General features: G+C 38.2%; 2 protein-coding genes across 8 annotated transcripts; both read left to right on the forward strand.

Moving 5' to 3' along the window:
- The first annotated feature begins 2,906 nt into the window (after positions 1–2,906).
- Positions 2,907–76,516, forward strand: LOC127415452 (vinexin-like). Of its 5 annotated transcripts, XM_051654202.1 has the most exons (22): positions 16,850–17,233; positions 36,061–36,123; positions 38,396–38,593; positions 41,555–41,627; positions 41,865–42,004; positions 44,141–44,204; positions 45,093–45,116; positions 46,009–46,102; positions 46,227–46,320; positions 54,736–54,801; positions 55,037–55,144; positions 58,588–58,643; positions 60,895–60,959; positions 64,143–64,201; positions 64,297–64,343; positions 65,019–65,133; positions 65,222–65,347; positions 67,274–67,375; positions 67,742–67,792; positions 73,103–73,206; positions 73,338–73,444; positions 75,111–76,516. In XM_051654202.1, the coding sequence occupies exons 2-22, from the start codon at positions 36,112–36,114 to the stop codon at positions 75,170–75,172; spliced, it is 1,767 nt and encodes a 588-aa protein (XP_051510162.1). In that variant the 5' UTR covers positions 16,850–17,233; positions 36,061–36,111; the 3' UTR covers positions 75,173–76,516. The 5 variants fall into 5 exon arrangements, with proteins under 5 accessions (XP_051510160.1, XP_051510161.1, XP_051510158.1 ...); XM_051654200.1 differs by lacking the exon at positions 16,850–17,233 and adding an exon at positions 2,907–2,950 and having other exon boundaries at positions 67,274–67,792; XM_051654201.1 differs by having other exon boundaries at positions 16,848–17,233; positions 67,274–67,792; positions 75,599–76,516.
- Positions 76,517–77,026: 510 nt separating this feature from the next.
- LOC127415476 (PDZ and LIM domain protein 2-like) lies at positions 77,027–225,511 on the forward strand. 3 transcript variants are annotated; one of them, XM_051654252.1, is made up of 11 exons: positions 84,372–84,473; positions 86,206–86,284; positions 117,834–117,965; positions 122,053–122,204; positions 134,903–134,972; positions 136,221–136,369; positions 142,387–142,459; positions 208,270–208,388; positions 220,673–220,812; positions 221,762–221,870; positions 224,023–225,511. In XM_051654252.1, exons 3-11 carry the CDS (start codon positions 117,870–117,872, stop codon positions 224,213–224,215), a joined length of 1,101 nt encoding a protein of 366 aa, XP_051510212.1. In that variant the 5' UTR covers positions 84,372–84,473; positions 86,206–86,284; positions 117,834–117,869; the 3' UTR covers positions 224,216–225,511. The 3 variants fall into 3 exon arrangements, with proteins under 3 accessions (XP_051510210.1, XP_051510211.1, XP_051510212.1); XM_051654250.1 differs by lacking the exons at positions 84,372–84,473; positions 86,206–86,284 and adding an exon at positions 77,027–78,370; XM_051654251.1 differs by lacking the exon at positions 86,206–86,284 and having other exon boundaries at positions 84,351–84,473.
- Positions 225,512–251,658: the final 26,147 nt, after the last annotated feature.

Genomic DNA, 251,658 nt, shown 5'->3' on the forward strand with positions numbered 1-251,658 from the left:
CGTACATATTGTATATTTTTATCTAATGGACCATCCTCTAACAAAAATTGCCAACAAGGGCTCAGCCAAAACCTGAAGCGGTCAATGTTTAGCAGTTAATCTCAACTCTGTCTTAAGTTTTCAACACTAGCTGTAATGTTGAAGACTGATTTTGCATCAGTGTTGGTTTTACAATATTTTGCCAGGGAAAAGCCACTGCTTCAGGGCTCGAGTTGGTAAATGCTACTCTAAACCACTTGTTAGTGGTGTTTCCTTAGGCAAGCTTTTACTATTGCTCATAGTTAGGGTTAGAGATGTGAATAAAACCCTAACCTCAAGTATTCATCTTCAGCAACATGATAACATGGGAAATCACAATGTTGTTACCGAATATACTGGCACCCTGAAATCAACCCCATTCTGACGAGTTGCTGACAAGCACCATCAGACATTTTTGCATCAATTCAAATGTGTTTACCTTTTACTGTGATACTACTTATAGCGCGTTGTGCGAGCAGGCTCAGAGACACGGGTTCTGGTCCCATGGAAACCAGGAAGTAATCACATTCACAATGATGAGCGTGATCCTGAGGTTGTATTTCCCTCTAGGATTAAGTTTTTACTCCACTGATAGTTAGGTTTAGGGTTGGGTGTAAGGTTAATAAAACATGTATTTCTGAAATATGACTAAATATACAACTCACTTTTCTTCTTCTTCATTTTGGGGAAAAAAGAAGTTCGAGCAACGGTATACTGTTTGCGAATATTCAGACACAGGCAGCGCCACTGTGGGAGGTGTTTAGAAGTACATTTAAATATGAGGACACACTAGACTGCATGTAAAACCTTAACTAATGTGACATTAAAATGTGTTATCAGTGACTTTATGCCTATTTTATGACAGAAGGTCAGTAAAAGAAGCTGTTTTAACCACTTGATGATGATTTAAAGTAATATGCAGAAGATAATGTTAATTTCGTCTGTTTACATTCTGAATTCATGGAACTATTGCGCTAACATGCTATACGCGCCATAATATGCGGCAATTACACTCTGTTATTGTAATTTATACTGGCACTGATACTACTGCAAAGATGGGTATATAAAAGAGTGTTAATGGGCAAAATACAGACTAAAGAATGATAATAAGAGAGGCGTATCGTACTATGGGCAGATGTGTGAATGGCTTTCGCTACAGATGGCACATGTGTGAATGGGCACTTCAGAGTATTTGAGTAGATTTGATTCATTTTGTAGACTAATTAAACGAAAAATAAATAAATAAATAAATAAATAAATCGCATGACATGTTCTTGGAAATTTTCTCTATGCGAACGATCGAACAGATGTAGTTAAATTTAAATCTGCTCACTAATAACTCTGCACGCCGGTGAGTTCATGTTGTCTGATCTTGAATGACTGAACAACATAAACAGAATGAGCTGATGACCTCAAGGTAGGTGGAGCTTCAGGTCAAACCTATTGATGACATGGATCAATGGCAGTAAGAAGGTGTCTAGCAGCCGGTAAGAAGTTTTCCTAAAAGTTCGCCAAGCACGGTGTTGCGAACCACCGAAAAGAACCCCAAAACACCTTCTTTTTGGCCAGATTTTGTTCTAAATGTCATCACACCTGTTCATTCTTCGATTTTGTATGAAGTATATTAGGGCCTAATATGATACCTAAAATCGTGCGACTTGTTGAAGAGAGGAGCTATTTCTTTTCTAAGCATTTTCCTATGCGTGGTGTACGATGAAATGGGTGAGAGAATTTTATAGACTGGCATTGAGGGAGAGGCCAGAGCCATATGTGTACGAGTCGAAATCATGCAAGAATGTAATAGAGACTTGGGAGTGGGTAGCAACCACACATCAATGCCTTGCCAACAACTCAGAACATTCTAACTTTTGTTCATTTCCCTTTTTCCCCCTCTCTTTTTCAACCACAGACGATAATTTGAAATGTGTTTTATGGTTAATATAGAGAGCTTTATGTGCAGTGCCTCATCTACTCTTCCACAGCAGTTAAATGTCCTCTAATTTACTGGACATAAGTGACCACTAAACCTCACTGTCAATGGAAATAGTCAGAACGCAATGTGATTTGTGTATTGTGTTCTGTTGCTGAGCTAGAAGGACATGTTAGTGTTGTTTTATTTGATTGTGAGGGGTGCTGTTACATTCCATGCTGCTTATGTTTGATTTTATTCCCACAAGAGGGCTCATGCCCAGAAAACTCTTGAATTGAAGGATTACAGTTAGCTGATCTTAGATCAGACACTGACAATATGATTAGACTGTAGGAGACCCTGAGGTTGCAAGCTGTGTTCAGTTGTTTGTTAGGTAGAATAGCAATTAACAAATGGGATAACGGTGCACATTGTTGTCGGAGTGAGAGAAATAGAGTTAAGTGTCCTCAAGTGAACAATGAACTGATGTATTTTCAGATCAAACAAGCCGTCTGTGTGTGTGGGATGGGAAATGCACTCATTTGTTCTTTTGATTTTAAAACACAAGGGTGTGTTTCTCCTCAGCCTGCATTGGGGTTTCTATTATTTCCAGCTGTGCATATGTGTGTGTGAGTGTGTGTGTCTGTTTGAGTATGGGATGGAAACTATTACAGAACTTTGGACTCGTTAGACACTCAGAGTTTCATGTATGATTCTGGCGTGCCCAGAACAGTGTATTACATGCAAGCAGAGGAACACACACACACACACACACACACACACACACACACAAACACACACACACACACACACACACACACACACACAGCACACACACACACACACACACACACACACACACACACACACACACGCGCACAAAGGCTGAGTCACAGAATCACAGAAAAGTACAAACGCCCCCTTTGCAAAAAAAAAAAAAAAAAAAAAAAAAACACTGAAGTGGCTGTAATTCTCTCTCTGTTTCTTTCTACCTTTCTCATTCCAGGGAAACATCTCCTCACAGTAAGTAACAGACTCTCACTTCTCTACTATGTCTACAACTCAAAATGTTTTTTTCCCCCCTGTAAGTGGTGCTTGCTAAGGCAAACATAACTGTTGCTATTGCACGTACTTGGGGATAGGGATTTGAACAAACCCCTAATCCTAAATAGCTATTACATTTGAACACGTAAATAATCCCGCACTATTTGTGTTATATACATGAATGATACCTTAAATCATATCGCTTGTTGAGGAGGGGTGTGCTATTACTTCTCTAAGAAATCTGTCTTACGATTTCCACATTGCGGGTGATGAAACTGGCGATAAAATCCTGTAGACTTACATTGAAGATGAGACCCGAGCCATATCTGTGCAGCCAGAGGTATGTTCTCCTGCTTGAAACTTTGCATTGTGAGTAGCTGTTAAGCTTGATCTTGATTGAAACATCAGTCACATGAGCTGTGTAGAGGAGCATTATGTATTGCTGTTGGTGTTTCGTTAACAAGCATTTGTTTTATTGGATAGCTCTGGGGCTGCTTGCATCTGATTGGTCAGGACTACAGTTCTGTAGAACTTCATTGGTAGATGACCATTCTCAAATAATTGATTAGGTTGTAGGTTTAGGTGATTCTTGTTCTTAGAATTGTCTTTAATACAGGTCACAATTTTGCATCTAACTTCTGCTACGTTCTATAACATTCAAATGTTGTGGTTTTGGACAACTCTACATCACTTTTCAATAATTTTTTTATGAGTATATACACATTTATAGCAGCCTTGTCTGGTTATTTTTGTTAAGGGTAAATATTTACCACTGTGGTGAACTGTGTTTCCTCTTATGCTACACTTGAGTCATGCTGTTATTTCAGCAGTGGTTAGCTGTCACATAGAGTATCCTATGAGTCTTTGGTTACATTTTATGACTACTGGTGCAACATGTTGTCTGTAATTTTACTGATTCTATAATTACATTACAGAGACAAATCTTCTCAGTCTTAGCATTTATATTTCAGGAGATGGATTTGCATTTGTTAAACAAAACAAAATGGTAATCTACCATTTACACTGATGAGTCAAAGCATTATGACCACTCACAGGTGAAGCGAATAACGTTGATCATCTCCTAACATGGCCACATGTCAAGGTCTGGGTAGATTAGATGGTAAGCGAACAATCAGTTCTCGTAGTCAACATGTTGAATGCAGGAGAAATGGGCAGGAGTAAAAACCTGAGTGACTTTGACAAGGGCCAAATTGTTATGACCAGGCGACTGGGTCAGAGCATCTCTGAAACGGCAAGGCTTGTGGGGTGCTCCCGGTCAGCAGTGGTCCAAGGAGGGACAAACCACAAACCAACGACAGGGTGTTGGGCGCCCAAGGCCCATCCATGCGCGAGGGCAACAAAGGCTATCCCATCTGGTCCAAACCGACAGAAGGTCTTCTGTGGTACAAGTCACAGAAAATTTTAATGATGGTTACAGGATGAATGTGTCACAACACAGTGCATCGCACTGGGCTGCATAGTGCCCATGATGACCCCGTCCATCGTCCAAAGCGCCTACAATGGGCATGCGAGCGTCAAAACTGGACCTTGGAGCAGTGGAAAATGTCACCTGGTTCGATGAGTCCTGTTTTCTTTTACATCACGTGGATGCCATGTACGTGTGCGCTGTGTAACTGGGGAAGTGATGGCATCAGGATGCACTGTGGGAAGACAACAAGCCGGTGGAGGAAGTGTGATGCTCTGGTCAATGTTCTGATGGGAAACCCTGGGTCCGGCCATTCATGGGGATGTCATTTTGACATGTGCCACCAACCTAAACATTGTTGCAGACAAGGTACACCACTTCATGGCAATGGTATTCCTTGTTGGCAGTGGCCTCTTTCAGCTGGATAATGCGCCCTGCCACACTGCACACATTGTTTGAGAATGGTTTGAGGAACATGATGAAGGGTTCAATGCGTTGCCCTGGCCTCCAAATTCCCCGGGTCTAAATCCGATTGAGCATCTATGGGATGTGTTGGACCAACAAGTCTGATCCACGGTGGCTCCAACTTGCAACTTACAGGACTTGATTTACATAGAAGCTATGCATAAGCTACACATATGTATTTTCTCAGGAACTTATTAAGTCTAATAGAAATGCTTAAATACTTAATATAAGTAAAGGTGTACTAATAATTTCAGTAGTACACCAATATGGCAATAGCCATATGATACTGTTCATGTGATACACTTGCTATAGTTTACTTCCACGGTGCTTCATCATCAAACAGCAAGCAGCGATGGTGGGCCCAAGCGCCACTGGTCCATTTCCACCCAGTGGCTTTCGGAAAACAATGCAAGGTGGACACATGCATTTGATATTATTCTAAACAATTTTGAAGCAATTTGAGTAAATATAAGACGACTATTTTAAAGTCTGTTGTAAGTGCCAAACTTTCCGATGCTAGGTGGTGGTACTATGACCATGACCCAAAATAGTCAAATCCATGTGATTAGCCCCCAAGACTAAACATACATCTCAATTTTGATCTAAATCACACATTGCACACAGAAGATATGTGACTCTTCCTGTTTCCCATTTTTCACCATTATTTTAATGCTGCACCAGATCAAAATCTGTTCGCAATTTAGCATCTTCAATGTCTCTGCATAATGTTGTCTAAATGTGGTGACAGTCTAATGAATCACCTAGAAGGAGTATTTAAAATTTAGAGACTGCATTATTCAAAAAAATCCTAAATGGCCGACTTCCTGTTGGGCGGACCTAATGACTATAATTATGAAAGTTGTCCTGCTTGATGAGAACTACATATGTACCAATTTTGGTGACTGTAGGTGAAAATGGGGGTGCTACAGAGGCCATCTTACACACCCATTTTAAAGGGGGCGCTACAGAGCCCCCCCCCTACACGCCCATGCGTGAACTTTTGCCCAGACCTAATGGCAAACGACTCTGATGTGTGTTCAAAATTTCATGAAATTTTAAGCATGCCAAGTACCTCAAAAACACAAAAATATAGGAGAAAGGAATAATAACAATTAATACGTTGCCATGGCAACAGTATTTAAGATTTCAAATATTCCTTTACAATTTTACATCAGCAGTGTCTTGACATTATTCTAAAGAATTTTGAAGCAATTCATGTAAACACAAGAGGGCTATTTCAAAGTCTGTTAAAAGTGCCTTACTTCCTGCTGCCAGTTGGTGGATCTATGACCGTGACCCATAATAGCCACATCAATGTGATCAGCCCGCAAGGCCAAACATATGGCTCAATTTTGATGTAAATCACACGATGCACGCAGAAGTTATAATGCACGCAGAAGATATAATACACTTCCTGTTTCCTTTTTTAAAAATGTATCGCAATTTAGCATCGTCAATGTCTTGGCATGATGTCGCCCACATTTGGTACCTATAACGTGACTGTCAGCGTGAAAGTTGTCCGGCTTGATGAGATCTATATATTTACCAATTTTGGTGACTGTAGCTGAAAACTGGGGTGCTACAGAGCCCCCATACATGCCCATTGTTTTTATCTGCACTTTCAGTGCTTGGGCCCTAAATATAAATAAAGTCAATCACTGAAACAGCAGCACTCCCTTGAGTAACAAAGATCATGTGTAATATGTTCAGTATGTGTAATATATCTTGGTACATTTTTGCAATTTTGGCTTCTTTTTTTATTGCTACACTAAGCAATAAAGTGTCTGTCTATGACAGACAAACACTTTTGGACATTGGTTCAGCAATTACACACCGTAAACCGGACTTCAAATTCCTCAATGCCGACCCGCTGTTTACAAACACGCCAGTGGAGCCCTTTGTCTGGGCTGCCCGGCCACGGAAACTCAGGAGGAAAAGGGGAAACAGAGCCGGCGTTCTCATCAGAGTAAGACGCCACGCAATTCGACCCCCGCTACCCAGTATTCTACTGGCAAATGTTCAGTCTCTGGATAACAAGCTCTGCGAGCTGAAAGCGTGGATCTCTTTCCAGCAAGAGACGAGGGACTGCTGCATTATCTGCCTAACAGAAACTTGGATATCTGCTGAGATTCCAGATTCAGCCATTGAACCCGTGGGGTTCTCCGTGCACCGAGCGGACAGAGCGAAAGACCTCTCAGGTAAAAGCAGAAGTGGTGGTGTATGTTTTATGATCAACAAATCCTGGTGTGATCAGAGGAACGTATATTCTATCAAGTCTGTCTGCTCTCCTGATCTGGAATTTCTCATGCTTCTGTGTCGACCATTCTGGCTACCGAGGGAATTCACAGCGGTCATTATCACAGCTGTGTACAACACGCCACAAGCCGCCACAGACCGGGCATTCAAGGAACTGTACGGGATTATAAGCAAGCAGGAAACTGCACACCCTGAGGCTGCATTCATTGTGACAGGGGACTTTAATAAAGCCAGTTTCAAATCAGTCGCACCAAAATACCACCAACATATTAGTTTTAACACACGAGGGGACCAGGTTTTGGACCATTGCTACTCTCCCTTCCAGGACGGCTACAAATCCCTACCCCGCCCACCATTTGGCAAATCGGACCACTCTTCCATTCTGCTTCTGCCCGCTTACAGGCAGAATCTGAAACAGGAAGCACCCACTCTCAGAACGATCCAGTGCTGGTCGGACCAATCAGACTCTATGCTACAAGACTGTTTTGATCACGCAGACTGGGAGATGTTCCGGTCCGCCTCTGATGATGACATCGAGCTTTACGCTGATAGCGTAACGTGTTTCATCAGAAAGTGCGTAGAGGACGTCGTTCTGACCAGAACAATACGGATCTATCCGAACCAGAAACCTTGGATTAATAGCGATGTTTGCGCGGCACTTGATGCGCAGACCTCCGCTTTTAATTCTGGGAACGCGGAGGAGCATAAACAAGCCAGTTATCAGATCAGCAAAACGTCAGTACAGGAACAAGATTGAAGGACAGTTTAACACCACCAACTCTAGAAGCATGTGGCAGGGAATTAACATCATCACGGACTTTAAAGGGAATAAAAAATCCGCTGTGAACACCGCTGCCTCTCTCCCGGATGAGCTAAATAATTTTTATGCTCGTTTTGAGGAAAATAACACCATCCTCGCGGAGAGAGCTCTCGCGGCCGAAGCTACAGAGGTTAGTTCACTCTCCGTCTCTGTAGCGGATGTGACCCGATCCTTCCGACGGGTGAATATCCACAAAGCCACGGGTCCAGACGGCATTCTGTGCCGTGTCATCAGAGCGTGCGCGAACCAACTGTCTGGTGTTTTTACAGACATTTTCAACCTTTCCCTCTCTTTGTCTGTAGTCCCCACATGCTATAAAACGTCCACCATTGTGCCTGTTCCAAAGCAATCCAAAATAACTTGCTTAAATGACTGGCATCCTGTTTCTCTTACCCCCGTCATAAGCAAATGCTTTGAGAGACTAATCAGAGATTACATCTGCTCTGTGCTGCCTTCCTCACTTGACCCATTGCAGTTTGCTTACCGCAGCAACCGCTCCACTGATGATGCCATTGCATCTACAATACACACTGCTCTCTCCCACCTGGAAAAAAAGAACACTTATGTGAGAATGCTGTTTGTAGACTACAGCTCAGCATTCAACACCATAGTGCCCTCCAAGCTAGATGAGAAACTCCGGGCTCTGGGCTTAAACAGTTCGCTGTGCAGCTGGATCCTGGACATCCTGTCAAGCTGACGCCAGGTGGTTAGAATAGGCAGCAACATCTCCTCATCACTGACCCTCAACACTGGAGCCCCACAGGGCTGTGTTCTCAGCCCACTCCTGTATTCCCTGTACACACATGACTGTGTGGCAACACACAGCTCCAATGCCATCATTAAGTGTGCTGATGATACGACGGCGGTAGGTCTGATCACTGACAATGATGAAACAGCCTACAGAGAGGAGGTGCACACTTTGACACACTGGTGTCAAGAGCACCACCCCTCCCTCAGCGTCAGTAAGACAAAGGAGCTTGTGGTGGACTTCAGGAGAAGAGATAGAGAACACAGTCCCATCACCATCAATGGAGCACCAGTGGAGAGAGTCAGCAGCTTCAAGTTCCTGGGTGTCCACATCACTGAGGAACTAACATGGTCCAACCACACCGAAGCCGTTGTGAAGAAGGCTCATCAGCGCCTCTTCTTCCTGAGACGGCTGAGGAAGTTTGGAATGAACCGCCACATCCTCACACGGTTCTACACCTGCAACGTAGAGAGCATCTTGACTGGCTGCATCTCCGCCTGGTACGGCAATAGCACAGCCCACAACTGCAAAGCCCTGCAAAGGGTGGTGCGAACTGCCAGATACATCATCGGAGGTGAGCTTCCCTCCCTCCAGGACATATATACCAGGCGGTGTGTGAAAAAAGCTCGGAGGATCATCAGAGACTCCAGCCACCCGAGCCATGGGCTGTTCTCACTGCTACCATCAGGCAGGCGGTATCGCAGCATCAGGACCCGCACCAGCCGACTTTATGACAGCTTCTTCCCCCAAGCAATCAGACTTTTGAACTCTTGATCTCCCACGATCAAATACATCAGCACTGCACTTTATTACTCTTATATCTCACACCGGACTGTCATAAATTATATTATTATTATATTATATTCTCTCTTAACAACTTACAATCAACTGACAGCCTGAATGTCAATACAGTAAACCTACTGTAAACATTCTATATATACTATATATACTTTTTTATTGTATAATGTGTATTCTATATTGTGTGTTTTGTATACTGTACATTGTATGTTATTATTTGTATATTGTGTTGTGTGTAATTATGTGTATATTAGATTTTAAAATGTGTTGTAAATCTGATGTTTATTGTAAATTGTCTCATCACTGTCACGACTACTATGTTGCTCGGAACTGCACCAAAGAATTTCACACACTATTGCACTTGTGTATATGGTTGTGTGACAATAAAAGTGATTTGATTTGATTTGATTTGATTTGATTTGACACATGGAAATCTGTCCCATCAATCTCTATCTTATTATCTTTTAAATTAGTTTTAAAAATCCTCATCTAGAAGTCACAAACAACTGGGAAAGGCATGGAAATTCATTGATCAAATGATATGGGAACCCTGAAAAGAGAAAGAAAGAGAGTGAAGAGAGGGAGGGAGAGAGAATGGTATAATGTTTGTCATGGTTTATGAGTTTTCTCTCAGTTCAGTAATCATCAAACTGGCAGACGCAAATATCTGTTCGCAGCAGGAGATCAGGGCTGAACAAATGCCACTAATAACAGAACTGTTCCTGCCTCTCATTTATTCGGCCCTTTCTCCTTTCCTTTATTCACACAGATTCATCACTCTCTCTTCCCCTTATTTCTCAGTCTAATACACTCAAAAGTGATGTGTGTAATTCTTTGATGTTAAAATACTTTCTCCTATGCCAGCTTAATATGCAGAGACATCTATAAGTAAGCCATTTGTAGATTGATTTGCCTGAAAAGTGTAACACTGTGGATCTGTGGCAATTTCCGAACATTCCTCTGTTTGTCTGAGCATCCGACCAACTCAAAACTGCAACATTAATTCAACTAATGGCGTGAGTTTGGGATGGGGACTGTCTGTTTTTATTCTTTGACTAATGGCAGACAGGGAGAGTGTTTGGGAAACCTGTTTGAAAATGGGTCATTATTTTAACAATTCTGCTTGTTGACGCTAGTCGCGCAGAAATTGCAAACCTTAACGTCTACTTTCTGTCTAGTCCTCTAGATCGGTTTTCTTGTCTTCTTTCGTCTGTTCTCCTCTCACCATGTCTTCTGTTTAAACTGTCAGTTGTGAATGTATTTTCCTCCCCCGCCCTCTCTTTTGCAATAGTCTGGTTGGTGTTTGGCAAAAACAGCTATTCTACCCCTTACTGTGCACAAACCCACACATACTGTAAGACTATACCGTTTAGGGCTGGTTTGCACTACCGAGCCAAACCACTGAATTATTAAGAACTAGCTGGCTCCCCAAGATCTAGTGAGGCCTAGACAGACTTCTGGAAAATGCCACACATGTATATGTAGAAGAGTTCAACACTTCGACACTTAATGAAAAATAGCCTACCTTTTAAATGCTATCCTGCCTTCTATTTGGTTTTATCTATTTTCTATTATGATTAGAAAAGAACTGAACCTTGTACTGACTAAATAAAAAGAAAGGGTTCCCATGCTTATGGAAAATCTGGCAATTTCCAGGCTTGGAACACAACAATAGCACCTGTAAGAGTTTTATTATCATTTTGTTGCTAGCCTAATGGTTAAAGATGCAGGCTAGTAAACAGTTGTTAGTTTGAACAACACAGGGGGTGATCCATGATTCACCACTGTTGCGCCATTGAGCAAGACACCTAAACCCAATATTCCCTGTGGCTCAACTGGTAGAGCAAAGTGCCAGCAATAACATATTCCAAAGAAAATGTGAGTGGAGCTGGTTCACGCAAAAAGTCTCTGGCTTGAAACTAGGGTGATTGCTATGCTGTTGCTATCTGTTTGCAAAGATGTTCTGAGTGGTTGTTGGTGCCTTGAATGCAGTACTAGAGAGCGTTTATGAAAGTCTCCATTTTTTATTGTCTCTATAATAATATACATCCACTGGAAGCAAAGATTAACATTTGAACAGATTCCATTTTAAGGCTCATTGCGAAGATGTCAGGCTTTCTTTGTTGGACTTACTGCAATTGAAGAATGCTGACATTGCAACATAATGAAATTAAAAAAGATGGAACATGTAAGAACAAATGCCAACAATCATGAAAAGTGTTTCCTTGCAACCAGGCATTTGAATTGGATGGAGATGAGTTTAAAGTTCATTTGGGGATAGTTGACTGTCACACTGCCGTATCCGGTCGTCCTTATCCCTCTCGGGCTTAATCAGCCTTATTAGGAGCCGGGTGTGCGGAATCACGACCCAGCCCCACCCTTCGCCCTGCCGCATTGACATAAAATAAAATACCAATTCTTCTTCTTCTGCCAAAACTCTGGCAGGTAACTTGTCCTGCACAGTTTGTCGTACACCCATGAATTTGTGAAATTGACTGACTTAATGAGGGGAGATATGCTATGACTTATGCAACATTATCACACGGGAAGTCAACATGTTGCTACCAAATGTTCATGTACACTGACATCGACCCCATTATGCCAGCTACTGACAAGTGCCATCCCGCATCAGACAACTTTGTATCGGTTCAAATGTGTTTACCTTTCTCGTCCTGTGTTGAAACCAGGAAGTAATTGCATTCACATAATGGTGAGTGTGATTCGGAGGTTCCATTTTCCTCTAAGAATACATTTTTACTCCATTGACAGTTAAGTTTACGATTTACATTGCTCTTCACTGTATCATATCATTTACCACTTGATTTTGGCACTTTTCTGTGGACATTTTACCCGGAAACTGGAGCTCACACATGCCCATACATTCAAAAACACTTTAATCTTCGGCCACGGGGGGGCAGTGGTTTGTAATTCTGTAAGCACCGACCGATTTCATATCTTTTGACCTACTGTAGCCGGATTCACAGCGAGATCTGTCTTATAAGCAAAATGGGCAGGCGAAAAACCATTACATAGCAAAAATTACATAGACTTGAAGGAATAGTTCACCCAAAAATGAAAATTCTCTCATTTACTCACCTTCATGCGATCCCAGATGTGTATGACTTTCTTTCTTATGCTGAACACAAAAAAACAAATTTAAGAAGAAAATTTAAGCTCTGTAGTTCCATACAATGCAAGTAAATGGGTGCCAACATTTTGACGCTCCAAAAAGCACGTAAAGGCAGCATTAAAGTAATCCATAAGACTCCAGTGGTTAAATCAATATCTTCAGAGGTGATATGATAGGTGTGGGTGAGAAACAGTCCACATTTTTAAGTAAATTTCTTCTAGCAATTCATTCACATTCTTCATGTGTTTGCCCCCTACTGGACAGGGAGAAGAATGTAGACATTCTTCTCCCTGTCCAGTAGGTCGAGTATGCATGAAGAATGTGAATCACCAAAAACACAAGAAGAAGAATGTGAAAGTTAAAGTGGAGATTGACTGAGCAGGGAGGAGAATTTATAGTAAAAATTTGAATAAAATATTGATCTGTTTCTCACCCACAACTATCAAATTGCTTCTAAAGACATAGATTTAACTGGAAAACTGGAGTCTTATGGATTACTTATATGCTGTCTTTATGTGATTTTTAGAGCTTCAAAATTTTGGCACCCATTCACTTGCATTATATGGAACTACAGAGCTGAAATATTCTTCTAAAAATCTTCATTTGTGGTCTGCTGAAGAAAGAAAATCATTCACATCTAGGATGGCATGAGGATGAGTAAATGATGAGAGAAGTTTCATTTTTGGGTGAACTATCCCTTTAACATTGCAAAATGACCACAGAGATCATATCTCTGGATCTAAATGTCATAGAGACTTGGGGTTGGACTCATTTGACTCACCTTCGCAAGCATTCACTCAGTAACAACCTAGTAGCTTCATAGCCACCCCCTAGCAACCATCCCAGAGCACCCTAGCTACCTTATAGCAACATTACCTAGGCATATCTCAGCAGCAGAATATAGTAGAGACATGAGGATGGTCTCTTTTGACTCGGGGCAGTGTACTTGGGCCCTGTCCCAAATGGCACACTTGATGTAGACGAGACCGTAGGATGTCCCAGTTGACATTTTAGCTCTCAGAAGGGTGTTCACGGGCGTCTCCTTTTCGCCATTTATGCGCCCTTTGGCAGAACTTGCATTGGTGCAAGCTTCACACCGACTTCACACTGACTAGCGCCCCATTGATCTCCACTCACTTACGTCACCAAAGTCTGGAGTCCGAGGAGGACCGCAAAGCATTGGGTTTTATTTGCAACTGAGGGCCTCAAGGGGACCCTTATGTATTGCAACACCAGAACACCATAGAGACATGGATGTGAGCTCTTTTGACTGAGAACCATGGTGGGACAATGTGGCAGCAAATTTTGCCAATGCAAGAACCATTCAAATTTTTCTTCAGAAAATTAACCTTTCTAGTTTTATAAATATTATGCATGAAGCATTTATGTCCCTTGAATTATTAAGAGACTACAAAGAATATTTGTACATTAAAAAAAAAAAAAAATTGTCCAGAACTAGGACAAAAGGTGAAAATGCAAACAGGCCTAGAGTATTGTTTAAGGCAATTGACTCGGTGCTAAATCCCCTATCAGTTCCTTGTCCTGTTCCTTCTCGGGAAACCTGTGAGAACTTTCTACAATTTTTTAATAATAAAATCTTGGAGATCAAGGCTTCTATTAAGCCATCAAAATTTGATCCCCTTATGATATGTTCACCAACTGGTTTGTTAACTTGTTTTCAACCAGTCACCTCTGCCCAGCTAGTTGATCTTGTTTCTAAGGCTAAATGTTTCAGCTGTGAGACAGACGTTATTCCAGCTTGTCTTGTTACAGAAGTGTTTGAAACCGTGAGCCCAGCTGTAACAGCTATTATTAACAGCTCTCTAGTAAATGGAGTTGTACCTGCCAGTTTTAAACATACTGTTATTCACCATCTGCTTAAGAAACCTCATCTTGACCCATCTGGCCTTAGTAATTTTAGACCTATTTCCAAACAGCCTTTTATCTCAAAGCTCTTGGAGTTGTGTATTTTCAGTTGAATTCTTATCTTAGCGCATTTAATATTTTAGATACATTGCAGTCTGGTTTTAGATCTTTGCACAGTACTGAAACTACACTGCTGAAGGTCAGTAATGACCTGTTACAAGCACTCGATACTGGATCACAAGTTGTGCTTGTCTTGTTGGATCTCAGCGCTGCATTCGATACAATTGATTATAACATTCTGTTACATCATTTGTATAGTGCGGTGGGCATTCGGGGTGTCGCCCTGCAGTGGTAGGCCTCCTACCTCAAAGACAGAACTTTCTCGGTGAGCATTGGGAAGTATTCTTCTTCGTCAGCTCCCTTATCGTGCGGTGTGCCTCAGGGGTCCATTTTGGGCCCTCTTCCCTTTTCGCTATACATGCTCCCCCTGGGTGCTATTTTTCAGAAATACAAGATTTCTTACCATTGCTACACTGATGACACACAATTTTATCTACCGGTCAAAACTGACAATGGTTGTCCTTTTGAAGTGCTTTGTGACTGTTTTGAGGATATTAAATGTTGGATGGCAAATAATTGTTTGCAATTAAATGAAAGTAAAAGTTAGATTTTGATTTTAGGCCCCCCAGGCCTCCATCTTTTTTCTCGTTCAGTCACAAGTGAGAAATCTTGGGGTTATTTTTGATTCGTCATTAATTTTTGATAAACAAATTAATGCAGTGGTAAAGGGAAGTTTCGTTCATCTAAAATCTGTCGCTACATTAAAACAGTTTCTTTCTCCAAAAGATCTGGAGACTGTAATCCATGCTCTTATAACATCACGTTTGGATTACTGTAATTCTAGAAGTCACAAACAACTTGGAACAACTGCCTCAAACTGCTATTTCTCGTTTTCAAATTGTTCAAAATGTGGTAACTAGACTTCTTACTGGTACAAAAAAGAGGGATCATATTTCTCCCGTTTTAGTAACTTTACATTGGCTTCCTGTTAATTATAGAATTGATTAAAAAAAAATTGCTGTCTGTGTGTACAAGGCTTTATCTGGTGTCGCACCGAAGTACATCAGTGACCTTTTGAATCCTTACTCTCCCCCAAAGAGTACTTAGATCATGTAATCAACTTCTCTCTTATCTGTCCCTCGTTGTTGCTGTAAAACTAAGGGTGGTTGGGCCTTCTCTGCTGCAGCTCCCAAACTTTGGAACAGCCTGCCCTTTCACATGAGGTCTGCTCCTTTACTAGCTAGTTTTAAATCTGTTCTTAAATCTTATCTGTATTCTCTATCTTTTGATAATTCTTAGCTTAAGTGTTTTGTGTTTTAGTTACACAGACTGTATTCTGTTTATTGTGCTGCATATTTTGTATGCCGCATGCTGTTTATTAATGTTGTCACTTGCGTATTTGCTACTGTTTTTTTTTTCTTTGATATGTTTTATATTTTACTGTACAGCACTTTGGTGCAACTCTGTTGCTTTCAAATGTGCTCTAGAAATAAATCTTGACTTGACTAGGACAAAAGGTAGAAGGCAAAAAGGTGAATAAAAATTGTGAAAACTTTAAAAAATGGTTATCAGTTAAAAGAATTAAGATACACTTATACATTTATTTCATTTATACTGTACATGCATGTATTAAAATAAAATTTTGATTAAAAGAAGTCCATGGATTCATGTTTTATCCTCTTATTATTAATTCTGGCTGACTGTGCCTAAGCCTAGCCCACACAATTATGAATTATTGAAGAGTAATCTCTTTTTCTGTGTCTCACAGAGTATGACCTCATCATTTCTCAAGGAACTTTGTACCTGTACAGTGATAAACTACAGTCACCCTCATTATCCTTTAGCACAGTTTCTTAGAAGAGGACAGAACGTAACATGCCTGTGTTGTCATTTATAGATTGATAAAGTTAGAAGCAGGGTCTGGTCTTAGTCTGTTTGAAGCAGTTTTATTTTTTATTGTATTTTTTTTTTTTATTATTAAAAAGTCATGTCTTTGTTGAAATATCTGTAAATAAGGCATGTTCCACAGTTCACAAGTTCTGTCACACTTTATTTGTTGATTCCCTGTTTTTGTAAAGAATTTTTCACCAAGAGTCACTTAAAGGAATGTTTTCTCTTCTCTGGTTGGCCATGTATGGCCAGGCACACACAACTAATGGCTTATAATGGCTCACCATAGAGAAAAACTGTGGGGTGGGGAGAAAAAGAAGAGATAGAAAGGAGGAGTGTTAGGAGGCAGCAATGTTTTTTCCTTTTTTATTCTCCGGTCTTTAACCCCATGCTGAGAAATATCACCTTATAGCCACAAAAGGCTGACTGCCTATTCAAACTCTCTTTAGTGAAGTCAGCCAAAAGTGAGCCTGGCCTCTGTACATGGTCTACACGTTACCACAGCAACCCTTGTCACCAGGAAGTCCTCTACTAGTGGAGAGAGAAAGAGAGAGAGAGAGCATGTGTGTGTCAGTATGTGAGACAGACTTAACAGAGGTTAAGTAGACAGCAAAAGCAAGTGTGTGAGAGAGAAAGAGAACGTGAGGAAGAGAGAATTACAAAAGGAAACTAGCAGGTCGGACTTGAAGGGCTATTTTCTACAAAGCAGAACAACCGGTGGTTTGGGAATTGTTTGTGTCGTCCTGAGAAATCAGTGCATGGCAGTCCTGTCACATACAGTACTTTGACAACCACGCAACCCGGTGAGTTAATTTTCTATCTAAAAGTCATCAGCCTGTTAGCATGAGTTTACTAACACCATAACATGCTGTAAAATGGTCTTGTAGACCTGAATTTATTTATTCTTTTTGCCTCAGGCTTTGATGGGGTTGTTTTTAAAGTGGTAGCCCCACCGCACAACCTCTGAAGTTAATTTTTAGCTCTCTTTAAAGGATTTAGAGTCTTTGGTGGAATTTGTCAGTTTTTTAAGGCATGGATGGAAGGAGAAACCAAAAATGTATTTTATGGTATACTGCTTTTGCTGGAATATTTATCTTTATGTGTTATTAATAATTTGGTTTCAAGTGTTTTGTGATGTACAGAATATTACAGAATTGTCATAGCTTGTTATTTTTTTTATTTTTTATTTTTTTTAAATGATTTATCTACTATTTTAATTTGACATCAGTGACACAGATATAGATTTTTATAATTTTTTTCTTCATATACAAGATTCACAGGACAAAGACAAATGAAATATTCTGTACATTAATTCAGTCTCAGGCAGGGGCAGAAATTAATCAGGACTGAATGTGTCAAAAATGCCCCAGATACTTAAAATTTGATTGCCAAAATGCACCGTAATTCCTATATTAAAAAAAAAAAAACAATCTGTTTTCTGATTTTTGATATATGTCATAGTTTCCTGTCTAGTTTTGAGTCGAATGCCTCTGCAGATGCACATAGTGGACCGTAGCTATCAGATATCGGTGTTACAAAAGATATGCCATCATAAAATTGTAAAAAAAAAAAAAAAAAGAAAAATTAAAAATCCAATTGTAGTCTGAGGTGACAGCATATTATGATTTGATGTTATTTTGGATACACATTTTCTTTTTTAAATCATAAAAAAATCTATTAAAAATGATTGTTAATTTGTCTAATAAATCAGTAACTATATCTGAGCAAATATTGTGCAAAAAATTGAACCCTAACCAAAATCTTAAAGGGATAGTTCACACAAAAATGAAAGTTCTCTCATCATTTACGCACCCTCATGCCATCCCAGATGTGTATGACTTTCTTTCTTCTGCAGAACACAAACAAAGAATATCTCAGCTCTGTAGGTCCATACAATGCAAGTGAATGGTGACTGGACCTTGGAAGCTCCAAAATAGAAGTAATCCATAAGACTCCAGTAGTTTAATCCATGTCTTCTGAAGCAAAATAATAAGTGTGAGTGTGAAACAGATCAATATATAATAAATAAATAAATACATTTTTTTTTTTTTTATAAATCTCCACTTTCACTCTTACATTCTGAAAATGAGTCGTATGGATTAATTTTATGTACCTTTCTGTGATTTTCGGAGCTTCAAAGGTCTGGTCACCATTCACTTGCTTTGTATGGACCAACCGAGCTGAAATATTCCTCTAAAAATCTTCATTTCAGCAGAAGAAAGAACATCACATCTGGAATGGCATGAGGGTGAGAAAATAATGAGAGAATTGTAATGTTTGGGTGAACAATCCCTTTAAAATCCGTTTTTGTGACTAGAGGGCAATCTGCTTTTCCTCAGCCCCACATATTCCCAGAGCAGGAGTAAATGCATGTTTCCACAGTATGCTCCTCGTTTCCTTGCATTAGTCAAGGACTGAGAGCTTAATCTCATTGAATATGCCCTGCATTTCTGTAGGGTGTTCCTCACTGTTGTTAGACAAATGAGAATGGACATCAGTGGCAAGTCCATAAGTGTGTGTTCCAGTGACAAAAGCATTAAGGGAGTCAATGTGTCTGAGAGTTTATGACAGACCAAAGGGTTTCCATTCTAACTTCTGAACCTGTCAGGTCCATCAGAAAGATTTCAGATGTACAAACTGATCTCTCTGAGAATATCCTGATAGTGTGTGCATGAGGACTTTAAGTGTTTCATAATGGAATGCCCTCATATAATGGTGCACTTCTCAGCAAGAGTGGAGTCCACCTATAAAAAAGCTTACGTTTTGAATTTTTCTATTTTAACACAGTTGTTTTTTTTGTTACCAATTATATTATCTGTGATTTAAGCAAAAAATTGATTACAAAAATTAACATAGATGAGAATTTATTAGTATTTGTTTTGTCTCTCTTCTGCTTTAATGACACTCAAGTTTGTGTTAAACCTGATGATCCATGTTATCCCAGCATGATTTGACAGACTGATCTCACAGTGAAATCGGAAACAGTAGGTTGACTTTTCTTTACCTGAAATTGGTCTGCACTTACCGAAATTCTAAACATTGTCCCAGTGGCTAAAGCGGTAAGTGTTGTTGAGCATATGGGCACGTGTGAGCTCCATTCTCCAGGTGAAATGTCCACAGAGGGGCGCCAAAAGAGAGTTGTGAAGTGAGTTGTTTTTTGAGGTGTACAAGCTGTATTACAGTGAAGAAGAATGCATATTTTATGCATAAGTGTACCCCTCAACCTAAACCCCAAACCTAACCATCAGTGGAGTAAAAATGTTATGTTAGGGTGAAAAATGCAACCTTCGAATCACACTTGTCACTGATTATGTAAATGCAGTTAATTCCTGGTTTCTATGTGGGATCTAAACCCAGGTTTCCCATGCAGCTGATGCAACACGCTTCTGGTCATGCTACAGGGGAAGGTAAATATCCTGAAGCTGATGCAAAAATGTCTGATAGGAGATGGTGCTTGTCAGTGAGTCAGCACGATGTGGCTGATCCTAGGGTACCGTATCTCTCAGAAACAACATTCCGACATCTCACGTGATCATGTTGGATTTGGGAATTTCCAAAAGAACATCTTGTGTGCTTCAATGAAATATAAGAAATTTGACCTATTGTGCAAGCAGTTGTGACATTGTAAATGCCAAATATTTGCTTATTAGATTAGTGACCAAGAAATGGTGCAGCATCATAAATACTGTACTGTATATTACTGTATGAAAGGCTTCAGATTTAGAATACCAGATTTTCAATGTGGACTTCTGAAGCCGACTGAACATATTGACCTGTTTCAGTGATGTCACTTTTTCCCCGCTGCCGCCATAATTGTGACCATCAGTGGGAGAAAACAATAGCGGTGAATGGAAAAACACCCGTAAAACGATCTCAAGAAAAACATCAAAAAGTGCTTTTTTCCATGCAAAGTTCCAGGAATGGTGTATACAAGTCTGAGGTCAGCATAAATATTGCCAAATTTGACTTACGCATACATATAAATATATTTTATCCACGATTCATCTCCGTACGCCGTGCACACGCCTACCGGTACATCACCATAAACATCTCTCATTCAGAAGTTACACATGTTTGTGTTGTTTTCTGCTCTGATTTGGTAAAAATATTACAAAACGTCTGTGATGATCCCATCTGTATTAATGTAAGAGAACAAACACAAAGCAACCAAGGCATAATAGTGTATATGATTAATATGTTTACATTGTAGTCTGGTGGTGTGAATAATGTCTGTGCTTCATGAATTTATGATGTGTTGTTTATTGACTGACAGTAGTATATACATATTAAATATGTACTGTATATACATTATAGTGCTTTTTATTTACTCCAATGTGTTACAGTTATGTCATACCTTTTATACAGTCTGGGTGTTATGAATAGCATCGTCCTATGTGCATTTCCAGTTTAATTGTATCCGACTCGATTATGTTATATATATATAGTAGACATGTATAGATAACTGACATGGCTGAATAAATGAGCAAAGTCCGTGCTCTCCCCCTTCATCGCTGATAGACTTTGGCAAAATGAAGGCGTGTCACTTAAAAGATAAAACTTTATTGAAAGAAAAATTATATTTTGGCTCTGGTAATTAAACAGCAGTATCACCTTTTCAAGATTTATAAATAGAAATATAATTTTTTGCCAGCTTTTGCCACAGCCGACAGAGCAGCACATTGAAGGTATATGGAATTTTGGTCACAAACATGGTGGCGTGGTCATACAGTGACGTAACATGAAACAGGTCAATACAGTAGGTATCAAAAAAGTGTCTTCAGATTTTTTATGGATATATCTTGCTGATTAGAATCTTCTTAAACAGGTCCAAACACCAGAAACACTGAGGAGGAGCCCATTTAGGCTTTTCACTATCAAACTCTTTGTGGGGTCAATCCCCCTTGAGCAGAGCAATGGAGGACCATACATGGTGATTAGATGTGCCTGTCTCTGATTAATGTGTGTATCATGTAATAACCGGAGATTGTAAACAGACACACGGCAGAGCCTTGTATGGTGTCTGCTTGCATTCATCCAGAGATCAAGAGCAACAGGACCGCAAAGGAAAGGGAAGGAGAGAGCAAGAGCTAAGAGAAGCTAGGAATGAGAAAGTAATAACTTATATGACTTATTGGAAGTTTGCTTTTTCACACACAGGTTGGTACTCCTATATCATTATGAGGATTTTACATTGGCATAATGGTTTTTATACTGACCTCATGATATTTCCTATCTCCTAACCCTAAACCTAAACCTCACAGAAACCTTTTTGGATTTTTGCATTTTTATTATAACATCATTTAGTATGTTTATTAAGCAGATAGATTGACCACAATATTTGGGGTGTCCACACAATGTACTGTAGGTGATTCCTCAAAATTTTTCGGTTTTACTACATTGTGAGGCCGTTTTTGTCACTATAATGTAGGTCAAACCAGTACACACATACACACACACACACACACACACACACACACAAACACACACACACACACATGTTGGTGTAGCTGTCATTATGAGGACCCTCTATGGACATAATGATATACTGTACAAACTATAGATTCTATCCCCTAACCCTACCCCTAAACCTAATCCTCACAGAGACCTTTTTGCATTTTTACATTCTCAATAAAACAGCGTTTAGTATGATTTTTAAGTGATTTAAATTATGGGGACACTAGTAATGTCCTCATAAACCACATTTATAACATAATAACCTTGTATTTACCAGTTTATAACCTAAAAAAAAGTCCTCGTAAACCACTTAAGCCTGCCCACACACACACACTCACACACACACACACACACACACACACACACAGAGAGAGAGAGAGAGACAGCTCTCAACATCTTAAATAAACTATAACAGGATGGAAATAGATAAGCTCTCCTGCCCATTTACTGTACCTTCATTTGTTAAACAAAGTGGCAAAATATTTATGTGACTCATCCAGATGCTATCAGAGATTGGAAAGATTGAAAATATGCTTTTACATATTTGACATTGTTTTACAACATATTTATTAATTACTTGCAATGTCACAAATTAATTTGAATGTTTCATTATAGGCTCACACACACACGCACACACACACACACACACACACACTAGGGTTGTCACGATACCAGAATTTTGAACTTCGATACGATAAAAGTTATTTTTCATGATACTCGATACCACGAGAAAAAATACACATGAACACGCATAATAAGAGAACATTCCTTTAGTAAACAATCTTGACTGTAGGTCAAAAGGTGCAGGTGCAAGTAATTTGCATATTATCACTTAAGACAAATTAGCAAATGTCCATAGTTCAATAACCATTTAACTTAATTTCTATTCAACAAACTTAGAGGAAGAAAAAAAAAAAGAGTGCCTTGGCATCTAATGTGATCAATTGTTAACACATGCTTAACACATGTTTTGCTGATTTATTTAAGCTTTTTTGCAATTGCTAGGTTCCTTGAGAGAACCACAAGCATATTGATGTTGTCTTGGGTCAGTCTTGATCGTCTTGGACTGCAAATTAATCCAGAGGTACTGAAAACGCACTCAGATGCTTGAAGCTGAAATGCACAAATACTTTCTGGCAAACTGCGAGAGCAGAGGTAGACTTTTTTCATTTGTTCTCCACCAAACAAGTGGATCCTCTTCAGCACAGAGTTCTAGCATTTTGCTATATATCAAAAACTCACTTGCCAGTTTTTCTTGTGGGGAAGGCTGTGCAGTTATGGATGGGTTCTCTCCTGCCCCCTGTGTTTGTTCACCTTTCTTTTCATATTTTATGCTTGATAGCAGGCTTTTCAAATCAGTTTTCTTTTCTTGCTTTCTTGCCCTGTATTTTCCGCTGGCTGTGTTGATTGCTGAAGCATGTGCTCCTCCTAGGCAATATCTATTTGCCCCAGAAGCCTATGCTTGACCTTTGCTTCCTTGTTCAGAAAACTGTCCTTAAACCTTGGATCAAGGAAGGTAGCAGTGTTTAGAACGATCTGTAAAATTCTGTCTGCATACCGCTGCTTCAGATCACTCCCTATTTTCTCCTTTATTTCATGTGCAAGGGTGCTGTCAGTCTCAACATGTGTAACACATGAAAATATCTTCCATGTCAGAGGAAGGTGTGTGTTTTTCTCCACTTAGTGCATCAGTGAATGCAATCAGTGGGGCAAGCGCATCTCTGACCGTCTCAAGAATGGTGATGTCCGAATCCTTGGGCATGAGGTGCCATTTCTTTCGGTCTTCTGCAAGCACAGAGCAAACGGCTTGTTGCTGCTCCAGGAATCGCTCCACCATTTCATAAGAAGAATTCCACCGTGTGGGCTCATCATGAATAAGTTTATGCACAGGTAAATTTAGATCTGTCTGCTTTTTTATCAGTTGAGTTAACAACTTGGGTGATCTAGTGAATGAAGATAATGTCTTACGAAGCCTAGATAAAGCTGCAGAGACTCGATCAATACCTAGTGCTTTGTTAACTGCCAGGTGTAGATTATGTCCAAAACATGGGATCCACGAGTAGTCCTCAAATGCTTTGCGATTGTTTGAGGCATTGTCAGTTGTTATGCCAGCCATTTTGTTCATATCCAAACTCCATGCATCTTCAATGAGCTCCTCCAGTGCCTCTCTCAAACTCTCGGCAGTATGATCAGTGTTTAGCCCAGCACAGCTTAAGCACCAGGCTTGCATGTCCCATGACTCTGTGATGAACTGAAGAATTACAGCCATAAATGTGTCTGCTGCTCTGCTGGTCCATAGATCTGTTGTGCATGTATAAAATGGTTTTCCTGCAATTTGCTGACTCAGTACATGTCTTGTCTCTGTATACAATTTAGGGATTTCGGTGTACGAGACAATTTCGACTTGGAAGCTCATATTTACAGTTAAACTGCTCAAGCAGTTGCCTGAAACCATGCTTTTGAACTGTATATACAGGGACCTGATCCATACAGATGAACTCTGCCACTGCCCTGTTCAATCTCTTTGCCTCATTTAAAGTGCTTTCATATTTTCTTTGCTGCTCAAAAACTGCTGCTATGGTAGGCTGCATCAATGTAGGGGTCAACCTCTCAGCTGGTTGCTGATGCTATGAGAGAACAAATCCATACTGTGGATTTATGGTGGAAAATGAAAACAAAAGAAATACTATAAATCGCTCCAATACTAGAGAACAACATTGTAATGTACACATTAGTGCTAAGTTAGCTAGCTCGTTCTCTTAATTTCACATTAATCCATATGTTGTATTGAGGACATGTACTTATAACTTATACGTAAGACATTCATTCAATAACCTACACTGTCGCTAACCTGTCGGAATTCTTTGAAGAGGTCTGGGGGCCTGTTGGACAAATGCTTCGCTAAATTTGAGGTGTTGCCTCCTTTGCTTTGTACTGTCTTAAAGCACCGTTTGCAAATGGGCTTGGTTGTATCTTTGGCTTTGCCCTGCTCATTCGCTTCATAAGCTAAATATTTCCACACCGCACTCCTGCTGTTCTCTTTTTCTAACAGCACGGGACTCTGAGCTCGTGTGCCTTCCATCGTAACTACTGCTGTCTGAATCCCGGCTATCTCGTTGTTTCCAACTAGAGTGTATGGTGTCCCTGCAGGGATTTTTTTTGGATGCAAAAACACACAGTTTTCATTATAGAGTACAGAGTGCTCAGATACTTGCAATTGTTTCGGTACTACCGAATGCTAACTTAATTAAGCTCAGAACCGTTTTTGAAATTTGGTATCACGGTAGTATCAAAGTATCGGTATTTTTGACAACCCTAACACACACACACACACACACACACACACACACACACACACACACACAAATAACAGTCTACATTATACAGTGGTGTTATATCTATAGTAATGCAAGTATACAGTATGAGTTGATATATTATCAAGCATGTAAATATTTGAGGTTAAATGTGAAGTACAGAAAAATTAGTCATCTTGAAATAGGATCATAAATCAGCTGATTTTATATATCTGCTGATGTATTTACATAAACTACGCATAATGGAATGGTCCATCTTTTCCAGTAAAACAAACAAACCAGCACACATTCAGGACATTTTCCAAATACCGTTCTTAAAATCAATAGAGATGCAGGGTAAAGTTAATCTAATCACTCATTAGGGATTAGTGTTAAAGTACTCTTACTGGTCAGTTGGGATTCACCAGTATGGTCAAAAATGTACTTACAAAATCTCTACAAATGCTTTCCAATTACTTAAATTGAGAGTTGGTTAATGGTTGAATGCACCCTTTTAAGGCCTCACTCTCAACAAGGACTCTTAAGCAGTCAAAAATATCTGCAAACTCAACGGGACCCCCTCACTTTGGTATCTTTCCCTTTAGAACAATAGACAGTGGTCACTTCAGGGCCATGGTGGCCATCAATTTGTCCAGTAAATATAATACTTCACATTCTCTTTAGCAGTTTTAGAAGCTCTATCAGTTGGCTGGTTGGCTGACAGATGGACACATGACTAATTGGTGGCTTCTGTCTTGCTATCGCTGTCAAGGATGTTGAGTTTGACAATAATGTAGTGTATAATTTCTGAACCACTAGTGTCACCAACCGGAATTATGAAAATAATGATTGTTCTGTACATCAACTTACAAATGCTTTGTTTGTATTTGTCTCTGCAAATTAATAATAAAAAGTATTTTAACATTGAAAAAAATATACACTTCACCTTTAAAGTAGGGCTGTCAATCCATTAAAATTTTTTATTGAATTAATTACATGATATGTAGAATTAATCACAATTAATCGCATATATAAATATTTACAGCTCAAAGCTATCCATTTTGATATTGAATGCGTCAATCAGTCCGAGATTTATTATAAGAACTTTTTCAAGGACACATCAGTGTACACCTGCATCAGACGGACGCTTTTGGGCCATCTTACTTTGGTTGCGTCACATCACAAACATACCGTTTTTAGGTTGCTGTGTCAGGTTAAAAACACGTCTTTAGTACCCTGCATTCGGATTTGCGCTCCATTAAGCTGTGTTTGAATGCAAGAACACGTCCGTCCTAATCTTGTGCTATCTGCTGTTGGTGAGTGTGGTTTGTTCTCTGTATAAGCTGAGCATTGCCTATACAGCTGGAGTTCCGCTTACTGCCACCTGGAGAAAACATGTGGCACTTCAAACTTGAATTGCTGCAATGGTAGGTATATTCCTTATTACGGTCCGGGGACATGATTAATTGCATACTTATTTTTAACGCGTTATTTTTTTATATAATTAATTGCACTGAATTAACATGTTAAATCAACAGCCCTACTTTAAATAATTCTCATTGTCAGTAGATACAGTATGTAAAAGCAAGTAGGCCTTGGTGGAAATTTACTGTTAAAGAATTAGGGATTGTAATTATCTTATCAAATATAATTATATGTACATGTGCATGTGTATGGTTCCATAAAACAAACTCAGGTCACAGCTGTCACAAGTGTTTGTGTGCTGGAAGTCATTATCTTTGAGAATTATGTGTCTACTACACACAATATATTCAGTTCATACTTTTCCAAAATCTCATAATGTCAGGATAACAGATAAGCTGGTGTTTTTAAACACTTGCACTTTGAGTTAATGATGGCCAAAAAGCACTTATAAAAACGTATTATACCAGACATAAAGCATGTGATTTAGGATTATGTAAGAGTTGTTCACACTTGTTTAAATTGTAGTGCACTCCCAACATACTGAAGTCAGTGGATCTCTGAGTAAGGTGGAGTTGTATCAGAAATGTTCCATAGGGCACTCCCTCATACTGGGGGCTTGAACTACATACTCCTAGGACATAGGTGACATTGCGCCTAAATTTTCTTGTGGAAATTATTGTTTAACTTCAGTGTTTCTTATGGAAATGTGTCTGCATGTAGATTGATGTTAGTGCTATATAGGTCTATCACTAATTCCTGCCATGATGTTGTATTTTTTGATGTGCACCATGTTGTGCTCTGGATTGATTGGCAGACAAGAAAGTAAACTGATACTGCATCAGGTCTTAGGTCATAATGTTTGTGGTCAGTAGCCCAGCAAACATCTTGAGACTGTTTATAAGTACTGGCTTAAACATAAATGGCTTTGCAGGAAATCAATATAATACTGTAACACACAGCTAATCCAAGCAGTGTTTCAATAATCTGCCCATTGATGTAAAAGCTAATTAGAATGCAATTATACAATAAAGTTTGTGATTATTAGAACAATCTGACCATAGCATTCCATCATTGCAACTCACACAGGCATGCATGCATAAATACAGATGCTTCATGACATGTGGAAGTGATTGAACCACAGTAATTAACTTATCGTACTGACCCCTACAGTCTAGCGGATATTTATTAGGCAAATTTGTCTTAATCCAACCTATTACTCATTACAGATGGTATGCATGCATGAGAAAAAGACCTCAATACTTAATAATGTTGGTGCTGGAACTCTTAAGAGCCCCATAAAAAGCAGAACCCTGGTTAAATGTTAATGATTTTTTATTTACGTGCAACAGGCTTCCCGCATGTCTGATCTTATAAAACAAGATGAAACAGATAAGAACTGAATTGAACATGAGGTATTTAATAGCTTAATCTTGGCCCATACTAGCTTCAGACGTGGACTGTTTATGGACTGTCTGATGCCAGACTGATCTCATTGTGAATTCGACGACAGTCTGCTAAAATTTCTTCAGCTGAAATCGGTCTGTGCTTACTGAAATGAATGTCCACAAAAGGGAGTTGTTTTCAGTTTTAAATGACGTTTTATTAACTATACCCCCTTACATAAACCCCAACCCTAAACCTAAATGTCGGTGGAGTAAAATTTTTATTTTATAGGGAAAATACAATGTCAGAATCACACTCACCATTGATTATGTGAACATGATTACTTCCTGTTTCCAACTGGACCACTGGACCAGAACTCGCATCTTGGGTTTAATCTTGAGACTGGTTACAATGCTTCAAGGTGCTATAATGAACAACCAACTTCATTAGTGTTGTCTATACAACCCTTCATAAAGACTCCTGTGCAGTTATTTGAGTTAAACCGGTCTATTATTGTGGTATCATCACTTTCAGATTTTCCTGCCCTTAAACATTACATTTAAAAAAACTTGAGGGCCTTGTGTTGATCAGACTATCTAAGTCTAAGACTGTTTAACTTCCTGTCAAAATGGGTGGTTCTTAGCCAGAATACGAAGCTCCAAAGCAGACCAAACTTAATGCTGATAGTCAAGTATTTTTGTAAAATTATTTGACCAGCATACAGTGCAAGTGACTAGCATATGTGGAGCATTGTGGAGCTTCAAAGATGCTCTGAGATATTGCAGGACAGGCAAGTGGCCACAGACTTTTGGGAAGTGTTTTTGATGTCATTGCTAAGCCCTGCAAAGTGACATTCTTCATCCCACTCTCCCACATCATCACAGCCAATACTTCCAATTACATGCTGGTCCCTTTGAGTAAATACATTCCTGAACATTCAGATGTTGTATACAAGAATACAAATATATAGTGCTAGCTAAAGTAGCACTGATGAATTTAACCATTTGCTTGAATTAACAAACTTAATATTGGAGATATACACCCAGAGGTCTTGAAAAAGTGTGATGTGAATATTTTTATATTTTGGTCAGCTAAACAATGAAAAAATCACTAAAGGAATCGTTGTGGAATTGGAACCAGAATCATTAAATTCCTTATGACTCCCATTCCTACAGATGAGGCCTAGATAACTTCCAACATACTGCACATTTTAGACATACAACTTCCACCACAGTATGTACCAGACCAAAATAAAGGGCAAATCAAGCCAGCTGTCAGTGGAATGTAGCATTTATGCATTGCAGATGCTTGCTTGAAATTTTGAGTTTTGAGTAATCTGTTAAAATTGTTTGGAGCTTTCAAAACAAACATCAGTAAAGCTCTGTGTGTTCTGAGGAGGGATCTGCACATATTTCATGAGCGGATGTCTAAGAAAGACCGGACCATATTAGGTTGTGTTTGAAAAGTCCTTCTCCCTCTTCTTGAGAGAGATTTGAGGGGTGATATGTTTTCCCTCTGGATATGTTCACACAGCAGCAGAATACAGTTGTTAGGTTTTTGTAGAGTGCTTAGTCTATGTTCACACATAGTTTTTTTTATAAATGAGAGTGACAACCACATTCTGTAATCAAATTGATTCACTTAAAGGGACAGTTTGGTCTCGAGATGCAAAGAGAACCATTGAGGTTTGATATTGTTTTTTTTTTTTGTTATTGTTGTTGTTGTTTTTGGATTTTATCCCCTTTTCTTCCCAATTTGGCATGCCCAACTCCCAATGCGCTCTAATTCCTTGTGGTGACTCGCCTCGATCCAGATGGTGGATTGTTGCTTCCGCTTCTGAGAGTCAGCCCACGCATCTTATCATGTGGCTTGCTCAGCGCATTACCATGGAGACTTTGCGCGTGTGGAGGCTCACGCTATTCACCGTTGGCATTCATGCACAATTCACCATGCACCCCACCGAGAGCAAGAACCACCTTATAGCGACCACGAGGAAGGTAACGTGACTCTACCTACCCTAGCAACCGGGCCAAATGTTTGCTTTGGGAGCCTGGCTGGAGTCACTCAACACACCCCGGATTCGAACTCGAGATACCAGGGTTGGTAGTCAGCGTCTTTGCTTGCTGAGCTACTCAGGCCCCCAGATTTGATATTGTTGAGGTATCTGCCATATTTGATTTAGGCACTTTACTTTATTAATATGATTTGATTAGAGAGTGAATGACAATAATAAAATGTGTTCTGTTTGTCACACAAAACAATCGTACTATTTCAGAACACTTGCATGAGTCATATAATTTACTTTTTGTCCTTTTTTGAGCTTGAAAGTCTAGAGTCACTCTTCACTTACACAATATGGACAATAAACCCTGTGAAGACAAAAAAATTAAATTGTGTTACATGGAAGATGAAAGTTCACATTTAGCAGATGATATTAGGGTTAATAAATAATGACGGAAGTTTAATTTTTGGTTGAAATACTCCACATTTACATTTATTCATTTAGCAGATGCTTTTATCCAAAGCGACTTACAAATGAGGAATACAACAGAAGCGATTCATCCTAAGGAGGCAGTAATAAGATAAGTGCTGTAATACAACATTGCAAATTGCTTACTGAAGCACAAGTAGGGAAGAAGTTGAGAGACAGTGGTATATAATGTCCTCTTTATAATGTTTTTTTCTTTCTTTTTTTTTAAGAAGAAAGAATACAGTTATTGCATTAGTAGGATTGGGCCAAGTGCTCGTGAAAGAGATGCCCCTTTAGATGTTTCTTGAAGGTGGCGAGAGAATCGGCTGCTCTCATGGGGTTTTTGGTTTTGTGCCTGTGTGAGATGGCACCACGAGGCACCGCTCACCCACTGATCGTCAACTTCGGAAAGGGCACTTGAAGTAGGGAATGTATATAGGGGTGTGTGGTGTGAGTGGATGTTCTGAAAGCCAGCACCAATGCCTTGAACTTGATGCGAGCAACCATTGGCCACCAGTGTAGTTACTATAGATGAAGTGAGGCGCGACGTGCACTCTCTTAAGCTTGTTGAAGACCAATCGTGCCACCGCGTTCTGGATCGATTGCGGAGTTTTAATTGTACATGCATGAAGTCCTGCCAGAAGAGCATTGCAGTAGTCCATTCTATGTAAAACAAGCTCTTTAAATAACGTTGTTACTGTATATCGATTGTGATAAAACTTTCCAGTGTTATTGAAGTTGCCATCTTGACATTGGCTATTCATTGATACATACAGTATTCAAGCCGCTCCTGTACGCTGTTGTATGAACAGGCCAAGTCACACATTAGTGAACACGGTTGTCAATCCCAAACACTGAATGTGTGAACGGAGCCTCTCTCACAGTGCTCATTTAAGTAATAATGGTCTAAGGAGCCAATAGCTGTGCCATCCAGCATTGTTGTAGTCAAGACCACCTAAACTGAGACCAAGTCAAGACCAAGACCAGAGTGTATTGAGACCAAGACAAGACCAAGACTTTGAGGGGTTGAGACCAAGTCAAGACCAAGGCAGGGCGAGATCAAGTCAAGACCAAGACCAGACCAGTGTGAGTCCCACACTGCATGACACACTTATGATAAAATGTGGAACAAGCAAACCATAGGCACTCCTCAAATTGATCTGAAAGATCCACATTCCCAGACAACAAATGAAGATTCACCTCTTTTATTGCCATATATATATGTGTGTGTGTGTGTGTGTGTGTGTGTGTGTGTGTGTGTGTGTGTGTGTATCAGTGTACCACGAAAAATGACTTGATAAAATAATCAAAAGGCATCGTAGAGGTGAATTTTATGTGTGTGAATTTTCCTTTCTTTTCTATGAGCAAACAAATACAAACAATGTCCAGTCTACAGTGGCTTAAATGGCATGTCAAGGCAGAAACCGTTTTGATTTTGAGACTTTGTTGTTTTATACCACCACCATTTCAGACAGTTTAGAGGAGATTATTTAAATGGATAATATGCGCAGGACATAATCGACTGACAGGTCCATGCAAACACATAATCACACACCCACAAACACACACTGACTCTCTTTGTCTTCTCTGCACATGCAGCAACAAGACGGTACATTAAACAAACACTCCTTCAATTCGCCCTCGTCTTCATTGTAAAATATGAATGGACGTAATGTGTAATTCAATGAACTAAACATTTTTGCCCTTGTGCATACTGATTTAAATTGACTGCTGAAGAGAGTTAACATGAATAATTTGTTTGTAAGATCTTTTGAAATGTCAAAGGCAGTTCTTGCAAACACAGTTGTGTCTTATAACCTCATGAATGAATATTACATCAGACTTACTTCAACTGCTGGGGCACACTAACTTGGTAACTTTTTTTTCCACATTGGTTTTGTATATTGTTTAATGGGTTTGTTCACCCAGACCTGAGAATTCTATCATCATTTATTCACCCTTGTGTTGTTCTAATCCTCTATGACTTTCTATCTTCCATGGAACACAGGAGACGTTTAGCAGAATGTCTTTGCTGCTCATTTCCATACAATTAAAGTGAATGGGAGAAGATGCATTCAAACTCCAAAAATGACATAAAACACCATAAAGGTATCATAAAATTGATCTATATGACTCATGTACTAATTACAAGTCTTCTGAAGCCATATTTGTGCGAGGAAAAGAACTACATATAAATTGCTATTTGTTGAAAATCATCCCCTCCACTGCAGCTCTCGACAATCATTCACATTCATGTATATTCAATACTGCATGAAGATGCATTGCACCAGGTTGGCTTTCAGTGATGCTGAAAGACATTGTAACTCATCACAACGTGCCAACTTTGAATATGTGTAAGCGCGAATGAGATTTGAAAGCTAAAGTGGAGGGCAAGGTTATCAGTGAACAACTTATATGTAATTATATTCCACACACAAAGCTATCATTTGGCTTCAGAAGACTTAACATATAGTGCTCAAGTCATACCACTTTTATGGTGCTTTTATTTTTATTTAATTTTTTTGCAGCTACACAGCACCTGTCCCCATTCACTCTCACTGAATGGAAAAGAACAGTGTGAACATCCTGCCTAACTCCTCCTTTTGTGTTCCATGGAAGAAAGAAAGTCATGTGAATCTGGAACAACATGAGGGTGAATAAATGATGACAGAATTGTCTTTTTAGGATGAATTATTGCTTTGTTAACAATTGATATAGCACATGTAAATCCATCTATGTTAATAAGCACATATAGATAATGCAGGTCATTCATGCAAATAAACATGCATACACTGTGTATAAGTGCGAGGGGGTCTCATGTACTGAGAGTTCATTGTGAATCACACATATTCGCAATTGTTGTTTTTTCTGTTATGTAATGGAGCTCATTCAAGACTGGTGAGTCATCTGGGGCAAGAGAAAGAGAGAACAAGAGAGAGAAAGAGAATGAACCAACATTGAATCCCCTGTGTGAACAGCCCAGTGTTCATATGCATTCAGGAAACTGAGCACAATCATTATGGTCTCTGGTTCATAGTTACTCATCCCACATGGAAAACACATCTCTTTGCAGCAGGAACACTTGGCTCATGGTCTCACTTTCAGAGTGGGAAACGTTGATGTCAGATGGAAAGCTACAGTCATATGAAACTTTTAATGTGTGGTTGCTATGCTGACCAAGCTGTACTTTTTAAGGGTTATTAAACACCAATTTTATGGTAACACTTTTCAATAAGGTTCTATTTGTGAATGCATTACAGTAATTATCACGAACTAACAATGAGCAGTGATTTTGCAATGCAATTTTATAGCATTTATTAATCCTGATTAATGTTAATTTTTGAATTGTTCATTGTTTGTTCATGTTAATTCATATTAGACTAATTAAAAAAATGCATGAACTAATTTGTGTATTTGTTAAAATCAGAGATTCCAAGATTAATATCTGCTATAAAATTTATTACTAATTGTTAGTTAATGCTGACTAATGTAGTTACAGTAAATAATGTTAACAAATACAAACTTTTGTAAAGTGTTAACAAAAAAAAAAAAAATTAAAAAAAAAAAAATTTTGGAAACAATTTTGATTGTTTAGTAACTTTAGTTGTTTATTATTATTATTATTATTATTATTATTATTATTATTATTATTATTATTATTCATGTTTTCATGTGTTTGGATTTTCTACCTTTTAAAATATATTTTGATCTGGTACCCTGTTTTGGTTTTCACACGGTTATGGAAGTTGTTGGAAAACTTGACCCCTGGTCATTGTTTAGTTATACAATGCCATAGCAACAGAGCAGGAATGCCCACACCATTAGTTTCACACTCATGTGAATATCTGGTTTTGCACAATAAGTTGATATCAGACAAAACACACTCTAAAAAGATAAGTTTAGGTCTTTATAGTACCTTATAGACCTATTTTAAAAAGTGATTTCCAAATGTAAAGCCCCAGTAAACCAACCCTTTACTATTTTACGATAAACTATCAAGAGTACCATTTGACCAAAACATTTTATTTGTCAAAAGAAGCATGCACCCATTTTCAATATGGGCTCTGCAATGAATTGAATAATTAATGCCCATATAAAACATGGGTCCACGCTTGACTGTTAATGAACGCTTCTGCAAGAGAATAAATAACATGTAAAAGTTAACATTAATTTGACATTAAAGTTTGGCATGTTCAGAAACCTGGAAAACTGCCCTCAGCATTATAGGCCTCATTGTTTCTAAGGAACTCACCTAATGAGATGGGTAATGTTGCTGCATTGCTGATACTTGTCATGAAATTTCAAAGTCTTTTAAAACAGTACTATTGATTTTTTTGATCATACATACTCACACACACACACACACACACACATACACACACACAAAATAATTTCTAATAAAAGCTCTAGAAACATCCAACAATATATTTCCTACCTCATAAAAACATCCTAATCCAATTTACACTGTACTGTTATTTATCTCTATAGCTATGCTAATTGTCATCTCTTTATGAACAGGATTCACTTTGTGTCAGATATTCTAATCGGTAACACTTTTTTTGAAAGGTCCAAAATAATGCACTAGTTAAGCATGAATAAGACAATAGTTAATAAGTAACTGAATGTAAAGTAAGGCTAGCCATAATTTACAACTTATTAAATGTAACATTTTTGTGAAGAAAGTAACGCAATTAATGCTCAATTTCTAATAAACTGCATATCTAATAAGGCTATCTTATCCATAATTTACAACTCATTAAACATCTTATTTTTGTGTAGAAAGTGATGTTATTAATGCTCTATTTTAGAGATCCATCATAAATCAAGTTTACTAAACAATATTAAGCCAGTAATTAAAGCAAATTAGTATTGGTTTTATTAACTTTTTACTACTGATACACTTTAAATATACTATTAAAATTTACCCCCTGTTGTAAAGTGAAAATTGTACTTAGTCAAGTTATTGGTTTGTTTTGTATTTATATCTACATTCAATTAATTGTTAATTACTGTCTTCTTCATGCTTAACTAGTGCATTATTGTGGACCCTTAAAATAAAGTGTTACCCTATAATCTATTACATCTTAAATAACAGCACTAAAAATAGCTCATCTTGACTGCCTCTCTTTAAAGCAGTCTTTGAGATTTGTAAAGGGTAATAATTAGTAGATTTTGCGAGGCCAGTGAGGGTCTTGGCCCAACCAATCAGTTTCTATATTAATCTATAATATAATTTCATAAAACTATTAAAATATGATCTAGCCTTTGGTCGAGACTTGTGTCTCTGCTGGAAAAAAATGAACACCTCCCAATCAGTGGGCGTTTTCAAATAGGGATGGCATTTTTCAAACGATTTACAGGATTTACATTAAGATTCCCTACTTTTTTATTGAATAGTTGAGGAACACCCATCCTAGTTTTGAAATGCCCACTGATTACTATGTTGAGATTCTTTACTTTCATCGGATATTTCAAAAACGGCCATTATAATTTATTATCAACACACACTCAAAAGCATATAAGGATTTACCCTCTGTATTTGTTTGTGCCTTTTGGTGGCATTATTTGTTTTTTATCGCATTTTGTTCTTTTGTCTTTCTTTTAGGCAGTCAATCTGAAATCTGAGAGATTACTGACTAGGACCCCTGCAGATGACATGCAGTCTCAGGTAAGATTTGGGCTAAAAAAGTGGTGGGTCTCAACCCAAAAATGGGTCACAAGTCTGTTCTGATAGGGCCATTTAGAACAAGGAACAAAAAACATGCTAAATACAAGTAAAATGCATCTAACCACAAAATCATGCATAGTTACAGTATAGGTTAGCAAAATAAATAGGCTTATCAACTTTAAAAAGGAGAAAATGCTTCCCATATCTTTTGTTGTTGAAGTTAAAGGGATAGTTCACCCAAAAATGAAAATTCTCTCATCATTTACTCACCCTCATGCCATCCCAGCTGTGTATGACTTTTGTTCTTCTGCTGAAGACAAAGATTTTTAGAAAAACTTCTCAGCTCTGTGGCTTCATACAATGCAAGTGAATGGTGACAAGAACTTTGAAGCTCCAAAAAGCACATAAATGCAGCTAAAAATTAATCCATACGACTTCAGTGGTCAAATCCATGTCTTCAGAAGCGATATGATAGGTGTAGGTGAGAAACAGATTTGTATTTAAGTCCTTTCTACTATAAATTCTCCTCCCTGCCCAGCATGTGGCGATATGCACAAAGAATGTGAATCACCAAAAACAAAAGAAGAATATGAACGTGAAAGTGGAGATTTATAGTAAAAAAAATACTTAAATATTTAACTGTTCTCTCACCCACACCATCATATCGCTTTAGAAAATATGGATTAAACCACTGGAGTCATATGGATTACTTTTTAGCTGCATTTATGTGCTTTTTGGAGCTTCAAAGTTCTTGTCACCATTCACTTGCATTGTATGTAGCCAGAGATCTGAGAAGTTTTTCTAAAAATCTTTTTTGTGTTCAGCAGAAGAAAGAAAGTCATACACAACTGAGATGGCATGAGGGTGAGTAAATGATGAGAGAATTTTCTTTTTTGAGTGAACTGTCCCTTTAAGGGTTGTGCATCAGGTGAAACTTTACTGTATTTTGGTGCAGATTCATTTGATGCTTGATAAAAACTAACTAAATTAGAAAGATGTCAACAAGGACAGGTTGTGTGACATGCCATCATCCTCAAAAACCATGAACAAAATAAAGGTAAAAGAATATACAACCGTGACTACTTTAAATATTCACTTCAGTTCACTTGCAATGAGGATAAACATGGTGTGTGCCGACCACAATGTGCAGTGAATTTATAATACTTTATAAATATTGTTAATGATTTATCCAGTAGTTATAATTATTATTACTTAATAGAACTTTTTTTTTTTTTTTTAAAACTACTTTATTACTGTGTTTTCACCACTTGGTATTCAATGTAAAATCTGAAACCAGTTAAGAACCACTGATCTTAAAGATGAACAAGAATAAAGGTTAGAAATGTTTTTGCATACTAGTCTGTATATCTACATCCTGTTTATGATTCCATTGGTTCATAAATTCTGAGACGTCTAAATCACTTCTTAACCCTCAAAACATTTCAGCATCTGTTGAAGTTCAAAGCGGGCCTTCAGTATTTCACAAACAACTAAGCTCTCTAAGTCATTGTGAAACACTTTGCACTTGGATTACTGACAAACCTTGGCAGTGCCTAGACTGTTCAGCATCTCCTTGAAAGATGCCCTGAAAACACAGAGAGAAAGAGACGTTAAAACAACCACTAACACATCGACTGAAGGAGAGAAAGAGAGGGCTATTTATGGACTAGACTTGGATTTCCATGAAAAAGCCCTGTTCCCCTGCTCACAAAGGCATCTGCATGATTTAACAAGATACAGTTTCACCCTCTGTGAGAACACAGGGATCTTCCCATGACCCCTAGAGTTCAAACCAAGAGAGGAAGCATTATTCAGGTCACAGACAGAGTGGAAAGGGAGAGATTGCGGGGTCCAAGTCAATAGGGAGATGTAAAAAAACAGACAGCCGAGGAGAAATTTTGGTAAGGCAAAACCTACCCAGCATCCTCTTATCTCTACTCAGACTTGATAGCTAGCACTGGTGACCTCTTTTTGACGCTGTTGGCCAGGGGTCATACCTTAGGGAGTGTAAACACTTAAAAAGGGCTGTGCAATGAGGTAGTAATGAGTTTCTCCTGTTTTGGCTCCACAAACTACAAGGCCGCAAAGGGCTCTTTTTCTGCAAGAGGGTGGAACATGGTCTTCCGATAGGAAGATCTGTAAAGAATGAGGATATACTGTACTGTTATAGTTGACAATAAGACTGAGAGTCTCATCCATGTTTTAGTTTATCGAGACTCTGATTCTAGGTTGTTAAATCAAATGTCTCTTTCTTTCTCTCTCTCTCTCTTAGAAAAGAGTGGAGGTGTATGACCATCTGAATGGCTCACGGATCATTTTCTCAGATGAGGGTCTTCCCAGCAGTGGAGCGAACCAGCACTTCATGACTCCAGATATGACACAGGAAGTAGTAGTGATCTCTCCTGGTCTTCCTACACCTCCCTTAAGTCCATTCCACAAGAGTTCAACTCATGCATCTTCACAACACAAGGCAAGAGCATAGACGCGACACATCAGTGACAATTTGTGCAATTGCTATAGTTTTGAGTGCAACTAAAACACCCTATGAAAATAATCCACATCACACCACCAACTTAAGAGCATTGATTAACTTGTAGTAACTGTAATATTTCTACAGAGCAACTTCACATTGACTGAGTATGTGCAGCTGCACAATATATATTGTTCTGCCCCCTTGTGGCATTAATTCAAAACTACAACTACAACAATTGTAAAGTTTATTGTAACCTATCACACAGTTATTTTTTATAAATATATATTTTTAGGATATAATATACTAATGAAAGTTTACAGTGGCCCAGAGGTGCACAACGAAATTTACAAAGGAAACAAAAGTTCACAACAAAGAAATCAAGCAACAACAAAACACAAATAAATTAAGCAACAACACAAATAAATTAAGCCACAACACAAATAAATTAAACATCAACACAAATAAATTAAGCTACAACATGAATCAGTTTAGCCACATCATAACGAACTGAAGCTACAGCACAAAGATTAAGAAAGGACTCATGAATCAGGTGTTTTATTTTGACACAAATTTTGTTATGTTACCTGGAGGCAACACCATACCATTGGGAGTTAATTACAATATTTAGCTTCACAATGCCCAAATGTCTTTGCCAAAAGGTATTTAGTTAAATTAAAATCATAACATAATCAAAACACAAATCTACTTTACTCACATTGGGAATGTCTTATCATGTCCTGTCCTCCTCAAACCTAAACATTATTCACCAGGTCAATGTTGCTCCCTAGTGGTCGGAAGCATTTCCTATGTTGTGTCTTAATTTCTTTATGTTGTGGCTTAAAGGTGCACTCAGTAATTAATTTAATTTGTCATCTTGGACTTACACTGACACCTAGTGGTGTGGATGCAGCATCATTCAAACACAATAGTTTTCTGTTACCAACGGCATTATAGAAATTCACTATTCACAGGCAGCCATAATTAACTCAATTCGTGAGTAAAAGGCCCATTAAACAGGGCTTTTACTGAGATTAAGCGAGTAGTATTCGGCTGGTCATGTGATTCGAACATGGAAGCCCCCATGAGGGGTCCCTCTCCAAGTAGAATAAAAGAGCATGAAGAGGGACACATTTGTGTTGTGGCTTAATTTCTGGCTTAATTACTTTGGGTTGTGTCTCATTTGTGTTGTGGTTTAATTTCTTTGGGTTGTGTCTTATTTGTGTTGTGACTTAATTTCTTTGTGTTGTGGTTTAATTTCATTGTGTTGTGGCTTAATTTCTTTGTGTTGTGACTTAATTTCTTTGTGTTGTTGCTTAATCTATTTGTGTTATGGCTTAATTTCTTTGTGTTGTTGCTTAATTTCTTTGTGTTGTGTCTTATTTGTGTTGTGGCTTAATTTCTTTGTGTTGTGGCTTAATCTATTTGTGTTATGGCTTAATTTCTTTGTGTTGTGGCTTAATTTCTTTGTGTTGTGTCTTAATTTCTTTGGGTTGTGTCTTATTTGTGTTGTGGCTTAATTACTTTGGGTTGTGTCTTATTTGTGTTGTGGTTTAATTTCTTTGGGTTGTGTCTTATTTGTGTTGTGGCTTAATTTCTTTGTGTTGTAGCTTAATTTATTTGCGTTGTGGCCCCGACTCCGCAGTTCCCCCGCTCTCACTACCCTCGATGGTGGGGCGACCAGGGGCTATACGGCGATTCCCCTGGTGGACAAGGCGCTCGCGGCGCACCTATGCCCGCAGAGTGCCGCCACCTGGCGCGGACGCCCTAAGTTCCCGTCCAAGCCCTGTAGGCTCACGTCGTCCCTGACGGCTAAAGCCTACAGTGCTGCTGGACAAGCCACCTCTGCCCTGCACGCCATGGCTCTCCTGCAGGTCCACCAAGCCAAGGCGCTGAAAGAACTGCACGAGGGTAGTTCCGCCCCAGATTTGATGCAGGAACTGCGCTCGGCGACCGACCTCGCTCTCCAAGCGACGAAGGTCACGGCGCAGTCTCTCGGGTGGACGATGGCCACACTAGCGCCACCTTTGGCTCAACCTGGTCGAGATGGGCGAGGCCGACAAGACACGGTTCCTTGCTGCCCCCATTTCCCAGGCGGGCCTATTCGGCGACACTGTCGAGGATTTTGCCCAGCAGTTCTCGCCGGTGAAGCAGCAGACGGAGGCAATCCGGCACATCCTGCCCCGGCGCGGCTCAAGATCCCGCACCCCGTCTGCTCATCGCCAAGGGCATCCCCCTGCGGTGACTGCACCGGCTCCACCGCAGCCCGCCCCTTCGGCCCGGCCCCGGCGTGGAGCCCACCACAGGAAGCCGACACCACCCGTCTCACAGCCGGCGCCGAAGAACCCACGGAGGTCCTCGAAGCACCCCTGAGATGGGCGGCCCAGGGACGAGGGAACCCACTCACGTGGATTATGGCTTAATTTATTTGTGATTGTAACTTAATTTCTTTGTGTTGTGACTAAATTTATTTGTTTTGTGGCTGAATTTCTTTGTGATGTGGCTGAATTTCTTTGTGTTGTGGCTTGATTTCTTTATGTTGTGGCTTGATTTCTTTGTGTTTTGAACTTGTGTTTGCTTTGTAAATTTCATTGTGTTCTACACCTCTGGGCCATGGTATGTTTTTTGTTTGAAGCTGTTCAAAACTGTATGATCCATGTTATCCGGAATTAATTGAGAATGTTCCAAAGAGCATCTTGTGTGCTTCAATGGAAGCAAAAAAATATTGTACAAAGGTGTTATCATGGTCAATGTCATTAATTTGCTTAGATTTAATGAGCAACCTAGAAAGAGTTGATTTAAAAAAAATAAAAATAAAAAATAAAAAGTTTAAATTAGGCTAATATATTGATTTTGCCTTAGGAATTATAAACATTTGATACATTTTTGATAAAATTGTATTTATTTTATTTCATTCAGTGTTTATGCATTTGTGAGACTATGCTTTAATGTTTCAATCAGGTTGCTGAGGTCAATGGAGGTGGATTCCCAACACACAGTTTTGGATCTTACTATGGTCCTACACAGGCAAACGGTAAATCCTCTATAGGATTATGAGACGGAAATCCAAATAAATCCAATCTTAATCTTGTTTTTAAGTGGGTATTTAAAATAAAGTCATTATTAACTGTATGTTCCAGATATATCGGGAAAGTGTAGTGCACTTGATGTATTGGATAAATCTCCCATCCTCTTTACCAAATTTGATTACTTTGATTATGTTGATTATGTTTTAACCAGTGATCTCACTGTTTCTGTTATGCTCTCTCAGATGAATTATCTAATGGTGGAATGAAAAGCGGATGCTCTGCCACGTTGCCTCGGACTTTTGCCCCACGAGAGGAGCGACTGATAAAGTTTTCTGGAATCGGTCCTGTAGATGAAACAGGCATGCCAATCGCATCTCGATCTGTGAGTCTCCACACAACGTACTCTCACTAAACCACTGTAATCCCATAATTAATTAATGTTTTACATCTTCAGTGAGTTAAAAAGCTGTTAAACTGTGCACATTCATTTACCACACTTTCAACTGAACACTGCCAAGGATCACAGGTTAAGAGGGCATGCTAGTAAACCGGCCTGGCACAACACTACAATGTACCAGTTATCACGTAGCTCACTTTGGTTGTAATGTTTTGACCCACATATTATCCACTGAACAATATGTTGGTAGTTGACATGAAATATTTTTGGAAACCAGTGTCCTGCAGTGTGACAGGCTTTACTCCATCTAAAACTATACTGTATTAACCCACCTATTCCGTTCAGGTCATTTTTGACCTGGGAGTGGTTAATAATCATTTTTAAATACTACATAGTTTTTAGTACAGGAACCAAACTTTGTCAGGCTTTCAAAATGAACATACATAATAATTTTTTTAATTATATATAAAAATATTTAAGAGATATAATACTCTGCAGCCATCTGATCTGATGGTGAACCAGCTTGCTGCATTCTCACACATTAACATTTGGCAGTTCATGCAAGTTAACAGAAGTATTGATGTTGTATAGTTGTATTGTACAGTTGATTTGATGTTGTTTAGTTAGAAAAAGAATATGTTGATTTCATAGATTTTGACCACTAAGTTGTTTTGAGCAGTTTTTAAATAAAGGGATAGTTCACCCAAAAATGAAAATTCTCTCATCATTTACTCACCCTTATGCCACCCCAGATGTGGATGACTTTCTTTCTTCTGTAGAACACAAACAAAGATTTTTAAAAGAATATCTCAGCTCTGTAGTTCCAGACAATGCAAGCCAATGTGACCAGAACTTTGAAGATCCATAAGGCATCATAAAAGTAATCCATGTCTTCAGACTTGATATGATAGGTGTGGGTGAGAAACAGATCAGTATTTAAGTCCTTTTTTTTTACCATAAATTCTCCTCCATGCCTGGTAAAATGTGGACGTAAAAGTGAAAATCAATATTTATTGTAAAAAAGGACTTAAATATTGATCTGTTTCTCACCCACACTCGATTGCTTCTGAAGATATGGATTTAACCACTGGAGTTATATGGATTAATTTTGTGCTGCCTTTATGTGCATTTTGGACCTTCAAAGTTCTGGCCACCATTTACTTACATTGTATGGACCTACAGAGCTGAGGTATTCTTCTAAATATCTTTATTTGTGTTCTACAGAAGAAAGAAAGTCATACGTGTCTGGGATGTCATGAGGGTAAGTAAATGATGACAGTATTTTTATTTTTGGGTGAAATATCCCTTTAAGAGTTATCAGGAAATTCATTCAAATTTCTAGTAATTCTCACATTGGATATTGATATACATTTTGCATTTAGTCATTTAATTTTACATAATGTTATATTCAAATAAATATTTTATATAAATTTTATTAAAAAAAATATATCTTCACATTTATCACACTGGGTTGGCTGTAGTTAATGTATATTTTGGAACGTCAAAGAATTCTCAACTTTGTAATTCATACTACCTAATAACATTTAAATTTTTCTGCTATCATGCCAAATATATATATATATATATATATATATATATATATATATATATATATATATATATATATATTTTATGTATGAACAGTCAGGAAGTCAAAAGTGAGTTACAATATGGTTTTAGATGAAAACCACTGGGTTATGAATGTTTTATAAGCCTAAATTTCACCGGGTCGAAATTGACCTGCGAATGAAAAAGGTGAATGCAGATTTTGAATGCAATAGGGGGGTTAAACAGCATTTAGCTTATTCTTTTATAATTATTGTGCATGCATATTTGTACCTTTTTTTTTATTTAATTTGTTAAATGGGATAATTTCAAATGAACTAGCAAAAGGGTAATTAAAAAAAATTAAACGTGAAAGAAATGCACCTAAAGCACTTAAAATATAGGTTATAATGTATAATCTTTTATACATCCATAAAATCTTGATGTTGTTAAAAATGGTCATGGACAGGTTATGTGTCAACTACCTACATAAACAAGAATTATGTTAATTACAGTATGTAGCCATATTATGTTGTTTTTATTTGCAATAATAAGCAAAGCCATTTTTCTTTCCAGAGCGTAAACAAGCCCAAGGACTGGTATAGGAGCATGTTCAGACAAATCCACAAGAAACCAGAGGGTATTTGCTGTCTTTCTCCTTCCTTTCTCTCTCTCTCTCTCTCTCTCTCTCTCTCTCTCTCTGGGGTTTTGCTGCTTGACAAACTGCTGTTGAAGTTTGCAGTGCTTTACCACAAATTGCTGTTATGCAAAACTTCACAAAAGCCCTCAAGGAAATCTGGCCAGAGTCCTGAGCTTGATTAATAAACAGATGCTTGAGTTTTACCGCTTCCGTTTGTCCACTAAATGACTTTAATGACTGGAGCACTACCTAATGTAGTTGAGTAATTATGAACAGCAAATTGCAGCATTATCTGACTTGCTCAGTGTGTTTCCATGGATACCATTGTTGACTGAGTCTAATTGTGCCTATACAGAGAAAGACTTTAATAAAGGGCTGTCGTGTGAGAATTTCACATGGTATCTTACTTTTACAGAGCTTTTAGTCTTGAAATAGAGAGTAAGTAGTCATTTAGCTGACACTTTATCTAAAATGATTTTCAGTACATTTATTACAGGAACAATTTCCCTTGAGCAACCTGGAGTTAGGTGTTTTGCTCAAGTGCACAATAATTATAGCTTATGAATCAACCCATGCAGGGATTTAACCAGTAGCCTTCTGATCACTAGCCCTTAGATATTGATCAGTTAGTTTTTACACTGAACAAAATGTTAACCAAAAACATGTGCTTAATGTAGTAACATAATTTTAAGTGTAACAAAGTTGAATAAGATAGAAATAGCTCCTTAGGGTACCAACTGGAGGTTACCGCTTTTTTACAATGTAGATAATGACTATGTCGAACATTCAATACAGATAATAAAAAAAAATGCTTACTTAGTTTCATGCATTTAGTATCTGTTATTTCTACTGATTTAATTTTTTTCTTTTCTATTTTTGTTCTTGTAGAGGCTGAGCTTGACTGGAGAGAACGTAAGTAGCTAAATATTGTAGTTACATTTGACGTGTAAACATTAACCTGTTTTTTGGGCACTGTCTACTTAATATGACTGCATCCAGAACTTGATTATGCAACAAAGATCCATCCATCCATCACCCATAACTCCATCCAACTATCCATCCATCCATCCATCCATCCATCCATCCATCCATCTATCCATCCATTCATCATCCATCCATCCATCCCCCATCCATCTCCATCCTTCCATCCATCCATTCATCACCCATAACTCTATCCATCTATCCATCCATCTATCCATCCATCCATCAATCCATCATCCATCCATCCCACATAACTCAATCCATTTATCCTTCCATCCATTTATCCATCCATTCATCCATCCATCCATCAATTACCCATAACTCCATCCATCCATCCATCCATCTCCCATAACTCCATCGATTCATCCATTTATCCATCCATCCATTTATCTATCCATTCATCCATCACCCATAACTCCATCCATCCCCCAAATCTCCATACATTTATCCATCAGTCGATCCATCCATCCATCCATCCATCCATCCATCCATCACCCTTAACTCCTTCCATCTATCCATCCATCCATTTTTCAATCCATCCATCATCCAGCCATCCATCCATCCATTACCCATAATTCCATCCATCCATCCATCCATCCATTCATCAATCCATACATCCCACATAACTCAATCCAGTTATCCATCCATCCATCCATCCACCACCCATCCATCACCCACCCATCCACCCATCACCCACCCATCCATCCTTCCAACCCCAATAACTCTATCGATTTATCCATCCATCCATCCATCCATCCATCACAAGTGTAAAACATTTGTAAGCTGGTTAATTTGACAAATTTTTTTCTTTATCTATCTACAGGGAGGTTGTCATCTTCTCCTTCTCCAGACTCTGCCCAGCAGGACGGGCATTCAAACCCCTTTACGCTTACCCAGCACGGAGCCCTTCCAGACTGGTGAGAGAGAGAGAGCTTTAAAAGAGAGAAAAAAACCAACATTAGTCAGGTTAGAATCTGTTGCTGCATGAACCAACAATGAATGTTTGGTAAAGTGGCCTGTGTGTGTGGGGTTGGGTTACAGGGCTGATCTGGGCGACATAGGGAAGAACCCAGAGCCGAAGAGCATTTTTGACTTTGAGCCTGGAAAAGGAGCAGCAGTGGAGGATTGTACTCAGGTAAGAGACTGCTGTAAAACTGCATGTCAGTTAACCATCACTCTAGCAGCTGACACAAACTCCATGGATTTATAAAGACTCATTTTAACAAGCTATTTCTGAAAAAGAATGTTTGCCAGTGGGTGGGTGTTTTCTGTAGATTAAAATGATTTGTAGGAATGCACGTGACTATACCCGATTGAAAACATACAGATGGAATGTTTTTTTCTGTTTCTACATTTTCCAAAGCATGATTTTGTCTGTTGAAAGACTTACTTTGTAACCTTGGATGGATGATGGATTGATTGATGGATGGATAGATGGAATTTAGTGAGTGGGCTAGATTGTAGTCCACAGGCTCAGAACACCTGAAGTTAAGGGAAAATTGGTATAGTGTAATCCTGTACTGTACAGTTACCACTATCTTCTTCTTATTGTTGCTGTTTTGCATGCTAAGGTTTTGGAATTTTTCTTAAAAATTAAGTAGACATTTAACATACACTTTTGTATGGTAATGTACAATGTAATCAGAAGTATTGTACAGTTCACATTGGTCTTTACAGTGTTATAAGGAATTTCAAAGCAATGTCATATTAAAACCATACTTACTAAATTCAGTGAAACACCTAAAACTGAAAAACTTCAATTGTAAAGGACCACATTGATGTACAGTATCACAAGGGGTTTGTGATATGCATTTTTGTGATGATAAAATATCACAAGATCCTTGACAACTGCTACCCCTACAAAACATCCAAACAAAAAGTATGTAAAGAGAATGAAAGTGAGAGGGGGTTCTTCTTCTAAAGAAAATAGCATCTGTTTCCACAATGCTTGTGCAGATGAGCTAGTTTGTCTACCCTTGTTTAGAAACATGATAAAATAGACCTCAGTCATCAGTATTCCACATCACTGCGTGCAACCAGATTTTAAGAGATAAATATCTCTTTATCAGTGTAGACATTTATATGTACAGTGGCAAGAGAAAGTGTGAACCCTTTGGAATTAGCTGGTTTTCTGCATTAATTGGTCATATGTGATCTCATCTTAATCAAAGTCCCAATCATAGACAAAGCACAATGTGCTTCAGCTAACAACACACAAACAATTATAATATTTCATGTCTTTATTGAACACATACCATTAAACATCCACAGTGCTGTGGAAAAAGGAAGTGAACCCTTGGATTTAATAACTGCTCGATCCTCCATTGGCAGCAATAACCTTAACCTAGCGTTTCCGGTAGCTGTAGATTAGACCTGCAAAATGTTCAGAAGGAATTTTGGCCCATTCTTCCTTACAGAACTGCTTCAGCTCTGCTATATTCTTAGGATGTCTGGTGTGAATGGCTCTCTTGAAGTCATTCCACAGCATCTCTTTTGGGTTAAGGTCTGCACTTTGACTGGGCCAAAGTGCAAAGTGACTTTTTTTGAAGACTTTCTGTAGTGGATTTACTTCGATGTTTAGGGTCATTGTTCTGTTGCATCAGCCAACTTCTACAGAGCTTCAGCTGGTGCACAGCCACCCTGACATTATCCTGTAAGATATCTTGATAAACTTGGGAATACATTTTTTCCTCGATGTTGGCAAGCAGTCCAGGCCCCGAATCAGAAAGCAGAGCCAAATCATGATGCTACCTCCACCATACTTCACCGTTGGGATGATGTTTTCATGTTGGTATGTGGTGTCCTTTTTATACCATATGTAGTGCTGCATGTTCTTCCCAAACAATTCAACCTTAGTTTCATCAGTCCACAAAACATTTCCCAGTTGCATTGTGGAGTGTCAAGGTGGTCTTTGGCAAACTTCAGGTGTGCAGCAATGTTTTTGTTGGAAAGCAGTGGCTTCCTTCATGGTGTCCTGCCATGGACACCATGCCTGTTTAATGTTTTCTGTATAGTAGACTCATGAACAGAGATGTTAACCAGTTCCAATGATTCCTTCAAGTCTTTAGCTGTCACTCTAGGGTTCTTTCTTACCTAGCTGAGCATTCTGCGGTGTGCCCTTTGAGTTATCTTGGCTGGATGGACACTTCTAGGGAGAGTAGCCACAGTACTAAATCATCTCCATTTATAGACAATTTGTCTAACTGTGGACAGATGAATATCTAAGCTTTTTTTGCAAGGCATGGTCCACGTCAGCAGAAGTTTATTGTGAATAGCAGCTTTTCTGTATCAGAGGTACTGAGGTTTTTAAATGCAAGCTTTATTTCTAAATATATAATCTATAAGGCTCATTTCTAATCTTCATTTGTTCACAATCCACACACCAAGTAGATTTTAATGCATGCACCAGTCAATTTTATTTAGTATTAGTCGACCAGAATGAAGAAGGTATGTCAGTAACAATACCTTCAATACAACAAAACTTTAACAAGGATAAGAATTGTATGATGTACGATTCTTATGCCAGTAGCCAGGTAGCCACAATAATGAGCTAACAGTTACTAACTGGTTAAGTTACACGTGAGCTGACAAAATATCTGGATTAATCATTATCTGTTGATAATTTGTAGTAGGGATGTGCACTATTACCTTTTTTACCATTTGGTTAACCACAAGGTTTCACTAACGGTTATTCGGGTTTTCGTCAGGAGTCAGTATATGGGAATAAAGAATGTTTATTGCAATGGAATAAACCTAAATAGCACAATACATAGGTCTTAAAATTATAAAATCTCACATTAAAGTCAAACAAAAATGTCCATGTCATGTGCTTGGAATTACACAGCTGCGTTTACATAGCCTCTTTGGAGTGCCTTGATTTTTAAATACATAGAAAAAACACTGTCTTACGTTTAAGTTGAAACTTTGCTTTATTAAAAAACAACCTGGAATCATGTTTAATGGTGTAACAGTCATGAAACCCAACGCAGGTGTTTCGAGATGCGTTTATAAAAATGTAAGTTATTTTTAACTTTACTCTGTGATCCCACGATGGCGTTTTATTGCCACGTTAAATAAAATAAAAAATTACGATTTTGAGATTAAAGTCGTAATATTTTGCGAATGCAGTAAAAACTATGAGAATAAAGTTGTAGCATTATGAGATTAAATTAATATGAGAATAAAATCAAAATTATTAGAATAAAGTCGTAGCATTTTGAGATAATAGTCATAATATTTTGAGAATAAATAAAAATGACAAGAATAAACTTGTAGCATTGTGAGAATAAAGTAGTGTATTGTGTGAATAAAGAAGAAATATTTAAAGAAAAACAATCACAATATTAGGCCAAACAGAGCATCATCACAAAGATAGAACGGATGCCGAGCCAGCATTTTCATTAATGCAAGAGATGGATGTGGAGGATGTAATTATATTTAGAATAGGATTAGCAGTAAAGAAATCCTTGGTCTTTTGGCACATCAGCACAGAGTTATTATTAGTTTCTGGACACTGTTCTGGTTATGTAGGGAATGTAATTTATTCAATAGAAAGAACCAGACAGACATTCGCGCAGTCCCGCTCGGCGTTGGTGATGCTTGGTCTGCTTTTTTGTTGTGTTTTGGTCTCTAAACAATACTGTAACTGAGGGTATGTTACCACATACAATGTCTTGAAATGGACCTATATAATTCAGAGCTGTTCCAATTATTTTTCACTTCACTTGAGTGTGAGCCTATATCGTGCCTCCCTTGACAGGCGCCCACATGTTGAAAACTCCTGTACTAAAGCACACATCATTCATTAACAGAGAGCTCGCAAAAACGTCCCACAAATTCAGCTCGGTTGCATAGCCAAGTTATCTCCCTAGTTAGTGATGTTGTATATAAAGACCCAGACGCTCCACTTTACTTTTGTCCACCACATCACTTTGATGTTTCTTTCCTTTCGATTTATTCTCAAAATATTACGACTTTAATCTCATAATGCTTCGACTTTATTCTCGTTATTTGTACTTTATTTTCAAAATATTATGATAAATGACAATTGCAAATTTAAATTGTTAAATGACTTTGATTTTATTGTTAGCATTAGTTTCTGCACAATGAACAGTGAGACAACAAGTTCTCGCTTTGATCTGAAATTTAAATTAAAATGTGTTTGATCTGTTTATTGTCTGCCTGACGTTTGCTCATACAAAATTCTGAACCGGTGTCAGTGTTGCGCTTAAAAAATTTGACATGTAGGGTGGTCATTTTTTAAGTCATGGAAGAAAGGATTCTTATTTTTATATTAAAATATTGCCTGTGGGCTAAGCCCCGGATGACACAGAAGTCTAGCAACACCCCTGGCTCCGAAGCAGCAAAGCATCTGCAAAAATCATGATGATCCCTCCACCATACTCCACCGTTGGGATGATGCTTTGATGTTGGTATGTGGTGCTCTTTTTACGCCATACGTAGTGCTGCGTGTTCTTCCCAAACAATTCAACCTTAGTTTCATCAGTCCAAAAAACATTTTCCCAGTAGCTTTGTGGAGTGGTCTTTGGCAAACTTCATGTGCACAGCAATGTTTTTTATGGAAAGCAGCGGCTTCCTTTGTGGTGTTCTGCCATGGACACCATGCCTGTTTAATGTTTTTCCATATAGTAGACTCATGAACAGATGTTTATCAGTTCCAAGGATTCATTCAAGTCTTTAGCTGTTACTCTAGAGTTCTTTTTTACCTAATTGAGCATTCTGCGGTGTGCCCTTTGAGTTATCTTGGCTAGACCACCACTTCTAGGGAGAGTAGCCACAGTACTACATCATCTCCATTTATAGACAATTTGTCTAACTGTGGACAGATGAATATTTAAGTTCTTTTTTGCGAGGCATGGACCACGTCAGAAGATGTTTCTTGTAAAACAAGAAAGTAAAATCATAGCATTGCGAGATAAAAGTCAGGATATTATAAAAATAAAGTTGTAGCATCACGAGATTAAAGTCGTAAGGTCATAAAAATCCAAGAATAATGTCGTAGCTTTACGAGAGTCAAAATATTGCGAAAATAAATTAATAGCATTGTGAGATTAAAGTCAGAATATTATAAAAATAAATTTGTAGAATTATGAGGTTAAAGTAGTAATGTTTTGAGAATAAAATCGTAACATCACAAGATTAAAGTTGTAATATTACGAGAATAAAGTTGTAGCATTACAACATTAAAGTCATAACATTATGAGAATAAAGTCGTAATATTTGGAAAATAAAGACAAAATTGTGAGAATAAAGTAGTTGCATTACAATATTAAAGTCGTAATGCAAGAATAATGTTGTAGCATTATTAGATAAAGTTGTAATATTACAAAAATAAATTCATAGCATTTTGAGATTAAAGTCGGAATATTATACAGGTGCATCTCAATAAATTAGAATGTCGTGGAAAAGTTCATTTATTTCAGTAATTCAACTCAAATTGTGAAACTCGTGTATTAAATAAATTCAATGCACACAGACTGAAGTAGTTTAAGTCTTTGGTTCTTTTAATTGTGATGATTTTGGCTCACATTTAACAAAAACCCACCAATTCACTCTCTCATAAAATTAGAATATGGTGACATGCCAATCAGCTAATCAACTCAAAACACCTGCAAAGGTTTCCTGAGCCTTCAAAATGGTCTCTCAGTTTGGTTCACTAGGCTACACAATCATGGGGAAGACTGCTGATCTGACAGTTGTCCAGAAGACAATCATTGACACCCTTCACAAGGAGGGTAAGCCACAAACATTCATTGCCAAAGAAGCTGGCTGTTCACAGAGTGCTGTATCCAAGCATGTTAACAGAAAGTTGAGTGGAAGGAAAAAGTGTGGAAGAAAAAGATGCACAACCAACCGAGAGAACCGCAGCCTTATGATTGTCAAGCAAAATCGATTCAAGAATTTGGGTGAACTTCACAAGAAATGGACTGAGGCTGGGGTCAAGGCATCAAGAGCCACCACACACAGACGTGTCAAGGTATTTGGCTACAGTTGTCGTATTCCTCTTGTTAAGCCACTCCTGAACCACAGACAACGTCAGAGGCGTCTTACCTGGGCTAAGGAGAAGAAGAACTGGACTGTTGCCCAGTGGTCCAAAGTCCTCTTTTCAGATGAGAGCAAGTTTTGTATTTCATTTGGAAACCAAGGTCCTAGAGTCTGGAGGAAGGGTGGAGAAGCTCATAGCCCAAGTTGCTTGAAGTCCAGTGTTAAGTTTCCACAGTCTGTGATGATTTGTGGTGCAATGTCATCTGCTGGTGTTGGTCCATTGTGTTTTTTGAAAACCAAAGTCACTGCACCCGTTTACCAAGAAATTTTGGAGCACTTCATGCTTCCTTCTGCTGACCAGCTTTTTAAAGATGCTGATTTCATTTTCCAGCAGGATTTGGCACCTGCCCACACTGCCAAAAGCACCAAAAGTTGGTTAAATGACCAAGGTGTTGGTGTGCTTATCTGGCCAGTAAACTCACCAGACCTGAACCCCATAGAGAATCTATGGGGTATTGTCAAGAGGAAAATGAGAAACAAGAGACCAAAAAATGCAGATGAGCTGAAGGCCACTGTCAAAGAAACCTGGGCTTCCATACCACCTCAGCAGTGCCACAAACTGATCACCTCCATGCCACGCCGAATTGAGGCAGTAATTAAAGCAAAAGGAGCCCCTACCAAGTATTGAGTACATATACAGTAAATGAACATACTTTCCAGAAGGCCAACAATTCACTAAAAATGTTTTTTTTATTGGTCTTATGATGTATTCTAATTTTTTGAGATAATGAATTGGTGGGTTTTTGTTAAATGTGAGCCAAAATCTTCACAATTAAAAGAACCAAAGACTTAAACTACTTCAGTCTGTGTGCATTGAATTTATTTAATACACGAGTTTCACAATTTGAGTTGAATTACTGAAATAAATGAACTTTTCCACGACATTCTAATTTATTGAGATGCACCTGTAAGAATAAAGTCATAGTATTGTGAGGTTAAAGTAGTAATATTTTGAGAATAAAGTCGTAGCATTATGAGACTATATTATGAGAATAAAGTCTTAAGAAAAAACATCAAAGTACTGTGGTAGAGAACAACAAAGTGGAGAAGATATAGATGCAGATCTAACCATCAATACCCTTAGAACAGGGGTGTCCAAACTTTTTCTACTGGGGGCCAGATGCAAAAAGAAATAAGGTGTAGCGGGCCGCACCATTTTAATAATAATAATTAAAAAAAGGCTAGATGCCACTATTGCATCATCTTTATATGATATGCTTAATATTATGCAAGTTTTAATCACATTTTTTGTTAATAAAGGATATTTCTTTCTCCAAGAACGCTTGTAATAGAACAGTGATGCAGGGTCAGAAATTAAGGGGTTTCCGGGGCAAAAATGCCCCAAAAAGTGACAAAAAATGCCCTAAAGTTTAAATGTGTCCTGGTTTCTGTTTTCTTTTTTATACCAGCTGATATAGTTCTTAAAATTTTACTTTAAGAGTAACATTACACATTACCACATAAAACATGTTTTGAATAAAAGACAGTGCATTTTATATGTTCAGAAAAAATGCCTCATATGCCTCATTCCCTTGAAAATTAGATCCATAGGGCAATTATTGGCCCCTTTATGGAAAAGTTTATTTCTTACCATACAGTAATGTAACAAATATTATACTGGGTAAGAGCTTGTTTCTTTCAATGTCCTTTTATTTCTTGACGCATTCTGTGTCACTGCAAAAAATAAGCAGTTTTGGGTGTGATGCATAACAGTAATCAGAATATGTTACATTTTCCTGCTATGATGTGATTTAAGGAATTACTCTTTATTTATTAGTAATTCAGTCATAGTTTCTGTTCTGTTGACACCCCTGTCTTAGAACCAATTACTGGTTCCCATTTATGGTTGCACTAAAGAGGCAATTTCCCGGATGTCTGTCTGGTTATGCGTTAAAGATAGTTTGAGATTTGCATTTTAAAACGTATTCTCGTTAACGACTTTATTCTTGTATTTTTTTACTTTGCTCTAAAAATATTATGACTTTATTCTTGAAATGTTACGACTTTACTTTTGAAAAATGTTACTGTGCCACTAAAACGCTGCCAATAAACAAGGTGAAACAATTTAAGTCTAATTATACAGGTCAACTGCCCATCTTTGTTGCACTCAGATGCACACCTTGACTCTGGAAACCGTTAATTTGTCTTTAATCAACTTTAAGTAGTATAATTTTACTGTTTGTGATTTTTAAACAGGACATTGACAGCAATTGTCACTGAAAATTCTTAAAGTTTAATAACTGTTTGTTTGAATTATTCCTACTGTTATCCAGATGATCATCATTGGTTCATTGCCGAGGCTTATATGACACCATGTTGATAATGCAAACTTTGCTTATTTCTATTTAGTTGTGGCAGTCGTTTATACAGTTATTACTAAATACATCAGTGGCAGAAACCTGTATCAGTGCTTTGGTTATCTAAATGTGAACTAACAGTTTTGTACAATGTTGAAGTCTCTGTTGGGGTTTGTTTTGTTTTTCAGTCTCTGAGGCCTGAGTCACACTCATCTTTAAATAACACATCAGTGAAACAGTCCCCCTCTATAGAGGTGAGTGTCTGCCTTCATATAGTTCCACAAAATACTATCTTTTTATTAGAGTTACTTTATGTCTTTGCTTTGTGTCTTGTGATTGTTCTAATGTCAAAAGTTCAGTTTAGCACATAAATTAGAAAGAATTGGTTTTTCTTCATTTCCAAATGGTGACTTGTGTAACCACACCTTACAATTTCCATCACTTTCCGTAATCTACTGTGTGTCACCTGGTTGTCATGACATTGCTCAGGCGACATTGGTGTCGGAGCTGAGTCGTTTTGAGGCGGAGTTGGACTCAGACATTCGTGGTCTGGAGAGGAAACTGTCACAGAAGCAGCAGCAGCGAGGCAGGGGTGAGGTACTGACCACCCCCCTCCCCCTCTCTGACAGATTCCACTCACAATCCTCAAAAATCACAGATTACACCCTCTATCCCTCATTGTTCGCAGAATGTCTTCTCACTTTAATCACATATGATCTTGTAGCGCACACCTACATCAAGTCCAAAATTCCTTTGAACCCTCCTGAAGATAAGCTTGACACTGTTCTGCAATTCTTTCACACCAATTCTCCTTTTCTCTGACTACTACAAGACTAAGAGAGTAAGAGTGACAAATATCCATCCCCACAGGACAATTTTATTGCTCAAAGGTTGCTCTTTCAAGCTCCTGAGTGACCTGAGTAAAAGACGCTGACTACCACCCCTGGAGTTCGCTAGTTCGAATCCCAGGGTGTGCTGAGTGACTCCAGCCAGGTCTCCTAAGCAACCAAATTGGCCCAGTTGCTAGGGAGGGTAGAGTCACATGGGGTAACCTCCTCGTGGTCGCTATAATGTGGTTGGTTCTCGGTGGGGCGTGTGGTGAGTTGAGCGCGTATGCCGTGGTGGATGGTGTGAAGCCTCCACATGTGCTATGTCTCCGTGGCAACGCGCTCAACAAGCCACGTGATAAGATGCACGGGTTGATGGTCTCAGATGCAGAGGCAACTGGGATTCATCCTCCGCCACCTGGATTGAGGCGAATCACTACACAACCACGAGGACTTAAAAGCGCACTGGGAATTGGGCATTCCAAATTGGGTGAAAAAAACAAAAAAAAGCTCAGGTGACCTAATGGAGATCTCAGCTAAGTTGCATCATTGTATCAACTTTATCTCAGATGTTTCTCCTAAATTTCTTAGGAGAAATAAAAACAGAAACAAATAGGTCTATTGTTAACAGACAGTAAATGTATAGAGCTATAAAACTAGTGCTGATTGCAGAGCTCAGATATCCCTGCTAAAAAAAGAAAACATCTTAAGTTGGTTTGATGATCTTGGCTAGTCTAACAACCTGGCCAGGCTAGACATATTTAAATCTCTGACTTTCAAAGGAATAGTTCACCCCAAAATGAAAATTCTCTCATCGTTTACTCACAATCGTTGACCTTCATTCTTCTTCTGAACAAAAATGAAGATTTTTAGAAGAATATCTCAGCTCTGTTGGTCCATACAATGCAACTGAATGGTGACCAAATCTTTGAAGCCCTAAAAAGCACATAAAGGCATTTTTTTTTATTTGGGGGGATTTCTGAAAAATTAGGTCAGTTTTGTGCAGTTAGTTCACAGTATGTGTGAATGGTGAGCTTTTAAATTTGAGTGTGAAAATTGCCTGTGGCACCCTAAAAATGCACCAGAATTTAAGGGGTTAAATATTTATCTGTTTCTCACCCCCACCTATCATATCGCTTCTGAAGACATATATTTAACCACTGGAGTCATATGGATTACTTTTATGCTGCCTCTATGTGCTTTTTGGTGCTTCAAAGTTTTGGTCACCATTCACTTGCATTGTATGGACCTACAGAGCTGAAATATTCTTCTAAAAATCTTTATTTGTGTTCAGCAGAAGAAAGAAAGTCATACACATCTGGAATGGCATGAGGGTGAGTAAATGCTGAGAGAATTGTTGTTTTTGGGTCAACTATCCCTTTAAGTGCAGCCGTTGGTATCGTGGCACATCAGAATACAATTTGAGCCATTGTTGAGATCTATTCTGAGACTTTGTCTCTGGAGAAATATCTGAGAAGCAGGAGACTTAAATAGGTCCACCTTTGCTCTCCATTTAATCTTATTGCTGTGTAGGAAAAGCTAATGAACTGCTGTACTGAAGAGATCTCATTTGTGATTGTTCGTTTATATGGGTCATCTCAGAGCAAATACTTTTCCTCTGAAATATTATAGAGTGAGAGCAGAAATAACACAGCCGTTAGACAAGACGGAGATAATTTGAGAACATTTATTTGGCATACTGCAAGTACTGTATCTCTCTAAATGGCTTTTAAATCTTTTAGACTTCTAGACAGACTTTAGTGATCCATTATGACCTCACTGATTTCTTTAAAATTTCCACTCAGACAAGCTATTAATTTTATGCTCCCTCTTGTTGTGCCATAAAATGGTCAAAGGGTGTTTTTGGGCACCATTGTTACCTTCCAGCCAGCATGCCTCGGGTCAATGGATGTTTGCCTTCATGACTGACAGCTGTGCATGCTGATCCTCTCTGTCACTTCCTGTAATGCTGAAAAGCCAACTGCAAGCATGCACAATTCATGTCTGTTCTTTAATTCATATCAGTACATTTGTTCTTTTCTTGCCATGTCTCTCGTTCTGTGGTTCTCAAAGGAATGTTCCGGGTTCAACACAAGTTAAGCTCAATCAACAGCATTTGTGGCATGATTACCACAAAAAAAAAAATAATTTGGACTTGTCCATCATTTATTAAAAAAGCGATACAGTAAGGGACTTACAATGGAAGTGAATGGGGTCAGTCCTTAAATGTTAAAATACACACTGTTTTAAAAGTATATCTACAAGACGCAAACATTACCAACATAACAATCTGTGTTGCATCCAATACCGGGATTACAGAGTTTGTTAGTCATGGCAAATATTGGATATAACTTTATACTATAAAGTTACAGTAGTAATCAATTTTAACACACTAAAATCATGTTATGTTTACATCTTGTGTTAATAGACTGTCCCCATGTACTGCCATTGTAAGTGCATAACTGTAAATGCAATTTTTGCTTTTAGCTTTATTTTAATAAATAAAGAATGAGAAATTATTGTTTGTGGAAATCAACATTATGCTACAAATTAGCATTAGCAAAAAAAAAAAAAAAGGAAGAAGAAATTTCTGTCATTATTTACTCACCCTCATGTCGTTCCTATCTCATATGACTTACTTTCTGCTGTGGAACACGAAAAGAGAGGTTTAGCAGAATGTCCTTGTTGATCTTTTCCATACAGTGAAAATGAATGGGACGTGTCTTGACGTGCCATGTTTGAATGTACGTGAGCATAAATGAGATTTAACAGACAATGGCAGATGGGAAGATTTTCAGCAAATAATGATTTAAATTTCAGTTTGTTCCTCACACAAAGCAATTGTATGGCTGGTACTTTATGTGACTTTTATGGTGTTTTTACTTTGTTACACATGAGTAAACAATGACAGAATCTTCACTGCACCTTTAACTGTTTAAAGCTTTTTGGCTCTCACTGTGCTTGGATGATGAAATCACATTCTGTGGAAATCCTAGCTGATGACATCACTAGTTCCACCTGATTCATACTTGAATCAATGGAGTGTAGGACCCAGGGGAGTAGTGCAACCATCTGTGCAGGAATGGTTACAGCCTCAAAATCTTCATACTGCTCCCAAATGCTCCTGCTTGAACTGTGTCTTTGAGACACAGTGTTCATTTTTGTTAAAGGGGTATGCCAGAAGCCGACTGACTGTGATTTCAATTATTACAGGGAAATAGACCCAACACAACAGGCTCAAGGAAACAAGAGAATAGACAGGAGAACAGGTAAGTCTGTCTGTCTGTTTGTTTGTGTGTGTGTTTGTTTATATCTGCAGTGGTCACAAATGGTATTTGAACATTTGATAGAATATCAACCAAGGGGCATCTCAAACAAACTGATGTTAGAGCTTTTCTCATAACTAACTTCACTTCTAAGCAATTTTTGGAATCATTAGCGGATGTATAAAGTCAGTTCCCTTCAAGTTCACACAGGTGTCCAACTATGAACTATGTTCCACTAATGTTTTACAACCAAAATGTGTCCAAATACTGTTTTGCCTTCATTTACTTGGGAAGTGTATTTGTGCAGTCTTTCTTTAAAATAAAAGCCACTTGTTTCGATATTTTGCTATCAAATTAAAAGACATTCATAAATTTTTAAATTTTTAAGCATGTCTTTCGTGTCCAAATACGTTTTGGAGCCACTGTATGTGTTATTGATTTTCTAATATCACAAACCTTCTCTAGAGTATCTGTGCATGTTTTTTGTATATCTGTATTTGATTGATTTTCCATGTTTATGATTTTATGTGTATCTTTAGTATACCTCAGACATGGTATACTAAGTTTTTGCAGCAGGTGGGACAATGCAGTCTATTCCTTCAAACTATTGAAATTGCCAGTGATGCAAAACCTCCATTCTTCGTGCGTTTTCATAGCAATAATACTTGTTATGCATCAATATTGTTAATGATGATACGGTGTGACTAACTGCAGTAGACTCTCTGCTGTTTGCAGTCTGTTATTAAGTTCATACGACATGGCTGACCTCCTTGTCTGATTTGTTAATTGTTGACTTTTTGTCTGGCAGCCCACATACTCGACCCCATGCTGAGCTCTTTGTGTGAATGTATGTGTGTTTGTGTATTTGTGAGTGGGTGTGTTTATGTCTGTGTGTATCAAATTAAGAATTTTGTGGTTGTAACTTTTTTCACATGCTTGACCTGGTTCATCCTGTTAATCGAGTGTTACAGTATTCATAGAGAGAATCAAGCACAATTTGAAGTCAACATAAAAAGACATTCATAACTTATTTTAATTCCATAATGCAACTTACTTTTAAGCGAAATGGCATATTTAATGAGAGAAAATGTAAGGTGGGTGTTCCATAGCAGAGTTTAAGCGACCATGAAAACGCCACCCGAAAAGGATAGTTGTATCAAAGGCAGAGCTTGTTATTACATTTTCTATTAAAAATGATAAAGGCAAACCTTTTTTTTCTTTGCAGGTTTCTTATGTTCATGGAAAACCTATAAATGTCAGCAAATTTAACAAGCACAGAAATTAATACATTTTTAAAAGTCATAGATACAATTTTTCTTTGTGTAGACAAAGTTGCAAGACATAGTGATGTCCGATTTGTAAGCAAACCATTTTTTGTGTTGGTTGAACCTATTCACAAATTGGTCTGAATGATTCATAAGCAAATATATTTGATTTTGAATGACTTATTCAGTAATCAAAAAGTATTAAAATGTTGTGATAAGGTCATATACATTTATTGGTAAAAAAAAAAAAAGATTGGGAACCCTGTCTTTGGAATAACATGCACTGATGAATTGTGCACAATTAAAATATATATATATATATATAGAAACAAATGAGACAATTGTTGATATGCAGTAAGAAGAATTTGATAAAGTTTTTGAGTTCATGGTAAGATCTCAAATTTTTGCTTGCAGAATTTGGTATCTGGAGTTTGAAACATTTAGAAATGTCTTCTAAAACTCTAGAGGAGACACAATTGAGATTTTAAGGGATTCTGTTCTCAGAAACAAGAGAAAAAATCAGAAAAACAGGATACTTAAGCAAAAGTGCCCATTTGATCTAATAAAAAAAATATCGAAACATCCTTAAAATGAGATCAATTTACATGAGAATTGTAAAATTGCACACTATATTAAATCTTGTTCTTGCCTTTTTTTTTTGTTATAGAATAAACCTCACTAAATGTCATTATTTGAGATTTATTTTCTAAAAAATAGCCTTAATATCTTAGGCAGTTTTTCTATTCAAGTAAATGTATCTTGCTTTAAGGATACTTAGTTGTTTTTACTGGAAAACCAGATGAGAAAACAGTGTTGCTGTCCAGGAGAAACAATTGAGTTGTTTTTAATGTTTCTTTCCTATGTGAACTGGCTTTTTAGAAATGTATATTTTTGTATTAAATGTGTACTATGTTCTTGCATTTTGTGGCTTTGTAGAGACTTAGTTGCATGTGATTATGGAATTATAACTTTTTTTTTCTTCTTTCCAGCTCTCCCATAACTCCCTGCTCAGCTGTAAAGCAGGGCACAACAGCGAGCTTCACACATGTTGATGGTAAGATACAGTCATCTTCCTATTAAATCTCCTCCCCTTTAGTATTTCCTAATGTATTTCCTCCACTGTCCTCGGTGCCACAGCTCTGCTCTCTTCTCCTACACCTTTCTTCCCTTTGATTGCCCCACAACGTGGCACAATTAATACAGAGACATTTCTTGGAACCAAGGAACACAAATGTGAAGTCAGTCACTGAGTTTGGCCGGGCAGGAAAGGTGTAGCAAGCAGCAGGATGGAAGTCTTGATTAAAAATTTCTATAGCTTTATCTAGTTGTTTTTCTTGGAGATTAGTCCAGAAAACTGTAAACACATTAATGCATACAGTGCTGGAGGCACCTTGAAGCACTGCTAATATTGTTGAGCATAAAAAAAGTTCTTAAATCCAATTTAATTTAATCCAGTTTAATTTAATCTTTGACCATATTTGTTAATGTAACCTTACATGTTGTGACATTTCCTTGTTAGTATTCACTTTTTCTGTGAAGGAAAAGAGTGCTAGGACTAAAATAACAAATGGCCTGAAATACAGTTCTTGGCCCGAAGTTTAATTCCAGATAACTGAACAAAGACATTCTATAAAACCCCTCATTAACTCTACCAAACATAACTCCATATCATATGACACTGAGGTACACTGCCTGGCCAAAAAAAAAAAAAAGCTGCTGTTTGGATCTAAATAAAGGTTATGATCTGGGGTTGCTTCAGTTGGTCAGGTCTAGGCTCAGCTGACAACATGAATGTACTGAATGACCAGGTTATCCCATCAATATTTTCCCTGATGGCACGGGCATATTCCAGGACGACAATGCCAAGATTCATCGGGCTCAAATTGTGAAAGAGTGGCTCAGGGAGCATGAGGAATCATTTTCATACATGAATTGGCCACCACAGGGTCCTGACCTTAACCCCATTGAAAGTCTTTGGGATGTGCTAGAGAAGACTTTACGGAGTGGTTCGACTCTCATCAATACAAGATCTCGGCCAAAAATTAATGCAACTCTGTACAGAATAAATGTTGTGACATTGCATAAGGTTGTCGAAACAATGCCATGACGAATGTGCACCATAATCAAAACTGAAGGCGGTATTGATGGTATTGAGTCAAACCACTCCGTAAAGTCTTCTTCAGCACATCATGCTCCCTGAACCACTCTTTCACAATCTGAGGCCACTGAATCTTGGCATTGTCATCCTGGAATATGCCTGTGCCGTCAGGGAAGAAAAAATCCATTGATGGGATAACCTGGTCATTCAGTACATTCAGGTAGTCAGCGGACTTCTTTTTTTTGCCGCATAACGTTGCTGAGCCTAGACCTGACCAACTGAAGCAACCCCAGATCATAACAATTATTTAAATCCAAATGGCAACTTTTTTTTTTTTGGCCAGGCAATGTATCTGTCTACAGAAAGAGGTTTAACAGCCTGTGTGCACACAAACCCTAGACTACAATGCATAATCCATTCAATGCAAAGAATCATTGACTGCAGAAAGAATGATCAGAGATCCTTCACATGCTGCTCATCAATATCTCCTTTAGCATAACACACCAAGATTCAGAGTTTTCAGATAAAGAAACAACTTGAACCTACCTCAGATAAACCCTGCAGCCATTGTGCTTAATAAATGGCTCACAAGCCTCTTTAAAGTTGTAATTTGTCATCTTTGACTTACACTGACACACAGTGGTGTGGATGCAGCATCATTCAAACACAATAGTTTTCAGTTACCAATGGCATTATAGAAAATCATTATTTTTTTTTTTTTTTTTTTTTCCCTTTTTCTCCCAATTTGGAATGACCAATTCCCAATGTGCTTTTTAAGTCCTCGTGGTCACGTAGTGATTCGCCTCAGTCCGGGTGGCGGAGGACGAATCCCAGTTGCCTCCGTGTCTGAGACCGTCAACCTGCACATCTCATCACATGGCTTGTTGAGCGCGATGCCACGGACACATAGCGCGTGTGGAGGCTTCACGCCATCCACCGCGGCAACTACGCTCAACTCACCACGCGCCCCACCGAGAACGAACCACATTATAGCGACCAGGGTAGATGTGACTCTACCCTCCCTAGCAACCGGGCCAATTTGGTGGCTTAGGGGACCCGGCTGGAGTCACTCAGCACGCCCTGGGATTCGAACTTGCGAACTCCAGGTGTGGTAGCCAGCATCTTTTACCACTGAGCTACCCAGGCCCCCATAGAAATTCACTATTGACAGTCAGCCATAATTAACTTAATCCATAAATAAAGGGTCCAATAACAGGGCGTACACTGAAATTAAGTGAGAAGTATTCTCCATGTAGAATAAAACAGCATTTAGGTTACTGATATGACTGAACTCTTCATCTCATGTGAGTGTTCGTGAATTTACACGTTTCAAAAGTACAATTAATTTCTTTAGGAGTTAAACTTTTTAAATGAGGAAAAATTACTGCGTGCACCTTTAATGACTAGAGATGGGTCGTTCATGAACGAATCTTTCATTTTTAACAAATTTTTTTTTATATATAACTTCGGAATAGCGAGTAGTTTCAGATAGTGATTCGTCCATTTTGTCGTTGCCATGCATGCGCAAAATTTCATGTTTCGTTCATTTGACACGTGACTGCCGCATAGGCTCTGTACAGGAAGCAGAAATGATTAGTTCACCTCCCGAGTCTTCGGGTACAAGTCTTTTGTTCACAGTGTGTTCAGAGGGTGTTTTTTTTAAATGTGGCTTTTGCAAACAAAAGAAATCTATCTACTTGAAATGTTTGTTAGCACACAATATATGATTATTTTGTAACATTTAAAAAGTGCACTTGGCCAAATAAATCACAACATTGCATTGCTGCAATATTTTTAATACAATTTCCCCTCTCTGTTCCCTCCATATTGTGTCTCCACTCTGATCGTTCTACAGGATTCACCAAGCAAAATTCCTCATAAATGCATAAAAAATGTAAACTAAAGTGGCCAATAACTATATTATGCCTCTGATTTTTGTTTATTAAATGTTTAAATGTTAAACTAGGTGGGAATCACTTGGGGTCCCAGAATATGATGCATATTTTATTATTATTATTATTATTATTACTATAGAACGTAAACTGATGTGTCATTTACATCATGATTATTCTAAAGATTTATGAGGTAACTCTTCATTGTTTATGAGCTGATATCTAATTTGGTGACATCCTTGTACAGACCGCGTAACCTCTATGTTGGAGACTATGGATTTCCCTCCAAAGAAAGAAGAGAAGAAGGTATTTCCTCCTTTTTCTTGTACAAAATGAATGAATGAAAAGCTATAGTAGATTTGACACAGATTCTGAGGAACAATTAATGTTTGTCTACACAGATGAAGGCAGCACGAGCCAAATTTAATTTTCAAGCACAATCCTCAAAGTGAGTAGAAACAAATGACACACACAAACAGACATTTTAGATCTTTATTTTTTATTATTTTCAGTATTTGCAATGAGATTTGTGTAAGCCATGAACGTACATGGTATTGTAACTTTGGACCTGTTTAGTGTTTTATCAAGAAATACTGTATGCCCTCTCTGAATACAGATGGCTCAGGTTTTAGACAACGAGTCAAATTCAGGTTAAAATTGTGACCTCTCTTGTCCTACATTTGTATTGAATGTGAATGACCTTCATAATAAGACACATCTTTAGAGTTGTTTTTTAGAATAGTGGACATGTTATTGCATAATTATTGAGAACAGAGTATAAAGAAAATAGAGAAATATGATCCATTTAAAAAAAAAATTTAAATCCCACTGCAAATGTTTTAGTATTTTTTTTATTTTTTATTACTATTATTATTATTATGATTATTTTGTATTATTCATAAAAAACTGCTGTGGCGCTTTTCTAATAAAATACATTTAAAGCAGCTCAACTGGTAAAGAACAATACTAGCAATGCCACGGTCATGGGTTTGATTCCCAGAGAACACATACTGATAAAAATCATTTACTTTCAATACAATGTAAGCCACTTTAAAAAATGAATAAACCTTCCCAAGTGTGTTTACCACAACCATTATTATGATCTTTGTTGTGTCATATATAGGGAGCTGACCATACAGAAAGGTGATGTAGTGTACATTCACCGACAAGTGGACACCAACTGGTATGAAGGAGAGCATCACGGGAGAGTGGGAATCTTTCCCACCAGCTATGTGGAGGTATGGCTGCATGCATGCGGGTGTGTTCTGAAACATTATAAACTTTCTATTTTGTAATTTTACCCTGCTTCCTGGCTTTTCTTTCCAGATTATTCCTCCAACGGAGAAGCCCACTCCAATAAAGTCGCCCACCATCCAGGTGTTGGAGTACGGAGAGGCAGTAGCCCTCTTTAACTTTAATGCTGACCTGCCTGTGGAACTGTCCTTTAGAAAGGTGCCATAAATGTCACACATTGTACTTGTACTATAGGTTGTTTATGGCTTCCAAGCAATGTCACAACTTGGCGTATGATATACTGTGCAATTCAACTGATGTGCTGTCTGACTTGTGTCTATCAGCTACTTTACACTAGCATTGACTGTGGCTCATCCAGTTATATTTACAGTGGCAAGAAAAAGTATGTAATTTTGGAATTACTTGCTTTTGCAGTATGTATAAATTTGTCTTACAAATTGGTTTGATCTTTATCTAAGTTACAATAATGAACAACCACAATCTGTTTGTTCTTGTACATATTAAATACATCATTCAAACAGTCACAGTTTAGGTTGGGAAAAGGATGCGAACCCCTAGTCTAATTACGTCAACAAAAGCTAATTAGAGTCAGGAGTTGGCAAACCTGGCATCCAATTAATGAAACGAGACTGGAGGTGTAGGTTAGAGCTACTACGTCTTATAAAAAGCACTCAAACATTTTGAGTTTGCTATTCACAAGAAGCATCTTTTGACGTGGACCATGCCTTGCAAAAAAGAGATCTCAGAAGACCTATGATCAAGAATTGTTGCTTTGCATAAAGTTGTAAAGGGTTACAGAGTTATCTTGAAGAGCTTAGATATTCATCTTTCCACAGTTAGACAAATTGTCTATGAATGGAGACGATTTAATACTGTGGCTACTCTCCCTAGAAGATGACTCAGGGCACACCACCGAATGTTCAGTGAGGTAAAAAAGAACCCTAGAGTGACAGCTAAAGACTTGAAGGAATTATTGGAACTGGTTAACATCTCTGTTTTTGAGTCTACTATACGGAAAACATTAAACAGGCATGGTGTTCATGGCAGGACACTGCTTTGCTGTGTGCCTGAAGTTTGCCAAAGACCACCTTGTCACACCACAACGCTACTAGGAAAATGTTTTGTGGACTTTTGAGACTAAGGTTGAATTGTTTGGGAAGGACACGCAACACTACATATGGCGTAAAAAAGGCACCGCATACCAACATGAAAACATCATCCCAACTGTGAAGTACAGTGGAGGGAGCATCATGATTTGGGGTTGCTTTGGGACCTGGACAGCTTGCCATCATCGAGGGGAAAAATGAATTCCCAAGTTTATCAAGATATCCTACAGGATAATATCCGGGTGGCTGTGCACCAGCTGAAGATCAGTAGAAGTTGGGTGATGCTGCAGGACAAAGACCCTAAACATCAAAGTAAATCCACTACAGAATGGCATCAAAAAAATAAAATCCATCTTTTGGAGCGGCTCAGTCAAAGTGCAGACCTTAACCTAATAGAGATGCTGTGGAATGACCTCAAAAGAGTCGTTCACACCAGACATCCTAAGAATATAGCAGAGCTGAAGCAGTTCTGTAAGGAAGAACGGTCCAAAATTCCTTCTGAACATTGTGCAGGTCTAATCCGCAGCTACCAGAAATGCTTGGTTGAGGTTATTGCTGCCAAAAGAGGATCGACCAGTTATTAAATCCAAAGGTTCACTTACTTTTTCCACAGCACTGTGAATGTGTAATGGTCTGTGTTCAATAAAGACATGAAAGATTATAATTGTTTGTGTGTTGTTAGCTGAAGCACATTGTGTTTGTCTATGATTGGGACTTTGATAAAGATGAGATCACAATTTATGACCAATTAATGCAGAAAACTAGCTAATTGAAAAGGGTTCACATACTTCTTGCCACTGTATTATGTAATACTGTTTTGAGTCTTAAGTTTTCACATAATGTGAAGCAGCTGTTTCTGATCTGATGCCAGACTAATTCATTTGTTATAATGTTCCATATATAAAAAAAGTAAATCAAATAAAATTAAGTACCTTTTAAATCTGTCTTTGTCCTTATCTCCTCGTTTGCCTCTTTGACTGTTTACTCACATAATTTTTTTTCTTGTTCTGTTGTTCAGGGTGAGGTGATCTCTATAACCCGGCGTGTTGACGATCACTGGCTGGAGGGTCGTATCGCGGGCACCACACGCAGTGGAATCTTCCCGATAAATTACGTCCAGGTCAACAAAATGCCTCGCACTAAAACTAGTGATGAGCTTCCCTCCTCGCTCCTCTCCCCCACTGCTACCTCAGAGCCCCTCAGCCCTGGCAGGCCCCTGCACTCCCCCCCTTTACTCTCCTCACGCTCCCCTGAACTGCAGTTTTCACCTCACAAACACTCCTCCAGCCAATCACGCTCCCCTCTGTCACCTGCACAGCCCACCATCCCCAAACAGCCACCCAACCACTTCTTTTACTCGCCTGGCCCCACTTCATCCACCCCACACACAAGCAACTGGAGTGGATTACTGCAGCCTCACATCCCACTGGCTACGGACACCAGATCACCTGTGTCACCATCCAATCATGTGCTGACATCTCCCCAGGGCCCGGGACTGCCAGTGAACACCAACGTTGACCCTCAGTACATCACACAGGTTTGTATATAGAAAGAACGCTACATGTTTACTTGCCACAAATGATCAGCTTATTTTGGTAATTTTGAGATGATTAACAGAATTCATAATTTCAGAGTGCACCTTTTATATTTTCAAATATGTGTCGTTTCCCTTATATTTAATGTTGGTCACTCCGATTGAGTTTTGTGAGTCAGTTTCCTTTGGACGGTTCATGTAAACTAATTCACATTAATGATTCATTGTTTCTTTTGAGCCCGCGCAGCCTTAAAGGATCTTTGCTTTCTTTTGTAAACAAAATATTTATTGTATTGCTGCTGTTTATCACTATATTTTGATTCAGTTAAATAAAATAGTGTTTTCTAGTTTATTAGTGAAAATTACGTTTAAATTTATGTTCAATTTAATGCTGTCACACAAATTTAACCCTTACGAAAATTAACCATAGTTTACTAGTAATATTAGTATTAGTAATATTGTAGTAACCAGGGTAGGGTTGCACCAGCTATACGTAAGTTACATCTTAGCCTAGTTGTGGCGTAAATGGGCACTAAGTCACAATTTACACACTACTAAATATTTGAGCGTTGCACCATTACATTTATGTAGGACGTAACTCTATGTATAAACTAAATATTTACGGAAGCCTCTGACCAGGAGTAACTGATGGAATAAAAAAGCAGACTGATATTTTATGACATCAATGAGCTCATGTTTTGCATGATAGGCATCAATCATTTCGACATATAGTATGATGTTGACATTTACACTCGTTTTCATTTACGAGAGAAATAAAAAGTACTTTTAAGTGGCTCTTCAGCATGAAACCATTCAAACGGTGCTGTTTTCAGGATGCGTCGCCCGGTGTCAAGTTTCAGCACATTCAAAATATAATATATAGGATATTAAAATGAATAAATGTCTGTTTTTCCAGCTTGTTGTATTAGTATTTATTTATCACCCCTTATTTATTTTAGACACAGTTCCTATATATTGTTATTTACACAGGGCAAATATACTATTTATCAAATCTGCTTTTATTACGTATCGTATATTAATGGGGATATAACTTATTACAGCTGACAGTTACGTGAGAAAACAAGGTTTGAACATCAACCGTAACAAGATCAAATTGAAGTTCATGGCTTTTTAACACTTCTGTGTACAAATATGAAGGCTGTTTATTGGATCAATACAAGTAAACATCATATACGACTATGCATCACTTTACGGAGAGCTTACAACCTACTAGTTAAGTCTTGCATTAAGAACAGGTGGTGCAACCAAATGAAGCACTGACTTAATTATAAACTAACTAGTAGTTACTAAGCCCTTAGTGTGAACTTTACGTCCCAACATAAGTGAGACCTTATGCACAGCTGGTGCAAACCTACCCAGAACTTTAAAGGCGCACTAAGTATGATTTTAGCAAGGATTCAGCTGGCTCTTACTCGTCCCAATGGTCCAAGAAGTACTTGCGGTTTTGGACTCTACACCCATCGTCCTGGAGTGCTGTCACTTCAAATCAAATGTGTTTGTTTATCTTCTCTTTTGTTACTTTTGGTCTGTGTTTTTATCCGTCTTGTATTACACACATCCCTGTAATGAACATTCTTCTATCCAATCGAAAAGAATTTTCGCGCATAGTTGCGCATAGTTGCGCACCTGACAGCCGTGACTTGCGAGCTCTCGGCCGGCTGAACATAGCTTTGTGCTCGCGCTTGCCATTTGATGTTGCGCTGCTTATCCATGATCCGCGTGAGAGTGAGAGCTGTTTGTGCATTATGTGTAAAACTTTTTTAATTACCAGAAATTTACTTGGTGCACCTTTAAAGGTGGACTCATTGGATAGATGTCATTTTTTAGAAGTATGTCGAAGTATGGCTTACACTGACACCTAGTGGCCTGCATGCTGCATCATTTAAACACAGTAGTTTTCAGCTACCAGTGTAATTTTCGAAATTCACCATGCACAGTAAACCAGGATTAATTTAACCCATGAATGAAAGTGTCCAATAACAGTGCAGTAACTGAGATTAAGTGAGTAGTATTCAGCTGGTCATGTGATGCTAACCTGGCTGCCTCCATGAGGCACCTCTGCTCCATGTAGAATAAAAGAGCTTTTATAAGGTTACTGGTATGACTGAACTCTTCATCTCACATGAGTTGTCATGGTTTTAGGCATACAGTATATTTCAAAATTACTATAAATTTTTTTAAGAAGTAAAACTTTTTAAATGAGGAAAAATGTCTCTGTTATGTGAAACGTAACCCTTGTTCCCTGAGTGGGAACGAGACACTGTGTAATCGCATTGGGGACACACCCTGAGTGTCACGTGATCTGAAGCCCTTGTACAATCATGCCAATTTATTGGCTGGTGGCGCTTAAACGACACCCCTATTGAGCTACGTCACGTGCTCCATAAAAGCGCTCGCTTTGGCGCCATAGAGTCAGATTTTCTACAGGAAGGCACGAGCCTATGCAGCTGCTAGAGAGTATGGCCAGCTTACGCAGCGTCGGGGTCCCACTCAGGGAACCAGGTTTACGTTTCACGTAACCGAGACGTAACCGGAACTCAAGCTGCGTAATGGCATTGGGAACGATATACATTCATGTTATGCGAACAGTAGCTGCCAACTGTCTAATCATATAGCCCATAACTCCCACAAGTGAGCTAAAGCATCTGAATAAAACAGAAAAAATTATGAGTTTACTCATGTTCCAACAGAGAGAACCTGAGAAGCAGGAGTCAAACCCTCATCCAGATTATAAAATCTAACAAATGTATGCAGAGAGGATCACCCTGCCACCATACAAATGTCCTTCAAGGACGCACCTCTAACCAAAGCCCATAAGGATGGCATGCTCCTCGTAGAATGGGCTTGAATACCCGAAGAAAAAGGTGAACCGCATGCTTAGTTAGCACTTGAAATTGCATCAGTAAGCCAATGAGACAGTCTTTACTTGGACACCGAACCAAAGCACACAAACAACTGCTCTGATTTAAGCCACTGGCTAGTACGGTCAACATAAACCCACAGCGCCCAAACTGGGCAATGCATATACAATCTTTCATGCTCCTCCGACTCAAATATGAGAGGATAGAAAGACAGAAAATTAATAGTATGCGAGTGAAATGATGTAGAAATTACCTTGGGCAAATAGCCCAAACGAGGTCTTAACACCACTCTTAAACACCCTGGTGCAAAATCCATACATAAAAGACTGATTGACAAGGCATGCAAATCACCAACCCTTTTAAACGATGCCAATGCAACTAGCAGGGCCGTATTAAGAGTCAGAAACTTATCAGCGACTGTTGCCAAGGGCACAAACGGAGCACCCGAGAGCGCCTCTAAAACAACAGATAAATCCCATAAGGAACGCCGATGGGACAAAAAGGTCTAAGCCTGCGAACCAACACACCCCGCACATAAAACGAGAGACAAGAGAATGTCTACAGAGAATGGCAACATAGACTTTATGCGTTTCCGGGGCAAAACCCTGCCCCAAAACGCTCTTGAAAATAATCCAGCACTGTATGGACAGGGCAGTGAACTGGATTTTCACCTCATGCTGTACACCAAGAAGCAAAAATACAGCACTTGAATAAAGCTTCCTAGTTTATGGAGCTCTAGCATTCAGTATGGTATCAACCATAGCGGGGGATAACCCACCATTCAAAAGAGCGTCCCGTTGAGGGGCCATACCCATAACTTCCACAAGTCTGGACGGGGGTGCCAAATGATTCCTTGAGCCTGAGTCAACATTTCTGTTCTGACAGGAGTCTCCCAAGGCATTTCCTCCAGGAGAGAGACCAGAGTCAAAAACAACGGCCGCAGCATTCTTATGGGGGGACAACGTGTGGTGTTTATGTTCACTGGGTGTTTTGTGTACACTTGAGCTCAATGAACATCGATTTCTGTTATGCATATCTTGAGACCCTTGTTCATGGAGACAGGCTGAATTCGGCAAGCATTTTTAAAAACATTTTTTATGTTCGCTCCCCAGCAAGTTGCGGAGGACTGAACCATATTCTGGTTGTCGGACGTTCGAGGTGCATACAATGGCGAACTCATTCCGATACTGACCAAAGGACAAAACAGGAGAGAAACGGATACGTTTATATGGTCCAGTTTCGTTCACTGAGGGCTCATCCTTTGTTACACAGCAAGCCAGTTAGGCTCGTGTGTAGACCTATTTAGACCATGATCCCCTCCTCTGCGAGCAGTTTGCTTCAAACGGGGAGGGGAGAGAGAGAAAGGACGAGGCCGCTCCTCCATTGTCTTATACATGTGAATTCTCACAGAACGACACAGAAAAAGACAATAGGGACAAAGGGGCCAATTTGTTCCTTACCTACCAATGACGAATTCTCTAATACAGCATTTTTTTAATGGCGATGGCTCAAGATGCGCATGGTAACTCTTTCGCACACTTTGTTCATCAAAAAATGGCCGCCGGGCTAGGCCTCAGAGTATGTCCGACGAGACTCGCACTTTCGCTCATGACTGTTCGCACTCCAAACTTCTCAGATACAAAGCCGAAATCCCAAACGACTCCCGCACACAGAACTCCAAATCTGGAGGCCTTGGAACTGGAACAAGTGGGGATAATGCCTTGTGGTGAGAAATTGTGTGCCTTAGAATCGCAGCTGTCCCCGTTGGAACCTTGTAATGTTTGGAAAAAACTACATAAAAATTGCTCTGAAATTTACACTGTATAAACGATGTCCTTACATGTTTGCCGCTCAAAATGGAGGATTAATAATCCTTTTATTAATAAAATTTCATTAATAAGAAAGTTGCTGGAACAAACATGGGCTTAGACAAAATCGTGTACTGAAGAACAGAAAACCTGACTCGATGGCGCCAAAGCGAGCGCTTTTATGGAGCCCAGGACATAGCTCCCTAGGGACGTCACTTAAGCGCCACCAGCCAATAAATTGCTGCTATTGTACAAGCTCTTCAGACCACGTGACACTCGGGGCGTGTCCCCAATGCGATTACGCAGCTCGAGTTCCTACGAAAGGGAATACTACTGAGTGAACCTTTTAATATTCTTTTTTTTTTTTTTGGTGGAAACCATGGTTTTGATGCAATAAATCATGGTTTTACTACAGTAATACCGAAGTATCCGTAGAAGTGAATGCATATATTTTTTGTTGTGGTATATGGTAAGTGTTCAGGAAATCTGTATAAAAACCTGTGATTATTCTTGCAATTATTTTTGGTGACACTAAAAGAATTATACACTTCAGCTATAATAAATGATTCCATCATGTTTTGATAAAAGTAAAAAAAAAAACACCTTTTAAATATATTTTTTAGGTTGGGACCAAAACACCATCTCCACAGCTGAATGCACAGGTTAAGATTTCTTCCGCGTCAAGATCTCCTGTGAACATTGGTTCTACTGTCATTTCACGACAACAGTGAGTAACTCAAGTAGTCATAGAACTGAATAAAATGTAAATGTTATTATTGATTAAGAATATTCAACATAATGCAACATTAATACACCAATGTTCTACGGGTTTAACGTTTTATTTTCCCGCACATTCAGGTATAAAGCGGTTTACAACTATAAACCCCAGAATCGAGACGAGCTGGAGTTGAAAGAGGGCGACATTGTTCAGGTCATGGAGAAGTGTGATGATGGCTGGTTTGTAGGTAATGACCCTTTAAGAAAACAATATACTTTTTTAATACAGTATGTAACAGTGTGTGAGATATCCGATTGTTTCGTGTCTCTTGATTGTTTTTGTTTTTTTGTCAAGATTTAATAATTTTTTCCCCCAGATAGTAGATTTCTTCACACTGGCGTTGTTGTGGCTTTAGTGTTAGGACATTTTGATTTTTTTGATTTTTTTTTAGACCTTGATGCCAACTACTGGGGAATTCTGACATTACAGTATAAACTTCAGTACTATCTTAAGTGCAGCATTGATGCAATTTTATCTGGTCACATAAGATGATAAGGAACACCCACTACACAAGGCCCACTACAAGGAACGCCCCCCTTGAATCACAAAGCTATTTTATTGGCTGAAAGATTTTTCAAAATCCTATTCAATTTCTGTATGATTCATGTTGTCTTAACTACGTACATATAACAAAGAATAACTTTTAATTATGTCACATGTCATATTATTAAATCAAAGATATAAATTGTGAAATTAAACATTTAGCTGTGCTGTTTTTTCCAATTAGCTCACAAGCTAACTGGTTAGCCTATTAGATTTGCACACTACTAGCCAATTAGCCTGCTAGTTACACAGGCTTAGTTCGATTTTGCATACTACCATACTACTCATACTACTTCTGCCATATAGACAAATAGCAGAAGTAGTAAGAGTAGTAGTATTTCGAACTCAGCAACAGTGATACAGCTTCTTCTCCTCTTCCTTTTCATCACGCTTCTCCTCATTGTCGCCACCTAGTGATATGGCGGTTTGATTGCTTTTAATAGAACTTTTATGTTGTGGTATATTTAATCATTTTACAAACATTTCACTTTTTAATATCTGAGGTTGGGGTTAAGTTTAGGGGTAGGTGTAGGGTTTCACAACAAACACAGTGTATGAATGTGACATCCAACTATGTCAAGACTTTTCATCATTTTTATTTTTTTTTAGCACAGGGGGCATGTCTTGTAGTGGGCGTGCCTTATAGTATGCAGACAGACCCTTCTCCATTGATGTCCTGAGGGAATATAATGAATGTTTACTGTACTGTAACTGAATTGTATGGATTAGTAAAGTGATACTGTTGCTACTTTTCATAAAGCTGTGGTCACGTACATACACGTACAGGATGTGATGTCATGCTTGAGGGCTTCTGATTAAAAAAATAATAATAATCTCAAATAACATATACATACATATATTTTATTCAGAATGTTAAAATATACGGTCTACTCACTTGCCTGCCACAATAAAAACATGCAATTTTAAAATATGTATTCTTTGTATTGAGCCAAGAGGTCAGTGTGTACTGTTTCAATCTTCTGTTGGTCACACGTCTTCTCGTCATACGAGTCTGTAGGTGAGAACTTCGGTACGCAGCAGTATGTGAAATTTTTTCACATGAGCTTACCTTAAAAAAAAAAAAAAATCGAAAGTTCTGGCAAATTAGCCACAAACTTGCCACAAAACAATGGACAATTTGTGGCAAGTTTGCAGCAAATTTGCCTTGAACTTTCGTTTATTTAATGTGTTTCTGCTCTCTTTGGATGTGTTTGAAGAGGAGTGAATGGAGCATGTCTAGTCTAGTGTGACCGCAGCTTAATTTATATGTTTTCTTATGTAAATAAGTGATTTTTATTTTTTCCTGTTAGGTATGTCTGAACGGACTCAAGCTTTCGGAACATTCCCTGGCAACTATGTGGCACCAGTTTAACAACTTCCACAAATTCTTCCAATCACATTTTTGTCCTTGGCAAGCACTGCACACACACACACACACACATATCTCTCTCTCTCTATATATATATATATATAAACAATATGAATTTCTTTCATATCCTCCACTTCTTATCCACCAAGTTATGCATGTGCACTCCTCACCTTGTTGCTATGGCACCCATGTTACCATAGTAAAGAAGCCTCTAGCAGACTTAAAGATATTGGACACAGAAGGGTTTGTCACAGTATGTCCACACTGCATGGTGCCTTGAAGATTCTTTGATTTTTATATGAAAAGCACCAGAGACTGGATGTTGGACTGTTGAATAACCACATATTCTTCTGAAGGACACAGCTGACAGCTGAAATGTCTTTTCTGATTGAAAAATCTTTGTAAAATTTACCTCTATTTTGGTTTCAGATCTGTAACAGCATTGTCCATGAACACTACAAATCCTGAGGATACACAGCTAATATCTGGATATAAACATGGTCAAAACCATTCATTTTTATGATCACAATTGTCATTTACTTTAAGCTAGCTTAGTTGACCGCCACCTCATATTAAAGAAACAACTGCTATCATTATCAAGTGTGCAAGCGCTTAATGCAACTGTTGTCAAGTGTTTTATCTGACCATATATTGTTCACAGTTATTGTGTTACAAGCTCAGCATGCAACATGTTTTGTAAGGTTTTGGACAGAAAGAGTGTTGAGGGTAAGTCAGCTGCAGCGATTTTAAATTGGGTTTGAAATCTTGGGCTGGGTTCCAACCAAACTTGATATAACCAGGTCTTGGACTCAAAAAAATTAAATCAATGCTTTATTTCATTGGCTGTAAGAATAAGATCATATTAACACATGAATTGCACACTGAATTTGTTAATCAGCTAAATTAACTAATGCATCAAACTATTTATGTCAATCGTCTGCCCTAGCAAGTGATTCTACAAGTAAAAGAAAGCATCTTCATAACCTGTTTCTGAACATGAAGTCATCTTTATCACATCAGAGGCAGTTTGCATAGGAATCTGAGGATTTTTCTTTGTGGGTTTAAGTTAGTCATAAAAGTTGTTGTTGAAGGTGCCATACTGTATTCATTGTATTCATCTGAATCCCATTATCAGCTTACTTTGACTTCTGTCTAACTTCCTGGCAACTGAAATAGCTGTTATTTTGTACAGATTATTGAACTGTCATTGAAAGGTATCGAATCATGGAGAAAGAAAAAAAAGATAATATATTTTTATTGATGACACAATGTATTGCAGTATGTAAGGTACTCACAGATTTTTATAATGATCAAATAAATGGTGAAATAAAAATCTGTTGCTTGTTACTTTTAAGAGCCTCATTCTAACCATTATAATTTCCTTGTTCATAATCAAATTTGATTTGTAAATCTCGTACAGTTCTATAAATGCTTACGTTATTATGCCCTAGCTTGTCTGATTACAATTTTTTTGATGAAAGATTAAATAAACATAATACTTAAATTAAAATGCTAGTATAAGTAACAGGGATTTGTGGATTTAACCTAAATTAAGTGGTCACTCAGAAGGGGATAGACATTTTGGGACCAAATGTGGTTTTGAAGGGGAAAAAAAAAAAAAAGGATTTTTTTTTGTTTTTGTTTTTTGGTTGGGACAAGCAATAATGGCAGTATACACAACACGAATTAAAATGAGAGGGATCATAATATTCCCGTTATTTTTTGCACATTTATATTATATTCCAGTGTTATTCTAGCTCTGACTAAAAAAAAAAAAATAATAAAAAAAAAATAATGTTTAGTCAGAGCTAGAATAACACTGGAATATAATATAAATGTTATGGTTTAATGTTGGACAATATAGAAGGTTTTAAAGAAATATGGAGTTATGAAAGAAACATTTGTACTGTTCCTGAAGAAAGTTTGTCTTTTTCAGAAGAACTTGCATAACCTCATCCATTGATATACCGGTTAAAATTATACGCCTTGAAAAATGTGTCAACCATTACAATTTTTAGAGATTTTTCAAGCGTCGCAAGTTAGAGGTTGTGCTCCAAATACAAATTATCCGCCACTCGGATGGATATGAAATGTAAAGTTTCCGTCATGGTTATTTTTATGCGTCATTAGTTGCTTTTGCATTATTTCTCCATTGAAACTTGCCTGTTCTCACAGATCTCTCTCTCTCTCTCACTCCCTCTCTCGCACGTGCGCGCGCGCGCGCACACACAAAAACAGCAGAGTAAAGCCACGTAAAATTTTTTTTTTTATTTGTCAAAAAGTTGCTAACGCCGTCCTACCCGTGTTCTGCCGCTATCCAAAAGAGAGAACAGATCATACTAAAATTACCTCAGGAATTATAAAACAGCTCCTATTTTAAACGTGCAATTATATCTAATATAGTTGCCAAAAGGCTATATCCAGGTTTTGATGATGAAGTGCTGATATACAGATGTCTTCTCTGCAGATCCATCAAGTATGTTCATGGTTTTTAAAGGGATGTTGTTTGGTTCGTTGGTCCGTTGGGTCGGTTTGCAATCTCACCACAAGCGAACCGCTCAAGAGTTCGTTTGCAGTCGGTCCGAGACCACCTCGTTCAGGCGTCTCGGACCGATTGTTTTGGTGCGGATCCGAGAGCTATCGCCGAACCAGGAAGAAAACGCGCCAGGTTCCGAAACAAACGCTCCAAACAAGCCAGGTGTAAAAACGCCCTTAGTTACAAATGTTTTCACTGGGACATGAAACAGTACATGGCTACCGTCAGCAGGTGGCGCACTGCGACTTTTAATATTTACTTTGGCGTTAAATTAATAAATTATTTATGATTCATCCCACCTACTCGACACGCCCCGCGTGCCACCCTAGCTTGCCCTCCCTGCAGGCTTTATTTTGACAGCAACACGTGGCATGTGAGTGAGGAGCGCGCGGATGATGCTGCAACATCTCCCACAGCGGAAACATCCACGCGAAAAGTTTGACAAAACTGGGCGGTGTGGGAATTTGGTCACATGGACTTTACAGACTAAAAACTGATGCGCTTAAAGTGTTTCAGGCAGGTCTGTGTTTAGTAAGCACGAAACACTGTTTCAGGAGAAGAACAGCGATTCTTCACGCTCATAACTGAAAGCGTGTGTGATTTTGACGTCATCCTCACAGGTGTCAATCAGCAGTGTGATTGCCTCTAACCGCGCGCCAACTCTTGTAAGTGTTTAATCTTCCTCATATTACAACAATCTGAGAAATATTTGTCTTACGTTGGGTTGATGAAGAGCTGGCCATATGTGTTTGTTTATTTGAGACGCTCAATTAAAATCATATTGTGTGATTGCATGCGAAATGAGAAACATCCATCAGTTTCAGCATTCTTTTGACACGCACTGCTGTATTATCATCAATTACTCGTTTCCCCTTGAGTCAAGTTTATTTTTCTTACCCCACTAGCATTTTTCCCCCCTTGCTTTGAACATAAAACTCGCTTCAATTTAAGTTACTCTGAAAACAAGACTACATTTATTGTGCCATTTTTCTTTTCAAGTAGAATCTCAGGTTTACCTGATCTATGGCATTGTCTCAAAATCTATTGAGCTGCCTACCTAGAGAAAAAAAAAAACTTTTTTTTTTTTTTTTTGGGGGGGGGCATGACAGAGTAAGTGTTCATACTTGGGCAACTCATTAATAAACAAGAGTTAATATTTTATTATTATTTATTGGGAACATCTAAACTGTCATTGTTGTCTAAATAGGCAGCTCACTAGGTTTTGAGATACCTTTGTGCTACCTAAAACTGTAATTAGTCTGTCTGTGGTATTTGCTTGTAACATGTAAATGTATGTTTTGGCTGTTTTAATGTATCTCATATGTATAAACTTTTTTGGAAAGCTCTGGATTTTTATTTTTTTATCTAGTATGCTGATAGATGCTTTGCCTGAGGAAAGGCTGGAATGTTTTAGATTCAGTTATGCAGAATAATGTGAAGGGTTACTTCACATGTGAAAGCATCTGTGTGCAACACTGTGCACATGGCTATCCTCGGAAATCATTATAAAAATCTACCTTTCCAATAGATAGTATGTTTAAATGTTTGAAATTAGTTTTGTAGACCAATGTAAATTGTAAGAACAAACCGGATAGTAAGAAAAAGCAGCCAACAAGTGCCCAGCATACATGGGAACTCCTTCAGTGCACTTTAAAAAGCATTGCAGGTTGCACCTCATGAAATTAGTTGAGAGAATGCCTAGAGTGATCAGAGCTGTAATCAGAGAGTGGCTGCTATGAAGAAGCTACAATACACCGATCAGCCACAACATTAAAACCACCTGCCAAATAACGTGCCCAGGGCTGTATTAAGGTGCTCCAGGGATCCCGGGACTTAATGTTTCGCTGGGCCTCTGTAAGTCGTCAGAACGATTGACGTTAACTCTCAATCACTTATGCTCTACACGGACAGGTTTAACCATTGCGCACCTGTTTACATGCGTGTCTTCCCGAGAATGTAGATGGGGGAGAATGCGGTGGAGGATGCTGCGACTGGCAGTCCACACCCCCCCCCCGGGGGTTCGGCCAATTCCCCAAACACGGGCCCTGGTAAGCCCATGTGTTAAGGCCCTGCTCGTGCCGCCAAAACAGCCCTGACTCATCGGGGCATGGACTCAACAAGACCTCTGAAGGTGTCCTGTGGTGTCTGGCACCAAGATGTTAGTAGCAGAACCTTTTAAGTCCTGTAAGTGGTGAGGTGGGGCCTCCATGGATCGGACTTGTTGGTCCAGCACATCCCATCGATACTCAATCAGATTGAGATCTGGGGAATTTGGAGGCAAATTCAACACCTTGAACTCTTTGTTGTGTTCCTCAAACCATTCCTGAACAATTTTTGCAGTGTGGCAGGGCGCATTATCCTGCTGAAAGAGGCCACTGCCATCAGGGAATACCATTACCATGAAGGTATGTACGTTGTCTGCAACAATCTTTAGGTAGGTGGTATGTGTCAAAGTAACATCCACATGAATGCCAGGACCCAAGGTTTCCCAGCAGAACATTGCCCAGAGCATCACACTGCCTCCGCCGGCCTTCCTTCATCCCATGGTGCATCCTGCTACCATCTCTTCTCCAGGTAAACGACACACACTTACCCGGCTGTCCACATGATCTAAAAGAAAATGTGATTCATCAGACCAGGCCACCTTCTTCCATTGCTCCATGGTCCAGTTCTGACGCTCACTTGCTCATTGTAGGTGCTTTCGGCGGTGGACAAGGGTCAGCATGGGCACTCTGACTGGTCTGCGGCCACGCAGCCCCACATGTAGCAAGCTGCGATTCACTGTGTGTTCTGACACATTTCTATCATGGCCAGCATTACATTTTTCAGCAGTATGTGCTACAGTAGCTCTTCTGTGGGATCGGACCAGATGGGCTAGCCTTTGCTCCCCATGCACATCAATGAGCCTTGGGCGCCCATGACCCTGTCGCCGGTTTACCGGTTGTCCTTCCTTGGACCACTTTTGGTAGGTACTAACCACTGCATACCGGGAACACCCCACAAGACCTGCCGTTTGAGATGCTCTGACCCAGTTGTCTAGCCATCACAATTTGGCCCTTGTCAAAGTCACTCAGATTCTTACGCTTGCCCATTTTTCCTGCTTCCAACACATGAAATTCAAGAACTGACTGTTCACTTGCTGCCTAATATATCCCACCCCTTGACAGGTGCCATTGTAACGAGATAATAAATGTTATTCACTTCACCTGTCAGTGGTTTTAATGTTGTGGCTGATCAGTGTACATTATATATATTTATATTATTCACTATTATTCTAAAATAGTTTTGAGGCTGGGAACTGCTCAATGTAAATGATGACTGAGCAGTACTTTTGAATGGATCGGAAAAAGCTAGACATGCTCGTGTCCATGTAAAGAACAAACCTATTGAGAGTGAAACAGAGACCAGAGATGCTTTTGTACTCTTTATTGTCTCCACCTGTGCATCTCTGCAACCTCTCTTTTACCTCTCTCTCTCTCTCTCTCTTCCTCTTTTTACTCCACTTCCATCACCCCAACACACATTTTTTGCTTTCACTCTGTCCGTGTAAATCCAAAGTGGTAACAAGCCTAGAAAGGCATAACATCCACAAACATGTCTCATAATTACTGTCACTGCAGACACGACACTGTCAGCTGTGCAATAAATCATCCACATAGAGAGACAAGACCACCAAGGAAGTAGTTCAGTGCTAAATATGAAGTTTATTTAGCCGATGGCACAACAAAATAATTTTAGATACAGACCTCTGACAACTAGGGGTGGGCAATATAAGCAATAAACGGGTAGGTATATCTTGATATTTTTCAGCCTTTGATATTGAATATATAATTCAATATTTACTGTATATATTTGCTCTGAAATGGCTTAAATTGGTGATTTTTTTTTTTTTTTTTTTTTTCAATCAGAGGGACCATAATTTCAACAGCCATTGTTTTCAAGTAGATAAAATTTTTTTTTGATGTAAGAATCCAAGATTAATGAACACAAGGAAGAAATTTATACACACCAATATAACAATACATGGTAATAAAAAGCAATATTTACCTACACATATTTTTACCAAAACATTTTAATAAATGACATGCCACATTTTTAAGTGATGGCGCAAACAAATAGTTCAATCAGAATTTTGAATCGATTCACTGAAATGACAGCTTGAATTGATATGGAAAGAGTATATCGATTGTACCGGTTTTTCGCGCAACCCTAGTTCACATAAACCATCAGAATGGGGAGAAATGTGATCTCGGTGATTTCGACCGTTGCATGATTGTTTGTGCCTGACGGGCAGGTTTGAGTATTTGTGTAACTGCTGATCTCCTGGGATTTTCATACACAACAGTCTCTAAAATTTACTCAGCATGGTGCCAAAAATGGAAAACATCCAGTGAGCAGCAGTTCTGGGAACAGAAACGCCTTGTTGATGAGAGAGGTCAACGGTGAATGGCCAGACTGGTTTGAGCTGACAAAGGCTACGGTAACTCAGGTAACCACTCTGTACAATTGTATTGAGCAGAATAGCATCTCAGAATGCACAACACGTTGAACCTTGAGGCAGATGGCCTATACAGCAGCAATGTCATGGAATTTTATTAGAACCATAGTGTTCCTAATAAAGTTCTAAGAGAGAGAGAGAGTGTGTGTGTGTGTGTGTGTGTGTGTGTGTGTGTGTGTGTATATATATATATATATACAGTTGAAGTCAGAAGTTTACATACACCTTAGCCAAATACATATAAACTCAGTTTTTCACAATTTCTGACATTTAATTGTAGAAAACATTCCCTGTCTTAGGTCGGTTAGGACCACTACTTTATTTTTAGAATGTGAAATGTCAGAATAATAGTAGATTTCTTTCATCAAATTCCCAGTGGGTCAGAAGTTTACATACAATTTGTTAGTATTTGGTAGCATTGCCTTTAAATTGTTTAACTTGGATCAAACGTTTTGGGTGGCTTTCCACAAGCTTCTCACAATAAGTTGCTGGAAGTTTGGTCCATTCCTCCAGACAGAACTGGCGTATTTTCATATTTAATTGCGATTAATTGCAGATTTTGAAAGTGCTGAAATTATACTCCTATATAACTTGACAGGTTCTTTTCCTGTCAAAATACACTTATTTCCTTCTTAGGAAAGAAAACAAAACGATATGGAACTATGTTAAATTTTTTTCCAAACAAAAGCTTCCACAATATAAAGATGGAAATGCACTAAAAAAATAATCAATACTTGTAACATTAAACCTTTCGCTAAATTTAAGTGGGAGTTTGACTAATTGAAAGAACTAGTCCCCACATAGATTGAATATTCATTGCAATGGGCATTAAATCTCTAAAAGTCTCATCCTCCACGATGTTAATCAGTCGGCAGTTGAGCCGCGTTCATGATTCGCATCGGTGTCGATGCCGCTTTTGAACTTACATGAAAAGCATTTGAAAACGTCTCATTCTGCGTTTTTGTGATAGTTAAGACATGATGTGCTTCTGTAGTAATTAAATGGCACCTTACAGAGGCTGCAAAGTACTTTATTTATCCCATCAAGATGTACTTTCTCTCCAAATGGCTCCATTGTGGCATGGCACTTTTCATGATACAATCAATTCCTGATGTATAAAATCAAATCCTCCCCCCCATTCTCGTTAAATACCCTGTTTCACTTGGAAAGACGTCAGATTGTGGGTTGCAACAGCGTTTTACGGTGATGTTAAATCAGAGGCGCTTTTAAAACATTTCTGTTCTAACTCTTTCGTACTCGTAGGTTGCGAGGCAAGGAAAGATCGCAAAAGTAATCTAATGGCATGGTCTTTAGGAAACTTAATGGCCAAATAAAAAGTGTATTTAAAGTAATCAGAATATTCACAATGTTTTTAATTTTTATGCCAGCATAAATCATTAATATTTTCAAAATATATATATATATTTTTATTTTTTATTTTTTTTTATATTGCCCAGCCCTAACATCAAGTCATATCCTGATGTTCAATTTACAAAGCAGCTAATAGCAATCTGGATTCCTTTTGATCTCCTTTTCTTAGTTTTAATTGCCATTGTGTATTTCTTTGTTTGAAGAATATGCACAACATGTTCATTTGAACAGGAAATGTCCCTCTGATATGATCTGTTGCCAGCTTTTGATGATGAAAGGGACATGTCTTCTCTTCACATTGTCTTACACTCTTTTGCACTTCTGTTGGAGTAGTTCATGCTTTAGTTTAACGTAGCCTTTTTTTTTTTTCTAGGTCTCTCTCTAAGATATTTTCCAGTGTGATGAAAATGTTAAAAATGCATGGTTGTTTTTCAGTTCCTGTATGCCTTCAGTCTGTCCTTCACTCATGTGTGCATATGAAGTTGTCTATTTGCTGGTTGTGTGTTTGTCTCTTACCACATTTCCTGTGTGCTGTTTTAGCATAGAGCTGTCTGTGTTCTTATTTAAAGACAGTGAACAAGGTAATATGCTGGTCATAATGATGGCGTATGTCTTTCTGCACCATAGTTTCTCTGTTCAGTGCAAAGTCTACCCCATGGTTTCTTTGCCGTAATTGCGTGTACGTTTTATCTTAGTTTAGCTTTATCTGTATTGCAGGCATACTTTTGAAAAACTCCTTTGACCACTTCCTCTGCAGAAAAACTTGAAAGTTTAACCACAGCATATAGTTGCTGTTCAATCAGCTCAGATGCTCAATTTATGGCAGCGTCTAGAAAGCTCCAAGGAGAAATTTGAAACTGGAATGGATCGAAAAAATGCTGTTGAATCAAGCTAGTCAGGTTACCTGTTTGCTTTCACTTATTTACATTTAATAAAGTATCAATTTCTTTCAACTTCATTTTTTGTTGAGACAACTAAATCCATTGACAAAACTGTTTATTTTAAGTAATGTGGAAACAGCTTGAAAATTGTGGCATTCAGGTTCAGTGAACTTGACTTTTATATCAAGTAAATTTTGCAGTCTTTGCATTGAAGGATGAACTCTTCTTGAGAGTCCATTCATTTAAGATTTGCCGTGCACATGCAGGCGTACGTCTTTGGCTTTTATGATGTGTCTCGTGCAGTTTCTTGAGCAGTTCGAGACCCATGCTCTGTTTGATTGAATGCAAGAGTGTGTCTTCTCGTGACCCAGGAAACGCGGCTGATTGACGATATACAAATCTAGCATAATTATTCAAGCTTATTCAAGCATAATTATAATAAGCTAAATATAAGATAACACACAGTAATTGATGTACATAAAATTGCTAAAAAATGTTAACTTATTAATATAATATTTACTCAATTTCACACAAATCTTTGTTAAAAGTTTCAAATAATAATCTGTTTAAAAAGATGGCAGGTTCTTCTGGTTTCTGTTTAGTCATCCCATATACATGAATAAATTGTTAAAACATAAAAGGAAGAAGGAAATAACGACAGTGCACATATTAATCCAGTCACCATGGACTGTATGTGTGCATTAGCAATCACATTTTCTCACAAAAAGACCTAATGCAATGATGATAGTAACTAATAATAATAAAGATGAAAATAATAATATTTTTACACAGTAACTTGCATGTGGCATTGCTATGCAGTCCAGTTAAACCTTCAATCCTTTTTCTGAAAAATGAAGGAAATAATGCAGTAAAATGCTCTCATTAACTCATCTGTCCACAATGGGGTTATTTTAGATTTGGATAGTAACTTTTAGCGACCAAGCATATTTGGAATTACGTAAATGTGCAATTAGTGAATCTAGGGCGCTGTATTTATAACACACTCACTGCATGTTGGCACACCAAACTGAATTTGAGCATGTCTGTTAACTCTGAGCATGAGAGAGAGTTTGTGTGTTTTGTTTTTTTCCCAATTTGGAATGCCCAATTCCCAATGCGCTTTTAAGTTCTCGGGTCGCGTAGTGATTCGCCTCAATCTCAGTTGCCTCCGTGTCTGAGACCGTCAACCCGTGCATCTTATCATGTGGCTTGTTGAGCACATTGCCACAGAGATATAGCGCATGTGGAGGCTTCACGCCATCCACCGCGGCATCCACACTCAACTCACCACGCGCCCCACCGAGAACGAACCACATTATAGCGACCACGAGGAGGTTACCCCATGTGACTCTACCCAACCGGGCCTATTTGGTTGCTTAGGAGACCTGGCTGTAGTCACTCAGCACGCCCTGGGATTCGAACTAGCGAACTCCAGGGGTGGTAGCCAGTGTCTTTTACCACTGAGCTACCCAGGCCCCGAGTTTGTGTGTTTTTAAGCACAGAACCACTTTTAAAGCACGCATGGGCCTCATGCATGCTCAGTTTAATACACTCCAGAGAACAGATCTGCACACAAACAGTAAATGCAGCAAGCAAAATGTGCAGGATATTTATTAATTTAAATCCCAGCCTTTGCGGTTTCATTTTAATTTGATTAGTTGTTCAGCCCTAAATGTGACATGTAGTGGCCATTTACAGACAGTGCAGCGCACTTGAAGCCCTTTGACTTTAAATTTGCTCTCTTGTGCAGATCCAGTGACAGCAACTGACCACTTCCAGTTTACATCGCCCGCCTGCTTTTGTCACCGACTGACAGTAAAGTACAATTTGTGAGTCTGAGGGACACCGTTTTTTTTCCAGGCTGGTTTAATGCATGTTTCAAAGGAAGATCTATGAGTGCTCCACAGGAATATGCACTTCACAGGAAGAAAATGCTAGATTTGTTTGAGTTTTGTGAAGTTCATTGCACAAGTTTGGTTGCACAATAGACTGCATCTGGCATTTCATTTCATTTGGAGTCTTGTAGCCTCTGTGTTGCTGCTCCGTCACAGTAAGGAATGAGTTAGAACATATTTAACACTATATATACAATATTGCTTAAATGAATAGTCCGATTAATTGGTTATCAGCTTTCTTTTCTTTAGCTTTCTATCTTGCATATGAATAACTAAATCGAGCAATTGTGTCATTTGGCAACTTAAAACATTTTCATATAGGAGCCAATGGCTCAGTATTAATTTTTTTAGGCTATAGCCCTGCTAAGGCTTGTAAAACCAAAGGACCACCATAGAAGCTCATTAATTTATTTTCTTTTATTTTTTACTAGACAGTCTTTTACAACATTATGAAGTCTGTTTTTGAAATCACATATCATGTGAATACCTCCTGTTCTTGAGTCATGATCAAAACACCTCATTCTGTTTCTATGACAGCCAAACAAATCAAATATGATAGCTGAGGAGTGAATTACTTTATGCAGCTCATGTAATAAAGGTATAAATACCAAACAGGGCTGGGCGGTATAACAGTATATACCATATGATGGTAGAAATGTCAACTGCTAGAGAATTTGCTATAGCATTTACAGTATACTGTGGTAGATATATTATGGGGCATGACTTCTTTAGGCTATTTACATGTGAGAGCAAAAATATGGAGTGGGACATGTCCCAAACATGTCAAGATGAAGAACTTGTTATTAAGGGGTGTAATGTGAAGAGTGTAGTTGTTTATGGTTGCTGAGCAACATTGCATCTTGCCACAATAATATAGAATTCAATTGTGTCACAGGGGTGTGTGTGTGTCGGCTATTTCACAACTGCTTTAAATGTGACTCATCCAATTGGAACTATCCGTTTTATAATAGTTGTACTATTCTATGCCTTTTGATTTAAACTTGAGTGTTACATAATGCAAAACTGTGTTTATACTGATGCCAGACTTGTTCATTCATTTGCTTTGAATAATCATCTTTGTAAACAATATTCTGACCATTCTTTTCCATATAATTAATGGGGACTGGGGCTGTCAAGCTATCTAAAATGACAAAAAATAAATAAAAAATATTATAAACTGTAGTCCATATGCTTTTGCACTATATTCCAAGTCTTCTGATAGGTTTGTGTAACAAACTCACCGAAATGTAAGATGTTTTTCAATAAAAATCTTTTCCTCCACTGTAGCGTGTGCTATTAAATGCACTGCATTCGGTTTAACATCAGTGATGTTTGGTTGCTAAAAACCTGAGAACAGTTTGCAGTCAGTGGTTCAGATAGCATTGATGAGCCATTTTTGTAGTCTGCATGACTTTTGCGGTCAATTTCAGAGCTTTGGTGGAGGGGAAGATTATCAGTGAGTAACAATTCAAATGAATCTGTTCAACACACAAAGGTGTCATATGGCTTCAGAAGACTTGTAATATAGAACAAAAGTCATATGGGCCATTTTTATGTTTCTATCATAGTGCAGTTTTGGAGCTTGAGTGCTTTGGTCTCCATTAACTTTCATTTTATGGAAAAGAGCAGCCAGGATATTCTTCAAAAGTTCACCTTTTGTGTTCCACAGCAAGTCATACAGGTTTGAAACAACGTGAGGATGAATAAATAATAACGATTTATTTTTGGGTAAAACTTTTCTTTTGGTATATAAAATAGTACTGCCATCTTCATTTATCACATTTTTCTATGTTTAAATTCTGTAGATTTTTCCTCAAATCAGTGCAGAAAATGCATGAAAAAGTCAGATTTCGTCTGAGCCTTGGTATTACCATATGATTATTTAAGTATTAACCAATTTCGTTGAATTTCCAGAAAAACCAGAACAATATTGTGACCGTAAAATAAAATGACTCATTCCGTGTTAAGATTTTGGTCAAAACGTCCACCTCCTAATATCAAATATTGAACACATTTCGATATTAACCAACACTGGAATGTACTTTTAATGATTCACACAGCTCAATTTTGAAATACCAACATACCATCTATTATTCTTTTGTTCATTCTCCACCCAACAGCCTTTGTTTTGTTTTCTTCTCCTCTGCTGCTGTTGTTTGAGGTTTCTTCATCACTGAGGGTTTGGACTGTAACAGGGTTGACTCGCTTCCATTGAATGTGTTAAGAATGTGGGGAATGTTTTTTTCTGGCCTGTTTTAACCAGAATGGGGAGAGGTGTTGAATTGCTGTGGTGTTACCATGATGGTGTACTGCATGGGTGTGTTTTGGGCAGGTGTAACCTTGTTATCTCACTCAAGGGAGTGGATGTGAGAAAAAGTACAAGATGTTCAAAAGGTTTGGGAATGCAGAAAGGCTTTACTCTCTGTGCCCGGATTTGTTGCTACACAGCTCGTATTTTGAATCGCAACACCTGAATTGTAATGCTTAACATGAAGTCTTTGTACATACAGTAAATGGCAATTTGTTGTGATATATTTAGCCTACATTTAAGGCATTTAGCAGACTTTCTTATCAAGAGTGATTTTCTAGATGTACTTAATACAGTAACACCTAATAAAATAACCTCCTGAGACCCGAGCGTGACTGCTGTGCATTTTACATTTCCCTTTTTGATTTGTAACTAATAGCATCTAATAAACATGCAAAATAAATACATTTCTAGAGCAAATAGTTTTCCTAAAAATTGATGTCCACATATGCAGACTTGTGAAATTTTATATACAAAATTATAGAATTTCAGATCATTTTTAATCAAATTCTTTGTTTCCAGGAGTGTTGGTTATTCATGTTTTTGAGACGTTACAGATGTTGCACCTGAATTTAGCATAATTAATTCTGATTTAAAGTAATGGCAAGCTTCATCCAATCACTGCCAAACATGTTAAATATAAAATTATGTATAATAAATTCTGAATCTTTTGTACTGATTACCATTGTCCCCTGTCTGCCAAACATGTTGAGTGGTCGAAACATCATCTGCAGCCTGAAACTGAACATATGGTCAGATTTTGGGAGTGAAAGCACTTAGCAGCTACAGGATGCTCCCTTGCTCTCTATTTAGTGAATGACTTAACCTCCAGTGTGCTGTCTGTCTGCACTGGTCTCAGAACAGTTTGAAATGCACCTTATTTAATCCTAACTCCATATAAAGCCTCAAAGCAAAAAAAAGTTCAGATTTTGGATGAACCCAATGATTCTCAATGTGAAAATGAACAGTATTAATATAGGATTTCTAAGGAAACAAATGCACTGAAGTGCACATTAGTGTACATTGTGTTAGGGCTGGGCAATTAATCAAATTTTATTTTCAGTTACGATTTTGGCTTCCAACGATTATGAAAACAAGTTAATCGAGAGAAAATGATTATTGTGCCGCATTCTGTTTCACAATGAAACACCCCAGCGTTATGTCTTTAAAGCATCCTTTATTAAAGTTCAAATAAGGAAGCAGGTTATGAATATAAACTCAGAAACTGGCATTTCTCTGTGCGGTCAGCGCCGTGTCTGAGTTGCGTCAAGTGACCGGGGAAGAGATTGAATCTTCTCCTGGCTTATGCACACTCTGGCGCGGAGACGCTTGTCACTTGCACGCGTTTGCTGCAGCTATAGATTATAACGTGATGGCTCACGACATAGTGAATCATAATATACGTCATGTTCACAGTGTGTATCTTATGAAGAAAATCGGCTATACACAGCTCTATTAAGAGACCGTTAGTTTTTTGAGAGTTAAATATGGATCAAAGTGAACATAAAGGTAAGAGAGTGTGTAGTCTTAGCCCATTATACACTGGAACAAAACACATATTTGATTTAGTCTTTTTTTTTTTTGGCTTGTTTTCCAAAATATGTAAAAACTCTATTTACTTTAATAGCTATACTGCAGAAGAAAAAATTGTTATCGGAGAATGTTGAATACAATATTTAATTGGGGCTCGACATTAACACTTGTCCGCTTGTCCGGGACAAGTGGATTTTTGAAGGGGAAAGTGAAAGAGAATTTTACTTGCCCAACCGGAAAAGCAGACTGATTAAAACGTCAATAACGAAAAAATAACCAGCTATATTTGTGATAGCCTAGGCCTGTGTCACTTATTAGAAAGTTAATATTCTTAATCTGCTGTTGAAAATAATCCAGAGCTCGTAATTTTATAATTCGCTAGCAATCTAGTAACAGCTGCACCAGGCGGAGAGGACAGGCGGAGTATGTGTGTGTGCTGAACGTGCGCTTGTGTTCCGAAAATGCTTGCGTTAATGAACGGTCAAATACATTTCAAAATTCTGCCATAATGCCTGACTTGGTGAGGTATTCATGTAAACACAGAGAGTGATGTCTAAACGTAAACAGCAGAGGAAAAAAGCATATTTGTATTAAACTGTCGGAATTGTAAGTATAAATGCAAGCTAATAGACCATCTGCTGTCTAGTGTGTCATTTATAATAATCAAATAACCATAACGAGAAAACACTCACTGCTCTTGACTGGGTAACTTTAGTAGCTTTAAAAAGTATTAATGTATTATAATCATACAGTGAAGACCAGCAGTAGTTTTGTTGCATTTCATCCTGAATGTTTACTTGATAGCCTACTGCTGTTAAAAACTTTGAAAGCTGTTAAAATAAGCATTGAATTTTCTGAATTCACTGAAATCCACTGTTAAAAAGACAAGTTGTTTTTAATAAGTTTAATAAATGCATGATGTTTCCAAAGTCAATGAGTAATCAGTAATCGTGATCTCCATACTGACCAAAATAATCGTGATTATGATTTTTGCCATAATCGAGCAGCCCTCCATTGTGTTTCAGCATGGCTTTTCATGATAAATCGCTCAAATTTAAAAAATGGCATATCGGATGAAACTAGAGACACTAATCTTTTGACTCAAACATATTTCAATGTAAAAACTTAATTAAAAACTACTAGATGTAGTTTTCTTGGTGTTTCTCCCAAAGACAAACTCCACTGTGATCAGTGCCATGTTGTTTTGTCACATGACTCCGTTTGTCAAATGTTTAACCCTTTACTGACAGCACAGAGTCTCTTGAACTGAGATCAGTTAGTTTAAATGAATTTAAATTATGCATTGTGTATAGCGAAGCCAAAATATTTTTGCAAATCGGACCACTCTTCCATTCTGCTTCTGCCCGCTTACAGGCAGAAATTGAAACAGGAAGCACCCACCCTCGGTCCGACCAGCACTGGATCGTTCTAATCAGATTCTACGCTACAAGACTGTTTTGATCACACGGACTGGGAGATGTTCCGGTCCGCCTCTGATGACGACATCGAGCTTTACGCTGATAGCGTAATGTGTTTCATCAGAACGTGCGTAGAGGACGTCGTTCCGACCAGAACTGTACGAACCTATCCGAATCAGAAACCTTGGATCAATAGCGATGTTCGCGCGGCACTTAATGTGTGGACCTCCGCTTTTAATTCCGGGAACGTGGAGGAGCATAAACAAGCCAGTTATGCCCTCCGAAAAACTATCAGAACCGCAAAACGGCAGTACAGGAACAAGATTGAAGGACAGTTTAACACCACCAACTCTAGAAGCATGTGGCAGGGAATTAACATCATCACGGACTTTAAAGGGAATAAAAATTCCGCCATGAACACCGCTGCCTCTCTCCCGGATGAGCTAAATACTTTTTATGCTCGTTTCGAGGGAAATAACACCGCCCTCGTGGAGAGAGCTCTCGCGGCTGAAGCTACAAAGGTTAGTTCACTCTCCGTCTCTGTAGCGGATGTAACATGATCCTTCCGACGGGTGAATATCCGCAAAGCCGCTGGCCCAGACGGCATTCCGGGCCGCGTCATTAGAGCGTGCGCGAACCAGCTGGCTGGTGTTTTTACGGACATTTTCAACCTTTCCCTCTCTTTGTCTGTAGTCCCCACATGCTTTAAAACATCCACCATTGTGCCTGTACCAGAACAATCAAAAATAACTTGTTTAAATGACTGGCGTCCTGTTGCTCTGACCCCCATCATCAGCAAATGTTTTGAGAGACTAATCAGAGAATACATCTGCTCTGTATTGCCACTCTCTCTTGACCCGCTGCAGTTTGCTTACCGCAACAACCGCTCCACTGATGATGCCATTGCATCTACAATACACACTGCTCTCTCCCACCTGGAAAAAAAGAACACTTGTGTGAGAATGCTGTTTGTAGACTACAGCTCAGCATTCAACACCATAGTGCCCTCCAAGCTAGATGAGAAACTCCGAGCTCTGGGCTTAAACAGCTCGCTGTGCAGCTGGATCCTGGACTTCCTGTCAAGCAGACGCCAGGTGGTTAGAATAGGCAGCAACATCTCCTCATCACTGACCCTCAACGCTGGAGCCCCGCAGGGCTGTGTTCTCAGCCCACTCTTGTATTCTCTGTACACACATGACTGTGTGGCAACACATAGCTCCAATGCCATCATTAAGTTTGCTGATGACACGACGGTGGTAGGTCTGATCACTGACAATGATGAAACAGCCTACAGAGAGGAGGTACACACTCTGACACACTGGTGTCAGGAGCACAACCTCTCCCTCAACGTCAGTAAGACAAAGGAGCTTGTGGTGGACTTAAGAAGAAAAGACAGAGAACACAGTCCCATCACCATCAATGGAGCACCAGTGGAGAGAGTCAGCAGCAAGTTCAAGTTCCTGGGTGTCCACATCACTGAGGAACTCACATGGTCCATCCACACTGAAGTCGTTGTGAAGAAGGCTCATCAGCGCCTCTTCTTCCTGAGACGGCTGAGGAAGTTTGGAATGAATCGCCACATCCTCACACGGTTCTACGCCTGCACTGTGGAGAGCATCCTGACTGGCTGTATCTCCGCCTGGTACGGCAATAGCACCGCCCACAACCGCAAAGCACTGCAAAGGGTGGTGCGAACTGCCAGACACATCATCGGAGGTGAGCTTCCCTCCCTCCAGGAAATATATACAAGGCGGTGTGTGAAAAAAGCTCAGAGGATCATCAGAGACTCCAGCCACCCGAGCCATGGGCTGTTCTCACTGCTACTATCAGGCAGGCAGTATCGCAGCATCAGGACCCGCACCAGCCGACTTCATGACAGCTTCTTCCCCCAAGCAATCAGACTTCTGAACTCTTGATCTCTAACGATCAAATACATCAGCACTGCACTTTATTACCCTTACTCTTATATCTCACACCGGACTGTCATAAATTATATTATTATTATTATTATTATTATTATTATTATATTATGTTCTCTCTAACAACTGACTATCAACTGACAGCCTGAATGTCAATACAGTACAATACTGTACATTCTATATATATAATATACTTTTTTATATATTTTTATTTTTATTGAATAATGTGTATCTATATAGTGCATATTGTATACTGTACAGTGTATGTTATTATTTGTATACTGTGGAGTGTAATTATGTGTATAACAGATGTTTAAATTGTGTTGTGTTAATTTGATGTTATTGTAAATTGGTATATGTCTCATCACTGTCACGACTGCTATGTTGATCGGAACTGCACCCAAGAATTTCGCACACCATTGCACTTGTGTATATGGCTGTGTGACAAAGTGATTTGATTTGATTTGAAATACAGTGTCCACGAATGTGGATGCGGGGTCGTACGAGGATAAAATAAGCCAACGCAAGAATTATTATACATATCAATGACCCAAGCTCTGCTTCCATGAATTTTAGCAGAACTTTTCCTATTCAAACTAAGTTAAATGATCATTAAAAAAGATCACGTTAGTAACCTTGAAGTTTCAGGCATGTGAAACTCTAATTTATGTCTTTGGCAACTAGATTTGATCCAATCAGAAGCATTTCAAGCTAAACAAAGTATGTGGTTATGGAGAGCGTTTTCAAAAGCCTCCATTTTTGGTGGAGGAAACCACCATTCTAGTGTGGATGAGCGGCATAAACGCAGCAAAATCAGTTTGTTTTCTGGTGTAACTTTTTGGATGTTAAAGTCCTTTACAGTATCTCAGCATAATACTGTATGCAGAGTTGACTAAGTAAGCCATTTTTATGTTGATTTCAAATGAAATATACAATTTTTTTTTCTTTGTTTGCTCGACACAGCAACACTGGCTCAACCAATTGGTGTGAGTTTGGGGCGGGACTATCTGTACAACCAATGGAAGAGGAAGGGGTTAAGATTATTTTTGCAATTCCATTTGGTGATGCTATTGTTGCAGAAATGACCCACTTAAGCTTTAAGAAATAAAACGTGCAGAACCATTCAAGAGCCCGTCTTCACAATGAGGACAAAGTTCAGGACTATAGCCCTTCGCAAGCACACTCAAAGACATTCACTTGAATGATTTTCCTCATAGTAAAATTGGCACCTTTTTGCATTACTCTTGAGTACAGCTTCCAATCACCCTTGAAATGTTTCTGGAGCCTTTAAACCCCTATTCAAACTTAAAAAGCTTTCATGATTTTCCTCACCAAATCCAAAGACACACCACTGGGTAAGTGTGTACCGGTAACTCTTTCCTTGGTTAGACGCTGTCTATTTTCCCTGACTTGTTGGAGCAGGATGCTCAGACCGTTTTGCCTTAGGAGACCTTGTGAGGTGAGAAATAATTTTTGCAATGACGTAAATGGGAAAAATATCCCACAATTTGAACTTAGGATAATTTTTTATGGTTGTAGGCTAGGGAGGTGTCTCTAGCTTCAGTTACAGGAGCAATAACTACTAAAGAACCAGACATTCTGAGTTCTGACATTTCCAAATGCACCGGAATAGGGTTAATTTCAGTTGAAATATCCTTATATTTACAGTCCGAGAGCTTCCTGGCTGACCTTACTGTCTGCTCGTTCAGTTTGTACTCTGAGGGAAATGCAGAATAGGCTTTCTGTAAGCAGAGCTACATTTGATTAACACCAACGTTGCTGAGGTTAAGAAGCTTGATCAGGTAGTTTGAATTTTAGCCAGGAAAGCAAAAGCAAGTAAAGTTCTATGAAGTTGATACATTTACATTTTATTCAGTCACTGTTAAGACTTGGTAAAACTATTGGTTTTGTGATTCATCACAATCTTCATTTGAACGATCTTGATATCGATTCTTAAATCTCAAGATCAATCTTTTACTATTTGCAAGTAAATCACTCACATGTGAGACCAAATTTCATGCCAAGCGACTAAAGTCTTTGTTTGGTAAACGTTTGATTTGACTCATTCCGCATAATGTGTGTCCAAAGAAGAGATTCACTCAATCCATTTGTCACTGAATAATGTCTTTTTTAATATCCTTTGTTTAGTCAATTGTTGATCAAAAACAACAAAAATTAAACATTTAATTCTTATCATGAATGGCACGAATGAGGTAAAGACATTTGAGTCCTCTGTCGTTAATATGCGCTCTTTACAGAACTGCCAGTTTTCTCAGAAACAGTATTGATTTTTAGCATGTGTTCGACAAATCAATTAAAAAAACGTAAGAAATTATGCATTAAACAAACATGTAGCAAAATATAATATTTGCAATACAATATCATATTTATTGATGGAATACATGGATTTGTACATTTTATAAAAAGCCCAAATGATGCTGATGTAACAATGCTGATGTCACGGGGACGCTCATCCTTTGAGCACGCGCTTGCTGAAGCTAGATTATAACGTGATGGCTCGTGATTTATTGAATCATAATATATGTCACTGTGTGTTTCTTATCGTGAAGAAAATTGGCAATACGCAGCTTTATTTTTTCTGATTAACACTTTTTTTAAATTTTATTGATTCAGACACATGAAGCAGAAAAGCAAACATATATACAACGAATCGTCTTTTAACGGCATAATTCCCTTTCGCCCTCCAAATCTCCAACCCCACCTTGGCCCTCAACAAATATCCCTGTGGTCCAACATGAGGAAAAAAAAAAACATTATGAGAGAGAGCGAGAGAGAGAGAGAAAAATAAAAATCACATATTTAAAGCTACACATCTCTCTCTGCTTCCCCTCCCCGAGAGCCTTCCAAAAATGCCAAATAGCTGCCCCATTTTTTTATTAAATGGCTCCAAGTTTCCCTGCCTTCTATATGACATTTCTTTGAATGCCGCCACCCTGCCCATCTCTATGCACCACTCCTGAATTGAGGGCACGCCAGCCGACTTCCATCCCCTAAGGATGAACTGCCTGCTGATCATAACACTGGCTAGGACCCAATATTTTATATATTTATCCCCTATATTAATGACCGCCCCATCGCCTAAAATACAGAGTCTGGGGAAAAATGAAATTTAGGTGTCCAATACATCACACATAAAATTCTGAACCCTCAGCCAAAAATCCAAAACGGATCTTAACACGCCACCAAAAAACATGGGTTGTGTTCCCATCTTATGATTGGCATTGCCAGCAGGTGGGTGTTTTTAAGACCAAGCCTATACAATCTAGAGGGGTCCAATAAAATCGATGTAAAATCTTAAATGGCATAAGCTGCACCCTTGCATCTCTAAATGCAGACTTGATGTTTTTTAGAATCCTAGCCCACCCTCCCTCCTCCAGTACCAAGTTTAAATCTTTCTCCCATAATCTCTTGATAGAAGTTGAAGCTCCGTCCCCCAGACTCTTAATTAGCAGGGAGTAATACACTGATGCCTCATGACCTTTTCCAAAAGCAGTAATCACCACTTCCAGAGTATTTGTTTTTTTGTGGGGGTGTATGCTATTCCCAAATATAGTACAAAGCAGGTGATGCAGCTGTAAATACCTAAAGAATTGAGACCGGAGAATCCCAAAATGTTGAACCATATTTTCAAAGGATCTCAACACTACACTCTCATATAGGCCACCGAGCGTATTAACTTCCCTCACAATCCACTCTGTCCAGCAGAAAGGGGACTCATTAATACATATCTTTGGGTTCAGCCATATGCTCGAAGCAACATTTTTAAATAAATGTCAGAATAAACACTGGACACTTTTGTCCATACGGCATGCAAATGCGAGATAACGGGGTGTAACTTCTCTGGTTAGTTTGATAGGCTTTGCAATGGCGAAATAGGGGCAAGAACTTACTGTTCAATACAAAACCAGGGAGGGGCTCTCTCAGGTGGAAGCGGCCAATGAGCCACATTTCTGAGACCGAATGCATAATAATAAAACAAAATCTTGGGTAGGCCTAGCCCAACTTTGCCGTCGGATTGCTCAAGTCCAGCGATTCTATAAAAAGTTTGTGAGACAGAATTATACAGCAAAAGATAATCTATGAGTCAAACTTCAGCCAATAGGCAGAATAAGAGACAAAGAGCATGTAGCTTCATCCATAAAACTGTCCTAAAGGTGTATTATTCTACTACAAAAACTCCAGCCGATTGGTGGCACCAGCACAAAAAAAGCATGCAGATTCTTCAAACAGTCAAACGAATGTTCAGTGAGCTGGTCCATTTGGCTGCAACATGATATGAATATTGACATGAACAATATTGACTGCCAATGACTTTGCCAGAAATACTCCACAAAATAAACTCGTCGATAGGCGGAGAACAGAAAGGTGAGAGAGGGTAGTCTTCACCCCATTATACACTGAAACGAAAGTTTTTGTTTTGGCTTGTTTTCCAATTTAAATATCTAAAACTCCTTTAAAACAACAGATTTTCTTTAGCAGCTATACTGCAGAAGAAAAAATGTTATCTGAGAATGTTGAATATAATATAAAAAATACAAATATTTTATCTAAAAATACGTTAAAGATGCATTCACCTGAGAAGCAGCATATAAGATATTTAGACTTGCTTTTAGAGTGAATATAAGTTGAATATATTTTGTCTTTACTGCACTTGCAGAAGTATAACCAAGTGAAAAAATACACTTATATACAAAATACACTTATTTAAGTAGGGATGCACCGATATCGGAAATCTCAGTATTGGCCGATACCGATCCGATACCAGTGTTGTTGTTTTTGCATAATCAGTTTAGAATCTTTATTGTGTGGAACTAATTGGAAGTACTCTTTAATATGTAAAGAAACACAAACCTCTAACTACACATTATTTCAATATAAATGTATAGCTTATTAAGAAACACTTTATCCAGTATACTAGTTAATAATAATGTAGCAGCAAAATTAACGGTAATTCTAGTATAAGTCATCAGTAGATGCACATTTTTTTTCAACTTGTATCTGGACTGGATTAATCAATTTAGTTGTAAGATATCAGCTCACTTTTCATTCACACAGTTATTTTTTGGAACCCATTCAACTTAAATATTATTATAATTTGTAAACAAATGATGATAATAATAATAATATATCGTATATATATCAATCGTGCACCTTTTAACTTTTAAACCCTCACGCTTTTATTTTGACTAGGGATGTGCATCAAAAACATTATGCTTTTAAGTAGCCTAGAAAATGACTGTTTTAGGCTAGGTATGCCATTTTTTTTTAATCTGCTGATTAAGGCTATTTTCAACGAGGTGCCGACTGCTTAACAGGTTAAACTGTCTTTTATTCTGTGTGCACATCATGTTTAGAATACATTAGGTTTATTGTAGGCTACATCACAGGCCTATTTTTTTTCTATCCTATAGCTACTTTTTACATCGGAACTGTTATTGGTTAATGTTCTTTAATGAACAGCTGTCATATTAGATCAAGGGCTAATGCACGACTGCACGTCGTGAAATACGTCCAACTTTTCAGCGCATTTTGTTTCTCTCTCGTAGATTTGGCTTAGTCTACCTGTTAATTATTTTCAACAATGTCCTGACTGTTTTAATATGTTAAGTAACTTTTACATGGCGAATTCCGTTTAGAGTAGGCTAGGTTGCTCCATTGATGCTATTAATTCAATTGTTTTCAATAAATACGTCTGTTAAATATCCGCTAACGTTGATTCAGTGAATGCGTGTCATGTTCTATATTTAATGTACAATGATGATAATGCAGGAGAGGACGTCGCAGATAAATGCCCCTTTTCAGTGGAATTTAGCTTCGGATTTGGAATAGATTAAGTATTTTAAATGGTTCGCATACATTTATTTTTATTTGTTTTCTGAAGGTTGGTTTCTTTTTAGACTAGTCGGCTTAATTTCTGTTTAAACCAACGTAACTGAAATTAGTCGTTCAGCACATCCCTAATTTTGACATTCTGAACTCTTCGGGAAGTCCTGTATGTGTCTGTTTGTAGGCAAGTTCACAGTAGTTTAATTCGCGTCTTATTCAAATTCTGGTAAAAAAGTGCATATTATAAGTGAACCGAACTACTGAGTATCTACATCTGAGATGTTCGTGAGTAGCGCTCAAATATTGTGCACCGCTGTGAAGGCTAAAAATAGTCATGAGTGTGTGTGTAAACAGAGCAGCGCCATTCAATAACGCGCTGGAGCTGCGCGTGCATTTTATATATTTACTTATAAAACACAGCCTTTTGTGATTCACAGAGCTATCGCATATCTTCAAGTGGCTTTGAATAAAATGCAGGAGTCATATGAACTACTTTGTGTTTTAATGGTTCTTTTATGTCATTTCTGGAGCTTGACAGTAATGAACATGACTAACACACAGTATCGGATTTGGATCGGGCTGGTCAGACCGATACCGATCCGCCTAAAAGCTTCAGTATTGGAGCCGCATCCCTATATTAAGATACATTCTCTTAAAGCAAGTCTAAATATCTTAAGTTGCTTCTCAAGTAAATGTATCTTAAGGATTTTTAGACTATTTTAAATGGAAAACAAGACAAAAACCCTTGATAACAATAGGATTTTTTGCAGTGAATTTCTTTACTGAATTACACTTAAATAATTTGTTTTCCCTTTAATTCAGTGGATGTCATTTAGAGGTATTTTTAAAAGATGATTTTTGTCCTCTTTATTGTTAGTAAGCATGTATAATACAACCTTAAGTCGGGGCACAAGCTGAATAATCGGTTAAGAGCTAATGATTAATCATTGCTGAAATCGGTGAATAGTCGAATAATCTTTCTAATAATTGTTAGATTAAACGATTATCAAAATAATTGTTAGTTGCAGCCCTAATAATTAGTCAAATGTATATTTTCGTAATGTACTTGGTTAGAAGGTCCCCTGTATAATTAACAGCATTAACTGGGAGAGAATTTCTTATACAGTATATGTAAGCAAAATGGATACTGCAGCTGAAATTACCAATATGAATTGATACGAATCAAATTGAAATCGCATTGAATGGAGAGCTAGTAAATCTGTATCAATGCCCAGCCCTAGTTACTGAAGAGAATTGTAACGGTGCCAAGTCTTTGTCATTTCAAAATTAAAGTCCCCAGTATGTTTTGGGTTTGTTTATAGTTAAAAGTCCCGCATTATGCACCAAATCTTCATTTCCATGTACATCATTTCCTGATCTGAACTGGAAAAAAAAACAAAAAAAAAAACACTCAGTCCTAATGAGATGGTATATGACACGCAGCAGCCACGAAAAGATAAAACATTTTTATCTGGCGCAATGTGTGACATAAGCAGTCATAAGACAAAGCAGCTGATGTCTTGTGAACAAACTTGAAAAGTGCCACCTTCATCCACTCAGCCGTCCGTGCCGCCTTTCTCCCATTGAAAACCGTACCTGTGGCTAACTGTTAAACCGTCTTTCGTTACTTAAAAGTTTTATGTGGATTTATGTTTAAATGTGGATTCACACTGACATAAGATAAGCCACTGCTTTCTTTAAACACGAAAGAGTGTAAAAACGCTGCAAAACCTGTCAAATGCATTTCAGCATCAAAGAAAATGAACAGCGACTGATACAAAAACATAGACATGATCTATAATAGACTTTTAAAAAAACTGATTGACTGTTCAACAGAGATACATAGTTGGCAAACGGTAACTGCACTGAATTTAATGCAATTTAGTTTTTATTACTGTTTCTCTTTGTGCGCAATGTCCGAGGCAGCCTAGTGGAACATGTGACTCGATTGGACTGACAAAATTTAGACATGAATAAATATTTCTGCCAAAATTATTATATATTTTTTTAAATGCAATAGTCATTTAATTGTTGAAGGTACAAATATTTTTGTAATTTAAATTAATCCATTCTAATTCCTATTGGCTCAGAAATCTAAGGAGGCACATGCCCCCTCTGGCTGAATGGGCCTGACACCTCTGTCTTTGACTGGTTTTGCCAGATTCACCCAGTTACTCTTTCAGCATCCTCAAACTAACTTTGTAATGGTGGGTGCTAAACTCTTATGTTCGCCACGTCAGGTTTCACTAGCTCCTTAGCCTTTCCACAGAAATCCTCTGACCTTCTCAAGTTTAAAACAAGTGCCAATGTACCTTACAAAAAAACAGGCAGTTATATGTGTTCTCTTTCATGGACATTAACTCCCCCTCACTTGGATGTACAAGGGTTGTAACTACGCAATTGTGTTTTTGGCTTATCATGTCCTGTAAAATTCATTCTCTCAGATTCGTGTAATATCTGCTAAGAATATTTGTGTGCGAGTGTGAACAGTTGTTTTTTTTTCTCATGAGGTAGCTCTGGTTACTGGCCTGTAGGCATTGAAACTTTGAGATTTTAATGGTTTTGACTAGGAATTTAAATAACTGGCACAACAGTATCCTAAACAATGACTCATTCATATCTATGCCACCCATTCAAATCCTCTTTCAGTAACATTTAAAAAGAAACTAGTCTACAAAACGTGCCATTTGTGTCCCCTATTTACAAACGTGGAAAAAAATTACTTACAATAGCTGATGTAAACTTTCTGTTAACTTTTTCATGAGTAAGGTCTTAATTCCCCTGCAGTGCCCCCTGGAGTGAGTTATTTTTGCACATGACACTGCACAGCCAGTAGAGGGGGGTAGAGTGTAGATGAGTTTTTTTTTATTTTTATTTATTTATTTTTTTTAATTTCTTGTCAAAAATAAAATACTGTATGTAATGTAGTAAACTTGAACAAATGGGTTATGTCTGCTGTATTGTTTTTATTTCCTTCATATATAGCTATAAAAAAACAAAACAAATGAACAAATAATATCAGCAGTCCGGTTTGCCTATGCACTTTGACATCTCGGACAATGCGTGTGTGACAAGCGCTAATGTAAACAGAGTTGGCTGCGTGCATCGGCTAATTGCGCTCGATCAGCTTGTTTTCATTGCGAGTATATGAATTTTATACCGTTATCGTGGTGCTTTTGTGATAGTTTGACTGTTTCGGAAAACATGGGAAGATCGCGTTTAGATATGATGGTTATGCATATACAAGCTGTGAACTGTTATTGTGGTACTTTTAGTAACAATTTGGCTGTTTGTTTCATAAAATAAACGTGCTTGATAAGACTCTTGAGTAGGTGTTTGTTTGATGAATGACAACCACTACTAATGTAAACAAATGGCAGCACGCATCGGAGGAAGATCACATTTGATGTATTGACTGTGTGTATAAGAGCTGTAAACTTTTTATCATGGTACTTTGGTGATGAGTTGGATGTATGTATATAAAATAAACTTATTCAGTGGTTTAAAAGACTTAATGAGTAACTGTTTGAGCAAATATAAATCACAGATGCTTGACCAGCGCAGCCTCTGTTGGTGCGAAAGCGATTTGAAATCTTGCAGCTTGTAACGTAACTGGCTGTTGCAGAAACATGTGTGACACTACTCGGTGGGGCCCAGTTATTAACCGTCACATGTGACGTTAAGTATGAAAGGGTTAATTTACAGTAGACATCTTCTAAACACACAGTTTTTTCATCACGAGGATGCTTTGAGGCCTGTCCCCACCTCTGTGTTTTCAACTTTACCTCGCTGTAATACCAAATGTGCACATTTTGCGATTTTATATAAATGGAAATTGATGGAAACAGATTATATAATCTGTCCTGTTATTTTCAGCACTGTTTCTGAAGGAATAATTACATCCCAACATATTTAAAATGTGATAATTTTGCTTGATGTCACAATGCAATTTATTAACACTTTGTAAATCACTTTGTCTGATAGATTGTTTAAAATCTTATAAAATTTAGTTTAAGAAAAAACAAACTAGAAAAGGCACCCATTTGGTAGAATGACAGTTAGTTTATAGACCTCACTTGATGCGGCTCAGATGTATTGCAGGTTATCCTTGTATTATAATAGCACTATGCATGCTTGTGCATCATTAGTAAATAAATATGTAAGGAGGTGTGCCGTTTAGTAGATGTAGCAGGACTAGCCATTGTGAGTAGTCAATGAAAACATGCAAAAGGAGGGAAAGTTGCCAATATCATTTGACCAATTTGAACCAGTAATACCAGTCTCTGAGGGCCCTAACCTGTGAGCTTTTGTTGTGATGGAATGTGAGGTGGTGTCTGGTAGTTTACATGAACAATTAGCAAACTGATGCTGAGAGAGAAACAAGATAAGCTTATAGCTGCAGGTCAGTCATACTGTATTTTGTTTAGGAGCAGCTGTTTAATGCACACAAGCATTTACATCAAGTAGAAGGAATTTCCATCTTATTAATGAAACGGCGTTAGGTTTGGCAGTTGATATCCAGTAAGCAGTTCACTGTGTAATCGTTCATTGTTTTGCCAGTTTTCCATGCTTGGATCTACTCAAGTTTCCTCTCAAGTCAAGGAACTGAAGCAAAACAAACTCAACTAATGGACCTTTGGCAAAAGACAAAAAATGTCAACATGGATTCCCCTAAACCTGTCATTTATTTTTTGAGATGCAAATACTTTTCACTTTTGCAATCATCCAAACAATGTCTATTTTTACTTGCTAAGCTTCCCTCCCTGCAATCCTTTCCCACATTCAAATGGGCGATTAATTAAAAAAAAACATCAGGTAAATAGACTAAAAACAAGGTACAAACTCTACACATTGCCTGTTGTGAATTAGTCAAATGCTAAAATGCAGGCTGTAGTCAAAAACCTAGTGAGCTGCCTTGCCGTCTACTGCCTGCATAGGTAGCTGCCTTGTAAGGAAGCATTCTAGCTGAAATGTGACTTCATAAGTGACTGATTTGGACATAGGACAGTACAAAGGAAGTGACTACAATACCCTCCTGAGACCTGAGCGTGACTGCTGTGTGCATTTTCCATTTCTCTTTTTAATTTGTAAATGGTAGCACCCAATAAACCAGCAAAAAAACAACAAACAAAAACGCATGTTCTAGAGCAAAGTATTTTCCTAAAAATGTACAGTGGTGTGAAAGTGTTTGCCCCCTTCCTGATTTCTTATTTTTTTGCATGTTTGTCACACTTAAATGTTTCAGATCATCAAACAAGTTTAAATATTAGTCAAAGATAACACAAGTAAACACGAAGGTTGTTATTATTAAGGGAAAACAAAATCCAAACCTACATGGCCCTGTGTGGAAAATGTTAAACCTGTTAAAACATAACTGTGGTTCATTACACCTGAGTTCAGTTTCTCTAGCCACACCCAGGCCTGATTACTGCCACACCTGTTCTCAATCAAGAAATCACTTAAATAGGACCTGCCTGACAAAGTGAAGTAGACCAAAAGATCTTCAAAAGCTAGACATCATGCCGAGATCCAAAGAAATTCAGGAACAAATGAGAAAGTAATTGATATCTATCAGTCTGGAAAAGGTTATAAAGCCATTTCTAAAGCTTTGGGACTCCAGAGAACCACAGTGAGAGCCATTATCCACAAATGGCGAAAACATGGAACAGTGGTGAACCTTCCCAGGAGTGGCCGGCCGACCAAAATTACCCCAAGATCGCAGCAACGACTCATCCAAGAGGTCACAAAAGACCCCACAGCAACATCCAAAGAACTGCAGGCCTCACTTGCCTCAGTTAAGGTCAGTATTCATGACTCCACCATAAGAAAGAGACTGGGCAAAAATGGTATCAATGGCAGAGTTCCAAGACGAAAACCACTGCTGAGCAAAAAGAAAATTTAAGGCTCGTCTCATTTTTGCCAGAAAACATCTTGATGATCCCCAAGACTTTTGGGAAAATACTCTGTGGACTGACGAGACAAAAGTTGAACTTTTTGGAAGGTGTGTGTCCCATTACATCTGGCGTAAAAGTAACACCGCATTTCAGAAAAAGAACATCATACCAACAGTAAAATATGGTGGTGGTAGTGTGATGGTCTGGGGCTGTTTTGCTGCTTCAGGACCTGGAAGACTTGCTGTGATAAATGGAACCATGAATTCTGCTGTCTACCAAAAAGTCCTGAAGGAGAATGTCCGGCCATCTGTTCGTGACCTCAAGCTGAAGCGAACCTGGGTTCTGCAGCAGGACAATGATCCAAAACACACCAGCAAGTCCACCTCTGAATGGCTGAAGAAAAACAAAATGAAGACTTTGGAGTGGCCTAGTCAAAGTCCTGACCTGAATCCTATTGAGATGCTGTGGCATGACCTTAAAAAGGCAGTTCATGCTCAAACCCTCCAATGTGGCTGAATTACAACAGTTCTGCAAAGATGAGTGGGCCAAAATTCCTCCACAGCGCTGTAAAAGACTCATTGCAAGTTATCGCAAACGCTTGATTGCAGTTGTTGCAGCTAAGGGTGGCCCAACCAGTTATTAGGTTTAGGGGGCAATCACTTTTTCACACAGGGCCATGTAGGTTTGGATTTTGTTTTCCCTTGATAATAACAACCTTCATTTAAAAACTGCATTTTGTGTTTACTTGTGTTATCTTTGACTAATATTTAAACTTGTTTGATGATCTGAAACATTTAAGTGTAACAAACATGCAAAAAAATAAGAAATCAGGAAGGGGGCAAACACTTTTTCACACCACTGTATGTCCACATATGTGAATATAGCTGAATAAATCATTTTGATTCAAAGTAATGGCCACTGGCAATCACTGGCAGCCATGTTAAAATGAAGCATTATAAATGCTGAATCTATGTACTGGGTACCATTGTCCTATGTCTGACAAATATGTCGAGTGGTACAACATTAGGCAACTTAACATAGTCTAAACTGGTTCTCAACTGGTGGGTCAGGACACAAAAATGGGTTTTGCTGGTCTCTTCTGATAGAGTTGTGGTACTTGACTGGTACATTTTTTTAAATGAATGTTAGTGGTGCTTGCCATGGCAAAAATTGCCACCGCGATGTTTCACGTAGGACCTTAGTACACTGTTCTGAGTCAAAATTACCCACCTCCATGTCTCTATGATGTTCTTGTACTGAGATATGGTATTCTGTGTTTTAAATATTTATTTATTTATTTATTTTTAAGGCATTTCTAGGTGGTTGGTACAGTTTTGTGGGTGGTTACTACAGTGCCATTATACCTTTTAATGTTAAGCATATGGACTTTTTTTTTTTACCTGCCAGAGTGAACATCATAGGCCTGTTAGCTTATAAAAGTCATAGTACAACTCTCCTCATTAAGATGGCCGATTTGACACCTAATCAATGGGTGTGAAACAAATGGTGCAGGATGTTACAAGTAAGGCTGGGCATTGATATAGATTTCACGATTTGATTCACAAGCTTTTGATTCCGATTTCGATTTATCTATCCATATAGGTATATTTCAGTTATAATGTCCCTTTTGCTCACAGATGAAAGAAATTATCTCCCAGCTAATGCTGTCAATTATACAGGGGACCTTCTAACTAGGTACATAGTGAAAATATAAATTTTGCTAATTATATTTTTGTAGTTTTTTTATCATTGGTCACATTTTAGCTTTTTAAAAATAAATCCATAAATTAAATAAATATGATATATTGAATATTATTTCATTACATGTTTTTTGTTTAATTGCATAATTTGTACTATTTACAGGTATTTTGGACAACCATTACACGGAACAACTTTTACTCTCAACACGCAGTTAAATTATCTCGCTGTTTAATACTCTGCACTATACTACACAATTACTAGTGAGTGTAATCTAAACATTTTTGGCAACTGGCTATAAATGTACATTGTAGCATAGCGTGGAATTCGGTTGCAAATGTGAGTGATTTCCTCACATTGTAGTGGAGGGTTGCGCATAGAGTAAAAGATCGATCTTGGGATTTAAGAATCAATATTGAGATTGTTTAAATGAAGATCATGATGCATCTGAAAATCAATATTTTTAACCACCCCTAATTACGAGGCTAAACTTTGTGATTTTTAAAAAAAGATTTTTAGATTTTTAAAAATACCTAAACGAAGGTCAGAGTAATAGTGGTAGCTTGCAAAAGCAAACACCACTAGTAATGACATGTTTTAAGAATTTTTATTTGGGGTTAGGGATGCCACTTAATGTCCAACGTAAAACAGGTGCCACATTTAAACTTGTTCCGCAAAATTCCACAAAGTTTCCCCCTACATCAGCACTGAAAATGTGTAAAAGTGTGCAGATTCTGTGTTGGTCTAGTCATTTATTTTTGTTCAGTTGATGCTAATGAGAGCAGCAGAGAATGCTCACTAACATGCTGTACTAATTGAGGTTGTGAAGGGAGGGGAAATGTGGCTGCCTCCTTCCCTGTGATTACCGTACTTAAAAACTCAACAACACTGAGCAGCCAGAATCTGTGGAGGCCGCAGTAATTAAGAGAGATCCTCCCAAATAGAGGCATCGTTAAGGCTGCTTATTGCCTGGAGAGCTAATGATGGGGTAGATTTGCTTTCCCGGACCAAACACTCGAAGAACGCAGCGACATCCATAGCCTCAACTGGGTCACGTTGGGTAGTGGAGACTCTGCATGCAAGTTTGTGGATTTGTTTTTGTCCCTGTGTATGGGGCCAGGTTCGTGCCTTCACACACTCCTGTTGATATTAAATGCAGGACAGTGTGACACAGACAGTGACCTGATGCTGCACTGTTTACATGGCCAAATTCTTTAAATTCCATCTGCAATTGCTTTTCTCATTATATCATGGGAGTATAATTGTGGTCATTTCATAAACCATTGAATTTACCATACAGCAAGCTTGTGTATAGTACAACTTTCATCATCGCTGTTTGTACATTCACATTATCAAAAAGCCCAACACATTTTACAATTCAGAGGAAAGATGACAAAGTCTCATGACAACTCGAAATAACATTTCATTAATAGTTTGATCGATTTAAGCATTTTGACTGCCATTCAATTTAAGCACAAATGTGTTCAGTGGTCATCTGAGCAGTGGTTGAAAATGCTGCTTTTTTTATTTTTTTTATGCTACCTATATAATACTAAAATACAATAGAAATGGATAATATGAGGGGGAAAACAAACCACAAATATTTTAAAGGAAGTGTGTAATTTCTGTCACTAGCCTCACCAAGTTGAGTTGCAAAATAATGATTGTTTTTCAATCAGGTTTCCCAGACACTCCCCCTGTCTTCCATTGGTTGGTTAAACCAATAGTCCCACCCTAAACTCATGTCATGTTGTGTCAGGATACTTGCCCAAACAGAGCAATGTTGTGATGGCGCCACAGTGCTCACTTTTCAGTGTTATCAACCTACGGATAGCTTACTTATAGTTGTCTTGACATATTAACCTGTGCTAGAAAGATTTTAACATCAAACAAATTATGCACATCACTTTTAAAATGAAGTTTAGAAATGCACATTTAAGGATTCCACATGAGTTATGAACGTTTAAAGATTCATTAAGTGATTTAGTGTTGTCACAATAGCGAAATCTCAGTAGCCTGTACCGATACTGGTAAAATTTCACAATTCTCTATGCCAATTTGGATACCACATAAATAAAAAATAGGTAATATGTTATTGAACACACTCTTATAGCCTGTTAAAATTAAAATTTTAATGTAAATAATAAATTAAAACAATAGCATGTTTCCTTTGTGTTTCTCAATTAAGTAAACATTGCTTCAATTTTTAAGTAGGGCCCTCTGAAATCATTATTTTTTTTTTTTTCTGAATTCCATTTTTAAAAATGAATTCAATTTCATAATCAAAATTTTGTTTAATCAAATGAATCCAAACTTTAATCAAATGAAAATACAACAAATTCACAACATAACCTAAAACACAACATTGGTCTAATTTTTTGTCAGATAAAGTCCTGCACAACAGAGCAGCACATTATAAATGAAAACATTGAAAACTTCTACTCAGTACAACAGCACTCTTGCTTGTGAGATATAGGTTCAATAATAATAATAAAATAATAATCAAATACATTTTACTAAACATTAGTAATATAACTTGGGTTATATGACCCAGTGTGATTATAGAAGCGCAAAATGCTGCAATTTAGTTGGAGGCTCTGTGTGTCACAGTGAATGAGTGCTCTCTTCTGTCATCTACTGCAATAAGAACAGTGCACGATACTCATAAAATGTGGTGTTTTGATCAGTCTGTGTTTTTAGAATACGAGCGGCTTCACACATTCACTTTGCAGCACGCATCACGTGCAGACTGTATCACATCTATTTGCAGTTTAAAAATCACACTAGAACATATCACAATTTTAATTTGATTAATTTTCCATTGATGTGTAAAAAGTATCAGAACAGTCGCTCAAATTGGCATGTGAGGGTTTGTAAGCAGCCGTTAGTCAGACAGTGCGCGGGGACCAAATTGAGTCTGTGCTCGGTACTACCGGTACGGCAGAAACACTGGTATAGTTATATCTTTTTTAATATCGACTTTTAAGTACCGAAGTACTGGTACTTTTGACATTACTGAAGTGATTGCTCATCTAAATGACATTCGACTTGACAAATTCTTGAAATTTGACATCCCTTTTCATGATTGAAAATAGTTCTTTCTTCCACTAAAGTGTTATGACCGCATTAGAGAGAATGATGGACCAGCCCTTAAAGGAGTGGAGACTTTGATAAAAACACTTTACTGTATTTCTAATCAGTGTTGCATAAGAAAATTTGAAACTACAATTAAAGGTCAAAACAGGGTGAGACCATGAAACTACTCCAGAGAGATAAAGGCTGTAAACCTCAGTTCAGTATCAGCGGGAAAACAAACTGTACACACCAGAAACAAATATGATTTGTAGGCGTGCACCCAGTCTTTAAAAGTGCATTCAGTATTTTATTTTTTTTGCTAATTATAAAAAAATCAATAGAACCCATAAATCATTCATAGTATTTTTGAGAAATGTTTTAAATAATGCAAATTGACATGAGATGAAGACTTTAGTCATATCAGTCTTCTAGAAAAAGAATTCAACATGGAGCTGGGTGCACCCTCATGGACGCCGACATGTTGAGATACAACTCAGTGGTTTTCATCTGGTTTTCTTCAAGACACAGATACATTGGATACATTTACATTGGATATCAAGTGGCGATCGAACAAAGGAAAAAACTTTTTGTTCATAGTTTACAAGTATCAAGTAGGGCTGAAACGATTAGTCAATATTATCGATAACGTCGACAATAAAAATTTGTTGACACAAATTTCCGTTGTCGAATAGTCGTTTGATGTCATTTAACATAACATGAAATCATATAAAACTACAATTATGGCACATGAGAGCAGCACTGCAGTTCGTGCCTGACTGAGGAGAGGAAGAATTACACAGCTCACAGTCCAGATGCACTCTAAACTTTCACTGCTTCAGGTGTAGATCGCAAAGGATGAGGGAATTATAATGCAAAAATACAAAATAAGTAAATGCAGTAGCACTCTTGTTGTGGAATAAGTGGAGCTGGAGCTGCCGCTCTGCTGAATCAAACTTGTGTGTTGAGCGTCTTTAAAGGTAACGCCCCCGGCATTACATTTTTAATGCAGTTATATTTAATGCGTTTTAGTTTATTAAAGTTAAAATAATACAAAAGCAGATCATGGAAATAACTACAAACTACTCCACTGGCATTTCTCTGTGCAGTCAGCGCCTCTTCTATGGGTTGTGCGAAGTGTCCTGATCTAAGGTGGAGAGATTGCAACTGCACCCGGCTAATGCACACACTGTCATGGGGATGCTCATCCCTCAGGCGCACTTGCTGCAGCTAGATTATAACATGATGGCTCGCGACTTATTGAATCCTATTATATGTCACTGTGCATTTCTTATCGGGAAGAAAATTGGCAATACGCAGCTTTATTAATGAGTAGAGCCCAACCGATACCAATTTTTGAGGGGGAAAATTCACCGATTACCGATATGGTGGCCGATATAGTTAATTTTTGAGCTGGAATGAAACAGACCTTTTCTATGTGGATTGTTCACCGATTTTGCACTGATATGACTATGCAAAGGTACTCAAGGCTGCTTTCTTAAATATTTTTATCAAAGAATATTTGTTGTTGTTTATTATTATTATTATTATTATTATTATTATTATTATTATTATTATACATTGTTAACCAATTCTACACTGAGAAAATAAAGAATAAATAAAAATGCAATAAATAGCTAAATAAACATCAGTAGTACTGTTTAGTATCAGTCAAATGCTATTTTAATATTGCCAGTCAATTAGGGGCAGGTTGTAAAACAAGAAGCATTTACACCTGCCGAAATAAGAGATAAACAGCGGCAGCGGTGTTACACCGTATTCTGCTATACAAGTTCAGGGGAAACTTTCAATGGTGGGAAAACCAGACTTTTAAATATTATATTTTGTAAATGCAACGACTGAAATTGTTCAGTTGAAGGGGGTACCAAACTGCGAATCCTGAACAAAACAGTTTGGTGAATACATGTTTACACACTAGCTTCCACTCAGCTGACAAGGTATGGACGTAGCTACGTGGTTAGCTAGTTTGCTATAAGCTCATTGTCACTGAGGGTAAAAGATGGACGTTGTTTATTTACTTTCCAGCATTGCGTCTCATCAACTAGGTAACAACGTAGCATGAAATCAACACTCACCACACACAATCCACCACCGCACCGTTGTCTGCTGAGCTGCAAGAAGATGCTCTGATGTTTACCTTTCAATCTGCTACATTACTGACTGCACTGACAAACTATAGCTGGCTACCATAGCAAACAGATGTGATAAACATGAGTGGCATGGTTGTCAGGGACAGGGTATTGAAAAGGGAAAATGATGGGGTCATTGTTTATTAACTTTCCAGTATGTATTTCACAAACTAGTTAGCAACTTACAGTGAAGACACCGCTTAACTCCGCACTGTCTGCAGAACCACCAGTAGTTCAGCTCTGTAAACTATGGAGTCAGAGCGTGCTCTGTTGAACAAACTACGTTATGACACCAATTCTAAATCACCCCAAGCACTGTTTTCTGCATTATACGTTCTGGAAAAAAAGTTTTCATATCTTCGCATATCGGAAAACATATACGCCGATACGATAATATCCGATAAATCGGTTGGGCATTATTAATTAGAGTTTGTTTTTTTGTGAGTTAAAGATGGATTGAAGAGAACAGAAAGGTGAGAGAGGGTAGTCTTCACCCCATTATTCACTGAAACAAAATACATTTTTGATTTGTTTTTGTTTTGGCTTGTTTTTCAATATAAATATCTAAAACTCCTTTAAAACGACGTACATTTACTTTAGCAGCTATACTGCAGAAGAAAAAATTCTGAGAATTCTGAATATAATATTAAAAATACAAATATTTGAAAATATCAAAAAATACTTTTAAAAAAAAAGATGCATTAACCTGAGAAGCAGCATATAAGATATTTAGACTTGCTTTTAGAGAATAGATCTTGAATATCTTGTATATTTTGTCTTTACTGCACTCGCAGAAGTGTAACCAAGTGGAAAAATATACACTTATGTAGAAAATACACTTATTTAAGAGACATTCTCTTAAAGCAAGTCTAAATATCTTATATATTGCTTCTCTCAGTGCTGTTTATCATTTCTGAGCTGTTTACTATTTGAGAGGTTTGACTTCCTCCATTGCACTTTGAGCTAGAAAATTTCCCCAGAATTCAAATGGGTTGAGCATTTATGCGGTGCGATTGAGGCCTGATTTTTGTTGGAGTGTGGTGCCATCCGTTACAGAACCACTCGCATTTACCGCGTCTAAAGTGCCAAACACGAGTTAAATATCATTTAATTTGCCACGGTGGCCTGAAATTCGTTTAGGTGGCTGCTGAAAAATGTTCATTACAGAAATAAAAAAAACATGGCATTGTTCTTTGTGACCCACCAGTTGAGAAATGCTGATCTAGTAAATCCCATCTGTTATTGGGAACTTTCAGTGGCGAGTTAATTAGTTCATGCAAACATGCATTCATGTCTGCAAAAAATATATTTCTGTAATGAATTCGCTAACTGAAAGCTTTTGCTTGATGATGCATCCACAACATTAGATTTCAATTTACTGAGTCTACCTTTTAATATTTCACAATAAATAATCTCAGATCACATTCCAGACCCCATATGCTGACTGACAACTAACTCAGTTCTCATACATCACGTGAACCTGACAGCGAAATTGTCTTAATTTTTTTTTTTTAAGCTTTGCGTCATATAGTCCAGGCATGTTTTAGCTGTCAGGAAAATAGTTCTTTAGCACAATTCATGGTGAAATGTACATAGATCTTGTACAAGACTTGCTTTAGGCCAATGCCTTATTATAGCATCGTGCATGGGTGTCTTAAGTATCCTTGAAACACATGAAAACAACTCTTGGTAAATTGCTAATTTGTTCCATACTTTTCTCCAAATAGTAATGTGCCACGAACACTTGTGCCACAGATAGACTTCACTTAACACATGCACATTGTTTTACTCATTATGAATCTCCTTTTACTTTGAAGTGATTTGCTATTGTTTGACAGGATATGTTGGTTTTTAGTAATTATTTGGAATATACTGGGAATGGAAGAGATGCCGATTCTACATGCTTGACCTCACAATATGTTCTGACAAAATTTTCTTTAACTTTTATAATTTGTTACTGACAGTGAACATCAGTTTACATTCAATTTCAAATAATTTAAATTTGTTTTTTGGCCTTTTTTTTTTAAGTTGATAGTAGAGCAGGGGTGGTAAATTATGGGGAGTGTTGGTGGGGGCCAGGGATTTGAAAATGATCCAAATCGGACTCAAATTTGCATCACTCTCATGAGCACCACAGCTCAGCATGTTGGAGCATTTAGGCTAATAGGTAGGTCATGACTCTGAGGGCCGTTCACACCTAAAACATTTTTGTGTCCATGCTGTTTTTCAATTGTTTCCTGTTTAAACATGCACTAGAAAGAGATCTTTGACCGTTGCGCTTCTTTCATACCTTTTTTCAGCGTCTTGCGCAGGAGCGCTGATTTAAAAAAAACAAAACATTAAAAATGCTGTCAACTGTTGAAAATATGTGTCCCGAGACACCTGCGTTTTGTTCTATTCATGGTGCTGTCTTTTTTTTTTTTTTTTTTTGTGCACAGACATGTTTGGAGAGAAGAGCACCTGACATTGTCAAACTCTGCAGTTTTAAATCATGATGAAGACTAGGGCTTAGTTGTGTGGTATACCGGTACAAGCAAAATACCGTTACCAATATTTTAAATTCTGTACGATATCATAATCTAATTCCGGTACTGTACTACAGTATAGTGCTACAAGCAAAATTGTATGTAATTTGACTTTTTTTTTTTTTTTTGATGAAATCAAAGACAATTTAACCGTAAACTAAACTCAATCTTAATATCTCGATATAGCCAAGTGTGATCATTAAACTGTAAAAGTATGCAGTTTAATTCAATATACTGTATATAGTCTGCATGCGCTGCGTGCTTCAGAGTGAACGAGAGGTGCTGCTCTCTTCACATGGAGAGAGAGGAAGAGGGAAACTAGGTTCGTTGTCGGGCAGATAGAGAAGGAAGCGGGAGCCGGTTTCCACAATCCACCTGAGTCAGATTTTAATTCTCAACAAACAGCAATCACTCAGATATAAAATATTTTCAGCATACACAAAGTTCCACTTTTCAGCAAACACTCAGTAGCAGACACGCAGTCTTTTGTGTGCCCCTCTCTCTGTGCACCGGGCCGTTTTTATCTCCCCCGTCTCTCACTGCAAACACAGAAAAAGTAATTTCATCTCAGGTGAAACTCCTTACCACTTCCTCTCTCCCCAAGCGGGTTTGACCACGCCCTCGCCTCCACAGAGAGGTTCAGCCAAAATAAGTATTCCACCAAAATTAAAGCTCTATTCAACTGGATGCATGATATTGAAGACATTACTGTATAAAAAAATAAAACTCGTAGCAATAATACTACTGAGAACAGTTTTATATATAAATTATTTAATATTATTATTATATGTAAACAATATCACAAAAGCAAGAGTGTACTGAACATCAGCATGCTGTGATTCAGCTGTAGTAGCCTTTTGCCACAGTTAATCAGATTTTTCAATTGTTTTCATTTATACTGTGAAGCTCTATTTTGCTGCACTTTTTGACCAAAATAATTACTTTTTTTTTTTTCAATGAATTATAATATTTTCATTTGATTTAAAATTATTTATTTATTTGATTAGACACCATTTTGATGATAAAATTTAAGTAAACAAAACATGGAATCCAGGAAAAAAAAAAAAAACCCAAAACAAACAAATTTGTTACTGCACAACTACGGTGTATGCAGTTCTTTTAATCAAGTTATTTACTGTTTAATTTCATCAGTAATCTGAGGCTGTTTATTTGTTGCCTGAAGGTGTGGTCACATTTACCTTCACACGGCAAAATTCCCCGGGTGAAATATTGTCATCTTAATGGGATGGATAGTGTACTGACTTCCAGAGGCGAAAAATTTCCCCTCATGTATTTTGTGTGGAGTTCAAGTTTGGTGAACTTTGACACATTAATTTGCCGCATTGCCCAATAGGATGTTGCTTGGTTTAGCAGTTAACCTCTGTGTGGGCGGTGCTTCGTACACAGCTACACTTAATATTCACAATGGACAAGGATATAATTTTAGTGGCGAGTTTCTTTTTAACTTCTCTCTCCCAAAGTATAAAGTGCAGTATTAAAAAGTGGCTGCTTGTTTAGTTTTTTGCTGGTTTCACACGTGCATCACCTTTGCCCTCAGAATTTCACGTGCAAAGGTAAATATGACCACGCCTGGTATATTGATACCAGGGCTGGCATCATACCAAAACCAAAACATTGGTATCTGATAGGGATGTGTTTGAGTAATCGACTAATCGAGTACTTGTTCTGCACCAGCTAGTCGACTATTAAAAACACTACTAGAATATCGCAAATTTACTTTGTGCATTTGCCTACCGTGGGCAACAATGAATTATCCTGTACTTTCCCTCTGCATCTCTTACCAAATCTCGCATTTAAAACTGACTCCACTGAAGGGCGCTGTGGATGTGCGTGTTGTTGAGGTGTTTGATGTGAGGAGGAGACATGATGGTGTCTTTGCGCTTTCAAGCAAAGCCAAATGTGGCACTAGCAATACTTTAATATTTTGATTCTTATTGAATTCTACTCTATTGGTATTTAGTTCTTGTTTGAGTCATGCATACCAATGGACAGGGATCTGTTTTTATGGTGAAAAGGAAATGCGAAGTGGTCTCTGAATCTCTGAAGCTTATCAGCTTGCATTTAAAAGCTTGCATTTTAATTTACAAGTAATCGATTTGTTTTTTGTGGGTTAGATTACTTGACTGCAAAATTACTCACGCCCATTCATAGTATCGGAGCAACCCTAGCCTGGACGGTTGAATACTCATCCACCAAAAACCCTTACCACACTCTTGGTTAGACTTTGCAATCTAGTACCTTCAACATTTGAAAAGTACAGTATGTAAAAAGCATGAAACTTATTTATTTTGGATTTGTAACATATCTGAAAGCAACAAGAAATCTCTAATCTCTTAATCCAGAAATGTACTTGGTGTTACTACTGCTTGTTTCTCATATGCTCGGTATGAGTCTTCTCATTTGTGCCCACTACCCTTCCCTCTCAGCACCACAGCCGTGCATCTGTGAGGAGCCAGCAATGTCAGGGCCTCCTCAGCTGCACATGTGCTTGTAATAAATGCTTGCCCCACAGTCTGCAATGGTATGAATGGGGTTCAGTGCAACTGGAGCACTTAAAAGCCAGCTTCTAAAATAGAGCCAGATTCCCCTATCTGCTTGAGTTTTTTAGTATAATGTGAAAAAAACCCAAGATTGGTCGATCTAGAGAACTAATTCACTAATTGGTGAACATTTGCACATTTAATTTAGCTTCCAGGATAGTAACAGGCCGCTACAAACAGGTAGGGCACCCTTTACACCTAAATGAGCACCGTACAATTATAGGCCAAACTGAATCCAATCTGAGTTTAACTCTCGTGGTATGGAATGTCAGTCTGCATGAATGTCAGTCATGTAGCACCTTTCTCTGAGTCCTGGTTGCTGTGTGTATGTCAGTGGATTTGATCTACAGTCATGTGGAATATGATGAAAGGTGTTCTGAGGAACAGGTGAAAACCGTTGACCTTTCAACACCTTGGCTTAGAGAAGTGGAAACTATGAAGCAGATCTGTGGCATGTCAGGCTGATGTCAAATGAAACTTTACTAAGTCTCTCTCTCTCTCTTTCTCTATCCCTTTTTTTTTATTTTTTACTTATTTCTATTTCTATTCCTCCCACAGCACTCCTGAGAGCGCTGGGTAGCAGCCTGTGGTCACATGATGCCGTTTACAGTAAACCTGATTGGCCCGTCTCCCTGGGGATTCAGAATATATGGAGGGCGAGACTTCAAGAAGGCAATAACCGTCTCCAAGGTAATTTTCTTACCATTAACCAAAGTACCTGTCCAGAACATTGCACATCATTTAGTTTTTTTGCTGTAGTGATTGAAGCATTGAACCCACATGCCCAATGTCTTAATAATACCTCACTTTTTGTTTTGATCACTGCCTGTTTTGCTCTCTATCTCCTTGGTTACTCAAACCAAACAAGAACTGGATCATTAAAGAGGAAGTTCCTGAATATAGTAAGGGAAAGGGGAATGCTGATGGCCAAGCCATTGTTTTGTTCCATCATTAACCAAGGTATAACACGAAAGCCTTGTTTTTTCTGTGTATTCTTCTATAACTTTTATTAACCTATTCATAGAATTATGTGTGTAATGATTATATAAAGTGTAAATCATAATATACTAGGGGTATAACGATTCACTCGTTTTCTCTATATCAATTATTTATCTTGCCGATCTATATGCATCGATCTTGAAATATGAGTTTTGAATTGAGAATTGTTAGAGTTGGTCAATAATCGATTTAAAATGCTAAAAATCAAGTGAATCGTGATTCGACAAAACAGTGAACTGTATTTTAAAATATAGACATATTTAATTAGTTACATGTGTGATTTAATGTAGACGTGTGGCGGCGCTCTCATAGCTCTCCCCTCACAGGCGCGTGCTGCACTCTTCTCTCGCCCTTCACGGGAAAACGCCTTCTCTTAGTTCCATCCTTAACACTCATTGAAACATTTTCTAAATGGCTTTCGAGCACCTCATGTCTGATCTCTCCTCAGGATGGCCACTGACTGTCAGATGAACAATTGACAGCTCGCTCTCTTGTCTCGAATGAAACGCGCTCAAAGCAATGTATAGCAACACCGAGCGCGTTTACATACACAATTGCAACGATCTTACACCGATTATGCTCAAGTCAACAACATGTGTAAACATCTTTCCATTAACAGGGTAAGCTCAGACGTTTTAAGCATAAACTGATCGTCATACATAGATTTTTGCCCACTACCCTGATTTTGCATGTAAACACCTTTTACCGGTGTTCTTGCTATCTTATTCAAAGTGCACAAGTATTATGCACACAACTATTAAAGTTTTGATGGCAAAATCGGAGAATAACCAGATGATTTCAAGTCTCATGTAAACATGGTTTTCTTGTGTTGTCGGATTTTGTGAATAAGCTTTTGCACATTAATGAAAGAAGAAAGGGTTGTCTTCATAATTTTTCATCAAAATGTAATAACTTGTATTCATATTCGTATCTCTTTTGTACTTTTCCGACTCTCGAACCACCTGCCCTACTTTTTTCTCGTTAAATATCCTGGTTCACTCATGAAATTGTTGAAAGTGTTGACTTTGACATGCCTCAGTTAGGTTTAGCCATGAAGCATGAATCTATGGGATGTTGGGTTTACACTTATTTAACATGAATGTTAAATGTCTCTAAGAACAGGTGGACCAATCATCGTTTAGTTTGAGAGCAAGCCTTCAACAAACTGGCAATTTTAAGAGACCGTTTTCAGTTGCGTTTTTGAGAGACTTTTAAACTTCTGCCACCTAGTCTGGAACCCATTTATTTTTGTTTTTTATGTGACGAAGACATTCCTTGTTTTCTTTTCTAAGAATGAACCAAAACAGTCCCTCTCAACTACAAAAAAAATACTTATTCATTGTCAAGATCCTGAATCACACTCCAGTGTTTCTGATTAAAGACAGCAAATGGAACGTTTCCATTCAGATCCTACGTCACATCTGGATTAGAATCCTAATTTGGAAGCCACTGGATTTTAAAGATAAACCACTTAAAGACATACATGCTCTCAGTATTTGTGGCTCTCATTGACTTACCAATGCAGTGCCAATTGTTTAAAATAAAAAAAGTTTGTTTGGATGCATGGGCCTTTGACATCAAAAGATATGTGAAGCATTTTTCCTCCCTTTTAAACATTGATAAGCCTATTAATTTTACTATTCTAACAATGCACGATTATGTGGTTATATAGTTGCAGTTTACTATTTAGCAGGGTTGAGAACAGACCTGAAACCATTTCAGATCATGACCCACCAGTTAAGAACCATGTAAGGAACGCAGAAGAGAACAGCATGGTTTGATTCAATGCTTTGTTTTTTAAGAGGGCTCCAAAGGGCTTCATGGTGAAATGGGGTCAGACTGAAGTGGCAGGAGGTTGGCACTGGTCTTGTGCCCCCCTCAATCTCTCCTTTCATTGCCTTTCTCAGGACCCCCCTTTTCTGACACTCTTCTTTTGTATGATTCTTCAAGTATTTATATGTAGATTTTTACATATCATATGAGGCCCATGCAGGGTGCAAAATTATGGAGGTTTCATGGATCTGACTCTGTCCCCTAACATTAAGGCTTGAACACTCCCAAAAGAAGTCAAAATAAAAGGTTTGGAGAGTCTTTAAAAGAACATGCACAAAGAAGCATTTCTTTTTTGTATGACACTATGAAGGTTTCAGTAGTGTTTTCACAGTGTTTTAGAAACCACAAAAGTTGGATACAAGTTGTCAGAGTGAGTGTTTTTCCTTGCTGCCAAATATAGTACCGGTGCTCACGAACCAAAGTGGATCTGCCTGAGGTATTAATCATATTTCACTATTATTATTGATGGTCTGATATAAAGGCAATATTATCAAAAATGTATATTGTGATATTCATGACGTTTTTGTTCTGTCTGTATGTGTACACATTTTTATGGAAACTGAAAAAAAAGTAAAATAAATTCTAAAAAGTAATGATTCAAAACAATGTCCAAAATAATGGTAGACCTGTCATGTTCATTCCAAAGAAACTACTTTAACAATAAATAACTAATTATTACAAATATTTGTTTAATTTACTCTGCATTGTTTTTTCAGTCCAAGCAAAAATGAGCTTACCTCTGAATCAAACCTTGATCACATATATTTTAAATTTACTCTTCCATTGGATACTGGAAACCTTGTTGGTGACTATATCCTAGATATAAATGCACAGTTGACAGTTGTTATTTAATAATCCCTGAGTTAAATCACACAGTGGGATCACTTTTTTCATGTTTGTGGCAGAACATATGCCGGTAGGAAAGCTTGACGGCATCAGTAACGTTCAAAACTTTCATATCTATTGACCACTAATCGGTATTAGACAGTACATAAAACATAAGGACTGTCATTATTTAACATTTTCATTCTAAAATGAGAAAGTATTTCCCCTCCAAAAAATCTTCATGTGTTTTGAATAACTCTGTAAAGGGACAGTTAACCCTGAAATTAAAATGTTAGTGGTGCTTCCTTGGATTGCACAAGACAACTGGAGTTGCATGAGAAGAACCTAAACAGAGGTTGCCCTGAAAAATACCCATTTAGGCATTCCTTTGTAATAGGTAAGAAATTGTAAGTCATTGTTTAAATCACACACTGTGGGTATGTATGCTCTCACCCCTCTGTTTTTTATCCCTCTCTCCCTCTGCTATCATCTTCATGGAGCAAAAGGATATTCACAGACTTTGTGAAGTAAATCATGCCCTGATTGCATGAGACCCGCTTCATTGTGTGTCTTTGTGGCAAGTGATAATTGCCCCTTGAGCAGGTCCACTGACATGGCACCTCTGCCCCTCTGCTCTCCGCCAACAACAACAGTTTGGGAGTCTGTAGTGCACTGCCATGCACTGTTTGGTTGTTTTGAGTCAGGCTCTGGTATTAGTTTCCTCTTTACCTCCTAATGGGGTTTAGGCCTTATTGACTTCAAAGTCTTAATGGGGGTTCTTAGCTCGAAGAGTCCTCGAAGAGCAGCTCTTGTCAGTTTGGTTTTAAGGTGTGTCTGTTTTCATTATACTTCACCTTTCAGCAGACTCTTGATCCTGCTTAATTCACATATCTACTCCCTCATTGAATGTAGTCATTGTGTTTGTGAAAGTGGAGATTTATAGTACCCTTTGAATTATCCCTTTTAACTAATTTACTGTTATTTATTTTATCAGAGAATATCTTTATAGAAGACTCATCTCTGATTTAGTTGTCTTATTCTTATTTGACCACAGACTCCCACAGTTTATTCTGAACACTTGATGGGTTCAGAGTTCTGATTGGTTGAATTTTTGTCTCAGGTAAATGCTGGCAGTAAGGCAGAGATGGCCTGTCTTCAGCCCGGAGACATCATCATGGAGATCAACGGACAGAATACCGGTGATATGCTGAATGTAGAGGCACAAAACAAAATCAAGAGCTGCACAACACAACTGCAGCTGCTCGTGGAAAGGTAACACGATCACAAACACACATGCATCCCACTTGACTCGTGCATTGAAAAACCCAACTGCAGTAATGGATTATCAGTTTAGTGAAGATTGCACTTATAGTGTAACTGAGCATCATGTCATATCTGCTGAGATTTAACACTTGAATATTATGTGTTTAGGTATGATATTATAGTATTGAGCATTTAATCACACAATGCTTCATCTAGGTTTGGATTTTGGCCCTCAGTTAGTACTTTTTTTTTTTTAGCATACTCATGGTGCTAACACCATTGATATGTATGCTTAAATCACAATGGGGTTGTAGCATATTGATGGGTAATTCATACTGAAAATTAATCTGTATTACTCTGAATTATACTAATTTGAATATTAATTAGGGCTGTGACTCAATTAACATTTTTTTAACTAATCACACAGTATTCTGTGATTATTCACGATTAACCATGGTACACAGTGGATTAAAACAAACATTAAAATGAAATCATAAATATATTTACTTTTTACTTTTATCTCAAAGAAATTGGTTAGTCATTATTTTAATTATTTGAAAATGTACATGTACAATGTTCAGTTTTTTGTGGATAGTGTTCATGAGACCCATTTTTACAGGTATAAATCTTTGATACAAGTATATGCATACATGCCATATAATCAGTGGACATGCTGTAATCAAAAGTTTGGCAAAATCTTTTGCTGTTTTCCAGTGGAACTTTTTAATAATAGGATCAAATGGGCAGATTCAAAGCTTTATTTGCGAGATAAAATTAAGTGTATATTGCTAATGCGTTATTAGACACTATACATATATAAAACAAATTTAATTCTGAAGTTGAAAATCTTAAAACTATTATTCTCTGGCTGCTGTTCAGTCTCTGTCGCACACGTGCTTGGTCTTTCTCATGCGGTTTTGTTTTTGACACTAGTCCAGATGACGGTAAGTTAGCTTTTTTTTTTTTTTTTTTTTTTGTGTAAAAATACAGCAGGTTGCCCATCTCTCTCACACCTGGCTCACCACTTGCGAATGAAGTCTCCATTCTCTATTAGGGAAATCCGCTCTCATGTTTATTATGCCCGGGACATGCATCAAGTGTAATAAGCGTGCACTGCTCCACACAATCAACTTTTGTGCTAGGATGTGCAGTCGAGTTGAACGTGACCTTCTGGAAATGCATATATGCTAATTTTAACCACAGGAAGTGGGTAAAAACATTAGTGAATGGAAGTGAAAAAAAACCCCCCAGATTGCATTAATGGTGCTATTTTTAAACTATGTGCTAGGTGTTAAAAAGTCAACTATTAACCTCAGAAATTAACACGTTAAATTTCCCAGCCCTTATACAGCAATTAAGAGACCAGTGCAAAATTATCAGTTTCTCTGGATTTACTATTTGTAGGTATGTGTGAGTAAAAAAATAAATAAAAATACATATATATTACACACACACACATATATATGTATATGTGTGTGTGTGTGTGTGTATATATATATATAATATGTATTCTATAAAGTACTGAAAACATTTCTTCCAAATTCCAAATAAAAATATTGTCATTTAGAGCATTTATTTGCCGAAAATTAAACTGGTCAAAATAACAAAAATGATGCTGTGTTTTCAGACCTCGAATAATGCAAAGAAAGTTCATATTCATTTTTAAACAATACAATACTAATGTTTTAACTTGGGAAGAGTTCAGAAATCAGTATTTGTTGGAATAGCCCTGATTTCCAATCACCACTTTCATGCGTCTTGGCATGCTCTCCACCAGTCTTTCAAATTGCTGTTGGGTGACTTTATCCCACTCCTGGCACACAAATTCAAGCAACTCTACTTTGTTTGATGGTTTGTGACCATCCATCTTCCTCTTGATCACATTTCAGTGGTTTTCAATGGGGTTCAGGTCTGGAGATTGGGCTGGCCATGACAAAGTCTTGATCTGGTGGTCTTCCATCCACACCTTGATTGACCTGGCTGTGTGGCATAAGGCATTTTCCTGCTGGAAAAAACAATCCTCATAGTTGGGAAACGTTTTTAGAGCAGAAGGAAGCAAGTTTTCTTCCAGGATAACCTTGTACGTTGCTTGATTTATGCGTCCTACACAAAGACAACACACACACACACATACTCCTGTGTCCATGTCAGTAAATCTTTCTTTTCTGAACTCATGTCTCTGACCAGGTCAGAAACAACACTACACCGACAATGGCACTCTCTAGCTGTATTTGTGTGTGTTTGTGTATCCAGCTGCCCAAAGTATTGAAGGAAGAGGGTGTGTATCTGCCCTCTTCCAGCATAAGCAAGAGTTCATATTAGTCTAGATTTATGCAAGTATCCTGCTGTCTACTGCTGCCCCTTCAGTTTTCAGTACAATCCATCCATAAGTATATTTTCTCTACGGTTTTGTCTAACTTGTTTTTCTATAATTCAGTTTAGAGTAAGAATAATTAGTGGCATGAAAGCTGTTTCTAAACCCGTGCAGATAAGTGTTTCCTCTATTAATGGCAGCCAGCCAGTTTATCTGCACACCTACCAAAACCAGTGCATTCATGTAAAATACTGTGGCAAGGAAAAGTATGTGAGTATGGAATTGGCTGCTTTTCTGCATTAATTGGTCATAAAATGTGATCTCATTTTCATTAAAGTCACAAGTACAGACAAACACAATGCGATTTAGCTAACAACACTAAAAAAATTATAATATTTAATGTCTTTATTGAACACATCCCATTAAACATTCGGTGTTGTGGAAGAAGTAAGTGAACCCTTGGATTTAACAACTAGTCAATCCTCCTCTGGCAGCAGTAACCTCAACCAAGTGTTTCTGTAGCTGCAGATTAGACCTGTATACCATTCAGAAGGAATTTTGGACCATTCTTCCTTACAGAACTGCTTCAGCTCAGCCTTATTCTTAGGATGGCTGGTGTGAACAGCTCTCTTGAGGTCATTCCACAGCATCTCTATTGGTTTAAGGTCTGGGCTCTGACTGGGCCACTCCAAAAGATGGATTTTATTTTGGAAGCCATTCTGTAGTGGATTTGCTTTGTTGTTTAGGGTCATTGTCTTGCTGCATCACTCAACTTCTAATGAGATTCTGCTGGTGCACAGCCATGCTGACATTATCCTGTAGGATATCTTCGTAAACTTGGGAATTAATTTTTCCCTTGATGATGGCAAGCGGTCCAGACCCGGTTCAACCTTAGTTTCATCAGTCCACAAAATATATTCCCAGTAGCATTGAGTGTCAAGGTGGTAGGGCTGTCAACTGGGCAGATAAACTAAGTTCAAATTTTTACCTTAAATATTTTCAAAATTTGAATAATATTCAAATTTTGATGTCAGCTGATTTTTTTTAAATTGACGTTGTTTCCTCAAGAGGGCGTATTAAATACATAAACCATACAGCAACATTATATTACTGCAAATAACATTCCAGGCTGTTAAAAAAGAGCATTCCATTTTCAACTAATATGCATAAAATAAATAAATAAAACGTTTTAGCCAGTCTATATTTTCAAATGTTAAGTCAAAAGAAAAATGGGGGGGGACGCTTCAATAGACAGTTCACATGGTGTTACACTTACTAATGCCACAGTATACTACCTCTGACTCAAACTTCATAATAACAGTGAAATACCACATTGTTTTTTTATTCATTATAGTGTATGCAGGGTAGCAATATTTCCAGATAGCAGAGGTATTCGGCTGAACTCGGTGGTGAAGCGGCTCAGACCATGAGCCCAGGCCAGGGGCTGTTCAAACAGACAGAACACAACAGACTGGAACCGAATGCAAGGATCTCGAGATGGACATTTCAAAGTTGAACATATTTCCTGACAAAGCGTTTAAAAAAAACGAATTGCTTAATCTGAGAAACACTTATTAAGAGAGCAAGATGCAACTGCCAAGTACAACAGTAAGAGGCTGTTCACACCGAACACTTGCAACAATCCATTTGTTTTTCTGTGTAAATGCACGCTAGACGAATGTCTTTGTTTCCCTTTGTTTTTGTTTAATCAGCGTCTCACGCAGGAGCGCTGTTTTTTTTTTAGATGCTGTGTCTAATTAAGAAGACATTTAAAAAGCATATTGAGACACCTGCTTTCTGTTAAACTGTATTTGTTGCGCTGTGTCTAGCCTTTTTTAGCTCAAGAATGCGATCGATCTGAAGTCATCGTCAGTGCTTGGCACAAATCCAAAATTCGAATACACAGTTTTAACATTTGAATGTGCATTCTTTTTTTTTTAAATTTGACGAATATTCGAAATTTTAATTTGAAAGCCTTACAAGGTGGTCTTTGGCAAACTTCAGGTGTGCAGAAATGTTTTTGTAGGAAAGCAGCAGCTTCCTGCCATGGACACCATGCCTGTTTAATGGTTTGTGTATAGTAGACTCTTGAACAGAGATGTTAACCAGTTCCAATGATTCCTTCATATTTTTAGCTGTCACTCTAGGGTGGTTCTTTTTTTTTTTTTTTTACCTCATTGAGCATTCTGTGGTGTGCCCTTTGAGTCATCTTGGCTGGACAGCAACTTCTAGTGAGAGTAGCCACAGTACTAAATCGTCTTCATTTATAGACAATGTGTCTAACTGTGGACAGATGAATACCTAAGCTCTTCGAGATAACTTTGTAACCCTTTCCAGCTTTATAAAAAGCAACAATTCTTAATCGGAGGTCTTCTGGGATCTCTTTTGCAAGGCATGAGCCACATCAGCAGATGCTTCTTGTGAATAGCAACCTCAAAATGTTGGAGTACTTTTTATAATTCAAAGTAGCTCTAACCCACACCTTCAATCTCATTTCATTAATTGGATGACAGGTTTGCCAATTCCTGTCTCTAATTAGCTTTTGACGCATTAGCCTAGGGGTTCACATACATTTTCCAATCTACACTGTAAATGTTTGAATGATGTATTCAATATGTACAAGAAAAATACATTAATTTGTATTATTACATCTGTGTATTTGTCAACATTATAAAAAAAATTGGACAGTAGACTGTAGTAAATGTGAAGGAATGTAAGCAAAGTGACATCAGGCCCGAGGGGTTGGGGGGCATGAGCTTCAATAGGTTAAAAAAGATTGTTTTTGTTCATTATTGTAACTTAGATGAAGATCATACCAGATTTTAAGACAAATTTATACATAAATGCCGGTAATTCCAAAGGGTTTACATACTTTTTTTTTTTTTTCCCTGCAGGACTGAATATAGGCGGCTATCGATAGTTCAAAAAGAAGCAAGAAAGACGAGTCAAATCACAATTCAGTATGCAAAATTTGCTGTCTTCTGCCTGTTTCCGTTCAGATAGCCTTTTATCGATAAAAATGGTGTGTGTGATGACAACGCTTTGTCGCATAAGTTTTGGTTTATCGCAAAAGAAATCTGCCCTTAAGCCGTTTCCATACAGAAATGTGTGTATATTGCTAATTGTGTACCTTTTGCCTCCCAGATGTCCCTAATTTCTCCCGACCCCGAAGTTTTGGTAAAATGGGGAGAGTATTGAGACAACTGAAATTAGACAGTTGACTGTCCTTTTAATTTCACAAATAAATGCAATCAGAAGATGGAATTGCAATCAAAAGGGAGCAGTTGCTCTTCTGATATGACTGTAATATTGGTCCTGATGTTGCACCTATCGCAGGTTGCCACCGGTTCCGACCCGAAAGCGAATCGTCATGGCCTGTTCAAGCTGGCAACCTGCACCAAGTAGTGGGGGAAATTTTCAGTCTTAGTATAAGGATCATCCGTCCATGTGTATATGCTGTGTGCACAGCTATTAAAGAAAAACTGATGCGGTGTAATATAAGGGTTTACATATATGATACATTCCTGATATTCAATAGGCTATTTTGAACAATCATCTAATCTAAAGCATTGCCATCACAACTGCATTATGGCCCGCATATTTGTCCAGCAATGTTTAATAACCAACTGAACTTGATTGTCATCTAAAATGAATTTTAGCATCATAATGCAATTTACATTTTTTGAAGAAGCCTAACAAATGCAATCCGAGGTAAAGAGGGTTAGATTTAAAATATTAAAGTTTTAAAATGTTCAAAATCTAGTTTTCTGAAAGTGAACTCAGCATTGGACAAATAGTTCTGATAGTTTGTAGTCTTGAAAAAAAGTGTCATTCAGCTGACATTTTTTTTTTTTTTTGTCTACAGAACAGGGTAAGGCTAATTTAAGTTTGTGTAAAGAAAAGGCAATTATATAGGCCTAACAATATTATTTTTTCGTTTGGTTTTAATTGAATGCTTTATTTGTTTGGTAATTAATTTAATACAGGGAATTTTTTCGCGACATTTGAAGTATCGACATAGTTTATGCGCTAGAGTTAAACCGACAAATATTATGTCGACACTTGTGAAATTTTAGCAGTAATTTGCGTTTCTGACAGCTATATCGGTAAACTTTTTGACGCGCTACACTTTGTCGCAAAAAAACCCTTGGATGGAAACATAGTTACTGATAGCTTTGCGCTACAAAGTGAAGTATTAATGACCCCTGTGAGAACTCTCCAGCTGCTAAAGCGTCTTTTGATGTTTGCCTCATGTGGTTTTATTTTTATTTTTTTTTCTCCATATCTCTTTGTCTTTCACTCATGTTCTCACACAGGCTCTCTGTTGTGGTGATCACATCTCGAGAGAGTTAAAATATGGTTGGAATGCTGCAGTGCAGTGACATACTTGAATGCAGCACCTTCCAAAGAATGCATGTGTCCCCTCAAATAACAAAGTTACTCTATAAATCATGTTGTAATGTGGAAGAGGTTGCAAAGAATTTTCCTGGGAATTTTTTTTTTTTTTTAAATAATTTTAGTCATGCTGCATGTGTCTTCATATGTGTAGCTCCTCTCACAGGTGCAAATACTTTGACAGTCTTATTCTCCAGAACATAAGACTAAACATTCAACAGTTCACAAATCGGGCTTTTAAATGGATGGGAGCTGTTGTCTTTCATTTTCCCCTCTGTCTGTGGCCTATGTGTTGATGATGTTTTAAACCAGTAGTCCTCAACTTTTGGGTCAAAACCATCAGATGGAACGCAGGCCTGATACGGTCACGGACAACTGGGAAAATAAAATGCTGAATGCAAATACAGTGCAATTAACCATAAAATCTTACATAGTTTGGATAGGCTTATTAACTTTTAAAAGAAAGGAGAACACGTTTCCCAAATCTTTTGTTTTTGATGTCAAAGGCTGTGCGTCCAATCAAACTTGATGGTATTTTGGTGCAAATCCATCTGTCACTTAGGAGCTAGCCAAATTAGGCATATACTGTATCAACATGGAGAGGTTGCATGACATGCCCTCATCCTCAAAACCATGAACAAAACTAAGTGTGGTGAAAGAAAATACAGGTCTACATTCCCAGACTACATTTAATATATGGGTTCATTTGCATCGAGGATAAACATGTTTTGTGCCGATCACAATGTGATCACAATTATTGCCTGCTGAGATAATTTAGTTTTTTTTATTTAACATTCTATCACTAATTATTCTTAATACATTTCAATATTTGATTTTATAAACATTTTTGCTTACTTTTGTACAATAAAATGTTCATGTGTTGGTTTGGCACTTGATGTCTAATGAAAAATCTGGGCCCTGAAGCAAAACTAGTTGAGAACCACTGATTTAAACAACACTCATCCCTTGCTGGCAAACTTGAGGAGTTTGTAAACAGTAAACTTATCAGAATGACGTCAAGTAAACTGCTGTCTCACTGTACAAACTGTGTTTCATAAAGTAATTCTAAACTCAGCAAAAAAAGAAACATCCCCTTTTCAGGACACTGTATTTTAAAGAAAATTTTGTAAAAATCCAAATAACTTTACAGATCTGTATTGTAAATGGTTTAAACAATGTTTTCCATGCTTGTTCAATGAACCATAAACAATTAATGAACATGCACCTGTGGAACGGTCGTTAAGACACTAACAGCTTACAGACGGTAGGCAATTAAGGTCACAGTTATAAAAACTTAGGACATTGAAGAAACCATCTGTACATCTGAATATCACACCTGCAGGACAGGTACAGGATGGCAGCAACAACAACTGTCCGTGTTACACCAGGAACACACAATTCCTCCATCAGTGCTCAGACTGTCCGCAATAGGCTGAGAGAGGCTGGACTGAGGGCTTGTAGGCCTGTTGTAAGGCAGGTCCTTACCAGACATCACCAGCAACAACGTCGCCTATGGGCACAAATCCACCTTCGCTGGACCAGACAGGATTGGCAAAAAGTGCTCTACACAATCGAGTAACGGTTTAGTGTCACCAGGGGTGATGGTCGGACTCGTGTTTATCATCGAAGGAATGAGCCTTACACCGAGGCCTGTACTCTGGAGTGGGATCGATTTGGAGGTGGAGTGTCCGTCATGGTCTGGGGCGGTGTCACAGCATCATCGGACTGAGCTTGTTGTCATTGCAGGCAATCTCAACACTGTGCGTTATAGGGAAGACATCCTCCTCCCTCATGTGGTACCCTTCCTGCAGGCTCATCCTGACATGACCCTCCAGCATGACAATGCCACCAGCCATACTGCCTTTTCTGTACATGATATGCTGCAAGACAGGAATATCAGTGTTCTGCCATGGCCAGTGAAGAGCCCGGATCTCAATCCCACTGAGCACGTCTGGGACCTGTTGGATTGGAGGGTGAGGGCTAGGGCCATCCCCCCCAGAAATGTCCGGGAACTTGCAAGTGCCTTGGTGGAAGAGTGGGGTAACATCTCACAGCAAGAACTGGCAAATCTGGTGCAGTCCATGAGGAGGAGATGCACTGCAGTACTTAATGCAGCTGGTGGCCACACCAGATACTGACTGTTTCTGTTAGTCACATGTTTGTGAAACTGGTTCAGTTTATGTCTTAGTTGTTGAATATTTTTATGTTCATACAATATTTACACTTGTTAAGTTTGCTTAAAAGCAGTTAAGTGAGAGGACGTTTTTTTTTTTTTTTTTTTTTTTTTTGCTGAGTTTATATGATGTGTTGCGTATCGAGCAAAGTAAAAGCATTTGGAACAGGATTTTTATTTTCTGATCTTGTCAATATATATATAATATATAAAAACTAATTTCATGATTAATCTTAAACTTTTTAGTTTGTTAAATTGTATTACTTGTGGCAACAAAAGGAATCGCAAACATAACGGTTTTCAAACAGGTTTCCCAATCACTCCCCCCATCTTCCATTGTTTGGACAAATGGGTAGCCCATATTTTTTATCAGATTACCTGTTAATAAGTAATTTTTTATAATTTCCAATAAAATAAAGTTAGTGTATTGAACACAGACAAATGTGAGGGTGCTTTTTGACAAGGTTGCAATCAGTAAATTACACAGAACAATAAAACTGCTGTGTTGCCAAATTAGGTAAAAGCATTAGTTGTGTTTAACCACGTTAAACGTATTTAATCTCCTAAATGAACACGTTACAGGTGAAATATGTAACTTTTTTTTTTTATGTCAAAATCCTCCACAAACCCAGCTGTCGTTCATTCCAGCGACGTTACCGGACAACCCGTTTCCTCTTCCATGCTTTGTCCGGTGTGTATATGTTAAAGTGGTCTTGTTCATTACAATGTTAAACATTTCTTACCTTTATTTAATATGGCTTATTTGCTTATAGTGAATCAGTGCGAAAGGGCATGATGAGTCTGTGTGTTGTCAAAGGTTGTTTGAAAACATCCTTCATTTTTGTAATTCTGTTTAATTCCTTTAACTTTGGGAACCCTAGGTTTTTTTGTTTTTTTTTTTTGCATGGGGCTTCATACTACCCAAACTTTAATACTACAATAAATCCATAACACTGCTATAGAAGTTTTCATGTGTAACTTCCACCCCACACGCTCTAAATTATGACAGCACTCAAGCCGAAATTCCCCTTTCACATTGAGGGTTAGAAAGCTGTTAAGAAACTGTTCATTTTTTTACCTGCCAGAGATCCCTTGTCATGTTGAGAAAACCTGTTCTAACCTTGCCTGTCTGTCACTATGCAAACACTGTCTTGTAACTGGGGAATAGTGAAGACTCACAAGTCAAATGTTAACAAAGGTAAGATTGACCTCAGGTTTGTGCTTGCTCTATGGAAGTTACCTCTGTCTCTTGTTTTTATTTGTGTACTTTCCCTTAAAGTGAAGGGATATTGAGGCTCATTAGCCAGTTATTTAAAATCATACTGTTTGGTTCCAATTTTGCTGTAGTTTTTGTTTATTAAATAACCTAAGGGGAGATTAGTACCCAGAACCCCTCATCCTCTAAGTGAAAACATTACCACTCATTCTAACGAGTCATACTTGAGTTTGCATTGATCATCCATGTACTGACAAACAATATCCCTGGACAGACAGTGTCAAATGTAGGAAAGTCACCTGATTAATGGCACTTCAGAGCTTTGTCTTTATGCTTTTATGTGCTGTTAATGAAGGCATGGGTTTTAGATGCTCCGGTCCAATACAATGGCTGTTCTGCAGAGCCTGTGTTGTGTTCTGTTGTGCCTGCTGTCTGGCTCTATAGATGTTCTGTTCCCACATTTAGTCTAGAGGCACCCAAAGCTCCACTTCAGACCTCATCTGCTTTAATCCTGGGTGGGTGAAGTGGAAAAAATAGGATATGTGGAGGAAAGAATAAATCAGAGGGAGTATTACAGTAGGATGCAGTAGAGTAACTTAAATTAAGAAGATAAAACAATTGCAAGTGTAAAATGCAAGAGGTAGAGAGCAATTTAATATCAATGTGTTTTTACTGGCAGTGAAAGAAGAGTGCTGAACACTTGCCTTAAGAAGCCTCACAGTAAAAGATCTCATTAATAGCAGTAAAAAACATTTTTTTTCCTTTCGCTTACATCAACTCTCTGACTGTTTAAAGTGCCCTTAAGTTTGTGCTTCAGGAGTGCTTGCTGTAAAGTCAACCATCTACAGTGGAGCAAAGCTAGAAGAATTTCATTCTACTAAACATTTGATGCTACGGAAAGTAAAACGGATGACATGTGGCCAGAGTGAATTGGTTTCCTTAGTTGGTGAACGATTTAGTCTCTTATAATGTAACTAGGGCCCCAAACAAATCTTTAGTCTCTTTCTCTCCCTCCACCCCATCTTGGGTTTGACTAAGATGCCAATATTACCTGTAGATGTAGAGCTCCAGCTCTGAATCAGGCCCTTTGGTATTCCCTTATCGTGAAGCTAGAAAGAGCTTTCTGTACCGTACATAGGCCAGTGATTAATTTGAAGATAAACATTTTACAACAACATATGGTGCTTCCTGGTCAGGAGTTCTGCTGATGTGTTGTCTTTTCCTCTGTCAGATTGAATTACTGTATGTCCAAGCTTTTGGCATTTTGTAACATTTACTATCCATGCTAAATTTGTGGCTACCCTCAGTTTCTAAAAAAATGCAGTGTTGAGATTATTTCACTATGGCTCACTTTGTTTTGTCAACTTTTCTTGACCATTTGAGGTGTTTTGACTGAGATAAGACAGCTTCTAGTCCAGGGACCTGTTTGAATGTGACTTACTTGGTAGCCAGAAAAGTAACTTGGTTTCAACCTGGAATTTTCCTTTCCTTAATGGAAGTTTTAAGTTTATCCAGTTACCTTATCAGAGCAAGATATCTGCATGTTGGCAGACTAATTATTTCAGTAGATAACCAAAGTTTATGCCAAGTTATTATGAAACTTATCTAGCAATCCCAGTAAGCCAATTTTAGGCCTGGATCATCCCATACAATAACAGTGCTTCCAAGTTACAGATTTTTTTTAATATCCTAACCAGACACAACACAATAAAGTGACAAGTGGTAAAAGCTATCCCTTCTGTGATTGTCTGAATTTTTGTCCTGACCAGCTGCAAAGTATTGATGGTTAGTCCTGCCCACTGTTTGATCTCATTGGTCTAAAATCATGCTACATATACTAAGGCTAGTATATGCACAAATAAATAGATGCTGGTGCACATTTACAAATACATTTTTATAAAATCTGAGAAAAACGCTGCCACACTACTAATGTTCCAGTTTAATAACATTTTGAATCTGATTGGATACTTGGACAGCTTCAGGGTTGTACGTTACTTATTTGACCTGACGAAGACCTATTCTGGGTCAAAACATCATCAAACTGGACGTTTACGTAGGAGTGTGGAAGTGTTTTTCTCATTTGTCTAAAGTGTGGAGCAAACATGCATCGGATGGCCGTAACCTGGTGTCTAATACAAAAAATTGAAGCCTACATGTGCACATTGTAGGTCACGTGACATTCTTATTCTTAATGATATTCTGTCCTCAATTTCCTAGTTTTACAACAAAAACTCACAATAACTAAAAAAGATCAATTGCTGGAGACTGATATGTTCACTAACGACAAGACAATGAGCATACCAACACAGCCGGACTTCCCACTGTTTGTTTTGGGAAGTCTTTTAAAAGGCACAGAGAAACAGGATTGGCAAGAATGAATTGATGTCACAGGGGTTGAGGATAATTGACATCAGACTCAACCAATGGTGTAAAGCGACAGTTATAGAGAGAGAGAGAGGAAAGGGGGGACACAGCACAACCCATATACCCACAAGGATGTAACACTGTCATGTTGCCTGGTTAGGACATGGTGTCAAACACCACATGAAACTAAACATTTACGCACGAAAACAGTATAAGAGTACTCATGTTTACCTCTCTCCACACAGGCCAGCTCCTCCCACTCCCGGTCAGACCAATGGAATTACCTCCCCAGAGCAATTGGTTGGCCGCTTCCAGGTTAGTGTCCATTGAAACAAATATAAACTGCTTGGAAAATCTGAAGATAACTGCACTTATGGTGAACAAGACATTTACTGTCTCATTGACTGGATTTCAAGTACACTGTCTGTTAAAGAGATGCTGAGGAGAGGGGGGGTGAGATAGGGTCAGGAAATGACAAGCAAAACTTGCATTGCCTGCATGAACACCATGGCACAATGTGTTGGAATATGTGTGCTAACTGCTAGGCCATGGCTCCAATGTAAACACAGTACTTTTTTAGAGAATGAACAGTTCTAACTCAAGGCTAAGAGACAGGGTATATTGGATATAACCAGAGACATCATGGCACTTTATATAACCTTGTTTTCCATGATTGTATAGATATTGTAACTCTATAGTGTTCAAATGTTTCATTTTTGCTCAAAGAATTATGAGGTCATTTGAAAACTAGCTGAATGACCAGTGTTGTGAAGTAAAATCCTGTGGCTATTTGCCGCTTTCCCCAAGTGACAAATTTGACAAGTTCCATGCGTTTTATCCAGCGAAAATGCTTGGCTGTCTCTCAAAAACATATTCTCAGTCTTGTTGTCTGTGGCATTTCACCTTTTCTCTATAAAACTGTTTCTGGCCCAGTTGTGTTTGGTTCCCTGCTTAGATTTGGAGTGTTGGAGCATGTTTAGTTTCCATTAGGAGAAGATGAACCACTATCTGCTTATCAAAGATTTATTGTTTGTCAGGTTGAGCTGAAATGAGACATTCAAGAGTATATATTTCCCTCTTTTTTTTCATTTCTGGCAGTACGGCAGTAATTCTGCCTGTCCGCAACTGTGACATTTGGAAGAAACTGGAGATTGATATAAATCAGACAGAGTTCCTGCCTTTTACGTGCTAGAGGGACTGCCGACAGCTACCTATTGTAACAGATACTATGATCAGAAAGACTGTGAGCCCCAAAGGTCTTATAGTCTTTCCTTTCGACCATGTGAGAACATTTAAAATACAGTTTGAATACTTTAAGTGTATTGCACTTGATTGATTGGATTTATTCAGGGTTTTTGCATTGCACAAGAAAAGACCAGAGTTTCAAGGTGCACATCCAAGTTTGATCACCTTTGTGTTGATCTGCCAAGCCTTTACTTTAGATCCAAGGTTTCTTCAAGCAAAACTGACCAGTTGAGACTTTGACAGCACTTTGGGTTAGACTTATCATTCCTTGAGATTCATTGACCTGCCATTGATGTGGCTTTCCCTCTGGTTGCACAGGATGCTGTGCAGGTGAGTCGAGATGAGAACCAGAACTACAGAGAGTACTGCAGCTCCAGCCCAGCATCTCTGTCCCCTGGGCCATATTCACCAGAACCACCATCCAGCCCAGACCGCAAAGGAGGCAGGATCACACCCACCAACAAAAGGTACAACACCTCAACTTCACCAGTTACAGAACAACTTTCCACACTTCAACCATAATTACTGAAAACATAAATGAATCTAATACTCAGTCGCACTGTTATCCCTTTGTCTCCATCAATGGGTTCCCTTCACATGGATCTTAAGGGCTTCCACATGACTTGCGTCGGGGCATCAACGTATCTCTCAGCACGAACATCAAGTGCCGCTTTGATTGCCACATGAAATGCACTGCAGAGAAAATCTTGTTTTGATTTTAGCGCTGGCAGTGCCCAAATATGCTTTTAAAGGTCTGCTGCAATGGGGTCAAACTTGTAATTGTTTGAACTGTGAGCAGTGCGTTCTAACTTTACAGAAGCACAACGCTGCGCAGGGGGTAACGCTGAAGCTGACGCTTCATTCCATAGAGCTCAGTGTATTCGACAACTCTAGTGCGAGTCATGTGAATGCCCCTTTACTCTATACAAGTATGTGAACACAAACATTTATGAGCTTTGCAAGCTCAGTTTCACACAGTGTTGCATTTCGAAATGTTAAGATGCAATTTGTAACGCATCGCAAGTATTGGTGCATTCTCAGCAATTGCCATAAGGGGCACCACACACGTATACACACAATCAACTATATCACACCAATAAAAAATATAGATTACCATCCTTTGCAGATGCATTTACGCTAAAGTGCGCTGGGGGAATCCCAGAGTTTGGCATAAAAGGTAAACATTACTATCGCATTGCAATGCTGCGGCAAGCGCGATGAAATGTTAAGGAAACAAACACAGCAGCAACTGTGAAACATTTTAAAATAAAGCAAAGCAACGGAGAACAAAAAAGCAGAGTCTTCCTAGGAAGCCATGCTCATTATTTACACAAGCGTCACTGGGAAATTACGTGCTCTGGAGAAAGTGGCTTACTGATTGCTTACTGGTGCATGTAAACTGGGGAACGAGTAAACCGCTAACACAGTGCATGTAAATGCAAACGCCGATTTCGTGTCTTAAGCAGCTTTCTCTCAAACGGCTCTCAGGTGTCCATGTAAACGAGCTCAATGGCACAAATAGATAACTCTGCCACAGTAATGCAAGAACTCAAGATTGCAATTCATTGGCCAAAGATTTGCATACTTGGATAAGAGTATGTCTCTGGCCATGTAGCTTGAGGCACTAATACACATAATCAAAATACACATTCATGCTTATTTTTTGGACTGAATGATTAAAAATAACTTTATATGCAAAAAACTACATGAGAGGTACAGATTTCATTGGGGATGGAATTTTGTTTATACATAAGGTTCTACAACTTCTTGTAGTCCATGTTGAAGACAGGGCAGTTATAAAGGGCAACTGACAGAGGAAACTTAATGACTCGGTTTAAATTATTCAACAGGATAAAAGTTAAGGTGCCTCGCGAGTCCTTGAGAGGTTCACAAGTTTAGTTTGTGAAATTCTTATAGCTTCAAGTGGTTTGTTCGTCCAAAGCTACACCAGGTTTGCTTTAAAAGGAATCTCCTAAGGGTTGATCCAGAGGGAATAAGTCATAGTTCAGTGTTTCACTACATATTAAATGTTCACTTGTCTGTGCCCTTAAGCCCTCCCATACTTGTACAAACACATATGAACCCCTCCTTACCTGTTCAACGCAGCATTAACACTGTAGTGGTCTGACCTCATAGGGTTTGCTGCACATTCCAAATGTCAGTGCTGATGAAGCTGGTTTGATCAGATTTATTTTGGGATTAGGACTAAATTCTTAAGTTATGACTTTTGTGGGATGCATTACAGCACAGCACTGATGTCAGGGTTGATGAAACAAGTTTTAAACATCATTTCTGATATTGTCCAATAAGAAAAATAAGGGGTAACTCTGCCTGATGGTTTTTAATAAATTAATGGTATTTCACTCGTGTGCATTTTACAGTAAATAAAAATGTACCCCATTTACTTCCTGAATAAATGATTCTTGTCTAATTGTGCACAAATCATTGGTGCATGTCAGTGTTGTAGTACTCTAGATCGGTCTTTGTCTTGAGACCACTTTTTGAAGGTCTCGGTCTCGTCTCGGAATCTACCGCATTTTTACTCTGTCTTGTCGCGGTCCCAGACAAAGAAGGCTCGGGATTTTATTTCAAGACCACAACGGGGGTATCACAAATGCGGGGATATCACTAAATTGCATGTGCAGTGTCTGATTTATTTGTTAACATCACAATGTTTGTTTCCCAACCACTGTGCCAACTGGTGTGCTGTGAAAGATTGTCAGGTGTGCCATAGATAATTATCAAATTCCTCAAATACAGTTTTTTCCGGTATTATAGTGAGAGCATAGAGATGGTAGAAGAGTTTTAATGTTGCCAATTCAGTATATTTTCTATTACAAAGTATTTTATGCAACCAGTTTAAATATTTTATCCATCATAACATTGTTGTTCTAACGAACTCTAGTCCGCTGTCATACGCAACTCCTCACATGCCCACAAAATGATGCTACATCACACTTGTAGTTAAAACATTTAGTCAGTGAACTGAATAAATGAATAGAATACAACAGTTGTATTGTTTTACTCAGACTAAAAGCTGTTTATTCCAAAGACCAAAGACACAGTGATACGATGTGTAGATTTTGAGGTACTGTAATCTTCACAGAGCATGTTTGACATCTTAACCAGTGAATGGAGGCCGGGCGGCTGCTCCTGGGTCCTAGTGCCTGCTGGATCCAACCTCTGTCAGACTTTATTTCCGGAAAATACATTGAATAAATACAGTTGTGCTCAAAAGTTTGCATACCCTGGCAGAAATTGTGAAATTTTGGCATTGATTTTGAAAATATGACTGATCATGCAAAAAAACTGTCTTTTATTTAAGGATAGTGATCATATGAAGCCATTTATTATCACACAGTTGTTTGGCTCCTTTTTAAATAATAATGATAACAGAAATCACCCAAATGGCCCTGATCAAAAGTTTACATTCCCTTGAATGTTTGGCCTTGTTACAGACACACAAGGTGACACACACAGGTTTAAATGGCAATTAAAGGTTAACTTCCCACACCTGTGGCTTTTAAAATTGCAATTAGTGTCTGTGTATAAATAGTCAATGAGTTTGTTAGCTGTCACATGGATGCACTGAGCAGGTTAGATACTGAGCCATGGGGAGCAGAAAAGAACTGTCAAAAGACCTGTGTAACAAGGTAATGGAACTTTATACAGATGGAAAAGGATATAAAAAGATATCCAAAGCCTTGAAAATGCCAGTCAGTACTGTTCAATCACTTATTAAGAAGTGGAAAATTCGGGGATCTCTTGATACCAAGCCAAGGTCAGGTAGACCAAGAAAGATTTCAGCCACAACTGCCAGAAGAATTGTTCGGGATACAAAGAAAAACCCACAGGTAACCTCAAAAGAAATACAGGCTGCTCTGGAAAAAGCTGGTGTGGTTGTTTCAAGGAGCACAATATGATGATACCTGAACAAAAATGAGCTGCATGGTCGAGTTGCCAGAAAGAAGCTTTTACTGTGGCAATGTCACAAAAAAGCCCGGTTACAATATGCCCGACAACACCTTGACACGCCTCGCAGCTTCTGGCACACTGTAATTTGGAGTGATGAGACCAAAATAGAGCTTTATAGTCACAACCATAAGCTCTATGTTTGGAGAGGGGTCAACAAGGCCTATAGTGAAAAGAATACCATCCCCACTGTGAAGCATGGTGGTGGCTCACTGATGTTTTGGGGGTGTGTGAGCTCTAAAGGCACGGGGAATCTTGTGAAAATTGATGGCAAGATGAATGCAGCATGTTATCAGAAAATACTGGCAGACAATTTGCATTATTCTACACGAAAGCTGCGCATGGGACGCTCTTGGACTTTCCAGCATGACAATGACCCTAAGCACAAGGCCAAGTGGACCCTTCAGTGGTTACAGCAGAAAAAGATGAAGGTTCTGGAGTGTCAGTCACAGTCTCTTGACCTTAATATCATCGAGCCACTCTGGGGAGATCTCAAACGTGCGGTTCATGCAAGACGACCAAAGACTTTGCATGACCTTGAGACATTTTGCAAAGACGAATGGGCAGCTATACCACCTGCAAGAATTTGGGGCCTCATAGACAACTATTACAAAAGACTGCACGCTGTCATTGACGCTAAAGGGGGCAATACACAGTATTAAGGACTAAGGTATGCAGGCTTTTGAACAGGGGTCATTTCAATTTTTTTCTTTGTTGCCATGTTTTGTTTTATGATTGTGCTATTCTGTTATAACTTACAGTTGAATATGAATCCCATAAGAAATAAAATAAATGTTTTGCCTGCTCACTCATGTTTTCTTTATAAATGGTACATATATTACCAATTCTCCAAGGGTATGCAAACTTTTGAGCACAACTGTACATAAATATAAAAATAAATTATTTGTGTGGCATTGCAAGAATTAATTTGAAAGAACAAATCTACAAACTGGAAAATACACACTTGTTGGTTTTTCATTATCCATTTAGCGCTCTTGACATCTTTGACCTCATTATACAGCATACCTATGTTACTTGCATTTTTTGCATAGCCAAATTTCAAACATTACGAGTTCATGCTACTAAGACAGACAGAAAACATGGACAAGTTCTTGAAAAGGAAAACAATCGATGATGGTTATGTGGGATAGTGGTGTGCCAAGGGATTTTTTTAATCGTAAAAAGTGTGCCGTGGCAGAAAAACCTAAACCACAAAGAGTTCATCTGCAAAAAAGCATTCAAGAGAAAACACACAAATGTATGTAAATTTTGCAATGCAATGCTTACCGATACGGCTGGGATCACGTCAAACTTTTATCGGCACTTAGAAAGGAAGCATAAAGAAAGATAAGCCAAGTGTAAGTGATGCTAGCAAAGCTAGCTAACGTTAGCAATCTGCCTCTTGCTGCATTCCATTCAACTTGGAAACATACTGTATTGTTTAAGACAGAGAAAAGTGAAGACTTAAGTATTGAATAATGGTTTGATACATTCTGTTCTTAATGATGGTTTCAAGAGAAGAAAAATCCAGAAAACTTGATGTGAATGAAGAGGAATCTTCATTTGTTTTCTGTGGGTGTTTTTATGCGTCTTTCAGATCATTTTGAGGAGTGCCTATGGTTTGCATGTTCCACATTATATCGTGTCATGCATTGTGGGACTCGAACTGGTCTGGTCTTGGTCTTGACTCAGTCTCGCCCTGCCTTGGTCGTGGTCTCGACTTGGTCTCAACCCCACAAAGTCATGGTCTTGTCTCGGTCTCGATACATTCTGGTCTTGGTCTTGACTTGGTCTTGACTACAACACTGAAGTAAAATTTTGAAAGTTTGTCTATGTAATCTTTGATTTATATGTAATAACTTGCCCCGCTTCTAAAACAACTTTCCTTTTCAGCTGATGGTCACACATCCATTTTTTTTTATTTTTTTTTATTTCTTTCATCCCCTTACCTCACTTTTCACAATCCAGTCGATTCCTGTTGGATAAAATTTTTGTTTATTTATTTATTTTTTTCTCATTGAACATCCTCTTTCACTTGGAAATACACCAGATTACAGGAAGAAAATAGTTGCGAACAGTGTTTTACGTTGACATTTAGTCATTTTAATGCAACTCTTGCTATTGCTGGTTGGAAGGACCAATAAGATTATATGATGCATTAATCACCAAAAGATAGTTGTATATTAAACAAAAGATATTGCAGGAGTTAGTGCTTGTGCCCAAGTATTTAAATCTTTTCCTCTTCTTATGCCTACATATGCAAGTCTAACATTCTTATTTTCATGTCTGCAAAGTTTCTTGTTCCATTTCTACTTGCCTGAATCAATGGAAAAAAAACCTAAACAAATCTGTCTGTAGTTCATGTAACTGCAGCCCATTTCATGTCAGCTGTAGTTTGCTTCAACTTTTGCTGGAAGAATTCAAAACACATCAGAACAGAAATGTCCGTGGTCTTTGTATGGTGTGCTTAAGTTAACTATTTCTTTTCTTGTTTTTCTTTTCTTTTTTTTAGCCTGCTGTTCCATTCCTGGTCCTCAGAGGACAAAAACATACAGAGTCAAAGACTGTCCAGACCCCTCTCTCAGGTAGGGTCACTCTCTGAAGAACTTCTCTAAATAGATCTGGAGAACAAATTATAGTTCTGAACAGTTAAAGGAATTTTTCAGCCAAAAATTAAAATTGTCATAATTTAGACATAATTTAGTATAGATACCTCAAGTCTTTTCCTGTTCAAATCAGTACTGCATATATAACCAATTGACAAAAACAAGCAAGTGAACTTGAGATGAAATCTGGTAACTCTCAGTGTCAGTGGGATCTGCAGTGGAACATTGATGTTAGTTCTGCCTAATGCATCTGAGGAGCTTCCATGTGTGTTCTTGTTCATAGTACATGGTACATTTGAATCTTCTCAAGGAAGATGATTGCTGTTTTACTACTGAAATATGGCTCATAAATCCCTTTAGTCTCTGCCTGGATATGACTTAATGGGAAAAGCAGGTTTTCAGTGGCACAATTTAACTGAGATGCCTCTTTACAATGAGCTCGTACTCCAAAGGATTGTACTCTCAGGAAATGAGATTATGATTTCCATCCACAAATAATGTACTGAAGTGCCACAATAAAAGTCTTGGAGTCTCCAATATTTTCATAGCGGGCGGTAAGTATATAAACTTTGAAAAGGTCACCTCATCACACTCTCATTTTTGGGGCGCAACCTGGAGATGGTTAATCTGGAATATCATTGAGAGGCTGAAAAGAAACAATGTGTTTGACCTTTCTTGTTGCTGTTTTTAGCTTTGGCTTCATTTGCACTATAAACATGTTCTTCGTTATGTATGATGGTTACATATGGGGCACTTTCCACAAATAGGGTAAAAAAATGGGGCTTGAAATCATGTAAATAAAAAAAATGGCATGATTAGTGAAGAGTGAACTGTCAGAAAATGTTGAGAAAATCATCATCCTCAGGAACTAAATATTATATGAGCCATTTTATTTTCTAGAATAGTTTCCAGAATACTGTAATAATTCTAAATTAAATTCACAATTTATAAAATGTATTTTAACTTTTTTTTTTAATGGGGAAAACAATGCTGTAACAGGGCTGGGATACAGCTAAATATTGCATTTTGAGTAATTACAATTAGTTAAAAAGGTTTGTCCCTTACCTCAAAAAACAACATTTGTGCCTTTTTAATGCTTCACAAAAGTAATGGGACACCAAATTGTTCCTTATTTGTGGAAACTGTCATGGATTAGTAGCTAGCTAGATAACTAGCTAATGCTACCCTCATGCTGTTTATAAAAAAAGAGGGAGAATGGGTGATAATGTGAGGGAGAGAATTCCAGATCCAGTCCCAAAAGCTAAAATGGAGCAAATAAAGTTTGTGGGAAAGTTATTACAAAATATGTAAGCTATTTAGTAACACGCTCAATCCCACAGAAGTTTCATGGCAGATGTCAGAACAAGAAAATACAGGCAGGACCTTTTGATGGCTGAAGACATTCTAGTCATATTATCAGTGCTGTGGATGTTAAATAAACATTCATTAATGACACAGCTTATTAAACACAATAACATCCCTATTCCCCTGTCAGAAACGGTCGGCCCTTTTAAAAGACTAAGACTAAAAATACTAAATGAAGCTTGTGGGAGGCCGGAGAGCAGTCGACACGATAACCACAGTGACACCAAACACTGGCCTTTGTTAGTAAAACAACCTAGTCTCATAGAATGAACGTTACTATAACTACATTTTTGCAAACTGACTGTTACGTGCCGAGTTCTACGTTCTCCTGCAGTTTCCTGGTGAAAATAACACGAGGCGCTTCAACTGTGCATTTATTCATTTTTGCACAAATCACAGCTACAGCTGCTGATTATGACTTATTTTTTTATCTATTACTCACACACTGCTATGTTATATCAGTAAACTTTTACTCTATCGCATCATTTAAATGATACATTTTAACGCTTGTATTACAGACCCACCTACATTTACACACGTATTCCAACATGATTAACTTCCGCGGTAGCTCACTTAATAGAGTGTTGGACTTTGGACTCGGAAGACCGCTTTTCGAGCCTAGTCAGGCATGTAAGCTAAGAGACACACTCGGCGATAAAACTATTGTAGAAGCTACATGAAATGACATGGTCTGCTTCAGAAAATGTGCTTTTCATGTCGCATTTGACTTTTCAACACTATCAGTTAGATTTAGGTGTTGGTTTATGGTAAGGATGTTTGATTTGTTTACCTTGTCTGATTACGACACCATTTCACTCGCTTTTGTAATTGGGGAAAATACCCGTTAAATTAGAAATGTTTTCCAAGCTTTGAGCCTTCTACTAAATCTAAGCCAACTAGTCAGCCAACCCTCCTTAGCCATCACGGTTTATTTATTACCAACACCAAATGAGGGATCGTCACCTTCTGTTCGCAGCAACCCTCCATCTTTCTCACTTAACAATCAAAACAACATTTTTCTCATTCCTTTTTCGTTACCCTCAAAGTTGCCTCAGTTCCCCCCATCTCAAGTCATGACAGAAATATTACATTAATGTATTACAGGGTCGACTGGCATCTGTTATGTTTAATTTTAAGCCAATATTCGGTTATTGTACAAACTTCCCTGCTGAAAAGACCAGCTTAAACCAGCATAAGTTTCCATGTTGGTCCAGGCTGGATACTGCTAGTTTGGTTTGGTGCTAGTTGGTGGGAAGCAATCATCCACATTTGTACGTTTGTCTGTCAGGGCCTGTATAACCTTCAAAGACTTTCTAAAATTTTTTTTTTTTTTTTTTTTTTCAGACAAGGCTTTGTCAATACAACATTCAAAGTTTGTATTACCAAGTTTCCTTCCCTGGTTTAGTTTGTTTTCAGTGGAGAGGAGTGACAAAAGGCTGGAGTTAGCCATGCTAAACAATGGATTAGATATAAAAGGGAAAGTTCTGGATTTAAATGATGCTGAAAAGCAGGAACGAGGAAGCAGCCAGTGAGATGTAGCAGTAGGGTTGATTTGTTGCCATGCCGCTAGTCAGCCAGACTGGACACAAACACAGGCATCCTTGCACAAATCTGTCTGCTCGGTCTTTACTACAAGTAGATCTAGAGGAATCCTGACTCATTATATGTTCCTCTGTGATGAGGGCCTGTTGCGGTGAGCTTTGATATAATTGTGGTGTTTGTTAAAGCTGAAGAGGAACTGTGGTGCCGGAGAGGGTCAGAATCATTCTTTCACATACTTGTACAGGAATTTTAAGATCCATTCAAATACTCTCCTCATTTTTCATCCACAAACTGAAATCCTTTCATCCAACTTCTTCCTCTAGTATGTCTTCTTTAGGGAGTGCTTAAATTATTTATTCTGATTGCTCATGCACTTAAAAGGATAGTTTACCCAAAAGTGAAGTTTCTGTTATCATTTACTCACTCTCATGTCATTCTAAATCTGTATGACTTTCTTCCATGGAACACACACAGTAAGGAGATGTTAGAATGTTAGCCAATAATGTAATTCCCGTTTTTTCCACAATTGCATATTTTTTTTTCTTATACAGTAAAAGTTTATTAAAAATGAGGCTGTCATTCTGCCTGTCATCTCCTTTGTGTCCCATGGAAGAAAGTCATACAGATTTGCACAGTATGTAATTTGTAGAGTAACTTGTAGCTTCAGCAAGCTTTAGTTTCAAGGTAGCTTCCCAAACGCGGTCAATGACTTAAACGCACATTGTTTTGGAATTGTGTGGCAGTACTTGTTGAAAAAATGTATGCGTGTATATATATTTGTGTGGTTTGGCTGACCAGCTTAATGAAAAGCACAATGTGCTCTCTAAACTAAAATTTTTCTGTCGTTCTCTCACTCACTCACTCACTCTCACACACACACATACACACACACACACACACACTCTCTCTAAAAAGTACTCAAGAGTTCCCAGACCTCTTCAGATGTTGTGAGGTATTTGATGGAGGATAGGTGGTGTTTGGCTGGAGATTCGGTACCACTGTTGTAGAAGCTACTTGGAAATTGTAACTTGGCAAGCTACAAGCCTCCTAATTAAAAGCAGTTCAACTACAGTCAAGCTTCTCCTCTGAAAAAGTACTTAGCTACACTTATACTTAATAGCAAAAAGTATTCTGAATCTATAGCTTAAATATATTTAAATATAAATATATTTAAGGGGGCAAATCTTTTTTGATCACATAATCAGTATAAAATCAGCAGTTTTTATCTGGCACAAAAACAAACGAGATCTCAAATTTTTGAAGCATCAACACGATCACATTTACACTAAATATAAAACACCAAAATTTTATACCCTACCACCCTAATTTTGTATATCTTTAATGAGGGCTGAACTATATAGTGTAAGCTACTTATTGCATGAGAATTGCAAATGATGTAGGCTTATCTTAATACAGATGTTATCCAACTTAAGAATCCATCAGCCTTCAAAGAAATCAGTGAATAGTCAGTTTCATAATCATATCTCAATAACAATTTGTGACATTTAAACATAACATCTTTAAGCATTTACAAAATGCTATTTGCAGTGAAATTAACAATACATATCTTTTTAAAACATGATTAAATGTATTAGAAATGTTTATTTTTATCTTACATAATGACATTTTTTCCGATTAACACTTTTTATTGATTCACACACTTGAAACAGAAAAGCAAAACATATATTCACAGAATCAACTTTTAACCCCCATTATTCCCTTTCCCCCTCCCAAACCCCAACCCCACCCTGACCCTTAACAAATATCCCTGTGGTCACTACTTGAGTACACACACACACACACACACACACACACACACACACACACACACACACACACACACACACACATAAATATATATATATATATATATATATATATATATATATATATATATATATATAAAATCGCACACATTTGAAATTGCACATCTCTCTCCACTGCCCCTCCCCAAGAGCCGTCCAAAAAGGGCAAATAGCTGCCCCATATTTTTATTAAATGAATCCAAGTTGCCTAGCCTTCTACATGACATCTCCTCGAATGCTGCTACCCTGCCCATCTCTGTGCACCACTCTTGAAATGAGGGCGCTCCAGCCGACTTCCATCCCCTAAGAATGACCTGTCTGCTGATCATAATGCTGGCTAGGACCCAATTTTTTTTATGCATTTATCCCCTATATTAATGACCGCCCATCGCCAAAAATACAGGGTCTGGGGCAAAATGAAATTTGAGTGCCCAATACGTCACATAAAACTCTGAACACTCAGCCTAAATTCTTGGATCTTAACACACCACCAAAAAACGTGGGTTGTGTCCCCATTTTCTGATTGCATCGCCAGGAGGTGGGTGTGTCTTTAAGACCAAGCCTATACAATCTAGAGGGGATCCAATAGAATTGATGTTAAATCTTAAATTGCATAAGGCACACCCTTGCACCTCTAGATGTAGACTTGCCATTGTTTTTAATCCTACCCCACACTCCCTCCTTCAATACCAAGTTTAAATCTTTCTCCCATAATCTCTTGAGAGGAGCCAAAGCTCCATACCCAGACTGAATTAGCAGGAACACTGATGCCTCATGACCTTTTCCAAAAGCAGTAATCACCACTCCCAGAGTATCTGCCGCTCTAGGTGGGTGTATGCTACTCCCAAAAATAGTAAAAAGCAGGTGGCGCAGCTGTAAATACCCGAAGAATTGAGATCTGGGAATCCCAAAATGTTGAACCATATTTTCAAAAGGATCTCAACATTCCACTCTCATATAGGTCTCGGAGCATATTAACCTCCCTCACAATCCACTCTGTCCAGCAGAAAGGGGACTTATTAGTACATAATTTTGGGTTCAGCCATATGCTCGAAGCAACATTTAAATAAATGTCTGAATTAAATACTCTGGACACTTTTGTCCATATTGCGTGCAAATGTGAGAGAAAGGGGTGTAACTTCGGTTAGTTTGATAGAGAGGCTTTGCAATGGCAAAATAGGGGCAAGAACTTCCTGTTCAGTACAAAACCAGGGAGGGGCTCTCTCAGGTGGAAGTGACCAATGAGCCAAATGTCTGAGACCGAAAGCATAATAATAAAACAAAATCTTGGGTAGGCCTAGCCCACCATTGTCAATCGGCCTATGTAACTTATTGAAGTATAATTTGGGACGTTTACCATTTCAAATGAAAGACTTCGCCATGCTATGAAATTGCTTGAAATAAGAGAGGGGGATATCTATAGGTAGAGATTGTAGCGGGTAGTTGAATTTTGGAATACAATTCATTTTAATAACATTAACCTTCACAGTCATAGATAAATGTAATGAAGCCAACCTGCTCACATCGCCCAAACCTTTTTATTAAAGTTTCAAATTTAACTAACTAAATCACTCAAATTTGCTGGAGATTAAATACCCAAATAATTAATGCCCTGTTTGGGCCACTGGAAGGCGCCCGGCTGAAAAGCCATTACCGTGTGATACGCTGTCAGAGCCAAAGCTTTGGATTTAGACCAATTGACTTTGTATCCTGAGAACTTAGAAAAGGAATTAATAATTCCGTGGAGACGAGGCATAGCTCTAGTAGGGTCGGAGACAAATAATAAAGTATCATCTGCGTAAAGCAAAAGCTTATGCACCACACCTCCCGCCACCACCCCTGAAAAATCATCCTCATCGCGGCTGCTAATGGTTCCAGGGCAAGACAGAACAATGAGGAGGAAAGAGAGCAACCCTGCCGGGTACCCCATCCAGAATATAATAATCTGAAATTAATCCATTCGTTTGAACCGCCGCTTCCGGTTGTCTATGAAGTAACTATGAGGTAACTCGAACCCATACATTTCCAAAATCCTAAAAAGATAATCCCATTCTACCATATTAAATGCCTTTCTGGCGTCAAGCGGGATGGCAGCGACCGGAGTCTGATTGTTCGCCACTGCCCACATGACATTAATGAAACCAAATCAGAAGAGTTACAGCCCTGAATAAACCCCACCTGATCTATATGTACAGGTGCATCTCAATAAATTAGAATGTCGTGGAAAAGTTCATTTATTTCAGTAATTCAACTCAAATTGTGAAACTCGTGTATTAAATAAATTCAATGCACACAGACTGAAGTAGTTTAAGTCTTTGGTTCTTTTAATTGTGATGATTTTGGCTCACATTTAACAAAAACCCACCAATTCACTCTCTCATAAAATTAGAATATGGTGACATGCCAATCAGCTAATCAACTCAAAACACCTGCAAAGGTTTCCTGAGCCTTCAAAATGGTCTCTCAGTTTGGTTCACTAGGCTACACAATCATGGGGAAGACTGCTGATCTGACAGTTGTCCAGAAGACAATCATTGACACCCTTCACAAGGAGGGTAAGCCACAAACATTCATTGCCAAAGAAGCTGGCTGTTCACAGAGTGCTGTATCCAAGCATGTTAACAGAAAGTTGAGTGGAAGGAAAAAGTGTGGAAGAAAAAGATGCACAACCAACCGAGAGAACCGCAGCCTTATGATTGTCAAGCAAAATCGATTCAAGAATTTGGGAGAACCTCACAAGGAATGGACTGAGGCTGGGGTCAAGGCATCAAGAGCCACCACATACAGACATGTCAAGGAATTTGGCTACAGTTGTCGTATTCCTCTTGTTATGCCACTCCTGGCATCTTACCTGGGCTAAGGAGAAGAAGAACTGGACTGTTGCCCAGTGGTCCAAAGTCCTCTTTTCAGATGAGAGCAAGTTTTGTATTTCATTTGGAAACCAAAGTCCTAGAGTCTGGAGGAAGGGTGGAGAAGCTCATAAGTCAAGTTGCTTGAAGTCCAGTGTTAAGTTTCCACAGTCTGTGATGATTTGAGGTGCAATGTCATCTGCTGGTGTTGGTCCATTGTGTTTTTTGAAAACCAAAGTCACTGCACCCGTTTACCAAGAAATTTTGGAGCACTTCATGCTTCCTTCTGCTGACCTGCTTTTTAAAGATGCTGATTCATTTTCCAGCAGGATTTGGCACCTGCCCACACTGCCAAAAGCACCAAAAGTTGGTTAAATGACCATGGTGTTGGTGTGCTTGACTGGCCAGCAAACTCACCAGACCTGAACCCCATAGAGAATCTATGGGGTATTGTCAAGAGGAAAATGAGAAACAAGAGACCAAAAAATGCAGATGAGCTGAAGGCCACTGTCAAAGAAACCTGGGCTTCCATACCACCTCAGCAGTGCCACAAACTGATCACCTCCATGCCACGCCAAATTGAGGCAGTAATTAAAGCAAAAGGAGCCCCTACCAAGTATTGAGTACATATACAGTAAATGAACATAATTTCCAGAAGGCCAACAATTCACTAAAAATGTTTTTTTTTTATTGGTCTTATGATGTATTCTAATTTTTTGAGATAGTGAATTGGTGGGTTTTTGTTAAATGTGAGCCAAAATCATCACAATTAAAAGAACCAAAGACTTAAACTACTTCAGTCTGTGTGCATTGAATTTATTTAATACACAAGTTTCACAATTTGAGTTAAATTACTGAAATAAATGAACTTTTCCACGACATTCTAATTTATTGAGATGCACCTGTATAAGAGATGTCATAACTTAATCGATTAACCAAAATTTTTGACAGTATTTTAACATCTAGCTGGATCAGGGAAATTGGATGGTAACTCTTACACTCGCATGGGATCTTTGTCCTTTTCAAGAATCAGACTGATCCAGGCTTGTGTCATGGTTGACAGAAGCTTTCCATTCTTTAATGATTCCGTATAAACTTGTAGCAAAAGTGGAGCCAGTTCTGTAGCATAAGTTATAAAAAATTCAGCGTCAAAGCCATCTGACCCCGGAGTCTTGCATGTAGGCAAGGCCTTAATTACCTCGCCAAGCTCCTCCAAGTTTATCTCAGAATCAAGAATTTTTTTTGCTCAGCCGTCAGTTTAGGAAGGTCTAATGGTTCCACAAAGTTTCTAATATCCTCTTCAGTAGACGAAGACGTGGAACTATACAGATCAAGATAGAATTCTTTAAAAGCATTGTTAATAGCAATGGCCGAGGTAAATATTTCACCACCAGCAGATGGTAGAAAATGGTAGAAAAAGTCTCTCTTTTTTTATATATATATCTAGCCAAAAGTTTTCCTGCTTTGTCCCCCGATAATACTGTCTTGCCCTGAATAGCCAAAACTCCACCTTCCGCAAAAAATAGTATTATATCTGTATTTCAATCGGGTCAATTCTCTGAGGCCATTAGATTACATTCGGTGCTTCAGCTTTGCCTCTGCACTTTTAATATTCCCTTCCAATTCCACGAGTTCTTGCGCTTTGGATTCTTTGGTGAATATGGCATACTGTGTGATCCGGCACTTAAGAACTGCCTTAAGTTCCTCCCAAGCTACACCCACAGAGGATACTGAGGACCAGATGGTCTCCATATAGACATTGATTTCAGACTTTAACATTTGTTGGAATTCAGGATTTTGCAAAAGGGATACATTAAAGCACCAACTATATGATTTCCTTCTCTCCATATGTGGCAACACCTCTAAACACACCATGGCGTGATCTGAGACTAAAATATTTCCAATTGAGCAATCAGCAACTGATGAAATGAGGGACTTATATATAAAATCTATTCTAGAGTAAATCTTATGGACTGATGAAAAATGTATAGTCCCTCCAGATGGGTTCAAAATCTCCAAATATCTGTAAGACCAAGATTTTTACACATCCTGTGAAGCGTCAATGTTGCTCTAGGGGGCTTGCACACTTTTGCTTCTCTATGATCAAGGACGGAGTCCATCAAAAGATTAAAGTCTTCTCCCAATATTATATCATGAGGGGTGCCAGCAGCTTGCAACATCCCTTCAAGGTATATAGTAGATTACTCACTCCATTGATTTTATGAAGGACATCGCTTGCTGTGGGCATGTGAATGTTTTATGGCCATCCTTAGCATCTATTCTCAATTTGGCTGGGAATATCAGTGCAAAAGCGACCTTCCATTGATGTAAACGTTTCTTGCATTCCTTGAATTGATCACATTTCTCTTGTCGAATTCGCAAAGACTGGGAACAAGAAAATGCTGTGGTTTTTCCAAGAAAGCCTTCCTTTACTCCTCGCCTTGCGTAACACAAGATCTTTATTGGATGATCTCAGAAAATTGGCCAGAATTGATCGGGGCCTGTCTCCTTCCACGGATCGCCTAGCAGGAACCCTGTAAGCTTGCTCGATTTCCAGCTTATGGCCTGCTATGTCGAACAGATTCGGAAGGAGCCCATCAAGGAATTTCACCATATCCTGTCCCTCTTCGCCCTCAAGAATTCCGACGATACGGACGTTATTCCGCCAGCTACAGTTCTCCATGTCCTCCAACTTCTCCCAGACACGCTCCAAATCCACCTTGGTCGCTAGCAGATTAGCAGATAATTCCCTCTCTGATGACTCCAGGTAATCGATCCATTTCTCGACATCCCCCACTCTTTTAACCACCTCAGTGAACTTCGCCTCCATGGCAGTGATCGATCGACATATCAAAGGAAGACCCTCCAAGTCAGCAACGACCTTCGTCAGCATTGCTGACATGTTCAGCATCTCTCGCTGCATTTCCCACACTTCCCCGACTAAGTCGACTCCCAGTCTCGTGGCCTGCTCGGGGGCATCAGCTTGAGCACGTAAGTGTCTTTTAATGTCTCCAGAGCCCGAGGATTTTGAATTCTTTGACATATTGTCCTCGTAGAACAGTTATGGAACAGTGTATCGAATCTCACCGGTTTATGTCATTTAAAAGTGTTAAAACTAGCAAAGTGCGCAGAGCTGGCCGTTCACACTTCTGAGCCTCGCATGGCGTCACGTATTCCTACATGATGACGTTTTAGTATTTTTAAATATGGAGGTTGTGAGCTCTTGCTGTAGCGTCCCATGCGCCTCCTGGTGTATTTTGTGAAAAAACATAACAAATGTATTTCAACTTTGTAGGTCCATACAATGCAAGTGAATGGTGGATGGAACTTTTGAAGGTCCAAGTAGCAAATAAAGGCAGCATAAAAGTTATCCACATGACTCCAGTGATTAACTCCATATCTACCGAAGCTATATGAATTGGTGGTGGTGTAGTGGGCTAAAGCACATAACTGGTAATCAGAAGGTTGTTGGTTCAATCCCCACAGCCCCCACCATTGTGTTCTTGAGCAAGGCACTTAACTCCAGGTTGCTCCGGGGGTATTGTCCTTGTAATAAGTACACTGTAAGTCGCTTTGGATAAAAGCGTCTGCCAAATGCATAAATGTAAATGTATGATAGGTGTGACTGAGAAGCAGATCAATATTTAAGTCCTTTTTTTACTATAAATTCTCCTCCCTGGCCAGTAAGTGGTGATATGCAAGAAGAATGTAAATCACCAAAAACCAAAAGAAGAATGTGAAAGTGGAGATTGATAGTAAAAAAGGATATTCTTCCAAAAGTGTTAATTTTTGTTGAGCAGAAGGAAGTCATACACATCTGGCATGAGGGTGAGTCAATTATGATTTAGAAATTGGTAGCGTGAAAGCACACGGAAAACTCACGTTTTCGAAGGCTGCATCTGTAAATTAATCAAACCATAGGAACGTCAGTATTTAACTAAATATTTTGCTACAAAAAATACGACCATGGACTTCTGGGAGTAATTTTGATTGATGACTCAGGCCATGTCCATACTAATCTGTTTCCTAACGTCATTGTTTTCCAAGTATGTTGTTATAGAGGGCGTTTCTAAAAGTCTTTGTTTTCTGTGGAGGAAAACACCATTCTAGAATGGATGAGGCGTAAACTTAGCAAAATCATTGGGTTTTCAAATGAAAATGTATTAGTGTGGATATGGCCAGGATATGATGAATTTGTTGTTAAACCGTTCAAAAGAACCTATACGATATAATGAGTCAGACTTCCCAACACTAGTTGAAAGAGAGAGCACATTCTAGAAAAGTGTGTGTGATTACTTTCGGTTGGCTAAGGCTGTGTGCAAAATAAATCAACTGCTATGCAGCATTTTGTCAAGCTTCATTGCTAGTTGTTGGAAAACAGCTTGCTACTAGATGAGCTATTCTATTTTTTGAGAACTTCTGAGCAACTGTTATGCCTCTGAAAAATGGAGTTAGTAGCATTGGTATTTTTTGTTTTCCCCAACACTGTCTGACACACACATTCAGGGTTTTTCCTGCATAAAGTATTATGAGGCGGCCTCCTCTGTCAAATTCCGTGCCGCCTCCAACTGTCGACAGAACTCAGGCAGGCAGTCATGTGCACAGATAGACCCCAAGTAGTGCTCAAGCACCTGCCCTCTTTCACTAGATAAGTGCCCTTTTTGAAAGTAATTTCTTATTTTTTTTAAATTTATATTTGAGTTTTTATTTAAATCTGGCCCTTGGCATCAATTCTCAATTAAACGTGTGCTCAACATCTGCATTTAAGTTCTGCGAGACCACACGAGCCCCTGCCCCTCCCCCTCTTTGACATTCTTTGTCACAGCCTCCACACAGCATCGAAGTCTACCTGACCAGCCTTCATTTGTGACCACCAGGTAAGGATAATATTTGCCCTAAACTTCGACATTGTTTGCTACTGCTTTGAAATTAAACCACTATAAAAAAATCTCCATAGAGCCAGCAGAACTTAGGCAATAGCCCTCCATTGAGCTGAACAACAAGCAAGCTAATCAGGCGTTGTCTCAAAATATGCAGGGTCGGAAATGCCCCCAAAATTCAATATTTGAATTGCTCCAGTTTGAGTTGTTTTTTTTTATATTGATAACATAACATAGTCAATCCTCTGTGGTCACTGGAGGTGCCAGCATGATCACCTGACTTTTTTCCCTGATAACAGCAGAAAGAAATACTCCGTCATTTTTAGTCATACAGATAAGAGTAAGACATCATTCGAAACTAGAAAGGGTTTACTTTTATTTGTGTACACTCACAATAACAGCAAAACGTTGTGGTTTTGTAAAATAAAGAAATCATACAGGATGCGCTTTCTGCCGTCTCTGTCTCTGTGAACTTCTGGAGCGCGTCACGAAAATGAACCGAAACGTCTCGCAGACATGACAAATATGTCTATAGAAAGCTTGAATTGCCTACATGTAAATAGGGCTAGATTTTCCTAGTTGACTAGTAGGAGTTAATTTAAGCCATTAGTCGACTAGTCGCATGTTTATGATATTAATTTAATTACTTGAATACATTTTTTTGGGGGGGGGGGGCATCAGAAAATGTTTTGAGGTCCAGGGCTGAGAAAGAATGCTATAAGTAACATTGCTAACACTGTTCTACATTTACAGAGAAATACTAAACCGTAATAATGAGCCTTTAAAATATACATTTTACAAGCGCACGATGCGAGGCGCAGCGACAACGGCAAAAGCAGTAATGATTCTGAATGTGTTGGAAAAAACAGCAAGGAGACTGTCTGAACATTTTGGTAATTTATAGAGAGAAATGCACATTAGGGTTGTTCCGACAGACGATGATCTCTGGGATCGACGATGGTCAGAGTGATCGCCAATAGCTGATGCTTTTGACGATGTCAAGATAATATCTGGCTAGTTTTCCCATGTATTAAATTATTATTATTATTATTATTATTATTATTAGGCTATTATTATTAGGCTATTATTATCAAATTAATGTTACAAATAATTTGCCCGTAGAGACACAGACACGCTCTTGAAGAAACACACTTTATTACATTATTAAGAACAGATGACAGAAAAGCCGTCTATGCGCATGTTTGTTCAGAGGCGTGAAGTCTCATGGAACACGCGCATCTAAAAGGTTCTCACTCTTTGTTTCTGTCTTCCGGTGTTTTTTTTTTTTATTTTTTTTTTTTTTTTTTTTTTTTGCAAGAACAATATCGTCCATGAGTGCTGCAAATGACCTCAGGAGGTGTTTTGAGTTCAGTTCACTTTATTTCCACAGAACGGTTCATTGTAACCACAACTCTTCAGCCTATACTTCTGTGATTAAAACATTAAAATAATACAAAAACAGCATGATTTATATTTCAGTGATTATTATCATCATCATTATAATTTTTACATTTATAATTGTTTTTATGTCTACATTTGTGTAAGTAATTTTCCGCCATGATGTTAAGATGGATTCTTGCCTGACGGTAAATGGAAAGGTGTGTGTGTGTGTGTGTGTGTGTGTGTGTGTGTGTGTATATATATATATATATATATAATTCTTTTATCACTTCATTATTTTAATTGCTTTTTCGTATCGTTTGGAGTGCAATTTGAAATTGGAAATGTATCTGGTGAAGGAGGAAACAAAACAAATTTATTCACACACATGATGTATTTTCCCAGATAACAAATACCCAACCGGTAGAGAATGCACAGATGAAGTAGGTTCTTTGCCAGAGAAATGTTGACAACTGTTGTAAAACCATATTTCAAAAAGTTGAACACCACACATTTTAATTGCACTTATTTTTTTCCCAGTTTCATTTGAATTTTTAGTTGAAATAAAAAATAAAATTCAAAGTTTGAAATCAAGGTGTCTTGCTTTATTGTGTAGGCTTTACCCTAACCCTGCTTAATGAAAATTACCCCATAGTACCACCTAGCGTCCAACCAGCGCTAATACCAGTGTTCGTTGTTTTTATGTGGAGTTTTTTTCTGCGACCAACCAATCAAAACTTGGTTGACCAAGACTCTTCTCATCGACTAACCATTGGTCGATTATCAGGGGGCAGCCCTACTTTTAAATGAACCAATTTAAATTAAATTGAAAACAAATATTTTCTGATTGTGTAATCTGTATGAAACCATCGAGTGGTACAGTCTTTCCCGTTTGAGCTCATTATTGTTTTTGGAAGACATGCTGTGAATTTACCTCGGAAGAAGAGCGTGATCCGATATGGCTTTTCTAACACACAAAGTGTCCCACAAAAGTAAATTTGAGCGAAATCTGGAGTCTACAAAATCTATTATGTTTTTCATGGCCTTATTTCAGTGATTTAAAAATGACTAACCACGCATAATCTTGATTTTCTCAAAACTGAAAACATGTACATCTCATGTTTGGAGGCTCTTATGTTAACACTGCTGATAAAGTGATTCATTTTGTTAATTATTCATGCTTGACATGATGACTACAATCATGTCAACTGTATCTGGGCAAAATTTTGTATTGTTATCTCACAGCAAGTTATGTCATTTGGAACCAAGGTAGCCTTTTTTATCAAAAGTCCAAAAAAACTTTCCAAACAGGTGATCTGAGGGTTTTACTGAACCTAAGAACTACTTACATTTGTAAATGCCACAATAAACCAGAAACATAATTACATAGAATAAGTAACAAGTAATAAGATCCAGCACTGTTTCAGTTGTGCGCATGGTAATTCAAGACTTGTCAATCTAAATGATCAGTCCAATCCAAGCTGTAAAACAGTGGACGATTGGTCTCTACACATCGTCCCTTCCCACCATAATCAAGTTTGCTGTTTGTTAACTATAAATGAACACATTAGCTTTTATGTTGTATTTAATTAATTTAATGTTGAACAGGTTAGCTTTTTTAATTAAATATGCTATAAGTCGATCATTGTCATTTTCTTCAATCATCTAATTATTAGAACACCTAAAATATGTTGCTTGTAAGTGTTTGCTTCAGCCAGTGGAAGGCATGGTACAAGTGTATGTGTGCACATGATCAGGATAGTACCACCTCTGCCTCATTTTGAGCCAGGAAAAACCCTGCACATGTATACACCCATTTTGCTTGTGTGCATGGGCAGAGGGGTCCTTTTCCTCTAAAGGTCCTCTGTTGTCTGTGTAAACTATGATGCTGTCATGAGGGGAGAGCCATTGAGAAAGTAGGTAGAGGTATAGTCTCCAGAGAGCAAGAGAGTGGGTTAAGAGAGGGAAAAGATAGCGGGAATATCCATTTAGTCCTGCATTAGGGGGTGTAGAGTGTCCTGAGAAAAGTTCATGTACAATAGGGGTTCTGATGCAGAGCGTTCGGGGTGTGTCATGTTGATTTTCTCACCCTTCTGAGGCATAGGCCCGTCCTTGTACGTCCGAGCCTGGCAGAGATGGGTAGAGGAGGAGTTATTCATCGCTCCCCCCGTCCCTCATTTTCACTTCATTCTCTCTCCATTCCACACTGCTCTGTTTGGTTCCCTACATCCAAACTTCCACTCCACCCACCCCTCCGCACAGCCCAGTGGTTGTAAAAGGTACAGAAACTGCCATTGTACCACGTCTCTCACTCTCTTCAACTTCTCCATCATTCTGTAAGAGGGTGATCGAGCGGAGAAGTGTTAAGTGAGGGATGTAAGACGATGAGAAAGAGACATGAGTAAGAGACATAAAAGAAGGGTTTTAAGGAAGAATTTGCTTCCTGTACCAAGAAAAAAAAGTTTCCAGGAGCAAGATATCAAGAGAAACTGAAATTCCTTTTTTGGTGTCTTTTACCTGCAAAGGTGTACTAGGTAAGGTTGGCTTGTGAAATAGTGGTCGACCAATATCGGGTTTTCAGTGTCCGATGCTGAAACCGATAACAGATACAGAGTGAGGTGGTCGATATGGTGATTCTTTATATGTGAAAATGTTTACGGGCTTAAACAATTTAATTACTTACTAGATAGGTAAAATTTGCCAGGACAAAAGTTTTGGCCTGAGAGTTTAAAAGTTTTAAAATCTTTAGATTTGAAGGTTTAACAGACCTTACAGTAAGCTAGCATGGATGGATGGATGAATAGATAGAAAGATGGATGACAGACAGACAGTTTGAATGGTGTTGGCCTGTTTGAACAACCGTCAATGTATGTCTATGCATGGGATTTTTGATCACCCGCTATGGTAAAAAGTCTAATCGGTAAGGAAAGTCATGGCACATTAAGTCGGAACTGTCGGAAGGTCTTTACCATGTTTCATGGATGTGGCTTGAAAGCTGTAGGAGAAGTTACATTTAATAATTTTGGTCGTTGTTTAGGGATTTGAAAAAACACAAACATGCCTGAAGTGTGGAACAGTATGTTGGCTTTTCAAGCAAACACAATTACTTCACTCTTTATGGCCCCGCAAGAATAAAAAAAAAAAAAAAAGAAAAAAATACTTTAATTTTGGGTATGCCACTGAAACAGGACATCTTTAAAAACATTCTCAGTGCTTAAAGGGTGAAAGTCCCTTACATATTTAAAAACAAATTGTTCATTATCCATCGACAGGGCTGTTGTTTGATTTTGGAAGTAACACAAGGAAGAGCAAATACTTTTTAAACGGCATTAGGGACAGCTGATGCCAATACTCTCAAAATGGCCAAATATTATCGATTTACTGGCCTAATCATTATACAGTATCTGTGTGTTCATTATTATTGTAAAACACAGTTTTGTTTTCTGCCAGACTGAGTAAAAACATATGCACTCTGACTTCCCAAAAAATTGTGTAGAAGCCACCCAAACAGGTCTGAACTGGTGACTGCAGCCAGCTCATGCCATTTTATTTTTTAGTAATATATAGTTGAAGTCAAAAGTTTACATACACCTTAGCCAAATACATTTAAACTCCATTTTTCACAAGTCCTGACATTTAATCATAGAAAACATTTGCCTGTCTTAGGTCAGTTAGGTTCACTGTTTTAAGAATGTGAAATGTCAGGATAATAGTAGAGAGAATGATTTATTTCAGCTTCTGTTCCTTTCATTACATTACCAGTGGGTCAGAAGTTTACACACACTTTGTTAGTATTTGCTACCATTGCCTTTACATTGTTTAACTTGGGTCAAACATTTTGGGTAGCCTTCCACAAGCTTCTCACAATAAGTTGCTGGAATTTTGGCCCATTCCTCCAGACAGAACTGGTGTAAATGAGTCAGGTTTGTAGGCCTCCTTGCTCGCACACGCTTTTTCAGTTCTGCCCACACATTTTCTATCGGATTGAGGTCAGAGCTTTGTGATGGCCACTCCAATACCTTGACTTTGTTGTCCTTAAGCCATTTTGCCACAACTGTTGTCCATTTGAAGACCCATGTGCGACCGAGCTTTAACTTCCTGGCTGAGGTCTTGAGATGTTGCTTCAATATATCCACATAATTTTCCTTCCTCATGATGACATCTATTTTGTGAAGTGCAAAAGTCCCTCCTGCAGCAAAACACCCCCACAACATGATGCTGCCACCCCCATGCTTCGGTTGGGATGGTGTTCTTCAGCTTGTAAGCCACACCCTTTTTCCTCCAAATATAACAATGGTCATTATTGCCAAACAGTTAAATTTTTGTTTCATTAGACCAGAGGACATTTCTCCAAAAAGTAATATCTTTGTCCCCATGTGGACTTTGGAGCAGTGGCTTCTTCCTTGCTGAGCAGCCTTTCAGGTTATGTCGATATAGGACTCATTTGACTGTGTGTGTATATAATACACTATATTGCCAAAAGTATTCGCTCACCCATCCAAATAATTGAATTCAGGTGTTCCAATCACTTCCATGGCCACAGGTATATAAAATGAAGCACCTAGGCATGCAGACTGCTTCTACAAATGTTTGTGAAAGAATGGGCCGCTCTCAGGAGCTCAGTGAATTCCAGCGTGGTAATGTGATAGGATGCCACCTGTGCAACAAGTCCAGTCATGAAATTTCCTCGCTACTAAATATTCCACAGTCAACTGTCAGTGGTATTACAACAAAGTGGAAGCGATTGGGAATGACAGCAACTCAGCCACGAAGTGGTAGGCCACATAAAATGACAGAGCGGGGTCAGCGGATGCTGAGGCGCATAATGCGCAGAGGTCGCCAACTTTCTGCAGAGTCAATCGCTACAGACCTCCAAAGTTCATGTGGCCTTCAGATTAGCTCAAGAACAGTGCGTAGAGAGCTTCATGGAATGGGTTTCCATGGCCGAGCAGCTGCATCCAAGCCATACATCACCAAGTGCAATGCAAAGCGTCGGATGCAGTGGTGTAAAGCACGCCACCACTGGACTCTAGAGCAGTGGAGACGCGTTCTCTGGAGTGACGAATCACGCTTCTCCATCTGGCAATCTGATGGACGAGTCTGGGTTTGGCGGTTGCCAGGAGAACGGTACTTGTCTGACTGCATTGTGCCAACTGTGAAGTTTGGTGGAGGGGGGATTATGGTGTGGGGTTGTTTTTCAGGAGCTGGGCTTGGCCCCTTAGTTCCGGTGAAAGAAACTCTGAATGCTTCAGCATACCAAGAGATTTTGGACAATTCCATGCTCCCAACTTTGTGGGAACAGTTTGGGGATGGCCCCTTCCTGTTCCAACATGACTGCGCACCAGTGCACAAAGCAAGGTCCATAAAGACATGTTTGAGCGAGTTTGGTGTGGAAGAACTTGACTGGCCTGCACAGAGTCCTGACCTCAACCCGATAGAGCACCTTTGGGATGAATTAGAGCGAAGACTGCGAGCCAGGCCTCCTTGTCCAACATCAGTGTCTGACCTCCCAAATGCGCTTCTGGAAGAATGGTCAAAAATTCCCATAAACACACTCCTAAACCTTGTGGAAAGCCTTCCCAGAAGAGTTGAAGCTGTTATAGCTGCAAAGGGTGTGCCGACGTCATATTAAACCCTATGGATTAAGAATGGGATGTCACTTAAGTTCATATGCATCTAAAGGCAGATGAGCGAAATACTTTTGGCAGTATAGTGTACTTGTCTACCTGTTTCCTCCAGCATCTTCACAAGGTCCTTTGTTGTTGTTCTGGGATTAATTTGCACTTTTCGCACCAAACTACGTTCATCTTTAGGAGACAGAATGCATCTCTTTCCTGAGTGGTATGATGGCTGTGTGATCCTGTGGTGTTTATACATGCGTACTATTGTTTGTACAGATGAACGTGGTACCTTCAGACATTTGGAAATTGCTCCCAAGGATGAACCAGACTTGTGGAGGTCCACAAAAAAATGTTTCTGAGGTCTTGGCTGATTTCTTTTGATTTTCCCATGATGTCAAGCAAAGAGGCACTGAGTCTGAAGTCAGACCTTAAAATACATCCACAGATACACCTCCAATTTACTCCAATTAGCCTATCAGAAGCTAATTGCCTAAAGGCTTGATGGCATTTTCTGGAATATTCCAAGCTGCTTAAAGGCACAGCTAACTTAGTGTATGTAAAGTTATGACCCACTAGAATTGTGATATAGTCAGTTAAAAGTGAAACAATCTGTCTGTAAACAATTGTTGGAAAGATTAATCGTCATGCACAAAGTAGATGTCCTAAACGACTTGCCAAAACTATTGTTTGCTAATATGAAATCTGTGGATTGTTTCAAAAATGAGTTTTAATGACTTCAACCTAAGTGTATGTAAACTTCTGATTTCAACTGTACATCATCCAATCAGTGAACTGTCCATTGGCCTGACACTTGAGACTGAAACTAGGGTTGCCCAGGAAGTATACTCGCTCCCTTTTACTCTCTCTCTTCAGTCTGACTTCATTCTTGTTTACTGCACAAACCTTGAGCAGGAGAGCAAAGGGAGAAGGACAAGCCCGAGGGAGGGAAAAGATGTCTGTTTAGTCCATTAGGATATGCCCATGCTGCTCTTGGGAGAGGAATGTGCAGCCAAACCTATAGTGGCTTTGGCATCGGATAACTCCTTGCACCATTGCTATTAGTGCCTGATGGCTCAGCTGCGTTGCCTGTGATGACTGTTTTGTGGTAGCTGAGGGTTGCCATAGTGGCAGGCCTCATCCTGTGAAAGGGCTTAAAGGTTAAGATATAAATAAGGAACACTGCGAGCTGGTTTACTCATGCACCTGTGCACCACCACTACTGCATCAAAACAACAGAAGGAGCATATAGGTTTTTACTTTCATATATACATTCAAAAGGGTTTGCATGACTGCTTATTTTTACTGGTCTACTAGTAATCCAAAAGACTAATCGACGGGTCAGTGTTTACCTCATTTAAATGACTCTCCATACAATGCAACCTTTACTTTTTCTGGCAAGTTTAGCACTGTGTAAGTGGAAAGAATCTCCTTACAGCTGAGATGATGTGGATGAGAAATGCAAGCATGCATAACTCCATTGCAGATTCATGCTGTTTGCATTGTCACAAAAAGTGCATAACATTTATGTCCCAGTCACTTGTAATTGCTGTCAACCTCTATGTAACACTTGATATAGTTTCAGGGCAGTTCACAAAATTTTTGGCTTTAGTGTAAACACTCCAAGTGAACTTGGACCACCTAAGATGTTCAAAGCAAACCACGCTGGGGCTAACATGCTTTCTGAATGTGAAGCACTCCGAATTTACTTCATTTTTACTTTGGTGTAATTCCAAATATATTTGGCAATGACAGGTTGTTATGCACTGCTAATGACAGGCAAATAGATTTTTTTACTCTGTATTTTTGTCTTGTTTTCCAATACAGGTATCTAAATATACTTTAAACAAGATACTTTTACTTGAAGCAAAATTACATAAGCTATTAAGTGTTGTTTTCTTAAAAAATCTGGGAGGTTTATGCTTAAAACAAGAAAAAACTATTTGCCAATGGGGTAAGAAAAATAAACTGAATTCAAAGGGAAAGCAAGTTTATTTTTCTTACACCCCTGGTTATTTTTTTGGTTTCTTGTTTTAGGCATAAACCTCACTACCATAGCTTGCAAAACACCATCAAAATTGTATTAGCAACGTTTTGGTCACACAACCTTCATCAGGCTTCCATTAAACATTATGTGCAATACCAACAAATTTAAAATGTGTCTTTAACAATTAAAATCAGATAGGGATCAGATTTTTCATCAAATAGAATAGGTACTTTGACTAGTAATCTGCATGGTGAAAGATGATATGTCAGTTGACATGTAATTTGTTAGCCAATCAACTAGCGTACTCCCTCTGTGTCTAGCATTTAAATTGCCTCGGTTGTTTGCAGATAGCCGGACTAACTGCAGCGCACAGTTTTCTCTCTGAAACCCTCCTCTTCCCCTTCACCACCTTTCTAGATCTGCTTCACAAGTATTATATGCATGTTTAATGATGCAGCAGCAGCATAAGCAGATCTAGTCCACTAAAACTGAACCTACTAACTTTTTATTTTTATTTTTTTTTTAGATTTGTCATGACTGAACTAGACGTAATATCTTATGTAATTTTACTTCAAGTAAAAGCATCTTATATTAAGGATGTTTAGATATTTTTTACTGGAACACAAGGCAAAAATACTGATTTAAGAAAATTTAATTTTTGTTGTGCAGCCCCTAACAGACACATTCATTTTGAACTCCTTTTAAAGGTGCACTCAGTAATTTTTTTTTTCCTCATTAAAAAAAGTTTAACTCCTAAAAACATGAATTGTAATTTTGCAATATGTAGTAAATCATGACCACTCACATTAAAGAATCAAGTCATACCAGTAACCTTATAAAAGCTGTTTTATTCTACATTGAGAGGGTTGGCACATGGGGGCTGCTAATGTTAGAATCACATGAAGAGCAGAATACTACTCGCTTAGTAACCGTCATGTTATTTGACACTTTCAGTGATTATTCATGGCTGACTGTGAATACTGTATTTCTACAATGGCATCTGAAAATGAAAACTATTGATTTTAAATGATGCTGCATCCAAGCTGCTAGATGTCAGTGTTAGTCAAAGATGACACAAAGACAAAAGTTACTGAGTGCACCTTTATGCTTTCTCTTTCATTTGTTTCCAGTTCATTTGTTTCTGTTGCAGAGTACTTGCAAGCTCATTTGTTATTATTTAATCTCAATTTCTTTATCTTCTCTCACTCTCCATCAGTCCATTTTGGGTGGAGTGGCCCTGCTCTTATGAATGTGGGAGACCATCCACTGTGTTTGTGTGTGTGTGTGTGCATGCGTGAATGCTTGAGCACACTCACTCAAGGGGGGTGTGGCTTGTTGGAGTGCTTACTTGCGGTCTCTTGGTTAAGTCTTGGCTTACAGCAGACAGTCTATCAGTTACTGTTTCCAGCCTCAAAGCATTTCTGTTTCCCGTCAGTTTCCTCTGTCTAAGAGTGCTACTCGAGGGAGATTAAAGGGGAACATTTTCTTCCATCATTTACTCACCCTAATTTCGTTCCAAACCTGTGTGGCTTTTTTCTTTTGTGTAACACAAAAGGGGAAATGTTAAAACATGTAATGGCCATTCTTTTCCATGTAATGAAAGCAAAAGTAGTCTGTCTAGCTCTAAACTGACAAACAACCATAAAATATCATATATAATAGTAGTCCATAAGACTTGTGTGCTATATTCCAAGTATTTTGAAGTTTTATGATAGCTTTGTGTCTGACAGACAGTCTGAAATTTATGTTGTAATTCATTGAAAGTGCTCCTGTCTGCTCTAGCTTGCACTCAATCTGTTTTGATGTCTTAACAAGAAAAGCAAGACCTAATGGCATTTGCTGTCAGTGCCATCGACGTACCATTTTTGTTGTCTATTTCAGAGCTTCAGCAGAAGGGAAGATTATAAGGAAAATATAGCTGCAAGCAGCAATGACGGGCTCAAGCACAACTGGTCCATTTCCACCTGGTGGCTTCAGAAAACAATGCAAGGTGGACACATGCATTTGGCATTTGACATTTATTCAAAACAATTTTGAAGCAATTTGATTAAATATAAGAGGAGTATTTTAAAGTCTGTTGTAAGAGCCACACTTCCTGCTGCCAGGTGGTAGTGCTATGATCGTGACCCAAAATAGTCATATCCATGTGATTAGCCCCCAACACTACACATACATCTCAATTTGGATCTAAATCACACAGTGCACACAGAAGAAATGAGACACTTCCTTTTTCCCATTTTTTGCCATTAATTTAATGCCTCACCATGGCAACACCGTTTGATGTATCAAAATCTGTTTGCAATTTAGCATCTTCGATGTGTTTTCATAGTGTTGTCTAAATGTGGTGACAGTCCCATGAATCAACTTGGAGTATTTAAAAGTTCAGAGACTGCAATATTAAAAATAAATCCTAAATGGCCGACTTCCTTTTGGGCAGACCTAATGACTATAATTATGAAAGTTATCCAGCTTGATGAGAACTATATATGTACCAATTTTGGTGACTGTAGGTGAAAATGGGGGTGCTACTGAAGGCCATCTCTGATGTGTGTGCAAAAGTTCAGGAAATTAAGCATGCCAAGTGCCTCAAACATCCAAATATAGGAAGAAAGGAATAACAATGAATGCGTTGCCATAGCAACAGTATTTAAGATATCAAATATCCCTTTACAAATTTACATCAGCAGTGTCTTGACATTATTCTAAAGAATCTCCTAGGAGTATTTAAAAGTTCAGAGCTTGCGATTTTCAGAATCCAAAATGGGCGACTTCTTGTTGGGTGGAGCTAATGACTATAATTATGAAAGTTGTCTGGCTGGTGAGAATTATATATGTACCATGTTTGGTGACTGTAGGTGAAAATGGGGGTGCTACAGAGGCCGTCTTACCCACCCATTTTTGAAGGGGGCACTACAGAACCCCCCCCCGGGTGTCCCTCCCCCCACACACAATTAATGTGTTACCATGGTAACAGTATTTAAGATATCAAATATTCCTTTACAATTTTACATCAGCAGTGTCTTGACATTATTCTAAAGAATTTTGAAGCAATTCATATAAACACAAGAGGGCTATTTCAAAGTCTGTTAAAAGTGCCATACTTCCTGCTGCCAGTTGATGGCGCTATGACCGTGATGAATAATAGCCGCATCAATGTGATCAGCCCTCATTACCAAACATACAGTTGAATTTTTCTCAATCACACAATGCACGCCATAAATTTATTGCTTCGCCATGGCGACACCATTCAAAATATAAAAATCATTTCGCAATTTAGCATCTATAATGTCAATGTCTTGGCATGATGTTGCACAAATTTGGTGACATTCACATGAATCCCCTAGGAGCAGTATTTAAAAGTTCAGAGCCTGTGATTTTCAGAAAATCCAAAATTTTGCTGGGTCAGAGCTAATGAGTTTGAGTATAAAAGTTGTTCGGATTTATGAGAACTAAAAAATAAACATCCTCTCACTTTCAACTGCTTTTATTTTCAGCAAACATAATTTTTTGTATGAACATAAAAAGATTCAACAACTAAGACATAAACTGAACAAGTTTCACAGACATGTGACTAACAGAAATGGAATATGTGTCCCTGAACTTATCCCTGGTAAGCCAAAACTGTGACTCGTCAGTGAAGAGCACTTTTTTTGCCAGTCCTGTCTGGTCCAGCGAAGATGGGTTTGTGCCCATAAGCAATGTTGTTGCCGGTGATCTCTGGGAAGGACCTGCCTTACAACAGGCCTACAAGCCCTCAGTCCAGCCTCTCTCAGCCTATTGCGGACAGTCTGAACACTGATGGAGGGACTATGCGTTCCTGGTGTAACTCGGGCAGTTGTTGTTGCCATCCTGTCCCTGTCCCGCAGGTGTAATATTTGGATGTACCGATCCTGTGCAGGTGTGGTTATACGTAGTCTGCCACTGTGAGGACGATCATCTGTCCTTCCTGTCACCCTGTAGCACTGTCTTAGGCATCTCGCAGTACAGACATTGCAATTTATTACCCTGGCCACATCTGCAGTCCTCATGCCTCCATGCAGCATGCCTAAGGCACGTTCACGCAGATGAGCAGGGACCCTGGGCATCTTTCTTTTGGTGTTTTTCAGAGTCAGTAGGAAGGTCTCTTTAGTGTCCTAAGTTTTTATAACTGTGACCTTAATTGCCTACCGTCTTTAAACTGTTAGTGTCTTAACGACCATTCCACAGGTGCATGTTTATTGTTTGTTTATGGTTCATTGAGCAAGCATGGAGAACATTGTTTAAACCCTTTACAATAAAGATCTGTAAAGTTATTTGGATTTTTACAAAGTTATCTTTAAAATACAGTGTCCTGAAAAAGGGACGTTTCTTTTTTTGCCGAGTTTAGATACGTACGAATTTTGGTGACTGTTGGTGAAAATGGGGGCGCTACAGACCCCCCCCTGCAATTTTGCCCAGCCCTTATGGCCAACGACTCTGATGTATGTGCAAAATTTCAAGTTTTCACATGTTATGTACCCCAAAAGTACTGAAAACCTTGAAAAAAGAGGAATAATAATAAATATAGCTGCAAGCAGCGATGACGGGCCCAAGCACCATGGGTCCATTTCCACCCAGTGGCTTTCGGAAAACAATGCATGATTGACACATGCGTTTGGTTGAGTAAACAAATAAGACACCATGTCTTACCTTCTGGTCAGACATAATGTTAACAACTTTAATGTGTGTGGCAAATTAAATGTGTAATTATGGCAAGTTTTGGAATACCCTTGAACATCTATTGTTGCCAGCTTGAGGCCCTTTGACCATGACCCACCATAGCCACATTCATGTCATAAGCGTTATTAAACATATGGCTTAGTTTGTCAAATACACCCAAATGCACTACAACATCATAGAATCTGATCTGTTGCCATGACAACACTTTCAAGATAAAGAATCCCTTCACAACCTTACATCAACATTGTCTTGTCATTAACAATTTGAAGCGATTTGGGTAAATGTAAGAGGACTATGTCAAAGTCTGTTGTCAGTGCCACACTTCCTGTTTTCAGTTGGTGGTGCTATGACCGTGACCCACAGTAGCCATATCCATGTGATCAGCCCCCATTACCAAACATACAGCTCAATTTTGATCTAAATCTCACAATACACGCAGAAGATATGGGACACTTCCTGTTTCCGTTTTTTGCCCTTAATTTATTTCCTTGCCTTGGCAACACTGTTTAATATATAAAAAATCTGTTTACAATTTAGCATCTTCAATTTCTTGGCATAATGTTGCCTAAATTTGGTGACGGTCACATGAATCCCTAGGAGGAGTATTTAAAAGTTCAGAGCCTGCGATTTTCAGAAAATCCTAAATGTCTGACTTCCTGTTGGGTGAGCAAATGACTAAGTATGAAAGTTGTTCGGCTTGATGAGAACAATATATGTACCAAGTTTGGATGACTCTAGGTGAAAATGGGGGTGCTACAGAGCCCCTCCCATGCCCATTTTCAAGGGGATGCTACAGAGATTAGATGTGATCTAAGCACATGCAGTTGAAGAGACTGTAATTCTATAATGTAATATACTGATATGTTTTTGTTTTTTTTTAAACATAAAGGGACTGCTTGAAAACCAATTCGCCCAGTTCTTCTTTTAGAAAGAATTGCAGCTACTCCAGAGTATATTCCAAAAGTATATTGTGAAGTAAAGACTTCACATGTGCATGTTTGCTTATGTATTATTTCTGTGAGAACATCAGAAATCAGCATAATAAATAGTAGTACAAAGCTAATATTACAATCAAGCAAAGCAATAATACTGTAAAGAATAAATGTCATATTGCTTGAACAAAACAGGTTTTAAAGAGGTGCAGTAAACTGGGGTTGGGTACAATAGCAAAAATAATTCTCAATTTTTCAGGCTTTTGATGATATTTAATCTTGATTACTATGTATTATGTATTACTGTGCGACCCAGTCAAGTTTATTATTCTAATTTAATACTGAATTATCAACATTGAATTGAGGATTAGATTTGTTTTATATACAAGTAATATATTTTCTTATTTTTTACTTCACTTTCACCTGGGGCTTTTATTTTGAAACTGAAAGTGCGGCGGTAGTGTGTGACGGCTTACAGTGTTCCGCATATGTAATGTTTAGAAACACGTAAATCTGGGAGAGGGGCTCTGAACACCAGCATGCGAGAGAGCGCTTGCAATCTTGGAAACATCTCGAAGACAACACGAAATAAATCGCTGCCTCTTTCGTTGATCTCAATCATAACTTCTGAATGTATTTCATTCCATGAACATCGGAACTTTGGCAAATAAGCAACTAGTTGTTCTCTGTTGCGGGCCGTTTGATACAGGACCCGCATGATTCCAGTCCATGCTGCTGATACAGTAAATGCTGAGGAGATGTTTGTGTAGTTACGGCTGAATGTATTGACAAAGGAACATTTATAGCACATTTTATTCATGTCAGCAAATGCTGCATTATGCTGTGTTGATGTGAATATGACAAATGTTTTATGTGTTTTTATTTTGAGCATGAGAAACATATGGTCATGTGTCATCACATGCAGGCTAACACTTATACACATTAAATTATATAAGTGCAAAATGCAGTCATATTAAAGCGAGCTAGTCTCTCGCTGACATGCGGTGTCGGATTAAAGGCTCACACTCTATACGGTGACCTGCTGGTGCGCTTGTTATAATACTGAAGAAAACAAATAATAAACTTGTGAAGACGAATAAACACCTTTGATTATAAATAACTGAGAAATCAGTCGAGTCTATAAGCATTACAAGTATTACATACTTTTTTCCATGGAAAAATTTCTGAGGTAATATCAATTAAGTTAAACATTAACACACACTAAAATGCATTTAAAAAAGTGATTATTACTCTCGCACAGCAGCACCAGATAAAGAAATACAGACGTTTCCATAGAAAATAAACCAGAAGCCAGGAGATCTTTGCAAACCAAAACTTTTGCATGCACTAATGTAGAGAGACTGCATGTCGAAGCAGGGAATTTTGTAGAAGGATTTTTTGTCTTGTGGCTCCCTCTGGTGGACAAAATTGGTACAACATCCTGCATCTGTAATTCACAGTTGAATAAACTAATAATTTTGATGTGTTGCTGACAACAGAAATTGGTGAAATTTAACATGTCATCATGCTAAATTGGTTTTTATTTTCAAAATAATAAAATTTGACAAAAGATCCTGTTGATACTGTGGACACAGCTATTTTCAAAGTTATAACGCCCCCTAGCATAAAAAATGAACGAAACTTGGCATGTTACCTCAGAGTGTTCTCTTGTCCATGTGTACAAATTTTTGTTTGTACAAAGTTTGAAAAATGCGCTCACAAGATACAAACTAATTTGTCATAAAAGGCCACACCCCAAAACGTATTTGTTTATATATTCAGAACAATTTGACATATCAAAATTATTTTAACAACTTTTTGTCAGGAGGGACTATAGATGATGTATACTAAGTTTCGTGCAAATCAGACAATCGGCTTGGAATGAGTTTGGAAAAAGTAGTTTAAAAAATAATTTGTAGAAAACTTTTAATGCAGAAATGGAAATTCATGTGACTGTATGGTTTGGGGGTACTGATGGATTCACAAAAGCATTAGAATTTTATTCTAGCCTGTACGGTTCCGGAGATATTAGCAAAAACGCAAATTAATTATAGTGCCACCGTGTGGCCGGTTGTCACAAAATGTTATATACTGCTTCATGTAGACACCCTGCTTGTGTATAGTAAGTTTCATAACCATCGGCCATTCCCAACATGACTTATTAGGTGCTGAAATTTGATCGGCCACTGGCGACCATATCTGTTGATTTGTCGAATCGATTTTTTAAGAATATGATTGCACTTGAACCAAAGAATATGCAGGTTTAATTTGAGCTTTGTCACTCAAACAGCTGCAAAGTTATGACAGTTGTTTTGTTGTTGTGCCTCCTAGTGGCAGAACTGTACGAAAATTTCCGTACATCTTCAAAATGTCCTGCTTACTATGTATACCGAGTTTGGTTACGTTTGGAGTTTGCGTTGAGTATATTGATCAATTACTCAAATTGTGCTAAACCGAAGGAATTTTATTGTTAATATCTTTGGAAGAATTTGACGTATCGAAATTATTTTAGCAACATTTTGTCAGGAGGTTCTGTAGATTATGTATACCAAATTTCATGCCAATTGGACAAATGTCCTAGGAGGAGTTTGAAAAAGTAGGTTCTCTAAAAAAATCAATATGGCAGAAAATGCGTATAGATGGAAATTCAATTATTGTAGGTTATTGTGCTTATTATAGCGGCACCTAGAGTCGGATGGGTATGCGTGTATGCGCCTGAGTAGCGGTCGGGATTTGGGACCATCATGCCAAGTTTGGTATTTCTAGGACTTGCAGTCTTTGCTGCCCATTCACTTTTAGGCCAGAAAAAGAATAATAACAAATGTACAAGCGGAAATTATCGGGGGCCAAGCACATATGGAAAAATGACAACAATAATCTGATTGGACAGGAAAGATCCTGTGGAACCCTAACTCAAGGGGGGGGGGGGATTTGAGACCATCCTGCCAAGTTTGGTGTTTCCACGACTTACGGTCTCTGTCCAGTTACTTTTAGGGCAGAAAAAAAAAAAAAAAAAAAATCAGTACAAATATTAGGGTTCCAGCAGCTTCACTGCTTGGACCCCTAATAAAAAAAATCCTAATGGATACAATAGGGTTCCAGCACCTTCAGTGCTTGGCCCCCTAATAAGAATATTAATCCTTAAAAGAACAATAGGGTCTCCGCACTTTCAGTGCTTGGGCCCTAATAACTTAAATTTCACTTTGTTCCTCATGCAAAGGTATTGCATGAAGTTTGGAAAATAGTGCAAGTCACATTAAATATTATGAAACCTCGATTCTCATTTTGAAGCTTGACAGACCCAGTCCCCATTTACTTTTATAATATGGAAATGAGCAGCCAGGATATTCTTGAAAATGTTGAACTATAGAGGGACAGTCTTGGAATTTGGAACAAAATGAAGTTGAGTAAATAATTCTTCATTCTTGGGTGAACTGTTCCTATTAAAGCTGCTCAGATTTTCTCTTTCAGAACGCAGGCTAAAATCATTTTTGGCTTGGTCTGTCTTTCCCCTCCCACCTCTCTTCCTTTTTCTTGCTTCCTGAGACACTCCAGTGGGACAAAGTCCTATTTTAAGTTGTACTGGAAACATGGGGACTCTGTATTTAACTTGGCACTGAAAGTTTGTTAGACACCATTAGTCTGCCATTGATAAATCTTGAGGTTCCTTGCCATACAAGAGGAATTATTCTTCATTGTCACTCTCCTGCATCATCTCATGGAAAATAATTTGAGAGCTTTTGCATTTTCAGAGAGAGGGTCTGTTTCATGTTTTTTGTTATAGTTTTAGTGAATAGACCTGAATGAAAAGGCAATATTCCAGAAGCCATTAAGGTAACCAATCATTTTCCTGCTCTGTTCAGGTCAAGCTCCATATAAATTTATAATTTTTTAGCCTCACCAAAATGACATTTATGTTTGGCAGAGGACATATCATGGAAAACAGGATTTTCTTTGCTCTTTTTAAGTAAGGAACGGTGTTCAATGTGCTAGATATGCTCTAAAGTTCACAATGCAAAGCCACCTCGGCCCACCCAACATGTATTGAAATTTAGCTTAACAAATGGGTCATTCAGAAATCTTAATGGTATTGACGTCAGAACTAAGTTTTCACCTCAACACTTATTCAGTATTCAGCAACTTGGCTCACCCTGATGAATGACAGTATGAACTATACCGGTGTATGGAGGTTGGCCAATCATAACAGGTCATTTACATGAAGGCGTCTTTAAGGTACAGTAGCAAAAACAGCCTATATAATTCTATGTACACGTGTCAGAGGAACGTTGTGTGGCGTATCGAATGACGTATCATGAGCGTCTGGTTTTAAGAATAGTTAAACTTTTGATACACAGTGCAGCAGAGCAATAAGTGTGTTTACGTGTACAGCAGTACACTGATTACTATCAAAAATCAGATTATAAAAAAACTGACATCATAAGAAACCAGAGATGAGATTTTAAAATCTTTTTTTTTTTTTTTTTTTTGTCAAATCGTAAAAAGGTACGAACACAACACTTGCATACATTTGATAAATCGGTAAGAAAATCTTTAGTGTGGATCAGTTTATGCTTAAAGCATTTATGACTTAACATTTATTTGACGAAATTATATTGAATCACAGAATATATTTTCTCTTTTGGCATAAACCCTGTCTGGCAGTCTGATGAGATTGCTACTCGATCATCAGATCCTGCCGGAGATAGGAGGCAGGGGGTGAGGAGCCTACCCCCGTAGTTCTAGCTGCAAGTCTCCATCTAGAACTACATATGCTTGCATTTCTATTGCACTCCCTCTAGCTGTTTCTAACGCAGGAACGCATCCTGTGTGAATGCCCCTTAGCCTCTTCAACTCTGTAGACCTGCCTGTGTGTCCAAACGGCACCCTTTATGGCACCCTTTATGTCATGAAACAAGTTTTTAGGCTTAAAATGTTCAAGTTTCTGAATACATAAGTCAGGCATATGGGGTATTGTTTGAAAGCTTATAATCTGAACTTTTCATAGATAACCTTCACTTCTGAATGCTACATAAAATAGCAAAAGGCCTGAAAACATTCGCGTCACATCAGCACCACGTAGAGATTATGTGGTAGAAATATTAATATGAATATAAAGGTCTAACATAAATAGACAAATCATATATCAAATGAAAGAAGTCATTCTCAGGAATGTGGCTGTAGAGTTTTTGTTGCCCACAGTTTGAAAGATTTTCAAAAGAATCACAAAGTGAAATATGATTTTTATTAGATATCAAATACAAACGTCTCTTATGTGCCAATCACTGCTGCTGTAAGCCCCAAATAGCTAAAAAGCTACTTTATGTCTGCTTTTACCTTAAGCAGTTTTCTACAAAATGAGCCATTTTTTGCTTGTCTGCGAGCTTGTGTGAATAATCTAATGTTATATCTTAGATGTCCAGAACAAAATATGCGGTCCAGCAGGAAAAACATGCTAAACAAATCATTGGAAATATTTTATCGACTACTGAAGATAAAATGTTATACATCATTGCAAAGGATCACAGATTTCTAATGACACCTAGACTGAGCTTCTAGTCCACTCAGAGCCTGAGATATTCGATGAAACAATGGGGGTGGTGCATGAATTGAAAATTAGACTGAATGTCTATGGATGAGCACACCTGTGAGAGCTCATGCATTAGAGCGCCACCTACATTTCAGATTGGCAGTTTGTGACTGAAGGTGATAGAGGGGGGGAAAAAAAACAATTCTAGGACTTGCTTCCATCTAGTGGAATAAAAAATGTTTTATATTTTTTTTTTGAGCGAGATGGCGTGAACAGAACCACAAGTACATGCTTACAAAGTTAGGGGGGGAAAAAGGCTATTGATCATAATATTTTAAACATATACATTATTTATGAATAATTGGAGTCTTTTTTTTAAAACTTATTGAACCTGGAATATTCATTTAAGAGAGAGAGAGAGAGAGAGAGAGAGAGAGAGAGAGTGGAAACGGTCATATAAAATATCATATTGTCTAGGACTATTATGTTGAGCATAAAAGAGCATATTTGCTGCATCTGCCTGTAATGTGAAAATTCAGGTTTTATCGTGCAGAATGTCACGCTTGTTCCATTATCATGTTAATTACAGGAATATCACAGCAGCCAAAAAGCTTCTACTGAAAATGTGGAAAACAAGGCACAAAAGCCCAGGGCTGACAACACCTCTGGTAACAGTTACTATGGTAGTGGCTTCCTGACAGAGAGAAAAAAAGAGATTAAGAAATATAAACAGCAGTAACAAGGAAATGGAGTGAAACGGAAGATAGAAATACTGAGAAAATAAAGCGGTAGAGAGGGGAATTCAAGAAGAACAGGAGACGCAGTTCACCCAGGTGGCTCCTATCAAGCAGTGATTTATAAAGCTTGCTAATTACTCCATAAACCCTTTATTTACTCACAGGCAGCCAGGCTGAAGATGGGGATTATTATATATATCTCTCTCTATTATGGTGAGAGATTCAGTCCCTCTCTCTCAGCCGCTGGGGCACACTTTGTTCTTTAATTTTGACTTTATTCTTTTCTTTTGTTCATTCTTTCCTGTTCTCCCTTCACTCCGTGGATCACACTCCGTATTTGTGCGACATACCCACTTTTCATCGCGATAAAGCATGTTTACAGTGAATTACCAGCACAGCTACTAGACGATCATGTGAAACCAATATGTCACAATGTGAAAACACATGACCATTTCAAGTCCCTCAATTCCTAATGTACACCCTTTGATGTACAAGTCACAACAGTGAACTGACATTTATATACCTCAAGCTTCTATGTTAGTAAATGCCTGGAAAAAAAGATCAACCGTCACCCATTTAAGAATGGTTATACATGGTGACTAGTGGAGGCTGTGGTATCTCTCTCCATTTTTGTCACTCTGTCTCTTTCTGGGGCATCGAAGTTGGACACGTGGAAAGTGGGTTTAGGGGACATAGTAATCTGCAATGATGAAGTTAGCTGCTTTAACAAGGTCTTAATGAATGCCAGATGCCTAATGAGTTTGCTTCTCAGCTACAGTTAAACCACTTGAACACACCTCATTAGAAAATGAGAAATGTATATTAACTTTTGTCCAGCTTGGTCTGCACTCTGAGGCTACTTTGAGTAGTGTGCACCAGAACACCATGAATTCCTTGTGGCATATTACTCTAGGTGTTGAAAATTTGCCCTAGGCATTTTGCTCCTGCTGACTCTTTAGTGTTACAAAGGTCCTGCGTTTTTTTTTTATAACCACTGTGAGTTTTATGTCTCTGTTCAAACTACCTCCGGACATGAATATCGTGTAGCCAGTCTGATGAGTCTCAAAGCTGGGATTAACCATCACATCACAAAACACCACATCATCAAGTCATGCAATGCCATCTTTAAATCAACTGTGAAGCGCTACAGGAAAAATGCAAAAACAACAGTGTTCATCAGCCCTGTATTACTGAGTCTGACCTGGAGATAATTAGGTATGCGTCTGTACTTACACACCCATAGGGCTTGAGAGGAAAGTATGGTTTTACATTCAGCTATGTTTTGCATGAAGGTGGAGAGAAAAAAACCCAGGACCTGTTAAATGCGTCTTTCACTGTCTGGCAACAAAAAGGCAAAACATTTTTAATTGTAATATAATAAACATCATCTAATATTGCTGCACTGCTCAACATGTGATACTTACAACTGCTAGAGGGCACCACTTAATGAAGCATTGCAGACAGTGCTGAATGTTTTACAAAATGCAGCCTTTTGCATTTTAAGTAATCACGCAAAGCCATATCACGTTTTCCTCAATTTAAGCAATTGTGCAGCATTAACCAATACCATACCGATGTCTCGGAGGTGAAAGTTTGGAGGTTTTAATGAGTTTTAGATGGGTTTTCCACACATCATTTACTGTAAGTGCCACTTTTACTACTGTTATGTCTGTAACAGAGATGTTACGTGAACATGATAAAGAATATAAATTAAATATTACTATTATAAATATTATTATTATTATTATTATTATATGTTCTTAGGAGTGCCAGCCCTGTACTTCGGTACCAAGTCAGTACTAAAGTAAAAAAGATGTCATGATACCAGTGTGTCTACAGTACTGGTAGCACCAAGCACAGATTCAATCTGATACCTGCACGCTGACTTACTAACACATGACTGCTTGCCAATGCACACACGCTTATTTAAGCATGTGCCTGTTACTCCTTTTAAACTGATATGCACAATTAATCAAATTAAAACCGTGATATATCCTAGTGTGATTTTTAAACTGCGAAAGACTGCAGTCTTAGTCTGCATGAGCTGCATGCTAAATGTATGTCTGAAGCAGACCACTCATACACTGGAAACTCCACAGAATCATTTGCGTTGTATGAGATGTCAAAGAAGAGCACTAATCCACTGTGAAGCATGCAGCACATGTAGACTATATATTTAAATAAATCACATCATTTGCACCTTATCGATCACACTGGGCTGTGTAGTGAACTGTTTATTCGCCAGAAGAAGTGAAGCATCCGTCAAAACCACACTTCAAAATAAAAGCTAGATGACCTGAAATCGAAGAAATTGCAACAAATATATTACAACGGTGTAGTAAAATGTAATATTCACTGTAGTAACATTAATAATAATAAATAATAATAATAATAAATTAATCTGTATATTGAAAGCAAGAGTGCTGTTGTACTAAATAAAAGTTTGTTAAAAAATGCATTGCTATGTTGAAAAGTGTTATATTTACTTGTTAGAAGTTTTTAAAAGTTTTAAGAAATAATTTGATTAGACACATGGAATTGTGAAAAAAAAAAAATAGAAAAAAAAAGATTTAGGAGAAAATAAAGCAGATTTTAGAAGGGTCCTTTATAAAAACACTTAAGCAATGCATTTTTCAAATTATACATATAGCTTTTTATTTCATTGATTCAAATAAATGTAATCTTATCTCACTACTTTATGACTGTGTCTGATGTAGAACAGGCATAACTCTATATCTAACAACCCGTAGATTAAGTTGACCGTTATTTTTATCCTTCCAGTTGAATTTTGCACTGAAAAATCAATGACAGATTTAATCAATGCTGGGAAGTGTACTTGGTATAATCGGGACAAACCACGGCTAGTCAGGGATTATCACTTACATATATCAGAAGATAGTCACATTTTGGGCTTGCTGGTGCTTGCCTCCCAGAGTGTGACCCACATCACAATGGTCAAATATCCCCACCTAATGTTCGAGCTGCACTCTACATCAGTGGTGTCAAACAACTCGACCTGTGCGGCATTCGACACTCGCCTTCTTGCACATATGTGGGAACTCACGCTTTTCATCTGAATACTGTATCTTTGTGTGACACTGTCACAGTGTAACCCAGTTCATTTTTCTCCACTCATGGTAAAAATGACAACATGGATGACAGACAGATGCAAGGAAAAATATTAGAGGTAAAAAGATAATCATATGAAAAGTGCACACCGATCTACCGTATTTTCCGGAATATAAGTCACTTTTTTTTTTTTTTTTTTTTAATCATCTGAAAGGTCCTGCCACTTGTAGTCCGAAGCGACGTATATACATAATTTATATGTAACTGATGTCGGCCGGTGAAACACACGCTCACCAAAACATCAGTCATAGTGACGGTTGAAGCGATTTGAAGATGCCAATTAAGAATACTTTACAAAGAACTTCATGCAACCAGTTTAAATATTCTGTCATCATAACGTTATTGTTCTCACAAACTCTAGACCGCTGTCAAACACAACTTCTCATATGCTCTCAAAATGACATTTCATCACACTTATAGTAAAAACATTCAGTCAGTGAACAGGATAATTAGTGCATAGCAAAGAGGGTTGCAAATATCAGAAATACCCACAGATAGACAGTCGCTAATGTTAATGAATGAGTAGAATACCACAGGCATTTTGTTTTACAGACTAAAAGCTATGTATTTGTATACAGTATAGAGTTACAGATGTTATGAATAGATGTGGCTTACTCGTCGCATTTCTTTCATGAAACAGAATATGACAAACTGTTACACAAGTTTACTTAAAGCAAATTCTCCCAATTAAATCAAGCCCAAAAACACTGTGATACGATGTGTAGATTCTGAGGTACTGTAATCTTCACGGAGCGTGTTTGACATCTGAGCTGCTGAAGGGAAGTCGGGTGGTTTCTCCCGGGTCCTAGTGCCTGCAATCTCTGTCAGTGCAACTGATACAGAGATGCGACTTATCTGTGTGGTTTTTTTTTTTTTTTTTTTTTTTTTTTTTTTTTTTTTTTGCTCAACGCGATTTTGACCCGGTGCGACTTATAGTCAGGTCCGACTTTATTTTTGGAAAATACGGTAATTGGCTGGCTTTACATACAGTGGTGCTCAAATGTTTGCATACCCTGGCAGAAATTGTGAAATTTTGGCATTGATTTTGAAAATATGACTGATCATGCAAAAAAACTTTTAAAAAAGTATTTTATTTAAGGATAGTGATCATATGAAGCCATTTATCACATAGTTGTCTGGCTCCTTATTATTATGGTAACAGAAATCACCCAAATGGCCCTGATCAAAAGATTACATACCCTTGAATGTTTGGCCTTGTTACAGACATACAAGGTGACACACACAGGTTTAAATGGCAATTAAAGGTTAATTTCCCACACCTGCGGCTTTTTAAATTGCAATTAGTGTCTGTGTATAAATAGTCAATGAGTTTGTTAGCTCTCATGTGGATGCACTGAGCAGGCTAGATACTGAGCCATGGGGAGCAGAAAAGAACTGTCAAAAGACCTGCATAACAAGGTAGTGGAACTTTATAAAGATGGAAAAGGATATAAAAAGATATCCAAAGCCTTGAAAATGCCAGTCAGTACTGTTCAATCACTTATTAAGAAGTTGAAAATTCAGGGATCTCTTGATACCAAGCCAAGGTCAGGTAGACCATGAAAGATTTCAGCCACAGCTGCCAGAAGAATTTTTCGGGATACAAAGAAAAACCCACAGGTAACCTCAGGAGAAATACAGGCTGCTCTGGAAAAAGACGGTGTGGTTGTATCAAGGAGCACAATACGACGATACCTGAACAAAAATGAGCTGCATGGTTGAGTTGCCAGAAAGAAGCCTTTACTCTGCCAGTGCCACAAAAAAGCCCGGTTACAATATGCCCGACAACACATTGACATGCCTCACAGCTTCTGGCACACTGTAATTTGGAATGACAAGACCAAAATAGAGCTTTATGGTCACAACCATAAGCGCTATGTTTGGAGAGAGGTCAACAAGGCCTATAGTGAAAAGAATACCATCCCCACTGTGAAGCATGGTGGTGGCTCACTGATGTTTTAGGGGTGTGTGAGCATTAAAGGCATGGAGAATCTTGTGAAAATTGATGGCAAGATGAATGCGGCATGTTATCAGAAAATACTGGCAGACAATTTGCATTCTTCTGCATGAAAGCTGCACATGGGACGCTCTTGGACTTTCCAGCACGACAGTGACCCTAAGCAAAAGGCCAAGTTGACCCTCCAGTGGTTACAGCAGAAAAAGGTGAAGGTTCTGGAGTGGCCATCACAGTCTCCTGACCTTAATATCATCGAGCCACTCTGGGGAGATCTCAAACGTGCGGTTCATGCAAGACGACCAAAGGCTTTGCATGACCTGCAAAGACGAATGGGCAGCTGTACCACCTGCAAGAATTTGGGGCCTCATAGACAACTATTACAAAAAACTGCACGCTGTCATTGATGCTAAAGGGGGCAATACACAGTATTAAGGACTAAGGGTATGCAGACTTTTGAACGGGTCATTTCATTTTTTTTCTTTGTTGCCATGTTTTGTTTTATGATTGTGCCATTCTGTTAGAACCTACAGTTGAATATGAATCCCATAAGAAATAAAAAATGTGTTTTGCCTGCTCACTCATGTTTTCTTTAAAAATGGTACATATATGACCAATTCTCCAAGGGTATGCAAACTTTTGAGCACAACTGTACATACAAAAAACACACTGTGTTTGGTTGCTTTGCATGTAGATCCTACCTCAACCCATTCCTGTAAGTGGGAGTTTCTTGACCAAAAATAGCTGCAAAGTGGACCAGACTTAATGCCGATAGTCAAAAGTGTGGCTCTTCAAGTCTTTACATGTATTTGTGGCCTTCAGCTTGAATGTGTCTAGCCGTTCTCTACTCTGCCTGTATAATGGCTGCTCTTTAAATGTTTTTGTGCTTACCTCACCATTATTTTTAAACTTCTGAGACCATAGTGTATGGAAGTCTCTGGAGGTCAGCTGTTTCTGATCTGCAAGAACCACCACAACTGACACTAACTATCATCCCTCTCAAAGTCTGTTGGTTCACATGTTTTCCCAGATTACATTTTTTTTTTTTTCAAACAGCTGAGCTTCTTAACCATGTCTGCATTTGTTAACGTTGCATGCATATCCTCTGGCTATTTGCTGAAATTGTAGTATCCTTTTGTAATTACTTCAAATACATGGGAGTTAAAGTTGGATGGACTAAAATACAAAAGGGAATAAGAATGGGTGCCCTTGCCATTAAACATAATAGCAGTATTATCTTATGACACTCTTCAGTCAGAACCGTGTCACAGTGTCTGGAGTAGCATGCGTGCATGCAGACATGTGCTCAGAATTTCTCTGTCATTGTCTCTGACTAAAGTGTTTGTCTACACATGCAGAAAATGTGCGTCTGATGTTAGGTTTGTGGAATGCAGACATGCACACTTTATATCAATCACACATCTCTGAATGAGTTTACAATCACATGGTATATATTAGCGCCTGTTTGAAGATTGTCTGAATTGGTCTTTAAGAGACAAGATGGCTTGTCATCACTGTTGAGGAGACAAGCTGCTGAAGTAGATGGCATACACCACCATCGTAGGCAGCTTTGCTGTTTGAAGTGCAGCTGTAAACAGGACAGATAAAAATATTAGTAGTTACCTAATATAGTGACATGAATGAACAAAGAGTAAGTAAGAGTTCAAATCAAATAAAATCATAAATTAACTCTGAAAATCAACTACAACCCCAATTCCGATGAAGTTGGGACAGTATGAAAACTGGTAATAAAAACAAAAAGGGATGATTTGTAAATTATATTCACCCTTTTCTATATTGAAACTACTACATCTACACACATGAATTCCATTCTTTTTTGAAAATGTACAGTAATTTCAAATCAGATGATTGCAACACGCTCCAAAAACGTTGGGACTGTCGAGTGTTTACCACTGTGAAACATCACCATTTCTTCTAATAACACTTATTAAGCATTTGGGCACTGAAGACAAGCTTAAGTTTAGAAAGTGGAATTTTCACCCAATCATTTAGCTGCACAATTGTATGGGGTCTTCGTTGCCGTATGGTGTGCTTCATAATGTGTCACACATTCTCAATTTGAGGCAGTTAGGCCAATCTAGCACCCACACTCTCTGCTCACACAGCCATGCACTTGAAATCCGGGCAGTATGTGGTTTGAAGTTGTCCTGCTGGAAAATGCAGGGACGTCCCTGGAAAGACTGTGGTGGATGGCAGTATATGTTGCTCCAAAGTTTTTACCTATCTGTCTGCATTCATGGTGTTCTCACAGATGTGCGAGTTACCCATGCCATGAGTACTGACACACCCCTGGCCCATACAGACACTGGCTATTGGACCTGACACTAATAACAGCTTGGATGGCCCTTTTCCTCTTTGGCCCGGATAACACAACGGCTTTGTTTTTAAAAAAAAATATGAAATGTGGACTCAAGACCAAAAAAACACAGTTCCACTGTTCTACCTTCCATCTAAGACGAGACCGAGCCCAGAGAAATCGGCAATGCTTCTAGACAGTGTTGATGTAGGGGTTCTGCTTTGCATAGGAAAGTCTTAAAAGAAAAGTTAACCCAAAAATGAAAATTTGCTGATAATTTACTCTCCCTCAGGCCATCCAAGATGTATCTGAGTTTCTTTCTTCATCAAAACAGAATTTAAGACTTTTAGGATTTCATTTCACGCCTCCTCCTCTAAACAATGCAAGTGAATGTACTCCATTTTTTGACGGTCCAAAATGCATATTTAGGTGCATCAAAATAATCCACATGACTCCAGTCGACAAATAAAGGTCTTAACTCAAACGGTTGATTATTTTTAGAAACAAAACAACACTTATGTACTTTAACTACAAATGTTTGCTTCCGTACATCTGTGACGTGCGTTCATGAGAGTAATAACATAAGCTCGTTGGTAACGTCATGCGTCACGTGGAGGAGTCAAGAAGCGTGTCATTGTTGACTTTTTTTTTTATTATTATTATTATTATTATTATTTGGAAATAAAACAAATATTTTTTTATTTTTATATTTTTTAATTGTTTTGGACTGTTTTGGTTTGTGAACGGCACAAGTTTCTCTTGTAAACAATGACGCGCTTCCTGACTCCTCCACGTGACGAGTGACCTTACCAACGAACTGAGGTCATCCCTCTCAGGTGAGCCTGAGGGTGAGTAAATTATCAGCAAATTTTAATTTCTGGGTGAACTATTTCTTTAACTTGCATCTGTGGATGCAGCGGTGAGTGGTGTTGACTAACAAAGGTTTACTAAAGTTATCCCAATCCCATGTTCATGATATCCATTACAGATGAATGATTGTTTTTTAAGACAGTGACGTCTGAGGGATCGGAGATCACGTGCATTCAGAAATGGTTTTCGTTTTGCCCTTTATGCACCGAGATTTGACCAGAGTCCTTGAATCTTTTAACTATATTGTGCACTATAGAGGGTGAAATGCCCAAAATTCTTCCAATTTGTCTTTGGGGAACATTGTTCTTAACGTGCTGGATTATTTGCTGAAGCATCTGTTGGCAAATTGACAAGTCTTGAACGATCCTTGCTCTTGAAGGACTAGGCTGTTTTTGGAGGCTCCCTGTATACTATGACACAATTGACTCACCTGTTTAACATCTCCTGTTTCACACCACCTTATTTCAACTCATCAAATTGTTATTAGTCTTAAATTGCCACTGTCTCAACTTTTTTGGAGCGTGTTGCAATCAACTGATTTGAAATTACTGTATGTTTTCAAAAAACAATGAAATTCACAAGGAAAAACATCATATAATGTGTATTTGTAGTGCTTTCAATAGAGCAAAGGGTGAATATAATTTACAAATCACTCCTTTTTGTTTTTATTAGCATTTTTCATACTGGCCTAACTTTTTCGGAATTGGGGTTGTATATGGCTATGTTGGTAAAATCAAACCTTATTGGTTCTCATTGCATTTCCAAATGCCATGACGACTTGGGTAATCAATAGTTTGATTACTTTTTTATTTTTATTTTATTTGATCTAAGAGTGAATAATAACTAATGTTTTGCTGTTCATCACACCAAGAGATTGTATGGCTTTAGAAGTCTTTGAATGTTATGCATGAGTCATATTGTTTGCTGTTTGTGTTTTTATTGTTGTTTGTTTATTTATTCAGTTTTAATGTGTCAAGCTTGACTGACCAGAGTCTCTATTAAGTGACAGATGACAAATAAGCCCTGGTGAAGACTTAAAAAAAAATGATCTTTCATGTTATACAAAAGAGAGAACGTCAAACGAGTTTGGAGCATTGATAGCATTGGAAAAATTAACAGAATTTTCATTAAAAAAATAAAATAAAAATAAAATGATTCCTTTAATTTTGCACCGCTTGCATACTCTATATGGAAGAGCATCATTAGTTATAACTACTTACCCACTCGCTCACATACAACCACAAAAAGCACACTGTGTGATCCTGTGCAATGGCTTTGGGTGAAGGGAAGTTTGCTGTGCTGCCCACATGAGTGTGCCAACTTCACATTTCAGCTCAGCAGCCTCTAATCAAGTATGCCAACCCAACACTTAAAGCAGATCTTGGCCCTTAATTTGCACAGTGATATTTTTAGAGGTCCAAGTAGCATTGCTACTGAAACCCTATTGTATTCACTCTTTATATGATTTTCTTTGTATGTCCTCTACTGTAAAAGTGTTTGCTTGCAGGGAGAAAGTGTCTGGCCGTAAAGCACAGAGAAGCCAAACTAAGCAGGATGGGCACATATTCCACCCACAATTCCACCATTGACACTGACACCCAACTGAAACAAATGTATGCGTGCACCTTAATAGCCCCCCTAGTTCAGTTGCATAGCTGCAAACTAGTCATCGTTTGGCAAAATTCACCAATTTGATTCCAAAATGTGTAATGTACAGTGGCAAGAAAAAGCATGTGAACCCTTTGGAATTAGCTGGTTTTCTGCATTATTTGGTCATAAATGTGATCTTATCTTCATCTAAGTCATAAGTACAGACAAACAACACTGTGCTTAGGCTAACAACACACAATTATAATATTTCATGTCTTATTGAATACATTCCTTTAAATATTCACAGTGCTGTAGAAAAAGTAAGTGAACCCCTAGGCTAACGACGTCAACAAAAGCTAATTAGAGACTGGAGTTGGCAAACCTGGCATCCAATTAATGAATCTAGATTTGAGGTGTGGGTTAGAGCTTCTTTGACTTATAAAAGCACTCAAACATTTTGAGTTTGCTGTTGACAAGAAGCATCTGCGACATGGACCATGCCTCAAAAAAAGAGATCTCCGAAGACCTACGATCAAGAATTGTTGCATTGCATAAAGATGTGTGAAGATGCTCGTGGACATGGTGCTTCAGGTTTGCGGTGTTTCCTGCCAGAGCCGACACTTTTTTTTTTTTCTTTCTTTTTTTTTGCGACCAAAGCATACAAACTGGGAACTAAGAAACATTGACAGTGCTTTGTGGGATTTTGCCATACCCAAATATTCTCACAACACAAGTTTATGGGGAAATACAGGTGCAGGCTCCAACATGAATTTTTGCTTGACCATCACTCTGGCAGTGATGGTTAGCTCTCTGTCTCTTTGAATATCAGTTGTTGATCAAATATATTTATTTTTTTGTTAGTAGTGCTGCATGTTCTTCCCAAACAATACAACTTTAGACTCATCAGTCCACAAAACATTTTCCTAGTGGCGTTCTGGAGTGTCAAGGTGGTCGTTGGCAAACTTCAGGAATGCAGCAATGTTTTTATTGGAAAGAAGCAGCTTCCTTTGTGGTGTCCTGCCATGGACACCATGTCTGTTTAATGTTTTCCATATAGTAGACTCATGAACAGATGTTTACCAGTTCCAATGATACTTTCAAATCTTTAGCTGTCACTCTAGAGTTCTTTTTTTGCCTCATTGAGCTTTCTGCTGTGTGCCCTTTGAGTCATCTTGGCTGGACAGCCACTTCTAAGGAGAGTACCCACAGTTCTAAATAGTCTTCATCTATAGACAGTTTGTCTAACTGTGGACAGATTAACATGAAAGCTCTTCGAGATAACGTTGTAGCCCTTTCCAACTTTATGCAATGCAACAATTCTTGATCGTAGGTCTTTGGAGATCTTTTTTTTCGAGGCATGTTCCATATCAGCAGATGCTTCTTGTGAATAGCAAACTCAAAATGTTTGAGTGCTTTTATAAGTCAAAGAAGCTCTAACTCACACCTCAAATCTAGTTTCATTAATTGGATGCCAGGTTTGCCAACTCCAGTCTCTTATTAGCTTTTGTTGACATCGTTAGACTAGGGGTTCACTTAATTTTTCTACAACACTGTGAATATTTAGAGGAATGTATTCAATAAAGACATTAAAGATTATAATTTTATGTGTGTTGTTAGCCTAAGCATAGTGTTGTTTGTCTGTACTTGTGACTTTTGGTCTCTTGTGATGGCCTGAGGGTGAGTAAATTGTCAGCAAATTAACATTTTTGGGTGAACTATTCCTTTAAGTGCTTTGTTACAGGAGCTGTCCGTTCTAAAGGTGCTGAAACTTTGGCCAGTATGCCAAATATGTATTTTTAGCATGAAAATAATGGAGTTTCCAAAAATGGAAATTGTATATAACCTTGTAGAGATGCTGAAAAGAATTAACTATTACAAAAGTCTTTTTAGCAAGTCCACTTGGCGGCCATTTTTGGAACACACTCGGGCAGCTATTGTTCTGTGTAAAGGAGCATAAAACAAGTGCAGCTCATATTTACTTGAAAGGGGAAAGAATAAAATCTCAAAAATGTTTGGTCAAGATTACGATCAAAGAACAAATTTCAAATCATTAGTAAAATCTGACAACACTGGTATCATAAATTGTGCTGCTTTACCTCAGATTACGATAAAAAACTACGTTTTCCTGGCTTGTATAGCTAATGTGCATGCGCGTTACAGCACCGACTAATCTTGGTTAGCATTAATTTCAACATATGCTAACACATTTATAAAAAATAATAAATACAAAAAAAATTTATCCCCTTTTCTTCCAATTTGGAATGCCCAATTCCCACTACTTAGTAGGTCCTCGTGGTGGCGCAGTTACTCACCTCAATCCGGGTGGCAGAGGACAAGTCTCAGCTGCCTCCGTTTTGAGACTGTCAATCCCTGCGTCTTATCACGTGGCTCGTCGTGCATGACACTGCGGAGACTCCGCATATGGAGGCTCATGCTACTCTCCACGATCCACACACAACTTACCATGCGCCCCATTGAGAGCGAGAACCACTAATCATGACCACGAGGAGGTTACCCCACGTGACTCTACCCTCCCTAACAACCGAGACAATTTGGTTGCTTAGGAGACCTGGCTGGAGTCACTCAGCACACCCTGGATTCGAATTCGTGACTCCAGGGGTGGTAGTCAGCATCAATACTCGCTGAGCTACCCAGGCCCCTACATTTATTAAAATTAAAATGAACTTGTAAATATGTTACCAACTGTATTTTCACTTGGGCTTTCGATATAACATGTTATTTTAATGCGATTTATTATAATAAAAATTAATGCATTAAAGTTAACACAATCATGCCCCCAACCTGAAAGTAAATTCTGGAATGTTCCTAATATGAGTAATTCCAACTTAATGTACCACCTTCATGATTTTATGAATCTGTGGCAGTAGGGGGTGGTCAGCACTCCAGATGTACAGGCAGCACGCCTCGTCAAACCGACAAGCAGGCAGTCATGCAGCATTAACCACTGCGGGCTTGACTGGCAAATGCTGTAAAGCAGAACATTGTTTCAGCCAATCAGCACAGGTCTAATGTCCACATTGCCCATCCAGTCAGCAGAGCCTTTGTTAATTACCCCTTCTGTCTAAAGTAGTTGTTCTCAACCAGAGGACCAGAGTAAACTTTAAGAGGGCCACAACAAGATAAGTAATATTAAAATTAACAATTAAGATGCTAAGCCCAATACAATTCCATTTATAGTGCAGCATGTCATATTTCTTACTCTGGAGGAAAATCAGGAATTTTGCATACATTGCTGAGATGAGATCTCACTTGGATATTTTTTCCCCACGGCGGCGGACAACCTTGGCAAACCAAACTGATACATTTTTAAATTGTCCCCTCAACAGTTGTCAGTGGATCGCATTATTGTATTGGCTTTTTGTTTTTTTTTTTTTCTTTCTTCACTCTTTAGAGAGATTTACTCTAAAGCAAAAATTTATATGAACATTAACATTTTTATTTCCTTTAAAAAGGCTAGTTGAACAGAGCGAGAAGGGTGTTTAAAAGGGATAGTTCATTTTTTTGTTGAAGTCATCCATGTTTCAAAAACATACATGTTAGACAGAATATTAGGGACTGATAGCCTCAGTTACCATTCACTTTCATTGTATGGGAAGGATAAGTGTGAATTGAATATTGTCTTTGACAATGGCAAAATACCCACAATGCATTGTTCCTATAAAACCATTTGTTGCCTGGTACATCACAAACATTTGAATATGAGAATTGCTGACTACAGCATCTGTAAATCCCAAAAAACAATAAAAGGTTTTCACTGATCTCTCTGCAGCTCCATGATACACTGTTGAGAAGGCTTGGCTTCGGCAGGCACCCTGGACCCAGTGCCCCAAAGTCAAAGCACACACTGTTTAGTTTTTCCCCTGCATATGCTACTCTCCATCATCCTCTGATACATATTCATGCCATATGCACCAAATCAAATTAACCATGTGGAATGGAGACCCTAACAGAAACGTTACGGCTTGTGTGTGGTAGTGAGTCATCGCATACACGCATGTACTGTATGGTGCAGGGGTGCTAAATCAAAACCTCTGGCACGATGCGTGTGGTTTTTACATTATCATCCTAAACAAACCCATGGCACGTCACTATAAAAAGCACTCACAAAGTGAATATAGCCGCTGGGAAATGAAAACATAATAAAACGGCAGAATATAGCCACAGGCAGTTGTGTTGTGTGCACGTTTACAAATAAAAAAAAGTCAGTGAAGATTCGGGGCATATCAGTTATCTGTGTTTCTCTGTCATGCAACCTCTACCTTTGACCACTTCTTTGGCGACAACTGGCAGTGGCATCGCCACAAGTCAACTTCTGTCATTTCCTTTTATTACATTCCTAAATACTTTTCCTCTTTGTCTTTATTTTTCTTTCTTTCTCCTAACCCTTTTTTCCTCTTAAATTCAACAATTCTGAGCTCTGTTATTATTCTAGTCTGTGCTTTTTGAAGGAACACTTGGAACCATCAGTTGGCTATTAACAGGCCCAGATGGATTATGCTGGCTTGTGTGTAAAAATCTCTGAAATCCTATTGAATTTTTTTTAAAGAATTAGTTAACCACAAAATTCTGTCATTATTTACTCACCCTCATGTTGTTTTAAACCCATATGACTGTCCTCCTTTTGTGAAACACAAAAGAAGTTTTAATTAAGAGAGCCCTTTGCCTTTTCATTATACTGGCAGTTGATTGTGCTTTAAACCTTAAAGGAACCAGATGTATCAAAGTCCATGTTACTCTTATATAATATTCCAAGTCTGCTGAAGACATACATTAGGTTTGGTGAGAAATAACCCAGAAAAAGTTCTCGCTTAAACATGCAAGTCATTGTGAATGAGTTTCTCTCATAGCGCTCAAACGCACAATGTACGTCAAGATTCAGGAAGTGCTGTTTAGTAGCATGATTGTCTGATAGTAATAACTCTTATTGGTAGCTGAAAGCATCATCAAACTGCAGTGAAGGATCTAAAGATCTAATTTGAGTTTAACCCTCTGGGGTCTGAGGGTGTTTTGGGCCCTGCTTTTTTCAGTTGCTTAAAAACATATTCATGGCTAAAGTCTGATAACACTGTATTCAGCACAAACTGGGCTACAATAATATGTGAACAACATGTATGTACATGTTTGTATTTTTTAGAAAATAACGTTTATGTGTGGTTTTTGAACAAATTTTTGTTTTAAGTCACTGAAATAAGGCCATATAACACACTAAACATTTGTTCACAAGACTTTTGAGAACTGGAACTTATAGCCTAGAGTTTTTGCTACAAAAATAATGTGAAACCATCTTGATCACTCATTCATACAAAACAATATAGTAATTTAATATTTGTAAGACACTTTTAGTGTTAGGCCATATGCGAGGAGGCGTGGATGATCATGAATATTGATGTGATTCACACCTGAGGAGACAAAGACCCCTCCCCTGAGAGAGAATGAATGTGAGGAGACTTAATGATTGAATGTATTGTTTGTAGCTTATTCACAAATCATTCTAATTTGCTGATTTTCTAATATGGGCATATTTACAGCACATTTTACACATTTACACCCGAACAGATATTTGCAAGCACAAGCTTTGTTGATGATAATGAGGCAGCATAAACACTACTTAAAATATAATCTAAACATTCATATTACATATCATATTTATATCATACAGCATACAATTAAATACCTGCTTTAGCTGAAACAACATTTAAATGTAACTAAAACTTGCCTATTAGGACATATTTCAAATTTCAGTACTTTGAATACTGGCTGGCAAGTCTGGAAATAGTCCAGCTAGTAAAATATGTTCATGTTTATATAAAATAGCATGTCAACTAATGTAAGTAAAACTAAATGACTGACTCATCCGAAATTGTATCCTCGGCTGGATCAAGTCACTCTTCAAAATGCAAATGTTCCTCGTCGGATTCCCGCTCTTCTTCTGAGGAAAATGTGAACTCTTCGTCACTCTCCAGGAGACAGAGACGGCTGAAAGCGCACCCTGTTTATTTTCTTTATTTTACAAAATCACAAGATTTTGTTGTTATTGTGAGTGTACACAAGTAAAAGTAGACCCTTTATAGTCTCTAATGATGTCTTACACTTATCTGTATGCCCAAAAATGACGGAGTATTTTAAGTTATTTCCGCTGTTATGCGGAAAAAATCCAGCAGGACACGCCACCACGTCCGTCGACCCCAGAGTGTTAATGGCAACCTGAGTGTGTGTGTGCAGCTACAATAGAACAAACATATATCTGTTAGGGGTGTAACTATTCAATTACAATTGTTTACCTAATGATTACGATGCATCCTGAAATCTGAAATTTGGTCACAATTCGATTATTGTGGAACGATTCATAATTATTTAAAAAAAATGCCTAAAAAAGGTTCAACGTTTTTACTGAACATTCGTAATTTTGACAGCACAAAAATGCACCAGACTTGAGCACTAGAGTCAACGATGCATTTAGGAAGAAGGAGGTTTGACTTATATGTGTGGCTGCATATATTAACAAAAAATGCATTACATGCATTATAGATATTATGAATGCATCACATATAGACATAATGTGGTACATGTAGATATGTTACATGAATAATAGTTATCCGATAGGAATAAAGGATAATCTAATGTCTAATGCAACAATTATTTGACACACAGAAACAGACGATAAACTGTGAAATAAGTGTAAAAGATTTTGCATATCATGTAACGTTAATATTTGCATCAATAATTACTGATGAAATGTCATGTGCAGGCATATAAGATCCATGTTTGAATCAGGCAGGATCAAAGAATGATGAACTATGTATTAGTATTGTGTAAAGGTGGTTCTACACAGAATGTGGTAACCATAAGTTCCATATTCATTTTGTGATAGGTAGAGAGGCGGCAGATGGCTAGTGCTTCTGCTTGTCAAGCTTGTTTACAAGAATTCAGTCATATTGTCACGCAGGACTGTTTGCGGCACATACTGCGAAAGATAAAAATGTTTTTTCAGTTGCTGCATGTCATTGACCAATCACTGGTGACCAATCAACTGGTTAGTTTCCTTCAGTGTGCTTTATTGGAACACTAACATTAGCCCAAGACTAAATTAAATTATTTTTATAGCTTTTGGAACATGTCTGCAACATTTTCTGGATTTAATAAATTAAATTACTAGACGAAAAAAACATTAAAAATATAAATTAACAAATGAAAAAAAAAAAAAAAAAACAGAATGAAAAAAAACCATTATTAGGCCTAAGTATTATTGCTTAATTATTGCCTATTATTTTCTATTATTGCACTTCCTTTAATAAACCTTGCCCTATAAATTTGTGAATGAAAAAATTACATTCTCCAAATATTCTACACTTTTTTTTAATCAAAACTAGATAAGATTATCAAAACTACATGTCTAATGCAGAGTTCACTTTTAGAAATACTAGCTTTTTGATTTTTTTTTAATGATTTTAAATCTACCTCTCTCTGTTAGTGTTTGCTGAGCTTCTTTATCTGCAGATGTATAATGCATAAATTAGCCTACAGCACTAAAATAAATGTACATGGCAAATGATTAATGTCAAACTATACAATATTAATATATTGATTAGTTCAGTTGGTGTTTTAGGTCGTTAAAAGTTCAAATCTATTTAATGCGGGACATAATAGCCTACAGTTAAGACTTTGATGCATTAGATTAGAATGATTATATGATTATTCAAACTATTTAATTGGGGAGAGAGAGAGATATCTATTACTGACCTTTAGATTTTCTCTCCACATGTGAACGGATTATCATTGTGTTTTCTGGACACATCGTTTAGGATATCACAATGAACTTTTGATCGTGGCAGTCACCTCGTGTTCTCCTTCACCATCCCTTCATTAATTTTCAATATACGCCAGCTAATGTAAGAATAAAGAAACTGCATGCTTGTGTCTCGTCAACTCTAGCTTTACCACAAGCTTACCTCAATAATAGGGAGCGTGAACAGAGTACAGAAAGTGAAAGTGAAATTAACCTTCGCGCAGGAGGTGGTACAAAGTACCGCTAGATTTGTTTTATTTTTTATTTTTTTATATCACGTTCATTATGGTTATATCAGAAATTCAATCTTTCCTTCGTGCCAATAATCATAATCGTCTTAATCATATGAAAACATTTGATCACATATATTGATTAAAAATTGAAAATGAATCACCACAAAAATAATTATTAAAAAGCATCACACTTTCAGATTCATTACCAAAAACGTGTCTTAAAGCTTGGATGGCGCCTGTCCATTCCCTTCCTTTCTACATCTTTTTTGTACTGCGTACCAGAATCAGTTGCAGAAGTGTACTTGACCTTAATAGAATGTCATCTTACAACAGTTATATATATATATATATTAGTGCCCGACCGATATATCGGTATCAGCGTATATTTTACCGATATGCGCCGATATGAAAACTTTTTTTCAAAACACATAATGCAGAAAACAATGCTTTAGAATTGGTGTCATAGCGTAGTTTGTCCAGCAGAGCGTGCTCTGACTCCATTGTTTACAGAGCTGTCTCTGAGCTGACAGTGGTTCTGCAGACAGGGCGGAGTTAAACGGTGCAGATTTGAGCGATCTCTTCTCCTTAAATTGCTAACTAGTTTGTGAAATACATACTGGAAAGTTAATAAAAAAATGACCCCATCATTTTATATGACTAATATAACGTTAACCCTGTCCCTGACAACCATGTCACTCATGTTTATCACATCTGTTTGCTATGGTAGCCAGCTATAGTTTGTCAGTGCAGTCAGTAATGTAGCAGATTAAAAGGTAAACATCAGAACATCTTCTTGCAGCTCAGCAGACAACGGTGCGGTGGTGGATTGTGTCTGAAGAGTGTTGATTTCACGCTTTGCTGTTACCTAATTGGTGAGACACAATGCTGGAAAGTAAATAAAGTCCATCTTTTACTCTCCGTGGCAACGAGCATATATCTAACTAGCTAACCACGTAGCTACTTTCATTGTTGTCAGCGTGTAAACTTGTATTCACTAGGGATGTGCGCTACGACTAATTTGACTGTCGTTTAAGCGGAAGTTTTGTAACCGACTAGTCGACTAGTCTAAAGAGAAACCAATCTTCAGAAAACAGTAAAAAAAAAAAAAAAAAAAAAAAAAAGGTTTTGATGCGACCCATTTAAAATACTTAATCTATTCCAAATCTGACGCTAAATTCCACTGAAAAGGGGCATTTATCTGCGACGTGCTTGCCTTGAATTATGATCATTGTACATTAAATATAGAACATGACACACATTCACTGAATCAACGTTAGCGAATATTTAACAGACGTATTTATTGAAAACAATTGAATGAATTGTGCAGGATCAGTGGAACAACCCTAAAGCCTACTCTAAACGGAAATCACCAAGTAAAAGTTACTTAACATTAAAAAAGTCAGGACATTTTTGAAAATAATTAACAGGTAGACTAAGCCAAATCTATGAGAGAAACAAATGCGCTGAAAAGTCACTCGTATTTCACGACGTGCAGTCGTGCATTACCATTGATCTAATGTGACAGCTGTTAGGTAAAGAACGTTAACCAATAACAGTTCCGATGTAAAAAAATAAATACAAATAAAATAAAAAGTAGCTATAGGATAGAACAAATAGGCCTGTGATGTAGCCTACAATAAACCTAATATATTCTAAACATGATGTGCACACAGAATAAAAGAGAGTTTAACCTGTTAAGCAGTTGGCACCTCGTTGAAAATAGCCTTAATCGGTAGATTAAAGAAATGGCATACCTAGTCTAAAACGGTTATTTTCTAGGCTACTTACTCAAAAGCACAAATTTTTTGATGAGTAAAATTAACATGTCGACATGGTCCGGTGAAAGACGGGACTTGACTCACCTGCGGCAATTATCCTGCGCTTAAAGTCTGCATAACAGAAAAATAACGTACAAGCATGCACAGATGTAAAGAAGACTCAAATGTGAAAACATCCTTAGGGACTTTCAAACGTTTGGAAAAGCTGATTCCTGCACCACCACCAAAGTGATTTCATAACTTTGCTGAGTTTGCTTGTCTAGCGAGAGGACGTTTTCTTGTGCACGCCACGAGTGAGAGAGGGAAGACGCACACGCAGCCTGAGGTGAAATTAAACTCTGTATCTGCTCCAGATATCCTCATTTTAAATAATATTTGTATTATTAATTCTATTTAAAATATGTAACATTAATATGACAGTAATTTAAGTGCAGCCTCTGTAAAAAAAAAAAAAAAAAATAAAATAAAATAAAATTAAAAAATAAAGCCAAACATAAATGTGTTAAAATTATGATCAGTTTAATGGGGGAAATATTAACCGACTAGTAATTCCAGTGTCGACTTGCAGCATCTGAACAGTTTATTCTTCTAGTCGACTAGTATCGCACATCCCTAGTATTCACCAAACTGTTTTGTTCAGGATTCACAGTTTGGTACCCCCTTCAGACTAACAATTCCAGTCGTTGCATTTACAAAATGTAATATTTAGAAGTATGATTTCCAGACATTAAAATAAGATGCGTAATAAAAGTAGATTTAATAAGTAGTATATTCGCCCTGTGTAAATAATAATATATAGGAACTGTATCTAAAATAAATGAGGGGTGATAAATATTAATACAACAGGCTGGAAAAATAGATATTTATTCATTTTAATATCCTATATATTATATTTTGAATGTGTTGAAACTTGACACCGGGCGACGCACCTCAAAAACGGCTGCTTAAAAGTACATTTTTTTTTTTTCCTTCTCTCTCTTAAATGTAAATGAGTGTGAATGCCAACACCATCATATGTTGAAAGGACTGATGAATGTCAACCAAAACATGAGCTCATTGATGTCATTAAATATCAGTCTGCTTTTTTATTCCATCAGTTACTCCTGGTCAGAGTCTGCCGTATATATTTAGTTTATACGTAGGATTACGTCCTACATAAATGTAATGGTGCAACGCTCAAATATTTAGTAGAGTGTAAATTGTGACTTGGTGCCCATTTTCACCACAACTAGGCTAAGTTGTAATGTACGTATAGATGGTGCAACCGGCCCCTGATGTTTTAGCTGTTTATTGTATTTTTATTTATTCTTTATTTTCTCAGTGTTCATTTCTAGAATTTGTTGACAATGTATAATAATAATGTCAAATGTTCTTTGATAAAAATATTTGGTTAAGAAAGCAGCCTTCTGAGTACCTTTGCATAGTCATATCGGTGCAAAATCGGTGAACAATCCACATAGAAAAGGTCTGTTTTCATTCCAGTTAAAAAATTAGCTATATCGGTCACCATATCGGTAATTGTGAATGTTCCCTCTCTAAAATCGGTATCGGTATTGGTCTCAAAAATCCCATATCGGTCAGGCTCTAATATATATATATATATATATATATATATATATATTGCAAGAGTAAGATGATGAACACTACAACTGTTAAAAAATGCTTTCAAATGACTCGAAGGGGATCCATGGGAACTTTTTCAAACCAAGTGGCCCATTCACATGATCTTTGTGTAGTTTAGCTACCTGTTCATGTATAACTGCTAGACTACATGCTAGACTGTTAACTGCTGTTCCGATATTTCCTGGGTGTACGGAAAACTGTCAATTGCACATTTCTTACATGTCCCTCCCTGGGAGGCTAATAGTATATCAAGAGACATTCGAACAATGTTCCTCATTGTATACACTTCACCTGAAATATTAGAAATGGAAATGGAAGTGTTGCATTTGCTGTTGCCTCAAATGTCTCATGTAAGGCCTGTACTTCAGTCTTTAAGTTAGTTATTCCTACAAATAGCACAAACGTAAAAAATAATTCAACCTTAGAACAAGAACGCCTAGTACATGTCATGATTAAATTATGTTTAACATAATATTATGACACTACTCGTACCAGGGGCTATTCTAGGATTTCAATGTTAAGGGCTCAGCCCCCAGTGACACCGTAATACAGGGGTGCTCACACTTCTATGGCATGAGATCTGCTTTCCATAATGCCATTATTGTAAGATCTATACCACGATACCAAAATTATTCAGTACCTATACCAGTGAAATTTGACAATTCTGGATACAAAAACTAATACCAACTAATTTGTTAATTAGGTAAACACTGTTTTAAGTTCTCAAGTAATTATTTAAGACAAGAAAACAGTCAGTAATAAAATAAGAACAAAGAAAAAACATTTCAGCAGGAGAAGTGTGTAATAAGTAACAGCAGTATTAAGTATTCAAGTAAAGGTTCAGAAATTGAAAGCAAAAATAATCAAATGTACCATAAAACTACATAGATTACAGGTCTTCAATACAATGCATTTTTTTTAAAGCTGCTGAAGTCCAGCCAAGAGCAATGAATGATTGTCTCGTTTTCTTTGTTGTTTTTTGATTAAAATTAATGGCATAAGCTATGTTTCCATCAACGCTTTATGCGCATTTTATGATATTGCATAAAATCTGCTGGATGGAAACACCAAGATGCGAATAAAATCTCCAAAATGCGCATGGAAAACTTATACGCTCGCTTGAGGTGAATGCGTGTTTTATTCGATAAGAAGAAATGTGCATAAACTATAATGGAAACACATTTACCGAATAAACGCCTATTGAATTTAACAGGAATACAAGATGCGCATCAAAAAAAAATCACGTGACTGAATAATTCATAACTGGACGAACCAGCGGATCAATCGTCGCAACTGAATTGTTGCCTTGGTCATTCTGAAATACCGGTGTCCTAAAAACCCAAAGCCAGCACAGAGTTTGCAGAGCAAATAAGTTAAACACAAACTTGCACTTTTTCCAGAAGAGCAGGTTTAATGATACTTTTAAAGAATATCTTATAGAGCCACACCGCAAAGTCATGATGAAGGAATGCAAATTACCGAAAGGTATGATGGCAGAAAACTAGTCAACAATGATTAAAACCCTTGCATTTAGGAATAGTTTATTTATGTTGCAATTCACGAAACAATTCAAATAATTATTCAGAGAACAGCCTAGAAAACGATTCACAAAACAGCCCAGGGGTGCAGTTGTTCATTTAGCAACTAAAAGAATAAGAGGGTGCCGAATTGCATTTTACATGTCACACATCCAGTAACTACTACTCTGCATATTTTCTGAATACATTAATACTTTAAAGCTACTAAAGTTACCCAGTCAAGAGCAGTGAGTGTTTTCTCATTTTCTTGTTATGGTTGTTTGATTATTATGATGACACACTAGACAGCAGCTGGTTTATTAACTTGCATTTATACTTACAATTCTGACAGTTTAATACAAATTCGCTTTTTATTCTAAGCTGTTTATGTTCACTTTAGACATCACTCTCTGTGTTTACATGAATACCTCACCAAGATGGGCATTTTGGCGGAATTGTGAAATGGATTTGACCGTTCAGGTGCGCATTATCGCAAGCATTCTCGGGAATGTTGAGCACACACACGCCGCCTGTCAAACAGGGTGCAGCTGTTACTAGATTGCTAGCGAATTATAAAATTACGTGCTCTGGATTATTTTCAACAGCAGAATAAGAATATGAACTTTCTAATAAGTGACACAGGCCTAGGCTATCACAAATATAGCTGGTTATTTTTTTGTTATTGACGTTTTAATCAGTCTGCTTTTCTGGTCGGGCAAGTAAAATTCTCTTTCACTTGCCCCCTTAAAAATCCACTTGTCCAGGACAAGCGGACAAGCATTAATGTCGAGCCCTGTAATGCACTTTGAGCTGTGAGTAGTGATGTGTGATGATCTGCAAATGACATGCCTGAGTAGTTAAGAGTATTGCAGTTCATGCAAATTTCCCTTGATATGAGCCTTCACACCACAACTTATTATGGGAGCTGCAGGACAACTTAACTTCTGTAAAGACAACACTGTACAAATGTAAGTTCAATGCTTTACGATGACCACACGCCACATGAATATGTACATTATTTCAGATATAAGTGTCAGACTGAGCTTGGCTAATGCGCTAAAGCTAGTGGCAACACATCGTATGGGTTTGAAATATTACACTGAAAAAACGGCAACTGCTTCAGGGTAGTAAAAAAAAAGTGTTTAATTTGAGAAGGTACAATACTTTGAAAATTCATACAGTGCATAGTGTCATTTGGGACACAAGTAAAGGTTATTTATCCTTCTCTCCCTTTTCCCTTTTTTAATAAAAAAAAATACAAAAAGTTGTCTTTTTAGGGTTAGGATTTGGTAAGGGTTAGTCTTAATTAGCTTTATATAAAAGCAGTAGAAGTCTATATGTCCTCTTAGATAACTAAGTGTGGGTGTGTATGTAAGTGAATGTTTGTGTATGTACTGTGCTATCCTGGGGATATTTAGACATACTAATCACAGTAAGGACAAAAGCTAATCAGGTGCAATATACTGTGCCAGCCAGAAGAAAGCCTTGAGAGTATGTGTGTTTGGGGTATGAGGAAAAGCCTTTGATTGCACATTGACTTCCTTTCCTTTCCTTCTCATAGCCTCAGTCCAACACAAACATCCTCACACAAACACGTACACACAGGGCAAGAAGGAAATGCACCTCTTCCAGAATAAAACAACATTTCACTGACTCTATAAATGGTCAAGCGCAGCAGCGATTGACCTGTTTGAGTCTGCGCTCTATTTTAGTGGTCACCAGTCAGCCAGGGTCAATTTCAAGTCAAGATGGCAACATTGCATGATGGCAGTTTACCTTCTCCCATCTTCCCCCATGTCTGAGTGTGTTTGTTTCTCCCAAGTTGCATTTGTTTGGGTTCGACTGCATTCCTGGCGAGCTTCTCTAGATCTTAACTGCACGCTGTTGATGGGTACAGCATCTGGAAGCAGACTAGAGCTGTGCCAGTTTAGTGAGTTACCGCTACAGGCTCTCAGCAGGCTGATTTGTGTATAAAAGGGTTTTGGGGGGTGGTCTTTTCATCTACATATACCTAAGGCCTGGAAAATGTCTTTTCTTTCCATCAAATTTGTTTTTGTTCATATTTCCGCTGTGTCAGTCTCTTTATCTCTTTAGTTACTAGTGCTTGCAGAGGGACCAGTTAGGGACTGGTATATCATAGAGACTTGTGGTGTGGGCTTCTTTGACTTGGACCACTAAGAAACCACCTAGCAACAGCCTACCAACCACTCGGAACACTTTAGCAAACCACATAGCAATGTTCTAAAACCACTTTAAACCCCTTTAGCATTGTGGAGGAAGTGTTGCATTGGCAAGCTCTGTTAAATAATTGCTCCATTACCTCATTGGTGGGATGCGGTCTCAAAACTTAAAACAGTTAATGCTCTACCTACTTCAGTTTGTGATGGAAAAGCCCTTGGCAGTGTGCATTGCCTGAGATTTGAGCAAGGGGAAACTCCCTGTCTATATGCCAATCTTGTCAGCTTGTGTCAAGAAACAACAGTTTTTATTAAGGTTGACTATCTGTTTTCGGAAAGAATAACTGGACAGTTAAAAATGGTTATAAACACGCTGAAATACACACTTCCCCTGCTGAAAAATGCTGATTTGCTGGTCTTAGCTGGTTTAAGATGGTCAAGCTGGTTTCCTGCCCTGTTTTAAGTTGGTTCAGCCTGAAAAGGACCACCTATGACTTTCAATTAAAGTAATTACTTAAGTACATTACTTGTGCTAAAGTAATAATTGTAATATGTTTAAAATAAGAATTCATCAAGCCATTCCTTGCATTGTCAAAGCATTTCCCAAATTATGACAAACACATGTACACAAAGCACTCAAACTTTTCCATGAACTTCTTTTTGAAAGCTTAGACACCATCACTGCCATCCAGCACAAGTTTAGGCAAAAGGAAATGTTCTAACAGTTTGTTTAGAGAAAGGAAAAATGGGAACTTTCCTTCTTACAAGTATATCCAGATAAACATGTTCATATTTTGGCAGAGAATGTTGACAGTAATGAATGAATTACTCACAAAACCCATAACAATGCTTATAGAAAAATCACTGAAGGTGAACAGTTTATCCGCCTCAATCATTTTAATTATTTAAATTTGTGTCTGACTCCCTCTAGTGGTCAGATGCTTAACATACACCCCTCTGACTGGTTTCCCCTCACTGTCGTTTTGTTCTTTCTCATTGTCTTTGACAAACTCGTACTCATATTTGCCGAATGCAATTGGGGAACTTGTTTTGAATTCAAGTATGTAACATTACCGGGTTAATTGGCTTTAGTCTTTTCCAACACAACTTCCCAGCAGTCAAACTGATCAGCACAGCGGTCGATAATTGCTTTAAATGGGTGGAAATGCTCTTGGCTGCACTTTCATGAAATTTGATGGATGGAGGCAAAAACCCCTAGGTGGTAATTGTCATTCCAAGATGACTTGGGAACCTATGCTGTTTAAGAACTTGAATTTTGTACAGCTGTTGTCAGAAGAGCTGCCCAGTAAGACATCCATCAGTATTAGTGCCAAACATCTGTGAACATGCCTTCTCCATCATTCAAATGTCTCCTCTCCCAGCAAAAACTGTAGAAATGGTTAGAAATGGACATTAAAAGGACAGTTCACCCCAAAAGTATTATCTTTTTTCAAATTGAAAACTAGTGGAGAAATTGAGGATAATACTGGTTGCTCATTTCCATGCCATTAAAATAAATGGGGACTGAAGCTTTCAAGCTTCATGAAAAAGTCATAAAGGCAGTTCATACGACATGTATGTGCTATATTCTAAGTCTTCTGAAGTCATATGATGCCTCTGTGTGAGGATCAGACTGAAATGCATTATCTTGAAATCTGCATTTGCTCTCTTTGGCGAGTTCATGAGAGGAGGAGTGATTTGTCTGATTTGTAAACAAATCATTCTGAGTCACATCCTTTCAGTAAATCAATTTATGTGGTTTATAAAACCGGTCTAAATTATTCATTCCCAAATAGCACTGATGTGGTTCTCATTCCTCTTGGTGGTCTGGTTGCAGCAGTTCTCGATTTATCAACTCATTGATGGGGGATGATTATTATGGAAGCCCAGGAGTGCCATTTTCAAAAGAATGAAGGAATAAATGAATCTATTAATTTGAAAATAAAAATGTGAATAAACCAAATTATAAATGGACAAATAAAAATACACATTTAAATGTGTTTATTTAATTCATGTTTTAAGATTTACTTATATTTAGCAATAAAACAGCACATATGACATAAGTCATATAAGTTTTAAATGCACCTTTTAAATTGTGTATTAAAAAGCATTTGGCAATTGCTTTTCTTCATTTATTTGCCAGTTGCTTTCCTTTATTATTTGACTTTTCTTTTTCCATTTGTCAATCCATACCACCTGAAGCCCAGGAGTGCCAATTAAAAAAGAATGAAGGAATAAATGATCAATCTGTTAATTTGAAAATAAAAAACTTGAATACGTCAATTTATAAATGGACAAATAAAGACACTTTTAAGTATGTTTATTTAATTCATGTTTACAAATGTCATTAAATGTAACAATAAATGAGTACATTAATGAGTCTTTTAAATGCACTTTTTAATGCACTTTAAAAGCACCTTTTAATTTGAATTTTAAAAAGGTATTTGGCAATTGCTTTTCATAATTCATTTGCCAATTGAAGAAAATACACATCCCCTTTCAGTTATATCACATTCATTTTAAAAACACTCATCTTTAAATATTTTATTTTTTATTTAAATGATTACGCGTGTATGATCGAGAAAAGTCAGACTCTCAGAATGACGGTCAGCTGAGGATACAGAGAAGGCAAGTGAGCACACTTTTGTGGAAGAAATTGTGGTGTTTAATGTTGTGTATTATGTGTATTCCGAAAGTGTCTCTTTCAAATGAAAATTTATATATATATACCACACCAACCTGCTGTTGTATATCGGTTTATAATGTCACAAATAAAGTTTGTGGATTTAAAAGGCTGTAAATAAATGTACTCATTTATTGCTACATTTAATGACAATTTGAACATGAAAAAAAATCTGATTTATTAATGCACAATTTTATTGTTAAATATAATGACATTTTTAAACATGAATAAACACATTTAAATGTGTCTTTTTATTTGTCTGTTTATAAATTGACTTGTTTATTCAAGTTTCTATTTTCAAATTAATAGATTGATAAATTATGCCTTCATTCTTTTTTAATTGGCACTCCTGGGCTTCAGCTGGTATGGATTGACAAATGGAAAAAGAAAAGGAAAAGTCAAATAATAAAGAAAAGCAACTGGAAAATGAATGAAGAAAAGCATTTGCCAAATACTTTTTTAAAATGCAATTTAAAAGACTCATTAATGTACTCATTGTTACATTTAATGACATTTGTAAACATAAATAAACATACTTAAATGTGTCTTTTTATTTGTCTGTTTATAAATTGACTTGTTTATTCAAATTTTTTATTTTCAAATTAATAGATTGATCATTATTCCTTCATTTTTTTAAATTGGCACTCCTGGGCTTCAGCTGGTATGGAATGACAAATGAAAAAAGGAAAGGAAACGACAAATAATAAAGAAAAGCAACTGGCAACGGATGAAGATTTGGCAATTGCCAAATGTTTTTTAATACACAATTTAAAAGGTGCATTTAAAAATGACTTATGTCATATGTGCTTTTTTTATTGCTAAATACAAGTACATTTTTAAACATGAATTAAATAAACACTTTTAAATGTGTCTATTTATTTGTCCATTTATAAATTGGTTTATTCACATTTTTATTTTCAAATTAATAGATTGATAATTTATTCCTTCATTCTTTTGTAAATGGCACTCCTGGGCTTCCATAGATTCAGTGAATAACAACTTAAATTTTTGTCTGTTTCACAAAACTATTTAAATGACTTGAGAAGGTTTTGAATATAGTGTTGAATATAGAAGTTTCTATGGACTACTGTTAATGGTGCTTTTGCATAATTTATGCTTAAAAGTCCAGTCCACTTTCACTATAATTGCATGGACAAGAGTGGCCAATACATTCTTCAAAATGTATCCTTTGTGTTCCACAGAACAAAGAAAGTCATGAATTGGCACGAGGATGAGGAAAGTAAATTATTCCATTAACAGCTCACAAAGCTCATGAAAGTCTCTCTGCGCAACCCCTCTTAATGTAGATTTAGGCTCAACGTGAAATTGATTGTATTCAGGGCCAAGATTCCGCTATGATTACAGTCAAAGATAATCTGGACACTAAGACCTGCTGAGACGATGACAGATTTGCATACTTCCAGCTTTAGTCAGAATTTAAAAAATCAGTTTCTGTCTTGAGGTAAAGATTTATTGGTTTGTTTTAACATGTAAAGAAAGCCATGAATTTGTCTCATAGTCTAAGCATCTGACCATTATTTTCTCTCAACTGCTTTTTGTTATCTTTCTCCCCTTCTGTCTGTCGCTGCCTGTTTATAATTTTCAGTCTTTAAAAAAAGTTTTGTGAGGAATCCTAGAGGAATTTGCCTCTTTAATGCTGCTGTGTGCAAATGCATGCACTACGTAGATAAAACTGTCGACATCCAAACTAGGGATGTGCATGTGTAATCAACGAATCGAGTACTCGTGTACCAACTAGTCGACTATTGAAAACACTACTCAAATATGGCAAAATGATTTTCCTTTGTGCATCTGCCTGCCATGGGAAATGATGAATTATCCTGTACTCTCTCTCTCTGCATCTCTCACCTAATCTCTGTTACAATTGAGTCCACTGGGAGGCACTGTGGATGTGTGTCGTCAAGGTGTTGGATGAGAGGAGACGACATGATGGCGTCATTGTGTGCTTTCAAGCAAAGCCCGGTGTAGCACTAGCAATACTTGTAATATTTTGATTCTTATTGAATTCTGCTCTGTTGGTATTTGGTTCTTGTTGGAGTCATGCATACCAAAGGACAAGGATCTGTTTTTATGGTGGAAAGGAAATGTGAAGCGGTACAAGAAACTCGGAAGCTTAACAGACTGGTATGTGCATTAAACATTTGAACACGGACAGAGCGCATTTTATAAAAAGCCAACTTTCACCACTTGTTTTTCTGAATAATAATGTGAAATTATAAAAATGTTGACAGTTTATGTATGTGCATTACCATTATGCTGTCAGCATTGGTTTCTATGTAAGCTCCAGATATTTTAAAATCTTTTTTTTTATTATTATTATTATTAATGCATGTTGTTCATTTAATTTTTTTTTATCCCCAAAGAAAAGCATAGTTTAAGTATATGTACGCGTCATACTTGATATTTTTATCTGACTTTAATTTGAGTAATCGATTACTAATTTTTTGTGGGTTAGAGTACTCAACTACAAAATTACTCAAAAATGCCCATCCCTAATCCGAACAACACACTCATGTGCTTGTTGAACATTTAATTTCAAAACCATTAGCATTAATAACTACAGTAGTTGCTTCTACTTTTCTGAGAACATTTTGCTCTAGATGTTGGAACATGGCTGTGGTGATTTGCTCCCATTCAAACCCAGAGCATCAGTTTGTTCAAGTAGTGATGTTGGGCGAAGGGTCTAGCTCATAGTCTCAAAGATGTTCAGTGGGGTTCAGGTCTGGGCTTTGTGCAGGCCAGTCAAGTTCTTTCACACCAGAGTCATTAAACCATTTCTTTATGGATCTCACTTTTATGCACAAGGGCATTGTCATGCTGGAACAAAAAAGGACCTGATTCTACTGTGTTTGTGTAAACAGATTGCATGAGTGTATGCTTGATTTTATGCACCACTTTTGTTCCAGAACATTGTTGAAATGTAAAAAAATTTTTGGTATCTACATGTGCATTTCTTTGGATGCAGTGGATGGAGTAAAAATAAATTAATGAAATGCTTAATCTTAGTTTATTATACACAACAATCCTAAATGTTCTGGAGAATATTCCTTGCACACTAGACTTTTTATTTTGTCGCACAGCCTTTAGAAAAGGTAATTGTAATTAGATGCTTTTTATAGCCACCAATGGCATTTCTACACTCTTATTTTGCAAACTGCTCAAGTTCTCTCAGGGTGCCTTCTTTCAAATTCTGTTTTTAGAGATCTTCAATGGTATTCAGTGGGATACAGATCTATATTGATTTCTGGCCACCTCAGAACAGTCCGGTATTCTGTTTTCAACCATTCCTGTGTGCTTTAGGGTCATTGTTATGCTGAAAGACCTATTGACGGAGACACTTTCTGATGCTGGGTTCAACATTGCCTATTAAAAGACCTTGACAATCTATGGATCTCAAAATTAAAAACAAAATGCAAGGGTGGCAGTATTTTTGGCCTTTCGACTGTACACACACACACACACACACACACACACACACACACACACACACACACACACACACACATATATATATATATATATAAGGTTGCTCAACCATTGCTAAACAACTGCAGGTGCCTCGGCATGGGGTCTGAGACAGTGGGAAGATCCTGGCATTTTTCAGACATCTGCTGAACACACACACACAAACACACTTTTGCTTGGAGATAATATGGCTCAGAAACAGTATTGCTAGTCCTATAGACTTTAACGTCTAGGGAAAGGGAGAGTTCATCTGAAAATGAAAACTCTGGCAACATTTACTTCCCCATCATGTTGTTCCAGACTTGTATGACTTTTTCTTCCACCAAAGGAGACATTTAGAAAAATTTCCATGTTGCTCTCTTCTATACAGTGAAAGTGGATGGGTACCAGGGGCTGTCAAGCTCCAAAAAGACCAAGAAGCACCATTAAATCATCATGAAAGTATTCCATACGACTTATTCTTTCTGCATCCACATGATAGCTTTGTGTTGAATAAATGAATGAACGTTATATTTATATAGCGCTTTTCTGACACTACACTCAAAGCGCTTTACATACTGAACAGGGAACTGTCCTCACCCACCACCAGTGTGCAGCATCTACATGGATGATGCGACGGCAGCCATAGTGCGCCAGTACGCTTACCACACACCAGCTGTTGGTGAAGAGGAGAGAGTACAATGATGTAGCCAATTCAGAGATGGGGATAATTAGGAGGCCATGATTGATAAGGGCCATTGCGGGGAATTTAGCCAGCATACCGAGGTTACACCCCTACTCTTTGCGAGAAGTGCCCTGGGATTTTTAATGACCCCAAAGAGTCAAGACCTCGGTTTAACGTCACATCCTAAGGATGGTGCCTTTTTACAGTATAGTGTCCCATCACTATACTGGGGCATTAGGACCCACACAGACTGCACCCCCTGCTGGCCTCACTAACACCTCTTCCAGCAGCTACCTTAGTTTTCCCCAGGTGGTCTCCCATCCAAGTACTGACCAGGCTCAATACTGCTTAGCTTAAGTGGGTAACCAGTCTAGAGATCCAGGGTGATATATATATTAGGAACAGACTGAAATTTTATTCACTGTTATTGCAAGTAAAAGAGCAGCTTTGACATTCTGCTCAATAGCTTATTTTGTTTTCCACAGAAGAATGTCATACTTGATTGGAATGATACAAGTACATATTGAGTAAATGATGACAGAATTTTTATTTTTTGGATGAACTATTTAAGTTAAAGTTCTTAAAATTTAAGTTCATGGACCTCTGGAGTTGTTCAAATGTTCTGTGTTTGTGTTCTGCAGGAGATTTCTTCAGTGGATTTCCGCAGTAACTCTGTGTCCAGTCGGACTCCAACTCCTCCTGGACGATACTCACCACACAGTCCCATCGACCGAGAGCTGTCCATCTCCCCACGACGAAGGTATACACATTTAAAACCTCAACAAATGCAGCTGCTTGCTTGCTTGCTTTCTGTCAGTCTTTCTTTTTTTCTCACATTGTCCATCTAGACGTCTTTGTCTTTTCATCTGTCTTTTTCTGTTTCTTTCAGTCTGTCTATCTGTCTTTTTTCTTTCTATCTGCTTTTTTCTTTGTCTTTTTTCTCACGTTGTCTTTCTATGTCTTTTTCTTTCTTTGTCTTTCTCGCTCTGTCTTTTTTCTATCTGTATTTCTCTTTCTGTTTATTTCTCTTTCTTTCAGTCTGTCTTTATTTTTTCTCTCTTTCTCTTTGTCTGTCTTTTTCTCACTTTGTCTTTCTACCTATCTGTACTTTTTGTCTTTCTTGCTCTTTCTTCCTGTCTTTTTCTGTCTTTTTCTGTTTCTATATTTCAGTCTGTCTGTCTCTTTTTTCAATCTGTTTTTTTTCTTTCTCTTTGTCTTTCTTTTCTATCTGTCTTTCTATCTGTCTCTCTCTCACTTTCTGTCTCTGTCTTTTTTCTATCTGTCTTCCTGTCTTTTTTTTCTCTTTTTCTGTCTGTCTTTCTAAATTCAAATTCAAATTGCTTTATTGGCATGGCATACAGTAAGTAATATTGCATATTGCCAAAGCATTACAAGAAAAACAAATGAATATAGTAAAATGGACTTGAACAATAAGACGAAACAATATTAGACAAGAAACAACTAAGGAAACAAAGACATGCAATTGTGCTCGACATGTACAATAAAATAATAATAATAATAACAGTAGCTAAACAAGTGCTGCATGTGTGTTCATTTCGTAGTTTGTGGCATTTGTTAATGTGATTGGCCACTAAGGGTGAAGTGGGTCCTTCAAGAAGTAAGGAAACCAATTTGAGATTTGCTGATGACATTATGTTCTTTAATGAAAGATGAAAGTCGTGAGTTGATTATGGAACAGAATACTTTTCCTAAGTTACTGGTTACACAGATTCCCCTGTAGTTATTGGGGTCTGTTTTGTCTCCACATTTAAAGGTTGGAGAGATAAGCCCTTTATTCCACATATCCGGGAAAACACCCCACATCAAAATTACGTTAAAGAGTTTCAGCAATGCATTCTGTAATATAGGAGAGCTGTTTTTTAGCATCTCATTTCTGATGTTGTCAGGACCACAAGATTTTTTGGATTTAAGGGATTTCAGTTTTTCAATTAGTTCTAGTTGGGTTTTTGGATAATCTGTGGATTTTGGTTGTTTTTGATGCATGACTCAAGAGTATTCAACTTTTCAAGGATTTTTCATTTAAATGACCAATTTGATCGGTATAGAGGTTTTTTTAAGTAATCTTTAAGTATGGCTAATTCTTGTGGTTTTGTAGTGCCTAAGCCATTCCATAGGCTCCAGAATTGAATCTGGTCTATTGTGTTTTCAATGTTCTTTAGAGTCTAAAGTGTCTTTTTGTTTTGTTTAAGAAGTCTTGAGTGTTCTTAACGTAACTCCTTGTTGTCTGGAGTTTTATATTTTTGGTTCTTGCATAATTGATATACAATCACGGTCAAACCATTTTTAAGGTTTTTGTTTAGTGCCTCTTTTGTACTCATTTGATTTTGTTTCCCTTGATATATTTTCCAAAATTTTGTGTTTGATAGCCAAATCAACTCCTTGATTGTAAGCGTATGTTGAGTTATTAAATGTTCTGATAGAATTGACTATTTCATTTGAATTTAATGTTTTAATCAGCCACAACATTAAAACCACCTACCTAATATTGTGTAGGTCACCATCATGCCGCCAAAACAGCGCCAACCCGCATCTCAGAATAGCATTCTTCTCACCACAGAGCAGTTATCTGAGTTACTGTAGACTTTGTCAGTTCGAACCAGTCTGTTCATTCTCTGGTGACCTCTCTCAACAGCAAGGTATTTCCGTCCACAGAACTGCCGCTCACTGGATGTTTTTTTTTTTTTGTTTTTGGCACCATTCTGAGTAAACTCTAGAGACTGTTGTGTGTGAAAATCCCAGGAGATCAGCAGTTACAGAAATACTCAAACCAGCCCGTCTGGCACCAACAATCATCCATACAATAATTTAATCAGCCAATCATGTGGCTGCAGTGCATAAAATCATGCAGATACAGGTCAGGAGCTTCAGTTAATGTTCACATCAACCATCAGAATGGGGTAAAAAATTTATCTCAGTGATTTCGACTGTGGCATGATTGTTGGAGCCAGATGGACTGGTTTTAGTATTTCTGTAAATGCTGATCATATAAATCACATAAAACTGTCTGTCTTTCTTTTTGTCTTTCTATCTGTCTCTTTCTCTTTCTTTCTCTCTGTCTTTCTGTCTGTCTTTTTTTTTGTCTTTCTCTTTCTGTCTGTCTTTTTCTCACTTTGTCTTTCAATCTTTCTGTCTGTCTTTGTCTTTCTATTTTTCTCACTTTGTCTATCTGTCTTTGTCTGTCTTTTTATTTCTTTCCATCTGTCTTTCTTTCTTTGTTTCTTTTTTCTTTCTTTTTATCAGTCTTCTCTTTCTTTGTGTCTGTTTGTCACTTTGACTTTCTTTTTGTCTTTGAATTTTTCTCACTTTGTCTATCTTTCTATCTGTCTTTCTGTCTGTCTTTTTATTTCTTTCCATCTGTCTTTTTATTTCTTTCTCTCTCTCTGTCTGTCTTTCTGTCTCATTTATTTATTTATCTTCTTTCTGTCTGACTTTGTCTCTATCTGTCTTTCTGTCTTTTCTCACTTTTATCTATCTCTTTCTGTCTCTTTTCTCTATCAGTCTTTCTCTTTCTTTCTGTCTCATTCTTTATCACTGTCTTTATGTCTGTCTTTCTATTTGTCTTTCTATCTCTTGTCTTTCTATCTGTCTTTCACTCTTTCTTTGTCCTTGTATTTTTCTCACTTTGTCTATCTTTCTGTCTGTCTGTCTTATTTCTTTCCATCTGTCTTTTTCTTTTTTCTTTCTGTCTCTTTCTTTATTTCTTTCTTTCTTTCTGTCTGTCTTTGTTAGGGATGTGCACGAATAGTCGAATACTCGAGTATTCGTTCTGCAATAATTATTCGAAAAGTAAAAATACTATTCAAATTTCGCAAAGTTTTGCTTTGCTGGCAATATATGCAGTGAGATGCAAGTTAAATCCTGAACACACAAAGTAAAACTCGCAGTTATAACAGAATGCACTGGGAGGTGCTGTTGAGTGTGGACACAAGTTGATCACATTTGATGAGCAAACCGTTCTGTCAGTACGTTTAGATGGACACCAAAAAGCGGTTTATTGCGATGTGGCTTACTGCGAGAAAGCTGGGTTCCTGTTTAAATGTATTGTATAAGCGGTGTACTCTTTACTCCCATAAATGTGCAGCTCGACAGAAAGCAGCGTCCCCGTAGCAACCTAATCCCCACGATGCTTCTGTAATCAACAAACAGGGCATCTGAGAAAGACTATGTTAGCTGAGGTAAGGGACATTCCATCATTTAAACTGGTGTGTATAAATGAGTGTAGTTTACGGAGCATGTGGATATGCATGTTTTTCTCAACAAAAACATGACATGAGATATAATAAAAACATAACTATTATATGTCGCGTTAATATTCGTCCTGTACATTAATTGCGTCAGTCGTCTTTATTAGCGGTTTCTTTTTCTTTGCTTTGCATGAGCTTAAATGCTTTCATTCTATACTTTTTTGTTTTAACGCATTGCTTGTTTAAATGTTTTCAACAAAAAAACACAGGACATAATATAAGCTTGTTTTGGATATAATTAGAAGCTTGTTTTTTTTTTAAATGGTGATGCAACATTTATGATTAATAAAAATATTTTACAACGTAAAACTTTCTCATTAATTACCGTCATTTAAATAACAGAATATTCGAGTATTCTTTTTTTATGAGCTTAAATATTCGAATACCAAATTACTGATGAGTGCTCATCCCTAGTCTTTGTCTCTTTCTTTCTGTCTGACTTTTTCACTCTTTCTGTCTTTTTTCTCACTGTCTATATTTCTGTCTTTCTGTCTCTTTTTTCTGTCTCTCTTTCTTTCTGTCTGTCAGTCAGTCTTTCATTTTTTCACATGGTCTGTCTATCAGTTTTGCTGTCTGTCTTAACATCTCTTTTTTCTCTCTTTTTTCTCTATCTTTTTTCTATCTGTCTTTCTGTTTTTCTGTCTGTCTGTTTGTCTCCTTTTTATCTGTCTTTCTGTCAGTCTTTCTTTCTTCCTCCAGCCTCTCACTTTCTAGAAAAGTATTATATAATTTCTGCCCCTAATTGGACCCCTACCCCTCTCACTCTCACACACCCATTCGCCCCACCCCCTTTTTGCTCAACCAATAATAAAATGTCAATCTGTTGGTCACGCCCTTATTCTGCAGTCAACCAATAAGATCTAACCCATACTCACACCTTTCAGACTGAAACTATCAAATCTCTGTCTCGTCGAGACTCGACAGAGAGGTGTGGGTGTGTGTGTGTTCTAGATGTGTGTGCAGTTGTCACTGTAGGCTCTGTTGTTGTTCCAACAAGAGTTGTAGTAGTTGCAAAGGAATTTGTCTTTGTTTGCTCTTGAGGTAAGTCTGACCCAAACTATTCAGATCTGTTCTTCCTCGAACTTGAGCTTACAGCTGCTCTGGGGTTAGAGGAAATATCATAATCTTAGACTAATATTCTGCTTTTTGTTAGTGCTTTGAGTACATGATGGCAATGATGCTGATGTCGACTGTTTTGACTGCTCAATCTTGTGCCTGTTTAGTGAGATATTTTAAGAGATGGGAATTATAGCTCTTTTATGGGGTTACAGACCCAAGAAAAGTGATTTTTATGCATGTAGCACAACTTTGTGTTGGTAATGCCTCCATTAACTGTACAAGTACTCAGTAAATATTCATAACCTATTCACATTGCATTGTATTGACTGCAGTACTGTTTCATACTGTACAAGAGGAGAGAAATTGTGCTGGGAACCAGAGCTGGACAAATGGGAATGTTAGTGGGCCCCCTTGTGACAAGAGGGGCCCACTAAGGTCTCCTATAGAAGTGGCTCCCAGCTGGTTTTGCTTTAAGAGCCAGATTTTACATTGGACTTGTAGTGGCAAGTCATTTTTTATCATGCAAAAGTGAACACAACTGTCCAAAATAATTTTTATTTATTTTTTTATTTATTTATTTTTTTCCCAAGTATTATTACTGTGGCTACATGGTACAGGCTGAATAGGAAATTGACCATTTTGCTTTCTAAATGGCTCTTGATTTTGATGGTTTTATGCTCTCTTTGATGTAGTCTGGCTCATATTTTCTTTTAACTTACATAGTTTTGTTTATGGTTTTTGAGGATGAGGGCATGTCACACAACCGGTCCTTATTGGCATCCTCCTAATTTGGCTAGCTTTCACCAAGTGACAAATGAATTTGCACCAAAATGCCATAGAATTTGATTGGACGTACATTCTTTGTCATTGTTTTTCCCTGCTGTCTGTGACCCTATCAGAACAGACCTAAAACCCATTTTTGGGTTGTGACATACCAGCCCTACTTTTCGGTCCCAGGGGACACGGGCCCACCCATAAAATTTGTTTCAGGCCCTGTGAATTTAAGCAGTGACCCTTCAAATGAACTGAACTGAAGGTGCTTGGGAGAGTTTGCAAGGAAACACAAACTCACTGTCTGTTTTCAATTTGAATCATGTTCCATTAAAATGCTTGAGTGCAGATAGTGGATCTGAACACAGCATTTATTCTGAGATTTATAGTGTCCTCAAATGTTTTTTTTGTTTGTTTTTTTTCTCCCCTTTCAGTTTACACCAGTAGTGGCTTTTCCAAATGCTTAATTCTCTTTTCTTTTTATTATTCTGTCATGTCATATATGAAAGTGTTACAGAAACACATACATGCTATAGGGTTCCACAGAAATGGAAAACTGAAAATATAATACCTATAATACTTTTTAATAGTATTTTACAGGTCTGAAAAAGTCATAGAAATGAATACAATCTTAAAAGTAATGGAAATTTACAGTTTCTAGTTTTAAGATTCGATTCTTTTGGATGAATCTGTCAAATGGGTTCACAAATCGGTCGAATGATTCATTAGCAAATCAGTCTGAATCAAAATTATCAAAAATAACTGGAAAGGTCATGGAAAAGTCATTTAAAATTGGTCGAAACCCTGATGCTAGCACAGAATTTAACATACTTACAAACATTTTAGCAATGACAAGCTTGTCATGCAAGTTTCTTGTGACAGCCACACCCAGATACTCAAACCCTTAAGACAGCGAGTGGACACTAAACGCTCATATGCTTTTTCACACCAAATCTGATTTGACTTGAGTTTCTATTTTTTTTTTTGTTTTTTTTCCACCTCTTTCTCATGTTAAATTATATAGCAATTGCTGCTTTTAAGTTCAAGAAAGTTTCTTATGCCATGACTTTTGTACACAACGATAGTCTTGACAACACTGTTTTCATAGCAAACTCCACCTGAACTATCAAAGCAAGGCCACTAATACAATACAGAGATCACATTAATCAACTGGGTGTTTTTATACTGATTATTGCACGAGTTTAATTGTGTTTGGATGAGGGATGTTCTGCCAAATTAACATTCAATAAGCCCTAACTAAAATACAAAGGCTCTGTGAGATCTGGATTAAATCTGGATTAACCGGTTTACACTGCACTTTTCACACAGCCTATTGAAAAGTGCTTTTCAATGTCTATTGGTATGCCAGGTTGTTTACATTTAACAAGTATGTAGGAATACACAAGCACTTTTGCGTGCATGTCTTTGTTTGCGGTTTATGTGTGTGGCTAAAATCTTACATTAAGCATTCTCATATGTTTGAATTTTTTCAGAGGAATGCTCTGTAAAATAAAAATAGCATTTTATAAAAGCATTTTACAGCTTTTAAATCAGCCATGTACATAAAATGTATCTGTAAACCTCCTGCTGGTTGGCTTCTGTAACTGCAATCTAATCAGCTCATTAACTTATATATTTAGGCTTGAAACACATAGTAAAACTCAATGAATCTAGTGCAGATTTTTTTGAAAATGTGAAAAGCTGGCTGACTTATTTTATGGATGTAAATAGTGGCACAACCACTGAAGTCCATATGTAGCAACGTACATTTCACAGTGGCTTCAAAATAATTCATGAGGTATTTACTGTACATTGTAGAACAAAAAGTATTTTCAAGTAATGTTCTTCACAGACTTTAGTATTCCTTAAATCAAAAATCACTATTCTGCAAAAACAAACTTGAATTCCAGAGGAAATCCATGGCTCGAAAATGTTAAAGACTACAAATTGAACAGCTCTATTGTTATGTGTAGAGAGAGTAGGGGTCAACCACAGAAACGATGGAAGACCAAAGGAGAGGAAATGGGCATGTTTGGTGGAAAATATCACATTTTGCTGAGATTTTCCATTCAGGAGAGTGACTCGAATCCACTTTGTGGTTAGTCAGTTTAGTTAGCACAGAAATCTCTGCTCCAGTACCTAGTAGGTAATGTGGAATGACTTAACCCACAGCTTACCCTACAGATAATTTTATCTGTATTTCCAGGCTGTAAAACACATGTTGAGGTGTCCTTAGTGGAGACTTTCACAGGCTAACATTTGAGGTTAAAGAAATATTCCAGGGCTTTTTTATCCCTAAATATGTTTTCATGTTAGAAGTGAAGACTTGATCAGGTGTGATTTTACATGCAAAGTGAAATGCTGTACAAGTGAAAAAAGCACAGCCAAATGTTTTTTTAATTTGATGAAGCTGCAGTGTCTTTTTTAATTATTTTTTTAACTAATGAGATCCCATCGTGGCCGTGGCTACCCAACAAGACAACAAAAAAACAAACAGACCAATTGATGAACAAAATGTCTTGAAATTTGTTGTGATCGCAGCTGTTTAGGATAAAAACTCGGATTAACATGGTAGAGAGAGAATTTGTCACGTTAACAATGAGAGCTAGAGGTCAAACGATAGTGAATTTTGACAATACCGATAACTAAGTTGGGGAAAAGGATGATAACCGATTATTCAGCTGATAGTAAAAAAAAAAGAAACACATGGTCTTTCCTTACAGGTACAGAAATAAAGGCTAAAAGAGTCAGAAATTTGTACAATTCCAGATGCAGTTTATTTAAAAAAATAAAAATAAAAAAAATCCCAATAATAACCAGAACAAAATGATCATAACGTGGGACTTTTAACTATAAACGATCTTATTATTCTCTATATTGAAGGATTTACAAAATTAAGCCTTTTATAGCCTATACACTCACTAGATTAATGTTTTTGTATATATGTATTCCACTAGATGAGGTTTAATGAGGAATAAGGTTTATTATTATTCACAAGATATGAAGTTGGAGACACAATGTGCTGACGGGGCACATTTCCATTTAGTCAAATTTAGAACAAGTGATTATCTAATTAAAATATGCATTGAAGTGAGATTAAAAATATGGATGAACATTGTCAATGGTGAAAGATTTGAATACAGCAAATCCCTACATGATTGTTTGTATGTCACATCTAGAGGCTGGTGTTTTACTGTAGACCCAAGCCATTCTAACTGCAAAATCCTATAGTGTTGGCCACAGTGGAACACAGAGGAATAAAATAAAAATAAAAATCTATCAGCATAGATTTATTTTCCGATCGTTCCAAAAAGCAACTACCGGCACCGATTAATTGGTAGTTCCAAATAGCAACTATCAGCACCGAAATCGCATCAAAAAGGTCATCCTGTTACAACTACCTCATCATTTGAATTACACCATAAAGTGCTTCAAGCAAGTACTTTTAGTGACCTGCTCCATCACTTTGAGTCACTCTGACCCAGAAACACATTTTGAGTTTTATGCACTAAAGTATAAAAGAAAACTCACAGCTATCATTTAAATGTTTATATCTCTGCAACAGTTTGGAGTAAAAACATAATTATGTCATTAGAAAGCTGATACTTTTTTACTTTAACCCTCTGGGGTCTGAGGGTGTTTTGGGCCCTGGAGAAGTTTTGACATGCCTTGACATTTGTGCTTTTTTCAGTTGCTTAAAAACATATTAATGGCTAAAGTCTGATACCACTGTATTCAGCACAAACTGGGCTACAATAATATGTGAACAACATGTATGTACATGTTTGTATTTTTGAGAAAATAACGTTTATGCGTGGTTTTTGAAAAAACAAAAAATGTAAGTCACTGAAATAAGGCCATATAACACACTAAACATTTGTTCACAAGACTTTTGAGAACTGGATCTTATAGCCTAGAGTTTTTGCTACAAAAATGATGTGAAAACCATCTTGATCACTCATTCATACAAATAAGTATAGTCATTTAACTTTTGTAAGACACTTTTAGTGTTAGAAAGGCCATATGCGAGGAGGCGTGGATGATCATGAATATTAATGTGATTCACACCTGAGGAGACAAAGACCCCTCCCCTGAGAGAGAATGAATGTGAGGAGACTTAATGATTGAATGTATTGTTTGTAGCTTATTCACAAAATCAAGTTTAAGTTAAAAAGTAATCTGACTATACATTTTCTTTACATAAATACTTAAAAACTTCAGACCTACACTACCGTTTAAATACCGTTTAAACAGATACCGTTTGGATCTGTAAGATTTTTTAAGTCTCTTCTGCTCACCAAGGCTGCATTTATTTGATCAAATACAGCAAAAACAGTGATATTGTGAAATATTTTTACAATTTAAAATAACTTTTCTATTTGAATATATTGTAAAATGCAATTTATTTCTGTGATCAAAGCTGAATTTTCAGCATCATTACTGCAGTCTTCGGTGTCACATGATCCTTCAGAAATCATTCTAATATGCTGATTTTCTAATATGGGCATGTTTACAGCACATTTTACACATTTACACCTGAACAGATATTTGCAAGCACAAGCTTCATTGATGATAATGAGGCAGCATAAACACTACTTAAAATATAATCTAAACATTCATATTATTTTTATATCATATTACATATCATATTTATATCATACTGCATACAATTTAAATACCTGCTTTAGCCGAAACAACATTTAAATGTAACTAAAACTTGCCTATTAGGACATATTTCAATACTTTCGATCCTGACTGGCAAGTCTGGAAATAGTCCAACTAGTAAAATATGTCCATGTTTATATAAAATAGCATGTCAACTAATATGTAAGTAAAACTAAATGATTTACTCATCCGAAATTGTATCCTCGGCTGGATCAAGGCGCTCTTCAAACGTTCATCGTCAGATTTCCGCTCTTCTTCTTAGGAAAATGTGAACTCTTCGTCACTATCCAGGACCATCTGTAGAGCTTCCTCACCTGTGTAGCGTGCCATCTTCCAAACGTGCAGAAAAGTGAATGAATCTGATGATGAACTTGATGTTTTTAAGGCACTGTTAGGGCATTTACCATTTGCATTGATCGCCTCAGCACATTACCTTATGAATAGTGCCCTCTGCTGGTGGGTGTGAGCACATTAGGGATAACTAGCTGAGCCAGGAGAAACTGTACATCGCTTTGTTTTATACAGATTACATTGCAGGAGAATATTTGTTTTAAATTTGAATTGTTTTATTTAAAAGTAGACATTTAAAGCTTTCTTTAGACATATGTTTCATGTTTGTCTGATAAGTATTCGTGGAGTTTCAGTTCATTTTTGTGACGTGTTTCAGAAAGATGCTCGCGGACACAGAGACGGCTGAAAGCGCACCCTGTTTATTTTCTTTATTTTACAAAAGCACAAGGTTTTGTTGTTATTGTGAGTGTTCACAAATAAAAGTAGACCCTTTATAGTTTATAATGATGTCTTTCACTTAACTGTATGCCCAAAAATGACGGAGTATTTTAAGTTATTTCCACTGTTATGAGTAAAAAATCCAGCAGGATGCGCCGGCGACCCCAGAGGGTTAACGCATAAAAATCTGATTTCAAAGTGACTAAAAATTACGGAGCAAGTCACATGTTAACTTTAACCCTCAGACATCCAAGCATTTTTTTCCTCGTTGAAAGTGTTGTGGGGGGGGGGGGTCTTTGTGGGTGCCTCGTGCCGCACCCCCGTAAGATGCCGCCCTGGGCAACTGCCCATGTCGCCCATGCCTAAATCCGCCACTGGGTAAGAACAGTTTTGCGAAATACGCGGTTTCTGATTTTGAATCCATAACATGTTTACATTGTAAAACATAGACAGTAGCAGTAAAATGTAAGTGATGCGCTGGAGAGAAACAACTCTTCAGCGCATCAAACAGCGCAATCACTCTGTAAACGCACCTGACGCAGCACTTCTTTGAAGTGTTTATAAAGTGCTCTCGTGCGCTGGACAACTTGGGTCGTGTTTTTCCGCTACAACTTGTCTCTGTTGTTTTTCAAACGAGGTTTATCACGCAACACATTTTTCATTGGGCTGTGAAGTGACGGCACTGACTGGGCTTCTCCGTGCTTACTGCAAATATCCAACTAATCGATAATGAAATTCGTTGTCGATGATTTCCATTATCGATAATCATCAATCTTATTGATTAGTTGTTGCAGCCCTAAATACCACACTCTTGTTAGTTGCTAAAAGCATTATCAGATTAGCCAAAATGTCTTAAAAACAAACACACAAGGGACAGGAAATGTGTAAAACTTTGAGAGTGTTGGTCATTCTAATTCTATGAAAATCTGAGCTTTCTGTCAGTGCTGATTAAATATGGGCTGTATATTTAATATGTTCAACATATTGGAGCAGACCTTTTACAATAGACTCAAAATGGCATATGAAGGTGCCATGACAACTTGTAGCTTCACAAAAATACTCTTAATTAAACAAGTGAAACACGTCTCATGTAACCCAAAGCCTTCTGGTTTCCCTGGAGAAATAAATGGACATTTTCATAACATATTTACTTTTGCTTTTGAGGTATCTTTAATAAAATCAGACTATATTACAAATTGAATAAACTGATACCTCTATAACATTACACTACAGTGGGGTTTTTTCCTACATAATCCAGCCCCATATAGTGTGCAACGTAGTGTATATTAGCAGAAGCCACAGGTCTCCTGGTCACAGTCATGCATTATAATAGTGCTGATATAACTTGCATGTGATCATTCTAGACTTGAACTGAATCATTATTACCATATGCTGTTGTACAACATGACAACAAAAAAAGACAACTTGAAGTCCGAGTTTAATGCTGAATTTAATGGTCATAGTTTTGCCATGTTGACCTCACCATTTGCATTAACCATTGAACCGCACCTGCACCACTGTGTAGATCAGTGAACTCTCTCTTTCTCTCTTTTAGCTCGGACTTTGCCATGCAGAGGTTTGACAGAGACTCAGAGGTGTATAAGATGATTCAGGAGAACAAGGAGTCTCGTACAGCTCCTCGCCAATCCAACACCTTCAAGATGCTGCAGGAGGTGCTAGAGGCTGATGAGAAAGGTGAGATGCACGCACCCTTTCCAACAAACCTTTACAGGCACTGAGGCAGCAGTTGCATTTATAAAATAGATGAATGTTTTTTTAAGAAATGCATGAAAGACATAATTTGAAATTATTCTTGCAGGGCCAGACTTTTGGCGAACAGCATAAAGTCTCGTCCATTCTGCTATTATTCTGGCCAAGAACCGCCCAGTTAGACAGGATGAGATCTTTTGACTGCCTTGTAAAGAAACCAACCAAAGTTCACTTTTTATGTGATGTTTAGGGGAAATCGACTGACTGAAATTGATTTAAAAAAAATTATTTGACAGACAGAAATCTGGAAACGATACAGATTAAACAGTTGTGCTTTAGAAAATCTTGTGTACTTTCTACTAGTCCCTTAAACAAAATTCCAAAATGGTCAAATGCAGGCAACTAAATTTTCCTCTGAAGGTGCTCATTGTAGCAGTCTGGTACTTTGTAAGCACAACTTTGTTTCCCGCCAACTGATAAAAACCTGTTCAGAAATTGTGTAGAAACTAGCCGATCAGATCACAAGTTGCAGTTTTGGAAAGCTCTTGCCTTTTTTTGTGCAGTATGCTGTCTGTATGTGCTCCGAGGATCAAGGTGTAACTGCTTGTTGTGGCTTTTGGGTTAAAGGTCAAGTCTAAATGACCTTTGGTTGGATCTTGCAGTAAGAACCGTCTTGAGTGTAAACATTCCTCACACTCGGCACCACATCGTGTGATGCTTTGATTTGGGTTGTCAAAGCAGGAGGCTGTGTTGCTAATGGTTTTTAGCCCAACAGATTAACAAGCAGCTGGCACACAGTCCCATCATGAAGGACATTTTAGATTGAAAACTCCTACTGATAAAGGTGGATGCAGAAAGACATTGAGGTGGGGGTGGAAGAAAACTGAGTGTTTTATATATTTTTGGTTTATTATTTCTTTGTTTGTGCTCACAGAGGCAGCCATCCAGTTTCCAGGGAATCTCTCGCCAAGCCCATCCAAGACCACGTCCTCTTCTGGTGGGCAGAAACACCACACCTGTGAAAAATGTGGCACCAGCATTGTGTAAGATACACACAACAAACTGTGTACTGTGATGTTTAGCTATTAGGGTAGAATTGTTCTCTTCATTTGTTTGAAGATGAAATTGCAATTAAGATAAAATAATAAGTAGGTTTGTGCAGTATGTATGTTTATTTGTTCATATTTTGTTAACCTGTTATAGTTACTGTGAAAACATGATCTTTCAGCGCTGTACTTGAAATATGATCTTCAGCAACAAACACGTATTATTACAGTACACTACATTATTTTATGTTGGGGTATGTCTGTTTTGGAAAACTCGACTCTGTAGCTCTGTCCCAAAACCTAGTGTGCTGCCTACCTAGACGCAAAGGAATAGTTTGCCCAAAAATGAAAATTCTGTCATTTACTCACCATCATGTTGTTCCAAACCTGTCTGACTTTCTTTCTTCCGTGGAACAGACAAGGAGATGTTAGGCAGAATGTTAAACTCTGTCTAGTCACTATTCACTTTCATTTAATCTTTTTTTTCCATACAATGAAAGTGAATGATCACTGAGGCTAGTATTCGGCCTAACATCTCCGGCTGCTTAGAAAAAGGCTATGCAAGCTAAAACACACACACACACACACACACACACTGAAACAGCAGCTTTAGTTTTAAACAGGGTGTGCGAAAAGGTACAAACTAGAAACCAACACCGTGCTCTACTGCCAATAAAAAAGTTATTTATGATTGTTTACACTTGAAAAAAGATCCTAATTCTCTTTCAGTTGAACCAATAGAGAAAAATAACCCAATTGTCTTATTTCATTCATGTGGTACGAAAACTTAAAAAGAGGCCTTCACAGGTTGTTTCATTTATTTATTTATTTTAACCCACAACACATGTAGACTTCACAGGTTTTTTCAATTTAATAATCGCACAATGCCATATTGGGATTTTGATTTAATTGACTGTGCAGCCGTTAAAGGGATAGTTCACCCAAAAAAATTTATTCAGTAGTTTTTACTCGCCCCTGTGTTCTTAACACACATGACTTTCTTTTTTGGTACACAAAGGGACATTTTGAAAAAAAAACTCAATTGTTTCAAACAAATAAGGCTGGACATAGAAATGCATCTCCTCTTTGACTTCAAAACACTTAAGACATGTTTTGTAAGTTTAGTTCTCTGGTTTGTGTGCAGCTTCTCTGTTAATATCTTTGTGGTAGTTCAGTTGTAGCAAAAACAAAGTGAGTTCCCGCTTGAACACCCAATCTCACGAGTGGGGGCTGCATGAACTGCTGCTCTCATGCACTCTCATGAATGCGCACAGGAGAGCAACTGTTGGTGAAGATTTTTACTAAATTAATTAGATTACAGTTTGTTTCTCGCCAAACCTTGGCGTATGCCTCCAGAACAAGGCACGGGTTGGCACATGTAATTATTTTTTAGACTTCTGAATTATACTTTTGCATCCTTTTGAAGCTTGTAGAGGTGGTCACCATCCACTGCCATTTTATGACATCACGGAGCAGAATTTTTTTGTATACCAAAACAGAGAAAGTCATATGGGTTTAGAACAATACGAGACTAAATAACTGAATTTTCCTTTTTGGGTGAACTATACCATTAACTTGTAAGATTGTGTTTACCATCTCTATTTATGATAGCAAGGCAGCTCACTAGGATTTTGGAACTGCCCTTTTGTGTGTCAGTGGAAATTCATGCACCGGTTTAGTGCCTGATTCACTAAAGGAATTATGCAGATCAGGCAACTGCACAAACACGGCCACAGAATTTGTGCTGAACGAAATTTGCCAGGCACAGTTCTGATCTTGATTGCAGGCAGTTTGTGAGCTCTATATTGTAAAGGATGCAGCGACTCGCTGTGAGTGTTTATGATCACCCCATTACTATGATTCAGACACCTGAGTCATCTTTTTAATATACCAAAAGTGCGCTACACTACACCACACATCTGAATATATGCCAGGTTGTAACACCATCATTTGATCATTATTTTATGAATTACCATGATTGATAGAAATTGACAATGACTTAAATACTCAAGAAACAGTGCTGTTTCAGCACTGATTGCACCTGCTTAGATTGTGGGTGGTTGGTGAATATGATGCAGGTTTTTGCGCTGAAATATCATGCTTAAAAGTGGCGCAACTGTTTAGTGAATTTGCCTCTTTTGCCTTTCAGCACCCAGGCCGTGCGTATCATGGACGATCGCTTCCGTCACCCAGAGTGCTACACCTGTACAGAGTGCGGACTCAACCTAAAGATGCGTGGCCACTTCTGGGTGGAAGATGAAATGTTCTGCGAGAAACACGCCCGAGAAAAATACCAGGGCTCCAACAGTGGCCTTCGTCCCGTCGTGTCCTCTCGCCATTGAGATGTCCAATCAGCCACCCTCCTGACATCGCCTCCAGCTCTTCTGATTGGCTGGGATCACATCAAGAAGGAGAGGACTGTGATGTCATGGTTACGTTGTCCAATGGGAGCCAAATAAAATGTTTGCTGTCACAGCTTTGGGACCCAGTGCGGTCGTGTCCTCTCCTTCAGTTATTATGACACCCCACTATTAGAGACTTTGATCTATAGAATTGCAAAGGTGAAAAGGAGTTTATATAAGCGCCTACATTAGTGTGTGCTATTTCTAAAACAGTTAGCAAATTACAGTTTAATCTTTACATTGCCTTCCTCTTCCATATGTTGTATTACGCATTCAGAACAGCTTTTTTTTTTACGTAGACATTTAAAGGAATAGTTCAACCAAAAATACAAATTCGGTCATCATTTACTTACCATCATGTCATTGCAAACCTGTATGACTGACTTTCTTCAGTGGAGCACATGAGAAGATGGGACTTACAGCCTTAGCCACTTTCTTAGAGACTAACATTCTACATTCTAAACATCTCCATTTGTGTTTCAAGGAAGAAGGAAAGTCATACGGGTTTGGAACAACATGAATGATTACAATAAATGATGACAATTTTCATTTTTGATGAACTATCCCTTTATCTTTGGTTTAAATTGGATTATTTTGTTGAAATGTTAGAGCTTTTTCATAGACAAACAATGAGATGCTCCAAGTATGCATAAGCAGTGCTAATGCACACAGGACTGGTTTCCTTAGTGTGTTAATGTGCGTGTGTGGATGCGTGCACGTGTATTGTGACTATTAGGGTGTAAATGCACTTGAAGGGTTTGATGATTACTTGGAAGTGATTCTTAGTTTGATTAAAATGCCTCCCTTCATAATAAAGCAACTGTTGTCCACAACAAAGCCCCCATCCACACAAAAGTGCACCTATTTAGAATTCTACATAGAATCTTTTCCATTTGCTTAATATTAAACAAGGGAAATCTAAGGAGACTTTTTTTTTTTTTTTTCTTGTGTAAATATGTTTATTTTTCACCTTAAACTCTATGTAGACCAAGCAGAGAGTTTTGCCTGCACATGTTTGTATTTTCAGGGTTGCATGGTTGTTTCTTATATATAAAGCTGTTTCCTTCAAATGCAAGAGAATGGAGTATGATCTTTGAATCACAGTTCACAGAAACACATCTCTCTCCCCTGTGGATCAAATACATTGAACAGTGACTCTTCACTTTTTGTTTGTAGGGTTGGACACAATCGCTTTACCTTTTCTGTTTCAAATAAACAACTTTAAATATCAGTGCATATTTGGGTGAACTGTGTTTTATTGTGTTAATCTTAATGGTAGTGCTTGTAAAGCATTAACAATTAATCAATAGCCACTTTAAGCAGGTGTGTAGAAACATAATATACATACTAGTTAAACCATGATAAAAAAATCTAAAGATACACCAAACATACACATTTTTTAAAATTACATTTTATTAACCTCACGATGGCAAACTTTGCCAGCTACCTAGAAACAATCGAGTTACCTTGACAAATTGGCAATTGTGTCACCACGTACTTCAGCCATTCCACCAGAATGGTTAGCTAACCGTACTGGGAAATCGGTGACTAGAACCATTTGTAATGCCATGTGGATCCGTGTTTAAGTGGAAATGCTACTGGAACCATTTCTCACCATGCTCCGAACTGTTCGGCCCGATGGTGAAGCGGCTAATGATTCAGCCATGAAACTCTACATGGTGCAACGAATAGATCCTTTTTTGTTTAAACTTAATCAATTAGGCAATTGGCTTGCATACTCTCTGACCCAAGCTGATAGGTCCTTTGACATTTAATCTGTTAACCAATCAACTGGTGTACTCTCGCTTTGTCTAACATTTAAATTGCCTCGGTTGTTTGCTGGTTAGTCGGTCTCATTGCAGTGCGCTACGCAAGTTTACTCTCTGAAACTATACTCTCCTCCTCCCCAGTACCACCTGTCTAGATCTGCTTCTAGGGGATTGTACAGTATGTATGTTTAATTGTGCAGGAGCCTGTCGTAGATTCGTGATACTTACATGTACATGCTCAACACAGCATGTCAGTGTATATTCTAGCAGTAGCAACTCTTCCTACTTACTCTGCAGCAGCAAAGCAGATCTAGTCCACCAAGACCATACCAACCAACTTGTAATATCCATTAAAACACCTTAAATTAATTCATAGACTTGTCATGACTGAACAATTTCTTTTGCTCATACTTAGAGTTAGGAGTTTGTTCAGATCCCTAACGAGAAATATAGAACTTTGGCACATTCGTCGCTCACCATTTGTGCTACGCAGAGGCAGACTGGCCATAGGGAGAACCGGGACTTTTCCCGGTTGGCCGGCCATGAAACGGGGCCAAACGGTTAGGTTTTTTGGTAAGCATCTCAAATTAATTGACAATTTCTTTTACTGATGCAATTTTCAGTGTGCAATTTGTACAGCTTGATGAAACATTGAATGTAGTGGGTGGTCAGGCCATTGACAGTAGTGTAATCCTGGAACAGTGCCTTAATAGTAACTTGATTAGAGCAGGGATTGGCAGCCAATAAAGGGGCCAGAGCAGAGGTACTGTAATGAGAGAATTTCCTGAAGTTGAATAGCAGCTTTTTGGATGACCTCAAAGAGATCCAGAATTGAATATAGTGGCAAGGAAGGAGTTGCAATAGTCTAGCCATGACATGGACTTTGACTAGTCAAAGATTTGATGAGGTAAGTCTTTCCTGGAGAAAGTGGAGCTCAGTCTTCACTACAGGTGCTTCTCAATAAATTAGAATGTCGTAGAAAAGTTCATTTATTTCAGTAATTCAACTCAAATTGTGAAACTCGTGTATTAAATAAATTCAATGCACACAGACTGAAATAGTTTAAGTCTTTGGTTCTTTTAATTGTGATGATTTTGGCTCACATTTAACAAAAACCCACCAATTCATTATCTCAAAAAATTAGAATATGGTGACATGCCAATCAGCTATCAACTCAAAACACCTGCAAAGGTTTCCTGAGCCTTCAAAATGATCTCTCAGTTTGGTTCACTAGGCTACACAATCATGGGGAAGACTGCTGATCTGACAGTTGTCCAGAAGACAATCATTGACACCCTTCACAAGGAGGGTAAGCCACAAACATTCATTGCCAAAGAAGCTGGCTGTTCACAGAGTGCTGTATCCAAGCATATTAACAAGTGTGGAAGAAAAAGATGCACAACCAACCGAGAGAACCGCAGCCTAATGAGGATTGTCAAGCAAAATCGATTCAAGAATTTGGGTGAACTTCACAAGGAATGGACTGAGGCTGGGGTCAAGGCATCAAGAGCCACCACACACAGACATGTCAAGGAATTTGGCTACAGTTGTCGTATTCCTCTTGTTAAGCCACTCCTGAACCACAGACAACATCAGAGGCGTCTTACCTGGGCTAAGGAGAAGAAGAACTGGACTGTTGCCCAGTGTTCCAAAGTCCTCTTTTCAGATGAGAGCAAGTTTTATATTTCATTTGGAAACCAAGGTCCTAGAGTCTGGAGGAAGGGTGGAGAAGCTCATAGCCCAAGTTGCTTGAAGTCCAGTGTTAAGTTTCCACAGTCTGTGATGATTTGGGGTGCAATGTCATCTGCTGGTGTTGGTCCATTGTGTTTTTTGAAAACCAAAGTCACTGCACCCGTTTACCAAGAAATTTTGATGCTTCCTTCTGCTGACCAGCTTTTTAAAGATGCTGATTTCATTTTCCAGCAGGATTTGGCACCTGCCCACACTGCCAAAAGCACCAAAAGTTGGTTAAATGACCATGGTGTTGGTGTGCTTGACTGGCCAGCAAACTCACCAGACCTGAACCCCATAGAGAATCTATGGGGTATTGTCAAGAGGAAAATGAGAAACAAGAGACCAAAAAATGCAGATGAGCTGAAGGCCACTATCAAAGAAACCTGGGCTTCCATACCACCTCAGCAGTGCCACAAACTTATCACCTCCATGCCACGCCGAATTGAGGCAGTAATTAAAGCAAAAGGAGCCCCTACCAAGTATTGAGTACATATACAGTAAATGAACATACTTTCCAGAAGGCCAACAATTCACTAAAAATGTTTTTTTTATTGGTCTTAAGATGTATTCTAATTTGTTGAGATAGTGAATTGGTGGGTTTTTGTTAAATGTGAGCCAAAATCATCACAATTAAAAGAACCAAAGACTTAAACTACTTCAGTGTGTGTGCACTGAATTTATTTAATACACGAGTTTCACAATTTGAGTTGAATTACTGAAATAAATGAACTTTTCCACGACATTCTAATTTATTGAGATGCACCTGTAGATTGAAAATGAGGTCATCGTGTTCAATTTATACAAAAGGCATAATAGAGATCCTGACATCCCATATGGGTTGTAAAGGCCTACTACACATTTTGGCCAATATTTTGAATGGCACTGCATATTTTGGATGCCTCTCTTATTTAAAGGGATAGTTCACCCCAAAAGGAAAATTCTCTCATTTACTCACCCTCAAGCCATCTCAGATGCGTATGACTTTCTTCCTTCTGCAGAACACAAAGATTTTTAGAACAATATTTAATCTTTATACTGTAGGTCTATACAATGCAAGTGAATGGTGACCAGACCTTTCCAGCTTCAAAAATCATATAAAGGCAGCATAAACGTAATCCGTATGACTCCAGTGGTTAAATCTGTCTTCAGAAGTGATAAGATAGGTGTGGGTGAGAAACAGGTAAATTTGTAAGTCATTTTTAACCATAAATCTCCACTTTCACATTCTGAAAGTGAAAAAAAAAAGATTAAAATATGAATCTGTTTCTCACCCAAAGTGATTGCATCGCTTCAGATATATATTAAACCATTGGAGTCGTATGGATTACTTTTTTTGCTGCCTTTGTGATTTTTGTAGCTACAAAGGTCTGGTCACCATTCACTTGCATTGTATAGACCCATAAAGCTAAAATATTTTTCTAAAAATCTTTGTGTTCTGCAGAAGAAAGTCACATACACATCTGGGATGGCATGAGGGTGAGTACACAATGAGAGAATTTTTATTTTTGGGTGAACTATCCCTTTGACCCATCTGATTAGTATTGCATGACCTAAAATGGGTGTGTCAAATAAGGGAGGTTTCAAAATCACTGTAGTAGGTCATCCGGCTATTCCATGCACACAGAAAATGTGCATAATGCACAAACAGTACAAGTATTATTATGTTCCATGCATACCCTGCTAATCCAAAACACCAAAAAATGATGACAATATTATTTCGGTTGGTGTAACCTATGCTAAGAATGGAATTTCATTAAATCCTGTGCTGTTTTTGGTTGTGTTTAGCACCTGTTGCTCTACATAGCTTTCCAAATGTAAAGATTTATTTTATTTTTTTGTGGCTTTAAACTAAGCATTCTACAAACCTAATGACTCATGATTAGGAATTGATTATTCCCAAAGTTCAACGTTTCTCTCTCTCTCTCTCTGGCAACTATGTATTTTCAGTAAAGATTGGAGCTAGATTTTCCTCCTTAACTGCACTAATTTTGACCTCTGCAATTTGGAAATCTGCATTACATTTAGAGGTCTGCCAAAAAGTTCTTACAAAGCGTCTTACAAACTTCATTCTGTTTGTCCACTAGAGAGCAGTAGAGATGTTTCTTCTGATTATAGACTTGCCTGATTCTCTGTAAATAAATACAAAATAAATAAACATAAAATAAATAGCAGGCCATTACAAAAGTAAACTACATTTTTATTGTAATAGTTTTGGTAGTTGTAATAGCAAAAGTGTTAATGCCAATTCAGTCTGTGGTTCAGTCACTGTTGAATTATGTGTCAAGTGGTGCATTGGAAAACACAATCATCTATATCAGTGATTCTTATCTGGTTGGGTTGTGACCCCAAAATAGGTCACAGGTCTGTTCTGATAGGGTCATGCAAATGATAAAATGCAACTAACCATGTAACCGTGCGTAGGATAGCAATAAATAGGCTTAACGCTTCCCATAACTTGTTGTTAATGTCTGTACTTACAATAAGAACCAATGAGTGGAGCTTTTCAAATCTGCCTTTTCAGTTCAATAAAGACTTACTCTCTCATAACACCCTGAAAACATCAACAGAACAATTTACATTGCTTGTCTGAGATGAATGAGCTGCCTGTGTTGTTTGATACTTTTGGAGATTGGCCTCCCTCAGCAATCAGTTACGGTCACAGTTGTTTTCTTTGTGTTTCGTTCACGTGTGCTAGGTCATACTTATTTCCAGACATCACCGTAATCCATCTTTCCCAGAAAGTCTATTAAACAGAATGAGCGGGTAACACTAAAGACAGGAACTATGCTCTGGCGAACGGGGAAATGAGAGCAATCAGACATTTGTTAAACTGATTTCCTAATGGGACAAGCTGACTAAATTGCTGATGTACCTTTAAGTGGTCTGTGCTTAACTCTCAATAGTCTGTCACCATTTCCACCTCCTGCTCTCTAACTGCTCTCTGGACCGCCACCGGACTAATGACCTTGGCGATGGGAAACGGCCCGTTGACTCTATCGTCTCTGTCACGGCTCTGGTGAGTTTGTTGGTTTGTTTTGTTTATTTTGTAATTTTCACTTCCTCATGTCTCGCAGGCATGGCCGGCATGCATGATCGGCGTTTCCATGGGAACACTGATTGTTCCCGGGGGAATGCTGATCATGCCACTGATTAGCTGAGATACTGAGAACACGACGGGTTTAAAAAGGGAGGAATTAGAGGAGAGCAGGTGTTGCTCGGCACGCTAATCAGTGGCATGATCAGCGTTCCCCTGGGAAAAATCAACGTTCCCATGGAAATGTCGATCATGCATGCCGGCTACGCCTGCAAGACATGAGGGAGAGAAAATGACAAAACATACAAAACAAACGAACAAACTCACTGGAGCAATGATAGTACACTTTTGGAGAGGTGGAATAAGCTTAAGGTGAGGAGGTAGTTTGAGATGGACCGCCACCGGACTAATGACCTTGGCGATGGGAAATAGCCCGATAAACTTGGGACCCAGCTTACGTGAGGGGAGTCAGAGTGGCATGTCCTTAGAGGACAGTTAAACCTTCTGCCCGCACACGTAAATTGGGGCCTTAGCCCGGTGCCAGTCCGCCGAGCTCTTAATGCGAGCACCTGTCCGTATGAGGGCTTCTCTGGTGGCTTTCCAGGTGTGTTGGCACCTCTGCATAAAGTCGTGGATGGACGGAACAGAGGGGGCTGATAACCGAAGCTGCACTGGAAGAGTGATAACCCCGTAGACAGTGACTGCAAGGAGTTGTGGGCGTACTCGACACAGACTAAATGATCGCTCATTTAAGAAGACAGATTACAGCAGGCCACACAGCGCAGGGCCTTTTCCAGCTCCTGATTCACCCGCTCAGCTTGCCCATTTGTCTGGGGATGAAACCCAGGGGACAAACTCACCGTAGCCCCCAGCTGTCGACAGAATTTTGCCCAAAAATGTGACACATTGGGGGCCTTGGTCATAAACCACATCAACCGGGAGGCCATGGATGTGGAAGAAGTGGTTAATGACTGCTACCGCTGTCTCCCTCGCTGAAGGTAATTTGGGGAGGGGAATAAAATGAGCCACCTTTGAGAACCGGTCCACTATAGTCAAAATGACTGTGTTGCCCTGGGAGGGGGGGAGACCAGTTATGAAATCCATGGCTATGTGTGACCAGGGTCTTAAAGGGACAGGCAGTGGTTGGAGGAGCCAGGCTGGGGGTTTATAGGACATCTTATTAGTCACACAAATGGGGCAAGCGGCTATGTTGTACGTCCTGCGCTAATGATATCCACCAGAATTGCTGTCTAATGAGTGTCTGAGTCGACCCTGGATGACAAGCGACGTTGGATGAGTGACCCCACTGTAGGGCCTACATCTGGGCAGATCACGGAACAAATAACCAGCCTACTGGGCACATGGTGGGGGGCACGGTGTTTCGTAGTGCCACACGGACTTTAGCCTCCACCTCCCAGGATACCATGCCTACCACGCGAGTGGCAGTTAGAATGGTATCTGGTGGGGCGGAGGAGGTCTCGACCTCAAAACATCGAGATAGGGAGTTGGGCTTGACATTTTTAGAGCCTGGGTGATGAGACAGCACGAAGTTGAAACAGGTGAAAAATAGTGCCCAGTGAGCCTGTCTAGAGTTGAGGCGTTTGGCGCTACAAATATACTCTAGGTTCTTATTATCTGTCTAGTCCATGAAACGTACCCCTGAACCCTGTAACCAATGACGCCACTCGCCCCAAGGCCAACAAGACAGCCACTAATTCTAAAGTTGCCGATGTCATATTTCTATTCAGCTGGTGTTAAGCGGTGCAAAAAAAAGCACATGAATGCATCTTTCCATCTGATGGGGAGCGCTGCGACAAGACTGCTTTGACACCAACCTCAGATGCATCCACCTCCACCACGAACTGACTTGCAGGATTGGGAGTAATGAGGATGTGTGTGGTAGAAAACCGCTCCATAAATTTAGAAAATACGGCCTTGGCTCACGAGGACCAACAAAAGTCTGTGCGTGTGGAGGTGAGGTCCGTCAGAGGTGCTCCGAGCTGACTGTAGTAAACCTCAGATAAAAATTAGCGAACCCCAGAAACCTCTGCAATGCTTTGCGAGAATCTGGGGTTGGCCATTTGGAGACCGCTTTAACCTTAGTCGGGTCCATGCGCACTCCCTTGGATGAAACGATGAACCCCAGGAACGAAACCAACAGTGCATGAAAAGCTCACTTCTCCACCTTGACAAACAGCCAATTCTCTAACAGTCGCTGAAGCACCTGCCTGACGTGCTGCACGTGGTCCTGGATTTTCTGGGAGAAGATCAGAATATCATCAAGCTAGACAAACACAAAATGATCGACCATGTCTCTAAGTCTGTCATTCACAAGCCCCTGGAAGACGGTGGGGGCGCTGACCAATCCAAAAGGCATAACCAAATATTCAAAGTGCCCCCTATGGGTGTTAAAAGCCGTCTTCCACTCATCCCCCTTCCCAATCCAGACAAGGTGATAAGCGTTGCATAAATCCAATTTCGTAAAGACGGATGCTCCCTGCAAGAGTTCGAAGGCTGAGGACATCAACGGTAAAGGATAGCGATTCTTCACCGTGATGTCATTCAGCCCCCAATAATCTATACCGGGTCTAAGTGTGCCATCCTTCTTCACGAAGAAGAACCCCACCCCTGCCAGCGAAGAGGAAGGGTGAATGAGACTGGCTGCCAGAGAATCATTAATATACCTGTTCATGGCCTCCCTCTCTGGAGCCTAGAGCAAATACAGCCGTCCCAAAAGCGGCGAAGTGCCAGGAAGCAGTTCAATCGCACAGATGTAGGGGTGATGAGGAGGAAGGGTTGTGGCGTGGGACCGGTTGAACACTGCCCTCAAGTCATGGTATGTTAACGGTACTCCAGGTGAGTCTGCTGGTTCATCCTGCAATGAAACACAAGACTGGACAAGGGAAACAGCAGAGTTACAATAAGGACTTCAAGCAAGAAGAGTGTTGGTTGACCAATCTATGTGTGGGTTGTGCGTTACCAACCAAGGATGCCCAAACACTACCGGTGCCGATGGAGATTGGATAAGGTAGAAGGACAACTGCTCCGTATGATTCCCAGAGACGAAGGTGACCAGCTTAATGGACTGAGTGATGACGAACAGCGGCGTGCCACTTAGGGTGTGGGTGGTGATTGGTCTTTCCAACTGGACCATAGGAAGTCGCCACTTAGAAGCCAATTCGAAATCCATAAATTTCCCTTCAGCTCCGGAATCAACCATGGCGGAAACCGGGTGACAGGCAGATCCATACTTCAGCCGGGCTGGGAGAAGTGTCCGAAGTCCAGTGGTTTTGTCCAAAGGTATTGCACTCACCAGTAACCCCTCTCCTACCAACGAGCGATGTCTTTTACCAGACAGGAAGCAAAGAGATGATCAGAAGCAGCACAGTAAACACAAAGTCCATTAACGAGATGTCGCTGTTTCTCCTTACTTGAGATTTGAGTTCTAGTGATTTGCATAGGCACAGTGTGGGCCGTGATACTGGCGAGTTGGCTGGAGAGGCAGAACGAGTAGGAGGATAAGCCATCAGTGTAGGTCGACGGTGGCGATGGTGTAGGGTCAGGCGTTGATTGATTTGGATAGCCAAATCCACTAAGTCATTGAAGCGCGGAGGCAAATCCAAAGAATAAATCTCATCCAGAATGTTGTCGGAAAGACCATGCAGAAATCGATCCCACATAGCGTGGTCATTCCACTCACAAGAAGCAGCTAGGGTGCGAAATTCAATTGCATAATCTGATACTCATTGATCTCCTTGAGACAGTCCAGATAAAACCCTCACTGCCTCCCGACCTTGAGCTGAGCAATCAAACACTCGGCGGAGCTCTGTGGTAAAGGCATGATAGGAAGTGCAGCAGGGATGTCAGTTGTCCCACATGGCAGTGCCCCATTCGTCAGCCGTTCCGGTGAGGAGCATAATGACATGGCCACCTTCATCGTATCCGAAGCAAAAGTGGAGGGCTGTAACGTAAACATTGTGAAAGGAATGCAGGGAACGTTGTGAAAGGAATGCGCTGCAGGATTAAGCCTCACCTGAATACGGGAATGGAGGGGGAATGCGGGCTTCAAAGTGTCCAGGAGCCAGAGGAAATGACGGAGCCGGTAAGGAAGCTTCCTGGGATGGGCCAGCATCAGGAGATAGGCAGAGCTGCTGAACAAAGGAGGTGAGCTGGGCGAGCTGTGAAGCTATCATCTCCAAAGCCTGGCTCGAGGCAGCGAATTGATCCTGCTGATGTCCCAGCAAGACTCCCTGCTGAGAGAGGGTGGAGTGAAGAGTGGATTCCTCTGCTGTGTCTATACTTGGCTAGATTGTTCTGTAACGAACGATAGTAAGACAAACAGACCCAAGAGCAGAGGAACAGTTCAAAGCATTTATTAACAATAATAATGAGCAGTCACTGGGATGAGGAATGTAGAAAATCCAACACAGGCTGCAACAGAGGCAAGTGATCTCCAATGGCGTAGTCATGCAAGGTGCAATCCGTGAAGAGTGTGTTCATAGGATGAGTGTGTGTGTTGTGGATGTCAGGAACAGATTTGTAGAATCTTCCGTTAAAGCTAGTGAGATGCAGAACAATGCCCAGCAGAGAGGAGTGAACTTAACTCCCGACACATGGGTAGAGACAAAGTATCCTCCGTGGAAGACCAGCTGACCTGCAGCAATACTGGAAGACAACTACACACCCGACATGCGGGCAACCAACAGATACATGAGACAGGACCAACTAGTCAGAGAGAGTGAGTTTAGTACTCAACATCAAACAACAATCTAGCAAAGATACTGAGAACACGAGGGGCTTAAGAAGGGAGCGAATTAGAGGAGAACAGGTGTTGCTCGGCATGCTAATCAGTGGCATTATCAGCGTTCCCACGGGAACAGTCAGTGTTCCCATGGAAACGCCGATCATGCATGCCGGCCACGCCTGCGAGACATGAGAGAGAGAAAAAGACGAAACAAACCGACAAACTCACCGGAGCTGTGACACACACTGGCTTAGTCTTCAGCATGTTGGAATGGCTACAAATCCCTCCCCCACCCACCATTTGGCAAATCGGACCACTCTTCCATTCTGCTTCTGCCCGCTTACAGGCAGAAACTGAAACAGGAAGCACCTATCCTCAGAACGATCCAGTGCTGGTCGAACCAATCAGATTCCAAGCTACAAGACTGTTTTGATCACATGGACTGGGAGATGTTCCAGTCCGCCTCTGATGACGACATCGAGGTTTATGCTGATAGCTTAACGTGTTTCATCAGAAAGTGCATAGAGGATGTTGTTCTGACCAAAACAATACGGATCTACCCCAACCAGAAGCCATGGATAAATAGTGATGTTCACGTGGCACTTGATGCGTGGATCTCCGCTTTAATTCCGGGAACACGGAGGAGCATAAACAAGCCAGTTATGCACTCCGCAAAACTATCAGAGCAGCCAAACGCCAGTACAGGGACAAGATTGAAGGACAGTTCAATACCACCAACTCTAGAAGCATGTGGCAGGGAATTAATATCATCACGGACATTAAAGGGAATAAAAACTCCGCTGTCTCTCCTGGATGAGCTAAATATTTTTATGCTTGTTTCGAGGGAACTAACACCGCCCTCACGGAGAGAGCTCTGGCGGCCGAAGCTACAGAGGTTAGTTCACTCTCCGTCTCTGTAGCGGATGTAACCCGATCCTTCCGATGGTGAATATCCGTAAAGCCACGGGTTCAGATGGCATTCTAGGCCGCGTCATCAGAGCGTGCGTGAACCAACTGGCTGGTGTTTTTACTGACATTTTCAACCTTTCCCTCTCCTTGTCTGTGGTCCCCACATTCTTCAAAACGTCCACCATTGTGCCTGTACCAAAGCAATCCAAAATCACTTGCTTAAATGACTGCCGTCCTGTTGCTCTGACCCCCATCATCAGCAAATGCTTTGAGAGACTAATCAGAGATTACATCTGCTCTGTGCTGCCTCCCTCACTGGACCCACTGCAGTTTGCTTACCGCAACAACCGCTGCACTGATGATGCCATTGCATCTACACTACATACTGCTCTCTCCCACCTGGAAAAAAAGAACACTTATGTGAGAATGCTGTTTGTAAACTACAGCTCAGCATTCAACACCATAGTGCCCTCCAAGCATAATATGTGAAACTCCGGGCTCTGGGATTAAACAGCTCGCTGTGCAGCTGGATCCTGGACTTCCTGTCAAGCAGACGCCAGGTGGTTAGAATGGGCAGCAACATCTCCTTATCACTGACCCTCAACACTGGAGCCCCACAGGGCTGTGTTCTCAGCCCACTCCTGTATTCCCTGTACACAAATGACTGTGTGGCAACAAATAGCTCCAATGCCATCATTAAGTTTGATGATGATACGACGGTGGTAGGTCTGATCACTGACAATGATGAAACAGCCTACAGAGAGGAGGTGCATACTCTGACATGCTGGTGTCAGGAGCACAACATCTCCCTCAACGTCAGCAAGACAAGGAGCTTGTGGTTGACTTCAGGAGAAGAGACAGAGAACACAGTCCCATCACCATCAATGAAGCACCGGTGGAGAGAGTCATCAACTTCAAGTTCCTCGTTGTCCACATCACCGAGGAACTCACATGGTCCATCCACACTGAGGCCATTGTGAAGAAGGCTCATCAGCGCCTCTTCTTCCTGAGATGGCTGAAGAAGTTTGGAATGAACCGCTACATCCTCACACGGTTCTACACCAGCACTGTAGAGAGCATCCTGACTGGCTGCATCACTGCCTGGTACGGCAATAGCACCGCCCACAACCGCAAAGTGTGGTGCGAACTGCCAGATACATCATTGGAGGTGAGCTTCCCTCCCTCCAGGACATTTATACCAGGCAATGTGTAAAAAAAGCTCGCAGGATCATCAGAGACTCCAGCCTCCCGAGCCATGGGCTGCTCTCACTGCTACCATCAGGCAGGCGTTATCGCAGCATCAGGACCCGCACCAGCCGACTTCATGACAGCTTCTTCCCCCAAGCAATCAGACTTTTGAACTCTTGATCTCTCAAGATCAATATGCATCGGCACTGCACTTTATTAATCTTATTATCTCACACTGGACTCTCTTAACAACACACTGGCAACTGACTATCAACTGACAGCCTGAATGTCAATACAGTACAATACAACCTACTGGATATTTTATATATACTATATATATTATTTTTATTGTATAATGTGTATTCTATATTGTATTTGTATTCTATATTGTGTGTATTGTATACTGTACATTGTATATTATTATTTGCATATTGTGTTGTAATTATGTGTATATTAGATATGTAAATTGTGTTGTGTATATCTGATGTTTATTGTAAATTGGTATATGTCTCATCACTGTCATGACTGCTATGTTACTCGGAACTGCACCCATGACTTTCACCCACTATTGCACTTGTGTATATGGTTGTGTGACAATAAAAGTGATTTGATTTTATTTGATTTGATGTTGACACTGTTGATTTTACAAAATCTTGTTTCCACACTTTTTACCACACTTCACACTTTTGAATATTTCATCTGAGAAGAATTATTTTAAAATAAATTTTTACATAGCCATATGCATATCTTAAAGTGTTGGCTTCAAACAAGCTATTGCACATTCCACCATTATTTCCCAGGAAAGAAATAATGCACAATAGCTCTTTGAACACATGTTGAACTTTTGTGCCAACATGCCCCATTAAAGCATCACAACTACCAAAACAAAATTGATGCCACTCTTTAAATCTATGCCTGCATTAAACAGACTATTAGAACAATAATGAGGCACAAAACAATTCATGTATAAACACAATTGAAAAGGTAAAGGCATTTATAATGTTAAAATAGACTATTTCTTTTAAAATAAATGCTGTATTCTTCAAACTTTCTGTTCATCCAAGAATCTTCTACTTGCAGCAATGCAAGTGTTAGGCATATACCGTTCATTAAACCAGCTAGTTTAGGACCTGTGAGGAGTCTGTTTCTCAAATTAAAGACTAATGTACTTGTATTCTTGTGCATTAGGGTTGTCCACTTCTCTCTCTGTCCCAGTTAGATCAAGTTTGTTTTATTCTTTCAAAACAAAAGTGCATGGAATATCTTTCAAAAGATCAATAGATTTATGAATTTGAGGATGGATATATATATATGTTTTATTTATTTTTTTGGTCATTTTTAAAACCGAAATTTGACTCGCAAGTGCAAAGTAACTTTGCAAATGCAAGTGTACTCAATACATCAGCTGGAAAAAAGACACTATATTGCGATTTCCACACTTCATTAAGTAGCACAACAATTTTAACTGTTCTAACAAAAATAAATGTTACTTTAGTACTAACACATTAAATGATTTCTTAAGGATTATGTGATTTTCTTAGAAGATTAATGACAGCTGAAAGGGGAGCTTTGCCATCATGGGTAAAAATGTTTTATTAAAATTAAAATGTTATTATAAATAAAAACATAAAACACATATAAATAAATAAATAGCCAAATCTACTGGATATTTCCCTTCATTTTAATGAAAGGGCATTTGCTGTCAGCCACGCTAAACTATGCCCCAGCATTGTGTGTGTGTGTGTGTGATTGCAGATCAGACATTCTCAAAGAAGAATACCAATACAAACGTCTCAGCATTTATTTATTTTTTGTGCATTAAATTACACATACTGCATGACTTATGTACTTTTAGAAAACTGTATATTTGAACATTCTTCTGGTGCGTGGATTTGTGAATTGAGCATGTGTGCATCTGTTGCGTGCATGTGTGGATCAGTTGCCCGTGGATTCCTGTGTGCATCTGTCGATCTGCTGCATGCATGTGTTCTGGTCACTCATCAACACTGCGCAACCACAGATGCAGAAAATCCAATGCATTTATGTACGGAACCCGCATAGCTTTCGTGGGCTATTTAATGGAGATAAGATATAAATACTCCACATTCCCTTAACAAATGTAGCCAGTTTGAACAGGAATGCCATTCCTCCTCAAAATTCATTCCGTTCCCCCGCGTTCCCCCTCATTTCCAGCCCTGAATAAAAGTAATCTTGAAGAAATTGATTAGCTTATTCAAATGTGTTGATTAGAGCCAATGTCCACAGAGTTCCAGACAGAATTAAAACAGAGCCATCAAACAACTCATCCTAAGGGAGGACAGCCAAGCCTCAGCCGGATCCACTGCTTAAATAAATGTCCTTAATTCCGGGATGACGTAACAATGTTAGTATGCAACAGAAGAATATTGGCCAAGAGCTTGAAGGCATTGTAACAGCAGTTGTTGCCGCTCAAATGCGACAGAGCGAGCATGCATGAGTTCGTACAGATATCAGGACTGGCAAACAGCAGAGGCGGCTAGCAACCTGGATCCAGACCTCTGGCTTCTCTCCACCATGATGGGTTTCATCAGGGCATGAGTTTGAAAACTCATCAGGACATGGAATCAAAAACAAGAAATAAGTATTAGTAGAGCAACACATTTGGTCTACAATACATTTCATCTACCCACATGCATTTGATTTACCACAAATGTAGGCTGTTTCATACCATAAAAGGAAATTTCTGACAAAGTGAGGTCATATGAATGCATCGAAATTAAATATAAATTCCAGATCTATAAAAATTAGGTGCACAAAAATAGCTTATTCTTAGTCCATAAAAAATTAAAACACCCAATTAAATGAGAGTGCATTTGGAAGCCTATTGCTTTGTTTGTTGATGCATTCAAGGCACAGAGAGTAGATGACAGACATGCTGACTACGGATTATCCAAGCATCTGAAAGACTGAATGCATGACCTGACTTAATGGAAGGCTGCATTATGTGAGAGATAGGTGACAATGCGTGATAATGCACATTTAGACACAAAATGCAAATGGAGCAAAATCAAGAGAGGTTAAACGTGTAAGGAGATTTAGCTATGGACGCTACGATGGACGCTTTCACATAGATTGTATTTAGGGAGCAGCACCAGTAATGAAAAATTAAATGCAAAAGACTCGACTTGATTATTATAAAGGAAATTATATGGGTAGAAGCGCAGTTGAATATGCAACCCGAGTTTGAATTCAATTCTTAATCTGTGCTAGTTAATGAAATTGAGGCATTCGGAAGAAATAAACCAGATTTAGCAAAAGTCCAGTTAAATATCCACAATAAGACAAGGCATCTCTAGCTCTGGCTTATAGATGCTCGTAGAGAGCGGCACAAGCACGGTGACTGGAACTGATTCTCTGATGCCAGATCAGCATAATTGACCCTTTAATATATAAATATACATGCTACTTAGAATATTAATGAGCATACTGCTGTGGTCATGTATACAGTTACAATCAAATTTATTCAACCCCCCTGACCAGCAATACATTCTGGTGATGTGAATAAAAACACATCAACTAAAACCTCAGTAAACAGTCAAAGTAAGTTTTTAATACACATTTGAGTGATTTTGAGAACAAAGAGTTCAGTTTACCCAAATTTTAAAATAAAAAATAACTAATTCTCTCCACAAATGTCAAGTCAAAAATATTCAACCCCCAAAGTCAATCATTTGTGGAGCATCATTTATCCTTAATAACAGCAAATAATGTTTCAGGTAAGTGTTCTTAGGCTTCGGACACTTCTCTATTAGAATTTTTACACATTTCTCATGAGCAAAAGCATCCAGCTCACTGACATTCTTTGGTTTCTGTGCTGCCACTGCTTCCTTGAAATCCCAACAAAGGTTTGCAATGGGATTTTAATGATGGACTGAAAGGGCCATTTAAGGACATTCCACGACCTATCCCGGAACCAGATTTTGGACAACTTGGATGTATCCTTGGTGTTATTGTCTTGCTGGAAAGTCCAGTTATCACCGAGCTTTAATTTATGCACTGAAGGCATCACATTTTTCATGCCAAAATGGCCTGATACCTGAAAGAATCCATGGTGTCAGTCACATAGTCAGGATAGCCGTTTCCTGCAGCCGCAAAACACCCCCATAACAGGATTGACCCACCTCCATGCTTGACTGTGGGGATGGTGTCATTCTTGTCATCACCTTGTCATCTTACTCCAGACGTACTGCTGACCCATGGGTCTAAAACTCATTTTCAGTTTAGTGTCATATGTCTATAAAACCTTTTTCCAGGACTCCACAGGTCTTTCCTAATTACTTCTTGAATATTCAAGTCAACATTTCCCTTGGTGAAGTTTTGCTTTCTTCCACACCCCAAGAAGGTTGCTGGTGTACCATATTTAAAAAATGTATGAATGGTGCTGCCAAATTTGTCTATTGGAATTGAAGTGCCTTGGAAATGTACTTTTAGCCATGACCTTTCTTGTGTAATGAAATAATCTCCTCTATTAGCTTTTGAGAGAGCTTATTTTTAATTGCATTTTTTTGCATAGAAATAAATATTTGCTTACAACACTAAACTTAAATTTTCAAACTTAAATAAGTGCCATTGCAGATTGATGACTTAATTTTGTTTTAAAACAATTACTTGTGTAGCCTTACATATTTAAGAAACAGCTACATGCAATAGGGGTTGAATAATTATGACATGGCTGTATTTTTAAAAAATCCTGCTATTTAAAAATATTACACTATGACTTTGAATGTGTCACTCAACTGATATAGATGTAAAGTTAAAAAAATTCAGGGTCATCAGAAAAGCTTACCTTTGTAAATCCTTACTGTCTGGGGGTTGCAACTGTAACGTACAATATCAACATGTATAACAGGGCTCTTCCAATAATTTATCCAAAAGAAACTTCACAAGGGCCAACAATTCTGCATTTCTCTTAGCTAGCACTTTAATGCAAGTAACACACTGATATGAAAAACACCATTAAAGATGGTGTTTTTTGGAATTGGTGTTTTTCTATTTTTATTTTTTTATAAACCAACATTGTAAAATCTGGCTAAATAACAAAGAGCTCATAACCTTAACAAATAGGTTGATCAGCTTGAAATAGAAACATAATGATCCTTTTAACACGTAACTGGGAGAATGGCAGTTGAGAGTGGTTATCGGTGCCGGCCAGAGGTGCAGCTTGAGGCTTGCAGCAGCCAGCAGTGGGTTGTGGGAGGTGCACGGGTCTTGGAGAGATGAGGCTCGGGAACGACAGAAGATCTCTCTGCGATTCATCTTCGGGTATGGTGCACTGGTATAACTGTGATGATTTCCGGTGTTGTGGCCTTTTCCATCCGGATGGTGGGACAGCTGATGTAATCGTCGAAGTTCGGGACGCTAGCAAAGCAAGTTTTAAATTCCAGAGTTTAAAACTTGAATGTTAAGGCTGAAATAACAGAATTATCTGTGGGCCAGTCAATACACTGAAGGTTTAAAGCAGCAAACTTCTCCAGATACGCTGTTTGATCAGGATACCCAGGTTGAGATGTCCGTGGTGAATAACGAAATAAAAGGTGCTAAAAGCAATGTTTTTATGTCAGTTAACATAAGAGTGGTGTCAAGTGCAGCTTGCATCCACGCAATGGAAAGACAGCTAAGCAGTGAATAAACGAATGAATGTAGGACTTAAATAGGACCGCTCTGATAAACGTCTGAATTGTATTGGTAGACGTCATGATCAGCTGAGCGTCAGCTGATTGCGAGCTTGGCTCATGTGACCTGACAGAACTAAGGCTACGCTTGATATTTGCAGTCAGCCATAATGATTCATATGATTTTTTAAGTAAAAGTGTCCAATAAAGCATCTTTTTCTCTAAGACTATTATGACAAGAGTCTTCATCCCATGTGTGTGTACATAATTTTTTTTAAACATTTCTCAAAAATGCTATTCAAGTTTTATGATTTATTTATTTTTAAAAGTTTAGCTATAGACCAATACTTTGGCAGCATCACCACCCTTGTCATAGACAGAAGTGGTGGCAAAAAAGCCGGAGCAAACAGTAAACCAAACCTGTAGTTAGCTGACCCAAAAGTCCTAAAACAGTTAGCTGTTACCTTTAAATTGTCTGGTTAAGCTAAATGAAATGTTGTGCTGCACTGTTGGGTGTAAAAATCACAATGGTAAAAACCGAAGTCTTCACTTTTATCGTATTCCGTCAACAGAGCTAACTGGACTGAGATCATTTCCAACTCATGGCTTTGCAGCGAACATTTTATTACAGGTATGTTATTAACTCATCATTATAATAATAATATAGCTAAGAACATTTCTGAATTTATGATGGCTTTGTGTCATACTTTTGTTTAATCGATGATTATAATAATCTGTGTTACTAGCAATAATGTAACCAAACCTAGCTAGCTTTGAACCTGAAGGCTAATTTTATTCTATATTATCTTGTAGCAATATTTAGAAGAGCTAGCTAGCACTAGCTCTCTAATCTGTCAGATATAACACAACAGTTTTCCGGTCTCTTCCACCACTTACTGCACATGCTCTGCAATGTTTGTTAACAATGGGATTGGTATACTTAGCAAATCAACCGATTGTGACAGGCTAGGGACTTGTGATTAGCTGTTCTGTTCTCCTGATAAAATAGATTTATTGGTGGAGAAATAAATACATATGACCACATACAATTTTACAGTTCATTTATTCTGTGCCAAGAGTGCCAGGACATTCAGCCTGAACTAAACAACTGTGGTCTCAGCATGCATGCACGTTGATATTGACCACTGGCATCCAAAATGGCTGCCAGTCCCTGAAACATTATTATGCAAATCATATAGGCATGCACTTACAAAGGAGTGCCAGAAAGTACCATAAATACCATAGTTTTTGAACATGTAACATGATAGTACAATTATATTTTTTGATGTACCTTGAATTACCATCTAAATTTAATGGAACATAAACATGGTATTCATTCAGATGGTATATATCAAATTTCCATAGTATTACCATTTGATACCATGGCTGTAAATGGTACCATACCATCAAAGTACTTTCAGTATGCGTGGTATGTGGCTAAAATACCACTAGTTGTTTGTATACATAAACAAAATCCTACTGAAAATTCTCTCAACCTCCATATCTGAGTCACTTGACTTCAGATCAAGTTGATATTCTTTTATCAGAGGCCAACACTGCTTTGAAATGAACCCACAAAGTGTTCTTTATATATTTGTTGGCTGCAGTTTTGTTTTTGTGCCTTTCATACATTTGGTAGTGTTTTTCAACCGGTAAAAATCTCCCTGTGGACTGGAGTCAGATAGTGACGTCATCAGAGTCAGAGCTCAATGGGAACTAACATCAATCACCAGGGGTCATTACCTTTAGCCCCTGTAGTGACTATGGAACATACATGTCTACTAGTAATAGTGTACTAGCTGTCTTTGATATTAAGTTTGATTTAACATTAAAAAGAGTGCAGTGGAATGTTATGTCTGTGCCATTGGCAGCAGTTTTTACTTTTTACAAAACATGACCTCACATCTCCTGCTTACAGTCAAAGAATTAATTCATTGAATGCTAATTTTACGGATTTAGATGACAATGTGATTCATCCCTATACAGTATATATGCACACTACCATTTGGAATCACTAAAACATCAATAATGCATTAAACTGATTAAAAATATTGAGCATTATAATTACAGTTTAAAATTACTGTTTTACTCCAGTCTACTAAGGAAACACTGTCACCTAATCCTTAAGAAATCATTCTAATGTGCTAATCTTGTACTCAAGATACTTTTCTTATTATTAGAAAAGTTGAAAATGCTTGTTCTACTTAAGCATGGACATTGCGATTAGTGAAGGGTGTAATCCGATTACAAATTAGTTAATGTAATGTAATTCATTTCACAGTCAATAATAGTGTAACTCATTACATTTTAAATTCTTGTAATCAGATTACAGTTACTACTTTTTAGTACATTACTTGGGCTGCACATTTTTAAATGTTGAAGGGTGTGCACCCCCTAAAGAGTCATTGTAATGAAGAAATGTGTGGTGCTTAGGGTATGATTTGCGTGTGAAAATTAACGAGGAAAAAAGACATTTTGATGTCGTTGAGAGGAAAAACAAAAACTTTTCTGTGAAGTTTTTTAAAAAGTAACAAAGTAACTAGTAATGTGATTACTTTTTTATGCAGTAATCTGTAAAGTAATATGATTACAATATAAGAGAAGTAATTTGTAGTAGATTATTTTACTTTTAGTAACTTACCTGACACTGATCAACATACAATAACTTTTGCCGAAATACTAAGACATGTTTTAGCAGTGGCTGAAGTGTCCAAATACTTTTGGGGCCACATAGTCTTTTATAAAAACTGTCTGTCTCTCTTACTAAACCCAGTAACTATTTGTGCCTCGTCATTTCCTTCTTGTATTTGTCCATTGTATTATTTTCACTCTCACAGCAGAATGAGGCCCACTCCTTCTTAGATTCCCTCTTTTTATTCCACCTGGAATGGACTCCAGATGTTGAGCAGGGAGAGGCAGATACTGCTTGCTCTGCGATATGAGCTAGCAAAGAAAAGCAATGGGAGAAAAGGAGGGAGAAAGCGAATGTCAGTGCGAGAATGTTGGAAAGACATAAAAGTTTGTCTGGATGCCATTAAGTACAATTTGATGTAATGTGCAGTTGGGGACATGACATTTGAAATGGAAACTGTGCACCAGATGAGGAGGATTTGGGGGTCTTGGAGGTGAAGTAGTGTGCTCGAAGTGTTTTTTAAAGTGCAAGATAAACACCTCGGCTGGAGGCGCTGCGGTGCGCTTTTTGCACGTTTCCGGAAATAATCGGAATCTTCTTTCCACCGACCCTCATTCCGCGGCACAGTATCGAGTATAGCAATAACAAACGCGGGTCTGGACAATTTTAGCTAGAGTACAGTGCCCCTTTTGTGCGAGCGGGCAGCACTCACACATATGAACCTGTGGCATAGGACACAAACGTCAACTTCAATTGAAAGCCTCTATCCGTTTTCTCAGTTGTATTTTCAAAACGTGGTCTCGGTCTGTTTTTAAGCATGAGCTAAGGTTACCTGCTTCCTCTGCTTATTGTATTTCAAAAGGGGTCGGTTTTAAAATAAAAGCTGCCATTTTAAAATAAAACAACACTGTGGATTTTAGCTCTGCGGGAACCATACCGGGGACAAAGGTTGACTTATGGGTATCAAAGACCCTAGGAAATTAAATCTCATTTTTTTACAGCACTGGCGCATAAACATCTCAGCGGTCCATATCTGGTTCCCCTTTCCTCCTTTCCCGAGTTGCAACAGCACTTTTTGTAACGTTTGAAAATTTGTGCTGATGGAGCATATTTACCCTCATACCAAATGCCTGAGAACAGGATTCTAGTAGCAGCTGAACAGGCAGACATTGTTTTCACAATGACAAACAGAATTTTGGGCCCTTCAAAATAAGCTTTAATATTGATTTCTTGTCTGTGGTTTCCTTTTTGGTTTGTATGAAAGTTAACCTCAACCATTCTATGCATACTGCATGTCACATGGCATTGATCCACAAATGTTCTTATTGGGATCCGCAGCTTGAAACACCAGTGTAATTGCCTGATGATCATTCTTTGGGTTGGTTTTAGAATCCACAATTAATCAAACACTTCATACAGCATTTAAACCTATTCTTATCGATCAATAGTCCATCAGTAGCATAAACACAGTAATAAGACTTTGAGGGAGGTTATAATTTTGAAGAAATAGCTTTGACAGCAAAGATTCCAAAAAGGGACCATTAGTTTGTACATGTGTTTGCCGTATGTGTCTGTTGTGCATGGCTGAATTTGTATTTGTTTCAAAGTATAAGACAAAAAGTGTGTGTGTGGATTATTTTTTCATATCAGAATATAGTTGACTTTATTACATATTTATAATGTTGTAATAACACATTAATAGAATATGTTTAATGCTCTATGCTGTGGCACACAAGCTTATAGTATCAAAAAGTTTGAACCTGGGATTACTGTACAGTATGTACATTGTAAAACCTTTGCATTGCATTTTAAATAAACAGGATCTATAGCATTTTTACTGTCAAACTATGAGAAACAAAATGAGAAGCATCTATCATACTTGATGATCTGTTTCCTGGATGTATTAGATTTCTCCTTTTTGGTTCTCAGACCCCATGTGCTCTGTACACATCGGAGCCAAAGCCTAATTCAGGCTCCTATGGTCCAGTCGCACGCAAGGATCCAAGGAGGCACTGACAGCCACAAGGACTGATCAACTGGGTCATAGTGCCTGATATATACCCAGCATTAATGACCAACCTCAAACAGACGTTAATAGATAATTTGAAAAAGCTGTTTGAAAAAAATTGTTGTAGCGATTATAGAAGAATGTTAAAACCTGTATACACATACGCACTATTTGAATAATTCAACTTATGACATTAATAAATTCTTAAAAATACTTGTTACAAATTATTGTATTATTATTACAATATTTAGTATATTGTTTTTAGTAAATATATATATTATTATTACCATAATAATGAAATATCTATACAGTGTAGCATGGACATGTAAAGTAGTCTCCTAAATCAGTGGTTCTCAGCTGGTAGGTCGGAACCCAAAAAGGGCTTGCAGGTCTGTTCTAATAGGGGCAAGGACACCAGGGTAAAAACAATGTTAAATGCAAATAATAAAATGCAACGAACAATGTAATCATGCATATTTAGCATAGCAAAATTAATAGGCCTATCAACTGTAGAAAGGGAGATGAAAATCCTACCCATATTTTGTTGTTGACATCAAAGGTGTGTTCAATAAAACTCAAGTATTATCTGTCCCTCAATTTCAGACTGATCTCATAGTGAATTCGGAAACAGTAGGTGGACTTTTCTTGAGTTAAACTCAAGAAATCCGAAGCACTGCCTTAACGGTTGAAGTGGGAAGTCTTTTTGAACATAAGGGCATGTGTGAGCCCCATTACAGTCAAATGCATTCCATGTGAAATGCCCACAGAGGGGAGCCAAAAACGAGTTGTAAAGCAAGTAAATGCATTTAAGAGGACTGCATAATTTATAAACCCTACCCCTAACCCTAAACTCAACCATCAGTGGAGTAAAAATGTAGCCTTAGAGGGAAAATGGAACCTTCCGGACTGCTGATGTCATTCATTATGCAAAAACAATTACTTTCTGGTGTAAACCCAGGACAAGAACTCAAGTCTCCAATGTGGCTGACGCAACAAACTTTTGGTTGCGCCAGAAGTGCCAGAAGGTAAACGCATTTGAAAGATGCAAAAATGTCTAATTGGGAAATAGTTCTTGTCAGTAACTCGGCATGATGGGACTGATGCCAGGGTTAGGTTACTGGAACATTCTGTAACAAAATGCTGACTTCCCATGTGATCATATTGCAAAAATGCTAAAATGGACAGTTTATATGACCTGCCATCATTCTTGAAAACCACAAACAAACTAAAGTTAAAAAAATACTACCCAGATTACATAATATAGAGGTTCAATTGCATCAAGGATAAACATGGTTTGTGCTGACCACAGTTTGTTTTGTGCAGTGAATTATTGGCTGCTAAGCGCATGAAACCATCAGAATACTACATTTTCTTATTCAGCACAGTTGGTGTAGCAGATGGTTATATTTGGATTTTTTGCCATGGCATATAATATTATGTTTATGTCTTAATTGAAAATTCCACTGGTTTACATAACAGATACTGTAGCTGCGATCTACAGTGAGTAGTTGGTCAAAAATACCCTTACTGCAGACCTCTTTGCTGCAGACAGTAGCCACTGTTGTTTTTTGGACAAATTCACCTGGTGACAAAACATTATCCCGCTCTCCGCCCCCTGACGTAATCAGTTCCTGCATAGGGACCAGCAAGCTTTTTCGGGCCAGTGCGGAACCATGCAGGAATCTGCCTCTGATCCATATCAGTGGAAAAGAGCTATGAGGGTGCTTCTGAAATTAGTGGGGGTGCTCTAGTACTGGTAGTTAAAATGAAGATGCAATGAAGCACCAACATTGTTCAATTGAGGGTGCTTTTATGTCTGTTTAAGGGTGCTTAGAACCCCGTAGAACTGGGTCCATGTAGGCCTTAGAAGGTTATGGTAATATAAATGCATTTTGATGTTTGATTTTAAGGACAATTTTGTTCACTAAACAATTTTGGTACAGTGTTGCCCTTGATCACCTTGATTATCACCTTGATCACCGATTATTGCTTGTGTCACTGGTCCTATTCGACCTGCCCCGAGCAGGATTCAAACCTGCGATCCCCGGCATGGGAGTCGGACATGCTGGCAAAGAGGCTATAAAGCCATGGCCTCTATCATCGGTGGCTAGTGTGTCTCTTAAGGCCAGGAGAGTTAGTTTTACACACTGCACAGCTATCACGTACCAGCTGGCTAACGTTACACACACACCCCTAATCCTCACTCCCATCTGGGTCATGCTACCGGTGTCACTGGTCTTGCTCAACCCGTCCCAAGTGTGATTTCAACCACCGATTCCCGGCATGGGATTTGGACATGCTAGCGAAGTGGCTATAAAGCCATGGCCTTTAGCCTCAGTGGCTAGTGTGTCTTAAGGCCAGGAGAATGAGGTTTACACACTGCACAGCAATCACATACCACCTGGCTACCATTACATTTGCACGTTCATTCAAGTTCACTGCACAAATGACCATCAGCTGGGTTTTAAAGCCCTCGCATTCACTAAAAAATAGCTCTTTGGCTGAACTTGATTCAGTTGTGGACAGTGGTTTCACGTGCTTGAAATTAGATTTCTTAACTTAATATTACTATGTAATCTCAACACAAACACTTTGAGTAGTAAGAACCTAGTTGAATTGGGTAAACCCAACAAAGTTAGATGTGCTAATTTAACTCAAATAAATCTCTTTATAATAAATAAATAAATGTCTTTATGTACAAACTAGTGAAAGTGAATGTTCGCATGCTAAATACTGTACATGCTGGTTGGAAGCACTACAGAGTGTAGTTCAGTAACTATGCTATGGTTAGCACAGCATTTGCTCAATTTAATTTCATGTGAGACATCAACCTGTCCTCATCCTTAGCTAAAGCTCCACTTTTCCTCAGTAATGGTAACCCCCCAAAACTCCAATTTAACAGAAACTCTTAAATCTGAACATAACAAAACATTACACACTAACAAGTATCCCCCTTTATATTCATCTTGCACAAAAACACATAAAATAACACTTGATTTTAACATTTACTCTCTTTACCAAGTCCCATGAAAAGCATGCAGGAATGGAAATCCATTGCCCAGTTTCATCAATGCTACATTAACACCACAAAAAGTATTCATGTAGTCCCAACTCAAAGTGGATTAAGTAAACTTCCATTTTACAAATTTAAATGGATAGGACACAATAAAAACAAGTTATGATTTTTTTATTTCTAGAATTGTGTTGATTTAGTTCATTTTAATTAAGTAAATTAAACAAGTGGCAAAAATCCCCCTTTTTTTTTTTAGTGTTTATGGCCAACAGTTGATAGTGACTGCTGTCACTCGGAAGGTTTTAACAAACCACATTTCAAAGAAATTATGAGGTAATATACATGCATAACCAGGTACAGTACTATCCTCTGTTCAGCAAAATCGAGATCTTATGTCTAACTTCTATGCTTAATAATTGTTCAAATTTAACAAAGTGACATTGTACGTTTATACTGTAGTTTGAACTTTGACATAATTTGGGGGAATTTAATTAATGTTATTCAATGAACTACGTTATAAATGTATTTATAATGCACATACTTTGTAACAGAACAGTGTTCTTGTGCATTATAAAAAGCTAGATATTACGTCATATTTTATTTAGGTTTGATATAGCCAGCGTCAGTTACTGTAGCGTTACTTATCTAATGTTGGGCAAATCAGCTGTTTCAACTTTCCACTTGAACTCAGCAAGCTAGAT

This window comes from Myxocyprinus asiaticus, chromosome 24 (assembly GCF_019703515.2).
Source record: "Myxocyprinus asiaticus isolate MX2 ecotype Aquarium Trade chromosome 24, UBuf_Myxa_2, whole genome shotgun sequence".
NCBI classification, from domain to species: domain Eukaryota; kingdom Metazoa; phylum Chordata; class Actinopteri; order Cypriniformes; family Catostomidae; genus Myxocyprinus; species Myxocyprinus asiaticus.

What these genes read in the sequence shown, in the direction of transcription:
- LOC127415476 (XM_051654250.1), top strand. Translation starts at nt 117,870, where the DNA reads ATGATGCCGTTTACAGTAAACCTGATTGGCCCGTCTCCCTGGGGATTC. An exon ending in CTGCAGCTGCTCGTGGAAAG is followed by an intron (nt 122,205 to 134,902) that starts GTAACACGATCA and finishes CTCTCCACACAG; the next exon opens with GCCAGCTCCTCCCACTCCCG. An exon ending in TGTCCAGACCCCTCTCTCAG is followed by an intron (nt 142,460 to 208,269) that starts GTAGGGTCACTC and finishes TGTGTTCTGCAG; the next exon opens with GAGATTTCTTCAGTGGATTT.
- LOC127415452 (XM_051654200.1), top strand. An exon ending in TGAGCTTGACTGGAGAGAAC is followed by an intron (nt 45,117 to 46,008) that starts GTAAGTAGCTAA and finishes ATCTATCTACAG; the next exon opens with GGAGGTTGTCATCTTCTCCT. An exon ending in TTTCAAGCACAATCCTCAAA is followed by an intron (nt 64,344 to 65,018) that starts GTGAGTAGAAAC and finishes TGTCATATATAG; the next exon opens with GGAGCTGACCATACAGAAAG.